Genomic DNA, 288358 nt, shown 5'->3' on the forward strand with positions numbered 1-288358 from the left:
CACACAGGCACACAGGCACACACGCACACACACATCCCTGCTGACTTGTTCCCATGATCACTGACTTCTAGTGGACTCTCCGTGCTGCCGAGTAATTGCACTATATCCCCTGATTATTTTTCTCCTAATCCACTAGATGACTTTTCATCCTTTCCTTCAGTCCTCAAATCTTCATAGCCTTCTCCTCATCTTTATTCTTGGCTGATGAGTTTGCTTCCTATTCACTATGGAAATAGAAGGGTTTAGCAAAGACCTTTCACAAGCTCTCCCTGTGGCATCTTCTTACCTCCCTGCAGCTATGCCCCAAAACAGTATGCCTCCACTCTCTCACAATGGCCAAGAGGATCCTGTCCTCTTTTCTAGTCCCAGTCAGTCCTGAGCAGCCTCCCCGTTGTCTCCTGGCACATCAGTTTTTCATTCCCTGCTGTGTATTTCCCATCACTCTTCAAACATCTTATTAATTCTTTCATCTTAAAAGTACTCTTTATTTTCCCTCTATCTCAACCCCACGTATCTCTTTCCCTTAATAGAAAAACTCTGTGAGAGAGTTGTTTATAATAGTTATCTCCACTCCAGATAAATCCCTGGATCCACTCCAAACAGACATGGCTTCCTTCCCCTATTTACTCAAACTGTTCTTTTCAAGGTCACCAATGACTTCATGCTGATCGCTGTCTTTCTTTTTCTTATTTTTTTTAATGTTTATTCATTTTGAGAGACAGAGAGAGACAAAGCCTGAGCGGGGAAGGGGCAGAGAGAGGGAGACACAGAATCTGAAGCAGGCTGTCAGCACAGCGCCCAGCGCGGGACTCGAACTCACGAACTGTGAGATCATGACCTGAGCTGAAGTCGGATGCTCAACCGACTGAGCCACCGAGGCACCCCTGATTGCTGTCTTCTTATTGAAAGATTGTCTTCACTAGCCATTGAACCTACTGGATCTTCTCCTACCTTCTTACCACACATTCTCTTTTTGCTAGTTTCTCATCTCCTTGACCTCTCAGTGCTGGGGCATCCTGGCACTTAGCCTTAGGAAGTCTTCTTTATTTTGTCTGTTTTAATTTCTTGGTGATTTCATCCAATATCATAATTTAAGTTCTTTCTAAACATTGGTGGTTCCTAAATTGTGTTTCTGGCCTTAATCTCTTCCCTGAGTCATATAGCCATTTGAGACCCATGTAACTAATTGCTACTTAATGCCTGTGTAAATATGTAATAAATAAATAAATATTTCAAATGTAGCATGTATAAAACTGAGCTCCTGATCTTTCCCCTTACGATTTCCTCTTCTCATGTTCTAGTTAGTATTATGTTCTGTTCTATTATATCCCGTCCTATATCCTATCTTGTCTCATTTCACCCCATCCCATCCTATCTTATGCCATCCTATTCTCATAATTACAACAATCTATCCTCAACACATCAGCCAAAGTGTTCCTATCAAAACAGAAGTCAGATTATGTTCCTCCTCTGCTTAAAATCCTCCAGTTGCATTGGAATAAAACCAAAATGCTTATAGTGGCCTTCAAAGTCCTGTATAACCCCCTGTTACCTTTCTTCATTTCTTTTTCCTTTTCCCTCTACTTATAGCATATCAGCCATACCAGTCTCCTAGCTCTTTCTATGATGCAGACTAAGCTTGATTTCACCCCAGGGCTTTTGCATTTGCTGTTGTCTCTGTTTAAAGCATTTTTATTTAGAAAATTGCATGACTAATTTTCTTACTGATTTAGCTCTTTACTGAAATGTCACCATCCTTTCTTGGAACTTTTAAAAAAATTATTTTTAATGTTTATTTATTTTTGAGAGAGAAACAGAATGCAAGTTATGGAGGGGCAGAGATAGAGACGCAGAATCCAAAGCAGTTTCTAGGCTCTGAGCTGTTAGCCCAGAGCCCAACATGGGGCTCGAATTCATGAACCCTGAGATCATGACCTGAGCCAAAGTAGGACGCTTAACCAACTGAGCCACCCAGGCACCCATTTCTTAGAACTTTCTATATCCAAATTGTGACTTCTCCATATCCATACTTCCTTTTCTCCTTCCCTTTATAGGAATTATCATTATTCAACCAAACATATTGTACCTTTTAATTTTTTTTTAAATTTTCTCTCTTCCCCACTTGAAACTAAGCTCCATGAATGCAGAGTTTTGTCACTTGGTTTACCTATATCTCCAATATGTAGAAATATATAGACAATATATAGACAATATATGGACATATATAGACAATGTGTGGACAATATATGGACAAATATATAGACAATATATGTAGACATATATTGTATGCTCGATAATATTTGTAGTGAGATTAGTGTGATTTGTAGTGAATGGATAAATTCTTTGTACAGGAAAAGAATCCATTTGAGAAAATTGTTATGAATGTACTTGGGAGAATACTACTGGGAAATTACATGTACAATCATGTTACTCTGAAATCCAGAATCCATTATAGTAGAAAAAAAAAAAAAAAAAACAAAGACTTTCCTAGAGTAAAAATGTAATCATTTTTAGGTCATTTAAGGATTATGTTTTTACAGGTCATCTGTCTTGTTTTTCATCATAAATAAATGCCACACCATTTGACAACGTTCTCTAAGTTCTTCAAGTTTATGAACATGACAACCAGTAGGTATTTTAACTGCTTGTTTTGCATCTGTAATCGGAAATCCTTAGAGCATTGTTCACACTGTTCATCCTGTGACACAAGCTCACCAGCTCAAAGCATTTTCCTTTTTCATCTGAACAGGTTACCATTTTAAGATTCTTTAATCAATACCTTTTTCCATTTGCATCATATTAGGAGGCAATTTAAAAGTGTAATCAAAGACTTCAGCAATTGTTGCTGATTATGCATGCTGAATTAAATCTGGGGCCTGCAGACTGTGAATTGATTCATGAATGAGGTCCTCTGTGGTAGGAAATGGAGAGAAGCAGCATTTCTCTTTGCTGTAAGCGCTGGCAGGAGGAGTATTGATCTATTTGCCTTTGTGCTTCAGTGCTTGCCTGGTCAATTATTTACAGATCACTGAGACAGTGAGTGTTCAGAAGCAGGTGAAAGAAGGAGGTTGAATTTCCTGTGCTTAGAGTTTGACGTTAATGAAGAAGTTGATAAAATGAAAATGTGTTGTCTTAAAGAAGCAGATATGTCACAGTGGGCAACAACCAGTGGCTTAATCAGTGTCGTTTTAAATGAAAATGATTTTGGTATGAAGGAACCTTCCATTTCTATGTGTTATTTTTGGTGGGCTTTCAGATATGGGAAGTGGACCAGTCTGAAAGAAACCACAAGCTTGGTGATTCATTTTATTTTACGGATGTAAAAATAGGTGGTCTCAAAGCTCCCTCTACCTTTAAAATATCACTGCTTCTAATATTGTACACATTTTGTAATAGATGTCTTTTAAGAACCTGTTTCACATCATATGTAATGTTCTAGCAATGTAACAAGTGAATAAGAAAGCAATTTAAAAAAATTTTTTTTAATGTTTGTTTATTTCTGAGACAGAGGGAGACAGAGCAAGAGTGGGGGAGAGGCAGAGAGAGAGGAAGACACAGAATCTGAGACAGGCTCCAGGCTCTGAGTTGTAAGCACAGAGCCCGATGAGGGGCTCGAACCCATGAACCATGAGATCATGCTCTGAGCCGAAGTCGGATGCTTAACCGACTGAGCCACCCAGGTGCCCCAAGAAAGCAATTTTAAATTTCCGGGTTTTTTTTTGCAAGGGACTACCTTTTAGGGTTGTTATGCATTTTAAGTAAGATAAACAGTAGTATATGAACTAGATTATGTTATTAAAAAAAAATAGATGAAGAAGCTAACACAGCTTTGTTTTCTCTTAAATGATTTGTGCGACATCACATTGCTAGTAAAAGGTAGAGATGAATTCAAACTTGGATGCCTTTAATTTAAAGCTGGAACATTTGGCGTGCCTGGATGGCTCAGTCTGTTAAAGGCTTGACATCGGCTCAGGTCATGATCTTGCGGTTTGTGAGTTCGAACCCCCTGCAACGGGCTCTGTGCTGACAGCTCCGAGCCTGGAGCCTGCTTCGGATTCTGTCTCCCCCTTTATCTGCCCCTCCCATACTCATGCTCCATCTCTCCCTGTCTCTCAATAATAAATAAACATTAATAAAAAATAAAAAAAAATAAAGCTGGAACATTTATGTGCTATGCTGGGCCCTCCACCATATTCAGGTGTTGAAACCTTAACCCCTAATGTAATTGTGTTTGAGATAGGGCCTTCACAAAGGTAATTAAGGTTGAATAAGGTCATTAAGGGTCGGGCACTAATCTAACATGACTGGTGCCTTTGTAAGAAGAGGAAGAGTTACCAGGGATATGGCACACGGAGAAAAGGCCATGTGAGGACATGGTGACAGGACAGTCATCTGTAAGCCAAATGAAGCTGTTGCAAGAGAAACCAAACCTCTAACACTTTGATCTTGGACTTCGAGCCTCCAGAACTGTGAGCGATAAATGTCTCTTGTTGAAGCCACCCAGTCTGTTATAATTTGTCACGGCAGCCCTAACAGACTCAAACACTATGCCTTTCCCAAGTGCACAAAATCCCTTTACTCTTTTTGGTAATTGGCACCAATGCCTGGTATGTAGTAGATGCTGAAGAAATCTCCACTAATAAAGGCTCATCAGACGCTTCCCAATATAATCTATCAAAGAGATCCTAACCAATTCTGTGACAACAAACCCACTGGACTGATAACAAGAGCCTATTTTCGATCCCACCACTCCCTGAGAGCCCCCAGAATCCAGACCTGTTGGATGGCAGAAAGGGCTATAGAAGTGCCCAGAAGAGGCTATAAGGACTTCCTGGAAGCAGAGCAAATGATGAGAAGCTACTGGAGGTACGGTGGCTCCAAGGTGAGCAACAACTCTAAAAATGTAGTAATTGAGGGGCCTGCTGTGGAAGCCAAACCATTTAAAGAAACAGAGATCAGGGGCGCCTGGGTGGCGCAGTCGGTTAAGCGTCCGACTTCAGCCAGGTCACGATCTCGCGGTCCGTGAGTTCGAGCCCCGCGTCGGGCTCTGGGCTGATGGCTCGGAGCCTGGAGCCTGTTTCCGATTCTGTGTCTCCCTCTCTCTCTGCCCCTCCCCCGTTCATGCTCTGTCTCTCTCTGTCCCAAAAATAAATAAACGTTGAAAAAAAAAATTAAAAAAAAAAAAAAAAGAAACAGAGATCAGTAAGACTGAGAAGAATTATTAATAAAAACTCATTGGAGCATGCTCAAGCATACTCCCCCCTTTTCAAAATAATTTCCAAATGAAACATGTTTTCAGATTAAAATGGAAGTAAATTTCTCTAGAATGAGTTGTTCGAGTTCATATGCCAAGGAAATAAGATTTTAGAGTAGATTTGTTAAAATTTGACATAGATCATTGCCCTCTTTCCATGTTTGCTTAATATTTCTTCTGACTTAGTTTTACAGCAATGAAGATGTTGACTTGTATCCTTAATCTATGTTGAATAGCTGACTAGGTATTTATGGTATATTAAGTTCCAAGTAAATCCCTTCCGAAGGCACAGCCAATGGCAAAGTTCATGTGACAGGTGGCATTCTTGGCAGCCCCTTATTGACATCTCATTGGTGGTCTCTGTAGCTCCCCTAGAACAGTTAATCTGGCCTTGATTCATTGGTATACAAGATCATCAAGGTTCTGTCCTTTTAGAATTAGATAATCACTGAAGAAATAATACATATAGCAGGTGGCAGTTTCATATGTCTTGGGTCATATTACATGTGCAACAACCCAAACTGTTTTCGCTTTGGTTGGTAATGTTTTAAGATTTGTAACTGTATTTTAGAACCTGTAAGCAGAAAAAAAAGTTGTACTAGAAAGTACATATGGAGTGCTTGTATCTCTATGTTTGGAGCGAACCAAGAAATGTGTTAAAATCGTGTTTACGTCATGTTTCTAAGGCCAATGAAACTCTAAACCCGGACTTGCCACTGTTAGCTGAGAATGTGCTACATCAAGTCAAAAATATGCTTTAAAGATACCACACCTCTCAGCTCTTTGCTTGTCTTTAGTGTATCGGCTGAACTTTCACACGAGTACCAGTGAATTTTTTTAATCTCCGAGTGATTTGATTGAAAGAAAAAAAATGAATTTCTTAATTCAAGGTACTAGAATTCCCACTGATCTAATCTAAATATTCGCTATAATTTATACTTATGTGTACTATGCATACAACATGTATATCGTGTATACATTATATCATGCATACTGATGTATACAGCACCCTTTGGAGATGAGTCGTCTGCAAGCTATACATCTGTATGCAGCAACCTTCCTCTCATTCCCTTTTTCTGCTCCCATAACCACAGTCTCTTACTCTGAGTACCCACACTTGTATTTTTTATTTATATTGCGATTTCCTAAGATTTCTTAAATCTTGCTTCATGAAGGAATTTGTCAACTGTGGCAAAACAATCATTTGGAGGGATTAACCACTTGAAGTCATTTGTTCTCTGCCAGTTATCTGAAATTACCAAACAGGGAAATAATAGCACATTTAGAATCCTAGGATTTGGGAAGTAAAAGGCACATTAGTAATGCCAAAGTTGATAATACCGTAAGTAGAATGTACTGCATTTATTTTAATTTACAATTATTGACAGTGTCTGTGTCTAATAGTCTTAATGAAGAAAACAATGCTGTTTTTTGTTTTTGATTTTCTGGTGGTAATTTCAGTCACCCTGGGTTTCATTTAAACAGATTTCATTTTGTTGAGCCTTCTTAAGGCGATGTATTTACTCTTCATGCTACGTATATAATATCCATGAGAGGGCAGTAGAGTATCTGGTTCAGATGCTAAGAAATTGTACCTCTTGAAATTCTTGTTTTTAAAAAACGTTGCCGCCTCAGAGTGACTATTATCATCATATTAGATTAAAGAGAATGCTACCCTTGCCAGATAACTGCTTCAGCATAGAAAAGTGAATTTGTTTCTTAATTTCTTCTTGTCCTGGCAATAACAGACATTCATTCTCTCTTGTAGATAATTTTTATCCATTAAAATAATCAGTGGTAATGTTAATAGTCATGTTGATCAAGTTAGAGGTTTACATCCATTAAGGTTATTTAAAAGTAAATACCTAAAATACTCAATTTGAGCCCATTTTTTTTAATTAAGAAAGTAACAGGTGTTTTTAAAACAAATCCAATGGGACAAATCAGTGTGAATTCAGATGCCTTTCCTATTTAACCTGTTAATTAATTGTTTAATACCAATTTTGGTTGGATAATATGTCTGTGCCTAATCTCTTCCTTCTGAAGCCAGAGAGATAAGTGTTTTCTTAACTTCACAACCAATATTCACATAACCATTCCCCATAGTGAAGTTGGTTCATAGCTAACATTCCCACATAGCAAGTTAATTCAGCTACAAGGAACCCATTCAGCAACCTGCTTATCTTAAGAGGGAAAATTAAAAAGTTATATTGCTCAAAGGATTACTTATGAGTGGTTTACTGAGTTCCTATTTAATCTTTAGAGTGCAAGTCTCATATCAAAACCATACTTCTAGGGTGCGTGGGTGGCTCAGTTGAGCATCTGACTCTTGATATCAACTCAGGTCATGTTCTCATAGTTCATGAGATCGAGTCCCATGTTGGCCTCTATGCTCACAGTGTGGAGCCTCCTTGGGATTCTCTGTCTCTGTCTCTGCCCCTGCCCCTACCCCACTCCAGCATGCACATGCTATCTCTCTCTCTCTCTCAAAATAAATAAACATCTTTTCTTTTAAAACAGCATACTTGTGATGATTTAAGGTATTTCCAAGCTCTATATTGTTTCTAAATGCTGAGATATCATGACATTGGACTTAACTAGTGGTAACTCTTAAGGCCTAGATTCTTGGAGCTTGATTCTGCAGTCATCAGTTGGGAATCTAATCTATGCCACTGATGGATAATTGATTCTGAACAAGGTATGTAACTTCTCTAAGCTGCTTCCCTTAACTGTTGAGAGAGGATAATAATTTTGTCTATTACATAGAGTGGTTATGATGGAAAATGACCTAACAATTATGGTACACAGCAACAACTCAATGTTGTTATTATGAGCTTTAGCATTTTATCTAGTTTCTGTAAAGAAGCTATTAGAAATAGGCTTATCTTATAAAACCTATTGTTCTATTTATAGAAAATACATATTTTAAGGACATTGCCACTATATTGCTAGGCCCCGTGGAAGAAACGTGCTTCTAATTTTAGTACTGTCATGCTTTAGATTATGTTAGCAATTTCTTTAGCATTATCCAATGATCATTTGAAATTACCTCTTATGGCTCTTTTTTTGCACTTGTTGTTAGAGAGCTTATGTTCCAAATTTTACCTTATTTCTAGCAAATTTTGTGTAATTTAACTCTCCATGTTTTTAAAAATCTTCTCATGTACATTTTTGTCTGTTTTCTTCATCCACATCGATTAAATTTAATTGTGTATATTTTTCAAAAGGCCTTACATTTCTTATTGGACTAATTATGAAGTACATTTATCCATGTAGGCAAATGAACAAAGTAAATCTGAGTGGTTTCTGAGGAGCATTGTTTCTAATTTATTAAAAAGGAAAGTAGTATGTGTTAACTGCTGAAGACTTCATTCTGTGAGTGCTAGTAATTATGACCTCAATAAAAAGTATCACTTGGTATTAAATGCCGAGTATAGATATACAAAAGCATATCTATAGTAGATTTAGGAGATTGCACAAAGGAAACTTTAAGATTTTAAAGACTGATTCTCTCAGGTCTCTCACTCTGCATATCTGTTTATTATAAAAGTTCACCGGTTCCCTTTCATGAAGATGGCACCACAGGTGGAGAAGGAAGCCCCTTTGAAGACCAAGAAAGCAATGCTGAAGGCGTCCAGTCACAAGAAAAGGTGTGCACATCACCTACATTTGGGTGGCCCAAGACCCTGTGTCTCTGAGGCACCCCATATATCCTTGAAAGAGCCCCCCTCAGGAGAAACAAGCTTGACCACTCTGTCATCAGGTTCCTCCTAACTACCATCTCAGCCATGAAGAAAGCAGAAGACAGTAATAAACTTGTGTTCATCGTGGATGTCAAGGCCAAGAGCATCAGATCAAACAGGCTGTGAAGAGGCTGTATGACATTGACATGGCCAAGGTCAACACTCTGATCAGGCCCAAAGGAGAAAGGAAGGCATATGTTCGACTGGCTCCTGACTATGATGTTTTGGATGTTGTCCACAAAATTGGGATCATCTAAACTGAGTCCAGCTGGCTAAATCTAAATCCAAATATTTTCACCATAAAAAGAAAGTTCACTGGTTCTTAAGAATTACAATTTGCCCTGGTGTGGCTGAAATCACACTCATGTGTAAATGCTGACAGTGCCCAATGCTTACTTTCTTCCAAACAGGACACTGTTAACCTTCCATTTTTTAAAATTTGTTTTGTTTTGTTTCTAATGTTGTTAAATTTATTTTTGAGAGAAAGAGAGAGAGAGTGTGAGCACATGAGCAGGGGAGGGACACAGAGAGAGGGAGACAGAATCTGAAGCAGGCTCCAGGCCCTCAGCTGTCAACACAGACCCCAACACAGGGCTCAAACTCATGAATTGTGAGATCATGACCCGAGCAGAAGTTGGACGCTCAACCAGTTGAGCCACTCACCTGCCCCTAACCTTCCAGTTTTAATCTGGAAGTGGTCATGTTACTGCTTTCGGTTTAGGTATCATCAGGTTACTTTATATTACTATCAAGATCATATGTTGCAAAGATCATTTTGTTTTGAAAAAGCAAAAGCCTCTTGCCTTATGTGGTCATACCCCTGCCTCTGGGGGCCTTTCCTGATGGTTACTCCAAGCACCCAAGTGTTACTTTCAGAGGTCATATGACTAAAGGTGCACTTATTTTTCCTTAAATTAGGAAACTACTTTGCATTTTAGGGTTTGCAACAAAGCTAATGAAGCGCCCACAAGTCTCCTTATGGTTCACTGGAAGCTTGGGATTCAGTACTGGCAAAACCTCTTTAACTTTCTTTGTTGCTTTTGGCAACATGTAACCAGTTCTGTTATTGTTATTGATGGCTGCCATGTAGCATTATTGTCTCATCATTTGAAATATGTCGTGAATGCCTATTCTGTTTGTATTCATAACACAATCAAAGATGAGACGCAGCAACAATATGACACAAAATAATTTGGCTCAGGTATCTAAATTATTATTTTAGGAAATCTGAGGACACTTATACTCCCTTTCTGTTTTGTGCCTTAACTTCATTTTTTGTTCATTTTCTTGTTTTAAAATCATTGATTTCCAGGGTTTACCGAGTCTACTGGAAACTCCATGAGGGCAGAGGCCACTCTTCCTTTTTATCCCTGCAATGTTTAACATTCTCTCTGGCTGTTATGAAAATTCCCAATGCCCTCAACAAGTCTCCTAGGTTCTCTCTTTTACCAGTGACTTCTTGCTGCTAATCACTACAGTGGTTTGCTTAATGGATTTCTTTGGCCGTGGGAGAATACACCTTAGAGAGTCTAGAAATGCCAGAGAGTTAACACCCCCCAGCTCTCAATCAACAGTTAGTGGGACCTGGTTGGAAGATACCTCAATTTTCTCACCTTCTGTCTGGGAGAACTCTCAGGTTTATTCTACACACTGCCTTCCAATGGCCGCCGGTGGAATTGAGCCCAATTTGCTCACAAGAGTTCTGAACTCATTAATGTACCTTCTATTGGCTTCCTCTCATTTCCCATTTCTCTTACCCAGTCTCCTAGTGTTTCTTGGGATCATCTCCCAAATAAACTACTTTCACTCAAATCTTCATCTCAGGATGTACCTCTGGGGAAACACAAATATTGTGTGAAATATTGTGTATACCAGGATCATAATATGTACTTATTGAATGATGAATGGATAGGCAGATGGATTACTGGGTAAATGGGTAGACATGGATAAGTTATGCCTTTATTTAGATTACATAAGTGTTCCTTTTTAAAAGAAAGCTTTAGCTGGAATAGAATCCAATTAGCTAAGGCACCAATCTAAACACTTCATCTCTATTTCCTTAAAGTTATCTCCTTGCTTCATATAATGTCAACATAAGAAAATTTAATAGCTAGATAAAATGTTCTTTGTCACAGTAACTAAGGGGGAGAAATATGAATTGTCCTACTACATATGTAGAGAGACCAGTAGAGTTGTTTTATTTTACACAGATATTTATTGAGAACTGATTTTGCACTTTGAGTTTAATTCAGTGTGAAAGGACAATCTGTCAAGATATTGTCACTTTAAACTATAAGCATAATAAATCCATTGCAATTGCTACGGTGAGAAGAGAAATCAGATATACATGAAGGAAAAAAGGTGCCTCTGTTATTTCCATACATGCTGTGTTTTATTAAGGCAAAACTTGAATGGTATTATTTCTGAAAGTTTTTCTCCATGAAAAGGCATGTGCTCTAATTTTGTAGTTTACAGTCATAGCCTCCATGATCTCTAGATCGTGGAAAACAGTACTGTGATTCAATTAATATCCTCCAACAATCCAATCACAATAGTTTTTTTTAAGTTTTTATTTAAATTTCAATTCATTACCGTACAGTATAATATTCGTTTCTGTTATACAGTATAGTGATTCAACAATTCCATACATCACCTGGTGCTCATCACAAATGCGCTCCTTAATCCCCATCACCTATTTAACCCATTCCCTCCACCCACCTCCCTCCTGATATCAGTTTGTTCATCAGTTTGTTCTCAGTAGTTAAGAGTCTGTTTCTTGGTTTTCCTTTCCTCTTTCCCTTTGCTCATTTGCTTTGCTTCTTAAATTCCACATATGAGTGAAATCGTATGATTTTGTCTTTCTCTGACTCATTTCACTTAGTATAATGGCTTCTAGCTCCGTCCATGTTGTTGCAAATGGAAGGTTTCATTCTTTTTTATGGCTGAGTAATATTGCAGTGTGTGTGTGTGTTTACCACATCTTCTTTACGTGGACTGTTTCCATAATTAGACTATTATAAATACTGCTATAAACATTGGGGTGCATGTACCTCTTTGAATTAGTATTTTTGTATTCTTTGGGTAAATGCCTCATAGTACAATTGCTACATTGTAGGGTAGCCAATAAGGGGTTGGTATACAAAATATAATGAACTTATAAAAATTAACACCCCCATAATAATCCAATAAAAAATGGGCCAAATACATGAATAGACATTTTTAACAAAAAATACATACAAATGGCCAACAGACATGAAAAGATGCTCAACACCACTCATCATTAGGGAAACACAAATCAAAACTATAATGCGATTATCACCTTACACCTCTGACAGGTTGTCAGAATGGCTAAAATCAACAACACAAGAAACAACAGGTATTGGTGAGGATGTGGAGAAAGAGGAACCCTCTTGCACTGTTGGTGGGAATGCAAACTGCTTTAGCCACTGTGCTAAACAGTATGGAGGTTGCTCAAAAAGTTAAAAAATATCACAGTATTTGTATGAAGAAGGTTCAGTGTTATATGTTCACTGTGGGTACAAATGAAAAATAAGATTTTAGTGTAAAATAAGCAATATATACCCTGATATACTTTAAAATAACTTTTAACATTCAGTTCTTGATCACCATATCTGCTGAATAGTCTTGAAGTTCAAGAACAATATAAAATCGAAGAATTTAAGTTCTATCATTCCTTGTGTTAAAACAGTAATAACTTGTATTTCTAGAAAAGCTAATTACATAACAATTTTTTAACCTCTCAAGTACTATATCATGATTACCATAGTATAGCTCTGGAACCTGATTCTAGAAAAAAATATAGCTTTTGTGGTTTTTTAATCCTTAACAGTCTTAAATAATTATTCTAATAGTTATTGAAGTTTGCATTTGTTTTTTTATTTTTTAATGCTTATTAATTTTTGAGAGAGAGAGAGAGAGAGAGGCAGGCAGTGTGGGGTGGGGGAGGGGCAGAGAGAAAGGGAGACACAGAATCTGAAGCAGGCTCCACGCTCTGAACTGTCAGCCCAGAGCCTGATGCAGCGCTCGAACCTAAGATCTGTGAAATCCTGACCTGAGCTGAAGTTAGATGCTTAACCCACTGAACCATCCAGGTGCCCCTGAAGTTTGCATTTTTTTTTTAGATATTTGAGGATTTTTGTTTTGTTTTGTTTTATGCCTTCATATTTTTGCTGTTCTCTCAACTAATCATTTTTCACTTATCCTGGGTTTGATCATTAAATATAATTAAAGGGTGGAAAATGTTTTTTCACTTATGCTTATCCCCAACCTTAGGACACAGAAAAGGAATATCACATGTATGAAATGAGTGTCAGCATTGTACTGCTATGCCTGTTGCAGATATCAGTAACCGATTCAAACGTTCCTTTCTACTGAGAGCACATTTTTTAAAACCTTTTCAATTTATCTCTTCTGAAAGCTTTTACCAATGAATAAAAATTGACAAAGTGATTAATTCAATTTGCCACTTCAAATATAGAAGTAACTGAATGTAATTTCTTTAAACAGCATGGTTATATGCGTGTATATGTAAAATGTATATCCACCAAAATGTAGGTACATAGACAGCCTGTTTATCACATGTAACTACTCATATTTTATATATGCAAATGCATATGTGAATTACTATTTCTGTTTCTGCCAATTTAAATATTTACCATTATCTGTAATGTTTTATCAAGAGAAATACGCAACGGACAGAAATAGTTATTTTCATTTAGCCTCCAGCAGCGATTTGAAATTTAGATAGTTTTATATTTTCATCTGATTACTATAAACATGTAATATTAAATATTCCTAAAATATGATATATGTTTTCTTATTTCTCTTGTTATATGTTTATTAATCCATTTGTAGTTCTGTTACTAATTACAACATTTATATAATTAGATTTATTGCTATCTTCAATTTTATTATTTTAAGGGTAAATGAAAACCATTAACCATTGCCATGGCTGGGATTGGTAATTTTAGGTCTGATAAATGGATTCTGCTATTTCCATTTAATTTTTTTATCTAGATTAGGAAAGTAGAACCATGTACTTTAACCTGAGTGGTAGAAATGATATTGATACATTCATTCTTAAAAAAGATTCCACTTTTGTTTTTCCTCCTTCAGCAGAGTTGTCCCCAAGTAACATTGTAGAAAGAACGAGCTTTCTTTTGTATCTATTACAGAAGCAGTTTTCTTTTTTACCAAATGGATGCTTTTTTAGTGAATCCAGATATGAACAAATCATTGTGTGATGCACTATACGCATGTGTAGTGAAAATGAACATGACTGGAAAGTATGGAATTTGGTGATTTGGTCAGTTTCCCATCACCTATTACCCTGACTCCTGGAAACATTTCATTATTGACAATAAGGCAAGTCGATGATTTCCTAGTTCCTGGATTGCCCACTGCATACTTCAGTCTACACTACCCTTACTGACAATATTGTCATGTACATAAGACCTTTTTCCTTTTTCCTTTTACATACATATTATTATACATCTCATTTTTTCCAAGGTCTACTGTCATCATAGGTTAGCTATATCGATCAATTAATTTGAACCAAGGTGTTAATGATTAGTAATATTTTAAACTGGTAATAGCTGCCTGTTTCACCTTAACCAGAAAGATGAACAAATATAGAAATTTAAACACTGTATAAGGCAGTGATGTTTTTAAGTGTTGGGTCCTTTCCTAAAGCTTGTCAAACGATTGCCTGCTTCCCCTACGTGTTCTAGCATTACCTATTATCTTGATGTTAAATTATGGAGTCACAGAGATTTAGAACTAGAAATTACCCAGGGATAAACCAATTCATGAGTAGCAAATAAGCAGCACTTGACCTGCCAAGTCCTTACCCTTTGCTCCATTCTTTCTTGCTGAGCTGTGACACAAGCTCATAATCTATTTCAACATACAGCACCAAGCAGCTTTTTCCAACCTTCCATTATTGGCACTTGGTGTGAAAATGACTTGTCATACTGGACTTAATCTACTTCCTTATTTTCACACTTGAAACAAAGAGGGATTAATGCAGTCGACCAAGGCCACACAGCGAGTTGAAGAACAGGATAACATTCCATACTTTCCAGGCATGTTCACTTTCACTACACATGTATGTAGTGCATCACACAATTATTTGTTTATGTCTGGATTCATTAAAAGAGCATCATTTTGGTTAAAAAAAAAAAAAGTTTCTCTAATTTTGCCCCCACAGGGAAAGTGACAACTCAGCTCCTGAGTGAAACAGAGGCTTAATCAAGAGTGGAACCTGTATTTCTTTTTTAAAAATTTTTTTAATGTTTATTTTTGAGAAAGAGGCAGACAGAGCATGCGTGGGGGAGGGGCATAGAGAGAGGGAGACACAGAATCGGAAGCAGGCTCCAGGCTCTGAGCTGTCACAGCTCAAACTCAGAAACCGTGAGATTATGAACTGAGCCGAAGTCGGTCGCTCAACTGACTGAGCCACCCAGGCGCCCCAGAACCTATATTTCTTAACGCTCCATTCCATAACACTTCAAAGCTTTCACCCTTGCCTGAGAATGGAACTCCTGTCTCTTGATCCTCTGTGCATAGCTGTCTCCCTATGTTACCTAGGTCTGTTGTTTCAAATTACATCTGCATATATCTAGCTCTCATTTATAAAAACAAAGCTAAATCTGAAAATATGCTAAGTCCTATTACTTATGTGTTGTAATTATGAAGTATATTAATAAATGATTTATATAAATTGATAATGTTAATAAATACAGTTTTGTTTATCAGTGAGAAATAAGGACTAGTGTGATTAGTAAACTCATTGCCCACTATTATCTTTCTTTTTATGTCCTATAAACATTCTATGCTCTATAGTATTTTTGTGCATTATTTCTTCACGTTCCTGATAGCTAGAGGAAAACGATTGGCGTAAAATTATTAATTACTGAAAGATTTCTTGTGGTTCTCTATTAGTTATTTTAATTGCCCAGAGTAAAAAATTCAGAAGTTATTCTATTTATGATATATTCAAAAGAGTAGAAACTTAATTTTGCAGCGAATGCTAATCAATTATAGGAGTAATGAATAATACCGTATTAAACAATAGCCTTAACCATTTCTAAATTCAGCAAACTGCCACTTTGGTTGCATTTACATGTTAATTTACAGTACATTTATTAGCTTTTAGCTGCACCGTATTGGCTGTTCTTTATCAGTATTCAAGTCAAGTAAATTTTGTTGGAAGCCTTTGAGATTAGGGTAAATGTCTGACTAAGCTGTATTCCTGCCGTCAGCTTTTCTCCTTTTTAATGACTGAGGTACATTTGATGGAATTAGGCAAACCAACATTAGAAAGGAATGTAGCATCCCCTGTACTTTTCTCTGGACAGTAGTGTGTTTTCTGTCCTATAAACCTAGTCTGTGACTCTAAAACCAACAGAACAGTAGGCTAATTCCACATTTCACTGTTCAAATTTTCACAAAAATCAGAAGCAAAAGCATTTGGAAAATTGTCAGAAGAAATAAAAGAAGTAAATAAAAATTTGATCTGATTCCTTCTACTTTTTATGGATTTAAGACCGCCATCTACCAACACAGTAAAGGTCTAACAACAAAACCATTTGTTGAATTCATCGAGTCACTGCAAGGAAATGCATAAGGAATCAGCAGTGGTTAAATAAAAGACCAACATGGCAAATTAAGAAAAGAACCAGATAGTGCCTAACCCTAGAGTTTTAAATCTCGATGTGGCTTCAATGTGGCTTTTTCGTAGTCCTGAATATGATCACATTTGATGATTGCCTCATCGTGTGCATTCCCCAGGAGTTTGACAATCCCTGCAACGGGGCCCTGTTTCTGCAGTGTCCAAGCCACGTGTCCTTGGGCTGATTACTGCTCTGCTTGCATCTGTTAAAGCTTACTAAATTGAAGCTCTCATCCATAATTAGCAAATTTAGATGTTCCAAGTTCACAGTCAGGACAGGTTTCTACCTTCTAGATACTCCTCATCTTTTCTTAAATTATTCTTAAGTAAACAGAGCTGCTTACAGACTCCTTTTCACATGCAAAATGTATAAACCAGCCTCCTGAGATTACATAAAGCCCACATGGAGCCCCAATATGTCACTGCCTTAGTTTGAATATTCACTCATTTTAGGTTGAATTCTTATAACAGTCTTAGTCCCGCTTTCTGAATTTATATCATTTTAATGTGCCTTCAAAAATGATACCAGTGGGGGGCGCCTGGGTGGCTCAGTCGGTTAAGCGTCCGACTTCAGCTCAGGTCACGATCTCACAGTCAGTGAGTTCGAGCCCCGCGTGGGGCTCTGGGCTGATGACTCAGAGCCTGGAGCCTGCTTCTGATTCTGTGTCTCCCTCTCTCTCTGCCCCTCCCCCGTTCATGCTCTGTCTCTGTCTCAAAAATAAATAAACGTGAAAAATTTAAAAAAAAAAAAAAAATGATACCAGTGGGGCGCCTGGGTGGCTCAGTCAGTTAAGCGGCCGACTTCGGCTCAGGTCATGATCTCACGGTCCGTGAGTTTGAGCCCCGTGTCGGGCTCTGTGCTGACAGCTCAGAGCCTGGAGCCCGTTTCAGATTCTGTGTCTCCCTCTCTCTCTGACCCTCCCCTGCTCATACTCTGTCTCTCTCTGTCTCAAAAATAAATAAACATTAAAAAAAAATTAAAAAAAAATGATACCAGAGTAACCGTTCCCAAACAACCTGATGAAACTATACACTGCAGCCCAAATGTCTTCACTCTGCTTTTCAAAATCATCTAAGGAGTCCATTTCAGATTTCTTGTCCTCACGTACAAGACTCTGTTACAAGCCCAGCCTTTCTTGACAACCGTATCTTTTTCCCTAATCCCGTCATCAGTACCTCAAGCCCCTTGTTATACCTTTATTTCTCTTGATGTTATTTTCAGTTCTTTCCCTGGAAAAACCCTATCATTTTGTCTCTAGCCCCATCCATCTGGAAAATACCTATTTCTGAAATTTGCTGCAAAAATAATATTCTCTAAGATACTTTCTCTCTACTATCCGAGGAGAGGCTGTAACACATTCCTCAAAAAACTCAAGCTTTACTGTATACATATTTCTGCAATTGTAGCTATGACATATTAAGGCCTTATATTACGTGTCTATATGCAAGGCAGCATCTTCTATTTATTCTTATATGCCCATATTTTTGTAATGTGTGGTACACACTAGGAGTCAATAAATCAGTATTGAGCAAATGAGTGTAAGTGACTGAATGAATGAGTGAATGTGTGGGGTTGGGCCTCTGGATGAGCCATCCTTCCAAAATGGCCTGCCATCAGTAAGAGTTGCTTTGGTTATTTATAGCTTCAAGCAGCAGAAGTCAGGTAGAGTTTCCTTCTCTGATGAGTGCACATCAAGGAAGCAGTGGTACAAAGGATGGAGACTAATAGCTACTGTGTGTGCAAGACTTTACCCTGTGCAAGCATCATCAGTTAATGCTTTTTGTATTAATCTTATTTGGACTTGAGAGCAACTCTAGGAAGTAATTATAAATTACAGAAACACCTGCCAGCATAATTCATTCTGGAAACGGGCGTATCATCCAGACCACTTGCATGTCAAAGCGAATTTCAAGAGCCATTGGCTCAGTTGTGATCACGTGACATTTGGCATCACGTACTGCTTGTGTTGCAAGACATCGTTTATTTGTCAAGTTAAAATGCGTTAGGAGTATTGCTCGTCATACGGAACACTTGCAGAACAAGTTACTCGCAGTCCAAGGCTTTGCTGTGTATCCATTTCATAGATAAGAGAACTAAACTCAGGAAGGTAAACTTTGTTAAGGCCGCTCTGATAATGAATTGCACAACTTGAATTTGAACTCCAGTTTGCTCAACTGCAGAAGCCTTAGCTCATCACAGAATGCACTAATTTGGCAATCATTTCATGGTGATTGGGAACCAACATGTATCCAGTTATTTGAATTTTCCTATCTCTGTCCCTGTCAAGCTATAGCTTCATTTCACACCCCTACTCCTTCTCTCTTAAGGAATTTTATGCCTTGACAGACCGTGTAAAAGAACCTCCATTATACTTACAGCTACTGCTGAAAATCACCTTTCTTGGGAGAAAACCACACATTTGACAGCTGTTTTGACCAAAGGTGTGGATTAAGATGAAAGGGATATGACCACTGAATATAAAGCAAAATAAAAACAAAGAATCTTCTATTATATCAAGTTTGTGTATGTATGCAAACACAAATATTATTTACTTTGTATGTATTTACATAAATCAGCATTAATATTGTACTACATATATGTGTGTGTGTATATATAATAACATACATTCACCTAGTTGGCATTATATAGCACATGTAAGGAATTTTGCCAACCATTTGCAATTAAGTATTTACAGTTTAATATTTTTAATGTATATTTTTTGTAATAGGTATATATCGTTTTATAATTTAAATAAAGTTATGGAATTTATAGTCCTTAAGCTAGTCACCTCATGTTAGGTTCCAATTTATACACAAAATCTACTATAATTAACTTTTATTTATTTATTTTTTATTTTTATTTTTAAAAATTTTATTTTGTTTTTAAAAATGTTAGATTTAAGGAGCACCTGGGTGGTTCAATTAAGTGTCCGGCTCCCGATTTCGGCTCAGGTCATGATTCTACAGTTTGTGAGATTGAGCCCTGAGTCATCAGCATGGAGCCTGTTTGGGATTCGCTCTCTCTCTTACAAGTATATAAGTAAAAATTTTTTTAAAAGAAGAAAATTATAGGTTAAAAAAAATAGGTAGTTTCTAAAATATATTTCCATGTAAAGCCTCTGCTTTCCTCTTATATTTTTTTCTACTTATTCACTTTACAATCTCTACTCTCAGAATCTGGAAAATTTAACATGATTTTCTGTCAAAAGGGGAACTGCCTTTTAAGAATTTTAATTGCACATTTTTTTCATAATTAGTTAAGATGGTTGTATCTACGAGGCCTGCCGGGAGCTCCTCGCAGAGGGCTTTTAGAGAGTGAATAGCAACTAACCAGGGCTGGGGGGAGTGGAAGAAGAGTTAGCTGACCCCTTCTGTGAAAAATGAGGGTCCAAACCACCAATTTAAATCATCGTGACTCAGAGTCTAAATAATCTTGATCCAAACTGGCCAGGCCTCTCAGCATCAGGTGAAGGAGCAAGTTCTAGATCAAGATGGGTCATGTGAGGTAATTTGAGGGTCCTGGAAGATAGTTCCAGTTGCAAGGGTTAGGATCACCCAGTACCAGACAAGAGGTCAGGCCTCCAGGCAGCTGAGTTCAAGTTCAGGGATGGGCTTGCAGGAACTTGCATTAAACCAAGTAAGCAGAGACTGGTGAGAGGCTCAAGCTGACTAACAGGGGCCTCAGAGCACACTCAGGAACTAAAGTGACACCAAAAGAAAGGACAGCAAACACTGAACACTCAGGGAAATTCAGTTTAGAGGGTCCTCATATGCTTCCTGTTCAGATTCTCCCTGTGTATAAGGCTGAGCCTGTAAAACGCAGGGTTTTAGTTCTTGCAGCTGGACCCAGGATGACAATCACTAATAATAGGCTGAACATATCTCGGTTTCTTCATCTGTCAAATGGGGGGGGGGGGGATAAGTATCCCCACTGCATAAAAGTTTTGTGTGGAATAACTAATGTGTTAGGTGCTCAGGTTTGTTATTTGGAAAATTAGATTATTTTTGAGGACAAGTTCCTTATAACCTGATGTTGATACAAGTGGCTTTCTTTCATTCAGGTGGCTGGTGAGAACAGCCCGGAGGGCTTTTTGAAACTGCAAATACCTGGGCTCCACTCTCGTCCTGTTGAATTAGAATTTCTCAGTCTGACATCTGAAGATCTCTGGGTTTCAGACAATTCCAGGTGTGAGGGATCCTGTAAAGAATGACTAAGCATGTGATAGTGACATTTTTTTTTGCCAAAAATTATTTATGATTACAGTAAAACAAAAATATTATTTATGTTTACTTAAGGTAACACAATTATAGTAGATGGATACTATTCAGTTAGATAAGTTCACAGTTTTAGAACTGAAATAACTACTACATTAGTCTCTGAAGAAAAAAAAAGACTAGTAATCACTGAGTTTAATTATCGTAGGTATATTATAGTGCACTTTTGGGCCCTTGTATTCACATAGGGAAAACTTGATTCTAATGATGCCATTTTATGATTCTGATATGCAGAAGGTAATCATTCTTTCTGCCTTTCTCCCACAGCCCTTCCACATGCAAATGAATGAATGAATGAATGAATGAAACATTGTCTGAGAATACCCTGTGAAAGCGAATGCTTGTTCTACTTTTCAAATCTCTTTGTCAAAGGATTTCTTTTTATTGTTGAAACAGAGTTCAATTTCAAATATATCAGCACTATAATCTTCTGAACCTCTTTGATTCTCTCATAATACTGGGTCAGTATAAAGATATTGTGGCAAGGAGCAACAGATTTGAGTAAAACATCCACCATTCTTCAGCACCCCTTTCAGTTACACTGGCAGCCACTGGGTGCCCTGGAGAAAATCTCCTTTAGTTTATTCACTCAAGTTCACAGACTCTTTTTTTTTCTTTCCTTCCAGACAATATACTTTCAGACAGTATGCCTTGTGGCACAGAATATGATTCATACCTGCTAGCTGGTGCAATTTATCTCTCATAACAATGCTTTATTTTCTACTGCTTTTGATTGCAACAATTTTTCTTTCTAGTGTGGGTGGAAAGAGACTAACAACTTTGGGGTCATTTTTATGCCACTGTCTTATGTTGTAGTTTTTATGTAGAATGCAACAGAACTTCATAATTCTAAACAATGAAGAAACAGAAACATCACCAAGAAGTACACATCCCAACAGGAACTGCTTGCCAAACCCAGGGGGCTGTAAAGTATTGAATGAAACATTTAGAGTCAGTGAAAAAGGAGAAATTGCTGTGTTAAAAAAAAAATGAGTCCAAGCATCCTAATGCTACCTGCAGAAGAACGTCATTATTCTTCCTCTAAAGCAGGGCAATGACAAGAATCAACAGAGTAGATTATAGTGAACAAGTTATAAAACATCATCTTTTTTCAAACAGCCTTTGATAGCAGGACGCACTCTCAGTGAATTTTAGTGCATGTGGAAGCTGGGAGTGACGGCACTCAACAGAGGATGCTGTATGTAGGAACACAGAAGGTTTCCACAGATGCATCTGCTGGAATCCATCATAGAAGTGATGGCGGTCACATTGGCAGAAATGCATTTTCCATAAAGGCTCGACCAGTTTGTTTCTGGCTTGAAAATGTATGGACACCTTTTAAAGGAAAAACTGGAAAGGCTCTCCTAGACCTCTCTCCCTCCCTGAGGTAGGCACATTATTTTTCTGATAGGATTTTTAAATATTACATACAATATATATGTATATATGTCGTATATATTACATAATGTATGGTAGACATTAATTGTAAATGAAGAATATGTTCCTGATGCTGCTAGTTTTATACAATAAGTCAAAATTGATTTACCTATTGAATTCAAATAAACTTTAAAGCCATACAATTCAAGTTAATCATGTTAATTTAATAGGATGGACATTAGTGTTTTCTCAAGGTGGGATTATCCCTTTTAACATGAAATTACCCTTCATGACTGTGCTGAGGCATAGTTTGCTGTCTAACATGAACCACATGAGGACTTAATTTTCTTCCCACTTGTTTCTGGTTGTACTAATCGCAAGAGTTTTATACCACCAGTGATGTTACTTGACCTTCACACGGTACCAGTATGACCCCAAACACCAACCCAAACGTGGGCACTGAAGTTCAGTGTTAATTTTGTGGATTGCCAAAATTCAAATAAGCCATTTAAGAATAAATCACAGAAGAGCTTTCATGACACCCTGAGATCGCCTCGTTAGGCTCAGTTTGGGAAACAAAGAGGTTGACTGAGACACAAGTTTATCAAAATGTCTGTAGGGCATCCCTGAGTAGACTGGGAGTACTGGGGAGAATGCGGGGCAAATATTTACTTTGTAACTATATGATTTCATTCCCACTTTTCCTCAACATCTACTGAACCTTTACTGTTCCAGGCAAAATGATAGGCACTGGTGAGACTGTGATTTTATTTCATTTTATTTTATTTTATTTTATTTTATTTTATTTTATTTTGTTTTATTTCATTCTACTTTATTTTATATTTTATATTTTATTGTATTTCATTTATTATTTTAAGAGAGAGAGAAAGAGAGAGATAGGAGAGAGAGACAATCCCAAGCAAGCTCTGCACTGTCAACTGTCAGAGTGGAGCCTTTTGCAGGGCTTCGAACTCATGAACTGTGAGATCATGACCTGAGCCGAAGAGACTGGTGCTTAACCTACTGAGCCACCTGGAGTCCCCAAGATCGTGATAATTTAGATACGGCCCTCGTCTTCGGAAACTCAGAGTTTATCAGGAAAGACAAATACAGATTTTGACAAATGGCTCCAGTTCAGTGTTAAGTCCTATCACAGTAGCCACAGAAGTGTGTGCAAGGTGCTGTGAGGAAACCTAGAGGCACACGATTTTTCTTTAGTCTCATAGCTAGTGAGGATTTGGAGATCAGTCAGAATACCCTCACAGTTTAAAGATGAGTTAAGGTCCTTTTACTTTTCCTTTTCTCTCTCTCTCCCAGTTTTCCTGGTGTCAGCATATATTTTTCTCATCTCTGCCTGTACCTTGTTTGGCCAGTGACACCAAAGATGTTGCTCAATTTCCAAGGGAGTTCTCAGTACTTGAAAGCCACCTCCTGTGGTTTTAAATATGTTTTGAATAAAGATATTGTACATTGATGGTTAGTAATGTGGGAGATTGGGAATTGGTTTAGTGTAACCATGAAGTACAGGGACTCCTGCAGGATACAGATTCCAACTTTTGCTATCTGATCAACATTAGGCTCATCGCTTCTCTTTTGGTTTCTTCACCTTTCAAGTAGCAATAAAAATAAAGCATACTATATCTGGTAACTAGAATAATGAAATTAAATCATGTGTTTAAAGTACTTAGCACAGTGTCTGACAAATATCAAGTGCTTCAATAAAGACTGGCTCATGTAAGAAGTACTACCCGACCTTAATGACACAATAGCTGAGAGGTATTCCCCTGGTAAAAAACACAGACGATTAAACTGTGTTGGTTATCAATCCTGGAGCTTTTTGAGTTCAAAAGGAGAAATTACTGTGGTTGGTTCTTTCCTTTCACTACACGTCCTCATTGATGTGCTTTAAAATTTTTATTCTATTAGGAAACAAACCTGATGTGGTACGATGGAAAGGTAGCAGGACGCTAGATCCCTTAGAAGTTGATGTTTTTAGAAACTCAGTTTGTCTACTACCTCATTCTGTTGTTTTGAGTAAACCGTTTTGCTTCTGTGAGCTTCGCTTTCTCATTTGTAAAATGAAGTCTGGAGTCACCAGATGATTTAAAATGTGTTCTTGGATTCATTCGAAGATTCCCAAAAAGTGTACTTTTTTTGATCATTGATTTCATCTTCTTTTGGGTCCACAATTTATGGTCCAAGAACAGTGCTGACGTGGTATGTTTTTTTGCCAGAGAATTTTTTCTCTGGTTTGTAGCTGAACTGATACTTTGCAAAACTTACATATCCCTTTGTTTTTGTTTGCTTGTTTGTTTGCTTGTTTTTTAGAAGTGATAGCTGGCAAAATTAAATATGTCCATTTCTATTCTGGTGTGGCCAGTCTTAGTACTGTATAAATAGAAATTGTAGGGAAATGGTTCACTATGGGAGCAATAATATGCTTATATTCAATGAGTTGGATTAATGTTAAACCCTATATCTATTGATTATTGTATAGGGTAATAATAAATGTATATTGTTTACTATGACGAAAGACATACTTCACCTCTTTGAGAACACCTGGCACACAGGCTGGCACCTGATACCTGCTCAAAGGGAACCGACGTCCCTTTGTTTTGCATTTTTATGAGCATCTTATATACACATTCATAGGAAGTCTAGATAGATAGATCTCTTTATATATTTTATTGTTTTGAACTTTGCTATAAGTTAACCATTTTTATTTATTAGTTTTTAAAGTTTATTTATTTGACAGAGAGCATGAGCTGGGGAGGGGCAGACACACACACACACACACACACACACACACACACACACACAGAAAGAGAGAGAGAGAGAGAGAGAGAGACATAGAATCCGAAGCTGTCAGCACAGAGCCTGACACTGGGTCAAAGTCACAAACTGTGAGATCATGACCTGAACTGAAGTTAGATGCTCACTGACTGAGCCACCCAGGTGCCCTTAAGTTAAGCAATTTTATTCATTACTTAATGGTGAATTATGATGCTTTTTTTTAACTCCCAAATGCATTTTGAATACTACTAGAAATGACAATAGATTATTGATTTTTGTAACAGTATTAGTCCAAATAAGACCTTATTGTTTATGAGCATTAAGATTCAACAATATCTCATTTTCTCTAATTTCTATAACTTCAAGCTAATGTACCTCAGAAACCATAGTATTAAAAGCTTTTTGGATATCTCATTTATAATAGGCCTGTGTACTACAGTGTAAACCTGAGTATTTGTATCCAATTTGTATCCAAGTTGCCTGACTTCACATTTACTGTTTCACATTTTATTCCTAAAATATCTAGCACAACTGTCAGAGTTTTATCATTTCTGCAAATATCTTAAAAGCAGGCATTTAATATTGGACATTTTTTGATGAGGGGCATTTACCACAACTTCTGATCTTTGACCTAGCATTTTAAGAACTCTACAACCAGACTCTAATATGTTTATTCTTATAGTATATATATATATATATATATATATATATATATATATATATTATAGTATCTAGTTCTTTTTTAAAAATATTTTATTTTCCATTTTATTTGAGAGAGTGCAAGTGGGGTAGAGAGACAAGGGGGGGGGGAGAGAGAGAGAGAGAGAGAGAGAGAGAGAGAGAGAGAGAATCCCCAGTGGGACACACAAACAGTGCAGAGACTGACTTGGGGCTCGATCCTATGACCTTGGGCTCATGACTTGAGTTGAAATTAAGAGTGGGATGCTCAACCAACTGAACCACCCAGGCACCCCTAGTATATAGTTATTATTTCCACTCATTGTCAGTGTAAACACTGGGCTTCTGGGCTTTGTACAGACCGCAGTCAGAATACCTTTACTGGTTTGGGGTTTCCTTACACTCCATTCATCTGTTGGTACCCTTCCTATGCTTCAAGGCCCAATACAAGCCCAGTGTTTCCATAAAGCCCAGGGTGACAGTTTGCCTTAGCATTTATTCTGTGTGGATATGTGAGGGATTATTTCCATTTGCACTCAATTAGGTTTATCAGTGAAATTATTTTGTCTGTCTTTTTAAGCATTGGTCATCTACTCACAATTTTCCTATAAATCCCAGTCTTGCTGGTTAATTCCATCCTCCCCATTCTCAATTCCTCTATATCAAGACTTTGAGACAAGCTAAACAATATTGCTTGTTCAGGTTAATTGCTATCACTGTAACATTCTAATCATTAATTGCAGCTCATATTTTCTAAGTACATCAAAACATTGTTTGTATTATTCATACTTATTTATTTATTTTAGTCACTCATCACTCATATTGGTCAGTTTCCTTTCTTTATTTTTTTATTTTTTTTTATTTTTTTATTTTTTTTTATTTTATTTTTTTTTAAATATTTTTTTTTTCAACGTTTATTTATTTTTGCGACAGAGAGAGACAGAGCATGAACGGGGGAGGTGCAGAGAGAGAGGGAGACACAGAATCGGAAACAGGCTCCAGGCTCTGAGCCATCAGCCCAGAGCCCGACGCGGGGCTCGAACCCACGGACCGCGAGATCGTGACCTGGCTGAAGTCGGACGCTTAACCGACTGCGCCACCCAGGCGCCCCAAGTCAGTTTCCTTTCTCATGGACCATTTGTCTATCCCAGACCTTCAGTGCTGTCCTCAAGTCACTAGTCCACTTGCGCAGAGGGTGTTCACATAGATGTGTTTCTATACGTATGCACACATCCCGTGATAACAATGGTATAACACTGTGCTTACTATTTTGTTGTTTGCCCTTTCACTTAAAAATTATTATACACATTTTCCATGTCACCTGATACAGTAGTGTGAATATTTTTGTCTGCTTTGCATTCTGTTGTTTAAGAATACCATATTTTATTTAGGCTGTTCTCTGACTTTAAACAAGCAGATATTTTTTTGTCTTTTTGTTTTCTTTCTATCATCTTCTATTACAAATAGCACTGTGCTAACTCTAATTATGCCTTTAATAGAGATTATTCAAATGCAAATTGCTGGCTTAAATAGTATGCATTAAAACCTTTGATAAATAATGCCAAATTTTCTTTCAGGAGTTTTCGCGCAACTGATTATTGTCCTATTTTTCTGCTCTGTCACTAACACTGACTGTGATCCTTTATTTTTATCTTGCTTATTTGGTAGTCAAAATATATAGTCTTTATTTAGAATGTATTTTTTTGATGACTAAAAAGACTGGACAATTTTTTGTGTGCTTACCCAGTATGTGACATTTCCCCTGTTGTGAATATACTCTTGATGTCATTTGTACCCATGGCTACATGACAGGTTCAAATGAGGACTCTGATTAAAAAAAAACAGAAAGCCTAAAACCCTGTATTTGGTGTTGGCAAGATGACTGTTCTTGGAGGAACTTTTATTTTATTTTATTTTATTTTATTTTATTTTATTTTATTTTATGTATGTTATTTTGAGAGAGATAGAGCACACAAGTGGGAGAGGGCCAGAAGGAAAGGGAGAGAGAGAAGCTTAGCCAGGCTCCATGCCTAGCGTGGAGCCCTATGTGAGGCTGTATCTCACAACCCTGAGATCATAACCTGAGCCAAATCAAGAGCCCAACCTTAACTCATTGAGCCAGCCTGGCATCCCTCATAGGGACTTCTAGAAGGTGGTTAAACACTTAATATTTACATCACTATCCAATTACCACCATACATTTAGCATGGTTTCTTTCATTGAATTGGAGGAAAATCTTCCCCTGTTTCAAATTTTTTCTTCTCTTAAATCCTGTGTTGATAAAGTATTTGAAAAACCATTCTCTGTACCTCCTATGGCAATCCATATATTTATAGTTCTTGCACTTTCCTAAAGTATTTGGCTTGGTCTCACTCCTCCCACAACAGCTTAGTTACATTAAATGGTCACTTTCTCTCATACTAATGTTTTCTGGCAACTCACATACACACTCTGGGTATCACCCTAGCCTCAGGGTAGCTAGGAGTTTAGGACATTGAGGGAAAAATTCTCTGGTTTTCAATGGCCGTCGGTCAACATTGGCATACTCTTGGTGCAAGCTCATCTGACCTTCTAAAGAAGGGCACCTCCACTATCTTTATGTTACTGTGGACAAGAGATATTATTGTTCTTCCCATCAGTGTCATAATAACTCTAAGGCACTCTATCAAAGCTTTGACTTCTAGGGGTATCTGGATGAGACTGAGGTTCCTAGGACACAGAATTCTTTCTTGTGACGGCAGAAGAGATACTATAAATTATTTCAAGTGTACCTGCTCTCTCTTTTACTTCTCCAAACACATATTCCCTTATACTCAGGAACATCTTGGCATAATTTCCAACATGTGTACCTATAAAATCATAACACTAGCTTTTGTTTTGTGGCAGATAAGAGTGGAGACATAAGCAAACCTAGTTCTCTTATTTCACGTTATATCACAGTGAAAAGAAGACATATAGAATATCTTTCAGTATTCTGGCTAGAAAACTGCTTAGCTAGATTTGAGTTCATTAGGAATATTTCCTACTTTGTACAAAACTGCGGGTGATAGTTTTGTCAACCTTTCTGTCGATATCTTCCAGCTTCCAGTAACATTTTGCCTATTTTCCTTTATGTCCTAACCAATTTTCTTTATGTCCATGCCTCCTCATGTATCTTAGGCTCCCACTAACAATCTCCTCAGGGCCCTTTTTCTTGGAGGACTCCTCTAATATATGTTTATGTTTCTATTAAGCAAGATTTAAAGACAGAAGACATTAGTACAATACCCACACTTTCTTAGTGGAAAAAAAAAAGGCAATGTGAAACTTAAGAACAAAATACATAGCCCAAGTTATTATTTAAGTATAAAGGCAGATGCATACATTCTCAAATATTCAAAAACTCAAAGAGGTTTTTGTGGAAAAAAAACAATACTACTCGGCATTGAAATACAACCCAAAGATGAATGAGATAGTTATCTCAAAAGGAAAATGATCAATAGAATATTTAATGCCAGAAGACATTAGAGTAATGACTTCATGTGTAAAGGAAACATATAACAGACACATTTTAAAATGGGAAAAGACTGGGAGAATTCAAGAGCAATAAGCCTTTTATTTAAAAACAATTGAAAATAAAATCCAGTCTACTCCTTTATTAAAGATTGAAAGCATTAAACTGATACCAGTTTAGAAATTGTACTGGTTTTTCTGTGATGAGCATAACTAGTAAATGGAAGGAAATAAGTGGGTTTTAAGCTATTTGCAGTGATAGAAATGCTCTGTTTTTTGATGTGGGTATGGTTGTCGGAGTTTTTTTTTTGTTGTTTTTTTTTTTTTTTTTTACTTTATAAGATTTTACAAAATGTAGTATTAGTATATGTGTACTTTCTGTGTATATATTATATCTCAATACAAAATTTGCTTAGAAGCCATATTAACATAGAACTAAGCCTAAATAGCTATTGGAATTATAGAGCAAATTTAGATGTTACTAAGCATTGAAAAAATAGAAATAAAATGAATAATGTGAGTGATAAAAATGGGAATTACGAAAAGGGTAGGTAGAAGGACATGGTTGAATGCTTGATAACTTTCATTTTCTGTTCATAATGGGTTGTCAATTGATATAATGGATGAGAATCAAGTTTATTGTTAAAAATCATAAAGCTTTTCAACCTATTAGTACTTTTCCAAATACTTTTACTCATAAATGGACATTATAATAATATCCTTTGTGGAAAAAATATTTATCTGAAGCTCAGCAATTATATTTATTTCACTTTTGGTAAAATCAAGTAAAATAAGTTTAACATATTCTATTCAAATACATTTTATTAAATTGTTTATAATTATGCATCTAACAGTAGTATACCCTTTAATTTATATCTTTATGTAGATTGATGTCCAGATTGATTTGTATATTAAAAGACTGTACCTTCTGAGTTTTAGATGGTGGGTAGTTTGCTCTTTTTTTAATGTTTATTTATTTATTTTTAATCTGAAATTTATTGTCAAATTGGTTTCTGTACAACACCCAGTGCTCATCCCAACAGGTGCCCTCCTCAAAACCCATCACCCACCCTCCCCTCCCTCCCACCCCCCATCAACCCTCAGATTGTTCTCAGTTTTTAAGAGTCTTTTATGGTTTATTTTTGAGAGAGAGAGAGCACACATGTGCACTTGTTTGTGAGTGGCGGGGTGGGGGGTAGGGGGAAGGCAGGTGGGGCAGAGAGAGAGGGACAGAGAATCCAAAGTGGGCTCTGCACTGATAGCAGAGAGCCCAATGCGGGACTCACACTCATGAACCTTGAGATCATGACCTGAGCCGAAGTCGGATACTTAACTGACTGAGCTACCCGCTTCCCCCATGTGGTTTGCTCTTTTTGAAAGAAGTATATTCCGTTTTTGAAAAGAACAGTGCAGTCGTTTGTCTTAACGCTAAGTAAATTATTTAGGCGGAATTCAATGACATTTTTCCTGGAGAGTTTTTCTACTTCGTTATTATGTGTGATGGATTACAGCATGTGGCCCCAATGATTTACTTTTCCCAGTGTCCATACACCCTGCCAGGTAACTTTACATTGTTCTACTTTAGGGGTGGGGAAGCCATCAGGGAAGCCATCACTTTTCTGTCCCTAGACACTGGACTCAACTACATGACATGCTTTGGGCAATAAAATGCTAAAAGGTGTGACCCAGGCAGACACATGGTATGAGCTTGTGCATTACCATTGCCATAACTAGCAAAGTTGCCAAACCCTGTGCTAAGCCTAGACAAGTGAACAAAAAATGCTTATGTTTTATACCACTGAAGTGCTTGTTTACCTGTTATGTAATATTGTTGTGGCAGTAATAGCAGCTATGTTATAACATGTGTTGTTCCTTTATCAATTATATAGTAACATTTAACTCTTTTCAGGTAGGGAGAAATCATTAAAATGATCCTTAATACAGCAGATTGGAGGTTGAAGTCCACAATCCTTGGCAAATGCACACTTTTTGATGCCCTGCCCTGCCTATTTTGTGAGCTTTGTTTCTTACGTAACTCCACGGATGCTCTTGCTTGTGTTCCAAATATGGCACACACAGGACCTAAAACCTTTATTCTATTATATTATCTACTGAAATCTCACTTGTTCTTGAAGACTTAGCTCAAAAGTAACCTCATTCCTTCATGTCGATCCTTTCTGCCTTCCCCTCCTAACAGGGTAAGGCCCTTTCTTTTTCTCTGAGTTTCCAAGCATATTAGGTATTTCATTTGGAATATTTTATTGTTTCTTTTCATTTTAATGTAAGGAATTTTCTCACTAAAAGGTAAACACTTTGAATTCCAGGATTCTAAGATCATTTTCTCAACCCCTGGCCCTTAAATAGAATGGGCCTTTGATGAATCATAATGAATGGATACATGAGTGAATGAATGGATGAGTGAATGAAATCATATAAAGGACTAATTTGGTTCAGATATATTAATATATTTTTAAGTATAGAAACAAGTGAAGACAAACCTTATGATGAAGTATATAAAAATAAGTTATAACTTAGTAAAATTAAAGGTGTTTACTATTTCTTTCCTGATTTTTCTGTTTTAAGTCCCTGAAAATATAACCTGTACTCAGTGTCAGATATAATGATATTTGGAGGAATAAGCAAATAATGAAGTGCTTTGACTTCATTCATTTTCTAGCCAGGCTAAAATCAAAGACCAAAGAGTAATATTATATACTTTAACTCATACTTTTATGTGCCTACAGGTTTTTTCTGTAAATTTTTAAAGTCTGGCTTCTATAGAACAATGCCTATAACAAATTTCTTTAAAAATCTGTAATCATTTTTTTAGTCTAAAAATAAAGATGCTCATAACTAGCAGAATTTTGCAATGTTCCTTATTTCCTTACAATTCATTATGTAGCAACCATTAATAAAGAAGATGAGATGCCTCATAGAGTAATTTTTGTACTTTTAGTCTTTTTTTCTCACTGAAGAATACATTTTAGTCGATGAACAGTGACAGTCTAATTGAAAGCAAAAAAAATAAAAAGAGAAAAAAACCCTCAAGAACAAAGACATGGAGTATTTAAAGCTATTTATTTAAAAAATATACATTTTCCTTATTTCTGTCTCTCATGAGCAAGCACAAACTTGGTATAAATAATTTATGTTAAAAGGACAACAATAAGCATTATAGATGCTTACGTAAAATTAAAACACATTGTTAACTGTTCTAAATGTTCATTTATATAGGAAAATAGAAAAGAAGCGTGTAAAAGGCAAAATGGTTTTGAATTTAGAAGTAGAAATTATACAAAGTAATTATTAAGATATACTTTAATGAAATATTAGCCAAGCCCCACTTTTAGCATGAATGCCTGGGGAGGGTTTGAGAGTATGCCAAATTAGGCAGTTGATAAAACAACAAATGAGTCAAGATTGAAAGTGAGTTTTCAGGGGTGCCTGGTTGACTCAGTTGGTAAGAATCTGACTCTTGGTTTTGGCTCAGGTCATGATCTCATGGTTAGTGAGATCGAACCTCTGCATCAGGCTCTGTGCTGACAGCATGGAGCCTGCTTGGAATTTCTCTCTCTCTGTCTCTGTCTCTGTCTCTCTCTGTGTGTGTGTGTGTGTGTGTGTGTGTGTGTGTGTGTGTCTGTCTCTCTCCCCCTCTCCCCTTCTCTCTCTCTCTCCTCCTTTCCCCCTCTCCTCCCTCTCTCTCTCTCTCTCTCGGTCTCTCTTTCCCCCCTCTCCCTCTCTCTCTCCCTCTCCCTTTCTCTCTCTCTCCCCCAAGCTCATGTGCACACACACTTTTTCTCTCTCAAAATAAATAAATAAAGTTAAAAAAGTTATTTTTCAGAAGAAAAAATAAAAAATAATTGAGAAATCCTTCCTAACTTCCTCTTCCATTATAAAAATGTTGTTTGATATGAAACTTTAAATAACTTGAACTTTTTTCAAATCAACTCATAGTATCAGAACACTAAATTTTATTAAATAGTAAACACATATGTAATAATAACTATATATGTGTGCATATGTACGTATGATATTGAATTTGATACTTCAACCAAAACACCAAGATACAACAAAGCGTGCATTTACAAAACTGAGATTTGAGACCAAAATATGAAGTTATCAAACTATATATAGTTTTGTTACCCTTGTATTTATGTGATAATCCTAAATCAGCAAAAGACAAAAGAAGTTAACAAGAATGACCAAAAAGAGAAAAAGAAGATGAATATTTTGTGATTATAACCTTTAAAAAAGTCACTGGAGCAATGTGACTCTCATCTTTTTGCTAAATGGGAAGGAGGGCCCTGTGTGTCTTCACTTAAGGTATAGTGAATAAAGCTTTAGTTCTTGGAGAATTCCCAGTCAATTCCGTGTTTATAATTACCTAGTGAATTTTTTCATTTTAAGAGAAATTGGCTTATTAGCCAAGGGAGCTACTGGATTCCAAAATTTTATCCTGTGTTAAGAGAAAAATGGGCTTCCCTTGTAGTTTAAAAGAATATTAGTAGATCGAGTTAAAGTTATATTTCAGTTATATCCATTTGATATATTTAATTTTTCCATTAGAATTGCATATATAAACATTTGCTATCCATTTTTACCAGACTTTTCCAAGGTTTGGTCTTCATTAAACTGGATATATTCAGTATTTTCATAAATATATAAGACAAAATTGAATCTTGTGCATTTTTCTTATACAGCCTTTTTATAATGCTGAACTTTGATAGATTTTCTAATTTTTACTTAAGTAAAATTCAAAATAATTATCTCATTACATCTAATTTACTTTAATTTAAGAATAGATGAGTTACAAATGATAAAGAACTAGAATGAATGATTCCTGGGAGACTATGATTAAATCAGACCTTAGTTTAGTTCTTTTTTCCTCAACTAAAATATTGAACTTTTAAGAGGCACCTGGGTGGTTCAGTTAGTTAAGCCTCTGACTTGTGATTTTGGCTCAGGTCATGATCTCATGGTTCATGGGTTTGAGCCCCATGTCGGGCTCTACGTTGAGAGCATAGTGCCTCCTTGGGATTCTCTCTCTCCCTCTCTCTCTGCCCTTCCCAACTCATGCTCTCTTTTTCTCTCTCTCAAAATAAATACGCATTAAAAAATTAAAAAAAAATTAAAAATATTGAACTTTTAAGAGGTTTCTCAGTCAAGATTCAGAAGATGAACCCACACAGAAATCTGAACATCAAGCATTATTAGATATAACAGGGGACTGACTGGCCATGAATAAAGAGATCTGTAAATAATATAGTAATAACAAATTTAGGGATAGGGCCTGTACTTTTAGGGCTGAAATAGTGCTCGACGAACAGGACATGATCTGGAGAAACCCCCACCACACAGACTAAGATCCAGACTTCATTGGAGAGGGCATAGCCGTGACTGGATGGCAGAGTTTTCTGAGGTTGTCGAGCTGCTCCTGGGGATGCCAGCGGAAGCCATCCACAAGGACATGTCATGCCAGTAGTACTGTGACCCACCTGAGAGGACTCCACGGTAAGCTCTACCTGAATGTCTGGAGCTGGCCCTGCAGTCTACTGGTGCGGCTAGAGACGGACATTGCAGAAATTAGATGTGCTTCAGGAAATTGCCTCAAGGAATATACCAGAACCCAGAAGAGAAACCCATTCCTTTCCCATTTTTTCTTTAGTATACTGTCCTGAGAAAGGTTAACATGGTGCCACCTGGAAAAAGAGAAATGTTCACAGGGTCCAGATCCATTATCATAGAGGAGGCAATGAATTATGGATTTGCGACTGTTGCTGTCAGCGACCTGTACAATTAAATATTGTGTTTAATTTTCAGCAAGATCAGCCTTATTGCTACAATAAATAAAAGATTCTTTCAACATTCTCATGGTGGCTCTGTGGTCCTCAGGTTGACAAGCTAAGAGCTTGTCGTTTTTTTCTCTGTAAGTGTTTAAGTGCACTTGAAAATATCTATCTTACACCGTAGTCCTTATAGGCATCATTACTGTCATAACGGTCAAGTGCAGCAGCCACTTGGGCTCTCAAGACACTTGTTTAGTTGGCTCTTTATCACAATCCACCACAGGTGATAGTTTGATTACTTATAATCTCACCACGTGCCATAGATTCCTAGAATCCCATTTTCCATCAGCAAAAACCTCAGCACTGTACTCAAGCCCAAGGGTATAACCAAACTTCTCCCTGAATCCCATCTTTGCGGTTCTATTGCTTAGGACCACTCCCAGGGTAGAACCCGCATAGTAACTTGAACAGGAGAATTTTAACACAAGGAATTATTGGTTACGCCAGGGACTGAGGTAATGAGAGACATGCTAGTAATGATTGCCCATTTGGCTGAGATATTGTAGGCAAGGAATCATCAGGAACTGAAAGATCCCCTTTGCCAGGCTGAGATCTAAACCTCATCGGAGAGGTGCTTCCATGGTTCCCTGTAGAGCAAAAAGTTCACTGGTAGCATGAGCTATCAGTGGAATGTCAAGGACAGCTGCCACCAGGCAACTATTGTATGCTGCGAGATAGCCCGAGCTGCTAGAAGCACACCTTCTAGACGCCACGCACGTTGTGGGATGCAGGTATTGCAAAAACTGCTTATACTGCAGGAGCCTGTCTCCACTCACCGGAAGCAGGAAAAACAAACAAACAAGCAAACAAACCGCTTTCTTCCTCCAGTGGCCCTTTAGCACCCTATGCTGACAAAGCTTAACATCATGCCAGCTGACAAATGAGAAATATTTTTAGAGTCCATCAGCATTATCACAAAATAGGCACTGAAGGGTAGGTTTAGACCAGGAAGATAAAAACGAATAGCTATCACACAACACTTTCAGATTAGGACTACAGGCATACCTCGGAGATCCTGTAGGTTCAGTTCCAGAGGCCCGCAATAAAGCAAATATCTCAATAAAGTGAGTCAAATGAATTTTTTGCTTTGCCCGTACATGTAAACGTCATGCTTATACTATACTGTAGTCTATAAGGGTGAAATAGCATTAGGTACAAAAAATGTACATTCCTTATTTTAAAAAATACTTTATTGATAAAAGAGGTAACCGTCATCTGAGATTTCGGCGAGTTGTGATCTTTTTCCTGGTTGTGGGGGGTATTGCCTCGATGTTGATGGCTGCCAACTGTTCTGGCTGTTGGTTGCTGAAGGTTGGGGTGACTGTGGCAGTTTCTTAAAATAAGGCAACAATGCAGTGTGCCGCATCACTTGACTCTTCCTTTCATGAACAATCCATTTGTTTGTAGCACGTGATGCTGTGTCACAGCATTTTAACCACAATAGATCTTTCTCTTAAAATCGGAGTCAGTCCTCTCAAACCCTGCCACTACTTTATCAACTAAGTTTATGTAATATTTTAGATATTTTGTTGTCGCTTCAATAATCTTCACAGCATCTTCACCAGGGGTAGATTCCATCTCAAGAAACCACTTTCTTTGCTCATCCATGAGAAGCAAGTCCTCATCTGTTCAGAATTTACTATGAGATTACAATCATTCAGTCCCATCTTCAGGCTTTGCTTCTAATTCTAGTTCTCTTGGTATTTCCACGACATCTGCAGTGACCTCCCGCACATAAATCTTGGACCTTCAATTTGTAAAAAATGCAACATGTACAAAGTGCAATAAAGCAAAGTACAACAAAACAAGGTATAACTGTATATTTGCAGTCCATTTTACCCAGCAAGTATGAACAAAAGTTTGGTTTTTTTTAATGTAGAGAATGTAGGAGAGTGAGCCATTTTTCTGATGACAAGTGGGTGAAGAAATTTATATTCTGGTATTGAAGGCATGTAGAGTCAATAAAATAGCAATCGGAATAACAATAGTAGGAACAGAAGAGGAAATATTTGAGGAAAACTGAGTCTATTCAATGCATGGGTGGATCGCTCAACATAATATTTAATAGATATCTGTAAAAATAAAAGGAAATCACAAATAATCTGAACTTGGATTAAATTGATAGATTTTTCTCTGAAGTTACCTAAAGGGAGTTTCTAATTTATTTAGCCTCATTCCAATGTTTCATGTTGTTACAGCTGTTTTACTCTTTTCCACATTTCAGAAATAAGAACAGGCACACATATCAATTATTTTACTCCTTTGCAAAAATATTCTGTTCTAAAGTTCATCGTTACAATAAAAAAAAAAGTGTGTGGCATGCCTTCTCTTTGAGCGTTGTAAATATAGTGATCTAGCTGACTAACTCATACAACACTTAGATGTATGAAGAAAATGTACATCATTATTGGCTCTTTTAGCTGTTCTAATCTTTCTTATGATCCCTACCTACTCATTAAGGGAAAAATTATCCAATGTAAATTTTATAATTTACAGTCTTTAATGAAATAACTGTAGAATGTTCTTTAAGGTAAACTCAGTCCTTTTAAATGTAATGCTCAGTCTCTCTGATCTCCTCCCTTCTCTTGATGGTATCTGGGTATATGGGCAAGGCAACTTAGTTACAGTAGGGAAGGGTGAATCTCATTTCTCATTGGTCACTGTTTTCTGAATTCTCATTGGATCTTGCAGCAGCGTTGTTTGTTTTTCTCCTTTCACTGCTAGTGTTTCACCTTGTTTGTTGTTTTGTTGTTTTTTTGTGGAGCATTGTTTTCACCACTGATGCCCATGGTCCCAGACAAAACCTCTCCCTAAGGTTCTTATACGTTCTGGTCACTGCTCTGCCTCTATTCTGTGCCACTCCACTAGAGCTCTCATCATTGGTGTCCATACTCAGGCCCAAGAGCATTTTTAAGTCTTTTAAGTTGTGTAATTTAATGTATGTAACTTTAAGTCTTTTCACTTGTGTGACTGTTAAGTTACACAAATAATTGCAGACCATAGGAAGCTAGGAATCTGGCCTTAGATTGATCCATGTACACCTTTGCTCTCACACCATTTTGGATGGTGCCATGCTGAAGCAATGAAGCCAAACCTCAAAGTTGCCCAGTGCTAAAAAAAAAGGAAGGGGCTCACCAGATTCAGTGTTGCCGGGCCCCTTCACGTTTAGTGAAATGTTTCAATGGTGTCACCTATAAAGAGCTAGATGGAAAGGAAATTATTCTTGCCTCTCATGTGTTATCCCATATTTTATTTTCTTCTCACAGGGTCCAGGGCTAGGAGACACAGACTCTGGGTTTTCTCTTTCTTTACAGCATATATACTTTGTGCCTGTTTACATGACTTGTGGCCTAGTGTCACGAGAAGAAGGGTTATCTCTTAATTTCTTGTGAGAAAATTTGATTTCTGCCCTCCCTTCTGCGTGTGGTTCTGATATATGAAGTCAAATTGGTAAAATCTTCTTGTTCTAGACAAAGCTCTGCTTTAATACTACTTATAAGTTCTTATTTTGCGTATCAAAAGCTAATTATTAACATTCTTTCTCTTTGTATTCCCGCTGTAAAAATCCTAAATCTTTCCCAAATAGGTGCTACTGGCAGAATAGCAGGCATGTTGATAAAAGGAAATATAGGAGACAAGAGCCATTAATATAGTTCAGAATATCCCTCTTACACAGACTTTTGGATAATCTTCTCTCTACTCTGCTGTTTGGTTTTTGTTGTTTTTAAATTATTCTCACTGTTCTGTTTCCTTCTTCTCATTATGAATAAAACATTAACTTTAAACTCCCTTATCTATTCTATCAAATAGGATTAAAATTGGCCTCAAGTGACAAGGCTCAAAATAAAAAATCGTTTTAAAAGTTGATGTTGACTTCTGTCTTATGTAAGAGTAGGCAGTCCTAGGGTGGTGCAATGGCTCAAAAATCATCAGGGATGTAGGTTCTCTCTGTCTCTTGTTGAAGCTTATCTTCAATAACAAATTTCTACCTCCAGGTCCAAGAAAACCTCCCTCGCTTCAGCCATTTTACCTTCCAGCAAACAGGACAGAAGCAAAGGAGGAGACCACATCTTCCTTTTACTCCTGAAATTTGTGTGTGTGTGTGTGTGTGTGTGTGTGTGTTTTACTTTTTCTTTTACTTTTGTTTTTTAATGCTTATTTATTTTTGAGAGAGAGAGAAAGAGAGAGAGCACACGGGGAGGACAGAGAGAGAGGGAAACCCAGAATCTGAAGTAGGTGCCAGGTTTTGAGCTGTCAGCACAGAGCCCAGTGCACAGCTCGAACCCATGAACCACGAAATCATGACCTGACAGAAGTCAGATGGTTAACCGACTTAGCCACACAGGTGCCCCTGAAATTTGTATTCTTCATTTTGACTTACTTCCTTCGGCCAGAACTCAGTCACATATCAGCTATTTGCAAAGATGATTGGTTAATCTTTTTTTGTTTCTTCTGGCCATCTGTGTGTTTAGCCAAAAAAAAAAAAAAAAAAAAAAAAAAGCCTCTGAGGAGATGGATATAGCAGACAATTAGCAGTCATCGTGCCCATAGTAAGTAAGAAGATAGTATATTGTTTAATTTCACTGTCTTACTTGAAATACAAGATATAATTTTCAGGAATAATTTGTGATGTTGAAATAATCAGTGCTGTTCAAAGAATATCGCACAATCACCACTCTGCTGATTAACATCTTCCAACAAGAAAATTTCTAACACTGTAGTTCCAAACCATTTATTTTGGTTGTTAGATTAAAAATATGAAAGGAAACAAAAAAGCAACCATGAAACAAGTAACTACCATTGGAAAAATGGAGGGAAAGCAGACAGTAATTTTAGGAGAGTGTACTGGCCTTGTGTTAGCTATAGTAATACTATATGATATAAGGAGCAAATCAAATAATTTCAGTGAATCTACAGAGTAATGATTTCTTTTTTGCTAAAGTAGGTGATAGCACCTTTGGAGTGGATCAGATAGTAGTTGTGTTAGGGTTTTTTGGCTGTATCTCTGTCATAACTACTCAGCTCTACCATTTTAGCTCGAAAGCAGGCGTGGATAATATATGCACAAATGAGCGTGTTTATGTTCCCATAAATCTTTGGTTATGAAAAACAGGTAGCTGTAACTATTTGGCCCTGGCTTCATGTAGGTACTTCTGCCCAAGAGGTGACGAAAATACTCAATCTTCTAGAATACTAATCTCCTAGGAGAGCCTAGGCTCACTGTGTGCTCAGGAGGAAGAGGAAACTGCTTTGGTGAATGTCTAGCTCATCCCTGCCTCGGCCATTATTGTAACAATTCCTTAACTTTTATATTATGTCGAAGTGTTAAAAACATGTTTATGGGGGCGCCTGGGTGGCGCAGTCGGTTAAGCGTCCGACTTCAGCCAGGTCACGATCTCGCGGTCCGTGAGTTCGAGCCCCGCGTCGGGCTCTGTGCTGATGGCTCAGAGCCTGGAGCCTGTTTCCGATTCTGTGTCTCCCTCTCTCTCTGCCCCTCCCCCGTTCATGCTCTGTCTCTCTCTGTCCCAAAAATAAACGTTGAAAAAAAAAAAACATGTTTATGAATATAAGCCTATGAATTAGACAATTTAGATAGTAATACATTATTTTGTAGGAGACGGAGGCTAAGTAGCTTTCACAAAGAAACAGAGCTCTTACATGTGTGAACAAGGATATAAACTCATGTCCCAAACTGGTTCTGTAGCACACTACTCCCAGTATTTTAGATTAGGACCCACAGGTGGATAGAATATAGGAAGAGGTTAGGAAGATTTTGTGCAAATAAGTTAATAAGCTACTCGAGGTTAACACTAGGCATTTAACAAAAATCCTTGACCATCCACTACATTTTATTCAGAAATGTTTTAAACGTAAAGAGATATACGATATATTTCTTGAATTTCAGGGATGTATTTTTTTAAGTTTATTTATTTATTTTGAGAGGGCGTGGGAGAGGCTGAGAGAGAGGGAGACAGAGAATCCCAAGCACTGTCAGTGCAGAGCCCAATTCAGGACTTGATCTCACAAACCCTGACTTGATGACCTGAGCTGAAACCAAGATTTGGACGCTTAACCAACTGAGCCACCCAGGTGCCCCAACTTTTAGGAATTTCTAATTTAGTTTGAGATACATAACATATGTAATATTTTATATGCATATATGATCAGACATATAGATATATACATATAGAATATATCCTTATTAATATGTTGTATATAATCTATATTATAGATATGTAGGTATAGTCGTAGAAATATATAAATATAACAACTGTGATCTATATATTGAGCGGCAAATATAGCTTTGAATTATGTGATGCAATTTAGTTTTGTTTAAAGTTTATGAGTCTTTATAAAGATACAGGATGAGCGACGCCTGGGTGGTTCAGTAGGTTCAGCACCCTGACTCTCCATTTCTGTTCAGGTCATGATGTTGTGGTTTGCGAAATCAAACTCCATGTGGGGCTCTGCACTAATGGCACAGAGCCTCTTTGGGATTCTCTCTCCTATCTCTCCCTCCCTGTCTGCCTCTCCTCTGCTTAAGCTCTCTCTCTCTCTCTCTCTCTCTCTCTCAAAGATAAATAAATCAGCGTAAAAAAAGATACAGGATGAAGGCAGATTCATTATTATTTATTGGTCGTAGACATTGGCTTCTTGAAAGACAAAAGTAGAATTAGTGTTCTCAACATGCAGATGTGTTAGCTGCACACGTAACTGTCAATTGTCTATGCATCAAAGTCTCCCGGGTTTGTTGACACAAAATCATCACAACTTTGGAGTTTTTAGGGCCTCCTATGTCAATAACACTCTAATTTGTGTGATAAAACAGAATGAGTTTTCAGGATGCATTAGTGTAAAGTGGTAGACAAGAAACATTATATAACTTCCTAAGTAATTACATGACAAAGTATAATGGCAAAAACATCTTATGAAATGATCTCTGAACATCTTGTGTCTTCATTAACATAGCTATGGGTAGGCTGTCTGCCAGGTAAGCATATCAGCTTTGATATTCTTCCCCTGAGCATATTTTTAAAATGATTGCTCTGATGCTTTTAGGTGCAATATGTATACATAAATTTTTAGGGACCTATTTTTAAACATATACAAAGATCAGAATTAGCCTTATGCATTTCACACACGTCTTTCTAAAGCCCTCTGTTCCTATGTCTTTATTTTCTCAACAGAAGTACTCTTTGCAGTAATGTGGAAAATCAGAGGCAAAAAACATCCTACAAAGAGATAGTAACATGAATAAAGGCATACAGTAATCTAATTTTGGATACCCTATGCTGTCAATGAAACTGGAATTATCTTCCTTAGGGCAACATCTCTTTATTATAAAAGAATGCAGGTACTTCCAAGTAATGAAAAAGCTCTTACTTGCCTTGAAGAAATGTGAGAGAACACTTGTTAGGTTGTACTTGTGTCTACTAATTGGTAATTACCCTTAATTCACTTCAGAAATCTCTCCCAATTCCACTTTACAAGATCTTATTGTACTCTCACATTCAAAAATATAGGAAAGACTTTCAAATGAATGTATCTTCCTTGAATATCATTGTTAGTCCATTTGTACTTGGCAGTTTCATATTAAAATATTTTAATCATATAATTCATTTATTAGATAATTACATGATGACTTTGCAGTAGCAAATTTTTCTCTGAAGACTTGTTTATAAAATCACATCTAGAGGCTCTTCAAGTTTTTGGTTTGTTGTAAATATTTTTTCTTTTATCAGCTCATTTCATTTTAATATTGGGGCGATTGTTGAAGCTATATGTGTTGTGTGGCTCTCAAGTTCAAGGTTGGCTAAACTAGATAACAAGTTAACTCCCAAAAACTATGACCATTCTGTTTAATTCTATTTATCCAGATATTTGCTCACATGTCTCGAATAACTTTGGTTCTGTTCTAACTCCCACATCCTCTGCTCAAGTTGTGGTTATTCTAAACCCATGAGTTTTAGCTATTAAGAATTAAGGTAAGCATAAAGAATTTTTAAGGATACACTTAAAATAAAGGAATATAGGTTAATTACACACATTTTTAGACAAAGTGCACATTTTGAGAAACAAGGCTGTATTCAAATTTTTAGGCATATGGCTCTATATATTCAGCTTTATGGAACTCATCCTTGCCTGTCTATATTATTTTTAAATAATACTATATATATTCTGTATAGAAAAGTTATTTCCTAAAATCATTTTTCAAATGTATGACATTTACATCCACAACCTGCCACTACTTATGATACAGGTTCCTGACAGCAATGCCTGAGAAGTCACTTGAAAAGACACTGATTGCCATGTCCTGTCACTATTAGAGATTTCTGTTTTGAAGATAATGTCAACAAGATGACCAGGCATTATTGTTTCTGTTGCTGAATTCTTGCCTTGTTAAGCACTGTGCCTTCTTGGATTTTCTTTATAAAATACTGCAAAATTCTCTCATCTGTGAGCTTGAAGACAAAATACCTCAATACCATATTCTTATCCACTCATTTTTAACAAGAAATAAATACATGAATAAATAAATAAGAAGGTCACTACCATGCTTGATGGTAGTACTGTGGTTGGATATTTTCCTCAGTTTGTGAGCCTGGTCAACATCATCTTTTATGATCACCAGATGATGACCACTCATGGTCATATTGCAAAACTCTTCAATCATTCAGGCTTTTAATTTGTCAACATTTTCTTAAAAATATAGACACCGAGTGGGGCACCTGGGTGGCTCAGTCGGCTCAGGTCATGGTATCACAGTGCGTGGGTTCAAGCCCCTCATCAGGCTCTGTGCTAACAGCTTGGAGCCTGGATCCTGCTTTGGATTCTGTGTCTCCCTCTCTCTCTCCGCCACTCCCCCAGTCACACTCTTGTCTCTCTCTCTCAAAAATGGATGAACATTAAAATATTTAAAAAAAGAGGGGCGCCTGGCTGGCTCAGTCCGTTAAGCATCCGACTTCGTCTCAGGTCACGATCTCATGGTCCGTGAGTTCGAGCCCCGCGTCGGGCTCTGGGCTGATGGCTCAGAGCCTGGAGCCTGTTTCCGATTCTGTGTCTCCCTCTCTCTCTGCCCCTCCCCCGTTCATGCTCTGTCTCTCTCTGTCTCAAAAATAAATAAACGTTAAAAAAAAATTTAAAAAAAAAAAGAAGAAAAAGTCACCGAGCTAGTGGAAACTCTTTCTACAATATAAAAACTATAACATTTCTATCTTTCAAAAGAGGTCTATGGTAATGACTTTTTTTGAAAAAGGAGTTTACTAAACATTCTAGGCATTGAATATCCATCTGAAATTTTCAGGCAATGAGCCTAGAAAATTCTCCCCTGATTGCAGCATTCATGAAAAGGTATCCAGAGAAACTAAAATGGTGTTTCTAAATTTCAGAGGTATTTAAAGTAAATAGTCTTCAATTTTGAAATTTAATAAAAATGTGTGATTATTTTAGGCCAATGCTATTTTTCCCTTTTATCACAGACTTTCCAATTGTAAGCTTCTCCACGCAGATGCCCCACAGTCAGGATTCAGATATCAGAAGTAGTGTTAGTGAGCATTTTCTGTGAAAAAGTGTGTCTCATTTTGAAAAATGAATAAATAGGATCCTATTACTAATGCATCTATTAATTGAGATGATGCTTTGGAAGACAGTCATCTTCTGGAATAGTCTCTTGACAAGGAATCTTGCCTATTTCAGACTTGGTTGAACTGGACAAAATCACATTCAGCACAGATGATGTATTCAGTTGATTACCAATATTGCACAGGTTCATTTTTCTTCTCTTTTGCGTCTGGTTTGTTTTAAAATTATTCCATTTCTAATACCAAAGATGCTCTTTTGAGGGTAGTGGAAACAGGCAAGGAAAGAGCAGGATGTAAGTAAAATTCTTGATGGGAATGGAATTAGGTGAATCAATGCAGCACACAATGATGAAGCAAACAAAAAAAAAACACTCGTGCAATCTTCACAAAAACCAGATACAAATACTGATCTATAGCATGGGAAGAGGAGATGTTTGTTGAAACTTCCAAGAGAAAATGGGAAATAGATATTTGAATCTAAATCTGATAAACATCTAAGATGGATGTAAGTGTTTTACTTAGGTGACATTCAAGGGAATGAATCAAAACTTATTTGGGAATAGTATGCAAGAAAGAAAAGAGAACCCAGGATTAAGTCTTGAGCATCTCCAGGCTTTATCAGTTGGACAGGGAAGGACGAACTCACAAGAGTGATCATTCTGGAAGATAGTTAGGAAATCCAGAAAAGAAGATTTGTTAAGGAGGAGAAGTGAGGGAGGATGATGAGAGCAGAGGAGCAGCATTTGGATTTGGCAGCATGGAGTTCATTGGCAACTTAAAAATTTTTTTTTTAATGTTTATTTTTGAGAGAGAAAAAGACACAGAATCAAAGAGCAGGCTCTGGGCTCCAAGCTGTCAGCACAGAACCCGATGTGGGGCTCGGACTCATGAACTGTGAGATCATGACCTGAGCCCAAGTTGGACGCTTAACTGACTGAGCCACCCAGGTGCCCCAGCAACTTTTTTAAAGTGATCATGGTGTGCCTGTATGTTGATGGGAGTAATCCAATTGTAGAAATGAGATTGATAGTATAGAAGAAAGAAAGCCTACTAGCATCTGTGGTTTCAACTCTGGTGTCATGTTAGAATCACTTGGGAAGATTTAAAAAGTATCAGTGTTTGGGCCAATTCCAGACTAGCTAATTGAAATCTCTGGGCGTAGAGTCCTGGAATTGGTATTTTAAAAAATTTCTCACATGATTCAAATACGTAGCTAGTGTTGAGGGTCACTGAACTAATTCAACGGTTTCTCAAACTTTAGAGGACATCTGTATCACCTTCCAGAGTTTCTGATTTGATTTGTAAGTGCTGCTGACGTTGCTGGTCTGAAGGGCACATTTTGAGAACCTCTGAACTGACAGAGTGATTGTAGCCTATATAAAGAAAGGTGTGAGAGGAAAGGGGCCCAGAGTACCTGTGGAAGGATGCATTGTGGACAGACTGAGGCTCGCTTCCTTTATTATCAAGTGACAACGGGAAATGTAAGATTGATCTGTGATAGGAAAGCAAGGGTATGCCCATCGCAATGAAATCTATTTAAGGTAATTAGATGAGAGCTATGTGGGTGGGGAATTGGAACATAAAAGTTTGAAGACAGAGGGAGGTTATGTGGTAGGAATGCCAGACATCCCTCACTTGAGGTTTGAATCAGAAATTTAAGGGGAGGAAACTGCCTGCTTATATCATTTTCTCATAGAAGCAACTAGAAGTGATCAACATATAAGATTCTTGTTCAATTGCCATTTATTAGTAATCTTTTAGGATTCGCCAGTGGGCTAAATGCTGTTTGCTTAAATCCATCCATAAAAAAACTGAGAGTTGGCTTCTTTGCCAAGAGCTAGATGATAGCAATGAATGGAATTACAGCAATTGAAACACTTCAAAAGCTGTTTATGGTAACTACGTATCTAATTATTCTTGCATTGACATAATCAATGCCTTCACTCCATCTGATCATTGTGGGATCAGCTTGTCTTTGCCTTTTCTTTTCAGAGCAAACGAGCTGGCACAGGCGAGCAAATCGAGCAGCTGTTGACAGTTGTTTCTGTAAAACCCTTCGGGAACTTCATTCTCGATGTCTTCATCTTCTAGGTACACGGCAACAGAAAACTTCATCCTAGTGTCTACCAAGAATTACTTAGGGTACCAGAATACTGAGGAACAAAATTGAACACCCCATGGAAAGGTACAAGGAACATTGAATCAGTCGCTTTAGTGCAAGCAGAAAAAATTGAAAATAGCAGATTTTTCAGTACACAAAGATAAACGGTCCTTTTTCAAAGATGCAGATCCATTCATGAATTGGATTAACCAATCCTCTTTGTAAAAGTTTCTTTAAAAGAGAAATGTTTCTCTTGCTCTAAATACGCAAAGAACCTTGCAGAAGGGTCTAGGATTGGCAGTTAACCTCTTTTTCCATTTTTTAGGACACTAAAAATAGTGTGCTTTTACCTATTCAGAGAGCTTCCAAATGTATTCTTCAATTCAGCAAATCTTAATTCCTACTGTACAAGCTCCCCATTCTTTTATTTCCCATTACAAACTTGTAAGACAGGGAAGCTAATATTATGCTCCTTTTACAGGTGAAAAAAAATAAAGAACCTAAATTATTTGCATAGTCTTGTAATTGATCCTAGAAATGGGATTAAGACCCATGCTGCTTGATATCTCGCCTGTTTTTCTCCCCGTGTAATTTGTTGAGTGTGACTTTTTATACTTTTTTAAAATAGATCAATCATTGAATTTCAGGAAGGGTTGAGTTTCTAGAAATTTAAACTACTTTTTCCCTTAGGAATAAAGCATCAGCAGTGGAACAGTCACAGCATTTTGCCCTTCTCACCCCATCCTCCTTTAGTGGAAATTATGCTCATTTCCTCTTTTCTCACTGCCAACCTTGTCTTTACATAAAACTAATTTTAACGTGAAGTAATTTAGAAAATGAAAAACAGGGACCTGAAAGGAAGACATTACTGGATTTGTCTCCAAATTATGATTGTAACTAATTACTTGGGGCTTAAAGACGATTGAAGGTCTGGCTTTTGACCAGAACCTAGCCTTGTTTCTAGCACAAGGGTGCTTCTAGCCTTACCACATCTGCTTGTCTCTGCCCTGAGGGAAGCTGCTTTTTTAGGACTGAAGAGCTTTCTAGTTCAAGGGTGATTTGAGGTGCTTAGAACTAGAATCTGAACTTTTGAAAAGAAAGTGCCTGGAAACCATCTGAAAGACAAGCTAGTCATGGCCTTTCTTCTCTATTACTGAGAGCTTTTAACTTCGCCCACATCTTGCAGCGAACCTCACTTTAGGATCATATAGCTCAGCCTCAGGGAAGAATATGTATTCCAGGCCACTAGGAATCAAATCTAGGCCTTTTCTTTTATTTTTGGTTTCCTTAGTTCCTAACCTCCATTCCACTCTTTCTCTCACCTTTAATATTTCTTGTTATTTTCTATTAATTTCTACTTTCTATTAATATTTCTTTTTTTGCATTTATTTATTTTTGAGAGATAGACAGAGACAGAGCATGAGCAGGGGAGGGGCAGAGAGAGAGGGAGACACAGAATCTGAAGCCGGCTCCAGGTTCTGAGCTGTCAGCACAGAGCCCAACACAGGGCTCGAACTCATGAACTGTGATATCATGACCTGAGCCAGAGTCGGACGCTAAACCGACTGAGCCACCCAGGTACCCCTGTTAATATTTCTATTTATTGTCTGAGTTTTCTTGTGACCCTCCCTCCCCCTTCTCTTCCATCTTCATCCAACTTTCCTTGTTCCCCATCCTCTCCCTTGCTCCCCTCTCTTCCTTAAGTTCTAACTTCCATTCCTTTACTTCCTTCATTCAATGTTGCTTACTTTATATAATAATATATAGTAGATTTAAAAATCATTTGCTTTAGAACAATTTTAACCCTGTAATCAAATCCATAGAGGAAAATTTAATAAGTAAAATTAAGGCACCAGCTCTTTAGCAAGTAACTGTTGTTCTTGAGTTCTAGTGATCTTTGATGGTGTTCCTGAGAGAATGACTGATTCCACCAGAAGGCACAGAAGAAACTTCCAGGGAGTATAGTCACAGTATTCTGTTGCACAAGGCTTTCGTCCATGTTTAGTTAAGGGATTTCCATGTCCAGTTAAGATGTTCTACCATTTCTCAGACCTTCTTACCACTGGGTAGCTTCAGTTACTATCTATAACACTAATTTGGAATAAGAGTCTAACTTAGAATCCTAAGATTCAGTTTCCTCAGTGTTCAAATTCATTATTGTCACTAAGATGAAGAAATTAAAATAATAATACTACAATTTATTTACCATGGATGTTACAGGAGTCAATTATTATCCTTCTCAAGAAAAGAATTCTGCATCAGATTTTTTTTTTTGAAATTGATAGCTTCCTACAGATACCTTGATTAACAGTTTCAGCTACTAAAGGAATACATTGCAGGGCCATTGTATTAACAGTCTTTGACTTACTCTAAAGGAGTCTGTGATGAGACCATTATTGAATGCACCACCTATAAGTGGCAGAGTGCAAACAGCCCGAGCATGTGCGTTAGGCATTTAACTGCACATCCAGAAAGAGAAAGGTTTGTAGCTTTTATGGACCTTCTTTGGGTTTTTGGATAAAAGGTAAATTCTGTACTGCAGCTTCCTCATCTGCCAACAGAAGAGAATGTCAACTAAGTCATAAATAATCGGATATTTTCTAAGTACGTTGATACATTAAGCCAATGTTTGTTTTCTGGAAAATGAGAGAAATATACAGGGATGAGTAAAGATAACTTCAGAGGTACCTCCAGAAGAGAGAAAGGAGGGCCAGTGATGGCAGATTTGTAGTGGGTTTAAAAGGTGTTGTTGGGATGCAAATGCCACAGCAATTTCTCTTTAGTCACCCAGTGACCTCTAGTGTGAAGGTAAATAAACTCTTCTTTCTCGGGTTTGTATCTAAACAACTGTTTTATACTTTGAGAGGAATATTAGGCTGCCTGTTGTTTAGATAGGTTGCCATCTGCCATGAATATTATCGAGATCCTCACTCTGAGTATCAGTTTGATTAAGATGACCGAGAGATGCTGAAGAATGGGATTGAAACTTGGGAATAGTATTTATCTGTCACATATCTGCATTTAGCTCTTGTGATGAGTGAGAGAAGAAGGTAATTTGCAGTGTAAACATAGGCATTTAACTTTGTGTAAAGTCGACACTGGACCATTCTATTCAGGACCCACACTTGAGCTCCTTCATGAATATCATGTTTCCTTTCTCTTTCAAAGTGTTCAATCCGTAGACATTTTGCGTTCTATTCATAGATTTGGTAAATGAACACGTAGAAAGTTTTAAATTTTGTCAGACTTTGAAAAAATGCTGGATTCACTCATTTTTTCTTAATATAAGTTAACACGCTATTCATAAAACTATTAAGTGTTTCAATGTAGTAAATGCTTTCTGAAGACACATGAGAAGAGAACTTAATAAAAGTTATTGAACTGAATCTAGTTGAGATTGTTAAGTTGTTGTAAATAATACAATTGGAGCTGACCTTGTTCACTGATTTTTGTACATTATGTCATTTCATAACTTACCTCTAAACCTGGAAATGCAGGAGTTTGCTTTGGCCATGACATTTATCTAGATTCCTCTGACCCTTAAACAGAATTTCAAAATTGTAAATATTCTGATTTTATTTGGAGGTTTTGTTTATTTCTCCAACATCTTTATTGAGTATTTTCTCATGCCCTTTATCCTTGAGTCACTCTAGGGCTTCCTGTGACTAGAATAGCTGTGTGTCTGTTTGAAAATAGTTTTACTCTTTTGTGTTTTCTCATAACAATGTGTCCAAGAGTGGAAAAGTTCTCATAGAAACCCATTTCATTTTTCTAGGTGTAAATTTGAAGCAAAGTACACAGGTCCCTCTTTCAAGTCCTAACAGAAACAATTAGCAATGTGTCTCCCATCCAATGGCATGTTAAATATAAAGTCTTAAAATTTAGGAACAATATATCTGGGAAGCAGTTACTTCAAAGACATCTATTTCTTTGCAGTACGGTTCACCCTTGAACAATGTGGGGCACTGACTCCCGCCCCCGCACAGTCGAAAATTTGCGGATAATTTATGACTCCTCAAAAACTTTATGAACAGCCTACTGTTAACCAGAAGCCTTACTGATGAACAGTTGGTCGACACACATTTTGTATGTTATATGCATTATAAACCATATACTTACAATAAAGTAGGCTAGAGAAAAGAAACTGTTAATAGGAAAATCATAGAGAAGAGAAATACATTTACTGTATTCTGTGTGTATATATTGAAACATCTGCATTTAAAATTATCCGCACTGTTCAAACCTGTGTGGTTCAAGGGTTAACTGTATATATTGCTTGCCTTTAAAAAAATATTCAAGTGGTGCCATTTGTAAAGTAGTGTACCTGTCTCTTTATCCAGGACCCAAACTGCGCTTTAAATGGATGAAACCACTGATTTTTTTCAAGGACGTGTGAATAGATAATATTTATTTATTTATTTATTTATTTATTTATTTATTTATTTTAATGTTTATTTATTTTTGAGACAGAGGGGGACAGAGTGAGAGTGGGGAAGGGGCAGAGAGAGAGAGAGAGAGACACAGAATCTAAAACAGGCTCCAGGCTCCAAGCTGTCAGCACAGAGCCTGATGTGGGGCTCGAACCCATGAACCACGAGATCATGACCTGAGCCAAAGCCGGTCGCTTAACCAACTGAGCCACCCAGGCGCCCCGATAATGTTTATAAAAAAAAAAAAAAGCTTGCTAATTATTTTTGCTTTAAAGTTTGAAGTGAAACATTTGTGGAACATTTTTAAATGGCAAAGGAAATTAATGAATTTCCAGTTCTAAAAAAGCACCATGGGCCATGTGAGGATTCAGTACAGTGCTGAATTTGTGAGTGGAAGTAAAACAAAAGACAAAGTAAGAATGATAGAGCAGCAAAAGGCTCATTTGGCCTAGCTTGTTCTTTTCTCTAAGTGTAGCAGAGAGCTTAGCACCCCTAAATCCATCCTACACCAGATAGCAGCAGAAAGGCAGCGGGGGACTTGGAAGGACAAAGGAAGATGTCTGCCTTCAGGGGATATGGAAGGATGAAGGCTGCTGGCTTAGTCCTGGCTGTTTACTGGACAAAGGTGGGAAATAGGGCCCTGTAAAGGAGGCCAAGTTTACTTATCACTGTGGTACGTCTACTTCCTCTGCACCTAGAAAAGGTGTCCAAAATCCTGGAGATTCTTCTTTATTCCTCTTCCTCGGGGAAGATTATAGGACAAGAGAGACATCGTGAAGATATTTTATTTCTCCTTAGAGAACAAAACATTATACCAGCTACCATTCTACACCACTGATAAGTATTGTGCCATTCTTTTGTTTCAAACTCTCCTTGTCATTTCTGTCATCTAAAGAATAAAGTCCACAATTTTTAGTGTGCCATTTTTATTGTTTATTTTCCCTTTACATCACTTACGTATGCATTCCAGCTCCTTTGGGGGTCTTCCCATATCCTGAATATATACTGTTCCTCTTTCCACAACTCCAAGGCTGTTGATCTTTTACTCAGAAAGCATTCATTCAGTTTTCCCCTCGAAAATTACTTTCCTGCTGTTAGAACCTTGATTTGGTGGCTAGTGGAGATAGCCTCACTTTCCTGTGAGGAGGCCCTTCTGCCAATTCCAAGAAATTACCCTTATTAGCCTAAGCCAGCCTTTGTGATCTTCTTTTTCTTGTGATCACTCAGTGATCACTTTTTCTTGTGATCACTCAGTGCTGACCAGTGACGTGTAAGGAGAGGTTGGGTGTGGGGAGGGAGGGACGGTTAAAATACTGGATTTTCTAACACAAAGGCCATTTGTAACTAATCCTACACTTTATATCTTCTTACTGCTTGAACATAGATGTAATTTCTGGAGACATAGCAGTCATCTTGGGACAATGAAACACTGAGCATGAAAACAAAAGATTAAAGCTGAGGGTGATGAAGGGTAAAAACAGAGCCTGGGTACGTAATGACATCTTGTAGCATCATATACAATTCTGAGATACCCTCTTTCTACTTATTGTTCAGTTAACTTTAAATGCCCTTGTGATCTAAGCTACTATCAGCAGACTCTCTGTGACTTGTAGGTAAAAGCATTTCTTCAAGGTTATGCATTTGCCAACACTTCTGTAGCATTCTTCCTTATGTATCAGTTATAGAAATTGAGTTACCCTTTGTATAAAAGTTCAACCAGTGTTCAACCAGAAGTATGTAGAATAAAGAATTCATTATAGGAGTTAGACCTTGCACAAATGTTGGAGGCGATCGGAAAAAGATCTAAAAAGGATCAAATAAAAATCAGTAACCAGAGAGGGTATGTGTGAATGGTGTTGAATTTCTTGGAAGCCAGGTACGTCTTCAGAAGAACATAATCACAAGTAGTAGAGCTCAAGGTGGGTGGGTAGGAGAGAGGGAAGGAGGTGTTGAAAGAGGAAAAGAGAAAAGGAAGGAGGGAAGGAAGGAAGGAGAAAAGGGAAGAAGGAAGGAAGGAAATAATTAGCTTTATTACTACATGTGGATATAGACCCAGAGGTTGGCATCTTGAATTTTAACGTTCAGCAGAAGATGCGAATTGTAGCGTTGCTGGAAGTGTTGGGCTGTAACTAAAATAGTACCCAGAGTACCCTTCATATGAAAAAGAAACGTTACTAGGTATAACAAACAGTAAGTAGAATTAGCACCACATTATGTGGAAATAATACAGCTATCTGAAAGAGTCTCTAAAGCAACTATGTTTAAACTAATCCAAATAGATATAAGGGAGATAACCCATAATAAAATAATACAATCTTGTTAATGTCACTGAATTTTAAATTTTACTTAATTTCAATTAATTTCAATTTCACTAGCCCATGAGTAGCCAGTGGTTTACTGTATTGGACAGAGATGTCTTCGCTATTTTTGTATTCCTAAATCATTGTAGAATGATTGCTTCTTTCACTTATGTAATTTGAAGTTGTGGGAGAGAGCTGTACTTTCCCATTAAAAAAGTATGTTTGCATAATAATATACATCAAATTTTGATAATTGAAGTGCACCATCTATGAGGGTAACTTTAGTGTTGTGAATCATTAGAAAGAGAGAAAATGGGAAACACACTTCTGTTTTGTTGTAGCTCAGAAGAAGATTATTGAGGCTTTTGTGAAGCTGTTGCCAACCCAGAAACTATATTATACAAATCTATAGTGACTTCATTATCTGTTACCTGTTATTGCCCTGTTGAACTAAAATAAACTGTTGTATTATGTGACCTATAAAATGGTATTAGGCATTTTATTACTTGCTTGCTGTCAACTTGCACATGAGACAGTTATTAAAGATTATACCGAGAAGATTCAGAGTACTACAAATGTTATTTTACAGAGCTGACAGGTTGCCCTTAATGTCTCCAGTCATAAGAGAAAAGAAACTGGATAAATCTGAAGCCAGTGATATAAACTCAACAGGCAGTGTGATGAATAAAACACAGACATGAGCAATCTTCCTTTCCATATTGCCTTTATTTTTCTAATGCCTATGCCATTACTTTAACAGCTTCTAACTGATGTAAATTGGAAAGCAAGGACATTAAAAGAGTAATTCCACTGAGGAAAAGAACATTTCTTTATAGTCCCATTAGGTGCCTGAGTGTGATCTAGACTTTCATAATCTATTGTTGAATTTATGGATGTTAGAAAGTAGGAAAACTAAATAGGAATGGGGCACTTCTGATTATAGGCATCGTTGATTTTGATGAAGCATCCAGTAGAGGTGAAACTTATTTAGCATCCTGGGTTATGTTTCCAAAGAAATACATTTTCAATTTCTTTTCTGTGTGGCTTATTCTATTTCTAGAATAGACACATCTCAGGTCCTGAACAACGAACTAAGGAACATCAAATAAATGTAAGTCGCTAAGTGTGCAACACTTAACCATCTTAGCTGTCCCTCCCTAACTCCCTTTTTCTCGATGGCCTACTTAGGGTTTACAAGAGCTGTTCTGGTCTTATGGTGCCCCCTGCTATACACATGGGGAACAGTCTCACCCAGCATCTTTGCGCTACCCCACCTTCCCTGCCTGCCCCCTTAGCAACAAGGAAACTACATCATTGTTTTTCCTTTCCTTCATCTTTCATCTTTCAAAGCTATACTTAATGTTAAAAAAGCAATCCCTTTTTTTCCCTCTGCCAAAAAATAACTTTAAACCAATTTATTGAATGGGCTGAACATAATGTACCATAGGAAATGACTTTATTTTTTCTCCCATGGATCCATTCAACATTGCTCTGATGGCTTTCCTTTCCCTGCTTGCTGAAGACATCTCTGGAAGATACACTAGCCCTCTTGTCACTTTCAGTGATCACAACTGTCTTTTTTCTTTTGTTGTTTGTTTGTTTCTTTTTTTTTTTTTTTGATAATTCTCACTTTTGTGAATAATCAGTCCTTAGGTGATCCAATCTTAAACTCGAGCCCAGATACTATTCAAAGATTCCCCCACTCCACTTAACTTGGATTATTTTAGATGGAGCTGTGTTGTGCTTTCCTTCTCTTTTCTCTTCTGATTTTTCCAGAACCAACATGGGAGAGTAGAAGAAAAAGGGCAAACCATCCTTTATGCCTGGTACAGTGTATGGGTATTGGTGACCTTCAGTAATGACAGGCATTTATGTGCGGGTTCTTTTATGCAAGTGTATTTTATGTCCTTTGGGAACACCTCTCCCCCATCCTGTCCCCCATAGATTTCTGGCTTCTGTGTATTTACCTAACTGGTGCAGTGCCTGTGCCAACTTGCCACTTCCTTACATTCACACCCATTCCTTACCTCCACAAACTGTTTTTTTTTGCCATGCCCAAGCAAGCAGTCCTCTTGGGTTGAAGTCCCATCAAACTAGGTCACATCTGGATGCTATTGGACACTCACCTGGCATGGAGGAAACGTGCTTATCCCTGTCACATTGACATGGGAGTGCAGGCCATAAACTCTTGTCACCTGACTGTTCACTCTGCCTCCTACCTTCAGGATTTTCTGGAGAGGCAGGCACCAGTTTTTACAGTCAAGGAGAGAGACAGTCTCTTCCAAACGCTCTCTGTGCGCATCTGAGTTCTGATGTAGGTTTGACTGTTTTCACTACTTGGCAGGCATCTATCTAGCTTGGGGTGGGGGTGATTTTTATCTCATGCTTTTCAAAGTTCTTATTCTGTATTAGTGCTTCTGGCATCTCTCTTAGAATCTTTTTTTTTTCCTTTAGAAAGAGAGAGTGCGAATAAGGGAGAAGGGCATAGAAGCAGAGAGAGAAAGAGAGAGAGAGAGAGGGAGGGAGAATCCCAAGCAGGCTCCATGCGGGGCTCAATCCCATGTACCTAGTATCATGACCTGAGTCAAAATCAAGAGTCAGACGCTCAACCAACTGAGGCACCCACATGCCCCACATCTCTCATAGTCTTAGGAGGAGAGCAAGAGAGTAGCCAACAGTTTTCTCTTTGAGTTTACGACTTACTACTAACTCCAGAACCCTAAAAAAGTTCCTCTTCAGCATGTATTTAAGTTAAAATTACTTGTATTTATATTTGTATTTGTTTATCGCTTCAGTTGATAAATGACTACCTTTCTTTGTACATTACACTCACTGCTGAAATGCTTTCAGAGTTTGTTTATTCCCTTGAAGAGATTTCAGAAAACAAAGTTAGTTTGAAAAAATAGTTCTTTACAACCATCAAGTTATTAAATTAACACTTTCCCTATTACCCAAGCCGAAGACACATTAATACTGCCCTTAGAGAATAAGGAAATCAATAAAGCTTTTAAATATCCATAATTATCAGTTAATTATATCTTGATATAAAAGTTATTTACTAAGACTGTCATTACTTTAGTTTGATATGACATTACCTTTATTTTTAATTTACAGTTTCTTTTGAAAACATATTTTATACTTTACTACAAGAACCAAAGTATTCTCCAGCTTGTAATTGAATAATGAAGCAATTAGAATTTGAGCCCAAACTCTCTTCTTTAATTAATACTCACTGTTTTTTTTAAAAAACTCTCATGTGGGAGGCTTTTCTTATTAGATTTTCTCTTATTTTCTAATGGAGAAGCGCTAACCTAATGATAATCTACTCTGTTATGTTACACATGTATCTTTAATGTGAATAATCCAAACTCTATTTCTTCATGTTTGAAAATCAGTAGTTTCCATACATATTAACATATTTTAAATGAGAATTAAAATGGGTTGATTGTTTAAATCAATTTTGAAAATATGAACAAAGTTCAAAAAGAAAATTCCTCAGAATTTTCTAGAGTATTAATATATTAATATGTATTTTCTCTTTCCAAAGAGCAAATGTAATTTACAAAATTAAAACTTAATGACTAAATAATAGCTTAATTTCCCCTTTAGAAAAAGACTTTTTTTTACCTTATTCCTTTCGGCAATATTACTCTCTGTAGTAATAGAAAATAGAATGTCTGTTGATAGTTGGTTGAAATTAAATTTGAATGTTGTCACTATCATTAAGTTTTCAATAAATATTTGTTGAGCCCCTATTATTCTATTATTGTTTCTTCGGCCCAGGTATATGGCAGTGAACAAAATTGACATAATTTCTGCCTCTGGAATTATGGACTTAAGTTCTTCAAAATGGAGTCCCCATAGACACTGTAGGACCCAAAGACAGTGCAAGAAGCTAATTAACAGTTTTAAGGGAATATGTTTGCAGATTTTCAACTTTGTTCATACTTTTCCTTAAAATGAGTATAACTTAAGAAGGCCCTGGCAAATGATTCCTGCTTTCCACCCCCACCCATCCACTGACAAAGGATGGTTTAAAGCTTTGCAAAAGAAAAGTAGTCCAGTCACCCATAATTTATCTTGCTTCTGTGCATTGTTTCACAGAAGAAAATCTTCCCAGAGACTAGTAAGGTTGATGTTGATGTTAAGAAAGTAATTAACCCAAATCCACTGGTTCTCAAACACATCCCTACCCCCACATTCACACAGTCTCTACCATTCTGTCTTCCTCTTTCTCTTGGTCCCTTCCTCCCCATTTTTCCCCTTTCTCTTACACACACACACACACACACACACACACACACACACACACACCTGTTACTTAAATGAGGAGACTTGCTTTTTTATTAACGTTCAGTGCTGGCCAGGAGGGAGGTCATCACCAGTGATTCCATGGTACCATTTTGAATACATAACCCTGATAAGCTAGTTCCTGAGCCTGGGCAGCAAGTGGTTTCTCAGCTGCTGAGCTGTCCCCAAAGCAATGTGTCACATCTATGCCCTTTTCCTTCTCTTCAAACCAGAGCTAGGAGGAGGTTTCAGAGTGATTAAAGTAAACCTTCTGTGAGTTCAGTTACACTCTTGATAATAAATATCCCTAAAAATTATGTTAAGAGGAAAAGGCTTGAGTTACAGGGCAGTACCACCCTTCTTGATCTGAAGGTAGGCAGTGGTGCAACTAAACATCCGTCATTTCTTTTAAAGGCAACCCACATGGCATTAAGCAAATATTCAAAGGAAAGTATAAATTAAGGCTAAAATTTCAGGCTTTCAGAAGCTCATTTAACTACTGTAAATTTGAAATAGTGTAGATTTATGATAGAAATTTTTTCAAATAACAGAATATTTAAACATATAAAGAAAACATACAGTAAGGTCTTATTTTTGTGTTAGCATCACTAAATTAGTAAATATAAGAACTCTCAGATTAGTTCAGGTTTCTAATATTCTTTGGCAGCACACATTTCCCTTCCCTTACCAAAAAATCTCTGCCTTCCATAGCCCCTGACCAATTAGGGGTTAGAACTATAACCTCACTTTATGGCACCTCCATTATCCAATTCTGTGAGATGTCCATAGGTCACAAGAGAAGTAGGGAGAGTTGGAATGGACAAACCCATTTTGCCATACCTCTTTTACACAGTAGAGTTCAGGAGAACCACTCTCGTGGCTTGAATCCTGAAGGCCTATGTACCAGGCAGCTTTTGATAATGGGAGGCAGCTTGATGGAGTGAGCTCATATCAAGTTTTTTTCCCCTATTTTTTTTATTCCCAATTAAACTACATTGAGTTGTGTTTCTCTCATTTAAGGGGAAAAGCGTTCTGACTACTATAGTTTGTTTTGTCCCACAAGTTATTGAATTATATGGTGCCATAGAGACCTGAAATCCGTTATATAAGGGATTAATAGACTTTTAGATCTTTTATATAGATGCATAATGTAATATTTAAATGATTAATAGAATTTTAGAATTAGATGAAACCTGAGAAATTAACTCGTTAAAAATTACATGGAAAAAATACGAGCCTTAAATCTATTTAATGATTTAATCAAAAGTCAGAAGCCTTCACTATTTGCACAGAAAAATAAGGTGAACTGTTAATTTACAGTCCAGTTACAGTACAAATTATCCTCCAGATTCTTCAGTGTTGGTTAACTGAATATTAACATATATTTTACTAATTGTTCTTTGTTTATTCTGTGTAGATATAATCTAATATGGACATGTATTTCCTCATTGACTGTTGATTTTATGAAGTATAATGTATTTTAAAGTTTTCCTAGTTTCAACTTTTCCTTTTCTGTTACTGGAAAAGCCTTAAAATTATTCCATAACGTAATTTACTTCCCCCAATACAATTTGATTTAGGAAATGACTTGTGTTTGACTCTTTTACAATATGCTCCAAATAAAAAATGATCCCGAGGATTAGATGGCACTCAATTCTACCCATCGCAGCTGGGATATAATTTGTCTTGAATGAATTAATGAATAGCCAGTGAGTGTCATAAGTATTAAAAGTAACTCACTGAATAAATCTTAAGGTATTTGCACCCATTGATGTGAATGAAAATGACAGAAGAAAATGAAAGCAGAAAACATGGAAGAAGAGGTGAATGTTGCTTTCCTTCAGTGGTAGTTCTCTAAACATTGCAGATAGCAAACTTGGGTGAAAATGGCTAGCGGATTGTCCATTTTGATTAAATGTCAATGAACTAACTTAAAAGGAATTTTAGTCAATTTACCATGTCTTTTTTTTTTTTTTATGAACACAGGTTGTAATTGGCTGTCAAGTCATTGTCTTTTTTAAAGAACATTTCTATTGAGTATCCTGGAATAGTGGGAGAGATAGTGAGGGAAAAATAGGTTTGAAAACATGGTTAATGAAATTTCAGCAAAAGTGAGCAGTTTCAGAAAGTTTATCTGGTCTGCAGAAATGTGTATTGGTGCTTTGAATTGAAACCCTAAGTGAATATTTTCCTTTGACTTTTTCCTCTTAGTGGCCATTTGTTTATTCCACTTACCAGATCCCCTGCTGCCCACTCTGCTGTCATTTTGGTTGGAACAGTTGTGCTGAGCCACTATCATCAATTTTCCTCCCAGTTGAATCTGCCAAGGCTGACAATTATTATACTAACAAGTGCTTGTTCAGTAATGTTCAGTCATTCAGATTGCTTCCCTCATTATTTTTCTTCCCTGGAGGCATTTGATACGAACAGTCCCTAGCTCTTCACCTGGGGCTTAGAGATAGAAAAATTTGTTTAGATCTCAGTTATAGTTCTATCTCTGATTAATGGCAAAGAGATTTGAGTCTCTTTCTTGGGAGCAGCTGATGTCCCAAGTAGCCACATATAGAGAACTTGGTCATGTCCCCAGTGTCTCCAAATTTTATTGGTTTGAAGGAAAGCTCTGGAAATTGAACTAGAGAGGGAAAAACTATAGAAGCAAGATATCCTGAATAATCTTCAGAAGTGATTACAGCATTTTATGTGTAAAAACTGATTTTAAATATCACCTTACCTCAGCATTAGAAATGGTAATGAAACCTGTAGAGAAGTTCCCATACTGTGGGGGTAGTGTTAGAATGAAAAGTTGTACATGAATAACTCATATCTCTGAATCTCTGAATAAGTTGGCAGCAATTAGAAATGGAGTGGAAATTGAAGTAGGGGTAGGAGTTGTAACATTCCCTTCCTAGCTTGACAGTGGAAGAATTCCAGATGCTATGCAAGACTAAATTGTGTTTTGTGTTATGGATTGCACCCTTCTTCCCATTTCTCAGGAACCTTTCCCCCTTTAATTATCTTTTTACTGGGGCTTTTCGTGTGTGTGTGTGTGTGTGTGTGTGTGTGTGTGTGTGCGTGCACGCACGCGCTGTATTAAATCACACTAAGCAAAAAGAATCCTTTGCACATACACTCCCCATTCTGAACCACACTTCCAATCCCATCTGCAGTACACCATTACAAGGAACTTTCTACATTCATCGTCTCATTCTGTCATCAAGAGGACTAGTTAATTTCCACTCTTACTGTCATTCCTCACACTCAACTGAAGTCCTTATCTTTTTATGTTTTTGATTTTTCAAGACTATTTTGTAGAGCAGTTTTTGGTTCACAGCAAAATTAAGAAGAAGTTACAGAGATTTCCCATATACTCCCTGCCCTTACATATGATTTGGATATACAGCTCAAAAAGGTTTTTGCTTTGTTTCTTTTAAATCCAGTGACAGAGGCTTCTATTCTCTGAGTGGCGAAGATGTCAAGGTGATAATTGTGTGGTGAAGTCAGCCACAGTGGACTTTTCTCAGTTTGGAACCTTGTTCAGCTCTGGAGATTTTGCAGTTGACAAGCTATAGCCTTGTTAACAAAGTCCAAGAAATTAAAGAACCACAACTGATTGTAGTTGTAAGAATTAGAATTTTAAGCTAGACCCTTGATTTGGTGACTGTACAGCTCACACCTCTCACGTAATTTACAGTTAAAAAAAGAAGTCGATTGCCTTTTAGTTTTGCTGATTGTTTCCTTCACTGTGCAGAAGCTTTTTATTGTGATGAGGTCCCAGTAGTTCATTTTTGCTTGTGTTTCCCTTGCCTCTGGAGACGTGTTGAGTAAGAAGTTGCTGCGGCCAAGATCAAAGAGGTTTTTGCCTGCTTTCTCCTCGAGGATTGTGATGGCTTCCTGTCTTACATCGAGGTCTTTCACCCATTTTGACTTTATTTTTGTGTATGGTGTAAGAAAGTGGTCTAGTTTCATTCTTCTGCATGTCGCTGTCCAGTTTTCCCAGCACCACTTGCTGAAGAGACTGTCTTTTTTCCTTCCTTTGGATATTCTTCCCTGCTTTGTCAAAGATCAGTTGGCCATACAATTGTGGGTCCATTTCTGGGTTCTCTATTCTTTCCCATTGATCTGAGTGTCTGTTCTTGTGCCAGTACCATACTGTCTTGATGGTTACAGCTTTGTAGTACATCCTGAAGTCTGGGATTGTGATGCCTCCTGATTTGGTTTTCTTTTTCAGGATTGCTTTGGCTATTTGGGGTCTTTTCTGATTCCATAAAAATTTTAGGATTATTTGTTCTAGGTCTGTGAAGAATGCTGGTGTTATTTTGATAGGGATTGCATTGAATATGTAGATTGCTTTGGGTAGTATTGACATTTTAACAATCTTTGTTCTTCCTATCCAGGAGCATGGAATCTTTTTCTATTTATTTATTTATTTATTTTTTTGCATCTTCTTCAATTTCATTCATAACCTTTCTATAGTTGTCAGTGTATAGATTTTTCACCTCTTTGGTTAGATTTATTCCTAGGTATTTTATGGTTTTTGGTGCAATTGTAAATGGGATCGATTCCTTGACTTCTTTTTCTGTTGCTTCATTGTTGGTGTATAAGAATGCAGCTGATTTCTGTGCATTGATTTTATATCCTGCGACTTTGCTGAATTCATGAATCAGTTCTAGCAGTTTTTTGGTGGACCTTTAGGGTTCTTCATATAGATTATCATGTCATCTGCGAAGAGTGAAAGTTTGACCTCCTCCTGGCTGATTTGGATGCTTTTATTTCTTTGTGTTGTCTGATTGCAGAGGCTAAGACTTCCAATACTATGTTCAGTAACAGCGGTGACAGTGGACATCCCTGTCTTGTTCCTGACCTTAGGGGGAAAGCTCTCAGTTTCTCCCCTTTGAGGATGATATTAGCGTTGGGTCGTTTATATATGGCTTGTATGATCTCGAGGTATGCTCCTTCTATTCCTACTTTCTTGAGGGCTTTTATCAAGAAAGCATGCTGTATTTTGTCAAATGCTTTCTCTGCATCTGTTGAGAGGATCATATAGTTCTTGTTCTTTCTTTTATTGATGTAATGAATCACATTAATTGTTTCACAGATATTGAACCAGCCCGGCATCCCAGGTATAAATCCCACTTGGTCATGGTGAATAATTTTTTTCATGTATTGTTGGATCTGGTTGGCTAATATCCTGTTACGGATTTTTGCATCCAAGTTCATCAGGGAAATTGGTCTATAGTTCTCCTTTTTAGTGGGGTCTCTGTCTGGTTTTGGAATCAAGGTAATGCTGGCTTCATAGAAAGAGTACGGAAGTTTTCCTTCCATTTCTATTTTTTGGAACAGTTTCAAGAGAATAGGTGTTAACTCTTCCTAAAATGTTTGGTAGAATTCCCCTGGAAAGCCATCTGTCCCTGGACTCTTGTTTTTTGGCAGATTTTTTATTACTAATTCAATTTCCTTACTGATTATGGGTCTGTTCAAATTTTCTATTTCTTCCTGTTTCAGTTTTGGTAGGGTATATATTTCTAGGAATTTGTCCATTTCTCCCAGATTACCCATTTTATTGGCATATAATTGCTCATAATATCCTCTTATTATTGTTTTTATTTCTGTTGTGTTGGTTGTGATCTCTCCTCTTTCATTCTTGATTTTATTTATTTGGGTCCTTTCCTTTTTCTTCTTGATCAAACTGGCTAGTGGTTTATCGATTTTGTCAATTCTTTCAAAGAACCAGCTTCTGGTTTCATTGACTGGTTTTTGGTTTCGATAGCATTAATTTCTGCTCTGATCTTTATTATTTCCTGTGTTCTGCTGGTTTGGGGTTTTATTTGCTGTTCTTTTTCCAGCTCCTTAAAGCGTAACGTTAGGTTGTGTATCTGAGATCTTTCTTCCTTCTTTAGGAAGGCCTGGATTGCTATATACTTTCCTCTTATGACCACCTTTTCTGCGTCCCAGAGGTTTTGGGTTGTGGTGTTATCATTTTCATTGACTTCCATATAATTTTAATTTCCTCTTTAACTGCTTGGTTAGCCCATTCATTCTTTAGTAGGATGTTCTTTAGTCTCCAAGTATTTGTTACCTTTCCAAATTTTTTCTTGTGGTTGATTTCAAGTTTCATGGCGTTGTGGTCTGAAAATATGCACGGTATGATTTCCATCTTTTTGTACTTAGGGCTGATTTGTGTCACAGTATATGGTATATTCTGGAGAACGTTCCATGTGCACTGGAGAAGAATGTATATTCTGCTGCTTTAGGATGAAATGTTCTGAATGTATCTGTGAAGTCCATCTGGTCCAGTCTGTCATTCAAAGCCATTGTTTCCTTGTTGATTTTTTGATTAGATGATCTGTCCATTGCTGTGAGTGGGGTGTAGAAGTCTCCGGATATTAAGGTATTACTATCAATGATTTTGTTTATGTTTGTGATTAATTGATTTATATATTTGGGTTTTCCCACATTTGGCACATAAATGTTTGCAACTGTTCAGTCTTCTTGGTGGATAGACCCCTTGATTATGATATAATGCCCTTCTGCAGCTCTTGATACAGTCTTTATTTTAAAGTCTAGATTGTCTGCTATAAGTATGGCTACTCTGGCTTTCTTTTGTTGACCATTAGCATGATAGATGGTTCTCCATCCCCTTATTTTCAATCTGAAGGTGTCTTTAGGTGTAAAGTGGGTCTCTTGTAAACAGCATATAGATGGATCTTGTTTTCTTATCCATTCTGTTATCTTTGTGTTTTGATTGGAGCATTGAGTCTATTTACTGAAAGATATGAATTTATTGCCATTATGATGCTTGTAGAGTTGGATTTTTGGTGATGTTCTCTGGCCCTTTCTAATCATTTGTTGCTTTTGGTGTGTATATATATATATATATATATATATATATATATATAAATTTCTTTTGATATATATATATTCTATATATATTCTATATATATATATATATATATAATTTCTTTTTCCATATTTCCTCCCCTCAGAAAGTCCCCCTTAAAATTTCTTGCAGGACTGGTATAGTGGTCACAAACTCCTTTAATTTTTGTTTGTGTGGGAAACTTTTTATCTCTCCTTCTATTTTGTTTTTTTTTTTGTTTTTTTCTTTTACAGTCTATAACAATGCTGAATTTATTTATTTATTTATTTATTTATTTATTTATTTATTTATTTTTTATATATATGAAATTTATTGACAAATTGGTTTCCATACAACACCCAGTGCTCATCCCAAAAGGTGCCCTCCTCAATACCCATCACCCACCCTCCCCTCCCTCCCACCCCCCATCAACCCTCAGTTTGTTCTCAGTTTTTAAGAGTCTCTTATGCTTTGGCTCTCTCCCACTCTAACCTCTTTTTTCTTTTTTTCTTCCCCTCCCCCATGGGTTCCTGTTAAGTTTCTCAGGATCCACATAAGAGTGAAACCATGTGGTATCTGTCTTTCTCTGTATGGCTTATTTCACTTAGCATTACACTCTCCAGTTCCATCCACGTTGCTACAAAAGGCCATATTTCATTTTTTCTCATTGCCACATAGTACTCCATTGTGTATATAAACCACAATTTCTTTATCCATTCATCAGTTGATGGACATTTAGGCTCTTTCCATAATTTGGCTATTGTTGAGAGTGCTGCTATGAACATTGGGGTACAAGTGCCCCTATGCATCAGTACTCCTGTATCCCTTGGATAAATTCCTAGCAGTGCTATTGCTGGGTCATAGGGTAGGTCTATTTTTAATTTTCTGAGGAACCTCCACACTGCTTTCCAGAGTGGCTGCACCAATTTGCATTCCCACCAACAGTGCAAGAGGGTTCCCGTTTCTCCACATCCTCTCCAGCATCTATAGTCTCCTGGTTTGTTCATTTTGGCCACTCTGACTGGCGTGAGGTGATACCTGAGTGTGGTTTTGATTTGTATTTCCCTGATAAGGAGCGACGCTGAACATCTTTTCATGTGCCTGTTGGCCCTCCGGATGTCTTCTTTAGAGAAGTGTCTATTCATGTTTTCTGCCCATTTCTTCACTGGGTTATTTGTTTTTCGGGTGTGGAGTTTGGTGAGCTCTTTATAGATTTTAGATACTAGCCCTTTGTCCGATATGTCATTTGCAAATATCTTTTCCCATTCCGTTGGTTGCCTTTTAGTTTTGTTGGTTGTTTCCTTTGCTGTGCAGAAGCTTTTTATCTTCATAAGGTCCCAGTTAATCACTTTTGCTTTTAATTCCCTTGCCTTTGGGGATGTGTCGAGTAAGAGATTGCTACGGCTGAGGTCAGAGAGGTCTTTTCCTGCTTTCTCCTCTAAGGTTTTGATGGTTTCCTGTCTCACATTTAGGTCCTTTATCCATTTTGAGTTTATTTTTGTAAATGGTGTGAGAAAGTGGTCTAGTTTCAACCTTCTGCATGTTGCTGTCCAGTTCTCCCAGCACCATTTGTTAAAGAGGCTGTCTTTTTTCCATTGGATGTTCTTTCCTGCTTTGTCAAAGATGAGTTGGCCGTACGTTTGTGGGTCTAGTTCTGGGGTTTCTATTCTATTCCATTGGTCTGTGTGTCTGTTTTTGTGCCAATACCATGCTGTCTTGATGATGACAGCTTTGTAGTAGAGGCTAAAGTCTGGGATTGTGATGCCTCCTGCTTTGGTCTTCTTCTTCAAAATTCCTTTGGCTATTCGGGGCCTTTTGTGGTTCCATATGAATTTTAGGATTGCTTGTTCTAATTTCAAGAAGAATGCTGGTGCAATTTTGATTGGGATTGCATTGAATGTGTAGATAGCTTTGGGTAGTATTGACATTTTGACAATATTTATTTTTCCAATCCATGAGCAGGGAATGTCTTTCCATTTCTTTAAATCTTCTTCAATTACCTTCATAAGCTTTCTATAGTTTTCAGCATACAGATCCTTTACATCTTTGGTTAGATTTATTGCTAGGTATTTTATGCTTCTTGGTGCAATTGTGAATGGGATCATTTTCTTTATTTGTCTTTCTGTTGCTTCATTGTTAGTGTATAAGAATGCAACTGATTTCTGTACATTGATTTTGTATCCTGCAACTTTGCTGAATTCATGTATCAGTTCTAGCAGACTTTTGGTGGAGTCTATCGGATTTTCCATGTATAATATCATGTCATCTGCAAAAAGCGAAAGCTTGACCTCATCTTTGCCAATTTGGATGCCTTTGATTTCCTTTTGTTGTCTGATTGCTGATGCTAGAACTTCCAGCACTATGTTAAACAACAGCGGTGAGAGTGGGCATCCCTGTCGTGTTCCTGATCTCAGGGAAAAAGCTCTCAGTTTTTCCCCGTTGAGGATGATGTTAGCTGTGGGCTTTTCATAAATGGCTTTGATGATCTTTAAGTATGTTCCTTCTATCCCGACTTTCTCAAGGGTTTTTATTAAGAAAGGGTGCTGGATTTTGTCAAAGGCCTTTTCTGCATCGATTGACAGGATCATATGGTTCTTCTCTTTTTTTTTTTTTTTTGTTAATGTGATGCATCACGTTGATTGATTTGCGATGTTGAACCAGCCCTGCATCCCAGGAATGAATCCCACTTGATCATGGTGAATAATTCTTTTTATATGCTGTTGAATTCGATTTGCTAGTATCTTATTGAGAATTTTTGCATCCATATTCATCAGGGATATTGGCCTGTAGTTCTCTTTTTTTACTGGGTCTCTGTCTGGTTTAGGAATCAAAGTAATACTGGCTTCATAGAATGAGTCTGGAAGTTTTCCTTCCCTTTCTATTTCTTGGAATAGCTTGAGAAGGATAGGTATTATCTCTGCTTTAAATGTCTGGTAGAACTCCCCTGGGAAGCCATCTGGTCCTGGACTCTTATTTGTTGGGAGATTTTTGATAACCGATTCAATTTCTTCACTGGTTATGGGTCTGTTCAAGCTTTCTATTTCCTCCTGATTGAGTTTTGGAAGAGTGTGGGTGTTCAGGAATTTGTCCATTTCTTCCAGGTTGTCCAATTTGTTGGCATATAATTTTTCATAGTATTCCCTGATAATTGTTTGTATCTCTGAGGGATTGGTTGTAATAATTCCATTTTCATTCATGATTTTATCTATTTGGGTCATCTCCCTTTTCTTTTTGAGAAGCCTGGCTAGCGGTTTGTCAATTTTGTTTATTTTTTCAAAAAACCAACTCTTGGTTTCATTGATCTGCTCTACAGTTTTTTTAGATTCTATATTGTTTATTTCTGCTCTGATCTTTATTATTTCTCTTCTTCTGCTGGGTTTAGGCTGCCTTTGCTGTTCTGCTTCTATTTCCTTTAGGTGTGCTGTTAGATTTTGTATTTGGGATCTTTCTTGTTTCTTGAGATAGGCCTGGATTGCAATGTATTTTCCTCTCAGGACTGCCTTCGCTGCGTCCCAAAGCGTTTGGATTGTTGTATTTTCATTTTCGTTTGTTTCCATATATTTTTTGATTTCTACTCTAATTGCCTGGTTGACCCACTCATTCGTTAGTAGGGTGTTCTTTAACCTCCATGCTTTTGGAGGTTTTCCTGACTTTTTCCTGTGGTTGATTTCAAGCTTCATAGCATTGTGGTCCGAAAGTATGCATGGTATGATTTCAATTCTTGTAAACTTATGAAGGGCTGTTTTGTGACCCAGTGTATGATCTATCTTGGAGAATGTTCCATGTGCACTCGAGAAGAAAGTATATTCTGTTGCTTTGGGATGCAGAGTTCTAAATATATCTGTCAAGTCCATCTGATCCAATGTCTCATTCAGGGCCCTTGTTTCTTTATTGACCGTGTGTCTAGATGATCTATCCATTTCTGTAAGTGGGGTGTTAAAGTCCCCAGCAATTACCACATTCTTATCAATAAGGTTGCTTCTGTTTATGAGTAATTGTTTTATATTTTTGGGGGCTCCGGTATTCGGCGCATAGACATTTATAATTGTTAGCTCTTCCTGATGGATAGACCCTGTAACTATTATATAATGTCCTTCTTCATCTCTTGTTACAGCCTTTAATTTAAAGTCTAGTTTGTCTGATATAAGTATGGCTACTCCAGCTTTCTTTTGGCTTCCAGTAGCATGATAAATAGTTCTCCATCCCCTCACTCTGAATCTAAAGGTGTCCTCAGGTCTAAAATGAGTCTCTTGTAGACAGCAAATAGATGGGTCTTGTTTTTTTATCCATTCTGATACCCTATGTCTTTTGGTTGGTGCATTTAATCTGTTTACATTCAGTGTTATTATAGAAAGATACGGGTTTAGAGTCATTGTGATGTCTGTATGTTTTATGCTTGTAGTGATGTCTCTGGTACTTTGTCTCACAGGGTCCCCCTTAGGATCTCTTGTAGGGCTGGTTTAGTGGTGACAAATTCCTTCAGTTTTTGTTTGTTGGGAAGACCTTTATCTCTCCTTCTATTCTAAATGACAGACTTGCTGGATAAAGGATTCTCGGCTGCATATTTTTGCTGTCTAGCACCCTGAAAATCTCGTGCCAATTCTTTCTGGCCTGCCAAGTTTCAAAAGAGAGATCAGTCACGAGTCTTATAGGTCTCCCTTTATATGTGAGGGCATGTTTACCCCTTGCTGCTTTCAGAATTTTCTCTTTATCCTTGTATTTTGCCAGTTTCACTATGATATGTCGTGCAGAAGATCGATTCAAGTTACGTCTGAAGGGAGTTCTCTGTGCCTCTTGGATTTCAATGCCTTTTTCCTTCCCCAGTTCAGGGAAGTTCTCAGCTATAATTTCTTCAAGTACCCCTTCAGCACCTTTCCCTCTCTCTTCCTCCTCTGGGATACCAATTATGCGTATATTATTTCTTTTTAGTGTATCACTTAGTTCTCTAATTTTCCCCTCATACTCCTGGATTTTTTTATCTCTCTTTTTCTCAGCTTCCTCTTTTTCCATAACTTTATCTTCTAGTTCACCTATTCTCTCCTCTGCCTCTTCCATCCGAGCCGTGGTGGTTTGCATTTTGTTTTGCATTTCCTTTAAAGCGTTTTTCAGCTCCTCGTGACTGTTCCTTAGTCCCTTGATCTCTGTAGCAAGAGATTCTCTGCTGTCCTGTATGCTGTTTTCCAGCCCAGCGATTAATTTTATGACTATTATTCTAAATTCACTTTCTGTTATATTATTTAAATCCTTTTTGATCAGCTCATTAGCTGTTGTTATTTCCTGGAGATTCTTCTGAGGGGAATTCTTCCGCTTGGTCATTTTGGATAGACCCTGGTGTGGTGAGGACCTGCAGGGCACTTCCCCTGTGCTGTGGTGTATAACTGGAGTTGGTGGGCGGGGCCGCAGTCCGTCCTGATGTCTGCCCCCAGCCCACCGCTGGGGCCACAGTCAGACTGGTGTGTGCCTTCTCTTCCCCTCTCCTAGGGGCGGGATTCACTGTGGGGTAGCATGGCCCGTCTGGGCTACTTGCACACTGCCAGGCTTGTGATGCTGGGGATATGGGGTATTAGCTGGGGTGGGAAGGCAAGGTGCACGGCGGGAGGGGGGGCAGGTTTAGCTCGCTTCTCCTTAGGTGATCCACTTCAGGAGGGGCCCTGTGGCAGCCGGAGGGAGTCAGATCCGCTGCCAGAGGTTTGGCTCCGCAGAAGCACAGAGTTGGGTGTTTGCGCGAAGCGAGCAATTTCCCTGGCCGGAACCGGTTCCCTTTGGGATTTTGGCTGGGGGATGGGCGGGGGAGATGGCGCTGGCGAGCGCCTTTGTTCCCCGCCAAACTGAGCTCTGTCGTCCGGGGGCTCCGCAGCTCACCCTCCCTTTGTCCTCCAGCTTTCCCGCTTTCCGAGCAGAGCTGTTAACTTATGACCTCCCAGACGCTAAGTCGCGCTTGCTGTCGGAACACAGTCCGTCAGGCCCCTCCGCTTTTGCAAGCCGGACTCGAGGGCTCTGCTTGGCTGGCGAGCCGCCCCTTTGCCCCGGCTCCCTCCCGCCAGTCCGTGGAGCGCGCACCGCCTCGCCGCCCTTCCTACCCTCTTCCGTGGGCCTCTCGTCTGCACTTGGGTCCGGTGACTCCGTTCTGCTAATCCTCTGGCGGTTTTCTGGGTTATTTAGGCAGGTGTAGGTGGAATCTAAGTGATCAGCAGGACGCGCGGTGAGCCCAGCGTCCTCCTACGCCGCCATCTTCCCCTCCTCCTCTCCTTCTATTTTGAATGAAGCCTTGCTTGATAAAAAATTCTCAGCTGCATATTTTTCTGATTCAGCACACTGAATATATCCTGCAGCTCCGTTCTGGCCTGCCAAGTTTCTGTGGATAGGTCAGCTGCAAACCTAATCTGTCTTCCCTTGTATGTTAGGGACTTTTTTCCCTTGCTGCTTTCATGATTCTCTCCTTGCTGACTATTTTGTGAATTTGACTATGATATGCCTTGTTGATGGTCTGTTTTTGTTGAATCTAATGGGGGTCCTCTGTGCTTCCTGGATTTTGATGTCTGTGTCTTTCCCCAGGTTAGGAAATTTTTCCGCTATGATTTTGTCACATAACCCTTCTACCCCTATTTCTTTCTCTTCCTCTTCTGGGACCCCTGTGATTCTGATGTTGTTCCTTTTTAACGAGTCACTGATTTCTCTAATTCTTAAATCATGCTCTTTTGCCTTAATCTTCCTCTTTTTTTCTGCTTCGTTATTCTCTATAAGTTTGTTCTCTATATCGCTGATTCTCTGTTCTGCCTCGTCCATCCTTGCCACCGCTGCATCCATTCGTGATTGCAGCTCAGTTATAGCATTTTTAATTTCATTCTGGCTATTTTTTACTTCTTTCGTCTCTGCAGAAAGGGTTTCTAATCTATTTTCGACTCCAGCTATTGTTCTTATTATCATGATTCTAAATTCTGGTTCAGACATCTTGCTTGTATCTGTGTTCGTTGGCAACCAACAGAATGGGAGAAGATATTTGCAAATGACATATCAGATAAAAGGTTAGTATCCAAATATACAAAGAACTTCTCAAACTCAACACCCAAAAAACAAGTAATCCAGTGAAGAAATGGGCAAAAGACATGAATAGACACTTCTCACAGGAAGACATCCAGATGGCCAACCGACACATGAAAAAATGCTCAACATCACTCATCATCAGGGAAATACAAATCAAAATCACAATGAGATACCACCTTACACCTGTCAGAATGGCTAACATTAACAACTCAGGCAACAACACATTTTGGCAAGGTTGCAGAGAAAGAGGATCTCTTTTGCATTGTTGGTGGCAGTGCAAGCTGGTGCAGCCACTGTGGAAAACAGTATGGTGTTTCCTCAAAAAACTAAAAATAGAACTACCCTATGACCCAGCAATTGCACTACTAGGCATTTATCAACAAGATACAGGTGTGCTGTTTCAAAGGGACACATGCACCCCCATGTTTATAGCATCAGTATCAACAATAGCCAAAGTATGGAAAGAGCCCAAGTGTTCATTGATGGACGAATGGATAAAGAAGATGTGGTATATATATATACAATGGAATATTACTCGGCAATCAAAAAGAATGAAATCTTGCCATTTGCAACTACGTGGATGGAACTGGAGGGTATTATGCTAAGTGAAATTAGTCAGAGAAAGACAAAAATCATATGACTTCACTCATGAGGACTTTAAGAGACAAAACAGATGAACATAAGGGAAGGGAAACAAAAATAATATAAAAGCAGGGAGGGGGACAAAACAGAAGAGACTCATAAATATGGAAAACAAACTGAGGGTTACTGGAGGGGTTGTGGGAGGGGGGGTGGGCTAAATGGGTAAGGGGCATTAAGGAATCTACTCCTGAAATCATTATTTCACCATATGCTAATTTGGATGTAAACTTTAAAAAATAAAAAACAAAATTAAAAATAAATAAGTCGAATAGTTTGTGCTAGACACGAATCTGCAATTCCAAAGATAATCCAACAAATCAGGTCTCAGACAAGGGGGCTTATTTTTATTATGAAGCTATATGTTCTTGTGTTCTCTTACATTTATTATGAAACCGTACGAAGGATCTAGATGTTCTTACTAAATTGGGTCTTCACAGTAATTCTGGGGATGTGTTTATTGACTTCTGTTCAGTGATTTTATTTTAGTGAGACGAATTAGCCTTTTGATTCTTGAAAGAAGTGACATGTTGGAAGATAAGCTATGACTCTTAAATGGCCTTGTCCTGCAGAGAAATACATTACCAGCACTTCACGGCATTGCCAAAGAATGCTGTGAAGAAGACGGTGACCAGAGCTCCACAGTCACTGAATGACAGTGAGCTCGAGGAAATAGTTTTTGCAAAAGAATTAGATGAACACCTTAGAGTCTATTTTGCTGTAGAAGGATAATTTAAGACCCTTAACTAATCATATGTTTGGTAACACAGAAGAAAATCTTCTGTAAAAAAAAACTATCACAGGTGACTCTATCACATAGCAGCTCAGCTCTATACCAAAGAAAGGTGTCCATGATCAACTAGATAGCAATAATGGGCTAATATTGAACACATGACCATTTACTGACATAAATTCCCTGTAGGTATTAATAATTTAAATCAACAGCTTTAAAAGTGATAGACTCTTTTCCTCATTTTACCTATGGAGGAATGAGGTTGTAGAGGGTAAGTGAATTTATCACAGTCCCATAAACCTTGAACAAGGGGAGATGAATTTGGGTGCTACCAGTGTGATTCCTTATAGAATGCCCAAGCTAGAAGTACCTAAGACCAATTGTAGTCCAATGTTGTAACCCATTTGATAATTCTTCTGGTATCTCATATGAGAGGTGGTGACTTACCCTCTGCTTACCACCAACAAAGGTTAAAGGGGAAATGGGCAATTGACTTACATGTTTCTCTTACTTAAACATACTGCTTTGATGAAGCATTGAAGTATAGCTGAAAGTTAGTATTTCCTGGTCTTAATTCTGTCTCCAAGATTTATTTTGTATTACACATGGAAGTTCTTTAATATTGGAAGACAAATATTATAACCTCACTGAAATGTTCATCCTCTCATTTGAAACATCCTTGTTTCTTCAAACATTCATCAAAGGCCATGACTTTCAGACCCATTCTTAAGTCTTAGTTCTTCAATATCTCTCATAAAATGTATTTTTCACCTAAAATGATATTCCAGGTGTAATCTGATAAGTGCAGCTTAATATAATAAATACTGCTTCTACTGCTGTGAACAGTATACATTGGTCAGTTGAGTCTGTGCCTATATTTTAGTTTCCACATTACCCTGTTGGTTCATATTGAGTTTAACATCATCTATAATCCCCAAGGTGTATTACATCCAACTAAAATGCTTCCATATAGTGTAGGAAACTATCAGTAAAACAAAAGACAACCTACTGAATGGGAGAAGAAATTTGCAAATCATGAATCCAAAAAGGGGTTAATATCCAAAATATATAAAGAACCAACACAACTTTTACCAAACAGTCAAACAACCTGATGGAAAAATGGGCAGAGGACTTGAGTAGACATTTTTCCAAAGAACATATAAAGATGACCAACAGGACAAATATACTTGGCATCCCTAATCATCAGGGAAATGCAAATCAAACCCAAAGTGAGATATCACTTCACAGTGACTAGATTGGCTTTTATTAAAGAGACAAGAAATATGGGGCAGCTGGCTGGCTCAGTTGTTGAAGCATGTGACTCTTGATCTTGGGGTCATAAAGTCAAGCCCCATGTTAGTCATTTAGCTTACTTATAAAAAAGACAAGAAATAACAAGTGCTGGTGATGATGTGGAGAAAAGGTAAACCTTGTATGCTTTTAGTGGAAAGGTAAATTGGTGCAGCCACTGTGAAAAATAGTATGGAGGTTCCTCAACAAGTCTAAAATAGAACTACCATATGATTCAACAAATATACTTCTTGGCATTTATCCAAATAAAATAGTAATTTGAAGAGATACATTCATGTCTATATTCATTGCAACATTATTTAGAATAGCCAAGCTATGGAAGCAAGCTAAGTGTACATCAATAGATGAATGGGTAAAGATGAAATGTTGCCATTTGTGACAATATGGATGGACCTAGACCTGACTGTGCTAAGTGAAATAAGTCAGACTGAGAAAGATACTACGGTATGATTTCTCTTATATGTGGAATTTAGAACAACAAACTATCAGACAAACAGAAACGTACTCATATGTATGGGAAACAAAACGTTGGTTACCAGAGGGGGCAGTTCTTGGGAAGGATGGGTGATATAGGTGAAGAAAGTTAGAAGGTACAAATTATATTTTACAATTTATAATTTTACAATTATAAGTAAATCATGGAGATATAAGGTACAGCATAGGAAATAGAGTCAATAATATTGTAATAACTTTGGTGACAGATGATAACTGTCTACAAATCTCTATGGAGATTATTTCATAATGTATAAAAATATTGAGTCATCATGATGTACACCTGAAACTAATAGTATACTATATGTCAATTATACTTCAATAAAAATCTAGCTAAAAACCCCAAAGCCTTTCTAATGTTTATATATATATATATATATATATATATATATATATATATATGTTTTAAATTTTTTTACATTTATTTTTTAGAGACAGAGCCAGCGCATGAGTGGGGGAGGGGCAGAGACAGAAGGAGACACAGAATCCAAAGCAGGCTCCAGGCTCTGAGCTGTCAGCACAGGGCCTGACGTGGGGCTCAACCCCATGCATGTGAGATCATGGCCTGATCCGAAGTCAGACGCTTAACCGACTGAGCCACCCAGGCACCCCTCATAATATTATAGTTACGTTTGTCTTCTTCACTCTGTATTTTTTCAGATTGTTTCTAATTTTGTCATTGGTTTTCATTGTGTTTTTGCCTTATACAACTCGCACTCTTCTTGTAAGATCTTTCTGGGGTTTTTGTATGTCACACTTTTCTGACTTGTATTTATGTGGTTGTGTGGAACCATTTCTTTTTCTGGGGTGGGCCTATGTTACTTGCCTGTACAGTCAGACCACTTCAGTCTTCTGGCAACAGTCCAGTCACAGGTCATTGGTCTATTTCATAGCCAACTATATATAATTCTGGGTCATTTTTAGAGATACTCCAAAGAGTTTTTGTCCTCTACTGGATCTGACCCCAAGAGGCAAAATATCAACCCGCATATGAGAGAAATTTTCTCAAGAACAAACATAGAAGAAAGCGGAAAAGAAATTTACTGAAGGGGAGAATTCATCTGACGTCTTTTGAGCCCTTTCATTCATTTTTATTTCACGTCCATTTATAAAATCTTTAGTTAAATGAGTTGATAAATACTCTTCTCTGCTTAAGCCTATATGGGCTGGATTTCTGCCTCTAGCAAGCAAGACAGTTGACTAACACAAACATAGTACAATGCAATATTTATTGCCGTTCGTTTTATTTCATTTTCCTTCTCTAGTTTTTCCAGGTCATTAACAATTTTGAAATTCTGTTAGTCTTCTGTCCCAGCTTAGCATCATCCCCAAATTTGGTAAGTCTGTCTTATCTGTGTTTCTGTGTTTCCTTAGCTGTTGACAAAAATCTAGAAATTCCAATGGCAAATTTCCTACAGCCTAATTAAGACCTTATTTCCATAGTTCTTTACTATTCTCAAAAAATGTACCATATGAGACAATCTACACATATAGTAATCTACCCTAAAACTTTGCAGTCAGCATTATTTTTTTCATAGCAGTGTGTGATCTGTAATTTATTTTCCCCCTTTTATTAAATCAGGATAGCAAATTCTTATCAGCCATCAAAACCAGAGCCTCTGGAGCCAGATTGCTGAAATCCCAACACTAGATCAGCAATGCATTATATAATTTTGGTCAGGTTAATTAGCCTCTCTGAGCTTCAGTTACCTTATCCATAAACTGGAGATGATAATCAAACCTTCCTCAAAGGGTTGTAAGAGTTAAATGTGAATAATGCTTATAAGGAATTTAGCTCTGTATCAGTTAGGATTCCAGTAGACAACAGATGACACCCTCAAATTAGGATAACTTACAAAGAGATTAATGAAGAGACCATTTACAAGGATGTGGGCAGCATGTAGGGGAATCATGAGGAAAATGCTGGAGTTGATCCCACCACAGGCCTAAACAGTGAGAGGAGTGGGAGCTGTTGCAGGACCTCAGAAGTGGAGAGTCAGATAGACATTAAACCTTGAGAAGGGCAGTGACCACCAACAGAGGTGTGTCGCCAGCCTCAGGCAACCTTGCCAAAGAGAGTGGGAGACCAGATACCCAACTTCCTACTCCTTACTCTCCTGGCAGGGATCCCCCAATGGCTAAATCCAATTAAAAGCCAGAATACACGGAAGCAGTTTGGTGTAGTGAATGTAGATTAGTCTCCTCATCACAGAAAATGGTGTACAAGTTTGGAGGAGCAGATGGGCCACCTCCAGCAACAGTTCAACTCCTAAGAGTACTTTCTACTAAAAGTAATTTTTAAAACCATTCAGTTACCTATTCAGGTTCCCTAATAATCCTCAGGTGTAGTTTTCCTAGATATGCGGAAAATTTAACATGAAGCTGTGGGTTACCCTTTTTTTGTTGTCTGTTAGTATGAACCCATGAAATTGTCACTTTGTTGGTCAAAATAGCTTATTGCTTATACTTTCTTATGATTCAAAGCAATATACTGAGCATGAGCCTCTTTAGTCTGATGGGACTAGGCTTTAGAGTATGCTTTGAATTAAAGGAGAATGATAGAATATCTGGCTGGAATGGTAGACTGGGCCCAGATAGGTAAAGACACTGGATGGTATGCTAAGACATTCTGAACTTAGTATGTACTTATTTGGAAGACACTGGAGATTTTGTTGGTGTTTTGTAGATATGTTTTATTTTTGTTATTTTTAAGTTGTTATGTAAATTCCAGTTAGTTAACATACAATGTAATATTAGTTTCCGGTGTACATTGTGGTGATTCGGCACTTCCATACCTCACCCTGTTCTCATCACGAGTGATGAGCTCCTTAGTCCCCATCATCTATTTAACGCATTCCCCAACCACCTCCCCTCTGGAATCATCAGTTTGTTCTCCATAGTTAAGAGTCTGTTTCTTGATTTGTCTCACTTTCTCTTATTTTTTTTTCCCTATTCTCATTTGTTTCTTAAGTTCTACATATGAGTGAAATCATATGGTATTTGTTTTTCTCTGACTGACTTATTTCACTTAGCATACATAATACTCTCTGGCTCCAATCCACCCCATTGCAAGTGGCAAGATTTCATTCTTTTTTATGGTTGAGTAATATTCGTGTGTGTGTGTGTGTGTGTGAGAGAGAGAGAGAGAGAGAGAGAGAGAGAGAGTCATATCTTCCTTATCCATTCATCAGTGGACATGTGGGCTGTTGCCATAATTTGGCTGTTATAGATGCTGCTGTTATAAGTGTTTGGGGTGTATGTATCCAGTATATTGACTTTTTCTTTCTTGGTTACAAAGAGAGTTAAATCTTTGGTTCCCAAAGAGTTAGATTTGCAGCCTAAAATAATGCTAGTTTCCCCAAACATTTGATTGATTAAGCTTTCAGGAAAGTAAATGAACAATGTGTTTAGAATTCCACTTCAGTAGAATAAAATTTACTTCCATCTGTAGATTACAATAATGATAACAACAACATTAACATTATTTTTCACTGTTAATTCTGCTTCAGGCTTCATTCTAATTGTTCCACATGTATTATCTCATTTAATTGTCTTCAACAAATCTGTGAAACAGGTTCTACTCTTATCCTTGTTTTACTGATGGAAAAACTGAGGCCAAGAACAATTAGGTAATAAGTCCAACAGCATGCAGGTGGTAAGTGGGACAGTGAGTATTCTACCTGAGGCCATTTGATCCCATATATCAGGAATTTAGCCAGTAATTTATAAAGTCTCCACAGGTGTTTTGAGGGAGCCCATCACTAAAACATTTTGTCTTTCTTGAATGTTTTGTAATTTCAGCCAAGAAAACTTCTTTCTTCACATGCATTATTCATCTTGTTATCCCCTATACATTCTAGCCTAGCACTTTGCCTTTGGTTAGTGCCCAATAAATCTAGGTAACATTCAATTTCATATACCATGTACCCTGATGTTCATATCACTACTGTTTTTTTCCTTCTTTCTTTCTAATTCAGGCCTTTCCCACTCTTCTCCCTTTGGTTTGTGAGCTTCTCTGTGAGTCCGTGCTCTTGTCAGTTAATATTACTCCTGCTTTTCCTATTGGATCATTTCATGTAAAGAAGATGGAGCCAATTGTTACTCTCATTGAACTGAAACTTGATGATGTGTGTGCTATCACAGTTACCAGAATGCTTTAAAATATAGCTCTTTAGGGGCGCCTGGGTGGCTCAGTCGGTTAAGCGTCTGACTTCCGCTCAGGTCATGATCTCGTGGTCCGTGAGTTCGAGCCCCACGTTGGGCTCTGTGCTGACAGCTCAGAGCCTGGAGTCTGTTTCAGATTCTGTGTCTCCCTCTCTCTCTGACCCTCCCCCGTTCATGCTCTGTCTCTCCCTGTCTCAAAAATAAAAATAAAAAAACATTAAAAAAATAAAATAAAATACAACTCTTTGGTTAGATAACTGTACTCTCTTGTGGGGAACAATGATTATTATCTGTCTCCTCCCCTGTTGTTTTCTCCTGAGAATAATTGAATACCTTCTTCCCCATGGATCTTCTCTTTTTGACCTGTGGTCCTCAGTTGGTTTAGTTCCTGTTAATTGTCTAACTCCTGAACATTATTGAATTTCATTCATGTTTTAAATGCTCATGATGGAGGTTAGACTCTTGCCAGAATGTCCTTGTCTTCATGGTGGGCACCCAGCAATATATCATTTTAAACCTGAGTATCAAGGCCTAGGAAAACAAATACATTTTGCTTTTATTCCTCACTTTCCATTTCTGCTTTTCTCTTTTACTTACACCTTTATACTTGGACTGTTCACTTTCGTTGTGTCCCCAGTAATTCATCAGCAACCCACCTGAAAACTACATGTCTCTGCTTCCTGGAACTTGTAACAGGATCTGCACCATTTCTGAATGCCAGAATTTTCATTACTTTTCTGCAGGGTGGTCATGCTTTAGTCATCTAAATTCTCCATCTTAAAATGAACCATACCCACTGTTCCTTTCAGAAATTCCCCTTGGAAATAGCTATGCTTCATTGATTGTTTTATAGGAGTCTCCTTGGTTAGGTGGGTGTCTGGGGGGAACGCTACCTTTAGGCAGGTCTGGCCATTTCTCTCTCCTCTGTTTCTGCCACATTTCTACTGTTGGAGAAACTTATCAAAGACAATTACTTTGGCATATACTCATGGCTAAGTCCCAGGATTTCAAACCATAGAAAAAAATTTTAAACCGATTTTAAAATGTTTTCAAGAAACCACTTTTTCTTCTGTGTTCTCTATAATGCTCTGGGTTAAATGATGAGTAAAATGTTTTTCTCTTTAATTGAAAAGTTATTATATTTGGATATGGTACAGCTTTTACTTAACAGTCAAAACATCTTTAGAAAAGAAGGGGTGTTAGGTGAACACTGGGAACAAGGCTGTCTAGCTCTGTGTCTCATAATTTAAGTGGCCTTGTTTGGAGCAAAGAAGATAGGGTTGGGAAGTTTTTTGTGTTCTTCTAGTATTTCTTCTTACTCCACTAGTTGTCTTGAACCTGATTGCTTTTTCGTGGAGATCAAACCAAATGATTTACGTGATTTAACACACTTCATTCAGAACATTTTATGTGCACTGTACAGTTCATTAATGCTCAGATGCAAGCTAACATTAGACTGCTCAATGTTCAGTGATTGTCTTACACAGACAGCAGTGTATAAATCTGCAGTGTTTATTTTATGTGCACATCTTTTGGGTATCCTAAAAACAGTGTAAAATGATTAAGTACCATTTTGTAAATTTTCCTATTGAATGCATATTTTAAAATATTTTATATCTAAATTTTGAAATACTATTATATTAAAGGTAAATTCAACACATCTCTGGGCTGATATTTGATATTCCATTATCCTGTAAATTTCTTTTGCCTAGAGTATCAAAGATAGCTTTAAAATGTACAATATTTTCTTTTCCTGAGTATTTCTTTAACCTCATTTAATGCTACTTGTTTTAAAAAATTTACTGAATTATTCTTGAATTAAAACATTTACGATAATTAAAACATTCTTGAAAATAACATCTCAGTAGGAAAACTGGTGTAAATTAGTATCCCATAATATCACATATCATTTGATAGTTCCAACATCCATTTATTTTTGTTACATGTTTTAAACCTATGATACATATTTTAAAGTCTTTGTAGTCAAGTTGACTCCTTTCGTTCCCTTTTGACATGATTTTCTGTCAATAATTTTTAATCATGTAAGTCCTCCTTTTGAGATCCAATTCATGACAATTATGATGGGACTTTGACATACTGTATTATCCTGATATGATTACCACCCATCTGATTTGCCAAGGACTGACAGGGTTTTATGGAGAAGGATGTTCAGTTTGAAAACCGCCATTGTCCTGGTCAAAAACATCTCAGGTTGCCTGGTGGGGGGGGAGGGGTCACCTGGGATGCAGGATTTTCAGTGTTAAAATGAGGAGAATTCTAGGTGAACTAGGATGATTGGGGACCCTACTTCCTGACCTTCAATAGATTTTAATTTAGAGTAGTTTTAGGCATGGTGCTTAGTACCGAAGTGAGTATTAAAGATAATCTAATATAACCTAATACAGTTAGACTGTTTTTCCTGCAAAATCTTCTTATATTTTTAATTACTTCTTGATCCCAAGTTGGTTAGGAAGTGTTGTAGACTTTTTTCTGGTATAATCACCTTGATTTCCATGATGAAAGCCCAGGGAGTGATTTTTCGGCCCTCCCTTTCCTCTCACAACACATCTCCTGGTGGAGTCCCACTCTACCCAGCAATAGGTAATACCTTCTTCTGCTGTGTTCTCATAACTTCAGTAAAATTTGGTGTCTTTTAAAAATTTTCCATTCCCTTTTCTCCAAGGATTTTCCTGGTTCTGTCAACTTCTGTCTTTAACCTGTCACACTATTCATCATCTACTCTTGGACCCTTACACCATTTGGTTTGAATGATTTGGATGAAAACTCGATTTCTGAATTTCAGCTCAGTCTCTTTCTTCTTGGTCTGCAGTATGATGTGGTAACTAAAAGCAAGGACTTCAGAATTAGATGGCATAGCTCAAACTTCAGCTCTACTATTTGCCAACTCTGGGACCTTTGACAAGTTACTGCACCTCTCTGTGTCTTAGTACTCTCGGCTTCTTAATTAGGGCAGTAATAGGAGGTCTAGTGAAGATTAAAATTATTGTATCTAGGAGACTTCCAGGATGATGGCGGGGTAGGAGGACGCTGGGCTCACCTCGTCCTGCTGATCACTTAGATTCCACCCACATCTGCCTAAGTACCCAGAAAACCACCAAGAGACTAGCAGAACAGACGCTCTGGAGCCAAGCGTAGACAAGAGGCCCACAGAAGAGGGTAGGAAGGGCAGAGAGGCTGTGCACACTACATGGACTGGTGGAAGGGAGCTGGGGAGGTGGAGGGGCAGCACACCTGGCAAGGCAGAGCCCCCAAAGTCTGGCTCATCAAAGCAGAGGGGCTGGACTCTGTGAGTTCCGACAGCCAGCAGGCCTTAACATCTGGAAAGTTAAGAGTCAACAGCTCTGCTCTCGGAGAGCAGGGAGGGTGAGAGGATGCCAGGAGGGAGAGTTGTTGAGCCCCAGAAGACAGAGCTCAGCTTGGCAGGGGAACAAAGGCAGTGGCAAGTGCCATTTCCCTCTCCCATCCCCCAGCCGAAATTCCAAAGGGAACCAATTCCTGTCACCATCACTGAACTTGCTTGCACCGTGCAAAAGCCCAACACTGTGCATCTGTAGATTCATCCCTCCATTGGCCTGCCTCCCTCCTGGTGCTGCAGGGCCCCTCCTGCAGGGGACCACCCACAGCAAAGGGAGCTAAGCCTACCCCTCCCACCCTGTGCACCTTGTGGATCCATCCCTGCTAATACGCCCTTGGCCACATCCCATCGAAGCAGCACCACAAACCTGGCAGTGTGCAAGTAGCCCAGACAGGGGTCACACCACTCCACAGTGAGTCCTGCCCCCGGGAGAGGGGAAGATAAGGTACACACAAGTCTGACTGTGGCTCCAGCGGTGGGCTGGGGGCAGACATCAGGTCAGGCTGCGCCCCGCCCACCAACACAAGTTACTCCAGACAGCACAGGGGAAGAGCCCTGCAATTTGGAGCCACCCCAGGGACTACCCAAAATGATGAAACGGAAGAATTCTCCTCAAAAGAAACTCCAGGAAGTGGTGACAGCTAATGAATTGATCAAAAATGATTTAAGCAACATAATGGAACAAGAATATAGAGGAATAGTCCTAAAAGTAATCGCTGGGATTGAAAAAAGCATAGAGGAAAGCAGAAAGTCTATTGCTGCAGAGGTCAAGGGACTAGGAAATAGCCATGAGGAACTAAAAAATGCTATAAATGAGGTGCAGAATAAAATGGAGGTGGCCATAGTATGGATTGAGGAGGCAGAGGAAGGAATAGGTGAATTAGAAGACAAAATTATGCAAAAAGAGGAAACTGAGAAAAAGAGAGATAAAAAAAATCCAGGAGTGTGAGGGGAGAATTAGAGAACTAAGTGATGCAATCAAACAGAACAATATCTGTATCATAGGAATTCCAGAAGAAGAAGAAGAAGAAGAAGAAGAAGAAGAAGAAGAAGAAGAAGAAGAAGAAGAGTGAGAGAAAGGGGCTGAAGGTATACTTGAACAAATCATAGCTGAGAACTTCCCTGATCTGGGGAAGGAAAAAGGCATTGAAATCCAAGAAGCACAGGGAACTCCCTTCAGATGTAACTTGAATCGATCTTCTGCATGACATATCATAGTGAAACTGGCAAAATACAAGGATAAAGAGAAATTCTGAAAGCTGCTAGGGATAAACAGGCCCTAACGTACAAACGTAGACACATAAGAGTAGCGGCATACCTATCTACTGAAAATTGGCAGGCCAGAAGGGGCAGCAGGAAATCTTCAATGTGATGAACAGAAAAAAAATATGCAGCCAAGAATCCTTTATGCAGCAAATCTGCCATTCAGAATAGAAGGAGAGATAAAGGTCTTCCCAAACAAAAACCAAAGGAATTCATCACCACTAAACCAGCCCTACAAGAGATCCTAAGGGGGATTCTGTGAGGGAAATGTCACAAGGACCACAAAGTACCAGAGACATCACTACAAGCATGAAACCTGCAGACATCACAATGACTCTAAACCCATATTTTTCAATAATAACACTGAATGTCAGTGGACTAAATGCTCCAACCAGAAGACATAGGGTATCAGAATAGATAAAAGAAAAAAAACAAGACCCATCTATTTGCTGTCTACAAGAGACACATTTTAGACCTGAGGACACCTTCAGATTGAAAGTGAGGGGATGGAGATCTATCTGTCATGCTACTGTAAGTCAAAAGAAAGCTGGAGTAGCCATACTTATATCAGACAAACTAGACTTTAAATTAAAGGCTGTAACAAGAGATGAAGAAGGGCATTATATAATAATTACAGAGTCTATCCATAAGGAAGAGCTAATAATTATAAATGTCTGAGCTCCAAACACGGGAGCCCCCAAATATAAAACAATTAATCACAAACATAAGCAGCATTATTGATAAGACTGTGGTAATTGCAGGGGACTTTAATACCCCACTTACAATAATGGATAGATCATCTAGACACAGGATCAATAAAGAAACAAGGGCCCTGAATGATACATTGGATCAGATGGAATTGACGTATATTTAGAACTCTGCATCCCTAAGCAACAGAATATACTTTCTTCACAAGTGCACTTGGAACATTCTACAAGCTAGATCACATACTGGGTCACAAAATAGCCCTTAATAAGTATAAAAGAATTGAGATCATACCATGCACACTTTCAGACCACAATGCTATGAAACTTGAAATCAACCACAAGAAAAAGTCTGGGAAACCTCCAAAAGCATGGAGGTGAAAGAACACTATACCAAAGAATGAATGTGTCAACCAGGCAATTAGAGAAGAAATTAAAAAATATATGGAAACAAATGAAAATGAAAATACAACAATCCAAACACTTTGGGATGCAGCGAAGGCAGTCCTGAGATGAAAATACATTGCAGTCCAGGCCTATCTCAACAGACAAGAAAAATCCCCAATACAAAATCTAATAGCACACCTAAAGGAAATAGAAGCAGAACAGCAAAGACACCCCAAACCCAGCAGAAGAAGAGGAATCATAAAGATCAGAGCAAAAATAAACAATATTGAATCTAAAAAAACTGTAGAGCAGATCAATGAAACCAAGAGTTGGTTTTCTGAAAAAATAAACAAAATTGATAAACCTCTAGCCAGGCTTCTCAAAAAGAAAAGGGAGATGACCCAAATAGGTAAAATCATGAATGAAATGGAATTACTGCAACCACTCTCTCAGAAATACAGACAGTTATCAGGGAATACAATGAAAAATTATATGCCAACAAACTGGACAATCTTTAGGAAATGGACAAATTCCTAAGCACCCACACACTTCCAAAACTCAAACAGGAAGAAATAGAAAAGTTGAACGGACCCATAGCCAGCAAAGAAATTGAATCAGTTATCAAAAATCTCCCAACAAGTAAGAGTCCAGGACCAGATGTCTTCCCTGGGTTATTGCACCAGACATTTAAAGCAGAGATAATACCTATCCTTCTCAAGCTGTTCCAAAAAGTAGAAAGGGAAGGAAAACTTCCAGTCTCATTCTATGATGCCAGCATTACTTTGATTCCTAAACCAGACAGAGACCCAGTAAAAGAAGAGAACTACAGGCCAATATCCCTGATGAATATGGATGCAAAAATTCTCAATAAGATACTAGCAAATCGAATTCTGCAGCATATAAAAATAATTATTCACCATGATCAAGTGGGATTCATTCCTGGGCTGCAGGGCTGGTTCAACATTCACAAATCAATCAGTGCAATGCATCACATTAATAAAATAAAAGAAAAGAACCATATGTTCCTGTCAATCAATGCAGAAAAAGTGTTTGACAAAATTCAGCATCCTTTCTTAATAAAAACCCTCGAGAAAGTTGGGATAGAAGGAACATACTCAAACATCATAAAAGCCATTTAAGAAAAGCCCACAGCTAATTTCATCCTCAATGGGGAAAAACTGAGAGCTATCCCCCTGAGATCAGGAACACGACAGGGATGTCCACTCTCACCACTGTTGTTTAACATAGTTTTGGAAGTGCTAGCATCAGCAATCAGACAACAAAAGGAAATCAGAGGCATCAAAATTGGCAACGATGAAGTCAAGCTTTCACTTTTTGCAGATGACATGATATTATTCGTGGAAAACCTGATAGACTCCACCAAAAGTCTGCTAGAACTGATACATTAATTCAGCAAAGTCACAGGATATAAAACCAATGTATAGAAATCAGTTGCATTCTAATACACTAATAATAAAACAAAAGAAAGACAAATAAGGGAACTGATACCATTCACAGTTACACCACGAATCATAAAATACCTAGGAATAAACCTAGGCAAAGATGTAAAAGATCTGTATGCTGAAAACTATAGAAAGCTTATGAAGGAAATTGAAGAAAATATGAAGAAATGGAAAAACATTCCATGCTCATGGATTGGAAGAATAAATATTGTTAAAATGTCAATACTACCCAAAGCTGTCTACACATTCAATGCAATCCCAATCAAAATTGCACCAGCATTCTTCTCGAAGCTAGAACGAGCAATCCTAAAATTTGTATGGAACCACAAAAGACCCCGAATAGCCAAACTAATATTGAAGAAGAGGACCAAAGCGGGAGGCATTACAATCCCAGACTTTAGCCTCTACTACAAAGCTATAATCATCAAGACAGTATGGTACTGGCACAAGAACAGACACATAGACCAATGGAATAGAAGAGAGACTCCAGAATTGCACCCACAAAAGTATGGCCAACTAATCTTTGACAAAGCAGGAAAGAATATCCATTGGAAAAAAAGACAGTCTCTTTAACAAATGGTGCTGGGAGAACTGGACAGCAACATACAGAAGGATGAAACTAGACCACATTCTTGTACCATTCACAAAAATAAACTCAAAGTGGATAAAGGACCTGAATGTGAGACAGGAAACCATCAAAGCCCAAGAGGAGAAAGCAGGAAAAAAACCTCTCTAACCTCAGCCGCAGCAATTTCCTACTTGACACATCCCCAAAGGCAAGGGAATTAAAAGAAAAAATGAACTCTTGGGACCACATGAAGATAAAAAGCTTCTGCACTGCAAAGGAAACAATCAACAAAACTAAAAGGCAACCGACATAACGGGAAACGATATTTGCAAATGACATATCGGACAAAGGGCTGGTATCCAAAATCTATGAAGAGCTCACCAAACTCCACACCTGAAAAACAAATAATCCAGTGAAGAAATGGGCGGAAAACATGAATAGACACTTCTCTAAAGAAGACATCCAGATGGCCAACAGGCACATGAGAAGATGCTCAACATCTCTCCTCATCAGGGAAATACAAATCAAACCACACTGAGATGCCACCTCATACCAGTCAGAGTGGCTAAAATGAACAAATCAGGAGACTAAAGATGCTGGAGAGGTTTGGAGAAATGGGAACCCTCTTGCACTGTTGGTGGGAATGCCAACTGGTGCAGCCACTCTGGAAAACAGTGTGGAGTTTCCTCAACAATTAAAAATAGACCTACCCTATGACCCAGCAATAGCACTGCTAGGAATTTACCCAAGGGATACAGGAGTGCTGATGCATAGGGACACTTGTATCCCACTGTTTATAGCAGCACTTTCAACAAGCCAAATTATGGAAAGAGCGTAAATGTCCATCAACTGACGAATGGATAAATAAGTTGTGGTTTATATATACAATGGAATACTACTTGGCAATGAGAAAATGAAATTTTGCCTTTTATAGCAATGTGGATGGAACTGGAGAGTGTTATGCTAAGTGAAATAAGTCAGACAGAGAAAGACAGTTACCATATGTTTTCACTCTTATGTGGATCCTGAGAAACTTAACAGAAGACCATGGTGGGCGAGGGGGGGAAGGGGGAAAAAATGCTACAGAGAGGGAAGGAGGCAAACCATAAGAGACTCTTAAAAACTGAGAATAAACTGAGGGTTGATGGTGGGTGGGAATGAGGGGAAAGTGGGTGGGCATTGAGGAGGGCACCTGTTGGCTGAGCACTAGGTGTTGTATGGAAACCAATTTGACAATAAATTTCATATTAAAAAATATGTCTAAAACATTAATAAAGATGTATATATAAATGGCATCAAAGCATTAAAGATGCGCAGTATGCAAAACAAAAAATAAATAAAATTATTGTATCTAAAGCACTTAAGTTATTCCGTAGCACATAGTAAGTATTGTTTGAACATTCATATTATTACTCTTGATCCTTTTTTTTATCTGACCACTGTAGTTTTATTCTCACACTTTGATTTTACTTAATTTCTTAATATCTGTCCATAGATTAATTGGGAAGATCTCTGTTAAATCTAAGCATCTAGAGCAATGAAAGTCACTTCTGTTATTAATTCTAAAAGTGCTCAAACCTTATATGTATTGAGTCCCCTAATGAACCCAACATCATTGGTCTCATTCTATACCACTACACCAGCTATAGGATACTCTGAAGTTCTTACTTTGGGCCTTTGTCTATAATAATCTGTATGTTTTAGCAGTGTGAGAGTCACATGACTGAACCTAACGTGTATTTGAATCCATGATTAAGTAATTTGTACTGAAATTCACTGAATCATCAATTGATCTAAAATGCATTCTTTTACTTTCAAGTCATATTTAGGATGTCTTTTTGTTTGTTTTGATCAACTTCGTTTCATTTGCCCTCAGCCTGAAACAGCTTTGTAATCTATCTAAAAGTGCAAAGGAAAAGAAACATTGTTAACATGATTTCATTCTACTCTCAGTGAAGATGTGTTTTGATGTATAACATTAATTTGATAGGAGAAATCCGATTTAGTTTCTCAGTGTGATCCTTTTTAGTGTTCTATGCCAGTGGGTTTTCAGATGTTAATAAAAAAGTTTTGTGTGCATGGTTATATCATAAGTATATTCCTTCAGTCCTGGTCTTTGAGTCTAAAGCAGATGGTCTCTACACAGACTGATGGGTGGCCCTAAGCACATATGAGTTGAGGTCATTCCTGACCAGGCTCATTTACTACACTGCTGCCTCCAGTACTCACTTTTAATTAATCCCTTAATGTCTTTCTGCTATTCTTTCACCATCAGGATTCCAGTTGAAACATATTTATTGAAAATTTTGTGATACCATGCTTGCATAAGGCATGGGTAGGGAAGATAAAAATAAGAGAAGGACTCAGAGACGGGGGAAACACTTGTAAAGAGGAGACTAAAATCCATGTTATTTCTGAGATACAGAGAACTATGTACTTTTTTTCTATGTATTTGCCTCCTCCAGAACCCTCATTTTTATCTTCAGTCCTTATCTTCCCTGATCCTCACAGTATGAGTCCTTCCTGCCCTCCTGGTTAAATGATAAATAAGCCACACTGGCCTGTCTCTTAAAAAATATTCGCTCTTCTGATAACTATTTTACATGTTATTTCAAAGAGTAGATACCATTTCTAAACAGTAAGTTTAAAAATTTTTTTAATGTTCACCTTGGAATTTTTTCTTTTCCAATTTTTGTTTTATATTCCTTTTTCACTCTTAAAAAATAATATACTACATGATGTAGAATTTGTGGAGTTTGCTTAGGACAAATATCACTTCGTTTCTAGAAGTATAGATTTTTGATAAGATCCAGGGTATGCTCTCAGTGTGTTCATGTTTACTTGCCAGTCTAGGGATTTTCTGATATGTCATTTCTTTTTTACTCATTTCCTTTGGGGTTTATTTCTTTTAGGTACAAGGAACTGAAGTAGGATCATTGAGTGCTGTGTTATTTCTGGACGCTGTTAGTTTTCTCTCAAGTTTTAAGGAGCCAAGAATAGAAAGTTTATTGAGCAACCCCAGGTAGAGAAGAAGGTCAGAGTTCAGGGAGGGTCTTTTTTGTAAAATAAAGTTGAAGTCAGTGAGCCAATACAGAAATGGCAGTATACAATTGGCAGTTCAACTATTTTGAAATGCTTGTGAGACCTATACTTTTCGGTGCTTTATTTATAGATAACAAAACAGAAGTATAGGAAAATTAAGTTGCCTTAAGTTCAGAGCCAGCCAGTGACTAAAAACCTATTCACACTCAGTTAGTTCTGGCTTCCAGTCTGATACTATTAATAGACAGAAGGTCTCTAGTCTATACCCTTTTCTGCCCCTGCATGTCATAGAAAACAAGCTAATTGAGATTTCATGAATTTCATCACTTCATGGTATAGGTTAAGGCAGAGTTACCAGGTCGTCTGTGCATGAGACCCAGTCGAGGATTTTTTTTTTTTAATATTCCAAATCCAAATCCATTTTCTACCCTAGACTAATTAAATCACAGTCTCAGGGGGAAGGACATAGGCATCAGTAATTTCTGAGGCTCCCCGTGGGATTCTGATATACAGAAACATTTAGGAAACACTGAGAGGAAATGCTTGAGAAGAGCCTAACGGTCCTCATTCCTAAGCCATTTTTAACATTATATTAGGTACCTCCAGTTGGTTGGAGATTTCCAAAAGGAATTTTGTGTTTCGACTCATATCAAGTACTTGTTAAGGACTTGGCACTGAGAAATTTACCTGTGTAAGTCCTCCCATTATGTATATAAGAAAACGGAGGCTGAGAGAATCAAACAACTTGCTTAAGGTCATAGACATAGTGGAGAACCAGAAATCAAAACTCAGGTCGGCTTGACACAGAACCCAAGGTGAGGGACTCTGGGAATAATTTGATCATCTCTATGGGTCTACTTCTATAGGTCACTTTTCTTTGTTTCTATCCTTATAATACCTGGGGACTTATTTGTGTTGTGGGTTTTTGACATTTCTTTTCACTCACCCTGATTCCTCTTGAAGCTTTGAGGTTTGAAGCATCCATATTTAGCATAACTCTGGTTGCTTCCCATGTAGAGTCTTAATCATGCTAACTGCTGCGTTTAGAGCCTTATCTATATTTAGGTTCCAGCTGTTCTGGCTGATGAAACTGCTGGAGCACAGAAACTATCTCCATCCTGGGTTCCCCATGTGGTTCAACTTAAAAAAAAATAGAAAAAGAAAAAGAGCCTCCACCAACATCCTTGAAATCTATGCATCCAGTTTTGCTCCTGCCACCTGGGTCTCCTTTTAGCAGAGAGTGCACTGGCTATCCTTCTTGTTTTGTTCTTAACCGTAGTCATAGCTCTTCACCTCCACACCACTTAAATAAAGAATTTCCTATCATGTATTGTATGACCTATAATAGACTCCTTAACCAGAATTTCCTAAGCATCCCTTAATAAAAGATTCTTCTTAGGGGCACCTGGGTGGCTCAGTCGGCTAAGCGTCCGACTCCGGCTCAGGTCATGATCTCACAGTTTGTGAGTTTGAGCCCCACATCGGGCTCTGTGCTGATGGCTCAGAGCCTGGAACCTGCTTCAAATTCTTTGTCTCCCTCTCTCTCTGCTCCTCCCCTGCTCATGCTCGGTGTCTCTCTCTTTCAAAAATAAAAACATTTAAAAAAAAATAAAAAAATAAAAGATTCTTCTTAGAGAATACAAATGAGCTATTTGTGTTGCATGTTTGAAATGTTATGAATTTAGATTTTAAAATTAAGAGAGTTGCTAATTTTAATTTAATTAGTAAAAGTTATCAAATATGTATGCAGTAATTTATTTACAAAATGTTATCTTCTCTTGTTCATGTTCCATCACAGTATTTGGAACATAGAAAATGAATAAAAGCATACTAATGAATGAATGAACTTTACCAAGTCTTAGAGGTAGTGTATATATAGAAGCAAATCCCGCTTTGGGGGTCTGTGGCTTGCGCAGTCATAAGGGGCTCCATGCTGAGAGGGACCCTATACTCAGCTTAATGCTCTGTTGTTACCACCTTGAAATTTTTTAATAATTATGGAAAAGGACCCCGCATATTTATTCTTCACAAGTTCCAGAAATTATGCATGGGATCATAGTGTTACATAGTTTGTTCTGCATAGAAGAAATATATCTAAGCATAAATTTGGAGTTTCTAGAATTGGTTAAACAGAACTTTAGGGGCTATTTAAACTCCTAGCATCAAACATGTTCATCACAGATACCTAAAAACCCCTTAATTATTGTAAAAAAAAAAAAAAAAATATATATATATATATATATATATATATATATATATATCACTTTAGAATTAGGCTGAATAATCACATTCTATATATACATGTTCACATTTTTCATGTATATACCTGTTACTAATAAAACACAACTTCATTTAGTGTCTTTATTGAAGAAACACTGGTCTAGAAGAAATAGAACTCTCTTCTAGAACATAAGCCTATGAGATTCCTTAACAGGAAGTAGCAAGTGCTGAAAATATAAATAAGCTTATTTTCAAATTTATGTCGATTCATCCATGACCTTCATAAAGTCCCTTGTAGCAATATGAGAAATTCTTCCTTTTTTATTTGCTCTCAAAGAATGACAATCATATGCTCCTATAATGTCCACTGTCCCCTGTGCCAGTGGAAAAAGATGCCCTTTTGACAGGAATGTCGGCACATTATTCAGTTATCCAGGAATTGGAGCCTTGGAATGTTTCTCTAGAACACCGGCATAGTGGTTCAAACATCAAAAGCATAAGAGTGCATTGAGGGCAGTCATGATAGGGAGGCCGAAAGATGAAGATCCATTACCAGAGATAATGCTGAAAGAATATACTGGGAGAACAAAAACAAGAGGAAGACCAAGAACCAGGAGCCAGATGGTTTCTGTAATAAAGAACTTGCTGCTGGAAATAAACAAGGAGTATTGATGATTGAGTTAATTCCTAGATGAATATTCACAGCTCAGATTTCTGGGCAGAGAGATGTAAGTACAGAGTTCTTAACTGGATTGATGGACAGGAAAGGAATTGTGAGTCACCAAAGTTGATAAACCAGAGGATTGGAAATGAACTCCAGTGAGCATCCAGGCTGCCTACAGAGGATAGAGACAAAGTTCCTCAGCATTATTGCCGCAGACAGGAAAAGAATATGATCATTTGAAAAGTTGTGATAAGCCTAGATATCTTCTTTCGAGTTCTCTTAGCGTTAATGATACGAAAGGGTTTGTATCCTTTTATGAAGCATTATGGAGCATAGGGAAATAAAAATTATAGTGCAACGAATGTGTTTGCAATCTATTAGCTATTATCAATGTTTATATGCTAATTCATGGTATAATAAATTGATAAAGTGGTGCTATGAAATGGATCCACCGGCATGTTGTTTAATGCTTGACACTAAACTTATTTGCTTTAAATTGAATCTTGTAATTCGCAAGGAAGTAATTCTTTAGTATCTTACTCTATGAATTATTTGCTTAAGTGAACAGAAAATAGACGCATCTTGTGGCCACAGCTACATTTAAATTTTTAAAAGAGTAGTGATACATGCTCATTATAAATGATTCCAACAATAAAAGTATGTATAAAGAGTGAGAATTCTCTTCTTCTGCCTCTAATTCACTCCTCAGACCTTTGTAAGAGCTACTTTAAACAGTTTTCAGGTTGATTTGTAGCCTTTACTTTTAGATTTAAAAAAAAAAATGTGAAGTCTGTTTCCAAAGCTTTACTTTTGTCAACCATTTATTGATTTCTGTTTTTATTGAATTATGCATTTCTATTTTGTGAATATTTACATAGAAGTTCAATTATTAAGAAATATATTAAGTTAATTACTATTCTTAGTAGTTTTATTTGTTCATTCTTAGTTTTTGTGTATCATATCGTTTTCCCTTCAGTTCATTTTTCTCTCTTTTTTTAAGAATTTTTTTTAAGTTTATTTATTGTTGAGAGACAGAGAGAGACAGAGCATGAGCATTAGACGGACAGAGAGAGGGGGAGACACAGAATCCGAAGCAGGCTCCAGTCTCTGAGCTGTCAGCACAGAGCCTGACCTAGGGCTTGAACTCACAAACAGCAAGATCGTGGCATGAGCCGAAGTCAGACGCTTAACTGACTGAGCCACCCAGGTGCCCCTTCAGTTCATTTTTCAATTTGCGCAACATATCATCATATTCTTTAAAGTTCCACGGACAAGAAATCTTCTGAGTATTTGTATACATAGAATTCTCTGTTTTGAATATGCTGGAGAGTGGGTGTACATTTCAGATTCAGAACTTTCTTAGCAAGTTTTACATAGTGCTGCATTTTGTATTTTTGTTTGTTTTGTTTTATTAGCATTCCTTATTTCCTGATATAAATGAGTTTGGTTCATATTTCTTCACAGATATCATCTTTATTCTTCCTAGAAGTTTATAGGATTGTTGTTTTTATCTTTAGAGATTTCACTGTCTAGGAGTGTTGCAAGTGTGGTGCTTGAGGATGTATTAATGCTTCTGTATTCTATGTTCTAGAAGAATCTCTTTCCTTGCTTTTATATTAATTTAATTTTTTGCCTTTGGACAATTCTATACTTCTGTTGACTTGTCTTTTTCTTTTTTTTCCCTTTCTCCCCCACCCCACCCACCCAACCTTTAAAATTTTCAGCACCTGCTTTTAATTTCAAAGAACATTGGGTTTTATTTCTGTTTTTTAAACAACAGGGCCTTCTAGTTTTAGTTATGCGATAGCATCGTGAAGCTCTTTGAATATACAAATCATGTATTTTTTTCCCGGTGATTTCTTCTCTTTCCTGATTTACTTTTGCTTCTTTGATTTACTCCTTACTTTTACAGACTAATGGTCAATAATTTTCCTCAGATATCTGGTGATTTGGATGATTTGTTTACGTATACATACATATATATGTTTATATATATGTTTATATGTACATATATATATATATGCTTACATATACATTTATATGTAAATGAGGTTCTTGATTGACCAAAACTTAATAGTGGGTCTTAACTCAGTACTCTTAAAGATCTTTATGACTCATTAGATGATAGTGCTGGAAACCAGAAGTCCAGTTGGCTTGTTTTCCTGGGACTGTGGAAATACACACTCTCTGAGTCACCACCCTGCTTTATTCCCCAGCCCTCTCCCCCACTTTGTATTTCCTAGGGAATTGCCTATATTATTCACCAAGATATACTTAAAGTCTTAGTCTGGCTGGCTAGACCTTCAAAGCTAACCAGATCCGTAATTAAGTTTTCTACATGTTGCTCCATGGACTGATTTTGCTTCCAACACTGCTACCTGAGTTATTGGAGCTTTGTCAAAGGTCTACACTTTTTTCAGTTATTTTTGGGACGCCTTAACCCAAATGTCAAGCACATTAAGGTATTCCCATATCAACAATAAATGAAAATATTTTGTAATATAAACAATATAGTAATTAAAAATAATTTTTGGCCTAAAGTAACTAACGTAATACAGTTGGCTCTGATTTCTCAGTAATCATCATCATACTTGGGAATTCTAGCGAAGTGAGAATATCTACCTTCAATAACATGTAATTAAGTTTATATATGCTGTGTATAACAAGTGAGACAATAAGTAGAATTTTAAGTTCTATGGACATTTAAGCAAGTGTGTTTTTCATCTGAAGTTTGTACTTTTTGTATTTTGAAGCCAATATATTTTTTCCATATTGAAACATTTTTGTAGATCTTAAGCAGTGACCCACATTTTAACCTGTGTGGTTTGCTTATTTCTTAGCTTTTTTAGACTTTACCTTCTATAAAACAAAATGAGCTGTAAAGCTCATCTACTTTAAATCTTCTATATATTCCTCAAATTTTGTTCTGCTAATAGTCCTCTTCTGCTTTATAGTACTAATATTGATTCATTTTCAATTTTACATTTCTTTAATCATTCTAATGGGATTTGGGGAGGTGTAAAAATGAAAGACTATGTTGAGTCAGCTATCTTTGACCAGAGCCTACAATCACTCTTGATTGAGAAACTCTCCCTTTGACCATATACATTTTTAATAAATATAATCTATTGCCAGTACTTAAATTTAAACAGAAGCTAATTCCCAGTTCTTAACAAGTCTGTGTTCAGCAGCTCATGGAGAATGTTCTTAACCCTGTACTGTAACACAGTGGGGTAGACACCCCTGAGGGAGTCTGAATGTATCTAAAGACCAGAATAAGTCGCTGTACTTTCTTGCAAATGAATGTATACCAAGCTGCTGTCACATCAGTATTTCTTTCTTATACTAATTGTTTTAAATATTTGTCTGGATATGATCAGATCTCCTACTTAGACTACAATTTAGGAATCATAATTGATTCATCTTTATAATTCCCAATTATGGGACATTTTCTGGAGCACATGTGTTTTCTGGAAGAAAGAGAGAAGAGGAAATATTAGAACAAGCAGAGGAAGGAGGGGGAAAGAGAAAGAGAGGAGGAAAATTTTATGAGCAGTGTTTGATAACTGCTAATGCAAATAAAGTTCTTTAGTTTTTAGTGTTGATACATTTATGGAAGCTATATAGTGTGTTATCTCTTTAGAATTGACCAAACACTTGATGAGTGTTAATGGTACCAATATTTTGGTAAAGTTCAGAAAGTGCTATGTATTTCAATCTTATCTTGTGAATATAAAGACTTTAGGACAATAATTCTTAAAATATCAAGAAGGAGGTGTGTCATGTACCCTTTCAAGTCTAGTATCGAAAAGAAGGCACTTCTACCCTGAAGAATGAAAAGCAGGTTGTGCTAATGATTAATGAAGAATGGTGAGCTCTCTGGGGTCCCTCTGTGGGGCTCCACAGTTAGGACTTGTAGAAAGTTAATATAACTCTCTGCATGATAATGTGCTGATTATTTTATGTGTACATTGAGTCATGATATTTGAAAGAAATGAAAGAAAAAAGGAAGGGAGAGAGGGAGGAAGAAGAAAGCTGCTGCCTATTCAGGTCCTTTAAAAAATGTTTAATTTGTGCTGATAAATACAAGATGTATTGTAGCAGCATAACTGTTATCTTTAGTCTTAGAATTTTGGCTCAACAACTTTACCAAAAGTGTAGTCTTAAGTAAATTATTGTGTTACTGCCTGTTCAGTACTTCTCTTTCTAAAAATAGGTTAATAATGATTACCTACTTTCTTCAAGGGTTTATTGTAAATATTAAATGACTATAAAATACAGATTATATGATTACGTCATTAGATTTTTACAACCATGCTTATTAATACAACTCCTTTCCTAATTTACTATTTTTTGGATTCTAAAATGTGCCTCTGATCATCCATAACTTTATTTTATACATCAAAATTTAAAAGTCCCTAAGGTATATCAAACTCTATTGTTATATATTTCTCTTTTTTATGTTTCCGTTAAATACCATGATGGTAAGAATTGTGCCCTTCTTGTCATTAGGTGAATCTGCTAAGCTTATTACTGTGAAAAAATGAAATCGGGTAGAGAGTAACTCAGTACTAAGTTCATTCTTGGGCAGTTTGCTTCTACTTTAGTGATAGTTGTATTTGGAACCTGATGATGATGCTCTGATGAAATATAGACATGACTTTTTTTTTATCTAAGAATAAGTATACCATTTTTCAATATTTTTAGATGCTTTAAAATAACCATTTAACCATAGTTTGTATTTATTTCCATAGAAAGCTTTCTTAATGGGGACTTTTGCTTACATATACTTGTTTTAGAAACCATAAACAGAGTGGAATTTACTCATAATTTACTATAGTTATGTGCAAAAATACATCAAGCTCTACATAATTATTTACTATGCTTCTGGGAACAATTTAGGGATGATTCATTAACAAAACTTGTAGAATTTCACATATCATGTCTTCAATGAGTTATATTAGTAATTAAACATTTTCAATTATAATCTGTTGAAATATTCTTTCCAGGATTCTATTATGTATATTTAGCTCGAAATAAATGATATTTTTGCTGGAACTGGGAGTGGGCAGGAGAAAGGGGGCAACGGAAAACAAATCAGAGATTTATTAAAATAGCTCTCCTTATACCATTTTCCCAGTTCAAAATATAAACAACCCAAACATCTATCAAAATAATTATTCACACAGGAGCGCAGAAATTGTTGTATTCTTATGAAGAGATGGTCATACACCTGGAAAGAAATCCAGCTGGTTTGTCCCTGTGGGGTGAAATTTGGCCCTGAAATGTTTTGGTAGTATTGGGTCCATGGGTGCCTTGTGTGCACGGAGAGTCAGGGAGTCTTAGATTCTGAATTTCCAGACTTGAAATGGAGTCATTGAACTACATCGTACCGGACTCCCAGTCTGCACACTAAGATGCAGGTTTTACCCTACACGGAGCAACCTCAACAAAGTGTCTTTTGTTTTCCCCTCAACAAATTCAAGGGCTGGCTTAGAGGTGAACTGGTATTGGGAGTAAATAATTGTTTTTGGAGATAATATTCTTTCTTTGCTAAGGCAGGAAGGATGCTCTTGATAAACTATGGGTGTATAACCCTTGTGGATTTGCTCTGTCCCAAAGTTAATTTCCTAAATATTCTCAGTCTTGTGACATAGGCTAATAAAGATTTAGAAGGGTTGATGTAAATCTTTTCTTCTTTTTCCTTTATACTGTTTTATCCTCCAGCCTACTGGTTCTATTCCTATTGTTATTTCTACGTCCATCCTGTTCCCTTTTCATTTCTCTTTTATTTATTTTTTTGTTTTATAATATTTTGGTAACATGTTATTTATAAAACTATAGATTTAATATAATAAAAATCTGTATACTCATAACCAAACTTAAGAAATAAAACATGACAATGCAGTTAACAACCCCTGGATACCACTTTAAAATTTGCTTGTGTCCTTTTTAGCCATAATTAACTACTCTCCAGATTTGGGCATTTAAAAATTCCATATTTTAGGGGTGCCTGGCTGGCATCATCAATGGAGTGTGCAACCCTGGAAATCGTGGTTGTAACTTCAAGCCTCTCATTAGGTATAAAGATTACTTAAAAATTAAATCCTTTAAAGATTTCACATTTTAGTATTTAATTTGCGTGCTTGAAACATTAAAAATTTGTATATTTGACATAACCTTCTGCAACTTAACTTCTCACCAAATCTATTTTTTAAAGTTTAGTTTATATCATATAATACTCTCTTGTATGGATATACCGCAATTTATTTGTTCATCCTCTTGTCGATGGATGTGGATATTATTTGTAATTTCTCCCTATTCCAAATGTTACTTCTCCCTATTCCAAATGTTACTTGAGTCAACTTGAGTTACATATATTTTAGGAGACTGCATACACAAGGATAGGATTACTGGGGATTGCTTGTTTTAGGGTATAATTTAAATGGATTAGATAAATTTTTCTCAAAAGTAGTTTGACCAAATTGCCCTCTTATCATCAGTACATGAGAATTCTATTCCTCCACATCTTTCCTAATGCTAGGATTTGTGCAACTTTGTAACATTTTGATTTCTTTTTATCTGTCTCATTTTGAATTTCCTTTTTCCAACTTCTTTTGCTTTATTATATGGTTTTATTTCTGTCTTCCTGTTAGGCATGACTCTTTTTTTTTTTTAAGATTTTATTTTTTGAGTAATCTCTACACCCCATGTGGGGTTTTCATTCTCAGTCCTCAGGATCAAGAGTTGCATTCTCCACTGACTGAGCCAGCCAGGCGCCCCATGTTAGGCATGACTCTTAACTCGTTTTCAGACTTTTAAATTTTCTAATATAAGAGTTTGAAGTTACAATTTTATTATACACACTGATTTAGCTAATTACTACTTGCCTTGCTTCGCAGTAGTTTTATACTTGTTTGCTTTTAAGCATTTCTTGATTTTAATTCTTGTTACTCAAAGTGGGTGTAAAAATTTCCACACCGCTTTTCCTTGTGTTTTATTTTTACTTTCCAACTTGATTGCATTGTAGGTAGATAAAGCAGCCTGCATGAAAGTGATTATATCTGTTTAGTTTTGCCTTACATTCTGGAAAGTACTTTTCCCAAAATGCAGGCCAATAAAAGTAAGCTTCCTTGTCATCTCCCTATGTTTCTAAGTGAATATGTTTCTAGCTTACCTTATTTTGAAATTACAGCAGTTTGAAGGTCTAAATTTTATGAGGAGTCTAAGTTCTAAGGCTCATCTATAAAATGTAGGTTTTGGGGGCGCCTGGGTGGCGCAGTCGGTTAAGCGTCCGACTTCAGCCAGGTCACGATCTCGCGGTCCGTGAGTTCGAGCCCCGCGTCGGGCTCTGGGCTGATGGCTCAGAGCCTGGAGCCTGTTTCCGATTCTGTGTCTCCCTCTCTCTCTGCCCCTCCCCCGTTCATGCTCTGTCTCTCTCTGTCCCAAAAAAAAATAAATAAACGTTGAAAAAAAAATTTATAAAATGTAGGTTTTGAAACATAAATGATAGGCCAACTAAATAACCAGTAATAAATAAAATGGGACCTTACTCCTCACCAAACCCCAGAATAAAGTCCAAATGCATGAATGATCTGTATGTAGAGAGATGAACTGTAGAAGGACTAGAAGAAGATTAAATGACTATATCTGAAAGATCATAAAGTTCCTTTATAATCTGGATATGGCCTAAACCTAACCAAAACTCAAAATTCATATATAATAAACAAAAAATCGATAAATTTGACCATAGAAAAATTATAAAAAATAAATCTTTTGTATTAATAAATAGAAAGCAAGTAGAAAATTCCATTAACAAAAATATAAAATACAAACTAGAAGAAAATATATATATGTACATAATATATACATAGTATATTACATATATATGCATATCATGGATAAGCAAGGAATAGCCCCAATATATAAATCCCTAAAAATCAAGAATCAAGAAAAGCTGTGAAAACCCAATACAAAAGTTGAGAAAATACATAGTTCAAATTAAATGTATATAAATGGTCCTTATGCAAATGATGGTTATTTAAATTTTACTCATAAATTTTAAAATGTGAACTAAAACTACACTGAACTATTATTTCTCACATATTGGCAAGAATTCAAAAGCTAGGAAGTACCCTGTATTGATGCAACTGTGAAGAAATACTCTCCTATGTTGCTGATAGGCATACACAGCCCCTCTGGGGAAGAATTTGTGGTATTTATGGAAACTACAGATGCATTTCCCACTGAGCCTGCAGTGCATGCTATTTATAGCTATAAACACTGAGGATATACCTCAATAGACACCAAACAACTTATACACAGATGATTCGTGCTATGTTATGTGTAAGAGCAAAATTTTGGTAACAACCTAAACAAATACCGATAAAAACGCTGCTTTGACTTGACTATGGTAGATCTACACAAAAACTCTAATTTCGATGTTGAAAAGAATGAGGAAGGTCTCTAGGAACTTCTAGGAATGGTTTCCAGATATATTGTTGAGTGGGGGGAAAAATGGCCCAGGATGCAGTCGAGTATTGCTTATTTTGCATAAAGAACCATGGAAAGATGAACAGAAACCTAGGATGGTGGTTAGTAAATAGGAGTGGGTGGAACCAACATAGAAGAGTATGGATGAGATCGAAAACTTCTCTGCACATACCTTTTCACAGTTTTTCTGAAACCATGGAAACAATTTTCCTTGCAAAAATGTTAATAAACGAAGATTTGAAAACTACAATCAATTCTAACTCTTTGTCAGCCGACAACATGAGCGTCTTCATGCTTCACAAGGCCCGCAGTTTGGAGTCTCCGCAGAGCTGGGAAAACCCAGGCCTCTTTGTTCAGACCCTCTCAATACCAGCTCTGCATGAAATTCCTGGTCACCATGCTTTTTTTTCCCCTTTCTTTTTCTCTTTGGTTTTGATATTATTACCTTGGAACCTCATTTTTATATTTCGAAGGATGTTTATTATATCTTATTCAATTTATTGTTGTTTTTACTAAGGAGTTTTTCACAAATCTCCTTTACTGTATTGACAAAAATTTAAAAGAGTTATTTCCTTATGTCTCTTTTATTTCCATTTCTTTCCCTTTCTTTCCACTTTTCTCTCAATTCTAGTTATCTTTTTAATCTTAATTGCTGCCTTGTTTCTCATTTTCCACCTCTGACTCAACTTCCTTTGTCTCATATCTATCCCTATTCTCCATTTGTTACTATGGTCAAAAAGAGATAATTATCCTGTCATTTTAATATAATCATAAAAGGTCACATAAAATGTCACCTCTGAAAACACCTGTAGTTTCATAAACATACAAATTTGAAATATTGTGTCACAAACATTTCTAACTTTTCAAGTATTTCAGTAAGTAAAAAACACATAGAAACACAACCCAAATTATATTTCGGTTAAAAAGAAAAAACCCAAACCATTTGCAATTCGCTTTTTATGCAATAGATATCAACAAGGATGATATTTTGTCTTATCACAGATGCACCAGTTAGTTAAAATCCTTTCCCTCCTCTTCTCAAAGTTAAGCCAAGATGTAAATTTATCTAAATGTTTTCATTTTGCCACTTCTTTTTAAAAACATGCATCTGACGATTAAGGAATGGTCCAAACCCAAACCATCATGTGGAATTAGAACCAGAAGGTATATCTCTGAGGCTGTATTAAATACATAAAAGTGCTATTCTTTCTCTGCATTTACAGTCAAAGCTCAAAAAGGCATATTCAAGAATGGAAAAAAGCTTTTAAAATTTTAAATACCTGTGAGTAGTCAGCCATTAGAGATAGAGATAGGTCTCAAAATAATGGCCTTTCATATATTTCTGTTCCTGCTTTGTTTTGTTCCTGTTTCTGCTTTTAACTCTAACGCTCATTCTTGTTCCCTCAAATGAGTGTTGGAACAAAGGAATGGGCATTTTCAGTAAAATAGTGGCATTTTGAAATTTCACACAGTGTTCTAAAAGTTGTCGAGTGGGTCCTTCTTCATTATGTTAAATTTCCAGAGGGGGACTTACAGAGGACCATTCCCTAAGTGGGTAGGGGTCAGGGGAGGGTTAGAGGAGGAGAATTTTTAATATTGAATTGCTGTTGCTGAAACTCATATGACAATATATCGTTTCAAAGCTTAAGCGATTAGTTTGATGAGTGGGTACTCACTGACACCTTCTTTCCCAAGGATGTTTTTAGCTTTTAGCATAGCTTTGTACACCCATCAGTTTGTTCAGAATTTATCTTAGGTAAATTTTTTAAAAAGTCACTTCTCATTCAAAGCGTATATTTTATCTTATAAGGCATAATTTTATTTGCCAAGGATAGAAAAACTCCTAAAAATTTTAAATGTCATCTTAACCTTAGTGATAAGTGTGTCTATTCTTATTGAGGCGGGCACTTGGGATGAGCACTGGGTGTTTTACATGTAAGTGATGAATCATTAAATTCTACTCCTGAAACCAATATCACACTATAAGTTAACTAACTAGAATTTAAACAAGAATTTGAAAAAAAAAACTAAATGCAAACTTAAAAAACAAGTGTGTATATTCTATATAAAAGTAAGGAAGATTGGCAGATTTATTCACATTTCTGTTTGGAAAAAAAATAATGAATTAATTGCCTCTCTCTTTCAGTAATTAACCAAGACCTTCATTGTAGCATCACTGTGTGTAAATAGCAGTAGGGTTTGTGCCAAACTGCAAATATAAATCTTGATTTCTTGAAAGCTTAAGCCAACGTTACTTAAATTTTGTCTCTTAATAAGACCATCAGAGGAATAACTGTGATTATTGTTAACGCAAATATTTTTCCAATGTATCTCTTCCTGCAGAAGAAATAGTATAAAAAGGAGAGTGGGTGGGGAAAGAGACAAAAGGGGACTCGGGATGGCAAAAGGGAAAAATGGAAAATAATAAGGTGTTCTTGCCAACATGTCGTAAAATTTAAGACAACAAAATAATACTAAAGTCTTTGGACTTCTACTAGTCAGTCACTAAGATCAATGAAATATGACTGATCTAGGTAACTATCTGATTTTCATACTTGTTCATTTAGTTTCCACGTGTCTAAGTATGCCTATGTGTTTGGACTCATTTCTCTTTCAGTTTTATTGAAATATAATTAACATATAGCACTGTCGATGTTTAAGCTGCAGGGCATGATGACTTACTTGACTTACATATATCATGACATGATTGCCACAGTGAGTTAATATCCATTATCTTATATAGATACAACAAATAGAAAAAAAAGCGTTTTTTTTTTTCTTGTGGTAATGTTTGTTTGCATTTCATAGTTAATTTCTCTTTAAGCTTTTCTCTCTTTCAGGTGATCAGAATTTTAACTTTTTAGGGAAATGGCAATTGTATTTTAAAGCGGGAACATACTAATATAGAAGTCCTTAAGTTGGGATCTGTGGGGAGACTCTAGTAGTTTTTTGGTTTATGCTGTTGCTCTTAGATGGGTGTGTGTGTATTACTAGAAATTTAAAAAATCACATCTTTATTTATACTGAATGATATTTCCTCTAGAGGAAATATAGTGGTTCCTTCAGATATGGATGTAGATGACAAACCATAGTACTGTTAGCAACTCCTGTGAGTTTGTCACCAATAGACATAATCAAAATCTGTTGCTGTTGCAGTTAACTTGACTACTTTATACTAATGACCACCTTGAACTAACAATCATTATGAGACCTCCTGAGAAATCGGTTACTTAATGTGTTGATAGGTAATACCAAATATGACCATATCACACTTTAAAAATAACTTGATAATGGCATTTTCACGTGATTGGTTGGTTTTGTAATTATTTGAACTTTAATATTTTATTTTGGGTACTTAAAACCATCCTTAGAAGTGCAGAGGCCAGGGGCGCCTGGGTGGCGCAGTCGGTTAAGCGTCCGACTTCAGCCAGGTCACGATCTTGCGGTCCGTGAGTTCGAGCCCCGCGTCAGGCTCTGGGCTGATGGCTCAGAGCCTGGAGCCTGTTTCCCATTCTGTGTCTCCCTCTCTCTCTGGCCCTCCCCCGTTCATGCTCTGTCTCTCTCTCTGTCCCAAAAATAAATAAACGTTGAAAAAAAAAATTTAAAAAAAAAGAAGTGCAGAGGCTGAACCAGACAAGCCAGACTACCAACAGTCTCCATTGCATGCACTCACATGCACACCCTGAAGAGTTCTTGAATTAATTTATGCAATTATATTACAGCAGAATCTTTCTTTTGCAATGTACGCTCCTTGAAAGAGGATTTCTTTTGCAGTATGTACCCCTTGACAACAAGAATGATGTCGACTTGGTTCCCTCGGTTCCCTAGGTTGAGTTTTCTAAAAGACCTTACCATACCTCTTAAGTCCTGTCTGCTCTTAACGTACTCATTGTGGGTTTTATTTTAGCAACGTAGAAGTTCAGCCATACACATCAGTCAGGCTCTAGCATTTCCCTTGTGGTTTTGTTGTTTTTATCAATAAAAAACCAAGGACATAACACTGCATTGAAATGCCACATAGCAAAGATATTTTGAGAGTTTCACTGACAAACAATTGCTGTGAAGTTAGCTTGATAACTGTTGTTGCATCCATCTGCAAAGACACCTAAGACAAGACAGAGTGACTTTTTTCTCCTTCCTTCAATGTCTGATTGTAAAATGTACACATTTTCATACAATCTAAGCATATAAAATGAGAATATTTAATATTACTAGTATGAATTCGGTATTTTGTGAGTATGTTCTTCTAAATGAAGGGAAAAAATTAGATATCACCAACATCCTTGGACCACCTGTTTTCTATCTGTATTCTCATTAAAATTTTTAACTTTTATGTTATTGTAAAGCAGAAGCATAGTCTCTGGATTCACTGTTACTAATATTCAAATATGGTTCTACTATTACTTTATGACCTCAAACTTGTTAACTTATATCTCCAAAACAGTGTTCTTCTTTGTTAAATGAAAATTATGGCAGCTAAGTCAAATAAATGTTTAATAATTAAAGGAAATTATATGTATACACACACATCCACACACATCATATATGTGTATACGAACACACACACACACACACACACACATATGGTGTCCTGCAAAGAGCCTGGTTTACTGTAAGTGCACATAGTAAGTGCAAGATAAACAGCAGACATTGTGATGATTTCTAAATCCTTAACTCCAACCAATCAGCAAGGCTGATTTTCACAGTTCAAGTTCTTTTAGAAGAAGGTAATTCCATTACATGTTTTTATTCAGTTTTTATACTTTCCCATAGCATGTGATCAAGTACATTATTTATTAATGATGAGTAAACATTTAATGTAAGAAAACAACAAACATTTGATTGAAATTCAGAGTCAGTGTGCTTTTCTGGCCAGTGCAACTTAGGAAATTTTTACTTTCTGTTAGGTCCTAGGGATTCAATAAGTCTTGAGTTGATGTATTCCTCAGTAGTTCATGACCTAGAAGAGACGAGAGAGAAGTAAACCCTAATTTTACTATAATGGAATAAGTGATAACATAAGGCGTGTGCATAGATCAGAGAAGGTAACAAGCTTTGTCTAGACAAGTTGGGAAAACTTCATAAACATTGTGACAATAAATTGGGCCTGGGAGTTTTAGAAAATTCTGTGAAGGGAAATGCAAAGATTGGATGCAAGGAAAAGACTTAGGGGATAAAGATAGATATGAATGAATGGTAAAGTATTGTCCACATTTTGTTTTCAGTAAATGATACTTTTCTCTCCAGGCACCCCAGTGGAAATAAAAATACAAATTAAATCAATAGGAGACTTAAAAATCTGACATATTGATAAGAAACTTTTTGAAAATATACATTCCTAACATTCAGGATTGGCAAGGATTCAGTGAAGTGAGCAACCTCTAAAATTATGGAAGAGAGAGCAAATTACTATCACATTCCTGGTGGGGTAATTTGACAGTATAATAAGGGTTTTATAAATGTTGACATCGTTTAGCATACTGACTCTGCTTCTTGGAATCTATACTAAGGAACTAATCAGATATGTATATAAAAACTTACACATGAAGATTTGTATTGCAAATAATATACAAAAGGTAAGGGACTAGAAACAACCTAAATATTTGGCAGGAGAGAAAGTGATAAATAAATAATTGCACAGACATAAACTAGGACGCTTTGCAGCCAAGAGAAAACATGTTTGTGAAAAGCATTTAATGACATGGAAATATGCTCATAATATCATAAGGATTGCAATAGAGTATAATAACTTACACTGTAGACTCAGGAACCAGGGTTCTTGTCATATCTTCATTACCATCCATATAACCTGGAAAACTTAATGAAGTTATTCAGCCTCTTCACCTGCAATATGGGTAAAATAATAGCAATTTGTCTACAAGATTGTTTTCGGGATTCAATGGGAAAACATTTAAAGAGTTTATTTGGTGCCTGGCATCTAGAAAGGGAAGCACTGAATAAATGATAGCTGTGATGGATGATGATATATTTTAAACTTCCATTTTTTTCTGTTTCATAAAAATGGTTATTCTACTGCTTCTTGCTGCTCTCAGATGTTATTTGTATGCCTTCTATCATGTTTGACATGAGCTTGTTTGGGTAATAGCCCTAGTGTATCCTTTTATTTTACATACAGAACAAATAGTAAAGGCTTTAAGATGCCCACAGCTATGCCTTCTAGAGGCTTTTTCTGATCTTTGACTATTACTGCATATCTCCTTTCTGTAAAATTAGCTATTATGGTATCTAGTAGGCAATATTTATAGCACTGATGAGTTGGAGGGGAAGTAAGATAATAGCAAATAATCCATATAATACCGAGTGCCAGGAATTATGCATTTATACATAGGCTGACTCATTTAATTTTCATAGCAACTACATGAGGTAGGATTGTTATAATTCTTATTCTACAGGTAAGCATACTAAACTATTTAATTAGTTAACTAAACAAATTAACCGGTCCAACGTCACACAGATAATTAGTGGGCAAGCCAGGATTTAAGCCCATGTGATCTGGCCTCAGAGTCCATAACTCACTAACATGCTAAACTGCATTCTAGAAGGACTGCATTGCCAAATCCATGCAGGCAGACACCTGCTAGACTCCTTGCTACTGAAACCCCCCTTCCTACCACTGTGATTGGTACAAAGTAGCAACTCATTAAATCTTGCCCAAAGCATGACTGGCCAAAATGAAGAAGGTAGACATTCGAAATTCCAAATGCAGGCTGTTGCATGCATTACTCCTAATAATCATTCTGCAGCTGCCTTATACATCCAGAGCTCTCAGGTAAAGTATCTACTATTGAGCCTTCACCATACTACAACCCTTCATCTTATTAGCTGTTATGCTAGAGCATTCCTGTTTGTGGTGGTAACATTATTTGTCAGCCATTTGGCTAATCATCTTTAAATTATGGAAACAATCAACCTAAAACAGTGAGATGACTTCCAAATTATCTTATTTTAGCTGTATAAATACTACCATTTTTTTTCAGTCTCCCCCTTTTTCAAATGTTTTCTAACCAAAAAAAATGTGTTTTTCGTCCCACTTTATACTTAGAAAATACCCAGTTTTGTGGTAGCATGTGGCTACAGATCTCAAAGCTGAGAGCATGATTTTGGCTCTTGTTTTCAGTTTGCTTGACTGAATAGTTTATTATAACTACAATTTCAAAATTCCTTAGAAACATGAAACAGCCTGTGCCAGGAGTACAACTGCTTTCCATCTAAAGTGCCAGCATTTCAGTGTGTCTTGAAACATTTTAATTAGTTTGCTTATGGAATCAAATACACTCATAAAACACTGAAGGCAAAAAGGAAAGTCTCCCTCACCATAATTACTTTTTGCAAAGGATTCCTTCCATTTTAATAATTATTCAAGTGTTTTTGTGCAGAGAAGTTTACATTTTAAATGGAAAATTATACCTCCGTACAACCCACTGCAAATTAGCAGCTTTAATATAAGCATTCTAATTCTCAGTACAGTGCACTGTTGATACTATTGTAGGATCACATACTGGTTGTTTAGAAAGATAGATTTGCTGCAGCAACCTGTTAAATTTGAGTTATTGCCAGACAGTTTGTTGTCCTTTAATGTAGCATTCTGTTTTCAAAGGAAGTCCAAGCTGTACACATTATTTGCCAATGGTTTAAGAAGCTCACAATTTCCCCATGTGGGTGCAATAGGTGTTTCAGCTCATAATCTCTTTCTGTTAGGGGATGTAGAGATAGGCTGAGCTCTATAAAAATAAAATCAGAAAAAGACTCAATAAGATTTCTTTACCTACATTTGAGTCAATTGGTAACTGTATATATGACTTCTAGTATCAGTTTTCCAGACAGAATTACTGTGTTTACACAAAGATATAATTTATAGTATATAAATTATATATTAAGTATAAATGTAAATCCTAACATAGCCTATTTATATCATAGAATAGAGTAGAAATACTCATTCACTCTTAAAGTTAATGTTAAGGAATATAAATGAACAGAAATGAAAATACAGATCAATTCTAATCTTATTATCCAGTTAACATTATCATCTCTTAAAAGGAATTTAGGTAAGTTCATGCTCTGGTAATATACAAAATGGATCATGATTTCTAACTTTAAATTTGTGAAGAGTTCCTTGTTGCTTCAAATGAATCACTGGTGTTGACCGAGGCTTTGCTAGTTTTAACCATAAGAAGTAAGAACCGTATCTGTTCCATTGTCAATAGATCCCTAACGTGACAGAGTAATTTCATTAGCAATTATGGAATTTTAGCTCAAAGATTCTTTTTTCAAAGAAAATAAGCACCCATGACAGTTATTCATAGATGACACATCCCCACAAACTCTTAAGAAAGATAATTGAAGAAAGCCTTTAGAATTTTGTATCTGCAATCAGGGTAAAAATATACCAATTTTTATAACATCCCATTTAAGATTTGTCTTCAATTAAAGCTGAAAATGAAAGATAAGTGAGAAATTGTTGTGATCTTGTGTTGTAAAGGTTACACATACAGCTTTGCATTAAATCAAGCTCGCCTGTGAAACCTCTAGGGGACTAGAAGCAGAAATAAATTCTCACTCAACAGCTGAATATATTCTATCAATACATATGTGGAAATGGCAAAGGTTGTGCCAAAGAAGATAGTAAGTTATCAAAAGGCTAATTTTGTGTTACCTGGGTCAGCTGAGGCATCTTAATGGTATTAAAATGAGGAGAGCACTCAAAAGTAATTACATACTTACAGACTCTGTGTGTGTGTGTGTGTGTGTGTGTGTGTGTGTGTGTGTGTGTGTGTTTTAATGCAAAGAAAACATGTTGCCCTAAGGACAACCAGTGCTTCTAAGGATCAGAATAAAATGACTTTTGCTACTTGGGATTGTTTAAGATATTTGAAGCCCATTTTATCTTTTATTCAAATATTTGTTCCAAGTCAAAAGCCCAAATACCTTTTGCAGGAGAGAATGAGCATCATTTGCTTATAATTATCTTTTACATGTCTAAAGTGAAAGGTAATCCACAAATAATTGGTTTCCAACCGTTGCATCGGAACATTGCGTCAGAAAAGCTGGACTATGTTGCCATGTGATTATAATTTAGATAATGACAAACACATTGAACCAAGTGTCCTGAGAGACTGAAGTCCAGAACAAATCAGAAAGATTTGGTAGAGCTCCTGTCCAGTAGGTTGAACCATATAGAATGGTGGATGTACTATCTGCAGAAACAGTAGTTATATATGGCTCACCCCAATAATGGTATTTTATGAGTTCTGTGACGCTGCTTTTCACTTCAGCATGACAACATTATTAGTTATCTGTTGCATTGTAACAAATTACTCCCAAATTTAATGGTTTAACACAATCATGATTTATTATGTCAATGTTTCTAGGAGTCAGGAATTTAAAAGGGGCTTAGTTGACTGGTTCTAGTTCAAGATCTCTTATGAGATTATAGTCAAGATATTGGCCAGGCCTGCAGCTTTCTGAATGCTTGACTATGGCTGGTGGATCCATTCTCAAGGTGACTTACATGCAAGTTAGAATCAGTTGTTGGCAGAAGGCTTAATGCCTTGCCACAATGGCCTGTGCATAAGGCTGTTTTACTGTGCTCACAAGATGGCAGCTGGTTTCACCTAGTGAGAGATCCAAGAGAAAGAAAAAGAGTCATGTACCTTTTGTGACTAGTCTTGGAAGTCAGGCACCATCATTTCTACTATATTTCATTCATTAGAAATGAATCCCTAAAGGTCTTATGAACATATTTGTGAACCACAACAGCAATAGTCTACAGTAAACATATATGATTGATATTCATACAGTACTTTCAATACAAGTTCCTTTGTCCTAAGATTTGATATGTATTTTTCCACCCTGGTGCTCTCTTTCTCTGAGTACTTATCTCCTCTTCATCTTGAATCTTCCTGCAGATTTTACTCTTCTTTCTTCCTTTTCTCAGTTTATCTATCTGCTGAGGAGGAGTATCTAAAAATAGTAATCGTTTTAGGGGCCTAAGAAATAGTTATTGTTGAACTTTCCTTGTTAGAATATAAAGGTTTTACTGGAGTGGGGCAAGACCTTTACTACATCCCCCTTTTTTAAAAAACCTCATAATCACACATTTTATAAAGAGCTACCCTAAAAATTTATTACAGGAAAAACTCCTTCTTGTTGGCCCGAGTAAATTCTAGTTCAACTTAGTTACTAATTAACTGTCAAATGTTGAGTAAGGAGCTCAATCTCTAGACCTCAGTGTCCCGTATCTCAATGGTAAGATTTCCTCTAAGGTTTTATTTAATAGTCAAAATATTATATGATTATGATTATAGTGATGTATGGGATTAAGTGTACATAGTATGACAACACAGAATTTTTTTTCTCTTTTTTTGTTTGATGCAGTTGAATAGAAAAGTGACAAAATACTTTGTGTGCACCATTTTTGTAATGTGGGACCTAGCCCAGACAGTTTTTCAAGCAAATGAATCATCAATGAGCTATCATTAGGTCAAAGTGACCACTGAAAAAGAAGATCGGCATGTACTAGAGACAGTCACAACTATTTTCTTTTTGTTTTATTTTATGTTTATTTATTTTTGAGAGAAAGGCAGAGTGAGAGCAGGTGAGGGACAGACAGAGAGGGCAACACAGAATCCAAAGCAGGCTCTGAGGGGTCAGCACGGAGCCCGACACAGGGCTCGGCTCGATCTCACGAACTGTGATATCATGACCTGAGCTGAAGTTGGATGCTTAACCTACTGAGCCACCCAGACGCCCCAAGTCACAACTATTTTCTATTGTCCTCCATCTCATTATGTCCATTGGCTACTAGAGCTGGTGAACCTGGATTCTTGGAAGTTGTGTCCAAAACAAATAAGCTTTTAAAACCTAAAGTTCTGATTTTGATATTAACATGAAGCAAATATGTATGGTTTTGTCACACATTTTCAATGCTTCTAGGGTATTTTTATAGAATTGAGGTCAGTTGTGTAGGAAACATTTGTAGTCATACTGAACTTGTTAAGGTGGGTTTCACATGCTATGTAGCCTCACTCCCAGGAATGCTTTTTAAAGTGTTAATTTGCCAATTTGTGATTTTCTTCCCATTACATTTCCCATTACATTTTCTTCCCATTACATATGTCCCATCTAGAGACATAATTAGTGGGATGCCTTGTACTCAGAAAACAGTAATTGTATAAAAAGGTATATGGAAATTTTTACTAATTTCCATCCTGGTCTGGAGACCAGTGTAAAAGCTGATCATAAACATATGTGCCAAATCACAGGCAAAACCTCTAATCTCAGAGAACATTTAGCAAGATTTTTAAATCACAGCAGGATAAATGCATCCTACTATATGTTTGCCAATGATGGCATAGTTCCAGGGTTATTTTCTTCTTTTTCCAGAAAAAGACAATGCAAAACATGTACCATATTGAAAATACTACAATATCAGCCCTAATGTAAATCCTGGGTTTAGATTATTGTAGTAACACACACCGCACATATGTTTAGTACTTACTCTTTCATAGGTGCTTGATTAGGAAATATAGGTACATAATGAAGTAAGAAACAACCCAGGAATTCAGTGTCTAGAATCAAGAAACCCTAATTAAAAGAGTATAAAGGAATGAAAGAAACTCCAAATGAGTTTGGGATATTTTATGTCTGGAAATGGTGAAAAGCGAATAAATAAATAACAAAACAAAAAATTCAGAGAAAAAAATAATTTGTTATTTGACAAGAAGATTGGATATACTTTTTTTTTAAAAAAAAATTTCATTCCAGTGTCGTTAATATACAGGGTTGTATTAGTTTCAGGTGTACAATATAGTGATTCCAAGATTCCATACATCATCCAGTTCTCATCAAGATAAGTATACTAGTCATCCTTGGATTTATTATTAGGATATAAATTCTATAGTAGTGTAATTATTAATATCTGGTATTTCTGATTCTTGCCTTTGGGTACATCAACTATCCCTAGGTCTGTCGGATGGCTAGAGGAGGACGAATTGCTGGAACAGTTTGTTTGGTCTCCAGCAGGCTCTATTCTGTTCTTTTTAAGGACATACAGAGCTACTGAGTCGTCTTTCAGATACACACACATCCTCCTCTGCACCTCCTATTAATTTTTTTTTATTTGTTGATATCCTGTCTCCTGATTAATTCTTTGTATTCCTTGAAAGCCAAAGGCAATCAATGTCCAAATAAACTTTCTTAGCTGTGGGAGAATGAAAATGATGCATCCCTCAGAAATTTAATCTTAATTTTAACTTTAATATACTTACGTTTAATTGTTTAGAATATTTTTTTAACTGAAGTCTGTCATGCATACACCAAATCACACAGATCATAAGTGCACAGTGTAGTGGGTTTTTACAAAGCAAATACACTTGTGTAACCCCTTCTTGAGTCAAGAAGGAGAATATTAACAGCATCTCCAGCAGCTCCAGTAATTAACCTCTCTCTGATAATAATAATAATAGATTGATTTCACCCATGTTTGAGTTCTATGTAAATGGTAGCATGCAGCATGTACTTTTTTGTATATGGCTTCTTTGGTATATTCTGGTAGAATGTTGATGTTTTTGTGTGCAGCAATGGTTCATTTCTCAACACTAAATAGTTTTCTATGATACGAACATCCCGACATGTAGTTACTCATTCTACTGTTGATGGAAAGTTTGGAATTATTATAAGACATACAGATATGAAACATATAATACATGTTTTAGGGCCCATCTGTTATGTAATATGTTTCATGTGCTTCCCTCTGTACTTACCATCTATTTTGCCATCTATGTATTGTGTAGAAGTTGTGTATTCATCTGTCTTCCAGTTCATTCAATCTCTCTCCAGCTGTGTCTCATTCATCATGCTATGATGTCGGTTATAGTATGTTTCAATTTAAACATTTCCATTTGATTCTTTTCTTATTTTCTGTTACAAGTTTCTACGTGCTCATCTATTGCTTAAAGGTATTAATCATAGTACCTTAAAATTTCATAACTGTATTATTTGTGTCACTTTGTATTGCCTGTTTTTTCTTCTGGTCTTTCTTTCTTAATATCCCAAGAAATTTTGGTTTCAACTGTCAATCTTATGGTGAAGAATTTAGCGATGATTTACCCTATCCACTGGCAAAAAGAGACACATTACCTAAGTCCATTCAGGTCTGGATCTAACTTGACACCGTTTGCAGTGTTGGCATGGTTTAGTCTACTCTGGCTTCCTCTACATGGTATACCCCTCCAGGATCCCATTTAGAGCCTGGAGTGTTTACGAAGGCCACTCCTTCTCGGAGATCTTGAATTTGGTCTCTTGAACACTGTAGAAATTCTGAGAACACCACAAGCTCTTCAGTCATATTTGGTTGCTTTTCGCACGCTTACTTCTTGGCTTCTTTGCATTTCTACCGTGTAGCTTAATCAGATAATGATTCAATAGGACAACAGGTCTTGAGTGCCAGTCTCACTTCTGTGAACCTTACTCATCAGTGGAATTTTGGTCAATCAAGTCCTAGCTGCCTTGTTGTACCAGAACTCCCATTCTTGTTTCCCCAAACATGTGAAGTTACCACAAGCTCTTTTGGAGTTTAGGATGCTTAGCAGCTTAGTCACATCTTGGTATATGTCAAAAATCAATAAATGTCCCAAAGAGAAATCCACTGTGCGGAAAATCTGGCTTACCTCAGTAAAATTTCCTTCTCTCCAGGAGCTGGCGCTTCAAAACTGGCTACTCAGGCAGCTCTCTCATGCTCTCGAACCCACTGCTTAAAATTTCTTTCTGATATTTTTTTTTTATTCTAGCAGGATTATTGGTCTGCTATAAGAAACCTCAGTGTAATTGGAAGTGGAAGTTTTAGGCTTGCATTTTTATTTATCCCACATTTTAGAATAAATACTCAAATGGGAGTAAGAGAAAGCATTTAAGACAGTAAATGTGGGAGAAGTGAATTGTCCTCACATTATGGAATTTTAAGGAATTTGGGTAAAATAGATGAGATATTACTTCCTTGCCCGAGACTGAAATAGGTCAAGAGGCCAACAATGCCAAAGCCAAAAACTTAAATCACCATGACAGTACTTCTAGGTTTTGTATTTTCACAGGTGTCTGCTTTGTACAAGTCAAAGGTACAAATTTTCTTCATAAAACAATGTACAGTACTTTTCAAAAGTATTGGTTTATTTTTCACCTACTGTAAACATTTTTATCTGTGTGTGTGTGTTATTTAGATTTATATACATAGATTTCTGCTCTACAATATATATATATATATATATATATACACACACACACAAACTCAACTATTCTTTCATGTGCATGCACACTTATTCTAAACATTCAGAAGTAAATCTGCTAGTTGGCCCCAATAGGTTTATGTGTCACACTCTTGATTAATCAGGAAATGAATATAATGAACGCTGTTGATTGTAAAACGTGTGCTATACATGGTGAATTTGACCCAGTCCAAGAAATGCTAGCGTTAATTAAATTGAAAGCCACAAATTCCTCTTTACGTCGTTTCTCTCACTTGTTAGGAGCGAGATGAAGGTGGGTCAGTTCCTTAGCTTTGCATGTCAATATGCTGTTTATGCTTGCTATACACCCAGCTTGTTTTTCCAAATAAAACACCAGCTTTAGAAGCTCTGCCAGGTGTTCGGGGTTGTTTTTCAACTCATTCAAGTCAGTAACATAATTCTTCCTAAAGTCCTGCACTTTACAATTATTGAACACGTCAAATCCATTGAGGTAGAGCTGTACTGCTCGATATCGAGGACCCACAAAGTGTAACTCTCAATTTCTACTGCTGAATTCTAAAGAAGATTAGCACAATTCACTCTAGAAAGACAGGTCCCAAGGCAAAGAGAAAAGGGAATGATACGTGTTGAATTACTCTCTACCTTTGCTCAATCAAAGTGCCTCTGTATTGTTCATATAATTTCAAACTGACAGAAAAGTTTCAAGGATAGTGCAGTGAACTCTCACATAGACATTATCCAGACTCATTATTATTTGCATTTTTCCCTGGTGCTTAATTGTTATCTTTCCTCTTTGCATCCTTCCTCCCTTTTTCATTCCATGTGTTACAGTCTTTTGAGAGTTGTTGGGAACATTTTGCTCCATTACTCTTGTATATTTTAGTGTGTCTTTCCTAAAGGCAAGGGTTATCTTCTTACCATAGAATAGGTAACAAAATCAGGAAACTCAACATTGATATAATATCACCAAATCCACAGTTCACATTTGAATCTGTCAATTCTTCCAGCAATGCCCTCTGGAGCCATTTCTCCTCTGTCCAGGACCTGATCTAGGATCATACACTGCACATCGTCTTGCTCTTTAGGTTTCTGTGGTGAAAAAGCTCTTCAAACTTTCTTGATCTTTTCTTGATATTTGTAAAGAGTACAAGCTAATTGTTCTGAACGTTTCTCAATCTGTATTTCTGACACCAGATATTTAAATGTATTTGTTTTCTTGGTTACTTTCTGTATGCCTAGGAAATGTATGTCTAGGAAATATATTTCTCCTGTTTGCTTGGGTTTCTTCATCATTAGGTGTGTGACGTGGTACATAATAGGTGTTCAATAATTGATTTTTGAATAAGTGAGTGCTTATATGTGGCATGCAGCTTATGCATAGTATTTTCTGGCTACAACTTTGAAATTGAATTACCCTTAAACCTATTTTGCATATGAGGAAACTTAGGATCCAAGTCTACTAACTACCAAAGTCACCCCGGCTATTAAGTTGCAGTGCTTTGATTAAAAGCAATGTCTCCCTTGATCAAATATGTTTTCCCTTCAAACTCTTCTCACTCTCATAGTACAGATTTTTTTCATCTTCTGGGCATAGTACTTCCCAATTCCAGTGCCAACTTTGGAATGCATTAAGCTGGAAAACTGTTAGGGGGTAAGTGTAGCCGGATAGAATGAAATAAACCTAAGCACTAACATTATTTTTATCTGCTCAGTACATGAACATATGCGTTTTCCTCAGTTCAGTACCTTCCTAATAGATGTTTCACAGTCTCCTATTGCTAGTCTCCAAATACGGTCTATAAGAATAGAAATTACCTTTGAACATAAAACAGAATATTCTGTGCTTCAAGATCTTTGAAATTGGAGATTCTTCTTTTCTTTTTTTGGAGGACCAACTGTGGAGCAAATACTTAAGAATTCTCTGAAGCAAGTGTTTACAAAGAGCCCTAGGGATATATTGTTTTTCATTTGTGAAAATGTTTTCACTTTGTTGTACATGTCATGCCAACCACAGGTTTTAATAGATGAAGGAGATGCTAAAAGAGATAAGAAATTATCCTTTGTATTTAAAATAATTTAAACTTAACCAATCTTGGTTTTTTTCTATCCTGGCTAATGATACTTGGTTCATTCTTTTCTCAAGGTTATAAATTGATTTATAAGTCAGATGGACTTACACGTTGTAGATTATCATTCAAAATTGAATTAGAAGAATTAAACAGGCATGGTGATGATGACCAGCATTTATACACCATTTATTATGTTCCTGGCATTGCATGAAACACTTAGCCTGCAATTCAATGAGTATGGGTTATTCAGTGATTATCAACATCATTGCCAGCACCATCATTTTTATTTACTTTGTTGCTTTTTAATGTGTATTCCTGGAATCTTGGGTATGCATATATCTTTAATTACCAAGAGAAGAAATACATAAAGCTGTCATAAAGACATCTCTTACATATTCATTATATATATCTCTTTTTAATATGAAATTTATTGTTCAGTTGGTTTCCATACAACACCCAGTGCTCATCCCAACAGGTGCCCTCCTCGATGCCCATCACCCACCCTCCCCTCCCTTCCACCCCCCATCAACCCTCATTTTGTTCTCAGTTTTAAGAGTTTCTTATGTTTTGGCTCCCTCCTTCTCTAACCTCTTTTTTTTTCCTTCCCCTCCCCCATGGTTTTCTGTTAAGTTTCTCAGGATCCACATAAGAGTGAAAACATGGTATCTGTCTTTCTCTCTATGACTTATTTCACTTAGCATAGCACTCTCCAGTTCTATCCACGTTGCTACAAAAGGCCATATTTCATTCTTTCTCATTGCCACGTAGTATTCCATTGTGTATATAAACTACAATTTCTTTGTGTATATATCTTAAAGTCAGATGGATAGAGAAATTATCTGACCAGCAGGGGCAGCAAATTATAAAACAAAACATTTAGAACAGTGTTTTGATTGCTTTAGATTTCCAGAATGTGGACTCAGGCCAGAAAGTTTTATATAAGCGATAAGTGTATTCAGAATCATAGGTAATAAGGATAATAATTTGGGTAAGGATAGGAAGCAGTGAGTAGAAGAAGCAAGAAAAACCCCTTTGCCTCCCGTTTCTTAACTACTTTTCCACACACTACCATGGCTAGATCATTGATTATAATCTGAAAGACTAGATTAGTACAGCTCACCCTCCTTGTGAACACAGCCTTCACCCTACATGCAAACATACCACACCATACACAGAACCAATGCCACCACAAATATGGAAATTTACCTGCTAAACATATGATAAACTTCTCCCAAATGGCCACTGCAACGGAGTTATAAGTGGTACATCCCAGTTTGCTCACGATTTAGCATCCTGTAAAGCATATGAACATTTTAAAGTATTTCTAGACAAATCTTATGAAATCTCCCAGGAAAGACCATGTGGCTATTTTTTTAATGCTTATTTATTTCTTTTGAGGGAGAGAGAGCAGGGGAAAGACAGAGAGAGAGGGAGAGAGAGAGAATCCCAAGCAGACACTATGCTGTTAGCACAGAGCCCTATGCGGGACTCAAATTCATGAACCCATGAAATCATAACCTGGGCCAAAATTAAAGGTCGACACTCAACTGACTAAGCCACTCAGGCACTCCGAATTTGTTTTTCTAAGCCAGGTTAGACTATTGAATAAAAGGTACTGCTCAGAACGAGAGACTACTATTTAACAGAGTTGCCTAAAAATAATTCATAAAGTTCTAGTTGTAAAAGATGATCTTGGAGGAATTGCCCATGTTCAGATCACTAAGAAAATGTGTCATTACTGTATCCCCCTCACACATTAGACTAATAGTGGTGACTCAAAGATGTCTGGCAAAATCAAAATCAGTTTAAATTTGCTCAATGAAACATTTTCCAGGTATATATTAATATTCCTTCATCAGGAAACACACTTTCAAAACCACAAAACTATGGGACTATATGATAGGCAAAGAACTTACAACACAAAAAGGAAAATGACCATCAGGTACAAAAAATAAAAAATAAAAATAATATTTTCACAGAGGGCCTGACACTTCACCAGCTAATAAAAGTGGTCAGCAGTCAGCATGAATTTTGTATCAGATTTTCCTTCTGGGAGCTGAGTTTCTGGATTCAATCTGAAAGAAATCAGTACTTCCAAATTCTAGATTCTTACAAAAGAAGTAAGGAACCCAATTTTCTCCCCCAAGTATTTAAAATCCAGACCAAACGTCTTTCTGAACAACATGTTGCTTATGTCTGAAACCCCTATTTGTTATTTACTTCTCTTTATGTCTACCACTAGGATTCTAATCAAATCCATAATCTTCTCTTTGCAGAAATAATGTCTTAAACATTTTCTGCCTATTTTTACATTGCCCATAATCTGTTCTCCACATCCAATGAGAATGATCTTTGAAAGACATTCATATGCCCATATCTTACTCCGCTTCACATTCTTCAGCGTCTTCCTATTGCTTTTAGGATTAAGGCCAAGCTCTTTAAGCTGGCCAACAGGACCACGTATGATCTCCCAACATCTCCCTTTGGAGTACCCTCTCTTTCTTTTATTCTCTTCCTTTTAGTCACATTCTTCTTCTTAAAATTTCCCATAGGTCCTTGGGTCCTTTTCTTTTCACAGTCCTGCAAATGTCCCTCCTTCTTTCAAAATTGCTCCCCATCTCGTCTACCATGCCCTCCCACTAAATAATGGATTTGAATGTCTCCTTCAGAATAATTTCTCCAAGAATGGCTTTTCCGAGCCCCAGATAAGGTCAGTAACTCCTGCTATAAGCAGTCATGTCTGTTTGCATTTCTACGTTATGGTATTTATCACAACTTTAATCTAATTATTAATTGGTTACTTAGTTATCGAATGTTTGTCTATCTCTTTAGGATTAAAGAGAGATGGGGATACTAGTTTACATCACTAAATCTACAAGGCTTAGCACTTAGTAGCTAAATTAACAAAAGCTTGGATGTATGGATGGATACACGGATCGGGGAATGGATGGGTGGATGGGGTAGGTGGATGGATGGACGGATGGATGGACAAATAGATGGTTGGATAAATGAATGAACAAATTTTTAAAAATGGACGTATGTGAATAAGCCCTTGTTCTATTAATATATGAAAATTCTTGGATGCTAAAAGATAACCTAAGTTTTTATTACTTTCATTATTCAATAGTAATTTTAAAGATGGGTTTCCTTGACCTCTCTTTATTCAAGTCAATTTACTGTAGAAATATAATCTTTCTAAAGACTTTGAAACCGTAACCTGAATCACTCCTTTTGTTCACTATTTTCATCTTTATTTGGCTTATACTCTACTGTAAGGAGAAGTTACTGTCTTTGCTACACAAGCTTTGACTTTCCACAGCACACTGAATTCGGTATAGGCTTTTGGGGGGGCAGGGATGTGTATATTTGTTTGTTTCTAATTGTTATCCATTGTTTCTAATTGTTTTTTTTTCAATTTTTTTATGCTTATTCATTTTTGAAAGACAGAGAGACAGAACACAGCAGGGGTGGGGTGGAGAGAGAGGGAGACACAGAATCTGAAGCAGGATTTTTTATTTATTATTTTTTTTTATGTTTATTGTTTGTTTCTAATTGTTATCCATTGTTTGGAAGCTGCAGTTGGTTCACTTCCAAAATATTGGGGAATCAGTTATTCATCAATTGAAATATAACAATGTAAACTTATAATTTATGTTCCCTACTTTGAAATCTTATAGTTCTATACATATGAAAGACATAAAATTAAAATGCAAAATAAAGTCATTTAGTTCACCGTTGCAGTTAGTTCCAGGGAAATTTTTCCTATTTTGCCATAATTTGTTTCATTGCAATTGAACCATTTCTACAGTTACTCAGTAGTTATACTTAAACTGACTTCTTTTTTAAAAGGATTTTTGACAAGATATATATTGGAAACCAAAAAGAGAAGAAAAAAGATATTGACGAAATATCGTGCAGTCCAGTATTCTTCAAGTGTGAAATGAAATTGGCCAAATTGATGGCAGAAAAAAAAAGTTATCCCTAAGTAAGTTCCTATTCATTTAATAACTAGTTATCAAGACTTTTTATATGTCAGGTATTCCTCTAGAGTCTGTAAACCCCAAATGAATAGGACTGAGAAGGCTTCTGCCCTTTGCAGAGCTTATGCCCACCCTGTGCAAGTGATTTCCTCTTTCTGGGTCAGATTATCTAATTTTTCTGGGTTGACAGAAGCAGTCAGAAGATAGACCTTTCAAGATCCCCCAGTTCCAGGAAGCCACCGCTGGCCCCAAACTCCTTTCCCTGTGCCCACCATAGGGCCAGCCCCCATCTTCCAAGGCATCTGGCTGAGTGACATAGTCCCTTGCATCATCACATTGATGGGCTTTGAGTACTTCAACTCCTGTGCCTGGGGTCAGGCTGAGAACCTCGGAGAGTTGTTGCCAGTGCTCTGAAAATTCTAAGTTGGACCGAATGCCTTGATTGCCTGCATTCTCAGCTGGGCGGGAAGGAGAGACATTAAAATGTTGACTCTTTCATCAGAAACACTATGATATTTTATAACTTCATGAATTATTTTCTCTTATTTTGTTCTGACAGATGAAAAAAAAAAAAAAAAACAAACCTTGAGAGAGCAGTGTGTTTCTTTAACTGTATTTAGCACTCTTGTTTGTTCCTGACTGCATTTTGTCGTATCTGAAGTACGTGTTTTTTAATCTGTGGGAAGCGCTAAGCTTCGTTCTGATTTGTTAATCTGAATTGATTTTTGATTGATGAAAAGCACAGAAGTCTCAAATTGTTAAAACAGTATTTTTGACCTAGATATCATAGGTTATTTGAGATACTGTAAGAGCTAAGTCATTTATGTAACTGAACTATTGGTTGCAAAATCACTATACAAGCAACTTTATTAACTACATGGAATAAAACAACAAATACTAGAAACCTATATTTTATGCTGCAATCCAAGTAGGTGTTATCTTGTGATGTTGCATCGTAAAAATCTCAGGGCTTTAAAGGGAGACATTATAGTTTGTACATTTTTCCCCTTAAAAAATTATAATACAGTCTTTTATTTATCTTCCATGTTTTTCCCCCTAGGAATTTTTATAATGAAGAAAAAACTGACACATAACTTTAGGAAAAGAAAAAGATAATATTATAAACATCCATGGTTTATATTTAGCAGATTTTCTGATTGCTAATCCCCAAGCCATTCTGGCTTAGCATTTATTTGGTTTTCTTTTTCAATTGTGAAACTTTCTGCAGTATTTTTCTCTGATTTGGAAAAATAGTTTTCCTAGTTATATAATCTGGCAACAGAATTTACTTCTACCATAGAATTGTAGTATAGGTGAAAATGTTCATATTAATTCACTGAGAGAAATTGTTTTCTTTTTTATTAAGTGTTCAGCTTCCGGTTAGCCACCATAATGACAATAGCAACACAATACGAGCACTCATTTATTAATTATATAGTATGTACCCAGCAAGGTGGCACAATATAAATATTGACTCATTCCTTCCCACAGCAAGCTTATGGAGAAGCATTATTATCCCCATTTAGAGATAAAAGTACTGAGGTTTTGAGATATAAAACTTACACAGAGTCCAGAAACTGGAAAGCAGTACAGTTTGAGCTTTTGTCTGACAGCAAAGCTCATACTCTTGGCCTCTACTATCACAATCCAGTGCCCCTACCTACAAAATATAGGTCTTCTTATGATCAGCTAATAAAATGATTTTGCACAAGCCAAGATCCTTAGGTTGAGATAGAATATGATCTACAAGGCTTAGTGACATTAATTTTACAAATCACTAAGGAGGCAAGGATTTTCAGGGAGGAGGGAGATAATCCTACACATGTCCATTCCAGTGAATTGCAGCAGTTTTATTGAAAGAGGATATCTCCATGGCTACCATGCTCCCACAACCTCCTTCTCCTTATATGTGTGTGCACGCACCTGTATTTGTGCAAGTGTTTGGAGTAGCACTCCGGGGGAGTAGCACTTGGGCACACCAGGGGTGTTCTAGAGAATCAGGGTGCTTATTTAAACATAACAGTTTTGTCAAATACTGTATGCTACCTGTGTCCCCAAATTAGCAGTCAATTAGTACATTGAATGGAAATATTGTGTCTACTAATGGGACATTTTATTTTCCAGTTGAGTAGGGACATTTTATTTTTCAGTTGAGGTGGTCCTGTGGGCTACAGAATGGAGAATTGAAGGGGAAAAAGCCAAAGCAACATGTTGGTCAGGCAGAATAAAATTCATTGTCAGCTCTTAAACTGTGAGAGAAAATCAAGGTAGAGGGAAATGGCATGAAAATGAATGGTGGCCAGATGGTTATATTCAGAGGCAAAGAACTGGGGACAAAGCCTGCCATAGCTTCCCAGGTCAAGCTGTGCACCACAATAGCAATATCTTATTTACATCCTTTGGGACCTGGGCAGAGTTGCACCATGTGAGTACATGGAGATAGAAAAGAGCTTAATTTTACTTTACAGACCATTGAGTAGGATTGCAGCAAGAAACTTTTCCTCCTAGAAGAATGCCCTTCTTTTGCAGACACGGATGAGAATTATTATAATCCACAAGGACACTATTGCTCTCAAGGTAGGAAGATTCATGAAGTTTAGTAATGGAACAGGAACTGGGTCTTTGGAACCGGAAAGCAATGAACTTGTCATGGAGTTGCTACAAGAACAAAGTTGCAACACAGAAATAGTAGTTTAAAGGAAGAATATAGTTGGTAACTACAATTATTGAATTAGGTTACCTGTCTTGTAAAGGAAATCTTAATGTAAGAAGTAATTAGAGTACCAAGGCTAAGGATACAGAATCTTGGGAGATAATACACCTCAACTAAAGGTTCTGTTGGATCACCTGTTGAGGAAAGACTATAAACCACAGGATAAAATATTACAGATTTCTTTCTTCTTGGGGTTTGCTTTCAGTGAAGGTCTGGAATTGGCCCCTGCAGCTGTGCATCCCTCTTTCTGAAAGCAGGCTCATTTCATGATTATTCTGAGAGACCATGCTTATCATAACACATCCTCAAATTACCAGAATCATAAATCAGTGTTTCTCATTGCACAGGCATATCAGAAAGCAGAAGGTTTCATCACTGTGAACAGGTATCTCTGACATACCGATTGCTTTAAATGTGTTGCATTGTTGACCACGATCTCCCTCTCATTTGTTGAAAAGCTAAATATAATGGAAAATATTTAGTTTTCCCAGGGTAACTTCTCAGTTGTCTCCTTCTTAAATGTTTACAGTTAGATTTCTATGGGTAGTCATTTTTTCTCTCCTCTTCCACACAAACTTTGTCAGTTACAAAGTTGCCTAAATCTTTTTTTTTTTGTAACTATAACACAATTTAAAAGTGAGCAAGAATATCACATTTATAAATCAAACCCCAAATGATAGGGTTGGGCAGAACAAATACCACTTTATAAAAAATTATAAAGGCAGTCCCCCCACCTCAATTAATTACTAGGAAATTAAATACATTGAATCAGCTTTTATCTTGTATCTATAGCTATTTATATGTACTCTGCAAGCAACGGTTTTTGCAAAATCTTGTTTAATGGTAATGTTTCATAATTTTATGAGATATTTAAGGTAATGGATACAATGTCAAATCCATTTGCTTTCAAATCAGGGAAGAACAATTAGCCTTAGGAAGCAAGTCTAGCTCAATCATCACAGTGTTATCTCAGTGTTTTAATAAACTTCTTTAGAAATATAGTTCTTGGTTTATATCCTTACCTCTCACCGGTAGTTTGAAAGAAAGTTGAAGAAAATGTTTATTGACAATAGCTAAAGTGAACGATGTCTGAAGCCAGAATGTACTTTGAAACAGTGAGGGAGAAATAGAAATTGGAGAAAGAATGGTCAAAGAAAGATATTCCATAGGGGTCCTAATTGTTTTTGTATGTGTGCAGCAATGATTATTAGAAGACCCAAATTTTTCAGACCCATTGATCTTCTAAGAGCTGCTATCATATTTTTCTTGAGCCCTGGATATGTGCTAACTATTTAACTATGTCTATAAACTGTTCCCACCCTTCACTTTAATTTATCTATGATAAATAGGCACTAATAAAGGACTCTGTCATTTAAATAAATGGCATACTTCATCACTTCCTTTTAATGGTTTCTGCCACCCTTCATATTATCAGCACAGCTGACAAGTAGCAAAATTAAATGAGTTGAGTCTCATCTCTGCCTTGTAGTCTGCCCACCATCTGGTAGGTTATCAAAGCCCTGGCATCTATGTTTTGGCCTGTTGGTCATTTGCTTTAATTTCAACAGATTAAAGAAAGTTATTAAACTTAAACTGTCTAATACTTCTTGTTACTACAAACATCAGTGCTAATTGTGTTTTTATTCTTTTTAATGAGTCCATTTGAATAAGTGTCAGAGGTTCAAGTTTGACTTTTTGGTTATAACTAGTCAGTGCTAGGCCATAAATTCAAATATTTGCAGTCAGGAAAATAAGCAGTAATAAATACACAGAGAAGTATTGAGGAATGCTACTTGCCTTGAATTGCTATTGTTACTATTATTATTTTAATGCAAGCAAGAAAGCACTATTAATAGAGTCTGTTTCCTGTCATATTGCACTTTTTTATGTCATAGAATGTACTTTTGAGAAATAGTAACCTGTTTTAGACAGGCATGCTGACAAAAAATTGTGTATTTATATGACGGTAAATGAAAGGTATATATTAAATGCATCAACATGTGTTGTGTAATATTTACATTGTAAAATGTTGCTAGCAATATATTTAATAGTACAATACTCTAACAATTTCCATTAAAGTCAGGAATAGTCTAAATTTGTTCCTATCAGTCATATCATTTAAAATTATTCTGAAAATTCTAGTCACTTCAGTTAGAAAAGAGAGAAAATAAGAGGTATAAATATTATATAATAAGGAACACAAGTTTGACAATAATATGATATCCAAAGCACTAGTCAAGAATATTACAAATTCAATAAAATGGTTATAAAAATAAATATTGAAAAAATCAATGATATTCTCTAAAACTACTCCAAACAGGTTCAATTATATTTTAGAATGGCAGGGTACTGTGTTATCTCTGGAGAACACCTGTCTTATGGCATGACTGGTAGGTTCCATCAGGCTTTCTGAGTTCTCCAAGGCCTGACCCTATTGCCATAGTTTGGATCCTTATATTTGGTGCTATAATGGAGCTGGGAATAAGGATCTGGCTTATGGCTAAGAATCTGGATGAATAAACTCAGGTTCTTATCACTTGTTAGAAACCCTCGAAGATGTTCTCTACTCTGAATTATGGAATACTAATTATCTGTATAACTCTTGTGTTGCTATAGACCTGCCTTGCAATAGACATCTAATACAGTCTATAGTTAAATTTCCTGGGACGATAACTTAGAGTGGATCCAAAATATTAAATTATCTACAATGCAAGTTAACAAAGTAAGCCAGAATGAGTCTATGCACTGGCTGACTAGGAATTGGGAATAAAATACAAAATTTAGACAAATCCTAGTTCTTGCTTGGTCTGGCACCATCTAGTGGTGTTTGCGTGACCTTGCTTAAGTACTGATGAGATGTTTCTGGAACGGTTGGCTACCTGTGGGCTTCCTGGATTGCATCATATCCTTAAGGAATCACCTATTTAGGTGTGTTTGTTGGCCAGATTTTGGAATACAAGCATGGGAGAATATTGGAGATGAGAAGACCCATCATCCCTCTCCCCATTTCTTAGAGTGGAGTCCCCTGGATCTTTCATCCAGCTTTGTTCTCCCTTTCATACCCTATCCCACACCTCACAAGAGAATAGGAACGTTAGCTGCTACCTCTCACATCCCACCCATGTCCCCCTAGCCATTTGGAGAAGATGGCCAGGCAAAAGAATAAGCCAGTCACCAGTAGCATTGCATATAAATTTGTGTTATTATGCTTACAATATTGTTTTATGGGGAGAAGGAAAGATTTCATCTAGCTGTTTTTCTTTGTTTGAGGAAATAACTTGTCATAGCTTTCCATGACACTCCATTTGTAATACAACACAAAAGCCTCTGTTGAATAAAATACTTTGAATTTTTATGATAAGAAACAATTATTTCAGGTCATGGTTCCCAAATTGTGTACAAAGATGGTCCAAAACTCTTCAGTAAAATTCCAGTAAATCACCACGTACTTAAAATTTTTCAAAGACAACACAACCTGTCAGACACAGAACAAACCACTTGAATGAGGCTATTTATTTACAGTTTCAGCCTTAAATCATATATTACTTTTTGCGACATATTTTTGCAAAGCTTAGTTTTTGGTGGTTGCTGCGATAAAAAGCAAGTACAACAAAAATCAGTGAGGAACATAAAATGATGGTGAATGTGTTCCATCTTATTCTAAACGTTGAGAAATTATGCCAGGTTTAGCAGGTATGAACATCTCATTATTAAGAAACTGTGGTAATTAAAGAATGAAATAAAACTAAGGTTTATTTTCATTAATATATATTAGTCATTTGGCCACTAATTTTTTTAGGACATAAATATTTGCTGTTTGGACATATCTGCTTAATAAACAAGACTCACATATTTCTTTTAGCCCAAGAATATGAGTGCCACAAAATATGAAAGTTTGGAAACTCCAGGTTGAGGAATTATTCTAATTACACTTTAGATCCTTAGGGATCTATGAAATAATGAGAAGAAAAGCTCCTATGATAAATTACCATAAACTATAATTTTGAGCACTTCTGTGGTTACTTGAAGCAGTACACACACACACACACACACACACACACACACACACACACGGAGAGAGAGAGAGAGAGAGAGAGAGAGAGAGAGAGAGAGAGAGAGAGAGAGAGAAGGAGAGAAATGGACTACTTTACTGAGATAAATTCCATGTGCTATAGGTCAAAAGTCACACAGTAAAAACGTGTTCCTTGTGTCTTTCTGTCCTTGTTTTGTGTTTTCAGTCAGCTCATGTCTGTTGATATGATAAATATTGCTCAACACAACAGATTGGAAAGGGTCTCATTTTAAAAGAAGACTCTGGCAGTGTTTTGTTGTAGACTGCATGTACATTTATTGTGTGTGTGTGTGTGTGTGTGTGTGTACTACTCTAATTAGAAACGCCTTTTCTAATTTACTGTAATATCCAAATAGTGCAGTGATATCTTTGTGCAAGACTAAATTGCCCTCTCATCCCCCATATTCATTTTAGTTACACGAACATTAAAAAAATGAATGGCTAGGCATATTTTACTGAAATCAAATGCAAGTACAAAAATGCTCTGTATTCTTTGAATGTTTAGAAAATACAGGTTTATGTCAAACCAAAAAATTAGTTAATGTCATTTTCCTGGAAGCTATATTATTTGAAAACATTCCGTAATCACCAAAGCCATTTCATATATTGTATTTTAACCATTTGGTGAAACTTCTGAAAAAAAGTTTTACTTAGAAGCAACTACTTATTCTTACTGACGTTACATTTATTCAGGAGATTTCAAGTATATCACAATAGAGATAGTCATGAAAGATGAGTCAGAGGATAATGACAGGAAAAATCACAATGTAATTCAAAGAGCCATTTAATTCCACTTTTTCCAGATGTTTTATTGCCACTTGAAGATTAAATAGTTACCCATTGAGCTTGATGTGACTTTGGAGAGGAAAAAACAGTATATTCTGAGTCTCTAGTTTGTAAGCGCTACTGCTTGAAATGTTCATTTCCCACACGACCTTTACAATGTTTTATTACATTTTATTAGGAAGAGACAGGGGTATAAGGAGACACTTGAGGAAAATCCAGACAGCAAAGGAGATAATGTTGTAAAGTATTCAGATTTGATAATTGTGGTAGTTTGTAACCCAACGAAGAACATATAAAGTTAGAAAATAAAAAAGACGGCCACCTGTAGTCTTGATTTTGTGCTTGCTGGATGTGTTCACTGAGGGCAGAGAAAGCAAATGTGTTTATTTTTTTAATTTTTTATATGAAATTTATTGTCAAATTGATTTCCATACAACGCCCAGTGCTCAGCCACAGGTGCCAACCTCAATGCCATCACCCGCTTTCCCCTCTTCTCCACCCCTCACCCTCAGTTTGTTCTCAGTATTTAAGAGTTCTTATGGTTTGCCTCCTTTCCTCTCTGTAACTTTTTTTCCCCCTTCCCCCCCGCCCCGGTCTTCTGTTGTTTCTCAGGATCCGCATAAGAGTGAAAACATATGGTATCTGTCTTTCTCTGTATGACTTATTTCACTGAGCATAACACTCTCCAGTTCCATCCATGTTGTTACAAAAGGCCATATTTCATTCTTTCTCATTGCCAAGTAGTGTTCCATTGTATATATAAACCACATCTTCTTTATCCATTCGTGAGTTGATGGGCATTTAGATTCTTTCCATAATTAGGCTATTGTTGGAAGTGCGAAAGCAAATGTTTAAAGCACTATGAGAAGCATTTTGGGAAGTCTTAAATAGGAGTTTATAGATTATCAGCATTTTTCATGTACCTAGCCATTACCTTAGGTATATAAACTCCTTCTTTGAGGTTAGTTTATCTGTGGGAATTCAAAGTAAGTGGATGTTCCTGCTTTTAGAACTTTTTGAAATCATCATACAAGTTAATATGAATCATGTACCTTTTATTATAGTATTGTATAAAAAAATCTTTCATACCAATCTTCAATAATTACTTTACACTTAGAGTAACCAACGTTTTCGAGTGATTGTTTTCTGTCAAACTCTGAGTTAGAGGCATATTTAATTTGGTTATTTTAATCATCACAATCACTCTCTGAGTTAGGTTCTGTTATTAACCATTATTATTATTATATCTAATTATCTATTACTATATATTATCATCCATTATAAGGATAAGGAAACTGAAATCCAAGGAAATTCCAAGATCATTGGACAGTAAGTCATGGACGATTTGCACCTAACCCATTTGATATAGAGCCTAAGTTCATTATCCCCCAATTTCAAAATTCTGAAATCAGATTTTGGCTTGAAATTAGTATAAATAATTTTATATCATCCTTATTTTTATTAATATCTTCCTTTAATAAAGACTTTTATTAAATCCATGATGTGTCTTAAAAATGTATGGTATTTGAGAATCAAGAAAATGGGATATTAGAGAATAAGGCAGAGACCACCAGGTCTGGGGATTGAGGAAGCTGCCAGGCAAGGGAACACAGATAAGTGAAAAAAGCGTATTTTATTGAGAAGTCGAGTCAGGGTTTTGTTTTTGTTTTAAGTTTTTATTTAACTTCAGTTAGTTACCCTACAGTGTAATATTAGTTTCAGGTGTACAATATAGCGATTCCACACTTCCCTACATCACCCTATGTTCATCACACCAAGTACATCCTTAATCCCCATCACCTATTTACCCATCCCCCAGCTACCCTGCCTCTGTTAATTGTCTATTTGTTCTCTATAGGTAAGAGTTTATTTTTGGTTTGCCTCTCTTCTTTATGGCTGAGGAATATTCCATTGTATATGTATACCACATCTTCCTTATCCATTCATCAGTCAATGGACGCGTAGGCTGTTGTTCGTAATTTGGATTGTAGATAATGCAGCTATAAACATCAGGGTGCATGTATCCCTTGAATTAGAGGGTTTTTTTGTTTTTGTTTTTGCGGTGGGCGGTAAATATACAGTAGTGTGATTACTGCATCATGGGGTAGTTTCTATTTTTAACTTTTTGAGGAAACTCCGTACTCTTCCACAGTGGCCGCAACCAGTTTGCATTCCCACCAGCAGTGCAAGAGTGTTCCCCTTCTCCACATCCTTGCCAACCTGTTGTTTCTTGTGTGTTGATTTTGACATGCTGACATGTGTGAGGTGATATCTCATTATAGTTTGATTTTCATGATGATGAGTGGTGGTGAGCATCTTTCCATGTGGTCTGTTGGCTATCTGTATGTTTTCCTTTAAAAACTTTTTTTAATACTTTACTTTTATTTTTGAGAGACAGAGACAAAGTGTGAGAAGGGGAGGGACAGAGAAAGAGGTAGACACAGAATCCAAAGCAGCTCAGAGCCTGATGTGGGACTTGATCACACAAACTGTGAGCTCATGACTGAGCCAAAGTTGGGCACTCAACCAACTAAGCCACGTAGGTGCTCTCTATGTTTCCTTTGGTGAAATGTCCATTCATGTCTTCTGCCCATGTTTTTACTGGATATTTGTTTTTGGGGTGTTGAGTTTTAGAAGTCTTTATATGTTTTGGATACTAATACTTTATCAGATATTTCATTTGCAAATCAATTCTCTCATAGTTTTCCTTTTAGTTTTGTTGATGTTTCCTTTGCTGTGCTGAAGGTTTTATTTTGATGAAGTTCCAATAGTTTATTTTGCTTTTGTTTCTCTTCCCTTAGGAGACATATCTGGAAAGAAGTTGATATGACCAATGTCAAAGAGGTTACTGTCTATGTTCTCCTCCAAGATGTTTATGGTTTCAGGTCTCACATTTAGGTCTTATTCAGTTTAGAATGTATTATTATGTATGATGTAAGAAGTGGTCCAGTTTTACTCTTGCATGTTGCTGTCCAGTTTTCCCAACACCGTGTGTTGAAGATACTGTCTTTTTACCATTTTCCTGCTTTGTAGAAGATTAATTGACCATATAGTAGTGGGTTCATTTCTGGGTATTCTATTCTGTTCTATTGAGGTCTGTGTCTATTTTTGTGACAGTAACATACTGTTTTGATCATGACAGATTTGTAATATAACTTGAAGTCTGAAAAAATCGTGATGCCTCCAGTTTTGCTTTTCTTTTTCAAAATTGCTTTGGCTATTCGGGGACTTCTGTGGGTCCATACAGATTTTAGGATTATTTGTTCCAAGTCTGTGAAAAATGCTCTTGGTATTTTCATAGGGATTGCATTAAATGTGTGGATTGCTTTGAGTAGTATAGATATATTAATAATATTTCTTCTTCTAAACCATGAACATGGAATATCTTTCCATTTCTTTGTGTCATCTTCAGTTCCTTTCATCATAAAGCTGTTAGTTTCAGGAGCATGAGACATACCCGGCTTTTCTAAAACAGAGAAGACAGAGACTCAGACTTACACAAAAATGCCAAAAGTTTTCATGTACTTAACCATTCTACCTTATGTATCTAAACTTGGATATTTAAGGTATCTAGGCAAAATTTGGGAATTTATCCCAAATGAAATGTACATCCAGAGATCTAAGCAAAACAGATAGAAGTAATATGCCTGATGGAGAATTTAAAGCAACGATTATAAGGATACTCACTGGACTTGAGAAAACAATACAAGACATCAGTGAGATTCTTACCACAGAGATAAAAGAGTTAAAAAGAATCAGTCGGAGATGAATAATGAAATAAACAAGATTGGAAACAGGCTTGATGCAATGAACAGTGGGCCAGAAGAGTCAGAGGAATGAATTAGTGACATAGAAGACAAAATAATGGAAAATAATGAAGTTGAACAAAAGAGAGAAAGAAGAATTATGCAACAGGAGAATCGACTTAGGGAACTCAGGGACTCCATCAAATGTACTAACATTCGTATTATAGGAATCCAGGGAGAAGAAGAGAGGAAAGGAGAAAGAAAATTTATTTGAGGAAATAATGGCTAAACACTTCCCTAATCTAGAAGGAAATAGATATACTGATCCAGTAGGCACAGAAAATTCCCATCAAAATCAATAAAAGCAGGCCAACACCAAGACATATTATAATTAAATTTGCAAAATATGATGATAAAGAGAAAAATCTTAAAAGCAGCCAGAGAAAATAATGCCTTAACTTACACAAGCAGACCACAAGGCTAGCTTCAGATTTCTCAACAGAACTTGGCAAGCCAGAAAGGGTGGCATGATATAGTCAAAGCTTTTATCGATTGAGTTCACTGGGATCAACTTGGTTAAACCGGGTTAAAAATCTGAACCAAGAATTTTCTACAAGCCAGGCTATCATCAATAGAAGGAGAGAAAGAGCATCCCCACAAACAAAAATAAAGAGTCCTTGACCACTAGACCAGCCCTGCAGAGATATTAAAGAGGACTCTTTGAGGGGAAAGGAGAGAGAGAACAGATCAAAAGTGGACAAAGACAAGAAAGTATCAGAGAAAATCTCCAGAATCAACAACAAAACAATCAACAAAGTGGCAATAAATACATATCCATCAATATTACTTTGAATGTAAATGGAATAAATGTTCCAATCCAAGAGACATAGGTGTCAGAATGATAAAAAATAATAATAAAACCCATCTATATGCCACCTATAAGAGACTCTTTCAGGCCAAAGGACACCTGCCAATTGAAAGTGAGGAGAGGAAATATTTATCATGCAAATGGGGTCAAAAGAAAGCTGGAGTAGCACTATTTATATGTTCACACTAGACTTTAAAACAAAGAGTGTGCAAGAGATAAAAAAAGGCCCTATATCATATAAAGGGGACAATCCAATAAGATCTAACAATTGTAAATATTTATGCACCCACCATGAAAGCCCTCAAGTATATAAACAATTGATAGAAAACCTAAAGGAATTAATGATAAGAACACAGGTAGGAACTTAACACCCCTATCTACTTCAATGATAGATCATCTAAACAGAAAAACAAGAAAAACAGGAAATAGTGGCTTGAATGACACACTACTATTGGACTAACACATATATTCAGAACATTCCATCCTAAACAACAGAATACATTTTTTGACTGCACATGTTATATTCTCCAGAATGAATCCATACTAGGCCATAATCAGGCCTCAACAAATACAAAAGATTGAAATCATACCATCTACCTTTTCTGACCACAACACTATGAAAACTAGAAGTCAACCACAAAGAAAAAATTTAGAAGATCACAATACATGGAGATTAAACAGTATGCTGCTAAACAAATGGGTCAACCATGAAACAAAGAAGAAATCAAAAATTACATGCAAGCAAATGAAACAATGAAAACACACCATAAAAACCTTTGGGATGCAGTTAAAGCTGTCAGTCCCAAGGGAAAGATATAACACTCCAGGCTACTTGAGAAGCAAGAAAAATCTCAAATAAACAACCTAACCTTATACATAAAAGGAAGTAGAAAAAGAGCAACAAATTAAGCATAAAGCCAGGAAGGAAGAAATAATAAGATCAGAGCATAATAAATGATATAGAACTAAAAAAAAAGCAGTTGAACAGATTGAAGAAACCAGAGCTACTTCTTAGAAAAATTAATAAAATTGATAACCTCTACCCAGACTTTTCAAAAAGAAAGAGAAAGGGCCCTAATAAATTAATCACAAATTAGAAGAGGAGGAAAAACAAACCACAGAAATACTAACAATTATGAGAATTATGAAAAACTAAATGCCAACAAATGGACAACTGGAAGAGATGGAAAATCAAGGAATTGATCTCATTTATAATTGCACCTAACCAAGTACCTAGAATAAAACTTACCAAAGGGTTAAAGACGTACTCTAAACTATAAAACATTGGGGAAAGTCAGCAATTAAGCCCTAAAGGGGAGGGGGTTCTCATGCTTACCCTATCAGAAGAAAGAAGACGACGTTCTGGAAGGAAAATTCTAAGAAGGTATGAGATCGTGACTGATTGAACGAGTCCCATTTTTCCTTCCTAAGAAAGTCTCCAGTCCACTGATGATCTGACATACTGAGGTCCTGAAAATTCACGGTTTCTTAACAATCTCAACTGGTTTTAACATTTGGGGAAAAATACATCAGTTTGATATCTTCTATGCACATGGTCCCAGAAGTTAGAACGTGTTCCATTCTTTATTTTTACGAGACCTAAAAAAGAAATGATTATGAATCTGAGACGGGGAGAGGAGAATTTGTTAAAAGACCTATATATGAGAAAACAAAAATGAGAAGGTTTATTTTTTTTAATTTTTTCAACGGTTATTTATTTTTGGGACAGAGAGAGACAGAGCATGAATGGGGGAGGGCAGAGAGAGGGGGAACAGAATCAGAAACAGGCTCCAGTCTGAGCCATCAGCCAGAGCCGACGCGGGGCTCGAACTCACGGACCGCGAGATCTGACCTGGCTGAAGTCGGACGCTAACGACTGCGCCACCGGCGCCCTAGAAGGTTTATTTTAATAAAGAATGAAAATAGGACCAGAAAAAAGGTCAGTGTACCCACAGCTCCACATTTTAAAAAGAGCATTTTCATGGAAAGTCGATAGTAGAAATAATGGCAAGAGCCTACTGACATACTTAAAATGTACAGAATCTAGTATTTCAGGATTAAATGGAATACACAAAGTATACTATGTATCAGAAGGTGAGATATAGGGTATATCAATATGTGGTATTAAAACTCAGGAAATTGAATATTTCATTATAAATGAAAACTTTTAAGGGATTTAGGAATTTCAAGATATGAAATTAATATCTATGGGAGAAATGAAAATAATTGTCAAAAAAGGAGCAAGAAGTACGGGTGTGGAAAGTTTTACCAGAAACTTGGTCCCCCCCCCCCATATTTCTGTCATAGACTAAGTATTGAAAAGCCTTAAGTTCTATTAATTGATATCCCAGTAGGTTTTTTAGATTAGGCACAGTTATAATGTATGATTTAATTAATAATGAGAAAGTAAACCCAGTTTTGAAAGAAGAGTAGGTGAGGTTGGATTAAATATCAGATGCTCTAAAGTATTAGTAATTATAACAGTGTGTACTGACAAATAAGTAGATCTTAATGGATATCTACTCATGTATATGAAAAAATTAAACCCAGGGGAAAATTTGTTCAAAAGTAACAAAATGTGATTTTAAAGTAAATATTAATAAGTACTAAATCTGACTTGGGGAAGGCCTTTCTTGATATAACACTAATGACTGAAGCAGTAAAAAGAAAAGATTGATAATTTTATGCATCAACAGAAATACAGGAGATAGATAGCCAGGAAAGTTAAATCATGAACACATAAAGTTCATGGAATAGCAATTAAAAAATAATTTGAAAATACATAGAAGAGCTTTTATAATAAAAAATTACACAAATCATTAGAGTGGTGAATATATGGAGATTTGGTCAACATTCACAAACAATTTAGAAATATATTAAATTATAAATGAATATTGTAACATCGATATGTGTAGTCATAGGTAAAATGTTAGAATTCTTATGCACAAGTGATATGTAAGTTATAGCAAGTCTCATAAGCTAAAATATCCACATCATCTTTGTCCCCCAAATTCCATTACAAAAGTCACATTAAGAATCATAGAGATTTATAAAGATATTTCTCAAGAACTTCAAACCATATTTGTCAGGAAGGTGAAATTGACATTAATCTATATGTCCACACAGAGGGGTAGTTTAAAGAATTATGGTAGGTTACCCATTGAAATACTTATGGATCTTAAAATTGCTTTCAAACAAGACTACATGAAGTTAGAACATCTTTCTTAATATACTGTAAACTTAAAAAGATTAGTTTTAGAAAATCTATCTAAAATATATGTAAGAGGGGCGCCGGGTGGCTCAGTCGGTTAAGCATCCGACTTCAGCTCAGGTCACGATCTCACGGTCCGTGAGTTCGAGCCGCGTCAGGCTCTGGGCTGATGGCTCAGAGCCTGAAGCCTGCTTCCGATTCTGTGTCTCCTCTCCCTCTCTGCCCCACCCCAGTTCATGCTCTGTCTCTCTCTGTCCCCAAAATAAAATAAACGTTTTAAAAATTTTTTTCAATAAATAAAAAATATATGTAAGAGAATAAAAAAAAAAAAAAACCCAAGTAGCTATTCAGTGATTCTTTATCTTTTAGAATATAATAAATTCAGTCTCAATTCCAGGATATCTGTAAAGTAATAGGTGCCTGGGTAGGACTGTTCTATGTGTTGATATCTTTGTATATAGCAAAGCACTGAATAATAATGCAAAAAGGTGTCGTATATATAAGTAATGAAAAAAAAAAACTAACAAAAATATTGTAGTGGTGTTGTGTGGTGACAGAGAGTAGCTACACTTGTTGTGAGTGCAACACAACATATAAACGTGTCAAATTACTATGTTGTAGTAAGTCAACCTAAAGTCAATTAAATGTTGCATGTCACATAAAATTATAAATAAATAAATAATACGTTATCAGTTTCTCTATTTTATTTATTTTTGGTTGAAATATAAACTGACATATCCTATTCATTTCAGGTGTACATTTTAATGACTTCGTATTTACATTATGAAATGATCCCAGTGATGTCTAGTTACCACCTGTCACCATACAAAGCTGTTATTATAATGCTATTGACTCTGTTCCCTGTGGCCGTACATTGTATCACGACTTATTTATGTATTTATTTCTATTTTTCCAAGTTTTATTTAAATTCCACTAGTTAAAAAAACAGTGTTGTTAGTTTCAGATGCAAAATTAGTAATTCATCACTTACAGATAGCACCTAGTGCTCATCACAAGTGCCCTCCTTAATACCCATCACCACCCATTTAACCCATTCTACCCACCACCTCCCTCCATAGACTCTGCTCTATTTGTTAAGAGTCTGTTTTCTGGTTTGCCTTTTTTTTTTCCCTTTCAGCATTCATTTGTTTTGTTTCTTGACTTACTTATTTTTATTAAAAGTTTGTACCTCAACCCCCCTCATCCGTTCATCCCCTCCAAGCTCTCCCTGCTGGTATTCAACAGTTTGTTTCCTGTATATATGAGTGTATTTCTGTTTTTGTTTGCCTTGTTGTTAGATTCCACATGTAAGTTAAATCATGTAGTATTTGTCTTTCTCTGTCTATCTCAGTGTAATGTGCTCTATGTCCACTTACGTTGTCACAATGACAAGATTTCATTTTTTATGAATAAGATCCCATTGTGTATATATATACCACTTCTTATTTATCCATCCTATCAATGGCACTTAGGTTGCTTCCATATCTTGCCTTTTATAAATAATGTTGCATTGAACATTAGGGTGCAAATCTCTTTGAATTTTTCATTTCTTTGGAAATATTCAGTAATGGAATTATAGGATCATATGGTAGTTCCATTCATTTTAAGTTTTTGCGGAAGGTCAGTAATTTTTTCCATACTGGTTGCATCAATTGACATTTAACCAACAGTGCATGAGTTTTCTCTCATCTTCACTTACTCGCCTACACTTGTTATTTTTGTCTTTTTGATACTAGCCATTTTACAGGTGTGAAATTTTATCTCATTGTGGTTTTGATTGCCTTTCCTGATGATTAGTAATTTTGAGCATCTTTTATATGCCTGTTGGCTATTTGTATGTCTTCTGTAAATATGTCGGTTGAAGTCCTCTGCCCATTTTTTAATTGGGTTGTGTTTTGAATAAAAGTCATGTCAGTTCTTTATATTTTGGATATAACCTCATATCAGATGTGTACTTTGCAAACATCTTCTCCCATTCAGTAGGTGCCTCTTTGTTTATTGCTGGTTCCTTCACTGTGCAAAATCTTTTCAGTCTGATGTAATCTCATTTCTTTATTGTAGGTTTGTTGCCCTTGCTTAGGTATTAGTCCAAAAATATTGCTAAAACCAATGGTCAAAGTGTTTACTGCATATGCTTTCTTTCAGAGTTTTATGGTTTCACGTCTTACATTCTAATCTTGAATCCATTTGAATTTATTTTGTATAAGATATAAGATAGTGATCTAGCTTCATTCTTTTGCATGTAGCTGTCCAGTTTTCCCAACACCATTTATTGAGAGAGACTATCCCCTATTGTCTATTCTGCCTCCTTGTCATAGATAATTGCCATATATACATGGATTTTTATGTAGACTCTCTTGGATTCCATTGATCTATGGTATTTTCAGGTTAGTACCATAATGTTTGATAACTATAGATTTGAAGTTTAGTTTGAACAGGGAGTGTAATACCTCCAGTTTTGTTCTTCTCAATTTGGTTCAGCTATCTGAGATCTTTTGTAGTTTCATCAAATTTTAGGATTCTTTGTTCTAGTTCAGTTAAAAATGCTATGATATTTTCATAGAAACTGCATTGAATCTGTAGATTTTGAGTGGTGTGAGCATTTTAGTAATATTAATCTTTCTGATCCATGAGCCTGTATATTTTTCATTTGTTTGTGTCATCTTCAGTTTCCTCAATCAACATCGTATCGTGTACGATGACTTTATAGTGGTACAAGTCTTTTATCTCCCTAGTTAAATTATTACTAGGTATCTTCTTTCTTATTTTTTTTGATATAATTATAAAAGGGATTATCTTTTAATTTTCCATCTGGCTCGTAGGTGTATAGAAATGCAACATATTTCTGTATTAATTTGTTTCCAGAAACTTATGAATTAATTTATTAGTTCTAATAGTTTTTTTTTTTTTGGTCAAGTTTTTAGGGTTTCTCTGTACAGTATGATGTCATCAGCAGATAGGGACACTTTTACTTCTTCCTTTCAAATTTGGATACTTTTATTTCTTTTTCTTAATGCAGCTAGAACTGTTAGTACTATGTTGAATAAAGTAGTGAGAATGGAAATCCCTGTCTTGTTTCTGATCTTAAAGGAAAAGATTTCATCTTTTCACCATTGATTATTATGTTAGCTATTGGTTTGTTTTATATATAGATATATATACACATATATATATGTATACATATATATATACACATATATGTATACATATATATATGTGTATATATATATATAAATTTGTTGTGGTAGTTTTTCTTATACTCATTTTGTTAAGAGTTTTCATAAATGTTGAATTTTGTCAAATGCTTCTTTGCATCGATGGAGATCATATCATTTTTATCCCTCATTTTGTTATGTGGTGCATCACACTGATTGATTGAGATGTTTAGCTATACTTACATCCTGAAATAAATTCCACTTGATTGTGGTGTATGATCCTTTTAATGTGTTGCTGAATCTAGCTTGCTAATATTTGTTGAGGATTTTTGCATCTATGAAGTTTGCCTGTAATTTTCTGGTTTTTTTTTTGATTTTTTTTTTGTTTTTTTTTTTGTTTTTTTTTTTTTTCTGGTGTCTTCGTCTAGTTTTTGGATCAAGGTAATGCTGGCCTCATGAAATGAGTTTGGAAAATTTGGAATAATATGAGAAGGATAGGTACTAAATTTTCTTTATGTATTTGATAGAATCACCTGTGAAGCCATCTCATCCTGGATTTTTGTTGTTTGGAGTTTAACTACTGATTAAAATTCATTACTTATAATTAGTCTATTCAGATTTTCTATGTCTTTATGATTACATCTTGGATGGTTGCATATTGTAGGAATCTATCAATTTGCCTAGGGCTTTCAGTCTATGGCATATTGTTTGTAGTAGTTTCTTAAAACCCTTTGTATTTCTGTGGTATCAGTTATAACTTCTTCATTTCTGATTTGTTTATTGGGCACTCTCTTTTCTTGATGAGTCTGGCTGTAGATTTTCAGTTTTGTTTATCTTTTTAAAGAACGAGCATTTGGCTTCATTGATTTTTTTATAGTCTCTAATTTATTTGTGCTCTTATCTTTATTATTTCCTTCCTTCTGCTAACTTTGAGCTTTGTTTGTTCTGCATTTTTTACTTCCTTTAGGTGTATATATTGTTTTTGGATTCTTCTTATATCTGAGGTAGGCTTGTATTGCTGTGATCTTCCCTCTAAAAAACTACTTTTGCTGTTTCCTCATTTTTAAAGTTTGTTTATATTCAATTTGTATCAAAGTATCTATTGATTTCATTTTGGATTTCTTTGTTAACCCATTGGTTGTTCAGTAACATGTTTATTCTCCAAATGTTTCTGGTTTTTTTTTCCAGTTTTTTTTTTTTTTTCTTGTAATTGGTTTCCAATTTCATGCCTTTGTGGCCACAAGATGTTTTGTGTGATTTCAGTCATCTTGAATTTATTGAGATTTTGTTTTCTGGCCTAACATGGGATTAAAGTATCCTGGAGAATATTCTATGTGCACTTGAACGCATGTTCTGCAGTTTGAGGATGAGGTGTTCGTGTTTATCTGTTAAGTCTATCTGGTCTAATGTGTCATTTAAGGCCAATGTTTCCTTACTTTCTGTGTAGGTGACCTATTCATTGATGTAAGTGAGTAGTAAAGTCCCCTGCTGTTCTTACTGTCAGTTTATCCCTTTATGTCTATTAATATTGCTTCATATATTTAGGTATTGCTATATTGGGTGTATAAATATTTATGAATGGTATACTTTTGTTAGATTGACCTTTATTAATCTATAGTGCCCTTCCTAGTCTTTTCTTATAGTCTTTGTTTTAAAACCTATTTTGTCTGTTGTAAGTATTGCTAGTCCAGCTTTTATTATGCTTTTATTTTCATTGAATATATTCTCCATCCCTTACCTTTAGCTTTGTTTGTCTTTAGATTTGAAGTCTCTTATAGACAACATATAGATGGATCATGTTTATTATCCATTCACCTACCCTATGTCTTTTCATTTGGGTTTAGTACACTGAATTTAAAGTAATTATGATAAGTATGTTCTTATTCCCATTTTGTTAATTTTTTTTTCTGGTTATTTTTGGATTCTTCTCTGTTCCTTTCTTCCTCTCTTGGTCTCATCTCTCATGGCTTGATATTTTCTTTAGTGTTATGTTTGGGTTCCTTTTATTTATTTTTATCTATTATGGTTTTATGACTTACAGTTACTATGAGGTGTATATATAGTCACATAAGTTGAAAGGTATTCTAAAAGCACACACTTGTGTCTCTTTTCTCAATATTTTATGCTTTTGCATGATATTTAATATCTTTTTATTTTGTGTATCCCTAAACTACATATTCTAGTTATAATTGATTTTTTCTATTTTTGTCTTTTAACCTTTATGCTTGGTTTTTAAGTGGCTGATGTAATGCCTTTAATATATTTGCCTTTACCATTGAGATTATTTTTTTATATTTTTAAACTTATTTATTTATTTTGAGAGAGAGACAGTGAGAGCTAGCAGGGGAGGGTCAGAGAGAGAAGGAGAGAGAGAATTCCAAGCAGGCTCCACACTGTCACATGGAGATGATGAGGGGCTCAAGCTCAATGAACCATGAGATCATGACCTGAGCTGAGATCAAGTGTTGGATGCTTAACCAACTAAGTCACCCAGGCACCCCACCGGGGAGATTTTTTAAAAATATTTACTTATCTAGTTATGGCCTTTGCTTTTTACTTTAAAAATATGCCTTAGTATTTCTTATAAGGCCCATTTACTCATGATTAATTCCTTTATTTTTTACTTGTCTGAAAAACTGTTCATTCCCTCTCAATTCCGAATGGTAACCTTGCCATCTAGGGTATTCTTGGTTGTTAAGTTTTCCCTTTCAGCATTTTAAATATATCCTGCTTCTCCTTTTGGCCTCCAAATTTCTGCAAAAAATCAGCTAATATTCTAATGTGGTTTCCTTTGTATGTTTTGCTTTTCTCTTGCTTTCAAGAGATTTAAGATTTAATATTCTTTAAGATTCTGTCTTTAACTTTCTCTATTTTAATTATAATGTGTCTTGGTGTGGATCTCTTTGGATGCATCTTATTTGGGATCCTCTTTGCTTCATGGACTGAATATCTGTTTCCTTCTCCAGATTAGGGAAGTTTTCAGCTATTATTTCTTCAAATAAGTTTCTGCCCCTTTCTCTCTTATTCTCCACATGGAGTTCTATAATGCGAATATTAGTATTGATGCTGTCCCAGAAGTCCGTTAAGCTATCCTATTTGTTTGTTTGTTTGTTTTACTGTTCTGATTGGGTGGTTTTTCCACTACCCTGTCTTCTAGGTTGCTGATCTCTTTTTCTGTATCATTTATTCTGCTTCTGACTCCTTTTGTTGTATTTTTCATTTTGTTTATTTTATAATTCAGCTCTGATTAGTTCCTTCCTATATTTCTAATTATTTTTGTAGTTCTTACTAGGCTCTTTTTTTCTTCTCCAGAGTTCACTGAACATCTTTATGACCATTACTTTGAACTTTATCAGGTAAATTACTTATCTCTATTTTATTAGTTTTATTTCTGGGGTCATATTTTACTCTTATGCTTGGAACATATTCCTCTGTCTTATCATCTTGTTTGACTTCTTGTATTTCTTTGTATGAATTAAATGGAACAGCTATCTCTATCAGTCTTGAAGGAGTGGACTTCTCTAGGAGCATCCCCTATGTAGAATGTATGTTCCTGGCTTTGGCAGGTGGGCTGAAGCTGAAGTGGGTTTGGGTTGTGGAATCCCTGGGAGTGTGGTTCAGCGACTTCTCTGATGGAATGGCTGAAACTATATGGCTCAGGCTAGGGATTCTTAGGCATAATGCACCAGGGCTGCCTTGGTGGAACAGCTGGATTTGGCATAAACCAGGGAAGCCTGGGGTGTGTTGTGCCAGGGTCTCCTTGGTGGGACAGCTGGGGCTGGAGTAGGCACAGGCCAGGGTGTGCCATACCAGGGTTATTTTGGTAGGATGGCTAGCCAGTTGGAGTTGGAACAGACTTGGGCTGGGAGTGTTCCAGGGTCCACCATCCCAGGGCTGCCCGGGTAGGATGGTTGGGTCAGGTGCAGGCCAGTGGGGTCCTGGAGCGTGCCATACTGTGGGATGGCTGGAACTATGGTAAGCACAGGTGAGGTCAGAGGGCATGCCACGCCAAGGCCACCTTAGATGGATAGCTGGAACTGACATAGGGTAGGACCCAAGGCATACTGAGGTGGCCATAACAGGGTGGATAGAGCACATGGACTCTGCTCCTGCCCACACTGTCAAGGTTGAGGGGGGATATAAAAATGGCAATTACCAAGGCCTGTGATCCTCAAGTAAGCTGCAGTGGTTACCTACATGTTTGCTATTTGCTCTAGGATTAGTAAACGGATTTCCTTAATTTATAATCTAGTTGACCCTTGAACTGCTGTTTTGTTTTTTTGGATTTTGTTTTTTGTTTTTTTTTTTTCTGTGCTCCAGGGCAGGTGAGTCTATGTGCAGACCCTAAGTGATATCCTTCTTTACTGTAGATTGTTGTCTATGGGGTTGGGTTCCCATCATTACCAGGTCTCCATCTCTCCAACTTTTCTCTGTGTGGACCATCTATCATTTGTTGTGCAGAAGCTCTTCAGTCAGCTTTCAGTTATCGGCAAGAGTTGCTCTATAAGTAGGTATAGATTTGGTATGTCCGTGGGAGGAGGTGACTTCAAGGTTTTTCCACACTGTCATCTTATACCTCTAATCCCGCTAATTATTCTGTTTTTAAAAAAAATTTTTTTTTCAACGTTTATTTATTTTGGGACAGAGAGAGACAGAGCATGAACGGGGGAGGGGCAGAGAGAGGGAGACACAGAATCGGAAACAGGCTCCAGGCTCCGAGCCATCAGCCCAGAGCCTGACGCGGGGCTCGAACTCACGGACCGCGAGATCGTGACCTGGCTGAAGTCGGACGCTTAACCGACTGCGCCACCCAGGCGCCCTAATTATTCTGTTTTTAAAGAAAGGAAAGAAATAGTTAAGTTAAAAGAGAAGAGTCAGAAAATAAAGGAACCAGTGCATCCACAAAAGAAGAGATCCTAATTTTGTGGTTCACTGGTGTATGACTTTGGAGAAATACATAAATACATTTGGTGAACTGATCCATGAACTGAGCGGGGGTCAGCTAAATCAGCTAATTTGCCTTATGAATATACACACCCCATTAAGTAAAATTAAGAGATGATTACTGGATTGAGCTTAAATTCATATTACTGTGAGCTGATTTTTAATTTTTTAGAGAGCTCTTAAAATTGAACAGCAATGCAAAATGTGGTATTTATTATTATTAATGTGAATTTCTTAAAGAGGAAATGAAGCATAGTTACTTATGTTTCTGGAATAAACACACAGTACCAGGTCATAAACTTGACATCTCAGTGCACATATTTTAATATCTTTTCTTTTAAGGTACTTTCACAAAGGTTAGCAATTTGGTGATACAGTTTTAATATGAGCAGTCTAGTTAAGGTTACAATTAAGATGGTACATAAATTAGGCATGAGATCATTGAGCAAATACACATTTTAATGTAAGCACAAAATATATTTTTAGATAGATTTTTGCTATCACCTAAAATTCTGAGTCCAGGAAAATCAACATTTGTTCAACCTTCTTTATGTCATATTCCTTGCCATGAACAAAATAATTTAATATTGACAGTCTTCTAAGTAGTTATTATTTTTTCTGTTTTATAGAAGTTGAAATTCAGTTTTTAAATGAGTTGGCAAAGTTCACACACGAGTAAATAGGAGAACCAGACTTAAAAATTGTGGCTCTTCCTTGCAGAAAACATAAAACTAATCTCACCATAAATATGCCTTGTACATGTATAGGTTATATACCAGTATAGGTTATAAAAAAATTTTGAAGTCCAGACAATATTAGAGAATGGTAATATATTTATAAACTCTGTTAAGTCAGATACCATTTTCTCAGGCTGGCCAGTGCCTTCATGGCATAGAAACAATCCCTTGTCTCTCTTTCTCTCCCTCTCCTTCTTTCTATATGATATGCACATTCATATAGGGTCATTGAATTTATGCATTGAGTATTTGAGAATTTTTTTAAGTTTATTTATTTATTTTTGAGAGAGAGAGAGAGAGAGAGAGAGAACACTCACATGCACAAGTAGGAAAGGGGCAGGGAAAGAGGGAGAGAGAGAATCTTGAACAGGCTCTGCACTCTCAGTGTGGAGCCCGACACAGGGCTCGAACTCAGGAATCACGAGATCATGACCTGAGTCAAACTCAAGAGTCAGACACTTCAACAGCTGAACCACCCAGGTGTCAAAACATTTGAGAATTCTTAACATTATAATGTATATTTTTAAGATTCTGCCTATGTGTAAATTGAAGATGAACAGGAATTTCAAATTATTCATATTGATAGTACACTTTTAATATTTTCTACATAAACAAGATTTCTGTAACTTACATGAAATACTCATGTATAGTCCAAGGTGAAAGTGTTGACCTCACAAGGACCTTACATTATTTATTATATTTAATTTTAATAATTTGAATTTGACTTTCAAATAATTTCCAAGAGAGTGCTTGGAAGCCATCCCTCCCACCTCACCCCATAAAATGTAATGAACATTGTCTTGTTAAAGATGAGAGTTAAAAAAATTCACATTTCTTAATGATTCTGTAAACCCAGTTTTCCTCCCACCCTGCAGCTGAACGGCTTTGAAAATACAATGTGCAAAGCTGCAGATTAACAATACTTAGATGTCTGGGGTTGATGTAATTTCAGGCTGCTTGAATTAACTCTCTTTGACAAACCCTCTCTTGCAAACCACCAGCAGCAAAGTGCCTCTTTGTCTACAGTTATAAGCCAGGCTTCAGTCTCTGGGAGTTTTCACATTGTTTCTAATATATTGGTGCTTGGACAAAGTCGAATCATCCCCTATGAAAGCCTGACTGCCCAAAGGGTATAAACCCAATTGCTAGTGGTTGATTCAGCTTTGACAGTTCTCAGTGTGATCCTAACAGCCTTTGGTAAAACAAAAGGCAAGGGAAAAGCTCCAGAAACTTCCTTCTATTCATTTCTGTAATAGTTTTCTTGCCACAGGAGACTTAAGAAGATTTGTATAGCCTGCTCTCTTTTCATTAGCAGCAAGTGCAATGCTATTGGGTAAGTTAATGTGAAAGACTATAAAAAAGCACAGTGCTATATATATATATAATATATATATATAATATGAATTTTTATAGCATTTAAGAAAACTGTCCTTTTACTTAAGAACAATGCAGTTGAAAACGTAAAGAAATAGTAATATACTTTGTGTTTTCTAAATCATAGACTTAGTGTTTGGCTTCATTCTGTTTGTTGAATGCAATACCATGGTTCACTGGTTTTTGGGATGAACATGTTAAAATTATCATTATTGGACTGACAAGGAAGCCTGATTGAATTTTCAGCACAATCATAGTTCTTGTCATAGAATGTAACAATATTTAATGATTTCTTTGTATTTCCATATACAACAAAATCTTGTCAACCAGAGTTAGAGATTTTTCTAACCAGTTATCCTTTTTTTCTGGCAAAGAAGAAAAGAGGAATGCTACATGAACAGTAACTCAGTTCTGGAGGTTTAATGGAATGGCCAAAGTAAGCCTGAAAATACAACAAAAATGCTTCAGTATTTCAGGCTTACTTTGGCCATTCCATTAAACCTCCAGAACTGAGTTACTGTTCATGTAGCATTCCTCTTTTCTTCTTTGCCAGAAAAAAAGGATAACTGGTTAGAAAAATCTCTAACTCTGGTTGACAAGATATACAAATTTATATTTGGTACACCACATTAGACTATCCTATGAATGCATTTATGTACTATATACATGTAAAAGCAAGATACTTTCCCTGTAAAGTGATTTTAACTGCTGTGTAGTTTGTTGGTTGTGTGTTGTTAATAATTTTTCTTTTATAATTTACTCTGTATTTTATTATGTGGACTAATTCCTGAATCAAGGATTGATGAAATGTACTGAATATATTATAGTCAGTAAATATATTGTTTGCTTAGAAGTTATTACTGCACAAGTCATTAATACTTTAAAGTTCAATATTTGATAAATTGGAGCATAGAGAAAGAAACTAGAAAAACAAAATGAGTCAAATAAGGAACAGTTATTTATTTCTTTAGCGTATTTTTTTACCTGATAGGATACATAGAATCAAAATGTGAAATAGGTGTGTTAAATTAATTCCTCCCTTATTTTTAGGTCTTCAGGAATAAAATGGCTAAATTCAGCTGAATGTTAAGACTTTTTCTGGTTTCTCTGATGTAATTTTTTTTATTATTGGAACCATAAGTGCTTATGTGAAGTGATATTATAATTATACATTCTCATGTATTGTCAAGAAGGACCTAGAAGGGTTAAATTGTAATATCCCATGAGCCAAAATAAATGATGGCTTTAAAGTAAAACTGATGAACTTGACATTCAGCTTTTGGTGAAATCCTCATTTTTCAAAAAAGTAGCAGAGCTGCATGTATTATGTACCTGTGATTAGGGACATCTCAAACAATGACTTGATTAAAGAACCACAGATAGAAGTGTTCTTTTTTCTCCCTACATCTTTACATTTCTTTCCCTGACAGTTTGTGATGGCACGTTGACATTTTGAAATATCAAAGCAGAGAATAACCATTGATACAGCTGTCTGACTTACTATGCTTCCTTATTATAGCAATCACGTTACCACGGGCCATACTTCTGTCAACAGCACTTCATCATGGATGCCCCAATTGCCCATATATGCATGGAAGCTTGGAGCTTTGCCTGCCAAAGTTGTAATAAATCAAGGAACAAATTATGTGGCTGCTTCTGCAGTGCTTAGATTTTTCTCGTCTCCTCATGGCCATGTGTCTTATCCAAAGTTAGTATATCTCTAACAATGCATTAGCGAGAGGATGAGTCCCTGTCTTCTGTTTGTAACATATTTTATAGGACAGCAAGATGACTCACTACAAATTTGAACACAGAGCATAATCTTAAAGAGGCCTTTACTAGTACTCAGTTTTAGAAAAGTAACTTGAAACATTTATCACTCCTTTATTCTTCTCTGCTCACAAGTTTGCCATTTTATTTCAAATATAAACCAGTTGAGTACCAACTAGATATTTCTCTTGCAATGAGAACCCATTAGTATATCGGATTTTTTTAAATGGTACAAAATTGTTGATAGCTTATTGATTGCTTGAAATAATATTAACACATTGACTTAAGGTGTTATTGTTTTGTCATGTTCTTAGCTATAAGGTATACATTCATCCACATATGTGTATGTTGCATATACTTTTTTTTATTAAAAAAAAGACAAAGTTTGGTAAAGGAGAATTATCCAAAATCAAACAGGATTATTATATGTAACCTGTATCTCGTTATGTCACTTTCTAAATGAAGCTAAGTCTGTAAAAGAGAAAGAAAAAACACAGTATTTTTTAAATTTTATTTTTCTTTCCTGTAGTAGATCTTAAAGTTTAAGTTGCCATAAATTAATTGTAAACAAGGTGGACCATATAAAAAAGAAATTAAAGAGCATAGAATTAGTATTAGAAAATACCCAGGAAAAAACCCAGCCTAATTACTGCATTTTATAGACCATTATTTTCTTTGCATTTTTTAGTTAAGCAGATAATTGAATTATAGCTGACATGTGGTTCATCTTAGTATATATATATATATATATATATATATATATATATATATATATTACTACTTTATTTCCAAAGAGTTACATAATTCACCAGAGGGTGTATTGGACTTTTCAGAAAAGTAAATTTCCACAAAATTGGCATCATCAAAAAAGTAACACATAAGTTATATAAGCTACACCACACAGCTAAGAAAAATCAGAGCTTGGGAACCAGATATTTTGTTTCCTGAACCTTCTCTTTTAACTACCCCATAATAAGGGTAGCACTCAATTTATTTTATTTAACAGTTGTTGAAAAAACACAAAGTAGATACTTGAAAGGTATCAAAATTTTTCAGTGGCTGAAATTACCCTTTCAAAAACAATTTGTTTTTGTTTCTCATTAATCTGTATTAGTGATGATTTTCGAACACTGTAGGTTCGAGTACAAAAATTCTTTATCTTTTAAGCCATTGAAAAAATACCTATTATCCCAAAATGCTTGGATGATCCTCTGTGATGTATATTTTTGAAATAAATTCTTATAAAGTTTGATAATATTTTACAGTATTCCAAACTATTTCCAAATCATAACTTTGTTGACATATATTTTATATAACATATTTTTACATATGATATCTTCTTCATTAAGAACAAATTCATATATTGAGACTTACCTGGCCATCTTATCTGAACTGTCCACACCCCTAACCTATCTTATTATCCTCTTAGCCTGTATTATTTTCTTCTCAGCATTTGCAGATAATATTCATTACATGTTTATTATCTGATTGCTTTTTATCTCCCTAACTAGCTTGTAAGTTTTCTTGATGGCACCTATCCTGTTGTGGTTTGTTTTTCCTTATTCCTATTCTACATAAGAAGGAGAGTCTGACATAAAATAATAACTTTGGACATGAATGTTGAAGAATTGATAATACCCAGAGCTAATTTTATGTTTACTCTGTTGTAAACTGGTGCTTTTCGTATGTAATTTCTAATTTTCACATCAATCTTGTCAAGTAGTTACCATTTTCCCCATTGACACAGTGTGTAAATGACTTGCCATTAAATGGCTGGGCTGGAGTCAAATATAGCTCTATCTGCTTCAAAACCTGTGAATACATTTTTCTACATCATGTTGTCTGATGATATTGTCCTTGCAAAAAGTTTTTATTTCATATGTTGAAAAAGGTTTTTTTGAAGGAAGTTTTTTTTTTTTTTATAAGGAAGGAGGTGGAGGATAGAGAAATGGGTAAATATGATGATAAACAGTGTCATAGTTCATGATTGGCTAGAAACTTATAAAAGAACATAAACAAAACACATTTCCAAAGACCTCTACAAGAAACGGCCCAGGGAAGAAAAGTAAAGGAAGGAATTGGAAAGAAGTGAAACATGCACAGAGAAAATTTTTTCAGTGCCAAATTTTCCTACTACACTAGTCTAGAGGGGTTTTAATTTCTTTTTCCTTGGGACAATTTTCTAGCCTGCCACCCATCATGTCCTGTGTGGTCTTCCTCCTTTCATCAAGTGTGTTTTTAGAAAGTCATCTGAACTAAAAGAACTGGACTTAGTCAGAACTCCCACCTCCAACTCTGAGGCCTTCCCTTCTTATGATAGAAATGCTTTTCATTAATTTTCCAAGGTCTTTCTCCATCCACCTAGTTACTTAACTCTTCAACCTGCAATGAAAATTACCCCATATAAATATTTAAAATTCAACACCCCCAAAATGAATAATCCAATAAAAATGAGCCAAAGTCATAAATAGATATTTTTCCTACTATTTTCCAACAGACATGAAAATATGCTCAACATCACCCATCATCAGGGAAATGCACATCAAAACTCCAATGAGATATCAACCTCAAACCTACCAGAATGGCTAAAATCAAGAAAACAAGAGACAACAGGTGATGGTGAAGATGTAGAGAAAGGGGAACCCTCTTGCACAGTGGTGGGAATGCAAACTGGTGAAGCCACTGTAGCAAACAGTATGGAGGTTCCTCAAAAATTAAAAATAGAACTACCTTACAATACAGCAGTTACACTTCTACGTAATTTCCCAAAGAGTACAAAAATACAAATTCAAAAGTATATGAGGCACCCCAATGTTTATAGCAGCATTTATACAATAGCCAAGTTATGGAAACAGCCAAAGTGTCCATCGACTGATGAATGGATAAGGAAGATGTTGTATAGATATATATAATGAAATATTACTAAGCTATAAAAACGAATGAAATCGTCTCATTGGCAATGATGTGGTTTGGAGCTAGAGAATATCATGCTAAGTGAAATAAGTCAATCTGAGAAAGACAAATACTCCATGATTTTGCTCATATGTGGAATTTAAGAAACAAAACAAATGAGCAAAGGGGAAAAAAAAGAGAGAGAGAGAAACTAGGAAACAGACTGTTAACTATAGAGAGCAAACTGATGGTTACCAGAGGAGCCGTGGATGTGGGGACGGATTAAATAGGTGATGGGGATTAAGGAGTGCACTTGCTGTGGTAAGCATGATGTTGTATATGGAAATATTGCATCACTATATTATACACCTGAAACTAATATTACATTGTATGTTAACTAATTGAATTGAAGTAAAAACTTTAAAAACCAGAAAATTACCCCTAAAAACACTCACGGCATCAGATCTTAGACACATCACATATTGCTTTAACACATTTTGTATTTTATTGTATTTTGATTTTCTTACAAGTAATCTAAATTTTATTTCTTAATTGTAAGAATTATCTATTTTAATTCCTTGTGTGCTTTACAATATCTAGGTACTAAACAAGACTTGACTGAATAATAATTGTTTTCTAATAGCGTAGAATAGTGTGGAACTTATAGGTAATGTTGGTGGGTGATTAGTGTTTTAATGAATAGATACATAGTTCTTAGAAGTTTGAGGGCCTAATCTCTTCCTAGAATACTGTGGCAAAAAATTTTCCAAGTCAGACCAAAATAGTTGTTTATTCAAGTTCTACTTCTTATACCTGTGGAATGGTCTTTAATAAGTCCCTTACTCTTTCTAAGACTTCTTTTCCTGATCTGTAAAATGGAGTTAAGAATACCTGCTTAACAGGAAAAAACCTCTCTGACCTCAGCCGCAGCAATTTCTTACTTGACACATCCCCAAAGGCAAGGGAATTAAAAGCAAAAATGAACTATTGGGACCTCATGAAGATAAAAAGCTTCTGCACTGCCAAGGAAACAATCAACAAAACTAAATGGCAACCAACGAAATGGGAAAAGATATTTGCAAATGACATATCGGATGAAGGGCTATTATCCAAAATCTATAAAGAGCTCACCAAACTCCACACCCAAAAAACAAATAATTCAGTGAGGAAATGGGCAGAAAACATGAATAGACACTTCTCTAAAGAGGACATCCAGATGGCCAACAGGCACATGAAAAGATGCTCAATGTCACTCCTCATCAGGGAAATACAAATCAAAACCACACTCAGATATCACCTCACGCCAGTCACAGTGGCCAAAATGAACAAATCAGGAGAGTATAGATGCTGGCGAGGATTGGAGAAGCGGGAACCCTCTTGCACTATTGGTGGGAATGCAAACTGGTGCAGCCGCTCTGGAAAACAGTGTGGAGGTTCCTCAAAAATTAAAAATAGATCTACCCTATGATCCAGCAGTAGCACTGCTAGGAATTTACCCAAGGGATACAGGAGTGCTGATGCGTAGGGACACTTGTACTCCAATGTTTATAGCAGCACTCTCAACATTAGCCAAATTATGGAAAGAGCGTAAATGTCCATCAACTGATGAATGGGTAAAGAAATTGTGGTTTATATACACAATGGAATACTACGTGGCAATGAGAAAGAATGAACTATGGCCCTTTGTAGCAACGTGGATGGAACTGGAGAGTGTTAAGTGAAATAAGTTGTAGAGAGAAAAACAGTTACCATATGTTTTCACTCTTATGTGGATCCTGAGAAACTTAACAGAAGACCATGGGGGAGGGGAAGAAAAGAAAAAAAAAAAAGGTTAGAAAGGGAGGGAGCCAAAACATAAGAGACTCTTAAAAACTGAGAACAAATGAGGGTTGATGGGGGGTGGGAGGGAGGTGGGGTGGGTGATGGGTATTGGGGAGGGCACCTGTTGGAATGAGCACTGGGTGTTGTATGGAAACCAATTTGACAATAAACTTCATATTGAAAAAAAGAATACCTCAGGGGCGCCTGGGTGGCTCAGTCGGTTAAGCTTCGGCTCAGGTCATGATCTCGCGGTCCGTGAGTTCGAGCCCCACGTCAGGCTCTGTGCTGACAGCTCGGAGCCTGGAGCCTGTTTCAGATTCTGTGTCTCCCTCTCCCTGACCCTCCCCCATTCATGCTTTGTCTCTCTCTGTCTCAAAAATAAATAAACGTTAAAAAAAATTAAAAAAAAAAAAGAATACCTGCTTATAGTTGTTATTCTGACTAAATGAAATGGTGTGTCTATTAAACCCCTGGTTTAGAGCCTAGCACAAAGTAGGAGCCTAGCAAATGCTAGTCGTCGTTGTAATTGTGGTTGTTTCACTGTAATTTCGTAGATATTTCAGTAGGCAAACATAGGGATTTCACTACTCTTCTTACCCTGGCAATGACAGTACAAAGTTACTGTTAACATGTCCCTGTCTTTACTGGGTGGCTTTCTACTTTCTGTTCAGCTGCCAGCATGAAAAATCAGTTCAGTGATAAACCTGTCCTTTCAATATGACATCCAGCACTGCTAGTAACCAGATTGCAGGTACCAGGAAGCACAAAAAATGGGCCATGACCTGGAAGATCTCACAGTTCAGTTAGGTAATGATCCAGTTGGCTTGAAACAATTAAAAAACAGTTATGTGCTAAATTTCAAAGTAATGTCTAAAATTAGAGTAAGCATAATTGGTATGGACTGAACTTGGATAAACAGTAGTAGAAGTGAACTTGCTCTTGGCTTTGAGGGATGGTGAACTCTGTACCAAGTAAAGGTAAAAATGATGGCCATTTCACATCAGGGTGTTGGGATGGAAATGAGTTTTAGGGCAAAGTGCACTTAAAACACGGAGGAGAATATATGACTTTAGTGTGTAGTGGGTGATGAGCAATACGTGTGACTGACATGGCGGTGTCTCACACAGTTGGAGAGGACATGGACAAACCCTAGAGATAAAACGTAAATTATAGTTTACTGTGCAGTAGTAGAGAGTGGATAGAAACATCTTATGTGTATCATCTGGGGCAGTATATGATGAATGGTTGCCTGACAAAGGGTGATTCATGTATAGAAAGGGGGCAAGTGATAATTGACGAGAAACATTTAGCCTAGTGTCATTCTAGAGTCTAGAGTCCATGATACTCTATACACTGATTTTTTGTGTTGAGTATTATTTGAAGTAAATAAATAAAAAAAAACATGAACTTGCTTTTTTACATAGAGATTTGGCACTGTGTTAATACTTCTGGAAATTGCATGTGTGGCATATGGAAGAGTTTGGACATTTGTTGCAAAAGGGAGACGTTTTTTAGAAGAATATTATTTTCTGCTTTTGGTCTTTTGGCTTGAGATCTTAATGACAGACAAATATATTTATTTTATAGAGACTATGCTGCATACATAGTTTACACTGAATATGTATTCAGAGAATTTGGGGATGATAAAACCTTGGAGACTGTATAAAACAATTAAAATTACTGATACATATTTCATTCACCATCAGGAGGAAAACAGTAACTGTTTTCTCATTAATATCTGTAGGAGTACTTCCATCTGGACTTTTTCCTTTAATTTCAAGACAGACGAGCATAATAAAGTATGATGTCCTTTGTGTTTTTATTTCTAAACATCGATGTAAAGATAAATAATGTTTATAATTCAAGCAATAGTGAAAAATTCAACATGGTTGAGGTTGCTTCATCATCAATAACATAAAACATCTTTTAAGTGTCTTGATTAGATTTTACAAACCCTTGTTAGAGTGACTAAAATACCTCTAGTATAAACAATTATTAATACAATGTCGAATAGGTCCTTAGGTGAACTCAATTACAGTGGCACAATGGGGCAAATAACTGTAAAAGCCATTGGCATTATTGTTCTCCGAAGGTCAAAGGCACTGGAGTGGAGAATGGTGAAATTAGATGACAGAGCAGAATAAGAGGCTGTGATTGAAGATGTTCTGGATCACAGACCTTTATTGTACTTTGATTTTTTTAAAGCTTACTTTATTTGGGTCTTTCATCTGTGAAAAAAATTAGTGTATGCTGCACTCTACTTTGATTGAAGTATTTGAACTTTTATGAGCACACATTTTTTCTTCCATTTCAAGAAGTAATTTTTCTTTCTGGTAGCACCGCAGCTGTGAGGCTAACTTGTGTTAGTTTTAACATACATATCCCTGATCTAGACTAGTGCTTTTTCCTCTGCTTATTACAATATTATGTTATAATCTTTTGTATTCTTCAATATTTTACATCCAAGGACCTGAAAAGTTTGAAATGTTAATAGACTTTAACCACTTGGAAGAGGAATGTTTAAATTTGGCAAATTCACTGCTTACTTAGTTGCTACTGTCCCTTATCTTTGATTGCTAATAAAAGCCCATAACAGAATAAAATGCATAGCAACTGCCAGATATTACCTCAGGTTTTTAATCCTTAAGATTAAAAAGATTTCCATTTTTAGTGAGGAGAAGGAACCTGTAGCATTTATTCATCTTGTGCCATAAACTCTGCTAATAAATGGATATACCTTGCTATAAAAAGAGATGGAGTGCACGGCTTCATGAAGAATTGTCTAGTGGAGGAAACACACACTTAACCAGTAAACACATAAATGAATATTATTACAAACTGTGTTAAATGCTGAAAAGGAAAACATAGACACCATAAGAAAATATCAGGATGTACCTATTTAGATTGATTGCCTCACAGAGTTGGTCTGGTTATAGTGCAGGAATTATAGTACTGGTAAAAAGTTTTTCTAAACAGACCAATGCTGACATAAGCAAAGAAAAAAAATTGTACATCCCAACCAAGTTCTACTTTTCCAAAGCATGAGCACTTTTATCCTCATTACACTCAATGATGATCAAAATAAGCCTTTTTTTTTGGCAATCTCTATCAAAATACCAACAGCATTTTTCACAGAACTAAAACAAAGAATCCTAAGATTTGTATGGAACCACAAAAGACCCTGAAGAGCCAAAACAACCTTCAGAAAGAAGAACGAAGCTGGAGGTATGATAATCCTAGATTTCAAGATATGCTATGGAGCGACAGTAATCAAAACGGTATGGTACTGGAGCAAAACAAAAATAAAAAATAGAGACATAGATCAATGGAATAAGATAGCCCAGAAAATAAGCCCACACTTATAGAGCTAATTAATCTATGGCAAAGGAAGCTAGAATATACGATTGTGAAAAGACAGTCTCTTCAGTAAATGGTGCTGAGAAAACTGGACAGCTACATTGAAAAGAATGAGACTGGAACACTTTCTTATATCATACACAAACATAAATTCAAAATGGATTAAAGACCTAAATGTGAGCCCTAAAACCACAAAACTCCTAGAAGAAAACAACAAGACTAATTTCTTTGACATTGGCAAGAAACTTTTTTTTTTAGATAAGTTTCCACAGGCAAGGGTAAGATGTGTAAAAATAAACTATTGAGAAGACACCCATATAGCCAACAGGCACATGAAAAGATGCTCAATGTCACTCCTCATCAGGGAAATACAAATCAAAACCACACTCAGATATCACCTCACGCCGGTCACAGTGGCCAAAATGAACAAATCAGGAGAGTATAGATGCTGGTGAGGATGTGGAGAAACGGGAACCCTCTTGCTCTGTTGGTGGGAATGCAAACTGGTGCAGCTGCTCTGGAAAACGGTGTGGAGGTTCCTCAAAAAATTAAAAATAGATCTACCCTATGACCCAGCAATATCACTGCTAGGAATTTACCCAAGGGATACAGGAATGATGATGCAGAGGGGCACTTGTACCCCAATGTTTATAGCAGTGCTTTCAACAATAGCCAAATTATGGAAAGAGCGTAAATGTCCATCAACTGATGAATGATAATGTGGTTTATATATAAATGTTGTTTATATATATAATGGAATACTACATGGCAATGAGAAAGAATGAAATCTGGCCATTTGCAGCAACGTGGATGGAACTGAAAGGTATTATGCTAAATGAAATAAGTCAGGTAAAGAAAGACATATCACGTTTTCACTCATATGTGAAACTTGAGAAACTTAACAGAAGACCATGGGGGAGGGGAAGGGGAAAAAAAGTTACAGAGAGGGAGGGAGGCAAACCATAAGAGACTCTTAAATACCAAGAACAAACTGAGGGTTGATGGGGGGTGGGGGGGAGGGGAAAGTGGGTGATGGGCATTGAGGAGGGCATCTGTTGGGATGAGCACTGGGTGTCGTATGGAATCCAATTTGACAATAAATTATATTTAATATTAAAAAATAAATAAACTATTGAGATTACATCAAAGTTAAAAGTTTGTTCACAGTGAAAGGAGCTATCAACAAAACAACAAGGCAGCCTACTGAATAGTGAAGATATTTACAAATGGCATACCCAAAAACAGGTTAATATCAATACATATAAAGAACTTACACAATTCAACATGAAAAACAAATAATCCAATTAAGTAATGGATAGAGGACCTGAACAGACATTTTTTCCAATTCAGAAGACATACAGATGGCCAGGAGGCATATGAAAATATGCTCAGCATCACTAATCAAGAGGAAAATGCAGATCAGAACCACAATGAGATATCACCTTTCACCTGTCAGAATGGTTAGAATCACACAGACAAGAAATAACAAGTGTTGGCAAGGATGTAGAGAAAAAGGAACTCTAATGTACTGTTGGTGGGAATGCAAACTGATGCAGCTACTATGGAAAACAGGTACCTCAAAACTTCAAAAATAGAATTACTATGTTATTCAGTAATTCCACTACTGGGTACTTACCCAACTGCAAAACACTAATCAAAAAGATATATATACACCTGTGTTTATTGCAGCATTGTTCATAATAGCCAAGATATGGAAGCAACCCAGGGGTCTACCAGTAGATGAATGGATAAAGAAGTGGTGAAAAAAAAAAAAAAAAAGTGGTGTGTGTGTGTGTGTGTGTGTGTGTGTGTGTGTGTGTGTCAGAGAAATACAAATAGCATACGATTTCATTTATATGTGGAATTTAAGAAACGAATAAAGGAAAAAGGAAACAAAGGGCCAAAACAAAACAAAACAAAAGCAAAAACAAACAAAAAAACAACCAGACTCTCAGAGACCAAAGTAATGATAACCAGACGATAAGTGGAAAAGGGGGTGGCTGAAATAGATGAAGGGGATTAAGAATACACTTAGTGTGATAACACTGTGTAATGTATAGAATCGTTGAATCTTAAATCATTGTATTGTAAACCTGAAATTAATATAACACTCTATGTTAATTATACGTCAAATTTAAATAGTACATAAGCCTTTTGGTAAGTTGTTCAAAAGTCACTTTCATCTTCTCTCTTCTAACTCTTTGCCAACTTCATTGTCTCTCTTCTCTCAGCAATGATTTTTTTTTTCATCTGGTGATGTGAATGCAACAGTATTCTTCTAGTTTCCCATGCTTGAAGCTCTGGAATTACCTTAGACCTTTTTTTTTTTTTTACCTTGTTCCCCTTTTTCATATCCTCGTTCCATTTATTTATAAAATTTGTCTCTACCTCAGGGAATTACTTCACTTTATGTCCATGTTCTGCTTTCCTCATCGTACAGGGATAACACCTAATCCTTTGGTTATTTTGGGGAGTAAACGGGTTAATAAAGCCCTTAGAACAATGTATGTTGCTTAGTAAGTGCTATGTGAGTGTTATATATAATAAGTGATCACTGTTTTATTGACATGTTCTTATGAAGACTTTTAAGGCATGCTTAGGACTAAAAATTGTTAATTACTAATACCAACAGTGTGTTCTTTTCATGCTCAGTGGACACATACTCCTTCACTGTCTTCTCCTGTACAATTTATTACTAGATAATGGCACTTTTAACTAGATACATCACCTATAAAGGGGACTTAGTAGATAACTCAGATAAATAAACTGTAGTGTTTTAAGGAGCATCCTTAATAGTAACAATACAACTAAGAGAAAACAGTGTGTTCAACACAGGACAGCGAGGTAAAACAATTTTTGCTCTACTGTCATTCATGTCATTTAAATAAAAATATTTAAAAAGTAACCATAGCCAATAAATGTGACATCAATCTATTTTGTTCAGATAGAGGTCAGAATTATTTGGTATATAAGAAAGTGGAGGATCAATGTGTAAAACACCAAATCAACTGTATTTAACAGATTTGTTTACTCATTTGCTTGCAAAACAAGTTCATCTGTTAGTACAGTGAAGCTGCCAGCCAAAGCAGCCTTCCTTGAGGCTAAAATTGTTTAATTATCCCTTAACTGTAGCAGTTGGATCCCCAAATCTGAGCTCTTTTATTACATCACTGGGATTCCCTCATGCTGTGTTGTCAGTCTGTCACCAATTTTTGTCATTAATATATTTTAATATCTTGATGATGTAGTCAATAAACAGTTTGTCTTGGAGGTCAAAGCTACATCTACTTTTTCTATATTTAACTCTAAGAAAGGGTCTTCTGGTAAAAAGCCAAGATCTTTGCATGCTGCTGGATGTTTTAAAATATAAGTTATTACAAATCTCAGAATAAATAATTGATGATGAATGCTAGTAACTTAAAAAGTGGCAACATAAATTTCCTTGGAACTCAATCTGTTAACAGCAATTTCACTTTTTGTATGGACAAGTGCATAGAGAGTATTTCAATAGAAAATAGCCCCTGGTATTCCAGGTTTTATAGACTTTCCTCTGAATATATTCCCATCCAAATGGAGAAATATAATCAACAATAGTTGTTTTCAGATGATTTCCAAAATAAGATTCAACAAACCAGTTAATGCTTGCATCTTAGAGCTAAAGGGGAGAAAATATAGGATATATTGAATGTCGGTTCATTTTGCTTGTCTGGAAAAACATACTTAGGTACCTTTTGTACTGAAACCCAACTTTCAAAATTTTCATTTTCTGCCCAAATTAGTTTTCTTAGCATTGAATTACTGTGGAAATAATAACAACTAATTAACTGAAAGCCAACTGTGCACTAGTCAACTTTGCTAAATACCTGATACACATTATCTTATTCAAAAGTCTTGGCAATCTTATGATCTAAGTGGAATTAAAATTTACTTCATTTATTTATTTTTTAATTTTTTTAACGTGTATTCAATTTTTGAGAGACAGGGACCGAGCATGACCAGAGGAGGGGCAGAGAGAGAGGGTGACACAGAATCCAAAGCAGGCTCCAGGCTCTGAGCTGTCAGCACAGAGCCCGACACAGGGGTCAGACTTACAAACCGCGAGATCGTGACCTGAACTGAAGTCAAGACACTTAACTGACTGAGCCACCCGTAAAATTTACTTCATTTAGACTTGGGAAAATGGAAGCCAAGAGTTTTAATGCTATATTTAAGAGACCAGAAGATATGAAAGCTGTTCAGATTTTGTTGCTTGTAGGACCCTTTAAATTGATTTGGAAATATTTTGACTTTTTCAAGTATATGAAGATTCACTGGTAGAGTCATATTAATATAGGACCCATTCATCAGTATTTTCCGTGGTATACAAAAATTAATAAAGCTTCTCCTCCTTATCCCAAATAGCACTGTCTCAGTGCTAAAAACCAGTAGATTAGGCCCAGTAGATGTCAACCAGATATAGCGGTTTTGATCCTAAGATACAAAGAAAATTATACCCGTGAAGCCTTGAATTTTTTGCAAATGAGTACAAATTCTGTATATTAACAATATCTTTTTTAAATCTCTATCATTAGCCTCATTATAAAGTTATAAATCAGCTCACAGTTATATGATTTCAAATGTACTATGAATCAAAGCACGCATGTTAAGTAGAAAAATCTAGAGAAAGTCACATAAATTCCTTTTGATGATAGAGAAACAAAAGAAGCTGTGATGAACCTTATTGATGCTTCACTTTAGGTAACCGATCTAGAGGATATTAATGTGTGGAGGGAAGGAGGGAAAGCAACATATTCTTTGGAAATGAGGGATTGATGTAATCATATTTTATTGGTCTTTAAATATATTAGTCCCCAAGTCAAGGCAGATATCCATATTGCAATGTATAGAGTGTCAGTAGCACATGGGGAAATGGTACACAGGAATCGGTTCACAGTTGCCAATGTTGGCAAGTTTCCTTTTCTCCTGGGTTTAGAATGTTAACAGCTCCTTAAGGAAAGCCTGCCCAGCCTGGTTTGGGGAAAGTCATGTGACCTTCTATCTCTACAGACAGTTTCAGGAAATACTTCAAGATAGATCCAGGTAACAGTCCATAAGTAATTATTGCTGTCATAGTTATTTAAAAATAAAATCTTCACCATGGCAATGAAAAGGAATAGGCATGATTGTAAAATTATTTTATAGGCTCCTTTGTGGCATTTTCTGGTGCAGATATGACTTTGCTGTGGCTGACTTTTTAAGTTGTTCACCTGTTTGAGAAGCCAAAAAGTCAAGAAATAAGGTAGAGAGGTTTCTGTTCCAGTATGTGTATTTTCAAGCTACTTAACTTTCTCAAGAAGATTGTAATCCTGACTCCAGCTCAATTGACTGTTAAAGCTTATGGCTCCCCACCTAATCAGCCACACAGAATAACTGCTCTCTAGATACTTGTCAAGGATTATAACGTCAAACTCACTGCTATTCAATATTTAATCAAGAGCTGGGTAGAGAGATATAATACCTATCGCAGATAGCCTAAAGGAGATGCTGCCCGTCACTTAAATGTAAAAAATCTATCCCGGTTTCAAGCCATAGAGTGCTGCATCATGTACCAAAAACTTGCTTTCACTAATTTCGTTTTCACATTTTTTTCCATAGGCAAAGATTTAGAAAGATTAACAAAGGCAGCTAAATATGGTATTTACTGGAAGGATGGTGTTCAAACTATTCCTCTATCACAAATGCCCTTTTACATTTTTATTTGCCTTGATCAACTCAACATGTTTTAGCAGCTTTGTTGAAGTATAATTTACATACCATAAAATTCACCCATTTAAGTATACAATCCAGTCATGTTAGGCCTATTTATAGAATTGTGCAAATGTCCCCACAATATAGTTTGAACATTTCCATCATCCTAAAAGTACTTCCCATGTCTGTTGCTGTCAGACCCTGTTCTAACTCTCAGCCCAGGGTAACCCCTAATCTGTGTTCTGTCTGTATAGATTTTCACAGCAGTGCAGTCATATTAATGTGTGTGCCTATGCAGCTGGTATCTTACAATAGCATGCAATTTCAGTTTTGGGTGTTTGTCCATGTTGTGTCATGATCCTATTTATTGCTGAACCGTGTTCTGCTGTACGGATAAAATTTAAAAATATTTTATTTATCCCTTCACCAGTTGATGGAGATGTTGAGTTGTTTCAACTTATAGCTATTATAAATAACACCATAATGTATATTTGCATACACATCTTTGTGTGGACATATGTTTTTCATTTCTATTAGCTAGGTACCTAGGAATGGAACTTCTGGGTCATGTGATAAGTTTATCTTTAACTTTTTAAGCTGCCAAATTATCTTCTAAAGTGACTATATCATTTTACATTCCCACTAGCTGCTCATGAGGGTTCTAGTGTCTCTACAATCTCCCCAACACTTGTTACTGTCTATCATTTTGATTATAGCTGTTCTATTGAGTGAAAAATCCTATCTCATTGTAGTTTTAATTTGCATTTCCCTAATTCCTAATGTTGTTGAGAATTCTTCATGTCCTTATTAATTAGCAGTTTGTGTATCTCTTGATATTCAGATTCTTTGCCCGTTTTAAAAAAACTGTGCTGTCTTTTATAATTGAGTTGTAGAAGTTCCTTATATATTCTGGATACAAGTTCTTCAACAATAATGATTTGTGTATGGTGTCTCCCCTTCTGTGGCTTGGCTTTTCTTTGTCTTAATGTTGTCTTCTAAAGCACAAATTTTGAAACTTTCGACAAAATTAAAATTATAATTTTTAATGCTCTGCTTCTGGTGTCTTAGCTGAGAAATATTTTCCTAATCAAAAGCTCTAAAGATTTTCTCTTACATTTTTCCCGGGAATTTTATAGTGTACCTCTTATAATTAAGCTTCGGATAAAATTTGAATTTTTTTGGTGGGTGTGTAATGGTGTGAAGTATGGGTTGGAATTTATGTTTTGAATATGGGTACCTGATTTTCCTAGCAAATTTGTTGAAAAGGTTTTTCTTTGCCAGCCTGAATTGCCTTGGCATCACCATCAAAAATCATTTGACTCTAAATACAAGAATTAATTTCTGGTCTTAGTTTTGTCCCTTGTCTCTCCTTGTGCCAGCATCAGAGAGTTTGCATCAACACAGCTAATTTATTTATTAGACTGCAGCATTTATTAGACTGTAATATTTATGTGCATTGTGCATTCTCCAAGAGGGAAGATGGGAATGGAAAGAGATATTTCCCAAACTTCTTTAACCAAGCTGCCCGCCCTCTAACATACCACTTTATTTTAATCTTGAGAACTTTATAAATTTGTTTGAGATGTAATTTACATGTGATCAATTAAACGGGTCTAAAATGTACAGTTCAGTAAGCATTGGCAAATGCCTACATTCCTGTAGCCCACAGCGGTGGTAAGATACAGAATATTCATTCTAGGAAAGCAAGCAGATTCTTAGGGTTGATTTATTGGCCATGTGATAAGCTCAGTGCCACTAGAATCAGATAATATTCTGGTCCAAATCTGGCTCTGCAGAGGGTCTCATAGTCTCCAAGAGAATAATACTTCTGCTCAACAATAGTTGTAAGATCAATCGTAGCTATATGAGGTAAGGGGAAGGTAGGTTTTCCTTGTTTTTTAGGGAACTCGTATTTCACTGGAAGTAGGAACCACTGGACTTGCAGATTTTGAGCTGATCCCATGACATTCAGATTAAGAAGAAAGGAGGGTTCATTATAGCATCTTCATTGAATCCCACTTCTGTGTTTTTGTATATTTTTTTAATGTTTATTTATTTATTTTTAGAGAGAGAGACAGAGACAGAGAAATCCACCCAGGGTCCACAGGGTCAGCACAGAACCTGATGCAGGGCTCAAACTCATGAACCGTGAGACCATGCATGACCTGAGTTGAAATCAAGAGTCAGGACATGCTTAACCAACTGAGCCACCCAGGCGCCTGGAGTTGAGAGCTTCAAGTGCTCTTTACTAATAGAATACCATGCCATCAAACATTTAAGGCATCTGGAATCACAGAGTACCCATAATTTTAGAATAGTAAACAATGCAATCAGACTGACTTAGATAACAGTGCATTCTTTTCTGATGGGCCAAAATGCAGTTTAAGGACTATCTGTCAGAGCCTAATTTCGTTTACTTTTTTATCATGGAAAATATATATAGGAACATAGAGAGATTTTATATTTGTGTATTGTGCTATCTAGGAGACTAAAAATGTTTTCCTAGATGAATTATTAGTTTTGTTGTTGTTGTTGTTGTTGTTGTTTTAGCCCTCATCAACATAAGTGTATTTCTGGGCTCTCCATTCTGTTCCACAACTATTAATCTATTTTATATTAATACCAATACACATTCTCTAAATTCCTGTAACTTGATAAATAGCACTTGTTATCTGATAGGGCAAGTTTTTTTCATTTTGTTTATCTTCAGTATTGTCGTGTTACTCATTGTCCTTTTCTACACAATTTTGCCATCATCTTCTCAAATGCCATAAAATACATTTTGAGATTTAGATCAAAATTGCATTAAGTGTATATTTTAATTTTCAGGAAATTATTAGTGAGGACATAGGTTGCCCTTCGTTTTTTTAGGTCTTAGTTGATGCCTTTCAATACTGTTTTCTGTGAAAAGATCCTGGGCTGCTTTTGCTACAGCTTTATTTATAGGTACTTGATAACTTAAGTGGCCATTGTGATGCTATCTTTCTTTTCTAATTTTACTTTCCAGCCTTTACTGTTGTTATATAGTAATAGAATTTATTTTTAGATTGATCATGAATCTAGCTACAATATTTCTATTATTTTTAATAATTTACAGATTCGCACAGTTTTCTAGAGTGCACTAGCAGGCCATGATACTTGTATTTTTTCTTTTGCAAACCTTTAGGCTTTTGAAGTTATTATTGTCATTGTTGTTATTGCACCAGCTGGGGTGTTCATGTACAAGTTGTGGTAGTGGGAATACTGGTCTCATTTTTTATTTAAAGGGGATGTTTCCCCATCAAATCTGATGACGTCATCTCAATATTATCTTCAGTGATTAAATTAATGTCTAGCTCATAGTTGAAATTTAATAAATATTTGTGAATGAATGTGACTGAAGTTGGTTATGTTTCTCAGTAAGTATCATATTTAATCTTTAATGATTCTTTTTCTGAGGAAGTTCTTTTTCTGTCTTGGGAATTTTACAGTAGGATAACCAAAATGATTTCCTCTCAGATTTTCTGCTTACCTACAAGCCTGGTTCTGCTCCCTCGTATCTTCTCTGTTCTCACATTTATCAGCGTGCCTACCATCTCTCATGAGCAAATGGCAATAACATCTTTCTTTCTCAAAATAACTGTGGATATACACAAAGTGAAACTAGAAAGGAAAGGAAATCCTAAAAATTAACACAGATTTCACAAATTATAAGCTTCCAAATTCATCTTTAACCAGCCAGTTTTTTACATTATGCCAATTAAAATTGTAAAGGCAATTGTAAGAGAAGTAAAATTGTTCGGGTTATAGATTGTATTTTGATTTTGAATATTTGAATTTTATTTTGAATGAACATAGACTAAAATCACATTGGACCACTTATTAATTAACGACTTTGAGTACATATTAATGCATAAAAACTGTATTTTCTAATTTTCCAATTCATTCTCAGCCTAAAAAATTTGGAAAGAACAAAAAGTAAAATCACTATAATGTCATATAATCTATAAAATTGATAATATGCTAGTGTTGACTTTTTGGTGCATTTTCTCTCACACGTTTATCTATATTTACAATTATTAAGCAGGGACACTTTGGTATACTATTACTTATTCTTCTAAATAAATACAATATTTTTAATTGCTATATAATATTATACAGAATAGAGATTGAGAAACTATGGTCTGCAGCCCAAATCTGATGTTTTGTTTTTGTTTTGCATAGCCCACAAGCACCAAAAAAAATGGGTTTTGTACTTTTAAATAGTTGAAAATATCAAAATAACAGTAATATAATATTTTATTACCTGAAAATTATTTGAAATTTAAATTTGATTTCCTGTCAATAAAGTTTTATTAGAACATAGCCACATTCATTTGTTTATGTATAGTCTATGGCTCCTTTCCCACTACCATGGCAGAGTTGAAAAGTTCTGCCAGAAACTGACTCTCAAGGACTAAAATATTTATTATATCACTTCTTACAGAGAAACTTGCCAACCCCTGCCATAGGTTCACAGTAATTTATATAACCATCCCCTTTTTGTTAAGTAGCAGCTCGGTGCCTATTTTTAATTGTTCACAGATGATCACGTCGTGAACTTTTATCCTTGTGTGCTTTTATTTCAGCTGTACCCTCTCTTTTAAAGCTTTTTTTCTCCTTCTCTACCTTCAGATCAGCTTCTACCTGTCCCTAAAGTCATAGGACAGTTATTCCCTTCCCTGCAAAGCCTTTGGTGTATCAAGACAGTATAAGACCAGTATAAGGTCCAGTATTTCACAAGGCTCTCATAAATGGTAGCAGTATTAGTAATGAATACAATTTATACTTGTTAAGTGTTTACTATGTGCCAGAATTTATGCTAAACTCTTTACATGTGTAGGCCGTTTAACACTCTGATCAAATCCATAGGTTATATACAGTAATAATTTTAATTTTACATATTTGACCACTGACTTAGGTGAATCAATTTGTCCCATGTTACATGGCTAGGAAATAGAAGAGAAGCTGCTAGAAGGTCACTTCCAGGTTTGCACCTTTCAAAGTGCATTATTGTTATAATTGTCTGTGTATGCAGACTCTTGGATGCCAGGCAACATGTATATTACGTCTTTGAACTCTTTGTGCCAAAATTGGTTCCTGATAAATGGTTGACTGTAATAATATTGCATAATGAAAGAATGGAGACTGAAGGCTGGCATTATTCTCCAACATTCTCTAAATCCCTCGGCGATTTTATAATAAAACTATCAAAGACAAGATATGAGGGACAACTATTCAAACAAATGTTATTAGAGAAGACCATGTTCCTGATACTATTTAATGCATTATGAAACCATCTGATAGCAAGTGAAGAGATTTTAAATTAAGGCTGTCTTTATTTAATAGGAGGAGGAAGGATTTGAATATTTCCTCTTAGATTTAGGATCTGGGGCAAGCATTTGAAATAACCTTGGAGCTAATAAATAACAAAGGCTGAGCCTGAAGATAAAGACATTGATTAATATCACAAGATCTCCCTGTCAAAAAGTCATTTCAAGCTGGCAGTTTAACTTTAAAAATTATAAAATGATATTGGAATGAAAAGAAGAGAGGAAAAGTGTCAAACGAAATGAATAGTTGTTTTTAAACAATAGAGCATGTAATCCTCTGTGTTATTATTTCACATTTCATATCAGATATGCTGATCACTATAACTATTGACATTAGTGTCAAAAGGACAATTATGAATGTGTCACATACATTCTCTCGTTTGAGCAATAAAAATACTTGTCTCATTCAGGCAAACTACCCACAATTGTCTGAAATATCAAGGAAGACAATTTTAGAATGACAAAATCCACTGAAAAAGTCACCAGTTGTGCTTGCTACATTCTTTAATAGATGAGCCAGAATAGTAACAACAATAATAATGGCTTCTTCAAGCACCTAAATATCAAACAATAAGAGACTGGGTAAATAAATTGTGCTAGACCTTTACAGTAATTAGTATGAATTAATTGAAGCTGCTTTTGTAGAGAAAGTTAAACTATATTTGAAAAGACTAATTTTAATTCACATTAAAAATAAAGTTACAAAGCAGTATCAATGCCATACTGGAAAGAGTCTATGCCAAAGATATATGGCTGATTATATGCAAGCCTAGTATCAGCGGTTAAAGTAGTTAGTTTGCATAGAGAAACCTCTGGCATTTTGTTCTTTATGCTTATTTATTCTCTAAATTCTCTAATTTTTTGTGTAAAGATCATATTTTAAATATAAATGCATAATTTAAAAAATATGCATCACAAGGAGCCAAGCGTAGTATCAACACATCATAAATGAAATAAATAATGTGAAAGATCTGCTTGAGGAACTTAACAAAAAAGTAAAAAATAAGATTTGAAGACAAAAAATATGTACACAACAATATGTGTTACTTAGATGGATAATATCTATCCAAGAAATCTTTATTACTTTCCAAATATTCTGATTTTCTATATTATTTTGTTGTAAATGTCAAGTTCTGTTACCTTCAGGTAGCAGAACATAACCTTTAGAGTTTTCACCTTTTGATAGATATTAACCCTTTGATGTGGTCTAACATATACCTTCAATATTCATGGACAATTAGAATTATTTCTTTTTTTAAATCTTTATTCATTTTTGAGAGAGAAAGAGAGAGAGCACAAGTGGGGGAAAGAGAAGGGGACAGAGGATCTGAAGCAGGCTTTGTACTTACAGCAGAGAGCCCTGTGGGGGGCTTAAACTCATGAACTGCAAGGTCATGACCTGAGCTGAAGTCAAACACTTAACCAACTGAACCACCCAGGTGTCCCAAGAAAGAATAATTTCTGGTGTTAAAATAAGAACTTTAAAATCTATTAAAACAAAATGTAGTATATACCTGGTTGTTATTGGTTATCTTTTTTGGGTTTAAGCTAGAATTTAATGGTACCAGTTCAATGTTTAAGTTGCCATTGGCCAATGTAATTAAGAGCCATAGCCATGATAGTCTCAGCATGGAAACCTCATTTCTGAGTAACCTCTTTTTTTTTTTTTAACGTTTATTTTTGAGACAGAGAGAGACAGAGCATGAACAGGGGAGGGGCAGAGAGAGAGGGAGACACAAAATCTGAAACAGGCTCCAGGCTCTGAGCTGTCAGCACAGAGCCCGACGCGGGGCTCGAACTCACGGACAGTGAGTTCATGACCTGAGCCGAGGTCGGACGCTTAACCAACCAAGCCACCCAGGCGCCCCTCTGAGTAACCTCTTAATGTGTATGTTGAAACTCATACACCAGGGACAAAAATTTTCCAACTAGCCCTCTGTTTTCTCAGAGTCCCATAGAAGGTATCAGTTGTGAACAGTATCTTTGCTTTCTTTTGACATTCTAAACAAGTCCTTGACTTCCCATTTATGGCCTTCTTAAAGCTGTATTCAACTGACCGACTCGTTGTTTGTTTATAGGGATATATGCCACTTTTTGTTTTTCTTGTTGTCATGTTTCCTTTTATTGTAGGGGGTGGGAGAGTAGTTTCAGGTTTCTTGAATAAACCAATTGCTTTACTCTAACCACTAATATAAATCATCAGTACAGACATTATTTAGAGAAACTCTTACTCATTTTACCTGATGACAGAAAAATACTAGTTAAAACAAGAACATTAAGAGGTGAAATGAAAGAGATACACCTACATTAAAAAGAAGCATGATAGCAGTTCCAAAGTTACACAGTGCTGTTAGGTGTTTTGTGCTTACAACTCTATTTGCATTGTCTTGAACTAGCAAATACCTGCAATAATAATACCGATCTTTAAAAAAGAAAAATAACCTCCACCCAAGGTGCCTTTTGGGAAATGAAAGGCAGTGTCAGCAGTTCCATAGTGTGTTGAATTTTAATGAACTATAAACCCTTTCTGAGATTCTGAAAGTATTTATCTTATTCCCAGATAACCACAGCACTGTCAAGGCATAGCACACGCGGTCCCTGGGTAATAGGAAAAATATGCCATGTAAATGGAATGACAGAGAAGTATACAGGGTGTTAAGTAACACGCAACTCTTTCTTGTTGTGTTTTTACGAATTCTTAAGGTTATTTTCACACTCTGGCGTCTTATTGAATATGGTTGTGGTGACCCACACTAACCAAGTCTCTTAACTTCTCCCCATATTTGTGGTCTGTGCACATATACTACTTTTTATTGAAGGCTTTTTTTTGCGATTAGATATATATGTTTTTTAATATCCCAAGCTGTCTGTGCTAAACACCAGGGTAATTTTTCACAATATTGTTAGATTTGATCTGAACTCCTCATAAGAGTAAGACTTCATCTTTCAGATAATGAACCTCTTCTTCAATACAAATGAACCAAAGGGCATTCAAGATCTTTTAAATAAAACCTTTTTTTGTTTTAGAGATGCTATACATTTATGATTTTATTTTCTACTTTTTTAGCAGCAATACACAGTATTTATTTTTATTGTAACTTCCAACACAATGAAATGATGCAGCATAAATGAATGCCTTTCATCATTATCTTCTATTTCTAGAAATATTCATAATTTAAATAATTATGTATCTTGACTTCATGCCAATTAAGTTTGTTCATCTAGGGACTGAATTTTAATGAGGTATTTGAATGAGTTTCCATTGATATGATCTTTTGACGGGACACAATCAAATGAGAAAGGTTTAATCTCCTATATTTTCATTTCTTCAACATTTGAAAAAGACAGATAAGACTCCCACCCCCCAACTATCACCAAAAAAAGTCAAATAGAAGCACTGAACAGAAGATGGGTTGGAGGCTGAATAGTTTAAGTGCATCTAAAGATCATTTACTTACTGACACTTGAGGTCAATATGATTTATCTCAAAAATATAATAGGAAATGTTAACCTGCCCTCTTAAAGAAAATTAAAATGAAAAACACAGTGGACAAGTTTTGTCATGGTTGAATTAGTTGGCTAGCTTTAGAGAAAGTATCCACTAAAATTGCTGAGCTCAATAAAAAAAGAAAAGAAAAGAAAAAAGTGGGTGGGGGAAGGGCTAAATGGGGGATGAGCATTAAGGAGGGCACTTGTTGGGATGAGCCCTGAGTGTTAAATGCAGGTGATGAATCACTGGGTTCTACTGAAACCAATACTACACTATACGTTGACTAACTTGAATTTAAATAAATAAATTTTTAAAAAGAACTGATGGATATTGATAATATATTATCTATCTTCTAAGCAATAAGGAAGATTATCTTCATGATAGCTGTATGTATTACCAGCGATCAATTCATCTACATGCAAGTGACATATTTAACCACTGTCATTATAAGAATACCATATAGTTTGATGAAAACAATTGACCATATTTGCATCTGGATTAAAGAAAATATAGGGGCGCCTGCGTGGCTCAGTCGGTTGAGCGTCCGATTTTGGCTCAGGTCATGATCTCCCGGTCCGTGAGTTCGAGCCCCACCGAGCCGCGTGTCCGGCTTTGTGCTGACAGCTCAGAGCCTGGACCCTGCCTCTGCTTCTGTGTCTCCCTCTCTCTCTGACCCTCCCCCGTTCATGCTGTGTCTCTCTCTGTCTCAAAAATAAATAAATATTAAAAAAAAAGAAAATATATTAATTTATACTTTTAATGGGAAATAGGCATTTTTGGAACTACGATGACAACCACAAGTTTTCAGTGTTTATTGCTTTAATCTGAACATATTTTCCTCAATTGAATAAAAAATGTTTAGAAGGACAAAAACAAAGAAGAAGAAGGGAGGGAGGGAGGGAGAGGAGAAAGGAGGAAGGAAGGGAGGGAGAGAAGAAGGGTGATTTAATATGCTTCCAGTGTTAACTGTAGGCTACATGTGTCTCCTTGTGAATGGACAAAAAACAGTTCCCAGTTCCCGGGAGGAAGAGGATTTTATTAACTAAATGCCTAACAGCTGCCTCACAAGCATGAGCCTAGATAAACCAAACAAGCTGCAAATCTGTGCACCCTGCATGAAAGGCCACATAATACGAGCTGATTACTTTAGGGCTTGCATTAATGTGGCTGTGAATAAAAATAACCAACCAACAAATCCTTGCCTAATTTTAACAACTCCTGATGAGGGAATCTAAACAGATGGATCATTATGAGGTATGGGTTTATGATGAGTTCGCATTGTGATCAAAGCCTGGGAGAATGGCCTTTGGAGTGGAGTCGGTGGTAAGGGAGGTAGAATTACTGATCCTCACCAAGTAAGAGCTCTAATCTCTCTTTAAAAAGCCAGGGATTTGATACTTTTATCCTAAACTGACAGAAACACAATAACCTTTGTAGGAACAAAAGGAAGGGCACAAGACCTTTGATTTACTAAAGTGTAGTTTAATAGAGACAAGGTTTTTGATGTAGAAACTCCCCAAAGGTAAACAAAATAGACAAATTGATATGAGCACCTGTTTGTAGAAATCCACCTTTTGTACAGGAATATTAAAAACCATCTCTTTAAGGAGAGTAATAATCCCTGGAATGTAATAGGCGAATGCTGACTTAGCAGTACAAAACTCAGGGATTCACATAGGTGGTCTTCGAACATCAAGTTTGGGAGTTGGAATGTGCCGAATTTTTCCCTTAATCATAATTTTGCGCCAAAGCTCATACATAACCTGAGGAAATAGTTTTTTGGAGGAAGATAGATTATGAAACTTTTATTCTGTAGGTTAAGGTGTAACAGCTATAGTCAGGAACATGTCGCAGCACTGCATGCACATTCTCCTCTCCCTGATAGTCCTGTCCCCATGCACTGACCCCCAGTGTCATCAGGAGTCATTCTCCTGGTGAGAAGGTAGCACATTACTCACATTTGGAGGAACATTGCCTCCCCAGGCAGAAGATTCAATTTGGTTCAATCACTCTTTCCGAGTCCTTTCCCAGAATCCTAGTCCAGAGTGATTATCCGCTGGTTCACAGAAGTGAGAACCCTATCCAGAAAGTGAACAATTTACACTTTCCTTATCATCATCGCAATTCTATTTCCAATCTTCTCAAACCACAGTAAGATTGTCAGTACTATTTCAATTTCTTAGATGTGGAAGCCAAGATAGTTTAAGATTTTTCTTTGTATTCTTGGTAGGGAGCCAAATGCTATTTCAGAGATGTGTTCAAGAGTAAAATGGCAAATAACAGAATAGGAATGCCGATCTATCTTATTAACAGCTTTTCTGTAGAGGCCCAAGCTTAGCAAATTTATTATCTGTATATTGTAGAATGTAATATAATTGGTTGGGTTTTCTCCTTGTGTAAGTTCCAGAAGGATGGTGAAAGTTTTAATGATATCCATTTCCTACTGATACACAATTAGATATATGTATCTAACTTGCATTTAATAGAGAACATTCCCCTGGATTGCTTTGAGTGGCTCATATGTCCTAGATAAAAGCATGACAGTTTTTTCAGTTTCCTGAACACATGTTCAGTTTTATCTGTACACGGGTGAGAAGAACACATTATCTTTTACCATCAAGGTCAAAGATAATCATATCTTATATCTCTGGATAATATAAGAGATGTCTTAAAAATTGCTTTTTGGGCTCCTGGGTGACTCAGTCAGTTGAGCATCTGACTCTTGATTTTGGCTCAGGTCATGATCTTGCAGTTCGTGAGTTCGAGACCACATCAGTCTCTGTGCTGACAGTGCAGAGCCTGCTTGGGATTCTGTCTCCCTCTCTCTCTCTCTCTCTCTCTGCCCCCCTCCCGTTTGCTCTCTATCTCTCTCTCAAAAAAAAAAAACAGAAATTTAAAAATAAAAAAAATTACTGTCAGTAAATAGTTTAAATGTCCAGTAGAAAAAAAAATGTGTTTATGAAGTAAAGCCAAGCTTAGTAAACCTACAGCAGCAAGGGAGTATATCACTTAAAGTTAATAATGTCTCAGAATAGGAAATTAGGCAGGAGTTTCACCAGTGTTAGGAACTAACACTGGTAGAAAAGGTAGAAAAATGGTTGAGACTGAGCAGAGTTACTGACATAATTGTTTTGAATTGGTGTGAAAAGCAAATGATCTTGAAGTAAGTCTTAATAAGCAAACTGTTAATCTTGATAAATAAGCTTTTATTTGGTTTACAGTCTTAGATTCCAGGAGCAAATATTTCCTGGAGCAAGAAACTGGGTTAACTTTGTTTAGTCTGAGTATTGTTTAACACAGAAATAGGACCTTATTTTGCTTTCGGTTCTCATGAATTTCATTTTCAATGTCCTAAATCATTCTCCGGTTTATTTTTAGTTTGACATATTGATAAATGTCCATTTTACTATCATTTATGACCGCTGAGAAACTTAACTAAAGTCACCATGATACAAGTTTTTTTTTTTTTTTTAAATCCATCTTATAAATATAATTCTCTCTAAACCTTGGAATGACTTCCAGGTATGATAAATACCTACTTATAAACACATGGTAAATCCTTCATAGCTCTCCAATTGTAATAAAATAAACTTGTTGGTAAATAGTTAAATAGAGAAATTATTTAATGGCCTTTAATGGTAATACAAGTTGTACAATACTAAGAAAATAGATCTTAAATGTTCTTATCACACATACGAAGTAATTATGTGAGGTGATGGATATGTTAACTAACCCTTTTGTTGTTATTTCACAGTATAAGTTTGATGAAATCATCACTTTATAAACCTTACTTAAACGTACACAATGTTATGTGTCAATTATATCTCAGTAAAGCTGAAAAAAATAAAACTCAGTTAAAATGTTTAAAAAAATTGTACAACGTCTGCAATGTGACTCTTAATTTTCAATAAGAATGTTAACATATGTTCAGTGTTTCCAACGTGTCATGTTGAATGAGTTCGAGTATCATCTTAGATCTTGTGATTGTCAAATAACTTTATGAAGTGAATGTTAGTGAGATGGCCATCTTACAAATGCAGAACCTTAAGAACTTATGTAAGTTGCTCAGATCACATATCTCAAGGATGGCAAAGGAAGAACACGAACTCAGGTCTCCAGCCTCCTGCCAGCATGGCCTTAGCACAGTGGGCATATTGTCCCCGTGAAACCAGCAGTCTACAAAGCTCATATATGTATATGTGTGTGTGTGTGTGTGTGTGTGTGTGTGTATATATGTATATATATATACACACATATATATATGCACTTTTTTTAGTATCTTAACAATAAGCTTTACTAATCTTTCTTACAACATGAATTAAATATAAAAATGAGAGTTAATGAGGTATCATAAAATCCATTTATTTAAAAATACCAATTAATTCTACATTATATAATACCACAAGTATTTGCAATTTTAGAAGTCATTAGCTTTTACCAATTCATTTTGAGTTTTAGAAGCTCCAACATTCTTTATAAGAGATTGTTAAACTATATCATTTTGAAAACACACAGATACCCCTTTCTCATCAGCATCCTCCCCTAACACACAGCACATGTGCAAACACATATACATTTCATTCTTAGGAATTTTAGAAAATATCGTGGAGTTTTTAAAATATGAGTTAAAGAGCATTATGTTTCTTTTATACTTCATATGAATGTATGTGAATACGTCATCATCAAATATTACAAAAGTGTACAACTAAATTTAATTGTAAAGCCTATCAACTCTGTATTTTGAAAATATGAGTCATTTATTTCATTCCTCAAGTACCATCATTTTATTTTCAGAGAATTTAGGTAGTGTTCTTTACATTCTCTCTTGCTTCCTCCAATAAAAACTTTGTCTAATCCCCCTCCCTGGCCCACATCATATCCCACATTTCCACATTCATATTGTGACCTATCAATCATACCTGTTCATTCACAGTGAATATCATTATACGTGAGATGCAATGATTACTTGTGTTTCTGGATGTCTGGTTAGACTTTCAAAGACTTTTAACTCATTTCAGTGGAGCAGTTGTATCATTTTTCAGTGAAAATTTTAATAATTTCCTGACAACAGTAAATTCCATTTTTTACTATTTGTATTTTTAGAAGCAAGCAAAAGAGACAATATTTAAAAGAGTTTACAGTAAGTGCCAAAGCTCTCTGCATTTTGACATTTTAAAAGTTTGTTTGTTGAGCTGAGAAATTTCAAGATTATCACTAGAGCAGCTTTTAATAAGCAACTGCCTCTTCCCTATTTCAGGGATCTGGAAACTACACAGAACATATGGAACCTGCATACTAAACATGTGGAACAGATATAATGCCTGGCAAGTGGTATCATTTCCAAAAACAATGAACTAAATGGCTGAATGAAGCCCTAAAGCACATAGCTATTGGATGGCAGAGTAATCCTATCAGTGGCCTGAAGTAGTTACAGTAATAGTTTAGGAAAAAGAAAGACAAGTGGTAATTTGTGTGTGTGTGTGTGTGTGTGTGTGTGTGTGTGTGTGTGTGTGTGTTTGAATGTTTGGCCATGTGTGTTAAATATGAGCTAGTTAAGTCTATACACTTTGAAATGCAGCAGTTAGCTAAATGGTTTCTGAAAAGCAGTGTATACTTTTTCTCCAGCCACCTTTAGTTGCCTGTTCATTGTCACAGTCGCACAAGCAACTTGTTATAAATTCTTATCCTATATAATAATAATGATACATTGTTCATAGAGATAGGCTTGCAAGACATTATAAGAGTTGCCTCATATATATTCCCACTTCTCTTTTGCCTGATATAATCCCCATTAGTAGTCCCATTTTTCATTCAAGAGAACTGAAACCCATTAAATGTAAGTAATTTTTGGAAAGCGTTCTCAGAATTAGACGTCTGGAATTTGTCTTCCTACACCATGTCCAGTGTTCTTTCTCCCCGAAAATAACTACCACACCTCGGCCATTCCTGCCCACTTATCCATGGGAAATGGGATAATGACTTTGGAGCATTTAATTCAGATCTCAAATTGGGATTCTCGACCTGGACCTGGAGATTCTAAGGATGAAATAGAATTTGTAATGCCCATCTATGAACCTTCTCTCTTTCCGAACTTGACTGTGGAGCTCAATGTTTAGCTAGCTATATTTAGAGATAAAATGATTGTTACAAAGATTTTGTTACCAATAATGATTCCCATCTGCACATAAGCCAAGAGGACAAGCCTTTCTAATGTTACTATCAGTAATGTTTGGTCCTTTTTCGTTTCCACCTGACATCATGGAAAATGCAATGTCGCCAAATTCTCAGAATATCAGAGTTATTTTGTGTTGTTAAACTGAATACATGCTGCATAAATAAAAAAAAATGAGGGGGAGGGGTGGTTGTATTTTATGCAGTGACAGAGTTTTGTCAAGTGGTTCCAAAATAGAATGTGATTGCTTCCATATGCAGCACTTATTATATTCCGACAAACTTACATCTCACAGGACATGACCATTCTGTAGAAAGAGAAGTTATTTAAAGAAATGGAACATCTGTGTTTTCAACACTTGAGCTATCAATGAGCGATTAACTCTTTGTTTAGACACTGAGACCTTTAGAGAAAGAGCAATTTAAATATCTATCGGAAACTGTATTCCGGTTTGTTTTACCATATTTTTTTAAATTACTAATTTGAGTTTTCTGTAACCTTTTCGTAAGCTAAAAAAAACTTGTGATTTTTTTACTATGCTAAATAGAGCTAGGCCATGGCTATAAATAACTCCCCCATTCTGTAGTCACACAACCTTTTTTAACAGCTGCAATTGTCATAACATTGACACAAGGGTGTGCATGCTCATAATTTGCATGTTTCTCAGGCAAAGGTTTTTTAAGGAGCTAAACCAATCTGTCATACTGTTTATAACCAGTATGCTAAGGGTGATTGAGTCTAGATGAACATGGTTTTCAGAACTTTGCCCATGCTCTTTCCTTTCCCTGGAATTCGCCTGTCCCTCTGTAGTCTGGCCAAATCTGCTAAATTCTGCAAGCCCTGATTTACAGGTTATATCCTGTGTGAAGACCTTCCACACTTTGTGGGTAGTTAACCCTTCTTTCATTCTATTCCTACAGCACTGTGCCAAGCCTCAGTTTGCAAATTCAGTCTATACAATATTTCCAGTCGGTCTCCCCACTTGGCTGGTGAATTCTTTACCAACTGGGGTCCTTGGCATTTATCCTCAAATGTTGATATGCACAGTAGGTGCCTAGAATTGTTCAGTAAAATAAACAAATGACACAGAGCATAACACCATTCTCAGAAAAAGTATCTTTCTCAGGTAGTATCAATCTGACTCTTTCCTGTGTCAAATGCAGTTTTGCATCCTGGCGTTACATTTTTCTTTTCCTTATGGTTTTTCTTAATTCACCCATCTAATTTTCAAAAGGTTTCAAAACCTTCAAAAGAAGGTTTCATCCTTTTCCCATGTCCATGAGTCCTAGTTTTTGTAAGATATATTAAGAAAGTAAACAAATAACCTTCACCCTCTTTCTACCAGTTTTATTTTTTTTTTAATTTTTTTAACGTTTATTTATTTTTGACAGAGAGAGAGAGAGAGAGAGAGAGAGAGAGAGAGCGAGCATGAGGGGGGTGAGGGGCAAAGAGAGGGAGACACAGAATCTGAAGCAGGCTCCAGGCTCCGAGCTGTCAGCACAGAGCCCGACGCGGGGCTCGAACTCATGGACCTGGAGATCATGACCTGAGTCGAAGTCGGACACTCAACTGACTGAGCCATCCAGGTGCCCCACTACCAGTTTTAAACATATTTTTTCCTCCTCATCTTCAGTATAAATGGTCTCTGTTCCTTAAGTGTTTCACCCTTTCACAGACCGCTTGTGGTTTTTATTTCCATAGTTTGCTTATCCTTCCATCAGAAAAGGTCACCCTAGGGGGTGGGGGTGCCTGGGTGGCTCAGTTAGTTAAGTGGCTGACTTCAGTTCAGGTCATGATCTCGCGGTCCCTGGGTTCGAGCCCTGTGTTGGGTTCTGTGCTGACTGCTCAGAGCCTGGAGCCTGCCTCAGAGTCTGTGTCTCCCTCTCTCTCTCTGCCCCTCCCCTGCTTGCACTCTCTCTTTCTCTTTCTCTCTCTCTTCTCACAAATAAATAAGCATAAAAAAAATTTCTTCTGTTAAAAAAAAAAAAAAGAAAGAAAGAAAAGACAAGGTCTCTCTGGGCCTGTTGCTTCTAGCAGGCAAGTTCATTGACACACCCCGTTGGCCTCCCTCATCCTCTGCTTAGGTACTATTGGCATTCCGATCCCAGAGCTTAAGCTCCAGTCCGCAGTAATGTGTATAGCCTGCAGCAGCATTTTCTGTTACTGAGGATAATAGTCTTTTCTTATATCTTATTGTCAAACATTATAAAAGATTGATAGTACTGCATGTTGGTGAGAGAATGAGGGCGTGCTTCTGGAAGAATAATTGGAACAACTTTGTGCGGGGTCATGTGTATCAAAGAATCTCAGAGTGTGTGTTCCCCTGAACTGATTCCATGGGTAGGAATTTTCCTAGCCTGACCAAATGGTACCGTTCATGACCAAAATGTCCACTGCAGTGCTGTTTAGAATAGTGGAAAAAAATGGAAACCACCTAAATTCCAACCATAAGGAATCATTCATATAAACACTGATCATCTATACAATGAAATATAGTTTAGCTACTTAAAGGTATACATATTGACATTAAAATGGATTTTCTTGTAGAAACAAAGATTTCAAGGGGTAATAAAATGCCACTTTCATAATAAAAGTATATATTTATGTAGTATACAGGTAAAAGCATTAAGCTATACACAATAATGTTAACATTATTTGTCTCTAAGTGGCAGAATACAACTATGCTATTTTTTATCTTACTGCAAATATATATTTACATATTATATATTTAAATATCTAATATGTAAATATATATATATTTGTTATATATTTTATATATTTATACATGTACTTATATATTTTAACATATACTTTATATACACACACATATATATGTGTGTGTGTACATATATATATATATGTGTGTGTATATATATATATATACATATATATATATATATATATATATATATATATGGTGCTTGGGTGGCTCAGTTGGTTATGTGTCTCTTGATTTCCATTCAGGTCATGATCGTAGTATCATGGGATCAAGCCCATGTCAGGCTCTTCCCTGAGCATGGAGCCTGTTTAGGATTCTCTCTCTGTTTCCCTTTGTCTCTCTTCCCCTCTCTCTCTCTCTCTCTCTTGCAAACAAAAAAAAAAGTAAATTATTTTTTAAAATATATATTTTATGATATATACATTTAAATTTCAACATTTACATATTTAACATTTAAATAGTATATTTACTGTGTATTCAAATTCCACTAAACTGAACTTTATTATATAGCTAATGAAAACAACTAAGATTAAGAGACCATTGGGTTGCCTATGGAGAAGGTATGAGTTTTAATAGACATTCTTGAAGAGCGGGTAGAAAATGTATTTTCAAATGGTCTGGTACAAGTGGGCCGTGGTCGCAGCCCTGGGAATTGGTGTCAACATGGATCCCAGGTAGCAATATGTACGGCTGCATTCTAAAGAGCGTGAACATGTTGTTAGCTCTCAAGCAGTGGGTAACGGGGCAGGGAAGAGCCCTAGAATTAATACAGAACGGAGGGTCACCTGTCATTGGGCTTTGAAGGGCGCAGAGGCTGAAGACTGAAGACAGTGAATGCAGGAACTTGGGGTGTGTCCTCCGTGATCACTCGAGTTCTCTCAGCTGTTCATACCAGTGGCAGCTGGGGGACAAAGCAGTGTGGCAGACAGACACAGACCCAGGATGCGAGAACAATAATAGCATCTAGAAGCCAAACACCTGGGGATGACTTTTAAACAGCCTGAGTCTCTGGCCAAACCTGTGGTTTAGGAGCCACAGCGAGGCATGAGCATAGAGCGGCTAGCCCATGGCTGTGGGCACAGAGCCCAGCGACACCACAGAGAGCATGTTGGGTGAAGGCAAGGTCAGATACGAAATCATAAGTAAGGGAAGGAAACAGAGGCGAGAACCGGATCCACAGTGGAAAGTCTACAATCTGTGTTCTTCAGGTCACAGGTGGGTGGCAAAGCCCAGGACGGTCCCCGAGGTGATCACTTATTTGGGACGTGAAGTGGACGTGAAGCTGACGAGTCTGTAATGACATTTAAACGGAGCAATTATAATGCAGGAGCTGCTTTAAAAAAGAATAAGTCAAATGATTTGAAGGAAATAACTGTTCTTGGGGAAAACCGACAACCTTGCAAAAGAAATAATTTGGCAGAATAATTTGACAAGGTTCTTTCCAAGTAGAGGGAACTGCACATAGTGATGTGTCCTGTTTACAGGGCTTGGACCACTTTTAAGATATTTCCTTGTAGGTTTTTCTCCCTAGTATCCATGATTCACAACACTTCTAGTTACATGGCTCAGCCCTTTTATTTTAGCTTTTTCTTTAAAAAAAAAAAAAAAGAAAACAGCAATTAACAGTTTTCATTTAGCATCTTGATCTCTTGTTAAAACAGAATTTGCAAAAAGCAAAATCAAGACTGGCAGGCAAATATAAAGTGAACATGTAGGATCTCTTATTTCATTTCACTTGTCAATCAGACAAAAGAAAGTTGTTATGACCAATCCAGGAAGCATTTGGAAAATTAAGTATGGGTGGACCATATAACAAATAAATACTAGGTTAAGATGGCTGAGTTTGGTTAAAAAAAATGATAAGTGTTCAAAAGGCCCTAAGTTTGGATTTATTTCAGGAAAAAAAAATTACCTCTGTCAGAAAAAATAATTACATTAACAAGTAAAGAAGTGACTTAACTAAGTTTGAGAGCTGTACTCAATAGTCAACAATAGTTCAGCCCTGAACCATAGATAATCCTTAAGTGGCCATTGTTGCCAAATGACATTTGAGTGATGGGCCACATCCTTTGCACTGTATGACCAAGTTTTAGATAATTTTTCTGATGCTCTGTACCTCTATCATTTGTTTTCCTTGCTTTATTTTTTATTCTCCAAACTGAGGGGTTTAGATTTCCCTGGGAAAAGCTGTTATACTATTCTTGCTTCTTGGGTTGAAAAATGTGCCCTGGTTTGAAATGGAGAAAGGTTGCCTGCTGCTAACAAGTTAAAGTTGATGAATAAATGCAACCTCCGATAAAATTTAGCCTTTATGTGATAAGAGAAAGCCCCTGCTACTATCTCTGAATATTTATCTCTAAAATATTAATCACAGCTTGCCTTGAACATGCAAAGTGACAGCTGTGCAAAGTTGTTTTTGTGCCTTTTCCTTTACAAGTGAAATAACCGAGACAGGTGTAGTTGTTGTTGTTTTTAATGTTAAAACACTGACTACCGTCAGACTCTGAGTGGGGAAACTGGTAATGGTGACCCATCTATGTTCCCTTATAAACCCAAAACTCTATAATGTCATAATTTTTAAAGCATATGGTTGTTTCCACAAAGATGAATTCAACTACTACCAATGTAAAATTTTTTAATCTATTATAGATCTTTTCTTAAATATCAGTGAGATGAATCATAGCTTCATTTCTTTTTTATTTTTCCCTTGTCAATAATATTGTTTTTCTTTCTAATATTTGCCTTTCAACTTCTAGGACATTCCTCATATCAAGTCCAATCTGCTGAAAAGAAATTAGTATACTTAGAGTATCTCAATGAGATAACTAAAGAAAATGTCCTCATTCTCTCATCAGCACCATCCCCTTTCTCCACATGTAGCATATCAAAAGTATTAGGTGATAACAAAAAGAGAGAATCTCTGGTTAGTAAAAATAGAGCTTCTAATCCATGAGATAAGTATGATTTATGCTGTTCTATGGCATAGAGCTTTGGTCTAGCGCTTTCATTTTACAGAAGCCAAAAAAAAAAAAAAATAGGCATAGATTCAGAAAGATACGATTTTGCCAAGGTCACATAATCAAAGGTTGGTTCTAGAACTGTGTGTTGCCTCTCGGTATGGACACTATTACATATTTAGGAAATTAGTCTTCATAATTATATTTCTTAGATATATTTTCAAGAATCCCAGGGAAGGATGCTGCAGTATATTTTCTTGCAACAAGAATAAGATAACACTGTTCATAGTTAATGTGCACATTGACCTTGAGCCTTACCAGTTTTAATGAGTTTGTGTGCCTATCCAAGGGTACAAACCTTTAGAAATCCACTGAGCATTCTGACACGCTCCATGATTAGTCTGATAAAGGAAAGAACAAATTCGAGGGTCTCATACTGGTCTTTAATTATCGTCTCCAGTTTCTCACAAGGAAGCCCTTCTGCTCCTGCCTGCACAGTCTGAAATGCTATATTTAATCTTTATTGGTTTGCACCCAGAACTAACCTCATGGTGTCTATTGCTGTTGCCACAGGGGCATGTGTTCACGGTCAACACGGACAGCTGTCATTTTTTTAAATCAACTTTATTGAGGTATAATTTCCATACAATGAAAAGCACCCATTTTAAATGTATGGGTCAGTGAATTTTGACGAATGTTTACACCAAGGTAACAACCGTCACAATCAAAATACGGTACAATTCCATCAACCTATAAAGTTCTGTGACAGCCATCAATTTTGATTCTCATAGAATGCTTGCTTAGACACTTGGCCTTTTGCCTGTCTCAGATGGTGCTGTTAAGCCAGGCTTGCAGACTCTGAGAATCTTTTTAAAATAGAGCACAGGTGTGAATGTGACACAATAGAGCCTGGGTCCTATTTTAAATGACTGAATCATTACATCACATATTGTATTTTGCCCTTGGCAGTGGTTCTTATTTGAAGTGAGCCTCCTCACATACACATCTAATTCTGTGATGCCGTGTTTGAAATAGGAGGAAATGCCTCCCCAAATCCTTCTAATGATCAGTTTCTGCCCTCAGGCTAAAAAGCTTATGCATATTACTAGCTATTAAAATGGGTCATCCCTTTTTAGAAAGATGACTGGGTGGTTTGGTTTATCTTATGGTCTCAAGACCGCATGTCGTGGGTGACAGGTGCAATCATTTTATAGGTGTGGGGTTGCAGGCCTCGCACCGCAAATGCTTTTTACTTAAAGTCACCATGACAGAAACTGAGTTATCTTTCCTTTGGGCCAATGGTGACATCTGAGTGGTGATCGCAAAGACTGAAGAAACAGGCTTGTGTTGCTGAGGCTAAAGGACAAAGACCATTATCATTATGTAAAAATAAAGTAGCTAGATATTCCTATGGAACAACTGATCACAAATATTTCAAAACTTCCATTTTCTTTCAGACACCTTTGCCTTGCTTCCTAGAATATAAAATCAAAATATTAAAGATAGATACAAATAATCAAGGAAAAATAACTTCACTGATATCATTCTGTTCATTGGTTATTGGAAAAGCTTCATTAAGTGCTACTCCCAAACTCCATTTTCTGTTTCTTTTTGCCCTTTTTAAATTGTTTCATTGAAGACAACCTTATTCTATAAAAAGAGGGGAGGAATAGAACATAAAGTCAGAGAACTTGATCTGTTCCCACCAAATATTAAGCTATTTCGTGTTGACTGATCCATAGTTTGAAGCCTCTATGAGTCATTGAAGCCTCTACAAAAACGCGTATCTTTGAATGTTTTCGCTAACTTGGAATGAATAGAATAACGTTTTAAATGCAAATAGATCATATATCTTCTACAAATATTTTGACCAGGCATTGGTATCTTGCCTCCACCATTAGTACAAAATTACGTAATGAATATGTTTTTACCTCTTTAGTGTACTGTTGGAGAGATACAGTTTCTAAATCCATTTTAATTCCTGCTTTCCACACTCTTTCAAACTTTAGGGACTAAAATCATTAGTAAATTTGATGATGAATATTCCATTTTAAACCAGAATTTAGAGTTGGGAGGTGAGGGTAGAAATTCGGAGCTAAATGAAGACAGGTAGGGCCTTCCCATCTTCCTTAATCCCTAATAAAGTAACCAATGCCTCTTTGAAACTAATTAGGTGACCATCCTAAATTTGTGTCTCCCTTTGGACTCCCCTCCCCTTGTTTTCCTTTTATTAAAAAAAATTTCAAATAAAAAAAAAAACTTTAAAGAAGAAAATATGAGAAAAATGTTTACGTGTAAGCTTTGGAATCATGCAGACCTGGCTTTAAGAATTCTATGACCTTGAACATAGCCTCTTAATTTTATCATCTATAAATGGGAATAGATAACAGGATTATCTTGAGAATTAAATGGGATAACACAGGCAATTTGCTTAGCACAGCACTTGCTACTCAATAAATGTTAGTCATTAATGCTATGAGGTTTATCATCACCATCCAAGGGCAACACCAGAATTACAGCAGAAAGAGTAGTAGAAAGAGACCTTGATAACAGGCAGCACTAGTCTGGTCAATTCATCTCCCTGAACTTTTGTGTCTTCATCTGTAAAATGGAGATAACACTCATTTCCTTAAAGGGCTGTTATGTGCCCTAAATTAGACGATGACGATATCCATAAAAAGCACCAGGAATAGATGGTTTAGTAATCACCAGCCTTTATTCAAATCCAAGGGCAAAGTTAGTCAGACTTTTTGCCAGGCTTACCTACTGAATGAATGAACTGTTTTTCTCTTTACATGTGTGTATGTGTGTACACATGTATGTACATGCATCCATATGTATGTATACGTGTGCATATGTACATATGTGTGTATATGTGTGCATATGTGTATGTGCGCACATATATATGTATGTATACGTGTGCATATGTACGTATGTGTGTATGTGTGTGTACATGTGTGTATCAGCCACCATGATACCACCCTAATACCACTACTTTTATTTTTTCAATTTACCTTCTTGGCTTAGTTCCACATTATAGTTCATCTTATGTGACTCATCACTTCTTACTATTTTCTGATCAATCGTTTTGTTATTTTTCCTTCATACCCACATGAGCATTTATAAAGTATAGATATTACCCACTTCCCTATTATGCTAAATTGAATATTTTTCTAATATCGCTTCCTTTTTAGTGTGTGAATAAATAAAAGTATATCATCATCATGGTCATCATCATCAACAGCATCATGATGAAATAGCTGTAATGTTCTCTTGTTTTGAAGCTGGTTATTACTCTTACATAGATCTAGTAAAATTACACTTTGTTACCTGTTTGATTTTTTCCATAATTTGATATCTCTTTCTTATTTGATTCTATCATCCTTCTAGAGCAAAATTTGCCCAAGAGTGCCCAGTGTGGCTCTAGTCCCCCCGCCCTTCACCAGCGTTCATTGATTTCTTTGTTTTCTTCTATCTTTTTCAATACATAGGTTATGCTAATTGGCATGTCTTTGTTAGTTAGATTGAACATTTTATCATTTTATCATTAGCAATTTTTATTTCTTGCTTTGTAAATAGCCTGTTCAGGATCTTACTGTTTTCAAACGCTATTTCTCACAAAAGTGTTGAGATCATGTGCCTTACCAGCTGTCCAACCATTCAACTTAAACTACATCACCTGCCATAGAGGTTAGCTGATTTGGTCTTCTGCTTAGAAGAAACTCAACTGATCTGTTTGTTCTTTAATATGGTTCAAATTTTACTATATCTTAAACAAACAACTTTTCTGATTTTCTGTTAGGCAGTATTAATACCATAGGGGTGTCATTTTGATGAGAAATTTGGTCACAGAGGGGTCAAGGTTCACCAAATATAAAACGGTGTAACTCTAGTATATTGCTTATTTTCCCAGTGAGAAAGTAGAAGCCGACAGCGGTTACATTAGTTGTCCAATGTCTCAATCTATCCACAATCCCCTGGGGCATGATTGAATACATTGGATCCCAAACATGTATTGTGTGAGCTAACAGCACAAGCATCTCCTTAAAACTTGTTAGAAATGCAAATTTTTGAGCCTCCACCCCAGAGATACTGAATCATAACACCGGAGAATGGGGTCCAGCAATCTTTGTTTAATTAGCCCTCTAGGTAAGCCCTCTGATGGTTTCCTTTTCTCCCCCCGCCCTCCGATATTTTCTGTGGTTTGAGAACCGCTGATCTTATAGTCTTTTCCCCTTTGGGTTTTTGCTAACAGAATCTTGATTTTGTTCATTTATCAAAAGACATTCTATCCAGAGAGGGTGAACAAAGTCCTAGGACAGGCTTTCTCAACCTTGGCACTATTGATATTTTGGGCCAGATAGTATTTGCGGGGGAGGGAGCTATTCCTTTGTTCCATCTTTTATTTTAGGATGCATAATCACATTGTTGCCCTCTCCTTACTAGATTCTAGTAACAACCCCCTTCAAGTTGTGATAACTAGCAATGTCTCCAGGCAATGCCTAATGTTTCCTGGGGAGCAGCCCCTCCCCCTTCTCCTAATGAGAATCACTGCCCTGGGGGATGATTCATAATCTGAGCATCATAACCCCATTTCTATTTGCCTGTGATGGAATTCTAGGTATATGACCTAGTTCTAGTCAGTGAGACCAGAGGGGAAGTCTTTTGAAAGGTTCTCAGAAACATTTTTATGTCCGGTAAAATTGAAGATGTCCAAGAGGAAACCTTCTTTCTTCTTTCTCTTTGAGCATTATCTTCTGTGTATGTGATGCTTATAGCTACGGCAGCCCTTGCTGTCTTATAGGAAATGCCTACAAGATCAGAGGAAACTGGTCATAATTGAGCTACTACATCAATTAGTCCAGGAAACAGCCACCATCAGTCCTCCTGTTATTTGAGAAAATAATCTATTGTTTTTGTAATCTTTAGTTGATTTATGTTACTTGGAGCTAAAACATCTTGATATATGCACTATGACTGGAAATATTGCATTTATAAATTCTGGTAAATGGGAAGTTAGTATATATCTTAGACCTTCTCAAATAACCAAACTGCAGCAAGCTACAAATATAAATAACATGAAACAATACTGAACTATACAGAAAGATAATCTGAAAGTAGTTTATGCATGAACAACGTTTTCTTATGTGTTTATGTACAACGTTTGTCTTCCAATAGCAATGAAAATGAAATGCTCCAGAAATCACATTCAGATGTCTATATTAGGAAAATTCCATTAGAATGAGCTATTTTAGAGTAGAGTACTGCCATTATGCTGGATCTCGGCGGTGGGGAGGGGGGTTGTTAGTTAATATATGCCCAGGTGTCTTTGCTGTTCAATGATAATGAAATTTTTTGTGATATTGAACATCACTGAAATGTAATTTTATCTCTTTAGTGCACATTGTTCCTTTTTGTTGTTGTTGTTTTAAAATAATTGGCCTCAAAAATAATACTTAAGTGCATAGAAGAATGGAAAGTTGTACACTTTGATTTGCATACTTCATAGTCTAACATTTGAATGAATAAAAATACAACCCCAGTGCTTATAATTTAGTCATCTGTGTTTATAAAAAGAACCTTTTAGGAGGTAAAAAATGAGGAATAAATTTTGGTTACTATAAAGATAAAAGCTAGATAGTATAGTTTATTTAAAACTAGCAATAACAACAACAAATAAACTCATGTTGGATATGGATTAGGATTTAGCTGGCTCCTGTCCTATACACATAATGATAAGATTCAACCCTCAGACCGAATTAAATTAACATGATGGTCACATGAATTCATCTTGATGAACTTGTGCACACATAATTCTCAATGGGGAATCTCTGCCTGATGTTCCCCTCTCCTCTTGCTCAGTCCACAATCCCATCTTCGTATTCTGAAATCTAGGAAATAAGTTATCAAGTTAGCCACAGACAGCACACCCTACATAAAATAGTAAGAGGAGGGGAGGCAGAAGGACAATTAACTAACATATGTCAATAAATATGACACGATAAGGAGGGAAGAAAATAAAAATAGCTGCTCCAGTCTTGATTTCTGCAACTAATCATAAGGCCATCAGTGCACAAAAGGGTCACAATGGATCTCCTGAGTTCCATATAAATTATTTTTTCCTAAATGTTATAAAGTACTCTGTTTTCACTTGATGGTTAAGATCAATCACCCAGGTAATGTATTAATTAATCACCTTTTGTCTATTTTTAGTAGTATGAGCAGTCTGAAATAGCCAGGTGGCAGGCAGTCTCAAGAGAGCCACTACTGTAGTCACTGATCTAAGGATTCTCATTTAGGTATTTAAAAACCTCTAAAGTAGCAAAGCCCAAAGTGGCAAGCCTATTGAAGCCTCTGCCCAATCAGCCAAAGTCCGGCCTTCAATAGCCTCTGCATTTCATGTGTCATTGGTTGATAACTGCAGTAACTGTTTTATGACATTTCATGGATTTACCAGTGTTCTGTCCTCACTGCCTGTGAACATAGCCGTCAGAAAACTAATCCCAATGTCTTTTTTTCCTTAAGGAGCTGCTGCCTTCAATGACTTCTACTAGCAGTTTGTGTACTGGCCAGGATTCTTAATTGCAGACAACAGTCTCACCTCTGTCTAGTTTAGGCAGAAATTTTTTAAGAACACATTGGAGAAAAAGAGAAACAGACTCTGGCGGGCCAAGAGCATTTTCCTATATCCTGTTGCTAAATTGCCAGCTCTCATCACCCCCAGACAGGAGCTGCTGCCTCTATCATAATCATGTATCACTGTATCACAAAACTACTACCCAATTGCTGGCTCTAAAACCACACACTGTCTACCATAATCAGGGAGCTTCTCAACAGGAAGTTGCTTTCATAGTTGTTTGCTCCTGGAACATGATGCCTGTTCATAAAGTACATCATGAAAAAGGGGGGGTACCCCAAACCCTTCCTCATTCCCTCCAGATGACTCACCTCAAAATCATTCCCTTGGGTATACTTGATTGTGGAACCCAACTCACTTGTATGTGTCTTAGTATGAGGGAAGGCTGGGAAAAGTAGACTTTTTTTATTCTACTTTGGGAACTGGTGTCTATACTGTTGGGAACTCTCAAATTATGGAGCTTGGGGACAGCTTATGAATGACATATCTCCAAAGCATCAGTGCTTCCCAAAGGTCATCTATTGCCCACTCAAACTTAACATGTTAAACTGTTCAGGTGCTGGAATTTCAGGTTCCCTAAGCTTTTCTTTACCCAGTTTCCATTAACCGTCTTTCCAATAGACAATAGTGTGACAAATTTTTTTATTGACATAGGAGCAAAGGTATCTCAGTAACGTCACTGATTCCCAATGTTGAGCAAGGAATCTCTTAACCATGCCCTAAATTTACTTTTAATCTTGTTTATATAACTATTCTCCTCATTAAATTTAATTGTTATTGATGACATTAAACACATTTCCAATGACTTTATTTTAAATTAAAAAAAAATTACAAATTACTGGAGCCTGGGTAGCTCAGTTGGTTAAGCATCCAACCTCAACTCAGGTCATGATCTCACGGTTTGTGGGTTTGAGCCCTGCCTCGACTTTGGGCTGACAGCTCTGAACCTGGAGTCTGCTTCAGATTCTGTGTCTCCCTCTCTCTCTGCCTCTCCCCTACTCACTTTCTGTCTCTGTCTCTGTCTCTGTCTCTCTCTTCTCTCTCTCAAAAATAAACAAACAATAAAAAAAAGTTAAAAAATCACAAATTAGACACTAGTTTGAATTTAATGTAAACCTGACTTCTAGGACCATCATAGACACATTTTCTTTTCCCTGCCCTACATCTAAGATCTTAATATCTCTTGACTCTATTTACTTATTTCCATTTTGCAGTCTCTGGCATTCATTTCCTGCTTTTCATTTATTTTTTTCCCTAAAAATTACTCAGCAGAATCCTCTGAACTTGGTTTCAATCCTTGCTTGTCTGCCCTATATACCACCACACTTTACCCACATGCAAATCTATCCATGTCACTTCCTTTTAAAAAATATTTTAGTGGCTCATCCGTACCAAGATGGTATCTTCCAGATAGGGAGGTAGGGATCTTGTGTCCTCCATAGTTTGATTCCTATCTTCCTGAACACCCTTCGCTCTTACTAGTTACCCAGGTGAACTCTAATCAGTGAAATAGAAATATTTAATTTTCCATATATGCTCAACTATTTTATGAATCTAGGCCTTTGAACATGCTCTGTCTTTGAACATATTCTCTCTGCTTGGAATGTCCCTTCTTTCAAACCACATATTCTTATTTTATGATCCCTTGAGAAGTCTTCCCTGGTCTACCTGCCTAGGATTATTCCGTTGCTCTCTGGGGTCTCTCCACTGGTGCATGCCGCCATTACTGTGCTCACCTCACTGTGTTTTTGATGGGTGGTGCTTGTCATTATTTATAAACATCTGTGTCCTCCCTTCAAATTGAGCTCCTAGAAAGAAGTTGCTTCATATCCTGAACCTCCAGAGGTTGGCATGGTGCCTGCCACATATTTTAAGCTCTACCATTTCTTGTTAAATGAAAAAATAGATGACCAGTTTATGGCTATATGCTCACCTGATACTTATTTTTCCTTGTAAGATTTAAACTTAGAGATTTTAAAACCATGGCTGATATTGCTTAAATAAGCTTAATAGTACAAAATAGCCATTTTAAGAGATTTGTGGATGCTAAATTAGCCACTGGAGGGAGCCCATATACCATGAATTTAGAGAATCATTACCACTTACAAACTATGTTAATTAAAGATAATTATAAAGTAGATCTTTAAATTTAAAATAAGGTGAGTTTTGCAGATCTAAAGTAATAACTAAACCTCTCTGTGAGCTGGAAGGAAATCAGATAAAAGTCCAAGTTTGTTTTGATCTGAAAGACAAGTTATAGAAGATAAGGAAGATAGCAAATGGGAAAAAAATAGGAAATCCCAAAATCAGAAGTGTGTTTATTTTTATTTATTTTTTAAGGAGATTTTCTTAATGTTTATTTATTTTGAGAGAGAGAGAGCTTGAGCAGGGGAGGGGCAGAGAGAGAGGGATACAGAGGAGCCCAATGCAGGGCTTGAGCCCACGAACCACGAGATCATGACCTGACCAATAATCAGATGCTTAACTGACTGAGCCAGGTGCCCCCCGCCCCAAATCAGGGATGTTTTTAGTGCAAAACATCAGTTGAGCATTTTTCTTTGTATTTATGACAATAGTCTTTAAACTTATTTTTTAAGAAACATGTTTTTCAACCAGTGATATTAGATGAATAGACCAATTATAAATACTAGTCTTAAGACAGTATTAGTGATATTTGGAGTGGTTTGTTATTAACTCCGTGGCCTAAATTTTTTCATTTTAATTAATTATTGTAGAGATAAAGACATTGAGTTTCTTGTTATATTTTTGAAAGTGAACTAAGTCAGAAATTTTCTAGATTTTGGCAATTTTAAAATACCAAGTTTGATATACATGATTATGTAAGTTCAAAAATTTGAGAGGTTTTAGGAAGTGTGAAACACATATGTAATTGCCTAGAGACACACATACAAAGATTCTATCATTGGATCTTTCAGAACTTGCTAAGTCTGGGTGAAAGTTTTGAATGTATTAAAAAGTTGCTTTTGTGAATCATCTAAGGCAGTGATTATCTGTAGATTGCTCTAAAGCCCATACAATTAAAATAATTTTCTTTTTGGATGATAAAATGAAAAGACCAAATTCAATCTCAAGTGATGCTGTTAGGGAAAGTCTGAATAGAGTAGAAACTGATGATTGCCTAACGCAGGTACTGGAATGTGTAACAGTGGCTTTGATAGTGTGGAATGCCTCTCTAGTGATTCTCTAAGCTCTCAGGCAGCTAGACGAGGGAATTCTAACAAGGGAATTGTAATTGGCTCTCAGTTTCAAAGTTCTCTATGAAGCAACTTTCAACCTTTGGACTGATGCTCTCTCTTAGCAAACTTAAAATTTCTGATGGACTTCGCAAGGTAACCTAACTTAGGTGAGTTCAGTGGAAAAACATTCGATGAGGTAAATTATTTGAGGGCACGTTAAAACATTTAAAGAGCTTTATAATTCCTATAAATGCTAAGTTATTTATGGTTGAGCCTTTCTAAATACTATTCGTGGGAATAATGATTCATTTTTGCATATCGCTTGTGCTAGCTCCCAGACCACATGCAGCACAGTAATATGGGTTGATGACTTGGGCATTGATAAGAAACAGTTGGCTGGTCGCAATGTGCAAGACACCTTTTTCATTTGTTGGTATTTTTACTAGTATTTTAAATGTTGTGCCAGATCTTCCTCACTTCTGTAAATGTGTAACTCACATTTGGAATCTGGTATATCTGTGACAGAAGCAGGTGAGATATGATGTCAATCCAGTTCGTTCTATCTTATGTTCAAGGTGGTTCTAATCTACTGGTATTCTGGATTTATCATCACCATTTTAGATGAGAAATATGAAGTTCTGAGAGGTGCTTGCTCAGTGTCGCGCAGGGAGTATTGGAGCTAGCATTCGGACTAGGCTTGTCTACCTTTAAAGTCTGTTCCTTTCTCTACTCCTGTGTTTTCCAAACTTCTCTGATTGAAATCTATTCTAAACATTCTCCATGTGATCAAATGCAGATACATGTAATAAAAACATTTTCCAAAAACACTTATCTTTACAATATATAATTTATATGAGATTTTGCATTCTATTCTCTGCTATTTCATTTTTTAAGACAAAACAGTAAACCGATCTTACAATTCACCAATTGGTCACAGCTCATGGTTCGGAAAACAATGATCTTCACTTCCCTTCTGGACTTTGTCTTGCTCTGTGAATAAATACTTTCTGGAAAATAACTTCAGAGGGTCTAAGATCGGTTGAAGTAAAAGGAGTAGGAAAGTTGATGGAGCCAGTGTCTTTTTTTTTTTTTTTTTTTAATTTTTTTTTTTCAACGTTTATTTATTTTTGGGACAGAGAGAGACAGAGCATGAACGGGGGAGGCGCAGAGAGAGAGGGAGATACAGAATCGGAAGCAGGCTCCAGGCTCTGAGCCATCAGCCCAGAGCCCGACGCGGGGCTCGAACTCCCGGACCGCGAGATCGTGACCTGGCTGAAGTCGGACGCTCAACCGACTGCGCCACCCAGGCGCCCCGGAGCCAGTGTCTTTAAAATTAAATTAAAAATCCATTAAAGAGCAGGGTTTAGCTACTTTGAATATAAATAAGACTTGTTGTGGAAGGAAACCAATAAATCTTAATCTTGATATTTTTTCAATGTATTTCAACAAAGTCATACTTACATTAACAAGAGTTTAACCAAATTAAATCCTTAAGGGTAATAACTATTTTAAATCTAATGTGAGAAAAACACAAACAAGTCTGTTTGGAGAAGCACTGTTGAGTTGAGGACAAGAGTGCATTTTGAGAAGGATTTTTCTGGATGGTGATATCCTTAGAGATTTCTTGAGGAATTTGTTTGAGCAAACCTAAGGCAGTCATTTACTCTTGTTTTTCCCTAGAGGTTTCTGTGCTGAACCAGCATATCCCTGACATTGTAGGTTTTCAAGGCCGTAAACTACAGGATCTGAAAAATTCAGACATCTCTCACTCTTTAAAAATTTACGTTCATTCACCCATTTTAATTATTAAAATGAAGTTTTATTTGAGGTATTTTATTTTCTAGTGCTTTTAGTAGTATTTTCATTCAGAATGCCTCCTATGAAGCAGGTATTGGAACTTAATTTTTAAGTAAATTTCAGTTGCCCTTGAAATGAATAGATATCATATAAGCTTCAGATGAATTAAAATGTTTATTTTGCATGCACACACAGAGACCAGTATCTTTGTTGCTGTTGATAATATCCTTTTGATTTAATATTTTGTGATCAGCTGGGATTTCTATTTCAAAAGACTATTAAGGAAACAGAGTGGAACTTTTCTAAATTACACCAATGACAGATAATCCTTCTATGGATTACTGAATTTGGTGAATTAGTATAGATTTTAAAATAATAGAAAATTACTGTGTCTTCAGAATTTTAACTATATAACATAGTAATAATGACAATAGAATACGAACTCTTTATGTCTCACATAATTAAGACATTTCAAGACTTCTCAACCTGATTTCAAACTGATTCAACCACTTGGGTAGAATGTTAGCTGGATATTTGCTGCTGCTCTGAAGTCATAGCATTCATTTCTTAAGTGAATACTTGCTGTTTCCTGTGTTCTAGACTCTCTTTGAAAACTAGAAACGCACATGTGAAAATGACAAAACATATGCTTACACTATTTATCTTCTAGTTAGACAGATAATAAACAACCACATATTATAGTGTCTGATCACTGTGATAAAGACTTTCAGGAAAAACTAACAGAGTATGGTGTTGGAAAATGGAAAGTGAAGAGTTATTTTAGTTGGGATGATTGAGGAGACCCCTCTGAGGAAGAGAGGTTTGAACATGTCCTACCTTTTCTTAGAAGCTACACTTCAAGATATCAAAATAAATTTCTTTTCCTTCCCCACCTATGTCTCCAGTTCACTGCCCCTTGTGCATTCTCTGCATGAAAGTTAGAGTACCCTGCATTTTAATACTGGTAAATGGCTTGCCTTTAGACATTCTTAATCACAGAAATTTCTATTTAATATTCATTGTTGCCTCTGAACAATGTTGAAGAACTTTCTCTAGAAACTGCCTAATATGGTATGATTAAATAAGAGATAACTTATGTTTAGTTGATTTTTTATTTTATCTGCATATTTGCCAAATTGATACCTAATTTTTATTCTTTTAAGATAATTATTTTTTTGTTAGGGAAAGAACTTTTTTTTAATTTTTAAAAATTTATTTATTTTGAAAGACAGAGAGAGCAAGTGGAGGGGGGGCAAAGAGACAGGAAGAAAAGAATACTAAGCGGACTCCACATTGCCAGCATGGAGCCCAACCCGATGCAGGGCTCCAACTCCTGAACCATGAGATCATGACCTGAGCTGAAACCAAGAGACTGGATGCTTAACCAACTGAACCACCCAGGCGTCCCTGGGAAAGAACGTTTTTATTTGACTTATAAGCACAGCTTGATGGACTGTTTTATGTTTGATTATTTTTGTTTTTGTATTTAATAGAATAAATATCATTTATATCATGTGTTTTTTCTAAGCATCTTAATGAATAGACCCACCTTACGTGGTCAAAGTAAGTGAAGATATTTATTAGTAACTATAGGAGAATGAGAGAATCCACATATTCAGTCAATCAATTTTGTGAATTGGTTACTAACTGAGGACATCCTGATGCAGACCCTAAGTAGGGTAGACACACCCTAAGGTTACACCTAACTCTTGCTGCCTCCTGGTGTTCTCATCTTTGCATCAGCCCTCCATTGGAGTGTGAGTAGGACCTGTGACTTGCTCCTCACCGTAGCATGTGACTAAGGGAATGAGATGGCACTCCTGTGAATATGTTATGTTATAAAAGACTCTATCTCAGCAGAATGGAACTAGACATTCTCCTTATAGACTTGATGAAGTAACTGGCCATGTAGGAAAAGCCCATGTGCCAAGGAACTCTGCGTGGTGTCTAAAAACTCAGTGATCTCTAGGAACTGTGAGTGGTCTCCAGGAGCTCAGGATGGTCTTTAGGAACTCTGGATCATCTAGAAAATTGGGTGATCTCTAGGAACTGTCGGATGCCAGCAGGATCTGAGTTAGCCTATAACTGATAGTAATAAGCCAGGGCCGCAAGTCATAGAGCTGCAAGAAAATGAATTCTGCCAGCAACCTGATTGAGCTTGGAGGTGCATTCTTCCCCAGTTGAGCCTCCAATGAGAATGTAGCCTTGTCAATATCTTGATTGTAGCCTTGTGGGAACCCAGCTAAGCATGACTACTCCTAAACCATGGAAACACTGAGATAATAAACACGTGTTGTTTTAAGCAACTAAGATTTGGTAGTTCATTACGCAGCACAAAAACAACTAATAGGAACATACGAAACTCCTCAACATCCTTTCCCCATCTAACCACCAAACCTCCAAACTTGAAAAATTATGATGATGATAACAAGATGATGATGACAGTCTTACTACTGAGAACAGAACAATAATAAAAATCTACTACTGAGTACCTACTATTTACCAAGCAATGTATCATATATTTTCCTTTATTGTTTCATTTATTTTTCATAAAAACCGTACAAAGAAAGTATTATTTTAACCATTTTATAATCAATGGAAACATAACTTTCTAGAACATGTATACTATTTAATTTAATTTTGTTGACTGTTTACTTCATTGTGCAGAAGGCTTTTGTTTTTACATAGTCCTAATAGTTTACTTTTGCTTTGATTTCCCTTGCTGAAGGAGATATATCTAGAAAAATGTCGCCACAGCCATTGTCAGAGACTGTCTGTGCTCTCTTCTAGGATTTTTATAGTTTTAGGTCTCATATTTAAGTCTTTGATCCATTTTGAATTTTTGAGTTTATTTTTGTGTATGATCAAAGAAAGTGGTCTAGTTTCATTCTTTTGCCTGTTGCTGTCTATTTTCCCAACACCATTTGTTGAATAGATTTTCTTCCCATTACATATTCATCCCTTCTTTGTTGAAGATTAATTGACCATATAATTGTGGGTTTATTTCTGGGTTTTCTATTCTCTTTCATTGATTTGTGTGTCTATATTTGTGCTAGTGCCATACTATTTTGATTATTACCACTTTATAGTACAGCTTGGACTCTGGAACTGTGAGGCCTCCAGTCTTGTTTTTCTCTTTAAGGATTGCATTGGCTATTCAGGGTATTTAGTGGTTCCATACAAATTTTTGGATTGTTTCTTCTAGTTCTGTGAAAAATGCTCTTGGTATTTTGATAGGAATTGTATGAAATCTGTAGATTGCTTTGGGTAGTAGAGACATGTTAACAATATTTGTTCTTTTAACCCATGAGCATGGAATGTGTTGTCTTTAATTTCTTTCATCAGTGTTTTATAGTTTTCAGAGTACAGGTCTCCCACATCTTTGATTAGATTTATTTCTAATTTTTTTATTATTTTTGGTGCTATTATAAATATAATTGTTTTCTTAATTTCTTCTGCTGCTGCTTCATTCTTAGTATGTAGAAATCCAACAGATTCCTGTGCATTGATTTTATATCCTGTGACTTTACTGAATTTATTTATCCATTCTAGTAGTTTTATGATGGAGTTTTTTGTTTGTTTGTTTGTTTTTCTATATATAGTATAATGTCATCTGCAAATAGTGAAAGTTTTACTTCTTCCTTACCAATTTGGACACTTTTTCTTTTTGTTGTCTAATTGCTATGGCTAGGACTTCCAGTACTACGTTGAATTAAAATTGTGAGAGTGGAAAAAAAATAAATTAAAATGGTGAGACTGGACATCCTTGTCTTATTCCTGACCTTAGTTTTTTCCACAGAGTATCATGTTAGCTGTGGGTTTTTCATGTATGGTCTTTATTATGTTGAGATATGTTCCTTCTAAACCTAATTTGTTGAAGGATTTTATCATGAATGAATGTTGTATTTTGTCAAGCACTTTTTTGCATCTGTTGAAATCATCATATGATTTTTATCTTTTATTGATGTGATGTATAGTGTTGATTGATTTGTGAATATTGAACCACACTTGCAATTCAGGAATAAATCCACTTGATCATGTTGAGTGATTTTTTAATGTATTTTTGAATTCCATTTGCTTATATTTTGTTGAGGATTTTGTCATCTATGCTCATCAGAAATATTGGCCTGTAGTTTTCTTTATTAGTGTTGTCTTTATCTGGTTTTGATATCGGGGTGATATTGTCATCATAAAATGAATTTGGAAGTTTTCCTACTTCTTCTACACTTTGGAATTGTTTGAGAAGAATAGGTGTCATTCCTTCTTTATGTTTGGTTGATTCATCCTGCATATCCTGCTTTTTGAACAGGTACTTGGCCGGAGGTCGGTGGTCAGATATGGCCCTCTGCTATCTCCTCGGTACCCCCAACTTAGGTGAACTGGCATCTCACTTGCAGAAAACTCATCATCTATTATTTCCCTATCAATTTGAAGTCTTAGATAAAATGAAAACCAGGTACAGTTTTAATATCCTGTAATCATTTTATTCCTCCTTTACCCATCCACCTGCCCCTGCACTTTATTTCTCTTTCCTTTTCAGCCAACCTTTCTGAAAAATAGCTGGGCCTGTTTCCATTTTCTTCCACTTACTCCTCAATCCACAGTTCTATCTGCCACTTCCACAGCAACACTGAAAACTGTCCTGGAAGAAATTCATTAATAAACTCTTGATTACTTCAACAATGTGCAATTCTCAGTTCTGGCCACTCTAGAATTTTTAAGTCTCGATGAACCACTCTGAACCTCTCCTTCCTTCTTACAACTCTTTCTTCCATGTGCTCCGATACACTTCTCTCTCCTATTTTCTCTCTCACCTTCCAAAAGGTCCTTTTCCTCTTACCTTCATTAAATGCTAGTGATCTCCAGGTTTCTTTTCTTGGCACCCTTTTTTCTTTCTCTCTTTGCACGTTCACCCAGTATAATTTTTTTTTCTCTAATCACCTCCAAATCTAAAGGTCCACACTAATTCACTTTCCTAAATTCCAGATCCTTATTTAACTACCCAATGAACATTTCGAAGCTATACAATTTTGAACTATTAGACTTGATACAAGATTTTGCAGTCAAACAATGGAGGAAGAATTACCTGGAATTAAAAACTTTCAGTAGATTATCTCCCAAAAAACAGGGGGAACAATGTTTGAATTTGAATAAAAGTGAAAAATGAAAGGGAAATAAATTCTTAATCATTTAATCACTCTTACTTTACAAGTAATTTTATTCATTGTGATGTAATTTTCTTCACTAAGTGCTCAAGTTATTTTACAATACATTACTATGCTTTCCGTTGAAATATGTCATCCACTTGGAAACATTCTGTTACAATTTTTTAAAAGCAACATTTAAAATCATTTTACCAATTTATTAGTCATGCTTTTTTCCCCCTCTCTTCAGTCCCTTAAATTCTTCCTAGTGATACACAAAATGGTGGTAGGCATCTTAGAAATCCCTTTTCTATACATTCTTTATTTAGGAATCATCAGAGCCTGGGCCTAGTCTTAGCCACTTTGTTAGATGATTTTAAACATAATTTCACTGTTCCCTTTGCTGAATGACTGCTATTCATATTACTTACTTTATTTTTCCTTTTATCACACTGCTTTGTCCCTAAGCGGCTTGCAGAGGAGCAAATTCCATCTATGTTGCTAAGTTTTGCCTCCTGAACATGCAGCTGTTGATGTATATATAATTGTTATAAATATGTTTCTTAAACCTTAAACCAAACTTCTTTTTTGGTTTGCTTATTTTCACAGCATTTGCTAGACTTATAAAAATTAAAATTTTTAGTGTTGTGTTACTGTTGTTTGCTCTTTTAAGTTCTCCATCCCCAAGTATTCTCTCTTCATTGCATAAATTCATATTTTTTATAAACCATGACATTGGGGCGCCTGGGTGGCGCAGTCGGTTAAGCGTCCGACTTCAGCCAGGTCACGATCTCGCGGTCTGGGAGTTCGAGCCCCCCATCAGGCTCTGGGCTGATGGCTCGGAGCCTGGAGCCTGTTTCCGATTCTGTGTCTCCCTCTCTCTCTGCCCCTCCCCCGTTCATGCTCTGTCTCTCTCTGTCCCAAAATAAATAAACGTTTAATGGGTCCATGGTTGTATTCTGAGGGGATGGAAACATTTAAAAAAAAAAAAAAAGAAAAAAAAAAACAAAAAAAAAACCATGACATTAAGCCACATGCCTGTGTTTCCTTGAATGATTTGATGGCCAAAATGTTAAAATCAACTATTGGTAGTAGATAGCTAAGGTTCACACTCAGAAACAAACCGTTATTTAAGATTAAATCCACAAATATCAAACATCTTTCATGACATTTCAATACATGAAATAAATTGTCACTAACAATTGAGAATGTAAACACTGTAGGGGCACCTGGGTGGCTCAGTGGTTTGAGCATCCTACTTCGGCTCAGGTCATGATCTCACAGTTCATGAATTTGAGCCTCATGTCAGGCTCTGTGCTGACAGCTCAGAGCCTGGAGCCTGCTTCAGATTCTGTGTCTCCCTCTCTCTCTGCCCCTCCCCTACTTGCATTCTGTCTCTCTCAAAAATAAATAAACATTAAAAAAATTTAAAAATAAACACTGCAAAAAATCCAAGTTCAAATTTTTTGTCCTCCTAAAGGTTTCCCAAAGATGAATTTTAATGTAAACACCCCCATAGGGCAGGGACATTTCTTTCCTCTAGTAGAAACATAATGGAGACACATAAAAATTCCTAAGAAAGAACCAATAAATGCTCCTTCCAGAGGGATATCCTCGAAGAAGAGAATAAAGGAAGGAGCACTTGCTAAGCTGCTTGAAACAGTCTGGCATCTAATGGGGTGCCAGATATTCTAAGCAGGTGGCCCACATATATAATGAAAGATTATGCTGGAAGGGGACCCACAGAGACACTGGGGACCTAATCATGACCACAGATGAAGATGAAGCTAATGCTGGTAGGTAGGAACAATTATTAAAAAAAACACACAGCACATTGTTAGATTTGTTTTGCAAGGCCAATGCTAATCACGCATTTGAACTCAGATCTCATCAATTTATGCTGGTCTTTGCTAAATGTAAACCAGAGAACATTCCATTAATAACTACAAGCTGCCCATGCCTCTGTTTCTTCGTATAGACACATTCCAATTCAGTATGGACAAGGAAGTGTTCTAAGATTTAATGAGACCAGGCTTACATAGACTCATAATTGTAAAAATTGGTATGGTTTTTTTGAGCCATCTATCCCATATCCACCTGGGGCCCTTTTTCTTCAGATAGGATGAAGGCCAGAGCTAGTCACAAGGACATCAGTGACAGAGGGTTGCTCAGAGAGAAGAGTGAATGGATGCCAAATGCAGACAAAGCTCACTTCAAAAGGTTGCTCAGTTCTGAACCAAGGTTCTTCCTCCTCTTCCTCTCCACTGCATGCATCAGTCACACCCAGATCCAGCTACTCTGTCCACAGTCGTTGTGCAGTAAGTTGAGTGTGATCTCATCTAGGCCATGACTCATAGGAGGGATGGGTTCAGCATCCTCCAGCTGTAACTTTGAAGTACAAAGCTGCATGAAATAGGAAGGCCACTAGAGGATATTCAGAGTTGGGGGTGGACCAGGGTCAGTGTGTGCTGGTCAGTGTTTATATGGCACTTCGTGAAAAAAGAAAAAAGCATGTGTAAATGTATGTATTTTTTATTGAAGCATAGTTGGCATATAATGTTACATTGGCTTTAGGTATATAACATCGAGATTCCACAAGTTGATACATTATACCATCTATCACCATACAACTATTACAGTATCATTGACTGTATTCCCTATGCTGTACCTTCTCTTCCCATGATTTATTCATTCTATAACTGGAAGCCTGTATCTCCTACTACCCTTCACTCATTTTGCTCACCCCCCTAGCCCCTCCACTATAGTAACTATCAGTTTGTTCTCTGTATTTATGGTTCTGTTTCTGTTTTGTGTTTTATTCATTGTTTTCTTGTGTTTTGCCTGTTTATTTTTTATTTTTTAGATTACACATACAAGTGAAATCACATAGTATTTGCCTTTCTCTGTTTTATTTAGTTTAGCATAGTACCCTCTAGGCCCATCCATGTTTTCACAAATGGAAAGATCTCTTTTTTTATGGCTGAGTAGTATTCCACTGTGTGTGTGTGTGTGTGTGTGTATGTGTGTGTGTGTGTGTGTGTGTGTGTGTACCACTTCTTTTCTAACCATTTGTCTACCAGTCGACCCTTGGGTTGCTTCTATATTTTGGCTATTGTAAATAATGATGTGATGTGATATGATGATCATAGACATGTGTGTGTGTGTGTGTGTGTGTGTGTGTGTATGCATGTATGTATATATCTTTTTTTTAAATTAATGTTTTTATTTTATTTGGGTAAATACCCAGTAGTAGAATTACTGGATCATATGGTATTTCTATTTTAAATTTTCTTGAGGACCCCTCGTATTTGGTGTGGCTGCACCAATTTACATTTCCACCAACAGTGCACCAGGGTTCCTTTTTCTCCACATCCTCGCTAGTTTTGGTATTTACTGTCTTTTTGATTCTAGTCATTCAGACAGATATAAGGTGATATTTTGGTTTTGATTTGCATTTCTCTGACAGTTAGTGATGTTGAGCATCTTTTCATGTGTCTGTTTGCCTGTGATGGTTAATCGTATCTGTCAAGTTATCTGGCACTCAGATATTTGGTCATTATTCTGGATGTTTCTGTAAAGGTAATTTTTGGATGAGAATAACATTGAAATCAGTGGATTCTGAGTAAAATAGATTACCTCCATAATGTGGGTAGGTGGGCCTAATCCAATTTTTCCGAAGCCTTAATAGAACAAAGGCTGACCTCCCTTCAGCAAGGAGGAATTCTGCCAGATGACTTCCTTTGGACCCTTCCCTGGGTCTTCAGGTTGCTGGCCTACTCTCTAGATTTTGGGTTTAACCAGCCTCCACCATCTGTGAGCCAATTCCTTAAAATAAATCTCTCTATTTCTGTCTCCTATCTATATCTATATGTCTGTTTATCTGTATCTATATCTATAATTGTCTATCAATCATCTATCCTTTTGGGTTTTTATTTCCTTAGAGAACCCTGACTAATACAATATACAGAAGTTTGTTATAAATGTTACTGCTATAAAAATTGTGTAGCACACAGTTTAAAAAATAATAAAATATGCAAAACTCTTTATTGTAAATTTTTTATAGTAAATTGATTCTCACATGCTTTCTTGGTTTTGACAAACTATTATATTACTCGCTAGCATGTGGTTGTCGTTTAACCATGGTTTGACAAATGGAGTTATTTCCCAATCTGTTCACGCTCATCTCAATAAAGATATTTTTATAAAATCTGATATGTGAGCTTGTGAAGTCCACTATCAGTTTTGTAAGGTTCTGTCACTAACACTTATGTCCCAAAATCAGACTACAAATAAATGTTTAATTATTATTCAACTCAACAAAGACATCACTCACATCATTGTGACCATAATAGGTTGACCCAAAATGTTAGTTGCTATTTTAGTTTTTATTAACAAGTAAGACAAAAGTAGAGGAACAGAGATGTATTTTGGAACTTCATTTGACTTCTTTCCTGAATTGGATAATAGTCTTACAATACTGGAAAAACTGTCCTCAATTTCTGTGCTGTTCTCAACATAACAGGGACAAACCTGACATACTTTTAACTTTAATTTAGTTAACGTTTTTCCCTTTTTCTTAAAACCAGAGCAAGAGTTGGTAAAGTTTTTGATTAAATGGCCAGGTCGTTACTGTTTTAGGCTTTGTGGGCCAAATAGTTTGAGTCTCAGGTATTCATCTCTGCCATTGTAGTGTGAAGCAGGATGACAAGATGTTAAAGAAAATGACTGTATTTCATTAAACTGTATTAACAAAAATGGGTAGCAGGTTCAAAGGTCATACTTTCCTGTCCCCTAGGCTAGAAAGCAGCAAAGTAATCAAGCCTTGATTTGTTGTGCTTGCTGATGTCCTTGGTGTATATACTTCCATCATGGTTGATTTCAGGCTCCCAACGTGACGTCACTGAATCTACAGTTGGACAGAGATGTGCAATATCACACCGTTGTACAGAATTTCCACTCTGCGGATACAATACACATAAATAACCTCCAGAGAATAGAAGAGAGTAAAGTGTAGTAGAATAATTAAGAGCAGTGAGTTCTATTTATTGCTTTTATTTTTATATAGTTTAATTGTAAATATAAATAACCTAATATTTAATATTGACTCTGTCGAATAACTGGCTTGCAAAATTCCTGAAAATTTAGGAATTAGCTCTTGTGAACCAGTACAAGTAAGCTCCAACAGACCACTAGCCATGGTCAAGAATCAGCTTAAAATCTGGGTCAAGGCCATGAAACTATTCCACGGGGTAACTATTGGGTAGAAACATAGCTACAAGATAAAGACATTAGGAGGAACACTCAGATAGCAATGACAATGCAAGAATGTTTTACTTAGGCAAAACTATTGTTAGCGTTGTCTACTGATTTTCAAGGCACCCTCTGTACCTCTGATTTGACTAAAGAATATACTTACTATGTCAGATGCTATTTCTATGAGAAAATGAATCTCAGGTTCCAAACAACCAACTTGTAAGGACCTTTTTAGAACACGGTGTTCATAACTGGTAGACTGTGCATAATATAAGTCAAAGGGCCATTTTTGCATGGGCAAATTATATTTTGCCAAAATAGTATTGAATAGAATTCGTAGCAGTTGTTTTTACCACGTGTTGCATTTAGCAATCCTAATTTTTTGTTGTCAAATAGGAACAAGCAATCATGCAACAATCCCTGTGTCTTCCTTACCCTCTGCAGACCACCTGCATCATTACTCTGTCTTGTGTTATACATCAACACTAAGTCTTTGTGTTCCATTCTTAACATGCAGGGAAGATGCCATAAAATAGAGGACGAATTGAATCCCTTTGAAAGACCAGAAGTTTGACTTAGTAGCTATGATGTCCTGCTGAGGACAGAGAAATAGATGAGAAGGTATTGCATGTCTCAATCTGAGACCAATTGTGCTTACCTGTGGTTCAGCCTCCTTAGCCAATGAAAGAACCTCAAAGGCAGTGATAGAAATGCATTGCTTTAATAAACAGTCATGTTTTCCACACATATAAATTCTATCCTTATATGTGCAACAATTTGATGAAATACGATAAAAACGAAATGACCATTGTTTTTAGTCAATATGCTTTATTTTTCTCTAAAGAAAGCCTTGTGCATCACCTAAACCCATTTCTCATTATTTGTGGTTAATTAATTTAAACTTATGCCATTCCAAGCTTTAGGAATCTTGGCAAAGTCTGCCTAACTGTACATGTTTATTCATATCATGAAATAGCATGGCTGAGAATAAATGGTAGGTTCATGTAATCAAACATTTTCATATATGAATATGTATCATAAAACTTCATGATCAGGTAAAACCTCTTCATTTTACATATGGAAAAACAAAAACCTAGAATAAATAACTGACATGGTAAATGTAGCTAGACACTTGTCTGGTTAGAAAAACATTTTTATTTATTTTTCTTTTTATGAGAGGAAAAGGAATTTGCTAGTTTATTCTTAAAGGTAAAGAAATTATTTTAAATGATACATGTTTCGAACTTGCGAATTAATTTGACTTTGCCCCCATGAACTAATTCTTATAGAACCAATGATTATAAAATAAAAAAATAGGGTTCTTGATGAGAAGACAAACTACTAAGACATTGTCATAAATCTAGACAAAATGGTGAGATAATAATCTTATCTACATACAAACTAACTCATGATTGATGTATGGTGTTTTCTTATGACACATCTTTAATGTGGTGGGAGACAGGGCATAAATCTGCCACCTCCAAATAACCATAAATAATATTGATTTTCAGAATAATATTTTAATAAGGGTTTTATTAAGTAGTAGAAGTATTAAGGTGTATTCCATCCTCCAGAGTAAAGATTCTAAATGTAAACCCTATAAGCATGATGTTCCTAATCACTTTTTACCTTTATGTAAAGGCTCTTGAGCACTTTTTTGAGGACAAAGTGGAGAATCTGGGGAAGCTTCCAAGTAACTGTTCTCTTTATTAAAAAGTCCATAGAATTAGCTGGGCAAATCACTGTGTTGCAACTGCTCCTATACTTGGTTTAATGAAAATTTAAAAAAATATATTACTGTTATATAGGGCAATGTCTCTCAAACTTTGAGAATAAGGAGATCTTGCTCAAGTGCACATTCTGATTTACAAGTTCTGGAATGGGACAAGAGCGTCTGTGGTTCTGAGAAGCTCACATGAAAGGCTGATGCTGCCGATCCTGACCATATTTTAAGTAGCAAAATCACTCTGGTATGGTTATTTTTGTACTTCTGGAGCCTTTAGAGAAGGCTGGGTGAGAAGCCATAATGCCATTTCAGTCACTTTCAACGGCTTGATTTGCATGCTATTTGCATATCCATAGTCTTTACATTTAAAAAGATTAGTTAATTTATTAGCTATATTACTGCCATGCAGCTCCAAATCATGGCCAAGAACTAATTTTGTGGACTGACTTAACAGCTCAAGGGAACATGGGAGAAGGGTTTGTTCTTGCATTTTATTTTCCTTGTAAGGTGAAAACACTAAGAAAGGAAGAAAGAATGTCGACTCTCTGTTGTAAGACCAAAGGGATACTGTCAGGAACCATCAGAAACATCGTTAACTGAAGTCTTTTAGGTTTATGCATCCTCTGATACTGAAGTTTGTAAGCAACTTTCCAAAGGAGAACCCTCTGGTGCCTTTTAAAAGGTAGCACTCAGTGGCTCCTAGATGGCTCTTTCTATTATATTAGTTATTCCCAAACCATGTGAATATTTTTTTTAGTTGAAGTGCTCTTGTGTGTTTCAGCAGCTATGAGAAAAATGTTGTATTTAGACCGTGTGATGGGCTCGATACTTAAGTTAATACATTTATCTTTAATGCGAACGGCTTTTGGAGAAAGGTTGGTTTACAGCAGATGAGCTAAGACACAAAAGCCTACACCATTTCAAGATTACAGTCCTGCTTATTCATATTCGATGTTATGATGACAGAACTAGTGTTAATGCAAAACAACTATATTGAGAACACAGACAAGAAGCATCTGTGCAGGTAGCTGAGAACCTGCATTCTTATCCCAGAGATGGTAATAAGCAATTCCACCTATACTCTCCTTAGCAGACATTCTGTCATTTAGACATTGCCACAGTTAGGAAGAAATGATTTATGGAAACAAACACTTTGGGGTCAGGAGGACTAAACCCATTTTGCTCATGAAGGTATATGACAAACACAGGATTTGTTTGATTCGATACAAGGTAAATAAATTATCGTATCATTTGATTCCACATTAGCATCATTTGTGACAGTCAAAATGTCACAGTCTTGACATGTTTTACAAATTTGAGAGGCATTTGAATGATGCAAAATAACAAGGACAACTTTGTTTTTTGTTTTGTTCCGGAAGCATATCACAGGAGAACTGCTTTTAGAAGCAAGTCTTGACCTATTGCTGTACTCTTCAAATGTACGAAGTTCTTTATACAAGATAATTTTAGAGTGTGCATGAGCCTAAATAAAAATGGTATTATAAGGATTCTCTGCATGATGCAGAAAATCACTTCGAATTAGTTTGAGAAGTAACTGCTCTAATATATAGTTATAAATAACTCACTGATCTTAGAAACGAAGTGCTATGTAACAGGCTTGGTGTATCATAGGTAAAATATTTAAATCTTCTAAAAGGCAAATAGAAGCATATCCATGAGCCCAAAATTCCAATTCCTGATATCTACCAAGAAAATACTTTGTTTAAATGAGAACATTTACATGTTTTATTCCAGGCCTGTTTATAATAATGTAAACATGAAAGTCACTTTCATGTAATAGACATTCCATTCATGTAATAGAATATTAGGTAGCAGTTGAAAAGAAAGTTAAACAGTAAAAAGGACTTCATCAAGAATTATTGAATGATGAAAACAAAATATAAAGATTTACATAGCATGATACCTTCTTCTGTAAACACACACAGAATACTACATATTTTCTATTGTATACAGATTAATGCCTTCTTCATATCGATGGGCCAAAATGAAGTTGATGATGGTGGTTCCTTTTGAGAAGGTCTTATTCAGGTGGCACTTGTGTCATATATAAATGGATCCTTGAGACAACATCTCACAGTAGTTAAGAATTTGAATCCGGGGGTGCCTGGGTGGCTCAGTCAGTTAAGCACCTGACTTCAGCTCAGATCATGTTTTCACAGTTCATGAGTTCAAGTCCTCCATTGGGCTCTGTGCTGACAGCGTGGAGCCTGGAGCTCACTTCAAGTTCTTTGTCTCTCTCTCTCCTGCCCTCCCCCCACCTCAAAAATAAATAAACACTAAAAACATTTTTTAAAAAAGCATTTGAATATGGAACCAGATTGCTTACATTTAAATCACCAGTCCATTATTTACTAGATATGTCAGCTTGGATAAGTTACTAAAGATCTCTCTGTGTTTCTGTTTCCTCTTCTGTAAGATGGGAATAAAAGCAGTACATCCTTTAGAAAGTTGCTTAGATTACCTTAGTTGCCAGATTTAACTGAACCTAAGATGCCATGGATTCACTATTAGGATACATCATCAACTTGAAAGATGTCAAAATGGATATAAAATGAGCATCATAACATGGAAAAAATATATAAAGCATTTATAAGGAGCACTTTGTCTATGTTGCTTATCATTATATTCAGAAATCTTAATTTATTGCTGTTATAATTAATAAAATATCAGTGCATAAAAAATAAAGGGAGATAGACTTTACTGAGTCCTCTGTGGCTTCAAAAGTATATTTATTTGGGGAAACCGTGAAATAGGCTCTCACTACCTTCATTAGATATCTCCATATGCAAGCACAGCAATGCCTCAGCTCTAAAAATCAGCCAGTATTGGCAGAGTTAATTTTCTTGGGTTCATCCATTGCAAATCCCAATTCCAACAGCATCTGACACGGCAGCTCACGTATTCCACTACGGGGCCCTTAAGAAAATCAGCTTTATTAACTAAGTACTAAAAATAGTTTATAATCCAGAGCAAACAAGAACTGTTACACAGCACAGCTGTGTTTTCCTTGAACCATTTCAGAGGTTCTCCAGAATCAATTATCACTAGAAGTCTCTTGTACCTTACAGTTTTAGGGAAAGGTCAGGTTAAATTAATTAAACTTTAAATAACTACCTAAGTCTGTGTGACACCACTGTCATCCTTCTAATCTAACACGTTTCTGGGAATTTGCATGCTACCTAGAATCACAGGCTCTGAGAATGGGTCATATATTGAGGGCATCTGCTCTTGAATTCATTTCCTCAGTGGATCAAAATTCTGGGCCACTGTGCTTTTGAGACTCCACTTCAAGCCGCAGTAGATATTTGGGCACAGCGTATGCTAGTTTGACTCTCAGCTTTACAGAGAGTGGGAAAACAGGGTAGTCATTAGAATGCTTATTCCTATGCAAGCAGAGCATCCAAAATGACCTTGTTGATTGAATCTGAGTGTTTCTGTGTTGCACGTGATAAGCCTCTCCTTCTTGCTGTACAGGTCACTTAGGGCAGAAGAAGGAACTCGATCCCATGGCACTTAAAACTCTCTAGGAATCCACAGTCATGGTGTTTTACTGCAAATGCAAATGGATCATAGAAATTAAACTGAGCTTTAATTATTGTGTTAACAGTTGCTCTTAATCCTTCCTTGGAGTGGGGATAGGGTGGAAAGAAATGCTTCTCTGGTTAATGGGCAAAAGCATAATGTAAACAGTGATTCTTTGGCAGATTAGTGATCCTAAAGAAAGCAATTAGAGAAAGAAAGAACATTTAGACAGAAGTTAATGCTTGGTAGCTTGCAGCAGGGTGAAGCTGTGCAGAATTGTATTTCCATATGAGATGGAACTCTTTTAAAGCTTTCGTGTTACAAAACAGGAAATTGAGTTTCCAGTTCGATTCCAAATGATACAACAAATTGCATAAATTTAAGAAAACCTATCCAAACTTCCATATTAGTTTCTACTTATGACTCATTGTAGAGAATCTCTGTCATTCTTCATGTATACCTAATCCTGGGAGCACAATGCCTGGGTTATAGTAGATGTTCACTAAATGTAGTAAATGTTAGCTGATTGAAAAGACGAATAAATGATTAAGAGTAAGTCAGCCCTTAGAGTAATTCTCAGTGCAAAGTATATATTTTTTACTCTTTTGTTTTCTTGATGACAAATGTTTAATTTGTATTGACAGATAAAGCTTATTTGGGCAGCTAGTGGCTCTTCTGTGATCCCAAACAAATTATTTTGTCTATCCCATTTTGGCCAAGAAGAAAGGAATTTCCTCTTAGTATGTGTGTAAGTAGAAGGACAAAGAGGAGGATAACCAGATTTGGAATAAAAAGTTTTACCACTAACAAGATATGTGTTTTGGCACATCACATTTCCTAGCCCTGTTGGTTGTTTTTTTGTTTTTTGTTTTTTTTTTGCTTTTTTTTCATTTATAATATGAAAACAGTCTCTATTCTTGATATCTCATGTAAATTGAATGCTATATTCTGTGTGAAAATGTTTTGAAAGACTATCAAACATTTCTCCAGCCAACTATGATGAAGGGCCTGCTTTTTTTTCCCCTTGGTTTTTAATTTCCAATTTATCCAGAACTGATACTTTTCAGTCTCCACATTTCAATGTTACAACAATGTTAAATTGCTAACAAGGTTTCTATATGCTTTCTTTCTGTTTCAGTCCACATCTTGTGTGGAGTGGTAGAAACTAGTTGGCTAAATGGCAGGGTTTCCCAAGCTTTACTCTTTGAGTAGCAATGCTCTTAATGTCTGCAAAAATAGAACGGGGATGATGATGAGATGATGATGATGGTGGTAGTGATGACAACAGTAATGACCGTAATGATGACATACCTGTTCTACTTAGTGTGGGTGGTTATCAAAGCCTGGACTGGATTTGAGCTGGCTGGGGGGCGTGGGGGGAGCAAGAATACACTGCGTATAGAAGGAAGTGTGAGCAAGGGTGAGATGAGAATCACAAACAGCTTCGAGACTGTCTTCCCATAAAACGGATCAGCTATAAGCTCTAAGAGGGGAGGTGAAATCTTGAAGGACACAGGTGGCTAGCAGGTGAGTGATTGGCTTGAAGTGCTGTTTAGAGATGCTACACTTGTCACCTTGAGGAGGGACACAGGGAAGCAGGAAAACAGTTTACTTTTCAACATAGGAGGTGAAAAAAGTCTAGTGACTGGAGTGGGATCCGAAAGAAATGGATGCGAGAACGGTAATGAAGGAAGAACTGAAAGAAGTCTGCTGGGGAGAGGAGGAAGGGGAAAGAATGAGAGATTATGCAACCATGAAAATATAGAAATACATACAAGGAGCCGTCTGATGTGTTATAGGTGAGATCAGGTATCAAGTTCAGACTATCCTGATTGTGCCACTTGCTGGCTGTATGCCTTTGGATAATTCATTTCAACTTTAAGAGATTACTAAACTTAAAAAAAAACCCTGTAAATTACTTTGAAAACATACCTTATGGGCTCCCTGGGACCTTGAGTGCTATTACACATGTAACATGCATAGCATATGTGACACATTTAATAGCACACTGTGTGTCTGCATGAACACACACACACACACACACACACACACGTCTGTGTGTCTATATATCTAATCTATAGCATTATCTTTCTATCATCTAGATGTCTACTATAACATATCCTTTTACATCCCAAAATATATTTAAAAGTGTCAAAGACTATTGGATGCAAAATGCAGAAAAAAAGAGAAGGGATTAGATTGTGTGACACAGTAACCTTGATTTGACATGGGTATGTGCTCTCCTTTTATACAAATCTACCCATAGAAAATGGAGGTAACACTTGTGTAATTCTATCTTGGACACACACACACCATAGCCGTTCAACTGTAAATAAAAGTTAACACTGTTTTGTGGGCACCCTCTGTTATGAAGACTGACGTTATCAGCTGTGGACTCTCAATACTCCAAATTATATGGATCCAATTACATCTTTAGAGAAAATATGTTATTGAGGCAGTATGGTATTGGCTTTGAAATTTGCTGAAGATAGACAGTTACGTCTGTGACGGTTCTTTCCCTTCATAGCTTGATTTGTGAGCTCAGCAGTTCTATTTCTCTCAGGCCATCTTGCCACCCGGTGAAAAGTGACCACTTCTTCATGGTCTCAGAATCTGAATGTTAAGGTTTCACTGAGGCATGGCAACCATTTCAAGTAAAAGGGTGGTATGTAAAGCCATGTAATTTGAAGACTTCTAGATTAAGTACCATGGTTTTTAAACTCCTGCCCTAAGGATGTGTTTTTATTGTATAATACCAGGATATTTTTATTTGATTATCTGGAGTGCCTTCAGTATTTTCAATTCAATAGAGTTTCATAATTTCAAAAAACATATATGTCAAGTTTCAGTTGTGTGTGATGTTAGGAATATACATATAATGAAAAATGATTCTTGTGCTTCTCAAAGAATTTACAACCTCGTGTAGCATTTCCTATGGGAAAAGGTAACTTCTGACACACTAAAAAAAAAACCTTGTTAAGGCTGTATTGGGAAAGGCAGTTATCTTCAAACATTTAATCAGGCATCAATCATATCAGTAAATCTCTATATTGTTTTTATTATGTGTATATTGATGCGCTTATAATTTATAAATGAATTTCTCTAATAGTAATATGCCTAAACATCTTCAAATGTAGGCATTAAATAGGATGATGTAAAAAATGCATCTTTTAACGTGTGTGAAATTAATCTTACACAAAAAGTATTTTATAAAAAATTACCATTAGTCAAAATGCTGGAGTAATTTCCAAGTCTATTTCTAAATTCCATTGAGAATACATATTTGTTTGAAGTTGCTATTTGAACCAAATTATATCTCTCACAACGATACATAAATCCAGTGGAAGATATAACCATTTACTAGATTACTAATTTTGATACCTCTTCTTTCTTCACACATTGATTATTAGTTCAACAAGTATTTACTGAGTACCCAGTACATGCCAGGTACTGTTTAAAACTATAAGGGGAGAGCTATGAATACAGCAAAGTTATTGCCCTCCAGAGTGAGAAAGAAAGAGCAGATATAATAGCTACTCTGAGCTAGTGTGTTGTCAACTAATTTCCAGCTCACAGTGGGAAAAATGATGTATTTGTTGTATATAGGTATGTTTATGGCATATATGTATATATTTGTGTATTTATGTAAAATAAACTAAAAGAATTTTTTCATTAAAGTTATCAAGGCATGTTAAGTTTTACGTTGATGTACATAATAGAAATTTTAAAAATTAATAGTCTTTAGTTTTGAGAAATGTTAGATTTATAGAGCAGTTGAGCAGAAAGACACATATCCTTCCTTCTAAATGTATATGTAAACATAGTTTCCCCTATTATTAACATATCATATCAGTATAATACTTTGTTATACTTAATGAGCCAAAATTTATACCTTGCTGTTAACTGAAGTCTGTGGTTCACATTAAGATTCACTCCATGATCTACAGTTTTGAGAGTGTTGACAAACACACATCATATATCCACCATTACAGTATCTTACAAAATACTTTCATCACAGTAAAATTCTCATGCTTACTTTTTTCCCCGTATTTATGTATTTATTTATTTTTTTAAGTTTTTGTTTAAATTCCAGTTAGTTAACATGCAGTGTAATGTTAGTTACAGGTGTACAATGTAGTGATTCAACACTGCCATACAACAACTGGTGTTCATCCCAAGTGCACCCTTTAAGCCCCAGCACCCGCTTTACCCATCCCCCCAGCCACCTCCCCTCTGGTAACCGTCAGTTTGTTCACTACAGTTAAGAGTCTGTTTCTTGGGGCGCCTGGGTGGCGCAGTCGGTTAAGCGTCCGACTTCAGCCAGGTCACGATCTCGCAGTCCGGGAGTTCGAGCCCCGCGTCAGGCTCTGGGCTGATGGCTCGGAGCCTGGAGCCTGTTTCTGATGCTGTGTCTCCCTCTCTCTCTGCCCCTCCCCCGTTCATGCTCTGTCTCTCTCTGTCCCAAAAATAAATAAAAAACGTTGAAAAAAATTTTTTTTAAAAAAAAGAGTCTGTTTCTTGGTTTGCCTCTCTCTCTCTTTTTCCCTTTGTTCATTTGTTTTGTTTCTTCAATGCCACATATGAATGAAATCTTATGGTATTTGTCTTTCACTGACCGACTTATTTCACTTAGCGTAATACTCCCTAGCTCCATCCATGTCATTGCAAATGGCAAAATTGCATTCATTTTATGGCTGAGTAGTATTCCATTGAGCCTGCGTGGCTCAATTGGTTAAGCGGCCAACTTTGGCTCAGGTCACGATCTCGCCGTCTGTGGGTTTGAGCCCCACATGGGGTTCTGTGCTGACAGCTCAGAGCTTGGAGCCTGCTTCTGATTCTGTGTCTCCCTCTCCCTCTGCTCCTTCCCACTCATGCTCTCTCTGTGTCCCAAAAATGAAAAAACATTAATTTTTTTAATTTTAAAATTAAATTAAATTTAATTTAAATTTAATTTAATTTAATTTTAAAGATTCCAATTGCACAGCTAGTACATAGGAAAGCAAGTGACTTTTGCATGTGAACCTTGTATTCTGTAACCTTGCTATGATTGCAGTTTAATTCTAATTTTGTTGTTGATTGGTTTGGTGTGGTTTGGTCAATGCCTTGGGAGTTTGTACATATACAACAATCATGTCATCGGCAAATAAACACAGTTTTGTTTCTTTCCTCCCAATTTGTATACCTTTCACTTCCTGGTCTTGTCTCATTGCTTTAGCTAGGCCTTCCAGTATTCAGCAAATGAATAGGAATGGTGAAAGGGGACATACTTCCCATGTTCCTAATCTTACTGGAAAAGCTCCCCATTAAGCACACCATCCTTTCTCACCACCAGTCTGATGCTAACTGTAGAATTTTTTTGTAGATGTTCTTTATCAAGTTACAGAAGTTCATCTCTACTTTTAATTTGCCAAGAGTTGCTATGAATAGGTGTTGGATTTTTTCAAATGCTTTTCTGTGTCTTGATCATGTGATTATTTTTTTCTATACTCTATTGATGCAATAGATCACATTCATTGATTTTGAATGTTAAACCAGCTTTGTATACACAGAATAAATCTTGTTTGCTCATGGTGTATAAATCTTTATTCACTGTTGGATCCAATATGCTAATATTTTGAGAATTTTTACATCCAAGTTTTTAGTAGGTATTAATTTATAGTTTTCCTTTCTTGTGATGTTTTTATCTCGTTTGATATTAGGGTAACACAGATCTCATAGAATGAGTTAGGCTGTGTTTGCTCTGTTTCTGTTTTCCAGAAGAGATCATAGAGAATTGGTACCATATCTTCCTTAAATGTTTAGTAAGTCTCACCAGTGTGAGAGTTTTGGAAGATTAATTGTTTATTCAATTTCTTTAATTGATATAAGGCTGTTTAACTGATCTATATCTCTTTGCGGGAGTTTTGGTGATTTGTGGTTTTCAATAAATTGGTCCATTTCATCTAAGTTATCAAATTTGTGGTCACAGAGTTTTTCATCATATTCTTTTATTATCATTTTAAATGTCTAGGGGATCAGTAGTTACAAGTCTCTTTTATTTCTGATAATAGTAATTTGTGTCTTCTCTTTTTTTTTTTTCTTAGTCTGGTTAAAGGTTAATCAATTTTATTGATGTTTTTAAAGAACCAAATTTTGTTTTATTGATTTTCTCTATTAATTTCATGTTTTCAGTTTCACTGATTCCTCTTCTAATTGTTATTATTGCTTTTTTCCTGCCTGTTTTAGGGCACTGCACTGCTTTTTCTTCCTGATGTTTCAAGGTAGAAACTTAGATTATTAAATTTAGATTTCTTTGTTTTAATATATTTATCTAAAGCTATAAATTTTCCTCTAAACACTACTTTTGCTATATCTCACAAATTGTGATCGATATTTTTTAATGTTTATTTATTTTTGAGAGAGAGAGAGGCAGTGCACAGGCATGTGAGCAGGAGAGGGACAGAGTGAGGGAGGGGCAGAGAGAGAGAGGGAGACAAAGGATCTAAAATAGTCTCTGTGCTATCAGCACAGAGCCCAGGGTGAGGCTGGGCTCAAACTCAAGAACCCTGAGATTATGACCTGATCCAAAACGACTGAGCCTCCCAAGTGCCCCATGATCAATTTATTTTTTATTTAATTTTTTTTTTTTTTCTCTTAGGACCTCTTGATCTTTGACCCATGTGTTATTTAGAAGCACATGAGTTGATCTTCATATATTTTGGTATTTGTCCATTGTTTTTCTGTTATTGATTTCTAGAGTAATTCCATTGTGGTCTAAGAACAGACATTGTATCATCTCTACTCCTTTAAGTTTGATAAGTTGTATTTTATGGCCCCAAATATGGTCCCCAAATATGGGAATATTCTTGGTGAATATTCCATGTAAGCTTCAGAATAATGTGTATCTGCTATTTTAGGGTGGAGGATCATCTAAATATCAGTCAAACCCAGTAGATTGATGGTGGTGTTCTATATACTTACTGATTTTCTGCCTAGTGAATCTGTCAGTTATTGATAGAGGAGTGTTGAAACCTGCAACAATGATAGTGGATTTTTCTATTTCTCCTTGAAGTTCTATCAGTTTTTGCATATGTATTTTGGTGCTCTATCGTTAGTCACATAAACATTAAGGATTGCTGTTTCTTTTTGAAGGATTGACCTTTTGATCTTTATGTAGTGCCCTTCTTTGTCCCTGATAATTTTCCTTGCTCTGAAGACTGCTTTGTCTGAAATTAATATAGTGACTTGAGCTTTCATTTGACTAGTGTTAGTGTGATATATCTTTCTTGATCCCTTTACTTGTAATCTGTATGTGTTTTTATATTTAAAATGTTTTTAATGTAAACGATAAAAATTGGGTCTTTCTTTTTTAATCCACCGAGAGCCTTTATCTTTTATTTTTTGCACTTAGACCATTCACATTCAAAATGACTGTTGATATAGTTTATTTACGTACTTGGATTAATATATACCATATTTGTAAGTGTTCTTTATTCATTGTCTTCCTTTTTAAATTTTATGTCTTCCCCTATTTTTCTGCCTTCTCTGGTTTTAACTGAGTAGTCTCTATGATCTTATATAATATCCTTTCTTTGCATATCAATTCTACTTCTTTTTTAAAATTTCTTAGTGCAATATACATATGCATTTACAGCTATCGTAAGTTCACTTTCAGGTAACATTATACCATTTCACAGGAGTGTAAGTACCTTATAACAGAACATTCCCACATTCTTCCTCCCATGTCTTAAAAACACTTCTATCATTCATTTCATTTATCCTTAAGCCAAAATGACCAAATATATTGTTACTATTGCTACTTTGAACAAATTTTTAACTGATAGAAATAAGAAATACAAATAAGAAAAAACAAAATATTTTATTTTACTTTTATTTTCTCTAAGACTCTTCTTTTTTTTTTATTTTTTTTTAACGTTTATTTATTTTTTGAGACAGAGAGAGACAGAGCATGAATGGGGGAGGGTCAGAGAGAGAGGGAGACACAGAATCAGAAGCAGGCTCCAGGCTCTGAGCCATCAGCCCAGAGCCCAATATGGGGCTCGAACTCACGGATCGCGAGATCGTGACCTGAGCTGAAGTCGGACGCTTAACCGACTGAGCCACCCAGGCGCCCCTCTAAGACTCTTCTTTATGTGGATCTGAGTTTCTGACCTATATCGTTGTTCTCTCTGAAGAATTCATAACATTTCTAGCATGGAATATCAACTGGCAAAATTTCCCTTAGTTTTATTTGTTTCTCTATACTTTTTGAAGGAAAATTTTCCTGTTGAAGAATCCTGTGTTGGTGGGTTATTTCAACAATTTAAAAATTTTACTCCACCCTCTTCTTTATGTGTAGTTTATGATGAGAAGTCCAATGTAATTCTTATCCCTTCCTCTACAGGCTAGGTGTTTTTCTTTCAACTGTTTTTTTCAGTATCTTCTCTTTGTCTTTGCCTGCTCTTTGAACATGGTATGCCTAAGTGTGAACTTTTTCTTTTTATCCAACTATCCTGCTTTCTGGTTTATGAGCTTCCTCAATCTATATTTTTGTGTCTTTTATTTACTTTGGAAAATTTTTAGCTATTAATTCTAATTGTTTGCTTCTTCTTTCTCTCTTCTCCTTCTATTCAAATTATATAAATATATAATTACATATTACATGTAAATATATCTAATGATATTACATCATTTATAATTCTTTCATAGTTGTTGGATATTCTTTCTTTTCCCTTTTTTTTTCATTTTGTATTTGAAGCTAGGTAGTTTCTACTGACACATCGTTAAGTTTGTATCCAGTCTACTGACAATCCCAATAAAAGTGTTTCATTGTTTGTTAAAATTTTTTATTTTTAGCGTATTTTTTATTGCGTCTTAGAGTTTTCATTCTCTGCTTCCATTATCCATCCCTTCTTGCTTGCTATTTACTTTTTCAGTTATAACTTAACATATTAATCATAATTACTTAAATTCCCATCTGAGGGGCGCCTGGGTGGCGCAGTCGGTTAAGCGTCCGACTTCAGCCAGGTCACGATCTCGCGGTCCGGGAGTTCGAGCCCCGCGTCAGGCTCTGGGCTGATGGCTCAGAGCCTGGAGCCTGTTTCCGATTCTGTGTCTCCCTCTCTCTCTGCTCCTCCCCCGTTCATGCTCTGTCTCTCTCTGTCCCAAAAATAAATAAACGTTGGAAAAAAAAAATAAATAAATTCCCATCTGATAATTCCAAAATATGTGTCATATATGAATCTTGTTTTGATACTTTGTCATCTCAACTGTTTTTCCTCCTGTCTTGTAATATGCTTTGTGATTTTATTGTTGTTGTTGTTGTTGAAAGCTGGACATAGTGTTTCTGATTATGGGAACTAAGGTAATTAGGCTTTTAATATCATGTTTTATATTCATTTGGCTGAAAGCTGGACTGTGTAATATTTATCATAGCTGTAGACTTGAGACTTGAGTTCCTGTGGTTTCTTCTTTTTCCTTCCCTGTAAACCTTTGGGTTTCCCTAAGAAGTCCTTCTTGAATAGAATGTGCATCTCTCTCTCAGTTGTAGTCTTGCTATCCTGAGGCTCTATTGATGTAGTGATACAATGTGGGGAAGGAGAAATATTGTTTAATCTTATGATTAAATCTATTTTTTAAATGGCCTGAGTTCCTAGGATGTGACCTTCAAAATAATTTATTAGCTTTTTCCTTTTCTTTCCATTAGATGGAACCAGAAAGCTGGAGTGGCCTGGAGTTGTTTCATCTAATTTTTCCTTTAAATAAGTTTTTTTATTTTAATTCCAGTATAGTTAACATACAGTGTTATATTTGTTTCAGGTATACAATATAACAATTCAACAATTCTGAGCATTACTCAGTGCTCATCATGATAAGTGTAGTCTTTAATCCTTATCACCTATTTAACCCATCCCCCTATCCAACTGTAATCCGGTAACCATCAGTTTGTTCTCTATATTTAAGAGTCTTTTTCTTGGTCTGCCTCTTTTTTTTTCCTTTGATCATTTGTTCGTGTCTTAAATTCCACATATGAGTGAAATCATGTGGTATTTTTTTTCTCTGATTGACTTATTTTACTTAGCATAATATTCTCTAGCTCCATCCATGTCATTGCAAACGGCAAGATTTGATCCCTTTTTATGGCTGAATAATATCCCTTTGTATATATATACCATTTCTTTATCCATTTATCCATAAACACTCTGGTTGCTTCCATTATTTGGCTATTGTAAATAATGCTGCAATAAACATAGTGTACATGTATCCCCTTGAATTAGTGTTTTTGTATTTGGGGGTAAATACCCAGTAGTGCAATTACTGAATCATCAGGTAGTTCTATTTTTAACTTTTTGAGGAATCTCCATACTGTTTTCCACAGTGGACTTACCATTTTGCATTCCCACCAACAGTGCAAGTGGGTTCCTTTTTCTCCACATCCTCGCCATCACTTGTGGTTTCTTATGTTTCGATTTCAGCCATTCTGACAAGTGTGAGATGATATCTCATTGCAGTTTTGATTTGCATATTCCTGATGTTGAGGAATGTTGGAGAATGTTTTTGTGTGTATTCTTTGGAGAAATGTCTGTTCATGTCTTCCATACATTTTTTGAATGGATTATTCATTTTTTGGTTGTTGAGTTATATACATTCATTATATATTTTGGCCTGGAATTGTTTTATTATGGGATTTTCTTTCAAGCCACATAGGCTGTGATATAGTAATTTGAATGACAGAAATTTTTTATGGAGAACGCCTTAGGGATAAATCAAAATTATTACTTTTCACCTCCATCTCCCCAACACAGGAGTAATTTCTCCAATCTTCATTCTTGGGAACCTGATGGGATTCTTGAAGGTAAAACCCAAGAGTGTGGGGACTCCCTTCTAAAAATCAGCCCCTAGGACTCTAATTCTCTAAGTGGTCCACATTCAGCCTCTGGCAATTCATCAAATTTCCATTTAAATGTTCCTATCAGTTACTGGCCTCACAACTTCTTCCCGTAAACTGACCTCTGGTATTCTCTGCCTCTCTAGATTTGGCAGTGGTGATTTGTCCTGTTCTGAAGTGGATCTAAAAGAAGTCACTGAATTTCAGTTTGCTCAGGTTTTTTTCTTGTTATGAGGTTGGGAGTGATGACTTCCGTGCTTTTTACATGTTGAAGCTGACACAAGAAGTCAGTCTTTTAAATTCTATTTTTCTGCATATAGCTGGATTGTAATTCTTGATGTACGGCTTTTGGGTATAATTACCTATCCACTAGTAATGGGTAACAACCATATTTCTTTTAAAATTTTATCAATATTATATATTGGCCAAGTCATGACACACATTATGTAAAGGGTTTTTAGTTTATTAATGTTGTCTACTGTTTTGTTTCCTATGACAATAATAAGAGTTTGATCAAATATGGAAAGTTCATTTGAAATAACCTGAAATTAAACACAGGCTCTATTATGTATATTAAATTTTTTGAGGGGGGGGCCCTGGGAGTCTTCAAAGAGAAGATACTCTGTATCTTTAAGACATAGTCAACCTGTAGTTCTTCTGTTCAGAGTAGAACAGCAGCAGCGGCACCTGTGAAGTTGTTAGGAATGCAGACTAAGGGTCCTACATCACACACATTGAATCAGAATCCCTAGGGGTGTGTGGCCCAAGGATCTGTTTTTTGCAGGGTGTCAAGTGGTTCTGAGGTCCATTGAAGTCTGAGACCAGTAACAGTACATTTGAATAAGAGGTTCATGTGGCAGATGGCACCCTTCAAAGTGAGATACCACAGAGAAAGGTGTTTTTGATTGTAGATGTGAACCTCAAATTGCAAGTTACAAAGTCAGAAATCAGATTTATAGTAGTGCTACCTTTTACACGGATCACATACATGTACAGGATACAGATTTATTTACTCATGCTAGCAGTAAGACTTTATTTATTTAACAGCAAATGTATTTGTGTACTGGATATAAAGGCATCCGTATCTTGAATCCAGTCTTACTGTTACCATGATGAAACCAGAGCTGGGGCTTGCCCTTTACTTCAGGCTAACATCTACATAAAAAGACATGTCAGGGAGGAATTGCTCAATTTCTGCATATCCTCTGTATATGTGCCTATCATGCATGGGCATTTTAATGTATGGCTGATAAAAAGGAGCCAAAATGCCCAGCCGTGTTTGCTGAAAATTGTGATTTGGGTCAGGAAGAATATTTACTTCCTGGGGACAAATAATTTCTGAAATATTTAGCTATCTATACCACTGAAATGTTCTTTAAGTTTGCAGTTGCAATTTATTTAGTGAATATTTTTGGATTGACTGTTCAAATTTAAAATGAGGTATGTGTATTCTGTACATTTGGGAGATGGTTTTTAAATTCCATAACAGTATATAAAAGCACAGCATCTGTTTTGTTTTGTCATCTTTACCTTACAAACCTTTTACCAATTTTGAGCATACTGGTTTTCATTTAAATTAAAGAAAAATTTTCCCTAACACTAAGTTGCAGTTTTTTTAAGAGACTTGTAACTACTTTATTGAGCTGGTTTTAATACTGCTTTGGCAAGAAATTTATTTAAATAATATCTTAGATTGACTCCAGACTTAATTTTCTATTTTATGATAGAAGAATCCAATATGTACTCAAAACAGGTGACATTAACAAATTACTATAATCCATAACATGTTTATTTTTCTTCTTATATAGCATCAAAAGCTAAGAATAATATACATTTTTTTCACTATGAGTGTGTCTAAACTATATCATTTAAAACATTTAATATGTTGTAAGCCTGTATGCTGCTTGTCAATTATTCATTATTGATCCCTCACAATATAGATTAATGGTGCTTATTCAATTGATTTAATTCAATTTGGTGGATTTTCCCAACCTTTAAACCTGGCACTATCAGGGTTGCTCTCTGAATACAGTACATATCCCTCCTTTAGAAAAGATGGCTTGGGGTGCCTGGGTGGCTCAGTCAGTTCAGCATCTGACTTGGGCTCAGGTCATGATTTCATCCTTGGTGAGTTCAAGCCCCGCGTAGGGCTCTGTGCTGACAGCTCAGAGCCTGAAGCCTGCTTTGGATTCTGTGTCTCCGTCTCTCTCTGCCCCTACCCAGTTCATATTCTCCCTCTTTCTCATTTTCCCTCTCTTTCTCTCAAAAATAAATAAACTTGAAAAGAAAAGAAAAGAAAAGAAAAGAAAAGAAAAGAAAAAAGAAAAGAAAAGAAAAGATGGCTTTATGGGAGGTGGGGGCATCACATTCAAAGACATTTTTTATTGCAAGGTTTGTGATAGTTTCTATGGACATTATTGTTAGTAACAGTAACAACAACAACAACAACAATAGTAATAAGCATGTCTTTAATGACTGTGTGTTAGGGAAGCTAGTAACATAATGTGTGCATCCTGCCTCTGAAGAGGGCTTCAAGTCTTATTTGAATATTATTCTATTTGACATTGCACCTCTGCCCTGTGAAAATATACCAATCCATTAGCACTAGAATGATAGTCTTTAAATGAAACGATAAAGTAATCTCTTTCTGTTGGCTTAATCTGTGTGCTAATGAGTTTGTATAATGTTTTTTCTGCATCCCTCCAAGCATTGTTATGCAGCGCACAACTTTGATAGGAGGGAAAACAGGCTTTTTAAATTAAAAAAAAATAAGTAAACTCCAACTGAAATAGAGATAAAATGAATCTTTTTTCTCATAATTCTTGCCACCTGATGTTGTGGCATTTTAATGTTTCGAGTTGTAGGCAATCTATAGAATATGACAGAGTCTAAAATTTCACCTCTGAAAATAGGGTCTTACTCAGGAAGGCACACTTTGCCTTAGGCATCCATGTAACAGATGGATAACATGTTTACAATGAAATAAGAATGCAGTTAAAGAAAGTATTACTATAATTGAGAATACTATACTCTATTCAGGTAAAAACATACTACCTTTTACTGACCTATTTAGATGCTGGGAAAATAGTTTTTACTTTCCATTTGAATTACGTGTGTGAAATACTGTGCTTTTTCTCACCATGATGCTTTTAAATATGCATTTGGATTAATGATAGTATATCTAGAATTAACTTAAATGGCAAAAAATGTCTGATAGAGTGGCCCACCATCCCCTCAAAATGGCCACATGGTGCATTTAAAAGGAATGGTAAGAAGAAGAAAAAGGAAGAGGAGAAGGAGAGGCAAGGGTGTTGTTAATATGCTGAAATAATAAACATATATTGAAGATCATTTTTTAAAAATGCACATGAAAAATTATTGTGTGTATCAAGGGATTCTAATTTTTGTTATTGTGCCGTTCCTGTTAATGGTGTGTTTCTGCTCTGTTGGATCCTTTGAGCTTTAGAGCATACATATACCAAATTGGCTTTTGTCCCAGTGATAATTACTTTCTGAAGACTTAACCATCCTTCATCTGTTCACAGCTACCACAGAAGTCTTCACTCCATGCATCACTCAGCTGTACCATAGGAGTTCTAAGATTGATACGTTGGCTGGACACATTTTGACAACAGTTTGTGTTTGATGGTACAGTGTTAAAACTTGAAGGTCTTTGACCTTATTGATTGCTGGGCGATAGTTATACCACTTTGTTCTAATTTTTTTTTTTTTTTTTTTTGTCAACTGGAATACTACATGATAATACACTTTGATGTTACTTGTGTAAACACAAACTTTTTAGCCCTATGCATTGGGCCGTCCGTAGAATGTGAGTCTTCAGACTGTAATTACATTTTGCAGTGGTCTTCTTTTTTTTTTTTTTTTTTCTCAGCGTTTATTTATTTTTAGGACAGAGAGAGACAGAGCATGAACAGGGGAGGGGCAGAGAGAGAGGGAGACACAGAATCGGAAGCAGGCTCCAGGCTCCGAGCCATCAGCCCAGAGCCCGACGCGGGGCTCGAACTCACGGACCGCGAGATCGTGACCTGGCTGAAGTCGGACGCTTAACCGACTGCGCCACCCAGGCGCCCCTGCAGTGGTCTTCTTTACTCTTAATTTCCTTGAGGAGCTGTGTTATAGGGTTTATAGAATATTTTTGAAACCAGCCCCTTGGGATTTCCTTCAGTTGTTTGAAGAGTGTATTCATGCTTTTTCTAATGATATCTTAAATTCAAGAAACAGGAAATCTAATATTTTTCTTTTTTTCATATTCTGCCAGTAGCCTACAAAATTCCAGGCAAAGAAGACATTTAGTAGAACATTAATTGAATTGATTTGAATTCTAGTGAAAAGTGGTCTCTAGGTTCTCTGGACTGCTAAATATTTAGTCTCTACCTCTCTTGAGTCAATTTGTATTACAGTGATTTGAATTTCCCTACTTGGGCTCTAAGCACCCTGGAAAGAAGCAGGCTGTATACTCTTGTCTTCCGTAATAATGCCCAGCATTGTCCCTTGAATATGATAGGCATTTAATTGCCATTAGGTGAAATAATAAACATATATGGCAGATCAACTTCTTATAGCTGTATTTAATAATAATACACATAAACTCATAAAAATGTTCAACTGCGATGCTATAATTCTGCTTTCTGCTCAGTAGTAGTTGGAACCAAGAATTGCACCATCAAGTCTCAGCATATAAGTACATTACAATAGTGGACCTAGTAATAGTAAAAGGACATTCATCTTTGTTTCTTGTTTTGTTTTGTTTGTTTGTTTGTTTGTTTTTTTAGGCTGTCAACTTAAAAAAATTTTTTTAAATATAATTTATTGTCAAATATACTTACTAGAACATCCAGTGCTCAACCCAACAAGTGCCCTCCTCAATGCCTATCACCTATTTTCCCCTCTCCCCCACCCCACTCCCCATCCACTCTCAGTGTGTTTGGTGTATTTTTTTTTTTTGATGTTTGTTTATTTTTGAGACAGAAGGAGAGAGGGCATGAGTGGGGGAGCGGCAGAAAGAGAAAGAGAGGGGACACAGAATCCAAAGCAGGTTCCAGGTTCTGAGCTGTCAGCACAGAGCCTGATGTGGGGCTCAAACTCATGGGCCATGACATCATGACCTGAGCTGAAGTCAAATGCTTATCCGACTGAGCCACCAAGGTGCCCCTGTTCTCTGTATTTAAGAGTCTCTAGTGGTTTGCCTCCCTCCCTGTTTGTAACTACTTTTTCTCCCCTTCCCTTCCCCCTCTTCTGTTAAGTTTCTCAGGATCCACATATGAATGAAAACATATGATACCTGTCCTTCTCTGACTGACTTATTTCACTCAGCATAACTTCCGGTTCCATCCACGTTGGTGCAAATGGCAGGATTTCATTCTTTCTCATTGCCAAGTCGCATTCCATTGTATATATGAACCACATCTTCTTTATCCATTCATTAGTTGGTGGACATTTAGGGTCTTTCCATAATTTGGCTATTGTTGAATTTGGCTATTGCTGTAAACATTGGGATACACGTACCCCTGTGCGTCAGCACTCCTATATCCCTTGGGTAAATTCCTCGTAGTGCTATTGTTGGGTCATAGGGTAGTTCTATTTTTAATTTTTTGAAGAACCTCCACACTTCTCCAGAGCAGCTGCATCAGTTTGCATTCCCACCAACAGTGCAAGAGGGTGCCTATTTCTCCACATCCTCGCCAATATCTATTGTTTCCTGAGTTGTTAATTTTAGCCACTCTGACCGGTGTGAGGTGATATCTCATTGTGGCTTTGATTTGTATTTCCCTGATGATGAGTGACATTGAGCATCTTTTCATACACTGTATGGTCTGTTGGCCATCTGGATGTCTTCTTTGGAAAAGTGTCTATTCATGTCTTCTGCCCATTTCTTCACTGGATTATTTGTTTTTGGGGTGTTGAGTTTGGTAAATTCTCTTTTGATTTTGGATACTAACCTTTATCCTACATGTCATTTGCAAATATCTTTTCCCATTCCGTTGGTTGCCTTTTAGTTTTGTTGATTGTTTCCTTTGCAGTGCAAAAGCTTTTTATCTTGATTATGTCCCAATAGTTCATTTTTGCTTTTAAATTCCTTTGCCTTTAGAGATGTGTTGAGTATGAAATTGCTGCAGCTGAGGTCAAAGAGGTTGTTGTCTGCTTTCTCCTCTAGGGTTTTGATGGTTTCCTTTCTTACATTTAGGTCTTTCATCCATTTTGAGTTTTTTTTGTGTATGGTGTAAGAAAGTGGTCTAGTTTCATCTTCTATATGTTGAGGACATTTGTCTTTGAATAGATGACCAGGAAAGAAAGTAGAGAAGGAGTAGCTTATTGTGGGTAATTCATTTCAAGAAGTTGTCTCTTGTGGTTCCAATAAAATGATACTCAGAAGTAGGGAAGTGAATGATGAAATAATTGTTTGTAGTAGAAATAAGTCACTGGCCTAGATTGTCTATGCACTCACCTTTTGCTGTTATTTCCTCATCTATAAATTTATAGGATTATCTTGAAATAGATCTACAAATTATGCCCCATAGGCCAAATCTTTCCTGCTGCTTATGTTATAAAGTTTTTTTGGCATACAGCCACCTTCATTTATATATGAATTGTTTATGTATGCCATTACTACAGCAGCAGGGTTGAGAAGGTGCATTAGAGATCACATGGCTTAAAAGATTAAAGTTCTCTGTCACTTCAGAAAACTCTAATCAACTGCTTGTCAAAAGAATCATATGTAATAATGTGCACCATTCCTTAGCATAGAGCCTAGAACTAAGTAAAGGTTTAAGGGTCACCTCATATAAAGCATATATATAAGGGTTATTAGCAGTTTATAAAGTAACTACTACTTGTTGCAGGCCAGTTTTGTGCTAGATAAAATTTATTGTTTAGTGATGTATTGTCCAATAGGGTGGCCACTGGCCACCTGTGGCTATGTAAATTTAAATTAATTAGGGGCGCCTGGGTGGTTCAGTTGGTTAAGCATCCACCTCTTGATTTCAGCTCAGGTCATGATCTCACAGTTCGTGGGATCAAGCCCCATGTCGGGCCCTGTGCTGACAGCACATAGTCTGCTTGGGATTCTGTCTTTTTCTCCTTCTCTTTGCCTTTCCCCCACTCTCCCTCTCTCAAAGTAAATAAATAAACATTAAAAAATAATAAAATAAATTTAAATTAATTAAAGTTAAACAAAATTTAAAGTTCAGTTTCTTAAGGTGCACCAAGCTACATTTTTATGTATTCAAAAGTCACATAATGTAGCTAGTGGCTACTATATTAAACAGAACAGTTACAGAATCTTTCCATCAACTCAGAAAGTTCTGTTGGACAGCTCTAGTTGAAGGTCTCAAAACTGACTAACAAGTCTGTTGGGTTTTTACCTATTAAAATACATTTCTGCTTGGCATTAAGTAAGAGAATGAAAGGCATTAAAATAAGCTAATAAAATAATACATCTTATTTAAAAATAAACACTGAAATGGGGGGGAGGGGAAAATGGGTGATGGGCACTGAGGAGGGCATGTGTTAGGATGAGCACTGGGTGTTGTATGTAAGCGATGAATCATGGAAATCTACCCTCGAAACCAAGAGCACACCGAATACACTGTATGTTAGCCAACTTGACAATAAATTATATTAAAAGAATAAACACTGAAATATGTTTCCAATAAAACATTTATAAATACCTAAAAACTAGAGACTTAAATGTAATGAAAGAATACAAATATGTGATCAAGATGCAGTCTTGACAGAGAGAGAGTGGAAAAGAAAGAGAGATTGATTTTCGTGATTATTGTAATATCATAGAAAAGAGCAAAAGAGTACTCTAGAATAGACTTCTAATACAGCAAGCATACATATTGGTCTCAACTTTGGAAGCACTGGAATCACCTGGACATCTAGTGAAGCCTGAGGCCTACCCCAGACTTTCTGATTTAATTTGCTAAGGGGTACAGCCCAGTTCCCAGGATTTTTAAAAGCTCCCTAGTGGATTATAGTAGGCCACAGTTTGAGAACCACTGGTGTAGAATCCCCGGCTTCATCTCAAGTCTAAAGATGTAAGATCCAGGTACAGTAGAACTTTGGTTTGTAAGCATAATTCATTCTGGAAACATGCTTGTAATCCAAAGCATGTGTGTATATCAAAGCGAATTTCCCCATAAGAAATAATGGAAACTCAGATAATTTGTTCCATAACCCAAAAATATTCATATAAAAATGATTATAATACTGTAATATAACATGAAATAATAAACAAAACACAAAACATAAAGAAAAATAAAGAAATTAACCTGCACTTACCTTTGAAGACCTTCATGGCTGGTATGAGGGAGACAAGAGATAGGAGAGTTATTGTGTAGGACAACTTTCACTATCACTCATGGAATCACTGCTGTCTTGTGGCTCAATAGAATCTTTTTCTGCATGGGGACCATTGTATATGCTTGCACAGATGATGACTACAGTACAGTATTAATAAACTCTTGTCATATACTGTATTTAATGTAACTGGCAATAAGACAGCAGAGGAAAGGGTCTATATCTGACCTAGAATGAAGCAAAGCATTCCTAAGCTTACTCTTGTATGGTAAAGCAAAAGACTGTCCGTAGGTGCTTTGAAGTGACAAAAAATACACAGTCGTGGGCATCTTTCAACGTTCTGAAAAGTCACTGATTTCTCCCAAATACTGCGGCCTGAGACCAAACATCCGAGCATGGGAGACGATCACCCACAGTTCCGCAGAGAGCAAGAGAGAGAGAGAGACAGAGAGAGAACCATTGGCTCCGTTGTGATCGTGTGATATTCAGCATCCTGTACTGCTCGTATTGCAAGACATCGCTCGTTTATCAAGTTAAAATTTATTAGCAATGTTTGCTTGTCTTGCAGAACACTCACAGAACAAGGCACTTGCAAATCCAAGGTTTTACTGTATTTATATATTTTTAAACACTCAAGTGATTGTAATGATTGATTTAAAGAATCTGATGATGAAAACATGGCAACAAATTCTTGCTCATGGTAAATTTTTGCCCTAATGGACAAAAATCAATGTCAAAATAGAACATCTTGGTACTGTGTGTGCCTAATGAAAATGAGATATTCTAGAGCAGTGACTTTCTAATATGGTTGCCAGAACTAGCAGTATCAACATCAGCTAGGGTACTTATTAGAAGTGCAAGCTCTTGGTTTCCACCCAGAGTTACTGAAATCAGAGAGTCTTTTAACGAGCACTCCCTCTTCTTGAGTCTGATGCAAACTCAGGTTTGAGAACAGCTGCCTTGGATGCATAGTGATGTACTCATGAAACCCGGGCAGACATTTTTTGTTTGTTTGCTTGATTATAGATTTATAAAATCAAGAGAAAACTATTTTTTACATTTCGCTACTATTTTTTAAAATTATCATTATATACATATATGTATGTATACATATACATATACATGTATATGTATATATATTTATGTTATAAACAGAAACAGATTGAGGATATAACCAGTATATTACTTATAATTCTATACGAAGATAGTATCTAGTACTGTTTTCTAAGCTAGTATTTAGACATGTGACACCCAATGATGTAAATCTTGTGAGTGTCCTTTGCACTGTCACAGCATCTGGTTACCCAAACAGGATAAATTATAGCACTAAGCTGAAAATGAAATATTTATATTTGCACTTAAAAATCTCTTAGTTGTATTGAAGTGGTAAAGTGTACACATTTGAATAAAGGGACTAGTTCAATAATGCAGTACTTGAATTTCACATACCTTGGTATTAAGCAAAGCAATTTTAATGGGTAAGAAACTCAGTCCATGTAAGTGAAAAGCTCAGGTTCTTCTGCAAAGTAAGTACTCAAGTTACACCACCTAATTTAACAGTTACCCAGAACTGTTCAGCTGTACACCCTACCTTAGCAAGTTCTCAATAAAGACATTCTGTGTGATTTCTAAACATTTATTTAGTAACATTCAAGAGTGTACATCAACAATATTGTCAAAGAAGATCTGATGAGTCTGCTTTAATGAACTGAAAGCAATGTTGGTGTGTATCACACTGTATCCCCTTGGTCCCATTTTAAATGCCTTAGTGATAATATATTCTTTAAAAAAGGTAAATGACCTTGTTATTTTGCTAAACAAAGATTTTTTTTCCTTCTACAAATAATGCAAAAGCAAATTCAGTCAGACCTATATCTGATAAATTACAAATTCGAAACTAGTATGGAATGAGTGTTCGAGGTTTCACTGTGTATTGATTCCATCTATTTATAAGTTTGTAGAACAGATTCATGGTGTTTCTTAAGGGCTCTGGAAGCACATAGTGTGTACCAAATGCTATAATTACTTGCAGTGTTCTATCACAGGCTAACCTAATAAATAAAAACGTGACGAAACGTAACTTTATTATGCCAAATGAAAATAGATATGGCAAGTGGTGGGATCTTCTGAAAGTAAAAACTACCGTCCCCCAACTCCCAAAGTATTTGCTGCAAAATAGAAGAAAAGCATTGTGCTGAAGGCACGATGGCTCCTCTAGGCTGTTATAATCACACTAACAATGTTTGACTGTTTGGTCAGTAACACTATTAACTCTGAAGGCTTCATTTCACACACCACTTATATTTACTTGACCTACATTTCTGAGTTATTGGCATAATAAAGAATGATATTTTACAAGGACATTTTTAGGCTTGAATACTAAGCTTCTTAGTAAGAAGTAAGAATTAAACAAGGTGACAGTAGGGAATAAATAATGGAATGGAAAGCTTTATAGTTATCCTCAGGCACACCCACGGCCAAAAGACTAATTTTAGAGGCATAACAATAATTGTAAACCAGAATAGTCCTTTAGAAAATGGTTAATAGTATTGGATTATTTACTAATTTTTTTTAGTACTGTCATTTAGTGAACATTCGTGACATACCAAAGACTGTACTAAGCACTGTAAATATATTCAACTTTTTGATCTTCACCAGTTCTGTTTTATCCATAATTTAAAAATAGCAAAACTGAGGTTCATAAGAGTTAATCAACTTTTCCGATTACTCAGTTAGGATTAGAGGAGCATGCACTTAGAGAAGAAAGGTAAGCAGCCCAAATTAGAGATGATGTCACTGATGCGCAGATAATTTGTAAGTTTCCTAAGACTCTTCATCCAATGCATTTCCTTTTTATCATAAATGGGGTTGACATAAAAAGGAGGCTTACCTGGCCAACCAATCACACCTTCTGATAAGGATCAAATATCATGTATACTTTCTTTACATGACCTTGGTTGTTGAGCTCAGGTTTTCAAAATAGCAATAAAAGAACTAGCTGAAAACTAAACTACGGAACAAACTCTGTGCACTCATATGGGTGTATATGTGCATAAGCAAGTTATATCCGCAACATATATATTGGTGAGGCACAGTTGTTACCTGGATCTTTTTTATTCTTTCTGAAGATCCTGGTTTTTTACTAAGAAATGCATGGTCCCTGTACCACCAGCATGAGAATAATCTGGAAGCTAGTTGGAGATGTAGAATCTCTCCCAGACACGGTGAATCAGAATTTCCATTTTGAGCAAGATCCCCAGGTTATTCATATGCACATTAATGTTTGAGAAACACTGAACTCGAACTCACTGTGTTCATGTTTTATAGATGTCTGGGTCTGACTGGCACTTTCTTGTGTCTGCACAGATACACTAATAGCTCCTTATTTCTTTCTCTGTTGGCAACACGAGTCCAGTCCTTAAAATTCTGACCTTTCTGCATCAGTCATACTGACATATTGACTGTTTGTCTTTGCAAGTCCTTGTTGTTTTCTGAGTTAAATTCGTGCTGAATAACTCTTCCAGCATTCAGTAGACCCTCCACAGCTTCTTATCTTGTCTCCACTACTAAATTTCCCCAACTCTTGAGTTAAATGCCGTTTGTTTAAATACTGGTTTGCCCTCAGAAACATAGGTTTAAAGTCTATGATTTGATGACCATTTTATGTGTGTTAAATGTGAATACTATTTTCATTTCTCCTAACCAAAAAGGTTTCGCAAAGTATGAAGACAAACATTTAATATGAGCATTTGACATTTGTTAATTTATTCATCCATCCATTCACTCAACAAATAATGAGTGCCTACAATGGCCTAGAAAAGATACATTAAAAATATAATCAAATGCTGGCATTTATCTTAGAAAGAATGTCAACACTTTTGAACACTTAGTTTGACAAAATTGAAATAAATGGGGCAGATGATGAAATACAGAATGAAAAGAAATTAGCTATCAGCATATAGTTTTACATTTTAAATGATACATCTAATTCAATGTCAGTAAGTTATTTTGCTTAGAGATCAGCTCTAATATAGTTTCCCAACATATTTTTATGCAACTGGCCTCTAGGATTTTGAGGACAGTGGATTCTATGCATATTTATGTGTGTATTTTCGACTATGTATACCTCTTTGCAAGCAGATTATTTGAATCTGTTTTCACATTTCTGTCCACAAGGTGAGGAAAAATGCATTTTTTCAAATAAAACTAAGTGAAGTGGGATGTAGGACAGCCTTAGGTTACCTTCATTTGGCTCCAGAAATCCTGGGAACAACCAAGAACAGTTATAATTGAGCTAATAGTCCAGTTTGACTTGAATTGGGTGTGTCTTAGGGCATTAGGGCTGTTGGCACAGTGCTCACTGATCTGTAGTGGCAGATATAACTGGACCCACACAAACAGAAAAAGGACCTTTATAAGGAGGCAGGAGCTGCCTGCCTTGACGGCTTCATCTGGGCTTTAGGATGATGGTCTCCAAGGTCTTGGCTCCTTCTAGTTTAATTACCTCTCTTTACTATAAGTCCTCATGCTGGAATCACATACACACAGCACAATGAGGGCACGAAGAGAAGAGAACTCATTCAAATGTGCCGCATGATGTGGTGATGGAAGTTACCTGTGGCCTCTTTATCAAAGTCTTGGCATATCTTTAGTCAGGGATGATAAAAGGAAACATTTTGTTCTGTTTCTGTTGTTCATTTTTTATTCATCTAGTCCTAGTGGGATATAAGAATCTCAAATTGGTTCACAGTCCATGATGATTCGTATAACTTTGGTCATGTTCAATAGCAAACCTGTTGTATTTACTGCACTTATCTTGGGCTTTTAACCTGAAATTGGTAAAAAGTAGAGATATCTTGTCTTTTGAACACAGAATTAATTTACCAATAATGCTTCCATGGCAGTTCTATATCTCTTTCCAATTAGTTAAGTACAGAAATGTGAATTAAGACATTCTACAATGTTTTAAACAGTTTCTCTTAAAAAAAGGTATTTGATATCAATATAGAAAAGTGTTGATATTTCCTAACATAAATGAGATACTTGGGTATCTGTCTCAGTATTGAATTTCCTGTACACATGAAATACTTAATAATTTAAAAATATACATTATATTTATTAAAGGGTTATCTAGATCATACATGATGGTCTAGCTTTAGGATTGGTTTGATTTACCCATTTAATGATGTCTTCAAGACCTGGCGTGGCTTTCCTGGTACATGAGCAACCTCTTCTTCACAAAGCTGCTAGGGCTTTTCTTCCTGTCTCACTGGCCCAGATTATACGTGCAAAGTATGAAAGGAATGCTATATGCTAATTGGCATAAAACAGGTTATCTCAACCAACTGCTGTGGCAAAGGGATGGGATCACCTTGATTGGGTTACCATGAACAGATATTACCCACCAATTTACACATTTTATTAAATAAGAGAAGAAAAGTCTCTTGGGGAGATAACCACAGCATTTTGCTACATTCTCCTGTTCCACTAAAGCCACAGCCACCTGTGGCTAGTGGAAAGATTCTTTCACTGTATGCCATTTGGCTTTCCCAACTGGAGTTTGCAGAATAATGCTGCCTGGTCAGTGATTTTAGTGGTAAGCTATTTCAAGTCAATTATATATTGGTGAAATTCTCCCTATATTCATTTTAATTAATTGCATTTATCTACATTTCCACTCCACACACAAGAGGGTTTACCTGTTCCCAAGGTCGTATTAGAAATGTCATCAGAGTACAGGACATTAAGTGATATGAGTGAAGGCAATTAGATAAATGCATTTCCATGAGCAGCAACTGATGCCCCTAAATGAAAATTTTCACTTCTGAACATAGAAAAATTGTAATTATTCCGAATTTTCCAGTTTATGATGACAGACTGTATTGATACTGTTGAAACACCTGTACTGTGGCATGACAAAATAAATAAATAAAATAGAGGTTGTTTTGAAAGCAGTCTGTTTCCTTGGGTTTCCCAGAGGCACTGAACATGAAGTAGGAGGCTGTCTGTGAATAGACTAGTGAGTTGACCACCCTCATTGGCTTGGTTGGATGGACTAAAATATTGTACCTTGACCTTGAACTGGCAGAGGTTAAACTCTGCCCTTTGCCCTGGGCCATATATCGTTAGCATTGCAAAATATGGAAGTACCTTAATCCAACCTTTACCATAGAGCAGCCGTAAAAATAAGCCCCGGCAGATATGCCCAGAGACTAAAAGAAATCAGAACAACTAAATGAGAGTTAGGCAGTGAATCTAAATGGATGTTATTACATCCGGTCCCTTTTCATTTCATTTGGCAGCGATCTCCAAATGGAACTCCAAGTGGAGTTGCTACAGACAGATGTTCAAATTCCCTTAGCCTAGTCTTCTCTGGAGCAGCAGAAAGTCATTGCAGTAGAACTGCCTTGGGTACCCATGGCTAAAATTAATATATGATTTTGAAGCACAAGTTAGAGAAAGTGTTTATGAACCTGGCTTTGAGAACTATTAAGATTTTATTAAACCTGATGATGGAAATGTTAAACCTAATACAGACAGGATGCTTGATCTGTTCCCAGGAGCACTCTGATCTTGGCAATGTAAATGTCTCCCTTCTTAACTGATGTTGATGTGGGGAAATCTGTACTTGTCCAGCTGATGAAAGAGGCCCAGGCATTTACAAGAGGAATAATCAACTTACAAAAGTAGGCAATAATGCTCTTAAATATTTAACTCACCTCGTAAAAATACTGCTCTGTAGAAGTATATTCTACATCTGGGGTTGTCAAACTACAACCTGCAGGTGAAATCTGTTTGACCTCCTGTCCTTGTAAATACCAGTTAATTGGAACACAGTTCTACCCACTTGTTTACATATGGACGTTTGTTCACTGTAAGGACTGAGTTGGGTATTTACAACGGGAATCATGTCACCTCAAAGCCTAAAATAATTAGTATCTGCCCTTTACAGAAAAAGTGCACTGCAACTTGGCAGGAGCAATTTCTTTCAGAACTACTTTTTTTTTGCACAAAAGAGTGTTCTTCTGTAGTTGTTAATGTACTATTTCAACATTAATCTTAATTTCATATATATTAATTTACCCAAAAAAGACCTCTATGTTAGTAAAGTTTCTGAATCCAACAAAGTGGTTTCCATGTTTTTTTTCTCTTTTCTAAGTTTTGATACTTTTTCAAGTCAAACTCTGTCTGAAATTATTTCCCCATTTCAGCAGGATGCGGAGCGTGACATCCTCCATATCCCAGGGAAGTACAGCATACATAATGCATGAATCTTAGGGAAGATCTGAGCCTTTGAATACACAATTACACTTTGGGCTTAAAATGGAAAGTGCCACGTTTGGAAGCAACTTGAAGTTTCTCAAAATATTTGTTTGCAGTTCTAATTTCAATAATTAACATATGGATTAAAACATTTTTCTTATCTTCCAATTCCAGCAGTGAGGTCAGCACCTCATAGCTACAGGGGGAAAAATGTCTTTAGAGTTTCCTGAGTCAAAGCCAGCAATAATGTTGTTTCAGTGGCAGGCTCTTTGCAGGAAGGAGAGCTCTGGAGGCTGCTGAATTGATGGGCCTGCACCTTGACATGCTGTTTTGTCTTTTTTTTTTTTTTTTTTCTGAATGCCATATTTCGTGGGCATTTGATGAGAGCACAGAGAGGAACAGTAGAATGTTCTTCTCATCTACATGACCATAAAAATGGGCAACTGTATTTCTCCCTGTATTGTTTTCCAACTTTTTCTATTTCTTTTTTTCCAAACCCAACTACTTAAGAGGTAAGATAAATCCACACATGCATAACCCTGACTCTCCAACTTCTGGGCTCTCCACATGGTGGTTTCGTTCCTGGCTTTGTTCCTAAAGCAGAAGTAAATCTGCAGGCACAGTATAAAGTGTAGTTTTGCCAAGGGAAGTTCTTTGAGTTTCTGGGATCTCAGAGCAGAAAAGCTCAGTAGCTGCTTTGAGGTTTTCATCTCTTACCTGTGTTTCCTTACTATTTACAGAAATAATAAATTCTGGTTCCAGGTGGCATTGCTCCTTAAAAGAAACCCTGCCTCAAACCTCGGATATGAAAGTTGAGTTTTACTTTCTCTCCTCCTTATATGCGCGGGCTGGTGGCTAGGATGTCTGCTATTCTGGCTTCCTGATATCACATCTGTTCCTAGATCTCTTGTCATAAAGCAGAGGTCACCAGAAATGGGGTATACAGTCAGGAAAAACAGGAAATGCACGGAATTTACAGACTGGCCCTGGTATCTGATGGTTTGTCATGGGGAAGCCCTTACGCCTTGCCGGCATGCTAGAGGAGCAGCATAGAGCTGCATCATGGCAGGCAGTTGAATTAATGATGCAATCCATGAAAGCCACCCAGTTAAATGGAGGAGTTACAGGTAGAACTTACACAGAACCGTGAAATTTTGCCCATGTATATCTACCCATCCATGTGAACATTTAATTTAACCAAAAGGTTCCATTGTGTAAATAACCTTTCCTCTGTGGCTCCTGTTAGAACCTCCTTACGTTAACCCCTCTCAGAATTACCTCTTCTGAGTTTCATTACTATTTTATGCCCTTAGTATTCTTAAAAGTTTCTGAGATACACAGTCATTTGGATTCAATTTCTAAGTTTCCTTTGAAACCACATTTTGAGGACACTGCCTTGCATTTGTTCCGTGGCTATTTATTAAGTGCATACTGGTTGTTCTCTGATTGTTCTTCAGATCCATCTTCGTCTTTCTCTGATTGGCTCTGTGCCCTGAGAGGCTGGCCCCTGGCCTGAATTGCTGGGTTCCATTGATCTCAGCCTTCCGTTGGGTTTGACCAATGGGCAGTGTCAGCAGAAGATTCGAAGGCAGGAGACAACAGAGGTCAGGACATGTATTCTCTGCTCCTTGATATTTCAGGCTGAGTACTGGGTCCATTCCCTTTCCATCCAGGACTACAAATCCTGGCAGGCACCCCCCCCCCCAACATGGCTTCAGCTCTCCCTGAGCTCTAGTATTTCTGTAACCTCCCTACTTCTTCTTAGAGCATCAGGATTATCACCTGAACAATACAACCTGCTATATGTGAAGCACTGTTCTAGACCTGGGGATACAATGTGAACAAAATATAAAAAAAACAAAAACAAAAACAAAAAAACTTTTCCTCATGTCGTTATAGTCTAATAGGCGTAAACAATACAAAATATAAAAATGAATGACTAAATATATGTTATATGAAGTGACACAAAAGAAGATCAAGAGGAGAGGAAAAGCTAGTGAGGGCTGAGATCAAGTTATTACAGTTTTAAAAAATGGAGGTGAGGGAAGGTCTTGATAAGCAGGGGCATGGAAATTGTATTCCTGCTGTGAATAATATACTTAAGTGGAGTCATGGTAGAACAGGTGAAGGCTTTTTACCTTAGCTCCCCTTAGAATTGTCTCCCTTGAGTTTTATTTTTATCTTAGGTCTGTGACTCTTTTTTTTTTTTTTTTTTTTAGATTTCTGACATAGTTACTTGAAATCAAGTTCTAAGTTTCCTTTGAAAGCATATTTTAAGGGCATTGCATTGCATTTGTTCAGATGCTTTTTATTGAGCACCTATGAGCTGGTTGTTAGAGTTAAAGGGGCAAGAAGAAAACTGGGCTAGTTAGTCAGGAATGCACTGCAATAATCCAGGCAAAAGAAGATGGTGGCTTGGACTAAGAGGCAATGAAGGGATGACTAGTGGTCAGATTCTAAATTTATTTAAAATGTAGAGCCAACAGATCTCCTGATAGATTCTATGTGGCATATGAAAAAGAGAGATTAGAAAAACCAAACAGAACTCCAAGATTTCTGAACTGAGCAGCTGAAAGGGTGAGAGAGACTAGAATTAGAGCCGATTTCAAAGGGAAGATCAGGGGGTTCATACTTTACATACTTTAAATGTAAATTCTGAAGTGTTTGTTGATAATCAAATGGAGATGCCCATTAGTCAATGAATTTGAAGTTCACAGAAGGGCTTCAGAAAGAAGATAAAAATTGGGGAATGTTACATAAAACCAAAGAATTAGATGAGAGTACAGGAGGAATGAATGCATGTAGAGAAGTAGGTGGGTCCATGGAAACAATCCTGGATACACGAATGTCTTAACTTCAGTTATTGAAACATACCCACAAAGAAAGAACTATGAAGAGATGATCAATGAATGAAAATGAAAGTTTGATGTCAACTGGTGCTTTAAAATACCTCATGTGCTAAGGGTGCCTGAGTGGCTCAGTCGGTTAAGCGTCCGACTTCAGCTCAGGTCATGATCTCATGGTTTGTGAGCTTGATCCTCACGTCACGCTGCGTGCTGACAGCTTGGAGCCTGGAGCCTGCTTCAGATTCTGTGTCTCCTTTTCTCTCTTCCCCTCCCCTCCCCTGCTCATGCTCTGTCTCTCTCTCCTACAAAAATAAATAAACATTCAAAAAAAATTTTTTTAAATACCTCATGTGAATAATTTCTCTTGGAAATTATAGCAAGTGTATGTGTTTGTACGAACACAAACATATACTATACTCACATAGTTTATTCTATGTATGTGTGTGTGAATATAGATATATGATAGATAACTTTTATTCCATCTTGTGTTTGATGGTATAGTTGTATCAGGTACCCTCGCTCAACACCTTCAGCAAGATGTAAATAAACTGAATTAACATCACAGTATATTAGAATTATTGGCACAAATCATTATTATAAAAATTCAAATGTGATTTAGATCAGCTCATAACCTTTCAAGCAATACTTACATTCAATAGAAGTTTTATGGGGCTCCTGGGTGGCTCAGTCAATTGGGTGTCTGACTTTGGTTTAGGTCATAATCTCTTGTCCCGTATTGGGCCCTGTGCTGACAGCTTGGAGCCTGGAGCCTGCTTTGGATTCTTTGTCTCCCTATCTCTCTGCCCCTCCCCCATTCTCTCTCTCTCCCTCTCTCTCTCTCTCTCAAAAATAAATACATATTTAAAAAATAGAAGTTTTATAAGTATTGCTTTAAGTATGGTTTAGAAACAAGTTTTCATTCTGTACCTTTCAGTGCAAATGGTTAAAAACAGTCTTTGAGACAAACTAAATATCAATTCTTCAAGTAGAAGGACTCCAGGTCTATATTAGCTTACATCTCATTTGGACAACTTTTTCTGATACATGTGAGAAGGAATAAAACTAAAAACTGTTTTCAGTGGACTGCGATTAATGCAGTGATTAGAAAATCCTGTGAAAATAGGAAAGAAATGAAACTCCGACTCAAAGGGTTAAAACACTAGAAATGACAAGGAAGGCCTTAGTTCCACGGAGGGCAAATGATATGGAGCCTACAGTACCTTATCTTCATAAAGAAATGCAACTTCCCGGCAGTCTGTGCGGCGTATGCATCTTGTGACGCTGTGATTAATTCCCCGGGTGGTGCAGACACAGTCTCTGCTCGAGCAGGGCAGTTTGGGAGGCCGCAAAGTACAATTTTTCATCGGCTAAAAAATTCTTAAGGGAAGGGAGACAAATTACTTTGAGACAATATGTTAGGACTAGATTGCAAGCAAAATCTTAGAGAAAGCAACAATATGCTAAGTTACTTTCTGGGATGGGTATGGGAATGGGTTTGGGGAGTGGTAATGTAGCTGTTGCTAACAACATTGCCCGTTTATTAAAAGACCTAGAAGCCCCTGAGAAAAACTCGGTGAGAGCTCCGGTAGATTTTGAACATAGTAAAAACCCTGGTGTCTCCAACAGTTGCCTTTTAGAGGGTGTGCTTCCAAAACAAAACGGATAGGGCAGTGTATCCAACATGACTGCCCTAGCCATTTTCTTTTGTCCTCCATTTCTCACTTCATTGACAGGAAACAAATTGCCAAGTGAGTTGCCAAGGAATGATTTTAAAAGGACATAAGATGAGTTAGAGTTTAACAGAAAATTAGAACATAGGCTTGAAAACAATATGGCAGCGTGCCTAACACTCACTGATTCTGTCCAACTTGATTTTCAGTTCCTGCCATCGTCTTTAGGGACTGATACGCTGCACAGAGGCAGTGGTTTTTGCTGCTTGGCCCAGGTATATGGGAAGGAGGAGAGCCAAATTAGCCTGTCACAGAAGGGAAATGATGGATGCGACTGCCAGTCAATCAAGTCTTCTGGCGCACTATAGATACTTAATTTAATGTTTGTTGAATGAATTTACAGATCTGATTAATGAGCAAATACAGCTTTCGGTTTACTACTCAACTCCTTTATCATTTCTTAATTTGCCAAATCAATCTCTTACTCAATAATATTAATTAAGGTACTCTGTTATTAATTAATTCACCCAGTTAATGGGTCAGTTAGTTATTCTATCAATCAATAAATATTCATGCACTGCTTATTAAATACTAAGAGTTATTCTAGATTCTGGGAATAGAAATGAAATAGCCACCGTCATGATTAAAGTTAAGGAGTCAGAGAAGTAAATAATAAATCCCAACAAAAAAGATACGGGTACAGGTACTGCAAAGTGTCAGAAGAGCAGGACCTAGTTGGTACATAATTTCAGGACCCAGAGCAACGTGAAAATGCACATTCCCTTGTTAAAACATTAAGAATTTCAAGATGACTATAGCATAGCCTTAACTAAGTGTAAAGCCTTTCTAACCATGGGACCCCATACTATTGCTGCGGTTGTGTGCCCATGAAGACAGCCCTGTAAAGGAGAATTATGTGATTAACTGGGTAGAATATTTCTTGGAAGGTTTTTGAAATCAGTGGAATATGGGCTCTGTTTTGAGAGAAGACGTGGAGTTTGCTTGGCAAGGATGGAATATGATGTAAACAAGCAAAGAGATGGGCCTTTTACAGTTTCTTTTTTTAAGGATAAAAAAGCAAATGTTGTGGCCAGGAAATGATAATTGGCCAAAATTAGATTGAAGGAGAATGGAGTGGTTATACTTGATAATAAAAAAAGTAGATAAGGAGTGGGCCGTGACTACTGCTGTGGCAATGCTAAGGAACATGGATAAGTATCACAGTAATTTCTTCCTTTTATTTATTTTATTGAGGTTTAATTTACTACAAAATGCATAAATCTTAAATACACATCTTTATGACTTAAAAAAATTGTTTTAAACGTGTATTTATTATTGAGAGACTGAAAGAGACAGAGCATGAGCATGGGAGAGGCGGAGAGAGGGGGAGACATAGAATATGAAGCAGGCTTCAGGCTCCAAGCTGTCACCACAGAGTCCGACGCGGGGCTCAAACTCACCGCGAGATCATGACCTGAGCTAAAGTTGGACGCTTAACCGACTTAGCCACCCAGGCGCCCCAATCTTTATGACTTTTCATATTGTGTGTAATCTTTTAACCACCAACATACAACTATAGAATATTTTATCCCCCTGGAATGCTCCCTGGAGTTACTTTCCAATCAGTAGCCCAATGTTCCATGATCATTGTTGTGATTTCTGTCACTATATGTTTTGCCTTTCTTGAACTTCATATAAACAGAATTATATATTTATGTTTCCTTTTCTCTTGGGCTTGATATTTTAATGATTGACTTTACAACCATATTTTCAATCATTATATTAATACTTTGAGGAAATTTTTTTGGTCCTCCTTTTTACAGGTGAGAAACAGCATATCACATCACATGGTTAACAAGTAATAAAATCAAGCTCAAAATCTATTCTTCCAACGCTAAGTTTCCCCTCCATTTTTGTTTCACAACTTCCTACTTGGGCATTCATTATCTGATAAAGTGACATTTCAGAATTCAAAAAAGAACAGGAATGCAAATTTTGAAAAATTAAATTCTAAAACCGGAAAACCTCAGCATTTTCATTAGTAATTATAATAAATTTGATCATCATCATGCTATAAATATGCAAGTGGGGTGATTTACCATATTATTTTTGAGCTAACAAAGACAACTATGTTTTCTCTTCAAAACATTTTTTTAAAACCACCAAACAGAAAATTGATTTTTTTAAGAAAGATATATTTTTCTAGATCGTTTATACTCCTTTTACTAAAAATAACTGTTGGGATTTCTTACCAAAAATAAGAAAAAAATTTGATTCCCTTATGCAGGTAAGGGAATATATAACTTCGATCACAACTAATTTTAACATATATTTGCTGAGGTTTTTTTTCCTTAAAAAAAATTACTCTGTGTCTTTTCTTTATTTGTTTAGTTTTATCACAAGCCAATTTCAATTTCCTTGGAAACCTGATTTTTGAAATGTATGCCGAACTTTAATTGGCTTTTACCACTGGGAAAGGAAATCTTCACAATAGGTATGAGTGGATTCTGCTTTAGTGTTTGGAGGGAACAAGTGGAAGAAATTAAAACTGAATTTCGGTCTCCCACAATATTTCTGAACATGGATATATAACTTATTTTCCTTGTGGGATTATTCTGTTGTATTTCATGATGACTTTATCAGGAGTTTGAAGGGGAACATTTTCTTTGGATACATTTTTCCTCAGATCTCTTTATCTATCAATATCCTAACTCCTTCTCTATTCCCTTTTCCATTAAGGTTCAATTATTTCATACTGACCTCTATCCATTAAAATATTTTCTCAATTTACAGCTTCTCATCTTGTCTACTCTTTTATTCTTAGTCAATTCTTATTAATTGCAACATCATCTTGTCCTAAATACTAGTGTAGAAATAATAGAACCTACTGCTCAGTTCGGGATAATAATTATTGCCCAATCTTACCCTATTCAGAATCACAGCAATTCTTTGGAGAAGATAATTCCCTGTACAATCAACCACTTAGTATGATTTTCATTTTGTTTTTGACTTTGACACCTCAAAAGTAAGAGCAATGTAGAAATCAATAAAGCCACAGGTCTAGAGGTGACAGTTCTCAAAAGACTGCTGTCTATTACAGTCACTTAAGGAAGTTCTTTTATGAATAAGACCTCGGAACAGTGTTAGAAATGTCCTCAGGGAAACTACTATGCAGTTAATTGAACTTGTTCAAATTTCTACCTTCTCTAAATTGTCTTGCAGTCAAAGATTCCTTAGAGATGTACAGCCAAATGAGAGACATATCACGTGCATCTTTTAGCTTTGGACATGATAAGTTTACGCTGGAAAACAGAACAATTTTTTTGTTGTTGCTCTACAACATGAAAATGTCTTTTAAAAAAATAATCTTTATAGGGGCGCCTGGGTGGCTCAGTCGCTTGGGCGTCTGACTTCAGCTCAGGTCATGATCTCGTAGTCTGTGAGTTCCAGCCCCTTGTTGGGCTCTGTGCTGACAGCTCAGAGCCTGGAGCCTGCTTTGGATTCTGTGTCTCCCTTTCTCTCTGCCCCTCGCCTGCTCATGCTCTGTCTCTCTCTCTCTCTCTCTCTCTGTCAAAAAATAAATAAATATTAAAAAAATTTTTAAATAATCTTTATAAAAACTACTTGGCATTCATTCCCCTGTTGGTAAAATGTTTCGAGGACCTACCTGGCACAGTTCTATGTAATTGAGGAAGAGAAAAAAAACAAAGTTTTGATTTTGCTGTCGTGAAGGATTTTAGAAGAGGGAGAAGAGCAATAGTGACAGTGATAAATGTTGGGAAGGTGAAACAGAGCAATAAAACAAGGAATGTCTACAGCGACTGCTCTAGGTTGAGTAACCAGGGGATAAAGGCTGAGGTAGGTGTGAACTTGATATTGTCTGAAAAACAGAAGCATGCGTATATCCAGAACACAGATATGGAGAAGGAGAGACATGTGAAATGAGAGAGAAGAATCCAGCCTCAGTTGAGGAATGTGTATTTTTTTCTATTTGTGGTGGACACAAGTCAGATCGGTTTGAATGAACAGCAGTAAAAGAATTTTTTTCAATCCAATTTTTATTGCTAAAAATATCAGTCGCTTAGTTTGCTATTGCGAAGAGCGTGGACTCCAGGACTGCAGGAGGCAAGAGGCAAGAACGGTCTTCAGACCTAGGGATGCCACCCCAGTAGTAGTCATTTTAAAGGGTACTCTGTGGCATGAATTGTCCTAAGGGAATCAATTTACAACTCCTCAACTTCCACATGTATTCTTTTCTATAATTGGTCTTCCCAAACTTGGCATGTTCTATTTCCTCACCTCCCCTTTCATAATTTACAAAACCAAGGTTCACCTCTTATCCATTTAGAATCTACTATGGTCTATTGCCATAGTATGGTATATATGGTATATGGTATATTGCCCTGATAAAATGCTCTAGGATACCAAACAAAGGGACAATTAGAACTACCGTTTGGTGCTGAAAAAGTGAATGACTAGTTACAAAATAAAAAATTCTCTAACAAGTCAGGTAGTTCCCCGTTAGTCACTTTATTAAAATTGTTGAAAATATCTTTTGGTAGATCACAATGTGATTGTTGGCATAGAGAGAGGGCCAGTAATTCAATAATATTACCATAACAAAACTTCCATTGTCCATCTACCTATACAGATACAGCTCCCAGCGCTTATATCTATAAACACACAAAAAAGGAAAGATAATTGACGCTGAAGTCTGTGTCACCATTAGTATTTTGCAAAATATATTTTATGTTCTTTTGATCAGCTTTTATTAAAGCTAATCACAAAAGGTTTACAAGACGGAGTCTTATCACAAGAGATTTTCGTTGTTGCTCTTACTTGTTTCATATTCCTTTAAGAGTCTATGCCATACTTTGTTTAGTCATTAGCTGTTGAAGGACCCTTGAAAGATTTCTAGTTTTTAGCATTTTAAATATAGGTTCCACGAACATTTACGTGAAATATGTTTTCATTTCTCTTGTGTAAACACTTAGGAGGGGAATTGCTGAATCATATGTTAAACGTATATTTAACTTTACAAGAAGCTGTCATACTGAAGTGACTATACATCTTACACTCTCAAAGGCAGAGTGTTACCCTTCTGGTTGTTCCACATTCTCACTAATCTTAGATATTTTCAGAAGTTTTAATGTTAGCCAGTCTAGCAGAGCTGTGCTGGTGTCTTGCTGCCATTTTAATTCACATTTCCATGATGACTAATGACATTGGAGAATTTCTTCATGTGGTCACTTATGTACCTTCTTTTGTGAAGAATATGTTAAAATCTTTTGCTATTTTTTTAAATGGGTCATTTTTTCTTTTTGTTATTGGGCTGTAAGGATTTTTTAAATACATTTAGATAGATGTCCTTTTAGGTTGGTGTATTAGAAATATTTTCTTCCACTCTTCCTTGCTTTTCATTTTCTGGAGGAGAAATTTTTAAACCAAAAAAAATTTTTTTTAATTTAAATAAATTGCAATTTGTCCTTCTTTCTTCTTTTATGATTAATGTATTTTTTGTGACCTAAGAAATCTTTGCTTATCCCAAGGACATAAGGATATCTCCCATGTTTTCTTCCGGAAATTTTGTAATTTTTCTTTGATACATTTGAGTTCAATTTTGTGTATAGTGCAAGGTAGGCATCACAACTCATTTTTTTTCATACCTTTTTCCATTGCGTAATATTGGCATACTGAAACTTGATTGATCATTTATGTATAGGTCTGATTCTGGGCTCTCTAGCTGTCATCCAAATACCATATTTTCTTTATTAATACAGATTTAAAGTGTTTTTTTACTTTATTCTGATTTTTCAAAATTATTCTTGCTAATCTATCTTATTTGAATTTCTACATAATTTTTAGAATTAGGTTGTCAATATCTACAAGAAAGCACGTATGGATTTTGAATCTGGTGGTATTGAGCATACACTTTACTCTGAGGAGAATTTCCATTTTAATAATATTGAGTAGTCTAATCCAAGAACATGTTATATCTCCCTATTTATTTTATGGTTTCTTTGGTTTTTCTGAGGAATATTTTGTTCTTTTCAACATATAGGTCTTGCATAACTTTGTTAAAGTTATCCCTGTGTTTTTTAAGTTTTTTTAATGCCTCATAATGATATTTTTAAATATAATATTTACTGAACATATTCGGAAATATAATTACTTTTATGATCTTGCACCTTGTATTAGGCTAAACTGCCTATTTCTAGAAGTTTTCTGTAAATTCATTCAGGTTTTTTGTAACATGATCATGTCATCTACAAAAAATTTAGTTATATTTCTTCCTTTTCAATTATATCCTTTTATATTTATGTATTTATTTTTGATTAGTTTAATTTATGTTTATTTTTATTCTATTGCTTTTGACTTTTACACTGTGTGGAACTTTCAATATAATGTTGAACTAAAGTATTGTTTTAACTATTGATTTAAAATTTTCAACCTTGTCTTATGACCCAGAATATTGTAAATCTTGGTGAATGTTTCCTAAGTATTTGAAATGAAGATGTAGAGTTCTACAAATTTCATTAAGTACTTTTGTTCTAGTCTTAACAATAATGTTTATCATCACGAATACCCATCTTTAGCTCTGGTAATAGTCCTTGTCAGAAATAATTTGTCTGGGGGCGCCTAGGTGACTCAGACAGTTAAATGTCTGACTCTTGACTTTGGCTCAGGTTATGATCTCACCGTTCATGAGATCAAACCTTGAATCAGGCTCTTTGCTGACAATACAGAACCTACTTGGGATTCTCTCTCTCTCCCTCTCTCTCTCTCTCTGTCTCTCTCTCTCTCTCTCTCTCTCTTTCTGCCCCATCCCTGCTCAAGCTCACTCGCTTGCTCTCTCTCAAAATAAACTTTTTTAAAAAATTTAAAAAAACTTAAAAAACTTTAAAAAATTTAAAAAAATAATTTGATCATATAGTCATTCCAGTGTTCTTAGATTTGCATGATACATTTTTTCCCCATCATATACCTTTAATTTTATTCAGTCTTCACATTTAAAGTGCTTTCTTGAAGACATAAAGTTGCTTTTTGGTTTTAAAGGTCTATTCTTATATTATCTGCATTTTATTTGGTATATTTAGACAGTTTACTTTTAATGCAAAGATAGTTGTACCTGGGTTTCCATATAGCATCTTGCTATTGATATTATTTTTGTCCCATCCATTCATTGTTTCTTATTTCCTATTTTTATTTTTTATTGGGTATGTGTTCATTTTTCACATTAGCTTTTTATTGGTTTATATACTATACTTTGTTTAATCTCATGGATTTCACTCTAGTGTTGACAATTTTCATTTTTAACTTGTCACAGTCTACCTTCAAATAATTTTATACCATTTTGCATGTAAGAAAGAACTTGATAATAATACATTTTTATTTTTGTCCTTATTATCCTTTTTTTCAGACTTTTTATTTCTATGTTTGATATAAACCTGATAATTGTCTTCAAAGAAATTTAGTAATGAGAAAAACTTATATTTTCTTACATGGATACTATTCATCATGTTCTTCATTCCTTTAGTTTGATTTTCATTTGGTATAAGTATCATCTAGCCAAGGAGCATCCTTTAACATTTCTCATACTGCAGCTCTGCTAGGGACAAAATCTCTGTTTTTATTTTTCTGATTTTTTTTCTTTTATTTTTGAACTTTATTTTTTCTAGTAGTAGAATTTTAGGTTCACAGGTTTTGTTTTGTTTTTGTTTTTGTTTTTGTTTTTGTTTTTTTGTCCTTCAATTACTTTAACTGTCATCTGATTTGGATTTGATCTGATGAGAATCCAGTGGTATTATTATCCTTGTTTCTATATAATATATCTTTTCTACAGTTGTTTTACATTTTTAAAAATGAGTTGTTTTCAACAATTTTCTTATGATGTATCTTGGTGGTTTATTTGACTTCTTTTTTGCAAGTTCTTTGAGCTTCTAGGATATCTGGGTGTTTTCATAAAATTTGAACATTTTTTGGCCACTGTTTCCTTAAGTTATTTTTTCCCTTATTTCTGAGACTTTGATTACATGTATGTTGGGCCATTAATATTGTCCCTCAAATTCCTAAGTATTTTGTCATTATCCCATCTTTTTTTCTCCTCCCTTTTCTTCTGTTCAGATAGTTCATAATGCCCTTTCATCGAGTCCACAAATCTTTTCTTCTGTGGTTCCTAACCAGCTTAGGCTCTTCCAGTGAAAATTTCATTTTACATGTTGTATTATTCACCATACAGTATTTATTTGATTCCATTTTATAGTTTCCTTTAATCTTTTTATTGTGTGCATGTTTTCCTTTATTATCTTTAACCATAATAATAACAATAGCTATTTTATTGTTTTCAGTTCATTTATTTATTTTGAGAGATGGGGGTTGGGGGTGGGCAGAAAGAGATAGAGAGGGAGGACCCCAAGCAGGCTCCATGCTGTCAGTCTGAAGCCTGATGTGGAGCTACCTCTCAAGAACCATGGGATCGTTGGGGCACCTGGGTGGCTCAGTCGGTTAAGTGTCCGACTTCAGCTCAGGTCACGATCTCACGGTCTGTGAGTTCGAACCCCGCATCGGGCTCTGGGCTGATGGCCCAGAGCCTGGAGCCTGGTTCCGATTCTGTGTCTCCCTCTCTCTCTGCTCCTCCCCCGTTCATGCTCTGTCTCTCTCTGTCTCAAAAATAAATAAACGTTAAAAAAAAAAATTAAAAAAAAAAAAAAAAAAGAACCATGGGATCGTGACCTGAGCCAAAGTCAAGAGTCGGTTGCTTAACCAACTGAGGCACCCAGGTGCCTCAACAATAGGTATTTTAAAGGTTATTTATTTTGAGAGAGAGAGACAGGGAGAGAGAATGAGCATGAATACGTGAGCATGGGGGGGGGGGGCAGAGAGAGAGGGAGAGAGAATCCCAAGCAGGTTCTGCACTGTCAGGGCAAATCCTGATGCTGGGCTTGATCCCAGGAACAAGGAGATCATGGATGCTTAACTGACTAAGCCACCCAGCTGCCCCAACAATAGCTGTTTTGAACCTTTGTCCTCTACTTAACTTTTTTATTCCTAGGTTTGTTTCTATTGACTAATTACAAGTTACCTGTTTCTTCTTCTTTACATGTTCATTATTTTTATTGGATCCCGGATATTTCAATGATGCATTTTTGTTTATCTAGATTTTGTTGTTCCCTTTTAAAAATGTTAAGTTTTGTTCTGGCAAGCAATTAATTTACTTGTCGGTCAGTTTTATAATATTTAGGCTGATTTTAAAGTTTTTAGAACAGATACAGAGTAGTTTTTACTATAGGGCCAGTTTATCCTTCCTTTTAAGGCATAGCCTTTCTAAAATCTCAACTAAATATCTCATATGTTCACAAGGTATCATTTCTTTGGCTGGTCAGAACTTTAACATTTTTCAACCATGTATGAACTCTGTTAGTTTTCTAACTTTTAGCTCCCTGATACTTGGTCTATCTCCATTAGTAGGTGTTTGCCCTGTTTTGTGAAGTCTTACCCTAATCCTACATTTCTTTTTATGCATTGTTGGAAAATAATTTTAGAAAAATATTATCCAATTTTCTAGCTCTTGATAGCAGGAAAGCTAGTCTGAAATAAGTTATTCTATATGTACATATGCTTGATACAGGAAGTATCAGACTTTTATTATATTTATCATTCACTGAACCTTTCAAGGAGACAGGACTGCTTGTTTTTACATGTCAATGTTGATGAGAAGTCACAAATTACCATCCTTTGCAACTATGTAAACTCATAACATATAATTTTAGAGTTCCATTTAGTATTATGTAAAGAGAACAAATGTAGGTTCCTTGAATCTTTGAAGAAGTATATGAACAAGAAATTTCAAAGACCTCTATAATAAGATAGATTAAAGTGGTTCAGACAATAAATGATGGTGTCTAGGGTGATGCTTGGGGTGAGAATTGAAAAAGGAGTAGATTTGATGTACAATTTGGAAAATAACTGAATTTTAATTGGGGCATAAATGGAAGAAAATATTAGGAAAATTATTTTTTAATTATTTCAGTGCCCCATTTTGGGATCTGTGCTGTATATTTTATCCTGTTGGAAAAAAAAAAAAAGGCAGTTTTGAAGGAAGGGCATGTTGAATATTCAGATTGTTTTATTCTCTTGTGTTAAAAAGAGAAATAGAAAAACATGCTATATATAAGTATTTAAACAATTCATGAAAATATAAGATAATGCTTAAGTATCAGCTCACACAGTGGCATTACTTTAGACTTTACTTTCTTACCATATAAGATGTAGCACTATTATACTGAATATGTAAGATGCATAAGGTAGACTTAGTTATTCTGGAAAGAAATTACTTTGACGTTTCTGTTTCAACATCATGGTGTGTAAAAATAGTAAAATACCTTGAATAAAAAATATGGATGTAACAGGTATGTGCATACGTATAATTCCCAAGTACAAATAATGTGGGCAACCAATGATATCATGCAGAGTTTAAATATGTTATAAAATGCAGATATGATGAGAATGATCATAGAGAAATATTTTTATACTGTTAATAAGCCTTAAGACAGGGGTATAAAATGAGTTTAAGTAATGAAAGTTTTCATAAGAGATAATGCAATGTGGCTATATTCAAAAATAGAATATGATCTCTAATTATCTATTCCCAAGAATAAGTAATTTCTATTGGTACATTTGGAGTCTGTTTTGGCCCAAAAAATGATCAGAAGTTTCATAAATGTAATATTATTAATTATGTACTGTTTTTTGATGGAAAAAGGGAAGCTAACAATGATAAAGAGATCTTTCAAACTTCTAAGCTACTCAACTAGTCCGTTTTCAAAGTTTCAGTCATTTATGACTCATTTTATGATTGAGTGTATGTGAATTTGGAACATTTTTTATTCCAGCTACTCTGCTACTTGATTAAAATACAATACTTTGGGTACCCAGTGTGGGAATAGATCCTTGAAATAAGATAGCCACATCCTGTTGGTACTTTAAATGCTGATCTTTATTGGTAAATCTAAAAGAAATCTACTTTACATTGGTTTCAGTGTTTGAAAGTGTTTTTCCTCTCTTTAAATTCCACAATGTCTAGAACTCATAAAAGAAAACATTTTAAATGATACTTGAAAAACTGGTTAAAAGGGATTTTCATCTTTAAGTATTAAATATTTTCAAATTTATGATCATATGAGGTCAGATCATGGAGAAAAGTAGCCAAAAAGAAAACAGAGCTATTGTCAATTTATTTTTTTCTGTTGTCTAAAAGTATTATTCTGGGTCAGAAACATTCATGACTGTAAATAATCTGTCCAAATCCCTGATGTTTACATTGGAGACTGAGATCACGGAAGCCCTCGGAAGGCTTAATCAAAGTAGCTTCTAGCTGAAGATTCGTATTTCACATGTGGCAGGGACTTTCCCCCTGGAATCCAAGCACAATGCCTGAGAAATTTGTCTTTGATTTTACTGTAGGATTTGAATAGCTGTGCACAAGTTTATGGGGAAAAGTAGAAGGGAGAGAAGAGGTGAAAATTGTTCATCCCATAGGACTAGAAGGTGAATCAAACTGTCTAGCAATTCTAAAAATAAAAGTCAGCCTTAAGTAGGATTTCACCAAATGTCTCCAGCCAGAGTAACTTCACTCCATTTCCTTTGCTATTTATATATACCAATGTTTTCAAAATGTTATGTTACTTTTTTTTTTTAACAGCTCCTTTTGATGAGAAAAACTTTTAACTTTGATGAAATCCAATGTATTAAATTTTTCTATAGTTGCACTCTCCATATACTTTTTAAAAAGTCTTTGCCTGACCTAAGTTCACTAATATTTTCATATATATATATATATATATATACACACACACATATGTATATATATACATATATATATATATATATATATATGTATATATATTCCAGAATTTTTATAATTTTATCTCTTGTGCTTAAGTCAAAAATGCATTGTGAGTTAGTATTTGTGTATGGTATAATGTAACGTTGAGTTTCACTCTTCTAATTTTTTATTGTTTTGTATATTAATATCCAGTTATTCCAGAACCATTAGTTTAAAAAAGGTTAGAGAGGGCGGGAGCCAAAACATAAGAGACTCCTAAAAACTGAGAACAAACTGAGGGTTTATGGGGGGTGGGAGGGAGGGGTGGGTGGGTGATGGGTATTGAGGAGGGCACCTGTTGGGATGAGCACTGGGAGTTGTATGGAAACCAATTTGACAATAAATTTCATAATAAAAAAAAAGAAATGATTATTCTTTGCCTGTTGAATTGCCTTGGCACCTGTAAGAAACATCAGCTTGCCATATATATGTGTGTGCATTTTTGGATTTTCTGTAATATTCCATTCTAACATATGTCTGTTTTTACCCAGTACCACGGCCTCTTCATTACTATAGCTTTATAATAATCCTTAAAACTGGCACCTTATCATATATGAGTATTAGATCCAGGACAAGTATATACCTTTATTAACTTTATTAACTTTTTAACTTTATTAGCTTCCAGTGTATAGGTCTTGTATATTTTTGTTCATTTCATAATAAATTATTTATTTTATTTTTACACCTTAGTAAATGATAGCTTGTATGTATTGCTATCAATTTGTGTGTTCATATTCATATATATAGAAATACATTTAATTTTGGTTTATTGACAAAACCCTATAATTCTGCTAAATTCACTTATTTCTTATTTCTTATTTTAATTTTATTTTTTAATTTAGTAATTAAAATTATTTCTTATTTTCTGCATAGGTGAAACCATCTTAGATGGGACATCTGGGTGGCTCAGTCAGTTGAGTGTCTGACTCTTGATTTTGGCTCAGGTCATGACCTTGCAGTTTATGGAATCAAACCCCGTATCTGTCTCTGTGCTGACAGCATGGAGCCTGCTTGGGATGTTCTCTCTCTCCCTCTCTCTCTCTGCCCCTCCTCTGCTCGTGCTCTCTCTCTCAATAGAAATAAATAAACATTTGGGGAAAAAAAAATAAAAAAAAAACAGTTTTGCTTTTTTCCTTTCAATCTGAATGGCATTAAGGATATCTTTTACAAGTCTATAATAAAAAGGCAAACAACCCACTTAAAAAAAAAAGAGCAAACTATTTGAGCAGACACTTCACTAGTTATATGGATGGCAAAGAACTACATACAGAATGTTCAATATTATTAATTACTAGATATTCACAAATTAAAACCAAAGACACAAAACATTACCCACCCTCAAGAATAATTAAAATTAGGGGCACCTGGGTGGCTCAGTCAGTTAAGTGTGCGACTCTTGATTTCTGCTCAGGTCATGATCTCGTGGTTAGTGAGATCAAGCCCCACATCAGGCTCTGCACTGACAGTGTGGAGCCTGCTTGGGATTCTCTCTCTCCCTCTCTCTCTGCACCTCCCCTGTGTGCTCATTCTCTCTCTCTCTCTCTCTCTCTCTCTCTCTCAGAATAAATGAATAAACTTAAAAATATTTAAAAAAGAAAAAAGAAAAATTAAAATGAATAAAACTGATACAAAGTATTAGCAGATATGTGGAGCAATCAAAACTCATATACATTGCTTCTGGAATTTTAAAATGGTACAGTCATTCATTTTTTTTGGTTTCTTATGTATTTAAACATACACTCACAATACAGCACATGAATTTACACAAAAACTCACATGTGAGTATTCATACAGGCTTTGTTCATCATAATCTCGAATTGGAAACAACCCAAATATCTATTAACTGATGAGTGGATAAACAAATTTGTTATATGCTTACATTACTACTCAGTTATAAAAAGGTATAAACAATGGATACCTGCAATAGAATGAGTGAATATCAAAAGCATTATGCTAAATGAAAAAAGTCAGACGTAAAGAAGTTCTTGCATTATTCCATTTATAATGAAATTCTGGAAGAGACAAATGACAAAGTAAGAGTGTTAGAAAATAAATCACTTGTTTATTTTTTTTTATTTTGTTGGTTGTGCTATTTGTTATAATCATGAAATGTTTGCAAACACCAGGGTCATGAAGGTTTTCCACCATGTGTTCTTCTAGGAGTTTTACAGTTTCACATCTTATGTTTCAATCTTTAATCTATTTTGAGTTGATTTTTGTTTATGGTTGTTAAAAGAAAATTCCAATTTAATTCTTTTGCAGGTGGATATCCAGTTTTCCCAGCAACACTTGTTGAATGATATTCTTTCCCCATTGTATATTCTTGGCATCGTTGTCTAAGATCAGTTGACTATGTATGCATGGATTTATTTCTGTGCTCTCTATTGTACTGTATTGGTCTATATGTATGTCTTTATGCCAGTACCATAATGGTTAGATTACTGTAGCTTTGTAATATGTTTTGAAGTCAGGAAATATGAGGCCTTCAGCTTTGTTCTTCTCAAGATGATTTTCACTATTCAGGATCCTTTGTGATTCCATAATTTTAGGATTTTGTTTTATCCCTGTACAAAATACAACTGAGGTTTTGATAGAGATTCCAATGAATCTTTAGATAGCTTTGGGTAGTGTGGACATTTCAACAATATTAAGTATATTTATTAAGTCTTCTAATCCATGAGCATAACATGTCCTTCCATTTGTTTGTGTCATCTATAATTTCTTTCATTAATATTTTGTAGTATTCAATGTATAATACTTTCACTTCTTTAATTAAGTTTATTTCTAAGTATTTTATTCTTTTTATGCCGTTGTTAATATGATTGTTTTCCTAATTGCCTTTTCTGGTAGTTGTTGTTAGAGTATGAAACACAAATGGTTTCTGTATGCTGATTTTATATCCTGCAGCTTTACTGAATTCATTTACCATTTATCGACAGGTGTGTGTGTGTGTGTGTGTGTGTGTGTGTGTGTGTGTGTAGTTCTTTGGGTATTCTATATATAAAAATATGTCATTTGTAAATGAGAGCAATTTCATTTATTCCTTTCTGATTTGGATGCCTTTTATTTCTTTCTCTTGCCTAATGCTGTAGCTAGGGCATCCAATATTATGTTGAATAGAGGTGGCATCAGTGGGCATCCTTGCATTATTCCTGATCTTAGAGGAAAAGCTTTCAGTTTTTCACCACTGAGTATGATATTAGCTGTAGGCTTTTCACATATGTCCGTTATTATATTGAAGTAATTTCTATTCATAGTTTGTTGACAGTTTTTTTATTATAAAAGGAAGTTCAATTTTATCAAATGCTTTTTTTGCATCTATTGAGATGATCATGTGATTTTTTTTGTTCTCTATTTCATTTATTTCTACTGTTTTTTATATTCTGTTGTCTTCTCCATAAACTCCATTTCTGTGTATTTATCCAGAAGAATGGAAATCAGGATGACAGAGAGATGTTACCAAGCCCATGTTCATTGCAGTACTGCTCACTATAGCAAAGATATGGAAACAATCTAAATACTCATCGAGAGATGAATGGATAATGAAAATGTGGTACATACATACAACAGTATTATTTGCCTTGTAAAAGAAGGGAATCCAGAAATATGTGACAGCGTGGGTGAACCTTGAAGACATTATGCTAAGTGAAATATGGAAGCAGAGAATTCAATAGTCATTGGCAGTGGGTAGGGGAAAGGGCAATCAGGAGCCGCTAATCAATAGGTACAAAGTTTCAGATATTCATGGATATATGATATGCAAAGATAAGAGATCTGCAGTACAACATCGTGCTTATAGTTTACCATACTGTATTGTACACTGAAAAATCTGTGAGAAGGATCTGTCCCACGTTAAGCATTCTTGTCGAATTAAAATTAAAGTAAAGAAAAGAAAAAGAACCTGTTGCTGCCAAAAACCATCAGTAGAGGAGAAGGCTGATTACAAAAGAAGAAAGAGGAAATTTTCTGCGGGTGATAGAAATGTTCTATATCATGATGGTAGCAGCACCTGCAGGCCTTAACACACTTATCAAAACTCATAACATGATGCACTTAAAAGTAGTGACTTTTATTGTACAAAATCATATCTCAATAAAATTGAAACACACATACCCAAATGAGGGAGGAAACTGCAAAAGCATTATTTTATTCAATAAACTATACTCACCATGTAATTATTTAATTCTTCTTTTTTCTAGTAATCGAAAATATGTTAAGAGCTTAAGATTCTAATCAGCATGAAACAATTGAATTATTAAGATGTTTTGCTCCTAGTTCTGTCAAAACCATAGAAATGCAATCTTTTACTTAATTGATGTGGTCTTATCAATGTATACATTTATTGTTTTATTTTGTTCTTTGAAATTTTGACAGTAAGCCATAGACTCCTTCTTATTCTCAATTCCCTTGCTTCGTTTCCCAGCAGCAACTGTTTTGAATATAGATAATAGGAGCCTTCCAAACAACTAACAAAGCTCTTTGCATATACAGCTTTTTTTTTTTAATTCATACAGGGTCTCTGGGAAATGAGTCATGAAAATATAAATTGTTCCATGTTTCTACTGGTGAAAATATCATTAGCAGCTGGATTTCCCGAGGTGAAATTTTGGCAGCTGATGTGGAATTAAAATTTTGAATCGGCTTCTCTCGAAAAAGTTGAGCTTGGAGCCCTGTAACAGAAAGGAATCTAAATGGGGCTGGAGGAGATCTGTGTTCTTCTTTTGCTTTTTACCTTTGACTAGTCACGTGATCTTTGTTAGGTCATAAATCCATGGGGTTGTCAAAATCAAGTGCAGCAATAACAGGCCACCACTACTTTCCTTTGTTTTTCCAGGACAGCCACTAGCTCAAGCCCACAAGGTTCCGTTGGGTCCCACCTATCTGTAGCCTTGGCATGGATTTGTGTCTGGGTGCAACTTTCTTCAGCCACTCCTTTCAGCACTTCCCATTCTCACTCTCCAAAGTCGAGGTATATCTTGGCGATGGGTAATGCCTTGGAGTCAGACCCAAGGTCCCAGAGAAATCTCAGTTACTCCCCATTCTCTTAGATCTCCCCTACATCACAAGTGTACTCAGGCGTTCTGCCCTTCCAGCAATATGTCGTATTTTTCTGAAAATATTCCTGTTTTTTCATATGCCTGGAGGAAAAGGCTGCTTCACCTTTCAGCCATGGAAAAATCCCTAAAGCAATACATTGTACACTCTTGCTACCTACTAGAATTCAAAGACAAGAGAAAAAAAAAAAAAAAAAAAAACAAAGGAGCACAGACAAGTCAATAAGTCAGTAATTTTCCCACCATGCGAGTTTAGGATAAAGTGCTTTTTAAATCTGTAGAACCCTAACCTAACATTAAGAGACTTTTGAATAACTTGAGTATTACCTGTTCCAGGGCTGGGCAGAGGTGATGCAAAGGTGAATTGCTATAGGATCTATTAATAGGTTTGAGCATCTAGAGCACTCCAGAACTGAGAGTCGCTTCTCAAATACTTTTTCCAAATATTCTTGGCCTGTTTCACCAGCTGTGCAATTGTAACTAGGTAGCCTGTCCCCAACAAAGGCTAATGTGCAGTTCTTTCCCTGACTTCCATGGCCCAAGCTGCTAGGGCCTCCGTGTTCATTTTCACTTAGGAGCAGAAGTTTTCCCTGTGTGTCACTAGCCGGTTCACCAGAAATCACAACTGCAGCGTGGTGTCAGTGTCAGCGTGCTTTGGGGCCCTTCTGTGTTGTGCAAAGCTACTTCATGGTCTTTATCAGTAAGATTAACTTATTTTTGCTCTACTGGCCTCTTTCTGTGTGAATCTCCAAATATTTTTCTATACCCAGGCGGATTTTCTTACCCTGACATTGATACAGAAGTTGCAGGCAAGCTCTCTCCCTTAAAAGTCAAAGATGTTGATTCATCAGAGCGCTCATGAACCACAAAAATTCCATCTCTAATAATCAAGTCTTTTAAGCCCTTTCACTGAACATCCTGATGTTATAATATGGCAAATGTGGCTGAGGTTATTAAGGTTTTTCTCCCCAGGGGTATCTTTATACATCAGAGAGCACTTACAGGACTATAAGAAACAAAAACAAACAAACAAAAAAAACCCATATGCTTCCTGGAAGAGACTGTAATGCTGAAGGTGATCTGGATTAATGGAAACTGGCAGGGTTTGTTCAGTTCATGTTTCTAAAATGTAATGCTGAAAAAAATAATTTTTACTTAGATCTCCATATCAGTTCCGAGAGTAGATTTCATAACTGAAAAGAGATGTACAGAAAGAGAAGATGGAGAAAAAGATAGCCCCAGTTGCAGGAGCTACTGTGTCCTTGGTTGCTTTCAGGCATGAATTTGTGGCACAACCAAAATTATCATGTCTCTCAGATTCCATTACACCAGAAGTCATTTTGTGCCGAAAACTATGGCCAAGAGGCAAAGTTAAATCTCCAGCCTCCTTTTCTTCTTGATTTTTTTAACTTTATTCATCTATTTATTTTGAGAGAGAGTGCATGAGCAGGGGAGGGGCAGAGGGAGAGGGAGAAAGAGAAACCCAAGCAGGCTCTGCGCCTTTAGCATGGAGCCTGGTGTAGAGCTCGATCTCACGACTGTAAGGTCATAACCTGAGCCAAAATCAAGAGTCAGATGCTTAACCAATGAGCCACCCAGGTGCCCCTCGCCTTTGTTTTTAATCAGCTGGGTTGTATAACAGACAGCAAATTTGCAGTACAGATATGCAACCTGTAATCTGGCATTTTCAATGAACTGGACCAAAAAGTAAATGACTAATGATAGTTCCAACATTTTAACTCTAAGTGATTCTCTGGAAGAAAAAAGTTGCAAAGTCACACTAAGACCTGTGTGTCAGAGATTAGCAAATTCTGGATCTTTTTGCCGTTGTTGTTTGTCCCTGTTGATGGTTTAGTAGTATATCAACACATATTTTAAAATGTCAGAAGTACAATAGTACTATAAGTGAAACCAACATCTATAAAACCAATTCAAAAGTCTATCTGGATCTCTTAAATTATCTAAGCGTAGTCACAGTGGAACTATACCCTGATGTTTGTCTGTTTGTGAAGTTGAATAAGTCAGCTCCATAAAATTACAGTAAAATTGATCTTTTTTGCCTTTCAAGCTAAATGAAAATACTAGTTCCCAGTAGAATGTGGACAATTTGATGATAGTGCAATTTTGTTGATTATGACAAGTTCCTCAGAGGCCTAAATATTTCAGATATTAAAAATCTTTCACTGGGATAAAAATCTTTTTAAGTTTATTCTTGAGAGAGAGAGAGAGAGAAAGCACGAGTGGCGGGGGGGTGGGGTGGGGAGGGCACAGAGAGAGAGGGAGAGAGAGAAAATCCCAACCAGGCTCCACACTGTCAAGGCAGGGCCCAGTGCAGGGCTTGATCCCATGAACCATGAGAACGTGACCTGAGCTGAAGTTGGATGCTTAACCAACTGAGCCACCCAGATGCCCCTCACTGGGGTAAATTTTTAAAACGATGTCCTGACACTGAGTTTGGACTGAATGTTTACCATGCACAAGTTAACACCTCAACTTTGTGTATCACTTTTAAAAGGGTTTCCTGTTTGATTTTTCAAGTAGGCTTTATTACCTCCCACTTGACATGGGAAAACTGAGCATCAGACGACTTCAACATATAGGTTGTCAGTGATAAATGCCAAAAGCACCATCCGTTATGTCCAATCCGCTGATGGGCTGGAATAAAGCAACTGATTCTCTGGTCCCACATCAGGGTGAATTCCCTTTAGCAAGAACAAATTTATGAAACTACTGTTGAGGAGTGAAACACAACTACAACAAAAATAATAACAAAAGCCCTCTTCTTTAACTGAGTTTCCCCATCTGTGAAACAGGGATAATAATAAATCTTAGCCTGTTTTGTCTACCTCTCATGGTTCTTTTAAGATTAGAATTAGATACCATAGTGAAATTCTATAAGATGTATGTATTTTCAAATCCCCTGGCTCTGGCTTCTTTTCATGCCGAGTATCTCTCTAAATTCCAACGCAATTCCCAGAACGAGGATCTATATATGCTTCTAGTGTAATGCATTACTTTCTATCTTGTATCATCTGTATTTGTGAATGTATCTTATCTCCCTACTGGAGTGCCTTCCTGCATGATTCATGTCTGTTGCAACTTTGTTCCCATAGCAGGAAGCATGATGCTTTGAATGGACTTGATGCTAGCTAGAAAGTTAGAATGAATTTTCCCCCCTGGCCTTGGAGGTGCCAGTCCTCCCATTTCCACCCAGGACTCTTGGAATTATTCCTACCTGTCAAAGTCCATACTGCACAACTCTTTCTGTAAGAATATACCATCTTCTGGGGTTTCTTTCCTTTTCAAAATTGGTAATTCCTTAATTATTCCTGTTTGCTATATCCTGACTTTAATGTATGTCCACTATTTGATAACTTGTTGGTTTTATTCATTTTTGTATTTCCTGAAGTGCCTAGTAGATTGCCTTGTATATTTTAAAGGCACAATAAACTTTAGTCGAATTAACAAATTAATGTTTTCAGTCGTTATCACCCTTCAACCAGAGTCTACCTTTCACTTGCCTGGATTATAGAATATGAGAAACATAAGTGACTTTGTATCCCTGGAGCCCACTTTTCTAAAACAGACATCAGGCTTGCATTTTTCCTGGCTGAAACTTAGCCCAAAGGGCCATGATAACTCTTGGGCCACTTATGCCACACTGGTGATCTTTCTGGCTGGCCCATTTTAAGACCCCAGCAAAACTCAAAGTGATAGAAGAATTAATATCGAGTCCCTGAGTGTTTCCACCTGGTTCTGAAACCCTCTTCCCCATACCAAAGAGTTTGTTCTGATACCATCTTCTAACTGGTCAGAGCTCCCCCACACAGGATGGTCCCGTTCGGCTTGTTCTGATCACCCTCTAGCATTTGTCCAGAAAACTACTCTCTAGGATAAACCAGTTTCCAATAAAAGCCAACCCAGCTTCTACAGAAACTGTTCTGGGAAACTTTTACTCTAAACAATTTCAAATAAGGAGTAAACATTCTTCGGAAAGTATAATGCAGTGCAATTTAAAAGAGAATAGATTTTCAGAAGTGCCCCAACAATGTCTGGCAGAATACTATTCATTTGACCTTAATGGGGGAGACTATAATGTTCTTGTTTTGAATTCTGTCTTTAGAAATGGCCTTATCAAAATAATACTTGTGCAGCAGCTTAACTGCTGTTTGACAGCAGATCAAATGTAGAAATAACCAAAGCTGAAAAGTACTGTATTTCGATGCCATTTTGGCATTCAAGAGGTGATGGATTGACTATGAGGCTGAATTAAGCAAGAAAAGACTTTTGTTTCACATTCAAAAGTTTTAAAATTATAAAACAACCCTTTGGGTTTCAATTCATGTTCTTAGGCCAATAAGTGAGCAACCATTCTAAAGATCTAATAACAAAATCAACATAAAGAAGCATCACAGTGAGCATCCACTATGGCCGCAAAGAACCTTCTGGTGAGCCAAGTTGAGCTTTAAGCGATCCTTCATGCTTATCAATGGCTGCCCAGCTTTTCAAAAAAAGGGGGGGGGGTCAAATTCAATTCATAACTGCTGGAAATAATGTGGAGGAAAATCCACATAAGCAATAGAAATCATATCTGACAGGAATCAGATTCCAGGATAAAATTCATTCACCTTCCTACATTACCTTCCTCTCCCAACTCCTTATTCACACATCCATCCAAAATAACAAGTATTCTGAATGATATTCTAACTGGCTAGTCTGTCAGATCCCAGCTGACCTGCACAGGTGAGAAAATATTATATATTTAATTATTACTTATTTAAAAACCAGTTATCTTTCACTTTTTCCTAAAAGATAAAGCAATGCTAAAATGATAAATAGTTTGAAGGTGAACAAAAAATTTAATGTTATAAATGGTAAAAGGTGATGGAATAAATTTGAGGTATTGGAGGATTTCTAGAGGAAGCTCAGAAACTAAAAAATTTATGAAAGCAAAGAATGCATATGCATTTATGAAATTAAAAATAGTCTTAACTAAATACATCATAGATGACTTCACCAAAGTCAAAGTCATCATTAAAAAGTCAAAAGACAAAAAATAGAAAAAGCGTGTATAATTTGAAAGAAAAATAGTTAATATTCTAAGTATTCAAAAGAAGCCCTAAAATGACCAAAAAAACAGGGATATGCCCAATGATATAAACAGGCTCATCACAGAAAAGAAAATATTTTCAACCTCATCAGTGGTTCAGATAGTACAAATTGCAATGGTGATCTATTATTATTATGCTCATAAAATCAGCAAAATTTAATAATATCTGTCCCTACACTGCTAGATGAGAAGATAAATTGATGTACCAGTTTGACTTTTTTTTTGATAAAATATGCTTTGACTTAATAATATCAAATTGCAGATATGATCTTAGGAGAAATCAAAGCAGGTAAGCATACAATTACACATAAGTGAATGTTCATGACAACACTATTTGTAATAGCAAAATTCTGAAAATAATCTGGATGTCCAAGAGTACAGGCATAGTTGGATAATCTGCATCATGTCTTGGGATTACTATGTAGCTATTAGAAAAAGTGAATTAGTTCTTATCACTGATCTGTAGGGATGCTCATGATACATAGTTTAGTGAAAAATGTAAGCTTCAGAGTAGTGTGAATCATTGGTGTCATTTTTGCTCTTGAAGGTCCTTGCCTCCTTCCCTTTGGCTTGCGTTCCTTCTCTTACTTGCACCATTCATCTTGATTCCTTTCTACATACTTTTTTTTTTCATTTTTACGTATTCTTAAACGTCTCATTCTTCCATATCTCTAAATGCAGCAAGGGCGTCAGCTTATCAGGAAAGCTAAATTGGCCAACCTAGGTGGGATATGTCTTCATTACATGTGTTGCCAAATTATCCTGACCTCAGTTATGGCCATTTGTTCAACTCTTGGTTTCCTGTAGACCACGAATTCTTTGAAGTCAGGGACTATATATATCTCAGCATCCCCAGCATGGTATTTAGATATTCTACCTGACCTGCGGGATGATTTATCAAGCTACAGTGAGTGGAAGAGAAAGTGATGGTTCTGCCACATTCAAAAAGTTAACAAATAAGTAGTGACAGAATCTTAGAACTAAATGGAATATCACCAAACGCTGAAGACTGTCATCTGCTAGGTGCTTTCATGTGGAAGCAGTCGTAACCAGCTTAAGGGTTATCAAATCCTGGATACATTTGTCTGCCAACATTGGATAAAGACAAAACTTCTCTGAAAAGTTCTCATAGTTGCTCAGAAGGTAGAGAACTTTTAGGAATATATATATATATATATATATATATATATATATATATATTCTTAGGCCTGCTAAATCTTGAGCACTACTAGGTTATACAAAAGGAGGAAATGAAATGTCTACATAGGGATGTGTGGACCAGAAACCCCTCTGCCTTTTACCTAATGGTCAGATTCCTTACTCTGCCCTCTGAGTGGTGGGAAAGTGAATATGATCCCACTGGCCCACAGCTTTTCTGTTTTAATTTCAGATCTTTGAAGTCTTAATTTGTTTTAACGTGTTTGTTTTTGCGAGGGTTCATTGAACAGTACCTTGCCCCATGTCTGTGACCAATTTGCAGGAAAAGCCATATGGATTAGTGATTAAGAGTTCAAGTTTTGGAGTTAGACCAAGGATAGAACTTAGCTTTGTATTTACTAGCTATGTGACCTTGAACAGGTGGCTTAATCTCTTTAGATTCAGTTGCCTTGTTCATATAATAGGAATTACAATAATAGAAAGTCCTTTGTAGAGTGTAATGAGCATTGATGAAAAATATGAAAAATTCTTAGCATGTTCCCATGCTTATTGCTTAGTCCATGCTATTTTCATTATTACTAGTCAATTCCATTACCTCTAAAAAGCATGTTTTCTCATAATTTATCTTTGAAAGCAGAAAGGATGCATCTTAGCCATTAGTGGCAGCTTATAATTATATGTACTTTAGTTAGTATATACTTACTTAGATTCTATAAAAATATAAGAATATAAAAATTATATAATATATAATAATTTATATAGTATGTAAATAAGGATGCAACTTAAAGTAGATAGCATCTTAGATTTGAAGAAACAAGTTACTGCTAAGACCTTTCTGGGTGGAGTTGACTTAAGCAGTAAGCATTAAGACCCTGTAGTAGATAGGGTCAGGTTGCCATCCTGCAGCAGTATCATAACCTGGCTAAGTCTCTCCTTCCCACCACTTTATTGCCACTCAGAGCCCCAGTTGTTTCCTAGCGACATTCGAAAATGTTCCTTGCAGGAGGTGCCTGGGTGGCTCAGTTGGTTAAGCGTCTGACTTTTGATTTCAGCGCAGGTCATGATCTCATGGTCCTGAGATTGAGCCTGGTATTGGGCTCTGTGTTGGGCATGGACCCTGCTTAAGATTCTCTCCCCCCTTCTCCTTCTTCCCCTCTCCCCCACTTGCATTCTCTCTCTCTCTCTCTCTCTCTGTCTCTCTCTCTCTCTCTCAAAAAAGAAAAAAAGGAAAAGGGAAGGAAATGTGTCTTGCAGATTGTAAAGATGTTGGTCTAGACAAAGAAGGTCTTAAATCTGAACTAAAAACACTCTAACACGGGAGTCTGGCCACTTTATTGTGGACTTGTTGACTTATGCCTAAGTTCCATATGACAACTTCTGGGAGCTCTTCCTGCTCCACAGTTCTGTGACCATGACCAAAGCATTCTCACACTTTTGTCTCTACAATCTATACCACCATGCGTGGCGTCGTTTCTCCCAAATCCTCCAAGTGCCTGTCCTGAGCCTGTCCCTGACATATTTGAGAATCTCCCTACCATTTTAATCTTTTGCACTGTGTTCATCCTCTGCACTGTCTCCACAGTGCGGTCTCCTTGGATTTTCCATTTTATCAAAATGACAAGAGCCAACACAAACCCATTTCATAATAACACTAGTCTTATAAATTGCATTCATTTGTGTTGTTCTGAAATCTCTTCATTAAGCATTGTAACTGTATTTTTAAGGTTTTTTTCTCTTAATATACAGTTATGAAAATCCAAATGCTTCTAAATAAAAGGGATAATTTGGCTTCATAGATTCCACAAGTCCTGAGACAAATGTGCTATGGTAGGTTGTTTGTTGTCCATAAATTCTCTATTGAATCTAGGCTAGAATTCTGACTTGCTTTGAACAATACAATGTGGAGAAAATGATGCCATGCAAATTCTGGGTCCTGGGCTTCAAGAGGTTTTTCAGCTTTAACCTATGCTCATTTAGAATACTTCCCTCAGCCCACATACTATGAAGAGGGCTGGGATGTGGAGAGAGAAGCCTACCTATGCCAGCTGTCCCAGGTAAGTCCAGAACCCTATCTACGTATCAGCTAAACACAATTACATGAATAAGCCCAGGCAAGACCAGAACTCCATAGCCAAGCCACCATATTGCTAGACATAAAAAGTTATTATGGTTTGGAGACATTAGATTTGGAGTGTGTATTTCACACCAATAGGTAACTGAAAGAAGCCAAACATAGGCTGTCAATAGCCAGAAGGTGTTTCTCTGCATTAGAGGCTGAAAGAAAGCCTGTAGGAAGATACCTGAAAACAAACCTTAAAAAAATAGTTTCACTTAACTGTTTTTATTAACTTTTGGTTCTGTCGTTCCAATGTTTGTGACATGTGAAAGGCTCTCTACTTTATGGGACTATAAAGATAGTTGGACATTTCTTACAAGTCTTTCATGAAACCATCGCAAATTGCTCTTCTAACAAGTTTCATGTCCTTACATAATGATTTCTCATTCTGCAACACGATTAGCTCACGGAATGGGGAGAAGAAGCCTGGAATAAGCTGGATGATACCTCCTGGTTTTCCCCTTTCTAAGAAATCGAAGATGGAGTGGTTCTAGAGTAAGGAGGTCCGCCACTTCTCGCCCAGGAGCCAAATCTGCCACCACGTTTTCATATGCCTGTGGGCTAAGAATGCTTTTTTACATTTCTTAAGTAGTTGAGAGAGAAAAATCAAAAGAATTCTAACATTTCAGGATATATGAAAATTTTATGTAATTCAAATATCAGCGTCCATAAATAAAGTTTTATGGGAACACAGAAATGCCCCTTCATTTACATATTTTCATTTACATTGTAGTCCAGGGTTACATTTTCACTTCAATGGCAGAGTTGAATGGTTGTGACAGAGGCTGCGCGCAATATCTAAAAGGTTGACCACCTGGGTCTTTGTAGTAAAAGCTTGTCAACTCATGGTCTAGAATACAGATTTGAGCATTTTCTTTCTAGACTGCTATCATATGTTCTATCCCGTGGCGATGTTTGTCAACCCATAAATGAACACGCCCAACTGACTTCCTCCAGCTCCATTCACAGTCGTCACAGTTCAATGGAGATGTGTAAAGGTACCTAAGTCCTAGATGTGGCTCAGGGAAGAATGAGGGGAGGAGAGAAAGCGAGAGAGTAGTAGCTCACGGATTAAGCATTGGATGATAACAACTGACAACATGACTCTAAAAACTCCATATTCATGTTTCTCCTTTGGTACTTCCTTGCAATAACTTGTTTTGTTTAGAGATCAAAGCTGTTTTTGAAGAGCTGGAAGAGCAAGTGACTAATAGCATTCGTCCTAAAAGATCATGTTTTTCCTTTCTATGTGCTTCCATCATTGGCACATTTCTCCAAAAGGTCTTATTTTGACCGTGTCGTTGAGAATAGATCAATAAATATATAAGTAAGAAGGCTAGGTGCATTTGTCCTTACCTGCCTGACCTTTGCAGGCTCCCAGGATCCATAGACTTGGCTCCCTTGCCACCCTCCCTCAAAAAGGTGTTCCTAAAGTACCCTATAAGTTTCTTTCCTAAATCATATTCAGAATCCATTAATAGACCTTGCTTCTACAGCTGTTGTAGGATTATGTAATAAAATATCAGGAAACCAAATTTAAGGAGGCATTTGGTTAGAGAAACAATAATTGTTAGGTCTAGAAGAATTTTCTTATATTTTCTGGAAATGACACATCATTACTTACAAATGGAAGAAAGGAAAAACAAGTCTTCTTTCCTGTAACAATATAGTTTCAAGTATAATTTCTGCTTTACCAAGCAAGAAGCTTTCCAAATAACGTATAAAACCTTTCTTGCTGTAGACTGCATGACTATTTCCCCATGTTTTTTAGCTTTTCCTATTAGACCATATGCTAATATTTATTACTTTTACCTTTTGCCTTAGTGAACTTATGTATTTGGTGTAGGTATTTTTAAAAATAATCTGACTTTGATTCAACCTCCAAATCACTTCATGTTTACCACATTTCTGGGAGGGCTAAGAGTAGTTCAGCAGGAAACATTATCCAGCTGGAGAATTTTGGAGGCAACATATGCTATTTTAACAACTTTCTAGAGGGAAAGCCTATTCTAAGCAAATTTTACAATGGAAGGATCATAAGCCATTTGCTATATAGTCTCACAGAATCTATTTAGTACTAAGAACTACATCTTTTTTTGCTTCTTTATCCCACACCTAAAAAAATGCAAACTATAATTATCTTCACTACTTTTTATCTTTCCTTCTTAGCTATTGAGCATCTCTTGTTTTCTGGTTAATTCTCACATACGTTACTACCTTTATTAAATTCGAATTTAAATAATAACTTAATTATAGATAATAAGTGTTCATATTAGACCAGTGAACAGGCAGAGCCATTTGCTAGGATATGTGCAAGGATATGTGCAAGTAACAGAAAGTATAATTCAAAGTTGCCTTTTGAAAAATGGGACTTTGAATTAGCTTGCTTAAATGGGAAGTCTAAAGTAGGATGAACCTCAATGTTGGCTGATTCAAATGATCAGGACTGCAAGTGCCCCCTTCCTCCTAAAATGTCATAGGATGGCAACAGTTGCATTCTTTCTTATTCACATTGGGTAGAAGAAAGAGAACTTTCCTCAACCCTCTTCCAGATAAGCAAAAAATAACTTTTTCAGCAGTCCTCAATAAGTGAGTCCTTTGTGTCTCATCTGTCAAATTGTGGCATATGTTCATTCCAGAGTCAATCCTTTGTAAAGAGGGTAGAGCCCAAGATGAGAAGGTGGCGTCAGCTGTGAGTTTCATGGGCTGTGTGGCCATTTGAACACAGCTAGCATAGTTCAGAAAAGAAAAAAAAATGGCTGTCTAGTAACCAAACATCAATATCTACTTCAGGCACTGATACGTGTATGAAATGCAATGGAACTTTAATGTTATAAAGCAACCTATACACCTTTCCTTTATTGTCTTTTTCAAATAATTTTTTGTTATGGCTATCAAAAATCACAAATACATAAAAGATTTTCTTTAATTTATTTATCTATCTTGAGAGACAGAGAGAGAGAGAGACAGAGAGAGAGAGAGAGAGAGAAGAGCCAATGGGGAGGGGTAGTGAGAGAGTAAGCAAGAAGCGGGGGTGGGGAGAGAGAGAGAGAATCCCAAGCAGTCTCCATACTATCAGTGTGGAACCCAATGTGGGGCTTCAGCTCACGCACCATGAGATCATAACCTGAGCTGAAACCAAGAGTCAACTGACTGAGCCAGCCAGGTGCCCCCGTACATAAAAGATTTTGTATGTCTTTCATTATCACCACAAAAGTAAATCTAAAGTGACTTGCGCATATTTTCAATTGAAGAACTCCTTTAAAATAACTTTATCTTTTATGTAATTTATTAAATGACTATTGGCTAGCATATTCAAAAACATTCCTTGGCTTGTAGTCACATTCCTGTCTGCTCAGTCTTCACATCGTCTTCTCCACTATGTGTAGTGTTGAACCTCCCCCCACCCCCTGCTTCTCTATTATAAGGATAGATGGGATTGTTATATAGCCCACCTGGATAATACAAGATAAACTCCTCCTCTCAAGACCCTTAATTTAGTCACATCTTTTGTCACATAACATAATAATCACAGGTTCCAAAGACTAAGATATGGACATATCACTGGGGTCACCTTTTATCCCACTAAACATACCAGGCCAAAAATCTGATTAAAAGAAAAATCAGTGATAAGTGAATTCCTGTTTATCCTGATCTCTGCTATGTTCCTGGTAACCAACACAACCCAAAGTCTGGTATAGTATGTACCCAATAAACATTTGTTGAATGGACGAGTTAGTCAGGATATGAGGGTAGAAAGTGTCCTGGTTCTGATAGAGTGTGTCTTACCACTGAAAAGAGGCTGTGAGTGAAGAGCATAGCTGAGGAAGTGAGATGGGTTTTATATAAAATATTCAGATTCCTCATGAGAAAGTTTTTGACCACAGGGACGCCCTTAAGTGAAGTCAGTAACATAACTGAATATCTTTTGCATTAATCTTTTCCTTGTTGTGGGTGGGAAACAGAGGATACAAAAGGGAGCAAAGGAATTCATAGAATCAGATCATCTCCAGGTTGGGAAGGACCTGAAATGTTATCTAGTCCAATTCCACACCAGGTGGCAAATAATCACACCTGTAAAACACTGACAGTTTCCATTCAAATGCCCCAATGCTAGGCATTACACCACCTGACTGTTCGGCCCATTTTATCACTGGGCCCATCCACAAGGGTGAAGATGAATAAACAAAGCTTCAAAAGTATGTGACCCATTACACAGAATGTTGTCTGGGGCAGCTATAATTTCTAAGTTTTGGGAGCGTCTCTTAGCAAAGGGAGAGCACCTTCCCGTATTGTAAATTTCTCAGCTCATGAGAGGTCACTGGCTTTTCTAATCCCTGTGAATGCAAACATTCTATGAAATGTGAGGTTATTTCTCCTCAGAGGTAGGGACTGAGCACCAGTGGTTTTCAAATTATTTCTTGAAAGCAATGTTTATTATTTATCATAAAGCCCTGACAGAATGTGAATGAGTCTGACATACAAAATGCTAAAATGCAGACAACATTATAGAGAGGAGTTGATTTGCTGTAAGATTTGTTACATTAAAGAAAAATGCTGTAATTATTTTTCATGTGTATATTGGGCCAGTTTTAAATGAATGCAAATGTAAAGAAAAAGAATCAAATAAGATGTGATTTATTAACATATTCAATATTATAAAATTTAATCAAAAGAAAAAATTAAATACACGGGCTTGAAAGAGAAGAAAAGACAAACAAGCAAAAGATAAATTATTTAACAACACTGTCTAGAAAACCGATTGGGTTGATTTTCAATGTTTTTATAACTAAATCTGGAAAAATGATATCCATGCTAGTTAAAGGGAGAGTTCACTTTAATGTCAAAATGTTTATATTTTAAAAGCACATTTCCAACCCTGTTTCCCACAAGATGTTCAAGTATGAACATGTGCATGTAAGCTTCCTTTAGTATTTTTAAACTGTAGGTTATTTTGGTATGAGTGCAGGGTTATGCAATATTAAATATATCACTAAGATAACATAGTTGAAATTGTATGTGTTGAAACCCACCATAAAAATCCAGAATTGATCAGATTCCGTTTCAGTTCCTTGTTGGAACCGTGGCCTGGGAAGCAGTTCTGTGCAAGTTTGCATTACAAAGAAGCGAAAGGGGTGCACCTCTCCAATGGTTAGAAGGTAGTGGGGCTTCCGACTGCCTTTGTTCCTGAAGGTTGTGTTCGTGGGTACAATGGAGTTGATTTGAACCAGAGTGAAGCTCAGTAAATATTTATTGAACAAATGAGTAGCGAATTGGAATAGGTGCCCTCTGAACTGAGCACAGAAAGGTCTGGGTTTAAATTCAAATACTACTACTAGCTTGGAACAGCACTGAAGTTTTCTTATTCCTAGTCCAGGGCTCATTCATCAAGAGCAGTTTGCCAGTGAATTGATTATAAAAGGGCTGAAGGAATGTAGAAATAAAATGAAATACATAAAAGTTCTGAGTACCAGCTATGTCTGCCCCATGACTTTGCGTATATACTCTTTATCCTAGCATCCTGTGAGGTAGGTATGATTGTGTTCCTCCCCACCACAAGTGAGTTAAATTTTTAAGGAAATTATAGAACATAAGAGAAAGGGCATTCCAGGTAGCAAAGGAGAAGAAATTTTTAAGCAAAATGTTTTTACACAGTTATTGAATTGTGCTTTTAAAAGCAACCCCGAGTGTTGATTTGTTTTGAAAAGAAATGTCAAGAAAACATTTCCTTTCGTGCTTAGATTCCATCTCCAGTCTCACTATGGTACATAAATTCTGAAGTCCTGGAATCTGACATGTTTAGTTTTATAAAACTTTACTCTTGAAACCAAAATACTCGTTTTTTTAACAGAATATTATATGTCAGTTTTTAAAGCCAATTTATGACACGACATCCGCCAAATGCACTCTGATGATAAATTAGATCAGTAACATGAATATTTTCCTCCAAATAATCCCAGGATTTCTGTATATCCCAAGGCAATGACAAATATGGACCTGCTGATGTTGTTTTCTTTCCAAGAAGACAAGGTTTCTTTGTACACTGCAAGCAAAATTTCCAGACACAAATATTTGCTAAGGAAAAGAAATCGCAAACATAAAACACCTACTTAAAATTTGACGGGCACATCCCGCAAGTCTGCTAATAAAGACATTGAGCAAGATGCTGGCCAGAGTTCACCTCATCCTAGACAGACAGGGCAGAGAAATGAAGAAGGAAAGCAAACAAACACTGAGTAAGAGTGGCTAAGCAAATATAGTTTGGGCTACAGAGTTGAATTGACATCAATCAGCCATCAGTACAGATTATATGTAGAGGCATTGTATCCAAGAGGATATCAGCTAAGGTTATTGCTAGTAGTTTTATACAAAAGAACTTAGAGTCTAGGATCCCCAAGAAACGGTGACAGCTGCATCAACACTGTTAACATAACAGATCAATCCAATCAATTCAGCCAAACAGCTGATCAACTCAGTTAATCACATATCAGTTCGATCAACTGCTGGACACAATGAGCTAGAAAACAATCCCCAAATACTCATGCCTGTTATGTATGTGTGGAGGAGACACTGTCAGTTTGGTGGATATAAGATTGCATTTTTGCTAGAGTAAACAGAGGTTTAAATGCAAACATTTTTGGAGCTCTTCTACATATATTCTAAAATATATTCCAATAACTTCCTAGCATCTCACCCACGGAAACTCTAATCCAAAGCACCGTTGCAACCTACTGGGCTATTGCAACCTCTCCTCCCGACCCATCCCACTGCCACCAGCTTGACCCTCTGTGGTCCACATTTTTAAGCAACAAAGTTATCTCCTCAAAAGATAAACCACATCATGCCTTCCCTTTGATTAAAACTCTCCTTTGTTTTGCCTTCTATTTTGAATGAAATTCAAGCTTTTTCCTACAACCTACAGAGACCTACTTGGTCAAGGCACAACCTTCCTCTCTGACTGAGTGTCCTGCCATTGTCCTTCTAAGCCACTACAATCGCCTTTTTCTGGCCCCGATGCCTTAGATTGTGACTAATGGTGGGTCTCTGCACTTGGTGTTCCTTCCACCTAGAAAGTTCTTTCCTTCTCTCATCACTTAGATCTGAAGCTTCATACCTCAGAGGCTTGTTGTTCATTTAATTTTTTTTATCATACAGATTCACTCCTGAAATAACACATTTTGCTGATTTGGATACATATTTGTTGTCTTTCCTCTAGAAGATAAACTTCATAAGAGGAGATACCTGGTATGGAATAACATCCAACCCACACAGATGTCAACATCCTAATCCTCAGAAACTGTAAATACGTTTCCTTACATGGCAAGGGGGCTTTAACCATGTGATTAAATTAAGGATCTTGAGATGGAAGGTTTTTCCGGATTATCCAAGCAGATCCAGTGTAATCACAAGGGCCTTTTTAAGAGGGAGGTAAGAAGGTCGAAGTCAGTAAGAGGAGATGTAAGGAGAGAACCGAAGGTTGGAATGATGTGCTTTGAAGATGGAGAAAAGGGCAATGAAGTAAAGAATGCAGGTGGCCTCTAGATTCTGGAAAAGGCAAGGAAATTATATTCTTCTTGTGTCTCCAAAAAGCACCCACCTTGACAGCACCTTGCATTTAGTCCAGTAAAACTAATTTCAGACTGATGACTTGCATAACTGTAAGATGATAAATTTGTATTGCTGAAAGCCACTAAGTTTGTGGTAATTTATCAGGGCAGCAACAGGATACTGATTCACATGTTGCTTTGTTCCCTACTGAATCCATCCTGTCCACACCTGCCTGACACGTAGTGAAGAGTCAGTACATCTTTGTAAAACAAACAACGGTAAACCACATGCCAAAATTGCCTTATGAGAAGACACGAATGAAGTGATTTAGACTATAATTGGCAAGACTATAATCATAAGCCCTATTTGCTGTTAAAAACAATAAAATCCCCCCCCCTTCATGCCTATTTCTCTACAACAAAACACAGTCATACATATGTTGATTATATCATTCCGAAGGTGTTTTAATATGACCCTTGCCAACTTGATGGTTTACTGAAAGCTATCCGTGAGCACACCTATCAGACTGTCCCCCTTGGAAGTGACCTTTGGAGACAGCATGTGTGGGATGAATATATGTGACAACATGGCCACAAACTTTTTCGGCACAGATGAACATTAGCTTAAAGGAATATTTTGTGTAGGAAATATAGCTCTAGTTTTTAGAAATTATAATCAACTCGGGTACACATAGATTCGTTTCTTTGTAAAACGCATAGTGTTCATTTATGGTTTATATTTCTGATTAGTTTATCGACATGGTATTTCCATAGGCTCAGTTGTTAGTAAAAGGTAGGAAAGAGAAAAAGGGTAATGAGAAGAAAATGAATAAACTGTTAAGTCCAGTTTTTCTTAATATCCAATACAGCTGACTCATAATGGCATTTATCCAGGTAAATAAGTTGAAGATTAATTGCCTTCAATACGTTGAGCCCTTTACCAATGCTCTTTGAATAGAGAGAGAAACATATGCTACAGATTTCATGTGTTTCTTCCTGCACTATATATTTAACTAATGGAAGGCAAACTTCAAAAGAATCAGAAATTGCATTTGAATGAAGAGCCAAATGTCATGCACATTTCGAAGACTTCTTTTCTGGAGTTGTAGCTCCTGGGAGAATTACTCTTTTTATAATTTGTCATCCTTCAGCATTCCAAGAGTACTTGTAATTCTTCAAACTAGAGACACTCCAGTATATTAACATAATAAGGTGGCTGTTGGTATGATTACTGATCTCCTTCCTATATAAAATCTGGATGAAATATAAATTACTTAGTGTGTGAATTTAGTTCAACAAGTGACTTCTATGATCTAGTGTAGCATGCGTCATCTTGAGACACAAGTAAACATAAACCAGGCTAAGGGGTACTGTTTGCCCACAAGTGCTTGTTAATCTCTTAAAAATATTTGACGTAGTCAGGAGGTCCTTGTAAGTCAGGACTCTGAAACCTACAAAAGGCTTAGAATGATCCGTTTGTACAAGCAGATATGCATATGTATATGTGTGCGTGCATGAGTTTACGCATAGTTCGCACAACAGCCTATTTAAAGATCCGGGAATATACAATAAACAATATTCAGGGAGGTTGTGGGCTTGCTTTCAAATCTCTTCCTGTAAGACTATCAATCCCTGAGTCAAGTGTGGCTTAAAAGTACCACTGGTGGTGACAGAACCTAACAAGAATTGAATATTTACAGTGTGTCAGTGTTCAAAGCATGTCACATGTGTTACCTAATTTTGTTATCACAATAACTATATGAGGGGAGTATTATTACAGTCCTCACTTTGAGATGTGGAAACAGAAGCACAGCGAAGTTGAGTTGATACAAGCTGTATAGTTGAGCAGACAGCTGGGCCAAGTTCTGTGCTCAGGCACTTTGACCTTGAAGCCATCACTGTTTCATTCAGGTATGTCCAGGAGTTGACCTCAGCTGAGACCACCTATACCCTTGTCCTGCAGAAGGGCTTTCTGTCAATTTTCTGATTCTTGGTCAATCCTCTCCTTTCTTCTCTGTGTACTAATTGCAGAGAATTCTCTGGCTTTATTCCTGAAGTTGTTTAATCATCAACAGAGTCTTCATTACTGTGTGAATCTGTTTGTAAAATTCTGGAACGTAGGGAGTACATCCCCCACCCCCATTACAGGTCATGTTCTGCCAAGTGGCTGTTGTGTATGACCCAGCCTTGCTTATTTCTCTGCCGGTCTGAACGGTGACAACAGTTACCTACATCCCATATACTTTCTGAAGAAAGGGAATATCTTACAAGTGAACCTGCTACCTGAATCTCTCCTTAACCCTCACCTCTGTTTAGACGCCGATAACTCTATGGCTGCCTGTGTGCCCTATCAAATATTTCTTCTGACTAGTGCCATGTAGGGGAACTTTAAGGGGACTGTTGAGCTACCAGCACCGAACAGGCTGCTTTGCTGAAAACATAAGTTGTGTGCTACCAGTCGTACACAAAAGCCAGGTTGGGAGATTGCAGTAGCCACTGTGGTTTCCCACCCACCAGGCATTCTCTTCTCCCATCTTCTTATTGGTAGAATGAGTCTTACATGACAGCGATGACAAAGACCAGATATCGATTGCCCCAACTTCATTTGCTTCTCTAAATGATCATGTGACCTACTTCTGATCAAATAAAGAAAAGGAAACTCTGCTGCAGAGTTTATGAGAAAAATTAACCTGCATGATTTGAGAGAGAGAGAGAGAGAGAGAGATGGGCAAGGTTATCTCATTCTACTGTTCCCACTCTCCTTTCCCCTGACTTGTTCTTAAATGTCGCACTGCAAAAACTTGGTGTTTGAATTGCTGCAAAATTGCTGCAGCCATTTTGTGGCCATGAGGCAAGATAATGGTAATGGATTGAGAAATGCAGAGCAAAAATAAAGAGCCTAGGTCTTTCAAGAGGTTTATAAGCCACTGACACAACCCTGGAACAACCTAACTGTTCACTGTTTGCTATTTGCAAACAATATAAAAGGTTTCACCAATTTTAGTTTCAAATTTTGTTTCTTGAAATTAAAAGTAATTTGACTCATGTAGAGAGACAAACCACAAACACTGGAAGTAATTTGAGGAGAATTCAAAATAGTGTTCATTCAAGTGGTGAAATAATTCTGACAATAAGTGCTGTAGATGAGAAAGGAAATGATACGTGAGTTTGATGCACACTTCATGGAGCTTGTGGGAGTTTCACGTGGACCCCAGCTTCCTTTTGACATTCCAGTTCGGAGTGCTTGTCATTTTAGAACATTATTTAGAGGGGAAATGTGTCTCATTCTTGTTTGCATTAGTGTGTGCACTTATTAAATACTGACAGGGGAAAAATGTAAATATTAGAAGAAAGTGTTTCTTTATAAATGACCTATGTGAAACTGTTGCTTATGAACCTTGAAGAATCTCAAATAGACAATTGGGTCACTGTTTAAATGATATGGGGGTCTCTATACTATCTTAAAACCTGAATATATTAATTTCCTAAAAAGGCATTTATAGATACCATTTTAAATGGAAATAATTTTGTTTGAAATGCCACATTATCATAATATGGTTACAATCAACATTATGGTGCAAAGGAGTAAGTCAGCATTTTCTTCACCATTTCCTTATAGTGTAAAAACAACCACTGAGTCTTCTCAGCTGGAAATTTTAGATCAATTTCTGGGTTTTGCCTTAAATTCTCTAAATTATTTATTAAGATACTAAACTTGTCCATTTTCACCCATAGCTAATATTTTCCACATACTGGAACTCTCATGTTGATGACACTACCAAGTGGAATCATTTGTCTCATTTCATTTTCTACTTAGTTTTAACCCCAATCTGTATCAAGTTCGTAAGAGAAAAATTAGGCTATACATATGACTACACAACTATACATATATAGTTATACAGATGCAATAAATAACTATATATTGGTGTGTGTGTGTGTGTGTGTGTGTGTATGGTGGTCAGGATACATAAGAATATAGGATCTCGAGGGGCACCTGCATGGCTCAGTTGGTTAAGCATCTGACTCTTGATCTCAGCCAAGGTCTTGATCTCAGGGTTGTGAGTTCAAGCCCCACGCTGAGCCCTGTGCTGGGAGTAGAGCCTACTTAAAATAAAATAAAATAAAAGAAAAGAATATAGTATCCAGTGAAGTGTAGATACAAACATACATGCATGTGAAGGTATGTGTAAATGTGTATGTACACGTACAGGCATGCATGTGCCTTTAGGGTTAAAGAAGAAAATATTGTTATTTATTGATTTTTTATATCAACAACTTTCATAAGTATACATATTATTACATTATACTCCTGTATATTGACAAATGTTTTATTTGGATAAATGGACTTTTTTCTTGCCCCAGCAGTTGTTTTTATAAAAACACCATTGCTATATAGTTTTTAAATAAAAATTGTCAAAGCCTTGGATATTTTGTCTTGAATATAATGTTAATTTCAACGTGAGGGGCAAGTCTTTGCTGATTTGCTCCGAAGTCTTATGGCCTCTGGTGGCACATTGCACTGCGATATAATGAATTTTGAAAGGAGTCGTGTTTTCATTAGTCACCTTTTGTCATCAACTTTCAGTTTTAGGTTTGCACAGATGGCCATCCTGTGTTCGGGGAACTGACAGAAATGCACTGTTTTGCATTACTACAAAGCACAGTCTGTACCCAAAATGCTTTTCTTCACAATTGCATTTTGCTTTCATGCATCATTAAATAGTGTAATAATTTAATGATTTCTCAATAAAGTGACAACTTCACCCCGGGTTTGATGTACGGCCCTGTGCAATCCATTAACATAAATTGACTTTCAGTAAACTTAAGCAACGGAGACCCTTGGGAGTTACAGAGGCAGCATTTTTTTTTCTCTTGCCACCTTACCTGACAAAGTGGCATAATCAGCTTGGATCATATGTGGGTATTACGTGCTCCATTTGCATTTACTGGTGTGTTCTTTGGAAAACATACCCTCTGTGGTTAAGGAGTTTTCTGCTCTGATATTGCTATTGAATTTTATTTCACTGGTTGAGTTTTCTGGCTCACTTCTGGGATATTGCTATTGACTGTGTGCAGAATTATCTCCTTGGGCCAGAAAATTCATCTGAACATAGCAACGCTTGACTTCATCCCCAGAGAGAGCCTGTAATGTCTGATGAAAAGAGAAGTGAATTAAAACAAAATGTGTTTATATACTACATACACATCGTGTGTGTTTGGGGGCATAGAAGAGGGCACATAGGTATGGGACATGTAATGAGTTCAAGTCCAGTAAGCCAACCTTTAGGATACAAATAGGAACTGCCAATATTCAGGAAGTTATTATAATGAAGATTTGGGTACAATGATTCAAACCTTTAAGTTGTCTGAATTGGTATGTTACTAATTTGTATAACAACATATTTGGTCAGAATAAGCAACCATATCAACTATGGTGTTGAAATTCCTACCTAGTCTCTATTTATACAGTCTTTGAAGGTTTTTATGCAGCATATCATTAATGCCAAACAAGGTGTGTAATGCACATATACAGTATAAATATGACAATAAAGACACCTGTATATCCCCTCTGAGGCTTGAAAAGTAGAAAATTACAATATCTTTGAAGTCTCTTGTGTCACCCTTTTTGATTACAAACGCCTTCTCTTCTTGCTATCTTCCCAGGTAACTACTCTTCTGAATTTTGAGTGATCCATTTCTTTTGTTTACAGCTTTGTAACATACGCACCTATCTCTAGACAATATTTTATGCAGTTTTGGCGGTTTGTTTTTGATCTTTCTGTAAGTGTAAGATTCCACCTGTAGTCTTTTGTCACTTACTTTTTTCACTCAATGCTATATTTTTGAGATTCCTCCATGTTGGTGCATGCCACCTTGGTTCTTTCCCAGTCCTGTTCTTCTCCAATCTGTGGGTACACCTTACTTCACTAAGAGACTTTACCGAAGCTTCTTTCCAGAGTTTGCTCTCTTAATAATTAATGCCAGTCAGCTTTCTTGTTCAGGTCATCTGTTATAGCTTTGCATGAGTTTCTCTAGATTATATACCTAGGAATAGAATCACTGGGTTATACGATTATGCATTTTTAATTTTTCTCATTAAAATGACAAATTGTTTTTGCAAAACGGCTGTACAAATAAACATGCCTACCGGCAAAGTATGAAGCTCCCTCTTGATTCACCAACACTTAAGTTTAGCTAATGTCTTACTTTTTCACAGCCTGGTGAGTGTGCAGTGGCATTGTCTTGTGATTTTAACTTTTCCTTATCACCAACGAAATTGGACATCTTTTCTCAAGCATGGTGATAATTTTTCTCATCTTCCTTGAAGTGCTCATTCAAATCTTCAGCCAAATTTCCCATTGCATTTTCCTCATTCTTCTGATTAATTTTTCTTTCCTTTTTTTTTTCCCATTTCCCCACTCACCTCCCCTCTGGCAACCACTCCTCTCTTTTCTGTATTTAAGATCTTATTTCCAATTTTAAAGGGAATGGATTTCACATTTTATTTTTAAATATTATATCGGATGCATACATGATACATATATATTTGTTCATATATATATATATATATATATATATATTAAGTGACTTCTATTGGTAAAAATAATGTTCTCAATGTTTAGTAGGTTGGGTGTTATTTTGGTTTGTTTTTGTTTCTATGATCAAATATTTTTAAATTATAAAATGCTTAATAATTTTCCAATATATTATAATCATATTTAATTTTTACTTGAACTAACCTTACATTTTTGGGACAAAATCAACTTGTTTGTAATAATTTACATATTTTAAAGTACCCTACTGAGTTTTCTTATTCATCCCTTGTTGAAGATTTTTTCCACAAAGCTTATGAATGAAATTGTCATGTCGCATAATTGCCTTCTACTATCCTTGTCTCATAAATCACTTAGGAAGATTTTCCTATAAAATTTTATGTAAGAGTAGAATTTATTTAAGATTGAAATTCTCTATTCATTAAAATTTGGTAAAACATATTTCAGAAATCATCCATACCTCTTGAGATATTTTTAAATATTGATTCAATTTACTTGATTATTGTGAGTTTATTGAAGTTTTTAATTTTTTTCCTGAATCATTCCCAATATTGCTCATTTGCACTGTGCTTGAAAAGCATGTAAATTCTACAATTTGGAAGTAAAGTGTTATAGACATATCCATTAGATAAAGCGTATTCACTGTGTTATTTATATGTATTTTCCTATTGATTTTTATATGCTTAATCTAATACTACTAGAAGCTACATTTATAAAACAGAGCCAAATATTATAGTAATTTCTCTTATAGTTGTTTCAGAATTTCCTTCCTAATTTTGAAGTAATGCTATATTATATAGTTTGTTCCTACCTGGGGAATTAGTTCTAGTATCATTATGTAGAACATTTTAATCTATTATTTTTTTTTCTTATATTAATATGACAGCCCCAAAAATTCCTTTTTAGATGTTTTGTTTTTTATTTATTATTGAAGTATAGTTGATATGCAGTGTTATATTAGTTAGGTATACAGCATAGATTTGACAATTTTATACATTGCTCAGTGCTCGACACCATAAGTATAGTGACTGACATATGTCACTATACGTTATTACAATAATAGTGACTACATTCCCTATGCTGTACCATGACTTATTTACATTACCATTATATTCATATATAACATTGTATGTGCACAGTAGTCTATATTAAGTTGATGGTTGCTCAAGTTTGAACACATTCTAAAAGCACTAAATTTTTACAACCCCCTCCACCTTTTATGTATAGGACATTCTCTTTTACATCTTTTTATTTTGTGTATCTTTTCACTAAGTTTTGTAGGTATAATTGATTTTACTGGTTTTGTGTTTTAACGTCCATACTGACTTTATAAGTGATTAATCTACTATATGTTTACATTTACCTGTGAATTTTTTTTGCCTTTTATAATTTTATTGCTACCAGTTCTGGCCTTTTCTGTCAACTTAAAGAATCCCTTCTGACGTTTCTTGTTAGGCTGGTGTAGTGGTAAAATCCTTTAACTTTTGTTTGTCTGGGAAACTCATTACCACTCCTTCAATGCTGAATGATAATCTTGCCATGTGTGTATAGTATTCCTGGTTGTAGGCTTTTTTTTTCTTTTAGCACTTTGAATATATCATGTCATGCCACTCCCTTCTGGCCTAGAAAGTATCTGATGAAAAACTAGCTATGTGAGATTCCCTTTTTATATAACTGTTTTCTCTTGTTGTTTTTAAGACTCTTTATCATTAATTTTTTGCCATTTTAATTCTTATGTGTCATGACGTGTACCTCTTTGTTTTCATCTTATTTGGGGCTCCCTGTGATTCTTGGTCCTAGATATCTGTTTCCTTTCCCAGATTAGGAAACTTTTAGCTCTTATTTCTTCGAATAAGTTTTCTGCCTTTTCTCTCTCTCTTCTCCTTCTGGGATCCCTATTTTGTGACTGTCATTACATTTGATGACATTGCAGAGGTCTCTTGACCTGTTTTCATTTTTATTATTCTTTTTGTCTTTTTAATATTCAACTTGGTTGCTTTCCATTATCCTGTTTTCTTGATCACTGATCCATTCTTCTGCATCCTTTAATCTGCTGTTGATTCCCTCTAGTGGGAATCTAGACCTGTTTTTCATTTCAGTGATGGAATTCTTCAGCTCTGACTTGTACTTTTTATATTTTCTATCTCTTTGTTTAAGCTCTCCTGGATTTTTCTACTCTTTTCTTAAGTCTGTTGAGTATCTTCATGACCATTACTTTAAACTCCTTATTAGGTGTATTGTCCATTTCATTTAGCTCTTTTTCTGTGATTTTGTCTTGTTTTTCATTTAGGACATATTCCTCTGTCTCCTCATTTTGTCTACATCTCTGTGCTTGTTTCTGTGTCTTAGGTAGGTCAGATATCTCTCCTGGTCTTGAAAGTAGTAACCCTGTGTAGCAGATGTTCTGTGGCGCCATATAGCATGATCATCCCTGGGCTATCAGAACCAAGGGCTCCAGGGGTACCTTCCATGTGCGTTGCATGCAACCTCCTAGTGTGGCTGAGCCATAGTTGCTGTAGACATGGTGGTGGTTGGGGCTGGCTTTTTAGCCCAGCTGGCTGCAATGACCCAGTTCACCTGCTGTGGGCACACTGGGTAGGGTTTACACACCATGCTTTTGAGAGGTCCAACTGCAGCAGCCATGGATTTGCTGGCACTCAGTTACCTTCTGCCACAGCTGCAGACACATGGAATGGGAGGACTTCTTCCCTGCACAACTAGCTGAGAGGTTTGGCTACAGGAAATGTGGGCATGCTGGTGTGTGTGGTTATTTCCTCCTAGCCCCAGGGCAGGAGTCACTTTGGTGTGGTGCTGGTCCTGGCCAGAGCTTCCTGGCAGGTGTAGTGGGGCAGAGCCACTTTGGAGGGATGCCTTCTGAGGCAGGAAGGTTGGGTTGGGGAGGTCTGTAGAGGAACACAGGAGAGGAACACATGGTCTTAGCAAGGTAGATAGAGACTGCTAAAACTGGTTGTGTAAAGCTCCTGGCTATCCAGGATAGGAACACCAAGAAAAATGGCACAACCAGCACTTTTGTTTTCAGATAAATGTACCACAGATCCCTGCCTTCTGGTACATGTTCCAAGATTAGTCAATAAATCCCCTTTACCTATACACCGTGCACTTTGCAAATTTCTGTCTGTGGTGTTGTCTCAAACCAAGTTATTCAGCTTGCCGGCTCTATAAAGACACGGACTCAATTTCATATCACCCTTCTGGAGTTTCGTCCCCCCCATTTTTAAAGTTCCCGGAGTTAAGCCCTGCTGATTTTCAAAGCCACATGTTATCGGGCCCCATCTTCCCAGTGCAAATCCCCGGTGCCAGGATTGCCCAGTGTGGGGTTTGATCCTTTTGCTTTACCATGCTTGTGATATGACTCCCATTTGTGATTAGTCTCACCAGGGGTTTGGTTCCCATGTGTGTCTCTGTCCCTCCTACCTTTTTAAGGTGGCCTTCTCTCCATAGCTAGGTGTGGAAGTTCTGTTCTGCCAGTCTTCAAGTCATTTTTAGAATTAATTGCTATAAGAGGTAGCTGTTGCCTCAGTGTGTCTGTGGGACAAGGTGAGTTCAGGATCCTGCTATTGTGCCATCTTCCCCCTCTCTGCCCACGTTCTATTTATATTTAATATTTTGCTGGTGTATATTATCCCATTGTTTCACTTGCAGATTTTTGTTATCTTGTCTTAGGTTTGAGTCTCTGTTAAAGAATATATAACTTTTTTGTTTTCCAGTTTTGTTTGACAATCTTTGTCTTTTAATTCTAGAATTTAGCCTATTTACATTAATTGTGATCATTAGTATATTTGAATCCATTTCTAACAACTTATTATATGCTTTTTATTTATTATGCTTTTTTAATATTTCCTTTTTTCCATCTCTTTTTGCCTTTTTTCTTGTTCTTTTTTCTCTATTTTATTTGTAGTTTTTGTGGCTACTCAAAAACATTTAACAGTATATTTATTACAGCCAACTATAAATTTGAATTAATATCTTTTTCCATTCCAGAAAAATATAAGCTCTTTAGAAATTGTTAATGTCAATCACCTCTCAATAGCTTATGTGCAGTTCTCTGTCATAACTTTCTGTTTTGATTTCTTTTCAAGATGAAAAGTAAAATAGATAATATGATAATGTTGGCTTAGAGTCATCCCGATGTTCTTAATTTTTTGTCCATCACTCCATCTTTAATCTCTTTCCTTGCTTCTGGCATTTACTTCAGGCTGAAATTGCTTTTCCTATTAATACAGAGAAAATTTTAATATATACAGAATAAAAGAGAATTTCATCACCCAGCTCCCACAATTATTACGGGCCTTATAGAGGTCATTTATCTTATTTCAGTATTACCCTTCTTCCATTTCCTCACCTCTCATTCCCTAATGTATTATTTCAAGCAAATCCTAGTTATATTTTAATCTAGAAAGATTGCAAAATATATCTCTAAGAGATAATGACTTTTAAAAAAATTAACACATTATCATGATCACACCTAAATATGAGAAATAATTCCTTACTACCATCTCATATCTAGTTAACATTCATATTTCACCCAATTGTCTTATTATATTTTTATAATACTATTTAAATCAAATTTCAAACAAGGTAAAAACATGGTTTTTGATTGATAGGTCTCTTAAGTATCCTTTATTTTTTTTTTTTTTTTTAATTTTTTTTCAACGTTTATTCATTTTTGGGACAGAGAGAGACAGAGCATGAACGGGGGAGGGGCAGAGAGAGAGGGACACAGAATCGGAAACAGGCTCCAGGCTCTGAGCCATCAGCCCAGAGCCTGACGCGGGGCTCGAACTCCCGGACCGCGAGATCGTGACCTGGCTGAAGTCGGACGCTTAACCGACTGCGCCACCCAGGCGCCCCTCTTAAGTATCCTTTAAAGGATCTTTTAATCTATAAGAGCTTCCCCTCTCTATTTGTTTTTATTAAAGAAACCAGATTATTTTTTTATAAAAGATTTTATTTTCCAAATTTGATTGATTATATCCTTTTGGTTGCATTTCACTTGTTTCTCTGTTCCCTGTGTTTTCTATAAACTAGTTGTTATACCTACAGACTTGATCTTTTTCTTTTTCAGGAATATCTTGTAGGTGATTCTGTGTACTTTCTCTTGCATTCTCTTAAAATGTACAAAATATTTTATTGTCTTTTTTTAAAATTCAGCTTGTGGGTCAAGTTTACCTTTACCCATTCATTATACAGTTCATCATCAATTAGCCTTTTACTAAATAATTGAGCAATGATTGGTGATCATGGCCTAGGTACATAATTTTAGTAGAGTTTGTAAAACAATGATATTGTAATTCTATCTTTTGCATTAATTAACTGGAATTATTTTATAAAGAAACACCACTCTTCATCAATTGTTTGGTTTACAATTTACACAGGAAAGGCATAATAAATACTTTCCTTGTTTTCTGAGTTTTTAGATTAACTAATTGGTGCCATATATTAGCAACCTCCCAATATGTCTGAGTTCTATTTTATTTTTTTTAACTGAGTTTTCACATCGTAATGTGTTTTTGTTGTTAAAATTGCCCCCTCCTGAGAAGTAGAAGACCCTTCTACTGATTCTTAGACTTTTAAAATTACCATGATAGTCTTTGATAAGATTTCTTGCTTTCTATTATGAAAATATATTCTGGTCCCATCTTGAATATTTTGTCTCTCAGTCCTGAGAATCAGCTGTTGTCCCAAGAAGTTCTCGTTCTTCTAAGTAGGAAATGTTATTTAAAGACCACAATCTCAGTGATTAGAGTGTTCATAGCTACTGCATTTGTCATTGTTTCCAGAATTTTTCAGTATATGAGCTAAGAAATAGGATTTATTAAAAAAATAATAAGTTTGCGAGTATTTTCAATTCAAATTTAAGAGTTCAGGTTATCTTTTTAATGTCTCTGCTTTTTGCATTTGTATCCCTTTTCTATATCCTTTCTCCTACATGGAAAATGTGATCACTAAAGACCTTGACATACTTACTTATTTCACACTATTATATATAATAATATGATTACCATTGAAGTTATTTTTGTAATTTATTTTATCTTTTGGATATATTCACCAAGAATGTACATTCCAAGTTCTGTGTTTAAATTCCTCAAAATAACTCTTATCTGTGTGGTTAAGTCCCCAACTTATATTTTTAATTTAGTAATTGTGACTGGTGAACGCTTTTTCCACATCAGTTGATAAGAACCCTGTGGTTTCTAGCTATAGATTGATGGATTATTTCGATTGATTTAAATTATTTTTTTTAACATTTGTTCATTTTTGAGAGATGGAGACAGAGTGCGAGTGGGGGAGGGGCAGAGAGAGAGAGGGAGACACAGAATCTGAAGCAGGCTCCAGGCTCTGAACTGTCAGCACAGAGCCTGATTTGGGGCTCAAGTCCACGGACCGAGAGATCATGACCTGAGCTGAAGTCAGATGCTTAACCAACTCAGCCACCCAGGCACCCTTAGATTGATTTTGAAATATTGTATCTGCCTTGCATTCCTGGAATAAACCCCACTTGATCATGGTATATATTTTTGCATACATTGCTAAATGTGATTTGCTAATATTTTGTTTACTTTTCTGTCAGTGTTCACAGGGGATACTGGTCTGTGATATTTTTTATATTATTTTTGTCCAGTTTTGGTATCGGCAATGCTGATCTCGTAAATACATTGAGAAATGTTCCCTTCTCTTATATTTTCTGAAAGAGATTGTGTGAAACAGCTATGATTTCTTCCTGACATGTTTTGAAGATCCATTGAAACAATCTGTGCCTAGATATTTTTTTTCAGAAAGTTTTTTTTTTAGTATGAATTTAATTTCCTTTTTAGGTATATCTCTATTCAGGTTATCTATTGGTTTTCTGTTCATTCCTCTGTGGTTTTGCTCTTCTCTCCTTTACTGCCTACTTGTTTATTTCTTGGTATTCGATTTTAATTTATCTTTAGTGTTTTTGAATATATATCTCTGCATAGTGATTTTAGTGGTTGCTCTAGGGTTTTCATAGATTCCTAAGATATCACAATTTATGATCTTGTTTCAATATTTTATGACTTCAAAGGGAATGTAAAAACCTTAACACTTTTTAGGTCCCTCTTCCTCCCTCACCTTCGTAATATAATTATCTCACATGTCACCTGTATATTCATTGAAAATCACATCAGAAAGTATTATAATTTTTGCTTTTAATTATCAAACATTATTTTGCAAACACAAAAGGG

Source organism: Lynx canadensis, chromosome C2, assembly GCF_007474595.2.
Source record: "Lynx canadensis isolate LIC74 chromosome C2, mLynCan4.pri.v2, whole genome shotgun sequence".
In the NCBI taxonomy this organism is placed as follows: domain Eukaryota; kingdom Metazoa; phylum Chordata; class Mammalia; order Carnivora; family Felidae; genus Lynx; species Lynx canadensis.